Here is a 265,068-nt window from a genome sequence, read left to right on the forward strand (position 1 = left end):
AACCAAGGAAATTCAAATCCAATCCTTAAACTCGAGCTATAAACATCAACAACCGAGTTTAATCAACACACAAAACCCAACAATTTCACCAAAATGAACTCGGATTCAAAACCCCCAAATTGGAAATCAAGAACCCTAAAAACTCCAAAATCCATTTCGGGTTTGAGTGCTTACCCAAATTCCTTGTGAATCTGGACTCCTCGGTGTGCTACCCTTCTTTTCCGGCGTCTCTTCCTCGGCGATGATCACGGCGAGCTCGCGGCAGAGTTGCTCTGCTCGGTCGAGGCGCGCATGGTGGCTCGGGGCTGGGTGGCGCGCGAAGAAGAGGAAAGGAAGGAGAAGAGTGAGAGAGGATGACGGTGATGACGAGGCTTGGTGACGGTGAAGATGGAGCTCGGTCTCGTGGGACTCACGGCTGAGAATTTTTTTTTTCTTGTCTGGTTCTTTTGGCCGAGCAACGTGAGGAAGAAGAAGAGAAGTAGAGAGAGACCAAGAATGAGAAATAGAGAGAGTGAGGGACGGGTGAGGTGGCAGCGAAAGAGAGAGGATGAGTGGCTTAAGAGGCTAAGTGGCACTCTCACGCTATGCCACGCGTGCACAGGTGGCCCACTCAAATATTTCCACAATTCTCTTAAAACGACCCCCCTTTTCCTCTTTTTCTTTCAATCTCGTCCTTCAAAATGTTGCATATAAGTCCTTTCAAAATAAAACCTCATAATTCTGTCCTTAATTAAATAAAAATAATCTTGAAAAATAACCGAGAAAATTATTATTATTTCCCGTTATCTTGAATATATTTAAGGGATTCCGGAATTTATTTTTACTCTTGAGATTTTTTTAAATCTCCGAGTATGTTTCGAATAATAATATTGGATTACTCGAATATTCTCATTCCGAAATTTCATCGACCTTAAATATTATCATTTTCCAAGATATTTAAACTTTAAGGACGTCTCATATGCAACAAGAATTTGAATTAAAACTCGTCCATTTTATTCAAATTCACAAGTAGAGCGTTTACAAAAGTTTATACATTACAATCCCTACCCCCTTAAAAGAGTTTCGTCCTCGAAACTTAGAACAAGGAAGGGTATTTCTTTTGCATTTCGCTCTCAAGCTCCCAAGTAGCTTCTTCCGTAGAGTGACTCTTCCAAAGTACCTTGACCAGAGGTATAGTCTTATTTCTTAAGACTTTCTCCTTGCGATCTAGGATTGCGACGGCTGATTCTTCATACCTGATGTCAGGAGAAATCTCAACCTCTTGATCTTGCAATACGTGTGAAGGATCAGACATGTATTTTCGCAACATCGATACGTGAAATACATCATGGAGGTTGGACATCGACGGTGGTAGAGCTAGGCGATACGTTGCCTTGCCCACTCGCTCCAGAATCTCGAAAGGTCCAACATATCTCGGGCTGAGCTTCCCTTTCTTCCCGAATCTCATGACACCACGCATCGGAGAAACTTTTAAAAAGACTTTCTCGCCTGCTTCGAATTCTAACGGTCTTCTCCGCTTGTCTGCATAGCTCTTTTGGCGACTCTGAGATGTTTTCATTCGGGCTCGAATCGTCTTGATTGCCTCTGTAGTCTGCTCTACCAATTCAGGTCCGAACAGTTTGCTCTCGCCAGCTTCATCCCAATGAATTGGAGAGCGACACTTCCGTCCATAGAGGGCTTCATAAGGCGCCATTCCGATCGTCACTTGATAGCTGTTGTTGTAGGAGAATTCGACCAAAGGGAGATAACGACTCCACGAGCCTGGGAAGTCTAAGACACATGCCCGAAGCATATCCTCCAACACTTGTATCGTGCGTTCACTCTGACCATCTGTTTGGGGATGAAAAGCAGTACTGAACTTCAATCGTGTCCCTAAATTCTCCTGCAGACTCTTCCAAAATTTGGAAGTGAACCGAGTATCTCGGTCGGATACGATTGAATTAGGGATTCCATGGAGACGTACGATCTCCTTGATATATAGTTCAGCAAGCTTATCCACCGTGTGAGTGGTTTTGATAGGTAGAAAGTGAGCTGATTTGGTTAATCTATCAACAATAACCCAGACAGAGTCATGACCAACAGTGGTTTTTGGCAAACCTGACACGAAATCCATCGTTATCTGCTCCCATTTCCATTGCGGAACCTCAAGGGGTTGAAGCATTCCTGCTGGTTTCTGGTGTTCTGCCTTGATTTGTTGACAAGTTAAGCACCTTTGAACAAATGCAGCTACATCTTTCTTCATTCCTGGCCACCAATAGACCTTTTTCAGGTCCTGGTACATCTTAGTCACACCAGGATGCACGGAATACGGCATTCCGTGAGCTTCCTCCATCAATTGTCTCTTGATTCCTTTGTTCGGACGGTACACAGACTCTCCCATTACACCTTAGAACATCCTTCTCATCCAACGTAAACTTACCTTCTGCGTCATTCTGAGCGTCAAACATCTTGCTGAGAAGATACTCATCCGCGTACTGACCGTCTTTGATCTGTTCCAATAATATCGGTCGCACACTGAGCGCAGCTATCCTTCCCGTGATTAGCTGAAGCTCCAGCTGTTGAACATCCTTCTTCAGCTTGAGGGACGTCTCAACTAGACTTGCTAGTGAAACTACCGACTTACGACTGAGCGCATCAGCGACCTTATTAGCTTTACCAGGGTGATAGTGCAACTCGAAGTCGTAGTCATTTAGAAGTTCCAACCAGCGTCCTTGTCGCATGTTCAGCTCTTTCTGGGTGAATAGATACTTCAGCGTCTTATGGTCCGTATAAATGTCGCAATGAACTCCATACAAGTAATGTCGCCATATTTTAAGCGCAAAAACAACTGCTGCAAGCTCTAGATCATGCGTAGGGTACCGGGTTTCATAATCCTTCAGCTGTCGCGAGGCATAAGCAATAACCTTACCATGCTGCATTAGAACCGCGCCTAATCCTTGCTTAGAGGCATCACAGTAGATCGCGAATCCGTCGGCTCCCTGAGGAATAGTGAGCACTGGAGCCGTTGTTAGACGATTCTTCAGCTCCTGGAAGCTTTCTTCACATTTCTCAGACCAGACAAACTTCTGTCATTTACGGGTCAGTTGGGTTAACGGCATGGCTAATTTAGAAAATCCTTCCACGAACTTCCTGTAGTAGCCTGCAAGACCCAAGAAGCTTCTTATCTCGGTTGTCTTCGGCTGATTCCACTGCTTCACTGCTTCCACTTTGGTCGGATCTACCATGATTCCTGTGCTACTGACTACGTGACCGAGGAAAACAACGTGCTCCAGCCAAAATTCACACTTTGAAAACTTGGCATACAGTTGCTTTTCTCGTAGTCTTGTCAGAGCCATCTCTAGATGTTGCGCGTGTTCTTCCTTGGTTTTCGAGTAAATCAGGATGTCATCAATAAACACGATGATGAACTTGTCCAAGAAATCCTCGAATACTCGATTCATCAAGTTCATAAACGCTGCAGGTGCATTGTTCATAATATTGTATTTTAATGATGTTTAAATTATAAACAAGTCATTTTAAGTTGGAAATATGTTTAAAAGTGATTAGATGCTGAATTCATTTTATTTGAAAGAAACGAAACAAATATGCCACAAAACTAACAATTTAATGATTAATTATTTTGCAACAGAAAACAAGTTAGGGATGGAAATGCTATAACATTATAATTCCGGAGCTATATATAACATGATGTTTTTTTTTTTTTTTTTGGAAAGTGTCTGAAGTCTAAAAAATTTCCAAAATTGATCACCGATTAATCCTACACCTCGAAAACCCTATCGCAATTTACCATTTTAACTTGCCCCCTTATTTTTTTTTGACCGCCTCTTGATTAATTTTTCTTTTCCGTTTTCTTTTTAAGCTTTTGTGTGTCCGAACAGTGATTAGTGTTTTTATTTATTTATTTTTAATTTGTTTATAACAGTGATAAGTGTAAGAACGCTTTATTAGTTTTCTTTTTTCTTTTTCTAATATGTAATTTTTCCCAGGGCGAGTGAGCAGATTTTGGGGGGTTTTTATTTTTATTTTTCTCGTTTAGTTCACTGCCAAAAAACTCTTTCCCTTTCTTCTTTACTCTCTCGCTGCGATTCCAAACGCTTTGCATTTTAATCGTTTCTGCGGATCGCGAGTTGCTCTGTAGCCATGGCGAACTTAGCTTTAACCGGCATATTGGAAAAGGTAAACACGATCTTCGCTGAGAACGCATTTTGTAGCAACGATTGTAACAATTTTGTGTATTGTTTTGTACAGATGACTGGTAAGGATAAAGATTTCAGATATATGGCCACATCTGATCTGTTGAACGAGCTAAACAAAGAGGGATTCAAAGCCGACGCCGATTTAGAGGCCAAGCTCTCGAATATCATCATTCAACAGCTTGACGACGTTGCCGGCGATGTCTCTGGCTTGGCCGTGAAGTGGTTAGTCTCAATTTTATCAGTCCATTGTTCAGATTAGGGTTCGAAATTGGAAACGGTTTGTAATTGCGATGTATGTATATCCACTGTGTGTGTTTGTGTTTTTAGTCTAGCTCCACTAGTGAAGAAGGTCAACGAAGCACGTGTGGTTGAGATGACCAAAAAGCTCTGCGATAGGCTTCTGAACGAAAAGGACCAACCCCGGGACATTGCGATCATTGCATTGAAGACGATCGTCGCTGAAGTAGCGACTCAAGCTCTCGCACAGTCTGTTTTACTTTCCGTATTGCCACAATTGATTCACGGAATTACCGCTCCTGTGAGTAAACCCTATTATCATCGTCAAATCAAAACTGCACAATTTTTTTTTCGGTTCTTTAATAGTAATGTTCTAGGTCGTTCAGGGTTCGAGCACGGAGATAAAGTGTGAGTGTCTGGATATTCTGTGTGACGTTCTTCACAAGTTCGGGAATCTAATGGCGGCTGAGCATGAGCGTCTGTTAGGCGCACTGTTGTCCCAGCTGAGCTCTAACCAGGCCAGCGTGAGAAAGAAGACGGTCTCGTGTATCGCGTCTCTCAGTTCAAGCTTGTCGGACGAGTTGTTGGCCAAGGCGACGGTCGAGGTTGTAAAAAACTTGAGAAAGAAAGTCGCCAAGTCAGAAATGACTCGTACGAATATTCAGATGATCGGAGCTCTGAGTCGGGCGGTCGGGTATCGTTTCGGGTCCCACCTCTCAGACACTGTCCCGGTTTTGATCAAGTACTGCACAAGCGCGTCGGAAAATGACGAAGAGCTACGCGAGTACAGCTTGCAGGTACTAGTATCTTTTTCTTGGGGCTCAATCATTTTTTTTTTAAATGTTTTGTTTTGTTTGATAATTATGCTATATTTGGATTGTGTAGGCACTGGAAAGTTTTCTTCTTCGGTGCCCTAGGGATATTTCTTCGTACTGCGATGAAATCCTTCATCTTACTTTGGAGTATTTGAGTTACGATCCGAACTTCACTGATAACATGGAGGAGGATACAGATGATGATACTCTCGAGGAGGAGGAGGAAGAGTATGTTAATTTTTTTTAAGGAAGATGTTTCGGGACTTAATCCATGGAAGCTTTGTTGATTTTCGTTGGGTGATTTTGTAGTGAAAGCGCAAATGAATATACGGATGATGAAGATGTTAGCTGGAAAGTTAGAAGAGCTGCTGCTAAATGTTTAGCGGCGTTGATCGTATCTCGCCCCGAGATGCTTGCAAAATTGTATGAGGAGGTATTTTTTTATTCTATTATATTGGTGTTCTGATACTTGGCGTCAGCCTCAGTTTTTTACCTTGAATTTTTATAGCAATAAATTCCCAGTGAACATATAACTCTTTTTGGCCAGGCTTGCCCGAAATTGATCGAGAGATTCAAAGAGAGAGAGGAAAATGTCAAGGCAAGTTCTTGGAATCTACTTTTTGTTATTTTTACTCTTTTTGGGTCGTCTGACATTCATGCATTGTGCTGCAGATGGATGTTTTCAATACTTTCATCGAACTTTTGCGCCAAACTGGAAATGTTACAAAAGGACAAATTGACATTAACGAATTAAGGCAAGAATTTGTGAGCAATATTGGTTTTTTTGATTTACATGGTCAGAGACTGGAATGAATGCTAATAGTTCACATATGATGCAGCCCTAGGTGGCTGCTCAAGCAAGAAGTAGCGAAAATTATCAAGTCTATAAACAGGCAGCTTCGAGAGAAGTCTGTAAAGACTAAGGTAAAAATTTGCCTTGGTCTATTTTTGGTCTATCTGTTTTAGACTCTTCATTTTAAGTGTTGCAGTTATCTATGTGCAGGTTGGTGCTTTTTCTGTTTTGAAAGAACTTGTCGTTGTGTTGCCAGATTGCTTGGCAGATCATATTGGATCCCTCATCCCAGGAATTGAAAAAGCACTGAGTGTGAGTCAACTTCCGGAAACTTGATATCTAGTTTGAAAGTCCGATTTGCTCATGTTTTTTATTTTTCTCAGGACAAATCTTCTACCTCAAATTTAAAGATAGAGGCTCTAATTTTGACAAGATTGGTATTGGCTTCACATTCTCCATCAGTGTTCCATCCTTATGTACAGGTAAGATCAGCCTCCTCTATATTTTTTTATTGGTTGCAGCATAAGTGAAATTCTTAATTTAAAGAATAGCCACACATAAACTTATTCATGAGGCAGTCTATTATCCTTATTTTTTAAGTGATGTTCTCGAAGAAAAGGTGTGGGGTTGTACTGGTATATAGCCTTGCAATTTACGAGTGTCTTAATGGAAATTTATAAAACATTCTTCAGGCCCTTTCTAGCCCTGTTTTATCAGCTGTTGGTGAGCGATACTACAAAGTTACAGCTGAGGCGTTAAGAGTGTGCGGAGAACTCGTTCGTGTTGTCCGCCCTAATATTGAAGTGAGTTCTGTAGGTATTCCTATCCTCTGGGGTCTTTTGTGTCGATCTCTATTGCCTGATTTTTTTTACACCTGTTTATGGTGTAGGGGACTGGTTTTGATTTTAAGCCTTATGTTAGACCAATTTACAATGCCATAATGTCGCGCTTGACGAATCAAGATCAAGATCAGGTCAGCGGTGCATAAGACTTATTTTGTCAAAGATCTATATGAAGAGTTCTCAGTGACTTTACATGTATTCTAATTTCCAATGCAGGAGGTCAAGGAGTGTGCCATCACTTGCATGGGACTCGTTGTATCAACGTTTGGTGATAACCTCAAACCAGAATTATCTGCGTGCCTTCCTGTACTTGTTGATCGAATGGGGAATGAAATTACCAGACTAACAGCTGTGAAGGTGGGTTGAACTGCGATTTATAGTATCATGTCATGGTTTATGTAATCAGGTCGCGGGTAATGTATTTGGGTCTGGATGTATTTCCATCGAGTTATTGACAGCGCTGAATTGTCACGTCTTTCCAGTAACTTAATCTGAATTACAGTTACCTAATATCTTTATATTTCATTGGTATTGAAGCTTTAAATAATATATTTACATGCTAACTCCTCAAGTATTATTTGTTCTTCCAGGCATTTGCTGTAATTGCTGCTTCACCGTTGCAAATTGACCTCTCCTGTGTGTTGGAGCAAGTAATTACAGAGCTGACTGCATTTTTAAGAAAGGTAAACCAATTTAGTACACAGACTATTCAATCAATTCCATTTATAAGTCTGTTGGTTTTACATTTGTCCATTCCTCATAAGACATCTGAAGAGAATTCTGAACTTCTCCCCTTTTCCCTTGAAAAATAGGCTAACCGAGCTTTAAGGCAGGCAACGTTGGGAACACTTAATTCCTTAATTGTTGCTTATGGTGACAAAATTGGTTCTTCTGCTTATGAAGTGATCATCGTCGAACTATCAAGTCTGATAAGGTTTCAACTTCAATCAATCTTTCTTTGATAATACTTAAGTTTTAAAAAAAATTCTCACATATCACCACTATGCAGTGACTTGGACTTGCACATGACGGCTCTTGCCTTGGAACTCTGCTGCACCTTGATGTCCGATAAGAGGTCAAGTTCTGTCATCGGTTTGGCTGTTAGAAACAGAGTCCTTCCTCAAGCTCTGATATTAGTCAAAAGCTCATTGCTCCAAGGCCAAGCCCTATTGGTACTTTTTCGTCTCACTGTCACATCTTTGATTTAGACGTTTGGAATGATCAACTAACCTTGGCATTTATTATACTCTGCAGGCTTTGCAAAACTTCTTTGCTGCTTTAGTTTACTCGGCAAACACAAGCTTTGATGCTCTGCTAGAGTCTCTTCTTTCAAGCGCTAAACCGTCTCCCCTGGCTGGTGGTGTTGCAAAACAAGCTCTGTACTCAATTGCACAATGCGTGGCTGTTCTTTGCCTCGCCGCCGGTGATCAGAAGTATTCGTCTACGGTCAAAATGCTCACTGAAATCTTAAGAGACGACAGCAGTACAAATTCGGTGAGTCGCCGTAGTAAGAGTTACCTAAATAGTTTCAGTTTCTATGGTGTTTCTGTTTTCTGTATTAGAATAAAAAACCCGATGAATATGAGGTGATATATCGGTATATATCGAGAGTGTCGTACTGATTTGTCATTGAGTTTTCTTGAGTTGTCTTATGTTTTTATATAATCCATATTTTAGGCCAAGCAGCACCTTTCTTTGCTATGTCTTGGAGAGATTGGGAGACGGAAGGATCTAAGCTCTCACACACACATTGAGAATATAGTTATCGAGTCATTTCAATCACCTTTCGAAGAAATAAAATCTGCAGCCTCCTATGCTCTTGGTAATATTGCTGTCGGTAATTTGTCCAAATATCTGCCTTTTATCTTGGATCAAATTGACAACCAGCAGAAAAAGCAATATCTCTTGCTTCATTCGTTGAAGGAGGTGCGTAATCTTGAACAATTAGTCAATTATGGGACTTCGTTAATTTTTTGTACATCTTTCTGATTTAGTTTTCATCTCTTTCTATTTTTTGCAGGTCATAGTAAGGCAATCTGTAGATAAATCAGAATTCCAAGATTCTAGTGTCGAGAAAATCCTCAAGTTACTCTTTAACCACTGTGAAAGTGAGGAAGAGGGTGTCCGCAACGTAGTGGCTGAGTGTCTTGGTAAAATTGCACTTATCGAACCTGCAAAGCTTGTTCCTGCACTCAAGGTACTGGGAAAGTGTTCATGCATTTATGCTTAATATATAATGTCTCTTGGCACTAATCTTCTTATTGTGTTATCGGGTCGGATAGGTACGAACAACCAGTCGAACTGCATTCACTAGAGCCACAGTTGTGATTGCGGTGAAATATTCAGTAGTGGAACGGCCAGAGAAGATAGACGAAATTATATACCCCGAAATCTCATCCTTTCTGATGCTCATCAAGGATGATGACAGGGTGAGCCTCGCGTCGCGTGTGAAACATCTTGAATATGACTAAAGAATTTACATAAAAATCAATAATATACAGTCTCGCTTTTATTCGGATGAGTTGATTTACGGGCGTGCTACTGATTTAATTTTTGAATTTCGCAGCATGTTAGGCGTGCAGCAGTGTTAGCCTTGAGCACATTTGCTCACAACAAGCCTAATCTTATTAAGGGGCTTCTTCCAGAGTTGTTGCCTCTTCTTTACGATCAAACAGTCGTCAAGGTATGCTTGAGTTTTCAACGTTTAATGCAAAAAGTTGAGAACCATTCAGACATGTCATGTGTGTGGACATGATTCAAGTTCTGACCTTTTGCTCTTGAATATTATGTTCAGCAAGAGCTGATAAGAACAGTTGATTTGGGTCCCTTTAAGCACATTGTGGATGACGGTCTCGAGTTAAGAAAGGCTGCTTTTGAATGTGTGGACACGTTGCTAGACAGTTGTCTCGATCAAGTGAACCCTTCATCTTTCATAGTCCCTTTCCTTAGATCTGGTCTCGATGGTGAGTTTTTTTTTCGTATTCAAGCGTTTCTCTTCTTTGGAATTGTTTCTTTGTTTTTACTATTTATCCTCGCTTCATCATTGGTTCCCTCGATCTGTAAATGAATCAAATATAAAAATAATTGCTTAATAGCGTATTATATCAAGTTGTTTTTATGTTACTTTAATAACCGATTTTTATTTTCATTTTCTGTGCAGACCACTACGATGTTAAGATGCCTTGCCATCTTATACTCTCGAAACTTTCTGAAAAGTGTCCCTCTGCAGTACTGGCAGGTCGGTAAATAAAAGATTTTTCTATGCTGCTGTGAAATGTTCTTATGGTGATTAACTTAAATTTTAATCTTGCTTTACAGTGCTGGATTCATTGGTCGATCCTCTCCAGAAAACCATCAATTTCAAGCCAAAGCAAGATGCCGTGAAGCAAGAAGTAGACCGCAATGAAGACATGATTCGCAGTGCCCTTAGAGCCATTGCAGCTTTAAATCGCATAAGGTTTTGCCTCTTAACACTCTTTCTCTCTCTACGCCCAAGTTTGTAATTCACTTCTGTTTGATTCATTAGCTGCTGTTTAATGTGAGATAAATTAAACGGTAAATTTTCATTTCCACTTCAATAGGCGTGCCAGATCCTCATGAAATTTGAGTTTCTAATCCTTTTTTGTTTACCTAGTCCTTTTTAAGGTTTACAATTTTATGTTTAAAAATAATGCGAGACCAAGCCTCATAAGCAAAAATGTTCAGGGTGTGTAGCTTTAGTAATGAAAACAATTAGGTCCGGTGTCATTGTCTTTCATTTATTTTGCAGCGGAGGAGATTGCAACATCAAGTTCAAGAGTCTGATGAATGAGATATCAAAGTCGCTAACTCTTCGGGACAAATACTATTCCATTCGAAATGAGTGAAACTTCAAATGATGGACAGAGAGGCCGTTTCGACCATATGATGAGAACCACCATTTTGGCCAAAGCCACGTTGATGCATTCGTCGCTCACATGGCTTTCAGAAGTGAAGCTTAGATTTTCGATTAATCATAGGAAAAGTACATGTAATGGATTTTGCTGTATAGTTTCCGAGACCTTGAACTGACCCCAAACTTTCTTTACTGAGTTTGGGTGGATTTTGCATTCCTGTCACTCTTAGGCTTCATAATTTGCTGTTTGGAATTTTTGTGTTGTGTGGATTATAATGCTCAACTTTATTTCAACTGATTTTTTTGACCAAAGTACGAACATCTAAATGACTGGAAAGGAACTCATTTCTGTTGTCACGCTTATTTACAAATTACCTTTCTGTGAAACGAATATAACATATAAGCCAATATACACACCACCATCAGAAGAGAACTACAAAAGTGAGCCAATGGCAAAGGGAAAAAAAACAGTTGGAGTATTTAATCCTTCTTAAACTTATCCGATATGTGTTGATATATGGAAGGAGCGAGCGAGTTTATTTATTTCTCTTCAAACTCGACATCGATGATCTGAGGATCGTTCTTACTCGAAGAAGAGCCTCGACCATTTTGGTTTCCTTTTGGCTGCCAAACAGTATTTCCACAGCCCGTGCATCGTATCACTTGGTACTTGTTGCCCAAAAATTGTTTCCTACAAGCTGGGCAAGACCCCTGTACTCCACAACCAAAAGACAAATGTCAATCGAAATTTACAAAAATTACCAAAAACTTCGTATATTAATCACATTCTGGATAATGTTAATGACAAAAACAAAAAAAATGATAAAATATTACATTGTTTGATAACCTATGTATAATCAGGACTACAAAATAAGCCTTACTCAGATTAATTCTATCGGATCGGGTTACAATGGTTATCTTTATAGAGACCATATAAAAGAAAAAGATTACTATTTTGTTCACAATAATCTAATTTTTACACAAAATATGGAATTCACAAAAATCTTAAAGATTTCTCAATGCTTTCTAATATTAAAGTTAATATGGTTTCATCAACATGATAGAATACCTTTATAACAAGGTTGTTGGCAAATGTCCCGACGAGCAGAGGGCCCGCAAATGGGAGTACCCAAACTCCGAATATCAAAATCCGGAAAAGCCATCCCGATAGTGCAAACCACAGGAAGAAAACTGTCTGCAAATAATCAAACCAACTCAAAACTCACAAAGTGTTAAAAAGTAATATTAGGACACCATTAAGAGTCATAATCCAAGGCTGGCAAGTATTAGTGGCGTGTTATACAAACCACGATCTCTGTAACTCAATTATTCATTCAGTACAATCTAGCCAAAACACCATTTAATTGTTCTTCAAAGAGTCTTCGTTGTTTTCTCTCTATTTTGGGTCTGCTAGGTTTCTTTCTCAAAGTTTACACATACTTCAATTCAGTCCACAGTTAAAAAAAAGTTTCGAACTTTATCAAGACTTTGCATAAGTAGTAATGACAAGTGATTATGATAGGTATTGAAAGCAAAGTTACTCACCGCCATGCTTTTTCCCAACGGAGTCTCCAAAAAATCAGCAATCTGCTTTCTATACTGCAAGCAACACAAACCGAATCTAAAGAAAATCAAATTCAAAACCATTACGAAAAGCCTTTTACTTCAAAGCATCAAAAAAGTCTATCCTCACTGTATGTTTGGAACCTAGACAATCTAAGCGAAAAATATCCAGTATATCTTAATTGAGTTGTTTTGGATTGAATAAATTTGAGGGAAAATGCATAATAGAGATCATCATTTCTCTTGGAGGACTAAGTGGAAAATGAATATCTAAGCAAATTTGCACATAGCCATACTTGTTTCTCTTCTGTTTCCCAAAAATTTACTTCGGTCTTTTATTTTCCCTCACACTTTCCATATTATTCTTCCAATTAAACTTTCCATCCTAATACGCAGGTTCCAAAATAATAGAGCCTTGAGATTTTGACATTCTTATAGGCTACTCTCCGAAATTCTTGTCCTGAACTGTTTTTTTCCTAGAAGTGAAAAATGAAATCAATACTTACCCTGGGCCAATTTCTGGCGAAATCAACGGAGAACGATCGCCATTTGGAACTAATCTCGAGCTCGCGGTCGATCTCGCGAGCGCGCGCTAGGGCTGAGCTGGCGGCGGAGGAGAGTCGGACGGAGACGGAGTATTGGCGGTCGAGTCTCTCGGCGGCTTTTCTGGCCTCGTAAGCGAACCTCTCGAAGCCTTCGTTGGCGCCACGCCACGCGTCCCTCCAGGCCTCGCCGGACGCCACGCGCTTCGAGAATCCGTCGAAGTCGCTGCGCTGGAACGCACGCGCGCCTCTGGGGACGATGCAGCGGCGCGTGCGGGGCTTGAGGTGTAAGGGCACCACCAGAGGTTGCCATCGGAGAGTTGTGGCCATTGGAGGAGAGAGAGAGAGAAATAGTAATGAGCGAATGTGTGAGAAAGAGTGAGAAACTGGGAGATTTCTGTATGCATGTCTACCTTCTATTACTCATCTGTCGTTTTAATAAAAACGACAGTCGTTTTAATAAACGACAATTACTCGTGTCGTTTCAACAAAACGACAGTTTCGTGTGTCGTTTCAATAAAACGACCGTTTCGTATCTCGTTTCAATAAAACGACCGTTTCGTATATCGTTTCAATAAAACGACAGTTGTTTAATAAACGACAACTCGTGTGTCGTTCAATAAAACGACAGTTTCGTATGTCGTTTCGTTTCATTAAAACGACAGTTTCGTGTGTCGTTTCAATAAAACGACCGTTTCGTGTCGTTTCAATAAAACGACATTCGTTTTAATAAACGACAGTTACTCGTGTGTCGTTTCAATAAAAACGACAGTCGTTCATGTGTCGTTTCGATAAGTTAATTATGTGTCGTTTCCATAAAAACGACAGTTATTAATGTGTCGTTTCAATAAAAACGACAATTACTCATACATCTCTTATTTTTGTCTCTGTACGCATCAGAAGATATCAGCAGCTCGGATCGGAAAAGAAAGCAGCGGCGTCTCTTCCGATTTCAACCCGAACCCCAAAACCAAATACCGTCCCAATCCTAACCCTAAAATCCCAATTCGAGCCCCTGAAGTCTCCGCAACGACGTCGTTGCGCGGCCGCGAGCCCCGCCGCTGAGGAGCGCCGTGTTCCGCGTGGTCCGGCGAGTGAACCGCCTCCGTCGAGCGGTGGTGATTCTGTCCCTCCCAGTTTTTTTCAGCCATGGACGGTTCCAATGACGAAGCTCCAGTTTTCCTCGATCGCACCTCTCGAGTCACCAGAGGAAAGAGGTACTCTTACGGACCCAAAAACTTGGGAACCCTAGTTCTATTGAAGTTTTGTGCCCAATTTACTCTTCATAATGTTTCGTATCTGGAATGTTATAGGATGACCAAGTTGCTCGACGACGAGATTGAAGAGGACGAATTGTTTTGGAACCAAGAGGCTCTTAAAGAGGTTCTCTATAATGCTATTTATTTATTTATTTTTAAAAAAATTTGTTGACTCCACATTGATTGATTGTGTCACCTCGTTAAAGACCTTGAGTGTGTTTGATAGGAAGAGGAGGATATCAACTACGAAGCAGAGCCTGAAGCCGCCGATGAATTCGACAGCGACTTTGACGAAGATGTGAGTTGATTTCAACTTTCTTTTGATTTTTTTTTTCCTTTCGATTTCACAGCATCAGGTTTCCGAAGAATTGTGCTCGGTTAGTTTCACTTCTGATTTCATTTCTTGTTCATAGGAGCCGGAACCAGGCGAAGAAGGCGAGAAAGAAACAGAAGAGAGGTCGAGATTTAGAAATTAGCTGTACTTTGTATTGTCGGGTTATCTCACAAGGTTTGATCATGATTTCGATTGTTTATGCGTTTCAGAGATCGACCCAAGAAACGTTTGACGTATCCAGGGAAGACATTGGTGAAGAGGAAGAAGAAGCAGATAAAGAAAGCGCTGTCGAAGTTGGAAGATAGCAAGGCCGGCGAGGTGGCAGAGGCTCACGAGGACGGAGGAGAGGAAGAACGGATCGTCAGGAAGTCGACCAGAACGGCGGTTATTAACAGACAAGCCGAGAGAGACGCCATTCGAGCAGCCTTGCAAGCCACCATGAGGGTTTGTTTTCTGAATTCGGATTCTTTTGCATGTGAAGTTGAAATTAATTATACGAAATGCTTCACTTTAATAATATTCACGACGGCGTTTCGATTTTGGTTTTCGTATACTAAATAAATATAAAGTCTTTTTCGCTTTGTAACGCTTTAATTATATCACGACAGTGCTAGTTCCGATTTTGGTTTAGGTATTAGAATCTTTAATATGTTTTTGTATTTTATTTTATTTTTTATTTTTTTTATTCTATTTTGGATGATCAGCCAATAAAGAAGAAGAAGGAAGGAGAGGAGAAGAGGATGTCCCAAGAAGAGATGCTTCTGGAAGCTGCTCAAACAGGTTTTTCACTACTTTTGGAACTCAAAATACAACCGCTATGAGATGTGGGAGACTGTGACATTACTTGGTGTTTTTGACCTTGTTTAAATATATGTGTACTTATAGCTTGGTTTTTAATTTTGCAGAAATAATGAACCTGAGGAATTTGGAGCGTGTTTTGGCTAGGGAGGAAGAAGTTAAGAAACGGGCTATTGTACATAAAGCTGTCTACAATGGTCCCGAGATACGGTTCTATTCCAAGGATGGTAAATTTCCCGTTTTCCCTTTTCCTTTTTCTAGCACAAAAACCATCCTCTAGTTCATCTTTTGATATTTTAATATCATGTACATTTCATGTTTACTTATGTTTTTCCTTCTAGGTTCTTCTTATCTGGAATTCAGTAAAGGAGCTTCGTTTCATTCGGAGATACCAACAACGTCCGCTCCATGTAAGTCAACTGTTAGATTAGAATTCTCATAATGGTGTTATTTTCTTGTTAGTACCATATGCTTTCAAGTTTGTTCATCGGATTTGAGAACAGTGTGCTTCACAGTATCGCTCTGGCATACGGTTGATCTTTATTGATGATTTATTTTTAATACAATATGTCTCCCAGAAATCTGTTTGTGAGATTATATTATATTTGAATTTGTTTCAGACCCTAAGAAAGCTATCTGTGCAGTTACTGGTTTACCTGCCAAGTAAGACCTCTTATTAGTCTCTGAATGTTACCATTTGATTTGTCTTCATTTTTTATATATAAATATAGAGCTTGATATTACTGGTTTACGGTATAATTTGTGTTGATGTTGTAGGTACCGTGATCCAAAGACAGGTTTACCGTACGCCACAAAAGAGGCTTTTCAAGTTTTACGCAAACGGTAAAATATCATTTCTATTCTTTATTGATTTTTTTCCCCCACTTTAACTCCTTGCATGTTGGTTTCCGTGGTTTTAGCTAGCTTTGTGTATTTGATCACATTGGAAGGTTATGATCGCTCAGTATATCTTATCACGCCTTTCCAGATTTCTGGACGAGCGCGTTGCTGTACGAAAAGACATGGACATGGGAAATTTATGCAATGCACTTTCCGGGAACGGGTTTTTGGGAAGGAATAAGAGATCGGCAGTGTCCGAAAATCCCGAAGTCTTGTATTCCCGACAGTTTGCCCGTTTTCGCGTAATCCCTGCAGTAGAGGGTGAAGATTCGGAGTAAACCTAGCGGTAAATTCTTTTCTAGGGTGATCAATATGAAAATTTGTCGTTTGTTTCTAAGATAGTCTGATTAGTAATTTGCATTCTGATAAGAGAAAAGAATGCAACTTTCAACCAGGGTGAAACTTGGGAAAATTTGGGAAGCACTTGACCGTGGCAGGTCAACAATAATACAGCGATATCACGTTAAAGAAGGCAAGTTTAACGCTTATGCCAATCCTCTAGGGAATGAAGTTGGTGATCTTTCATGGGTCCCAGAATCTTGTGGGGGAAAAAAAATACTGCACCGAGGGATCAAAGAAATGTATAGTATTTTGAAGGAGATTGATAACATCTATCCTCTGCCTCTCTTTGGTTGTTGGGCACACATGATTAGGGTTTGATTGGCTTATCAAAATCCAGCCAAATTTTGTTTTTCTTTTCATTAGCTAGTGTAGCGATTAGGCTTAGGCGACGCCTAATGTTGTTGTTGTTTTTTTTTTTTTTTTTTTTTTTTTTTTTTTTTTTTTTTTTTTTTTTTTAAGTGCATTACAAACAACATAGCCATTTAGATATCCGAAATCAAATTAATGTAATCAAGTACTATGATTTTGGTTCGATAATTGTTGGCTCGTGCTCGGGTTGTTTTCACCATGTAGTCGAGTACTACGAGTCAAATTCGAAGTAACCCTTTTGTTTGTGAATGTGGCAAGTCAAAACAAATGAATATGTGGAAGGATTGTGTAGGTATTTTAAAATGAATGACTGGAATAGACCAAACGACCAAATCCATATGGGTTAAACTTAAAAGTTAAAGCAATTGTCAATATTTTATTTTAACTTTTGAAATTCAATATAGGTGAAATTTTTTTTTTAAGAAGTTACACAAAAGTTTGAAATCATAGCACAAGCACAAGTTTTTAGTGAACGTTCATTGTCAATTCTTTATTTTATGCTGATTAATTTTTTTTTTACAACTCATATAAGCAATTTATCACTTAAAAAACAATAAAAATTATTAAAAATTGGAGTTGCACATTTTGGCCATTTTATTAATTGCAATTGACTATTCATCCACAAATTTTTCTGTTTTAGACCAGACTTCGGGTTTAGAGAACTATTAGTTCACCTTCACTATTTTCCTTTTTTTGAACATCCTAGTTTATGTGTGCATTCACCATTGTAGATCTTGAGTTTTTAACGAGATTTGGACGGAGTTCTAACTTTTCTAGCAGCAGGCTTATATGTTCAATTTCAAGTTAGTTTTCACATCAATTTTACTCTAAAATTTGAAACTATATTATAAATGGGACAGTACAATGAGAAAAAGTCTACCATCATAAAAATTGGAGGCAATTATTACCATAATCAAATTTAATTTTTTTTAGCGTCGTTTAGTGGTTCTTGTCGCATGTCGTATATCATTTGTCGTTAATGCGGTTGATTTTAGCCTAACAAGTATATACTGGAAAATTCTCGCCGTTCTGTTTTCTTCTCTTTCCTCGGCGGCTTGAGAAAATATTATCAAAACCCTAAGCAAAACCCTGAGTGGCTCGGCGAACTCAGCCGCTGCCACCGCCGCCGCCGGAGAATGGGAATCCCGGCGTTCTTCCGGTGGTTCTCTGGACGATTTCCTCGCGCCATCGTCAATGCAAGTGATGTGGAGAGCGGAAACGAAATTGACAATCTCTACCTCGACATGAACGGCATAATCCACCCCTGTTTCCATCCAGAAAACATGGTCTGTATTTCTCTTCCCCTTATCTTTAAATCAAACAATCTCTTCTGAAATTTTGTCTCACCGATCGAAGCTTTTTTTTCTTTTACACAGGAAGCTCCGAAGAACTACGACGAGGTATTCGAATCAATCTTCCTGTACATTGACACACTTGTCTATATCGTGAAGCCTCGCGAGCTTTTGTACCTCGCTATTGGTTCGTTCTCTTTCTCTCCAATTATTTCGATTGCTTTCTGTAACACTGCCATATTTATTTATTTATTTATTTTTGCTTTTTTTTAGGATGAATCTATTGCATTGAAAAATAACTCTTGTGTAATTTTTTTATAAATAATTTGTAAGTATGTGAGTTTAAATTTGATTTTGCACAGATGGCGTTGCTCCTCGAGCTAAGATGAATCAGCAGCGAGCGCGGCGGTTCAAGTCTGCTAGAGATGCAGCGGAATCGGTTAAGTCTTATGGATTGTTCATTCATGATATCTAGTTAATTTCGGCGCATCTATTGAATCGTTTGAGTTTCTGACTGTAATTCATTGTTCAGGCTGGTCCAGAAAAGGCTGCTACTTCGGGGGAAGACAAAGAGTCTTGCGAGCTCGATTCGAATGTGATCACCCCTGGAACCGAGTTCATGGCTTTGCTTTCTTCAGCCCTAAGCTATTACATACACTCGAGAATGAATGACAATCCGGAGTGGAAGCGAATTAAGGTAAACCGCGGATGCTCATTTTCTTCCATGTTTTCAGATTTGAAGCACTCTCTATTGTTTTTTATCGACAAATTTGAGGGTATTTTTTCCCACAGGTCATTCTATCGGACTCTAGTGTACCGGGCGAGGGAGAGCATAAAATAATTTCTTATATTCGATTACAAAGGAACCTTCCTGGGTATAACCCGAATACAAAGCATTGTTTGTATGGATTGGTAATTTGGCTAATACCCTTTGACTATATTTATGTTTTGATTAGAAGGTATTGGCAAGGCGCGAGTTACATTGTACTGTTTTGTAGGATGCAGATCTTATCATGCTTGGACTTGCCACCCATGAAATCCACTTTTCAATTTTGAGAGAGGTTTGGGATTCACATATATTAACTTTAACAGTCGTTCTATTCGTAATTTTTTCCCACTTATCATGTCTTGTATGATGTAGATTATTGAGAAAAAGAAAGAAAATAAACAGAAGAAAGCTTTTGGTCCGTGTCTGAAAATAAATTCAACCGTCAAGCTGCAATTCCAGGTACCCCTTTTGCTTGTTGAACCAGAAATGAAGGGATTTAATATATATACACACACATTAATATTATTACTTATTACGTGCTTTTGATTGTTTTTGTGGGTTTTTTTTTTTTTTTTTTTTTTTTGGTGTGTGTGTGTGTACAGTTTCTGCAGACTTGGATCCTTAGGGAGTACTTAGCATTTGTTATGAAAATTCCAGACCGGGCAGTGGCTGTTGATTTGGACCGCCTTATTGATGATTTCATCTTCATGTGTTTTTTCGTGGGGAATGACTTTCTACCTCAACTGCCTTCAATGAAAATATACGAGGTTAATTAACTGAAACATAAAATGTCATGCTTATGTTGTATTGTTTGGTGTATATTATATCTGATTATCTAGGCAAACTCTTCAACTGTTTGTTAGAAACTTTTTACTTATTCATCTTGATTAGGAATAGAACTTCCAGCTGTATTTCCTGATGTGAAAACTTCTTGTATTGAGTCATTGTCAATTTTATCATTATCGATCTTTGTAAATGATTAAGCCGTTTCCTTAACTCCGCTTATGAATTCTGCGGTGCTCAAACTAAAAAAAGTTATTGAGATGGCAGTTTGCAGGTTTCTTTAAATTCACCAAATGAAGTACCCATAATTCCTGACAAAATATCAAACTTTTTGATGTAATTTTATTTTCTATCTAGCGCCCATGCTTGATTAGTGTTTAATATACAAGATCAGCAGTGAGAAAAATCTTCTTCATATGATATTTCCATGTCAAACGTTATTGCTTCATTTAGTCTTAATAAAAGGCTTCTACTCGCTCATATCTTAGAAGTTCAAGATAATTTACTAATCTTTTAAGTATCTATTTTTGTAAACATTTGTATTTGATAATAGATAATTTGTATGCTGTGGAAAGAATCATGTATTTTATTATCCTTGTTGAAAAGTTACTGATATTTTATTTCGTATCTCAGGGGGCTATTGATATGATGATTGACATCTACAAAAAGGAATTCGTAAGGATGGGTGGTTACATGACTGATGCTTGCGAGGTAAAAGCTAGAATTTTGGCACACATATGCCTTTTCTTTTTTGTTCTTATATTTGATGGTTACAATGTTATGCATTTTATCTTACTTGATTCACAGGTTAATTTGCATAGGGTGGAGCACTTCTTACGTGCTTTGGCAGAACATGAAGACGTCATTTTGAGTAGAGGAGAACGGGTATTTATCCTGGTCTAGTTATATTGTGTTATTTGGAACCGTGGTTATAGTTTTATCTCTTGGATGCCATAAGTAAGTTTACTTAGATAACGACTGGTAAAGCTTGGTTATTTATATTTTCCACCATAATGGGGGTGACTAGAATATGATGATACTATGGTACTTCTTCAACCTTGTTAAACTGATGTAATTATTATAGCTCCGATGCCATGGCTTGGAGATCTGATAAGGCATTAAATTAGTACATTTTATACTCTGATTGGATCTCGAGGAGGATATGTGTTTAAAATTATTAATATTTACCATTGGTCTATCTATTAGGATCTTGTTGGCTCTTTACCAATAATTTTGCTGGTACCTTTCTGTTTATCAGATGGAGAAGAGAAATGAATGGCGAAGACAGTTGGATGCAAAGAAGAAATCTCTCGGCAAAGATTTAGTAAAGGTGTGATTCTCTGTTGATAGGTCAAGTTCAGACGTCGTTTTTATTTTGCTACATTTGTTGACATCGATTTTATTTGTAGCAGTCCACTGGCGAGTCGATTAAAGCGGTTGAAAGCTCTTTAATTTCAAAAAAAGTCGAAGTTGACAAGGTTCTTATTAGCTGTTCCGTGGTACCTTTGTATTACAGTTTGAAACTTCCTGCTCTTGTTAAGATTTTTTATTTTTTTTTATAATTCTGTGACAGAATGCACATGAAAAGCGCAGTCGGAAAGAGATATACTATGCAAAGAAATTTGGCGTCGAGTCTGTTGAGGACCGCGAGAAGATAAGGAAAGAAGTGGTACACAAATTACATTTCCTTTACTGCTAAGTTTGCTGCATATATATTACATATCGTTTGCTAATAATTACTATATCATCGGGTTTGCGTGTTGGTTTAGCGTGGGATCCTAGGGTGGGCTTTCTCCGTTTCATCTTTTTGTGTAAAACTGGCTTTTGCCATTATCAATATAAAAGTTATTGTTTCAAAATTATTATTATTATTATTATTATTTTTTATGATAAGGGCTAAACTGCTACAAAATCAATAGTTTGAGGATCATTTCACTCAGTACATAAGTTCAGAGGCATTTTGCGTTGTCATAAATTCATATATAATCTACATTCCCTTTGCACCAACAAACAAATCGTGTGATTTCTACTGCTATTATGTTGGCTTTGTGATTTATGTTTCTGGATCTTGTGTAGGTGTCAAAGTATATAGAAGGGATTTGCTGGGTCATGCATTATTATTTTGGAGGAGTATCATCCTGGCAATGGTATGTTTGCATTAGCTTACTCATCATTAATTTTATGTATTTTTCTTTAATATTAATCGTATAGTGATTTGTTTATTTACTCAAGTCCCTGAGAAGTTGTAATACTGTTTCAAAAAGGGTAATGTCCAAAAATAGCGAAATCCAAAGCTGTTTCTAAAATGTTGTTTATTTGTAATGCATGTTAAGCCGCGACTGAACATAGTATTTAACTGGGTTCACCATTCTTTTTACTTGGATCATTTTTTGATTTACTTTGAATACCATCAATTTATTGAAGAACGGAATTTTTCTTGAAATAATCATTAAAAAAATTGCTGATATTTTCTGCAATTAGTTTGACACCTTATGGTGTAATAAACCACTGTGTGTGTGTGTGTGTGTGTGTTTTTATCGTGACATGCCGATGTGAACTGATTTTGGAAGCAGAATTAGTAAGTCACGCTGATGAAGGAAATATATGTTTTGTGAATTGGAATTTTCCACTTTTTAGTTTTTAGCGAAACACAGTTATGATTTCTGTGTTATCACTTTGATTATTACTTAATTACATCAGTGTCTGATCTGCAGGTTTTATCCCTATCATTATGCCCCGTTTGCTTCAGATTTTCATGAAATTGAGAAATTAGAGATTCAGTTCACACTTGGGGAACCCTTCAAACCATTTGATCAGTTGATGGCTGTGTTACCGGCTGCAAGGTTGTTACCAAATCTCAGAATTTGTGTTTTATATATATATATGTGTGTGTGTGTGTGTGTGTGTTCCTTGTATCAGTCATTTGACGACACATAATCGTGCCTTTGCAGTGGACATGCTCTCCCGTTGTCTTATAGGAAGCTTATGACCGATCCCTCGTCACCTCTGTTGCCCTTTTATCCCGAAGGTACTCTAATTTTACTCTGTGTATCTCATTATCATTGACTCATCATATATTTTTTTTCCATCTGATGAGAACTGTTTCTGCAGATTTTGAGCAAGACATGGACGGAAAACGATTCTCTTGGCAAGTATGTACACTATTTTTATATCTCGTTGTTTGTCACAGTTTGATTTATTTTTACGCTTGGGGGAATTAAACCTGTGCTAACTGTTCATCCTTTTGAATATTGTACTGAGTTCAGGCCATCTGTATACTTCCATTTATTGACGAATCAATCCTCCTTCCAGAGATTGCAAAAGTAGAGCACACATTAACGGTAATGCTTAAAATGAATATGATTTTTTTGTTTGTGATAACACATGCATTTATCTAGAGTCAAATGCACTGTATGTCTGTTGTTAATTCTCAGCTGGAATTGGTTCAAAGTGATTGTCATAATTGCATCAACGATTTTGCTATCTTGAGATAGTTGTATAGAAGTCCCACTTTAGGGTTTTTGACTGGAACGTGCCCTGTTTGCAGGACGAGGAGAAACAAAGGAACACGTTGGGTTTGGATAATCTTTTTGTTTACAGTTCTCATCCTTTAGGAGATGAAATAGTTTCATTCTACAAGAAGCACATAGGTGATCTGAAACTGGCTGAGTCTAAAATCGAACAGCCAATAAATCCACAACTCAGGTACTTTGTTTATTATTGGTATTTGATAACTCATTTTCCCATATAATGAGTTATCAAATACCATTTTCCCATATTTGATAACTCAGGTACTTCATATATATATAATGAAGTTACCGTTTCAAAAAAAAAAAAACTCATTTTCCCATTTTTTTTGGCTAGTTGTCTGTAATTTGGTGGAATAAACTATTAGTTTCTTGTCCGTGTTTCTAAATTTTAATGCTAACTACGTAACTTGTTTTCAATTGTGCAGTTCTGGAATGAATGGATACGTGATCGTATCTGATAAAGACGTGCTTCCTTTGGAAATAGATTCACCAGTCAAAGGCATGGAAAAGATAGCAGATAATCAAACCTTGTATGTTTTCTTTGCTTTAGTTGTAGGTGTATCTTAATTACTCTTTGTCACGTGGTCACTGCTGAAATTTGTAGTTTTAATTTCTCTAGGTCTGTGTTCTACAAGCATCCTCATTTGCACCCTCACATTTCGAAGCCACTGGAGGGAGTTCTGTTTCCTCCCAAGGTATTACGATAGCCTTTTTTCTCCAAAACTTTCCTAAAAATATACGGCATATCTGTGTGGAATTATTATATTAGAAACAAAAACCAGAAATATTCGCTGAAGTTGTGTTTTCCTGAAGTCTTTAATGGAAAAATTTTCGTTTCAGACCATTCGGAAGAAGCACATTATACCAACTCCACAGCTTTGGCACGAGAGACCGTCTGCTGCTGGGTATTTACACACTAATAGGTAATATCTCTTCCGGTGGCATATGATTTGTCTCGTTACTTGATGTGTATTGTCAAAAATAGAAAGAGATTTCAAGAGTTTGTCTCATTACTAAACTATATATATATATATAATCTTTTTCAGGCCTGTCCCTGGGTCCATCTCAGGTCGTTGTCTAGGAAAGTTAGCTTGTCGGCTCGTGCTGGCATGTCTCCAACAGCCACAAGAAAGCAATCATGCTCTTGTTGGTGGAACTTCAAAGAAGCGAAAGAAACAGAATACTGAAACGGTTGAGAAACAGGAAAGCAGCAGAAAGAAACACAAAAATGACGGAGAGTCTGAATCGAAGGCACGAGTTGGCGCGACAAAAGGGGAATGTGATGAAACGGTCAAGCCGACCAAGGCTAAGAAGAGAAAGAAAGAGGAGATCGCTGAGAAAGAAGAAGAAGCCACTGTGAAAAATGGACATTTGGTTTCCTCTTCAATTCCAAGTCAAGCACACCAAGCTCGTAGGGGAAGAAAGGAGAGAGCGAGAGCGGCAGCGGAGAAAAAACTAGCCCTTTCGGAAAGAGAAGCGATGGCTCGTAGGAGAGCAGCAAGGGAGAAAAGACTAGCCTTTTTATTAAGAGCATCAAGGAAGAAAATACTAGCCATTCTAGAAAATCGTCAACATTTGGAGTCTAATACTCCAACTCATATACCCAAAACTCAGACAAGAGAGAATAAACAAGCCCCGGAAAATATTGAAATCCGTGACAAGGGTGCCGGAATCACCCCGAACGGAGCGAGTTTGGCTACAAGTAATTTCGTACAAGTAATTTAGTAACACACCAAATTTAACGTGTTACTGTGTAAATGGTATAATATAGTGTGTGTTTTGCTGTCTTATTGGAGGTAATTTGACACTATATATAGTGTTTTGCCGTAGGATTGGAGCTGGCCTAATGCTAAATAAACGACCCAAATTAACAAGAAAAAGTGTCATTCTTTTTACGATTAAAAACCCTTCGCAAGTCTGTGTTTACAGTTTTTCTTCCCCGTCTTCTTTTATGCTCCTCTGTGCGTATTCTTCATCGGCTTACAAGCTCAACAAATTATGCTGCGAATATATACAAATTTATAAATTTTTATGGAAGTGGATTTTAGCACACATTTATGTATATTGTATGATATTCGAGGCTTACTCCTCGCCTTGGTTATAGAAGTTGCCTCGTTTCTCGTTTTCACCTCATATAAACATTGAGTAAATGTAATCAGGTGATGAAGCTCAATAACACATTTATGTTTTTTTTTTCCATGTGTGTATTTGTTGAAGTGCTACACCATGTTTGGGAGAAAGAATTTGCGTTATTTGGAGGACGCACCACTTCACCCGAGAGAGAACTTGTGTACCTAATGCAAGTTGTAAAGCATACTCGTCTTTTTTTTTTTTTTTTTTTGGGTGAAAGGATGGAACAATGTTTAAAATATCGATACCGATATCCATACCGAGGTTCTGATTTTACAGATATATCAACGGATATTCTATAACAATTTTAATAACGACTACCGATTATGTCGATGATATATCGATTACCGACGGATATATCGACAAAAATCTTATAACAAAATATAATTGAAAAACTCAAAATATATATGTCTTCAAATCCTAGTATATTTTAAAAATAAAAAATTATGATAAATTATATGCATATATATATATTCAAAGCTTGATATATATATTTGTATTATATAAAATAAAATAACATAAAGAAATATTGATAATAAATAAGTAAAAGAAAGAAATAAAATATATATATATATATATATATATATATATATATATATATAAAAGAGAAAGATACAAGTAGCAACTAGCAACTACCGTGTGGAATTTTTTGGGTGGCAAAATAATAGGGTAAAAGAGTACTCTTGCATGACAATTTCATGTTTTGCAAAAATCCCACATTGCTTAAGCATGAGTAAATATAGATAATGAGCCCCTATAAAAGTAGAAGAATCACCAAAGCATGGTGGCTCTTAAAATGGGCTGCATTGCGAATTAGGCTGGCACCAAAGTTTGGCCCATGATAATTTTTTTTCTTTTTTTTAACTCATTATTTTGGATAATGGGCAAAAAAAATTTAGTTTTGAACATGAGTGAAACTTGTAAAATATAACTGTAAAAAAATAAAACAACTTCAGTTAAGTAACAAACAAAACTCTAATCTCTAGGTTCATCATTTTCATTTCTGTTTTAGTCTCAGACTTGGATTGGGATTAGATTTTTCTAGATCTTGCTATTTAGCCTTGTAATTGATCACCTCTATACGCGTCTGTAATTATTTTTTATTTGGATTGGTTTATCTTTTCGTACAAGAGTATATGTGCGGTCTAATTTCTGGTTCTGAGAATTTCTGGGTGATGTTTTAGCGGATTTGAATTTTGTTGGAAAACAGGAAATATAGGAATGGCGATGCGAAGGCCCAAGATTCAGAGCCTCCAATCCACTTTCTGTCATGAAGATCAGGTCAGTTTAAACTTTAAATGTCCTTTTACTCTTTAAAGAGCATAAACACCTAGTTTCAGTCTGACTGCTCATTTTTCTTGACTTAGACAATGGTTAAGCTGGTTAGAGTAGCTGTTTCATTCCTTATTTCAAAGTAGCTTCTGCATCTGAGTTGAAGCATAGACCAGAATTTATTTATTACTTTATTTATACAATTATTCAACAAATTTGTTCACCATGATTTAAGTTTTATCTGACATCCTTATATTGTCCACAGAGATCGCAGTAGCATGGACGACTCAGGCGCAAGTGTTGCTCAATGCATTGAGCAGCTACGCCAAAGCTCAGAGAAAGGTAACTTCATTCTCGTGAAGTTGCTTGAATCCGGGGACACGAGCACTCAAGCTAACATTTGCTTTCTTCTTGCGTGCGTGATGATGGAAGATGCTTCGGTGTTGGTCGCAGAGGCTACTAAACAACTTGTCAAGCTTCTTGGGCCTGGGAACGAGGAAGTGGCTGTGGGGGCTCTTAAATCTCTCTCTGCTCAGTGCAAAGAAGCGAGGCGAGAGATAGCCAAGTCCAACGGTCTTAATTTAGATGGTTTTTTTTTTTTTTTACTTGTTTTCGTAATTTCAAAAGTATTAAATCACTGAGTTCTTAATTTTGTGTTTCGCAGCTCATCACTCTCCTCAGTGACACATGGCCTGAGAAAAGTCAAGGTTAGTTGTCACATAATATAACAGTTATTTAATATAACAATTAATCATACACCTTTCTTATAACATAACAATTATTTTTTATTATGAAATCTGAAGGCCCTTAAGAGTTGTTTATTAATAATTATTAACCATGTACTCATTTGATCTCAACAAATTGATGTTCACAAATTCTCTATTTCAGATTGGCATGGTCCGACACCGCTTGCATTTGCATAGCCGCCATCATACCTCGCGCCACCGGCATGGCTGAAGGCGTTTCAGCGCGAGGTATGGCATCATTACCCATCCTCCGATCCGTCGCATTCTTTTCCCGCCGGATCTTCCTCAAAAGCCGCATCCAAGACCCTCGTTTGAGCAAGATCCGTCTTTGGCTATTCACATCAAATACTTTTTTTTTATCAACTTGATACGATTATTGTTGGATGTTAAATTTTACATCCAACAATAATCGTATCAGGTTGATAAAAAAAATACCTGATGTGAATAGGCAAATGCGAATCATGCTCAAATGGGAGTTTTGGATGCAGCTTTAGCAGAAGATCCGGCGGAAAAAGAATGCGACGGATCGGCGGATGAGTAGTGCTGCCATACTTCGCGTTGAAACGCTTTCAGCCATATCGATGGTGCGAGGTATGATGGCGGCTATGCTGATGCGAGCGGTGTCGGGCCATGCCAATCTGAAATAGAGAATTTGTGAACATCAATTTGTTGGGATCAAATGAGTATATGGTTAATAATTATTAATAAATAACTATAAAGGCCTTCAAAGTTCATAATAAAAAATAATTGTTCTATTATAAGAAAGGTGTAAGATTAAATAAATGTTATATTATATGACAAACAATTTTGGCTTTTTCAGGCCATGTGTCATTGAGGGGAGTGATGAGCTGCGAAACACAAAATTAGGAACTCAGTCTTATTCTATGATTTAATATTTTGAAATTACGAAAACAAGTAAAAAAAACTCATCTAAATATCCAAATCATATCAGTTTTCACATGCTTATAAATATACAAAACCCATTTTATTAAGGAAACAATATATATATATAAAGACGTGTCTTTCTGAGAACAATAATACTTCCAAACTTGCTATCCAATTCTCGGTCAAATATTGATTAGTCTTACAATCGTTATTCATTTATAAATAGTTTAAAAACGTGATCTATCTTCTAGTCACACCTATTTTCTTCTTTTATGAATATAAACTAGGAGTACAAGAATCATACTAAGGACTGCAAGATAAGCAGATCTTACATGAAGATTTACCTTGGCTATTTTTTCAATCTGGGCCGCCTTTTCACTAGCAATATTTGCAGCCAGCTCTACTTTTGTCAGGTCCTCGGCCTTATTCAGCTTCATTTCAGCCGCACGTTTCTGCAGTGATTAGTAGAAATTCAATCACAATTGATGAGTTAGAACTTATAGTGTGCTGACAGACAACAATTAAAAATAGCTGCAAATAAATTCTCTGAGTTTTATGCAAATGATATGATGTAATATTGAAAGGTATAAAAAAGAGAGTTTATTTTAGGGTGAAAAATGGTGGTGTTGATTGGAGATGAAAAATATTTTGGTACAAAAATTGTGTCATTTTGGTGGAGAAATGACATCAATTAGTAGCAATTTTAATACTTTTGACTAAAATAGTAGTAACTATGTTTTTGGACACTTTTACTAGAAAGACTAACTAACAACAATTATAGATATATAAGTATACAGTTACTAGTAAAAGTGTCTAAAAACATAGTTGCTACTATATTGGTCCAAATTATCAAAATTGCTACTAGTTGAGGTAATTTCCCCATTTTTGTGGTGTGAGTTAGAGATGATCTAAATATTTTACTTTTCAAATATAATTTGTGCTAATTTAAATTTATAATATTAATAGTATGTGTGTTTTTTATTCATCTACTATCAAATATATCAAGTGATTATATTAAAAAGGACCTTATTAATGTTTCTTTTAATTCAAGATTTTCTCTAGAAAAAAATAATTGCGAGAATACATGAGAAGACATCAAAAAATCTAACATGTTTCGCGTACATTTTATAATTTCGATCTCTTCTTCCCTCGGTTGCATTGTCAAGCAGGATCCCCCTTGTACTCCTTGCACCAAAGAGATGCTCCTATTTCATTTTTTATTTAAATTTGAAAAGAAAAAAATCGACAAGATCCGTTTCAAAAAGAAATCAAGGAAAACGAAAAAAAAACAGTGCCTTAAAAAAATACGATCAATAATTTATCGGAAATCACAAAAACCTAAAAAACATCAAAATAAGGAGGTAGTCAAACCTCTAAAATAACACCACAGAAGCATAAAAAAAACGATCGGAGAGGCCAAAATCGGATGCGAAACAGTTGACGCGCTTCGATGCGAGACAAAAATCGCCTTAGACCAAAAATGTTGTCGTGGATAGGAAAATGGACAAAACAAACCCGGATAGTCTCATGTCACCTCCACAACCACATTGTACCGGGCCTCATCATGGTACAATCGAAATTATAGCCCTGCCACGTGATTTTATGCGCCGCACACCTCCAACGATCACATTTTCAGAGAGAGATAGAGATAGTACAAAAGGAGAGTGGAAGTGAGAGAGACGAAGTGAGAGAAAAAATAAAGTTAAAAAACGTAATTGTATAAAATAGGTCAACTTAGCTTTGAATTAAAACACTTGATAAATTTTGTTGAAAATGGTCATTTTAATATGATCCCGAAAAAGAAATTGAAATGCTGGGGTTAATAAAGGCCTGGTTCATAAGGGGGCACATAGATGGGCTCGTATAAGCCCAAAAGCTTTTTAGTACAATTGGATCAGAAGTTCAAAGCAACCTAGAAAAGCCCATGCCTCACAGAGACGGCTTATCGATATAAAAAGAGTCGGGGAGATTACGAAGCCCTTAAGGTTTTGTTTGGTAAGAATGAGAGAAAAATTAGTGGATGGATTAAATAAAGAGGGAAGAGAAAGGAAAGGAAGTGATTGATTATAAATTTTTAAAAAGTTGTTTGGTATAGTATGAGGAAAGATTAGAATCCATCCTTTGTTTAGTATAGTAGTGAAGAATAATTGATGTTTTGTATAATAAAATTACTAAATTGTCATTCATTATATTTGTATAATAATTAGAATATTAAATGTTATATTTGTAATTTTTTTCATTTTTTGTTTCCATCCTTCACAACCCTTCCAATTTAGAAGGGATTATTTTGTGTGGGTCCAACGGAAAAGAATCTATCCTAATATTTTCAATTTGTTTTCTTTCCTCTCTACCAAACAAGAGAATGGATTTATTTCCATAAAAAAAAATCTTTCCATGTCAATCCATCCTTCTATTTTCTCTCCTACCAAACAAGGCCTAAGGAAAGAATAAAATGACAAAGATATAAGACAAGTTACACATCATTTCAAATATGAAACTCAAAATAAGATGTTCTACGAATACAAAAACATATTGTAGAGTCGTACAGCAGATCGAACTCGAAGAATAAAGGGAAAATAACAAATATATACCATGTGTTTTAGTGAATTGTCGACTTTAACATTCGGTTTTCGAAAATGTCGAGATCATACCATTTGTTTAATTAAAATGACGAAATTATACCCTGAAATTGATAACAGTATCACAAATCTCTCTTTTATTGATACTAACTCTCTTACATAAGAAAAACCGAATTCGGGTCGAGGACGTAGAGCTTGATGTGGTTGAAGAGATGCCATAATCCGACGATGAAGAACACCAATCCCGGCCCTACATGGCCCACCAAACTCCCCATATTGAATTTTCTTGTGATCCTTCTTTTGGCTCTCTCTTTGTTATTAGAAAAAACTTAGCTGGCTAAATACATACATTCAACTACTTGGATTGGTTGGCGAATGAATAAAAAGTACGCCGTGGAAATGCTTAAGGGCCAATACTATTGTGCAAGACTTTATAGATCGTTAAGTACAATATTGAATATTAATTCGGTTAGTGGGTACTTTCGATCGAAGTGAAGTTTCAATGAACTGACGGCGAAATATTGGATTTTTTTATTTTTTATTTTTTATTTTTTATTTTATATAGTTGAAAACGCTTTAAGGATACTTAAGATGATTCAAGGCTAATTAAACATCATTGGCTATTTCTACAGCTTGAGATGACCATTCAAAGTTATAACAGCACTAACGAAAATTAATACAAAAACAAAATGGGAAGAATTGTGTAGTGATTTAGGAAAAATGCCATAGGAATTGGTGAAATTTAGCGAAATGCTTTTATAACTAATGTGATAATATTTCCACGAAATAACGTTAAGACGATTATTGTTTGTTTTTGTCAAATTTCAAGAACTAGTGTGATAATCATAGTTAAAGAGCTGGAGAAAAAGTACCATCTTTTTATGTGTGTTTGCCATAAATTATTATTACTTTCTTTTATGTAGAATTAATAGCTTTACATTATAGTATATCTAATGTAGAATTAATAGCCTAAAGCGAAGGACTTCCTCGTTTTCCTAATTAAAGATCGCCGCAGACGATCGCATGTTTTGGAGTTATTCGTCGTTAAACAATGAAGGTTGTCGTTTCTGACATATGTGTCGTTTACGAATCTCTTCAAGAGCTTTTCTGTTCACCTATCTGATATCTATTATCAAAATGGGAACTTCAAGCCCTCATCAGTAATCAGATGGAACTATAATGAAAAAAGTTGATACTGGTGTTTTCCCAGGTGAAGCAAATAAGCAAGTTAACTGATATATACACAATATATGATATGTCACACAAACAAGCTTTTATGTGTGATAGAAAAACGTCTTTTCAATAGTGTGAGAAAGCGAAAGAAGAAAATAAAACAGTTTAAGGAACTGGTTATTGATGATGACGACGAACAGACACTCGTTCATTGAAGAAAATACAACAGTTAAAAGGAACTGGTTATTATGTCGTTTATTTATTCATTTGTATTTTCTTGTCGTTTTTGTTATAATTATGTCGTTTATTTATTCATTTGTTGTTCTTGTCGTATCTTTTTATAAATATGTCGTTTATGTATTGAAATGTATTTATTGTTGTCGCTTCTTGTATAAATATGTCGTTTATTTATTCATTTGTTGTTCTTGTCGTATCTTTTTATAAATATGTCGTTTATGTATTGAAATGTATTTATTGTTGTCGCTTCTTGTATAAATATGTCGTTTATTTATTCATTTGTTGTTATTGTCGTTTCTTTTTTATAAATATGTCGTTTATATAAACCACTTCGAGTTTCCTCAAGAGTCTTGGAAGAACTCATTTCTCTAGAATCTCAAACTCTGATCTCAGTTTGGGTTTCTGAGAGAGAGATTACGAGCCATCGAATAATTTACGTAAATGTCCTTGCTTTTGTAATAGAGTAGCCTCCAATATTGCCTTTTGTACACTTTGATATATTATATTAATAATATATATAATTACGGAATTATTTAAAGAAAAATGCCAAGGGAAATAGGGATAAACAAAAGATGAGAAAAGTGAAAACAAGAAGAACAAAACAAATAGTAATTGGAAACGTAATGCATGAATTTGTCTTTTCAAGACAAAAACAAAAAATGGGTGCATCAAGAGGTACTCTTTACACGACTAAATGTTCACTAAATTCAATTAAGATAAGAAGAAGAGGGAGAAAAAAAAAAATTATTCACAATTTGTATGCCACGAGAAACTTCACATCACAGTAGCAATTAAACAAATTAATATTCAATATTTTATGTTAATTTCATGATATTCTAGAGTTTATGAGCGCATATGATTGAAGGTACCCCCGTGACCTTATGTGCGTTAATAAATAATTGAATCTTCGAAGCCGATCTTCTCTTCAAGGTCGAAATTTTTTGTATAAATGTCAGGTATTTATACAATCGATGCTTAAAAAATTTGTTTTTCCCAATCGATACCCCTTGTCAATGTAAAATTTTGTATAAATGTCAGGTATTTGTAAGAGAAAAACATAGACATAGAAAACTACCATAAGGGCAATTAATGTCATTTTCCTTCAAGTATAATTCAAGTATGTATTCGTTAAATAAACATGCTAAGGAAAAAATAGATTTAAAATCATTTTTTTTTGTTTTGATTCTTTTTTGGATAGGTTCAAGATTCTTTTGTATCTTCCAATTTTAAGAACAAAGACAAGAACCTGAGCACAAATCTATTTGAAGCATAAAATAATTAGTGAATCGGATTTATTTTTTATCAGCTTGATGTTTCTTTATCATCTTCCAATTGAAGCAAGGCGTGGTAATAAAAGTTATCTGTGAAAAAGACATGGGACCTCTTGATAGCATGTGAAATTGGTAAATCACGATCATCTAGAGTTATTTGTTTGGATTCTCCAATATGTTTGATGAGAAAAATAGAAGTAATGAGTAACACTGAAAGAGTAACCGTTTAATGGTGGGATTTTATTCAAGGCTTCAATGGATCGCGGAGAGGAGCAAGAAATAGCCTCAAATCAATTCCTTTGTGGAGATAAATATTTTACTATCCGGGCCCTTATCTATATGACAATATTTTTTATTATTATTATTATGTTAAAATTGGATCTTGATTGTTTGTTTACTTGTATATTAGGAGCTAGGGTAAGCTTCCCAAAAAAAAATATTTTTTTGTTTCGTATAATTTTTTTTAATGTTTGAGAAAGACCTTAATTCTTAATTTTTGTCAATGAGTTATATAGCAGTAGGATGAAGTTAAGAAGAAAATATAAAATTAGAAGTGACTGAGAGAGAGAGATTGTATTTCCTTGTCCTTGAGTGCTACGGTGGTCTCATTGATGAGTATTTAAATTGGATTTCTATTTATATATAATAATATTCGTATATATTTTGTTAAGAGTCTCTATCTAGGGGCTTAATCACCACATTAGTAGTGGATATCAATAAATGTGAAATTGTTGGGATTGCAGTATTCTTCGGTGGAAGAATCAGTGTAAACCTCCAAGGACAAGAAATCTTCAGACAAGATAAGAACTGCGGGGAATAAAGAGAGAATAAAACAGATATTCCAATTTCCGTAAACACATAATAGCTAACACGACATTCCATTGAGACTATGAGGGTTGATAGAGTAAAGCTATTCGGCACGATTAACGACTCAAAACGATCCACTCACGCGTTGACACGTGGCAACGAACTGTGAGTGGATCGTTTTGAGTCGTTAATCGTGCCAAAAATCAATTCTGGGGTTGATATCATATCATTCAGTTTTTTCCAATATACACATAAATATATCTAGGCATTAAAATCACGTGAAGTTTCTTCTGATGTAAGTGTCTTCGTGCACGAAAACCGGGTCCTGAGGCGGCGGGACCGGGAACTGAGGCTGTCCCATTGCCAGCTGGGACGGAGGCCGAGGGGCATTTCCGTCCTTTGGGATGGAAGTGGCGACACGGTAATAAAAGAGACCGAGAGCCACGCTGAGAAACGACAACACCGCACCGAAAGCAAACACGCCGGGCTTGACAACATAGCAATAGTAGTTCCCAAAGTACATGGTCTCGAGCCCGTGCTGGTCGTTCAGCGCCGCTCCCGTCAGCAATAGAAGGAACGCCAACACAAATGTGAACCTTTCAACGACACCAAACAATAAAATTCTAGTCCAATATTCCAATAGTGAACTCGGGTCCAACGCAACGATTTTTTTTCTTTTTTAGGCCTAAGAGAGAAATTTTGAAATAAACCCATTTTTCAAGGAGAAAATGCTTAACATAAATCTGTCACTGAAAAAAAAAAATAATAATTAACGAAGACGAAAGAGTTAACCTACATTATGAATTTGGAAAGTGTTGATTGAATCTCCGGGTAATTCTAGAGACCCGGGACTCTCAACAATTCTTTCTCGAGATTAAAAAGAAAATTCACGAAGAGGAAAGAGTTACTATATGTTATGTGAATTCGGAAAGCGTTGATCGAATCTCCGGGTAATTCTAGAGACCGATATGATATATATCATTCAACTCCCCATTGCATCTAATGTCCTAACACGCTACATTATTGTAGGTAATTAATCAATTCTATTACTCATTCATGTGGGGGTTTTTGCATGATAAAAAATTAGGATTTGCTTTAGCTGGCTTAACGGTTAGAGAGATATAATTATTACCATGAGACGATGAAGCAGAGGAGGGCGATTTTCCAGTTGGCGGTGAAGGGGTGAGCGGAGTTGCGGCGGCAACAAACGCAGCCGGTGGAAGCGTTGAGAAGAACGTGGGCCACCATTACGGCCGTGGCTGCGGTCAAGCCCAGCCCCATCGCGGGGCTCCGAGGGTACATACATTGCCTCGTCGACAAGAATTGAACTTCCGAACCCTTTCAGTTTCCACAACCAAATTCTTACGAATCAATGACAGTCCGAAAAATCAAGTATGGAAAACAAGAACATCGCGGATATGTATATATAACCCAAGACGGGAAAAGAAATAAAAAAAAACAAAGCCAAATGAGAAGAATTCACTATGTCGGAAGTTTGGTTGCCAAAGAGAAAGTGTCGAAACCCTAGACGAAATTCGGGTCACCGTGTCGGACCGAACCTATTTTTGTGTCATCAATACTCTCCAACCAACACAAACAAATATCATATTAATTGCATGAAAATTCGTTTTCATATATTAGCCATTAACAACATGTCCTAACCCTTAAAAAAATTGTCCAAAGAGAAAAATCCACAACCAATGCCTGCCTAAAAGAATGCAAACAGAGAGAGTGGGTGAAAGAAGAGGACAGCTTCATTACTTTAAACATTAACATAATTTATTATAGACAATCCAAAGTAATCCAATAGGTTTTCGAATATCCATTCCAATTTATGTAACGCCAAGAAGATAAGGCAGTAAAATTTGGGAAGAGAAATTACAAAATAATATAGAAATAGATGATTAACTAATGGCTAATTACTAATTTTCCCTCAATCCTCATAATCTAAATTTAGGACCCCAGAAGATAAGTTTCTTAAACGCTCCTCAAACCTTCCTTCGTTCACTTGACTGTACAGAGTATCAGACCTTTTTTTTTGTAGATCATTGAACAATGAAAAAGCCGACGAATATATATATATATATATATATATATATATATATATATCTATTATATATTGCTCTATGAATGGAAACTCTGGACTTGTGATGAAACATGCACTCACTCTCAATCTATCAAAGTTCGAGTCTTTTTCACATTAAAAGCATTCAACGAAGACGAACATAGAGGATAAAGCAAATCCGAATGAGCAAAAGAAAAAGAAAAGCAAAATAAGATAAAAAAAAATAAAAATAAAAAATAAAAAAAACTATTGAAAGTGGAGTAAGAGTAAACCTTAATCCGGGTAGCCTCGGCAGCGAAGCCAGTAACGGCCGATAAAAGCCCTAACAATCCCGCAGCACACCCTATTATCACTCTCTTTCTCTCCATCTCTCTCTCTCTCTCTCTCTCTCTCTCTCTAGAAAGTCACAGTTTTTTTTTTTTTTTTTTTTTGCTAGCAAGTCACAGACTTGTTAAAGCAAAGAGATTTTGTTTTTTGATTTTGATTTGATGAAGAGCAAGCGTAAAGTTGGTGAGACACTGTGTGTGCACTTGTGCCACTTTGCTTCTCGTCAGAGACAGAGAGGACACAAAATAGGACACTTTGATTGAAACCAAGGATTATATTATTACCAACCTTTTTTTTTTCTCTCTGTTAATTAAATATATAAAAAAAATTAATCAGATAAATATGTTTCCTTTTCCAAATTCCAGCACAAATTTGAACTAAAATTAGATATCTATACAACTTGATTTAGAAAAATAAAGGGTCTGTGCATATGGAGGAAAAAATGGACGGAAAGTCAAGTCTATCAATGGCTTTATTTAAGTTAACGACACACATACAATAAAAAGAACGAGAACAAAAAAAGGAAAGAATGGTCAAAATTGAAACCATATACTGTACTATATTCAATGATGTTAGGCTCGTGATGTTATATCTCAGGATAATGACTTGTACATCTGACTTTAGATTAATATGCTCTATTATTTAATGCTCAAATCGGACTCTATAGCTTTTCCATGACGAAAATGACTATACAATGCACTTACCTGCTGCAAGCTATTAGTATTACTATTATCTCTTTAAGAAACAAAAATATTATTGTATCCCCAATTAAAAAAAAAGGGAAGAAAATAGTTCAGCTAAGAGTCTAAGATATAGAAGATCTAAACATAAGGTGAGCTATATTTTAATATTTAATTGGGGACATTATTTTTTATAAAGGACAGTCATGAAGGGTTATAAATTTCTCACTCTTTCTATTTATTACTTGACTTAGATAACGGGCTTTGAGTCCAAAACGTACAGCCCAACTCAAATCTAAAAAGAGACCATAGTAGACAGAGATTGCCCATAAGGGAAGTGGGGTATTTGCTAGGAATATTGACATGAATTCTAGTAAAAACCCTTGGTCTCTTACCTAGACAAACGGTTATTTTTTCATGGAGAAATAAATAAATAGTCATGAAATACTACATTTAATGATGAAAATGTAAAAAAAAAAAAAAGTGCTTTTTTTATAATGGAGAATTTTAAAACGATCAATACAAAACAAAATGCAACTCTATATATATCATCCAAACATATAATATCACATAAATCTTATCTGATTTGATTTGATTTGACAAACACAACAATAGCAAAGCTAAAAATAAAGGAGAATTAAGAAACAAAACAAAACAAAAAAAGAAAGGAGACAAAGTCACAATCATAAATGAAGAAAGAGCAAAAGAGTACTCGTAAAAACAAATCAACATTAGGCAAAGCTAATTAGGAGTTCAATTAATTAAGGCTGTTGAGAAAATGTGGTTGGTGGGTAGTGCTCCTTGGTGTTGTGGTTGCCATTGTTATTATATTGTGGGAATTGGGGTTGAGCCATTGGGATCTCAACTTGCTCAACTCCGGACGGGTTTTCGTTAGCGCGGTCCTTAATCGCTTTAAGAGCATTGTTATTATACTGAATTCCGAGCATAACGCTCAAAACCGACATCATTGCCCCGCCGGTAAACACCCCTGGCTTCACATAATAACATTCGATACGACCAAAGTACGACCTCTCGTTTCCGTTCACCATACCGTCGTTTAGGACCGTCCCGGCGAAAAACAAGCGCATCGCTATAAAGAACGCAACCCTACACGACACACAATTACAAAAATAATTAAATGACTTTAGCTATAATTTTGACCAATTAATGTAGCAATTGATGGTTTGACTAGTGACGTGATACTTAGGGGTAGATAAATACTAAACAAAACATGTTTAATTCTTAAAAAATTATGAAACAACATACAAAATTATTTTGATGAATATATGTTACCAAGAAATAACGGAAAGGAAACGCAAGTGGACGGTGGAGCGGCCGCTCCTCTGGCAACAGAAACATCCGGACGCAACGTTCAATATTATTTGGGCCACCAAAAGAGTGGTTGCCGCGATTATACCAAAAACCTTGGCATGGCTCTCCGGGTACACACAATGTGTCCGAGATAGGGCTTCGATATCCGCTGGCTATATACATCACAAAAACATTCACAATTTTAGGCGATTAGATATATAATTACGTTATTAATACAACAAATAACAATATTTCAGATTTGAAAGTTGAAATAATAATATAAAAAAAAAAAATTGTGTCACCTTAATCCTTGTAACTTCGGCGCCAAAACCAGCACCACATGATAAAACCCCTAACAATCCGGCCACTAATACAACAATTATCTTCAACTCCATGTGCTTGTTTTTGGATAATAACTCACTTTCGTGTTTCTATAACTAATGAAAGAATTTGAGAACTAATGTGTTAAGAGTTGGCGAGCCACAACGTCAAGAGTGTTGAAACATTTATAGCGCTCGAGAATTAGTAGAATAATATAAATGTGACAATTTAGTCAACCTCTCATCATGATTAATCCTGTTTTTTTTTTTTGTTTTTTTTTTTTTTTTATTCATTCGCGTCGTATCCCTGTTTAGAGAATTCTTATCAAAGCATAAACATCGGAATTGTTTAAATCATTGGCAATGACAGGATATATGTTAGGTTATTTAATCATATTATGTATATAGTTTGTTCCATTGTAAAGTTGACTTGAATGAGTCGTCCCTCAAAGATGCAAATAAAATTTAAACCTACATGATGAACATGACTAAAAAAAACATTATCAGGACTAAAAAAAAAGGGTGGAAATGAATAGGTTGACTTCAAATAAGAAAACACTACGTAGCAGAAAGAATTATGGAATATTTATCCATATTATTTTTTTCTTTCGAATAACATATTTAATGTATAACAACATTAACTTCCACACCTTTTAATGTAATATATTACTTGTTTGTGTATTTTTGTAAGCTAATGTGGCCGTCCTTGCCTAGGAGAATAATATGGATTGACTCAAAAAACACAACAACGTGAGAACTTCATAATCACAGCTGTCCTGATTATAAAATATAATTGATTAATTGTTGAAAGTCTTCGATTATAAAATACGTTGTTCTTCCTCAATCTGTGCTCTGGATTAGTTGTTATCTATCTTATTGTTCGTCTTACCTGTTTAAAATGTATAATTTTATCAATAGGTAACATTCACAAAAACTAACGGTATTCCAAATATATTTAATCAAACTTCTATAAGCTAGAAATACTAATGAAAGGTTAACCTCGATCGCATGCAACTAATAATCATGATTTTATAATAAGTAAAGAAAATATATAGAGAGCTAATAACGTACATCATCATATGATATGAAGTCTACAATTAGTAATGAAAAATAAGATGAGATATCAACTTTGAGGTGGTTCATGATGATGAGGATTATGAGAGGTGAAACAACAAGTATTGAAGCTAAGAAGCACAACAACCAAAAAGGGAATAAGCAAGGTAAAACCGAGCATGACTATCCTCGACGTCCTCAAAAACCCATCAACGGAGCAATTAGGGCTTCCATTCGCCAAATCTCCTCCATTCAATCCCCGACACTTTACCTTAATGTCGCTCTCCGCCTTTGCCGGCCAATAAACCTTCCCATGATACCTAAACATCACAAATCGAGTAATTTTGCGCACTTTTTTAACGTATGGTAATCTTTGGGCAAACGGACTCAACAAATTTTTTTGTTAAGACCAATCAGAATGAAGTGTTTCATTTCGAAAGTGGCCGGAATTTTGGCTAAATCATAACCGAACTTATGTCCTTGTAGATTCAAAATTAAAATATAGTCTATTTTTCGAAAGAAAAAAGGGGATACTGGCACTATTCACGAAACCAAACTTTTATGGTTCCGGTCTAGAACTTAAATCAAAATTATGGTTAATTTCAGGTCATAAACAAAATGAAACATAATTCCTTCATATGCCGGGGTTTAGTAGCAAAAACCTCACATTATGGTTGATACATATTAGTGCTCTTAGAATAAAATATAATAAAAACATGGTTGACTGAGAGTTTAATGTTTGACCATACCTAACCCTAGCCCGTAGCTCGATCTCCACGTCCGACCCTCTTGGATCGTTCTGCGGCACTTCAAACCTGAACGAAAAAGTCCGGCTTCCTCCGCCGTCCTGATCGAAGTCCGGCGAACTAACCGACGCGGCGGTGGAGACTCTCTCGTCAGGCGACCCTTTGGCTCTGTAATAATAGTAATAGTAAGTCGTTAGGGTTACGTTTGTGTACGACAAGCCTTTCTCGTTGGGATTCGTAAAAGAGAGTGCCACGTCGGACAGGTCTCGGCCTCCGACGAGCGTCACGCTCGGAAGCTCCGGCGAGACAACCGCCGCGATTATTCCCGTCAGCAGAATTAGGGTTGCCACGCCAACTAATACGGCAATGACTTTTCCGCAAAACGACAAAGATTGACGATTGGTGGTGGTTCGTCGGCCGTGGTCCACTGCGCCGACGGTTCTGATTCGTCGGACTGTTGTGGTGGATGGTTGACTGGATGAGGCGGAGGGTTGACTTTCATCCCTTGGAAATACTCTCATTTCTGGCATGTGTTTATCGAGGAGAATTCTTTTTTGTTTTTTGTTTTTTTTTTCCAAAGAGATTATACGTTAGCGCACATCCATGTTTATGGAGAGTATTTAGGATATGTAGTTATTATTTTGTAGATTTTACCGGGCGTGTATTACACAAAAATAATAACAGAAATATATTGTTGCGGATTTATATTGAGAAATATATTGTTGTGTATTACTATTATCTCATATCCTTTTCCAAATAAGTGAAACGCATCTTAATAGCCATAATGTGATAACAAATTAAGCTTCTTGATTTTATTAGTTTCAGTGAAAGAGTAATTGAAATGTAGTGCATTTTAAGTAAATCAATCAAAGGATTAAAGTGTACTTCTTCAGGAGAAAGAACAAAATCGTACAGTCTTTTTTTATTTTTTTATATTGACGTGGCGAAAGTTATCTACCATAAGTTGCACAAGTCATCTTTTCTTTTTACAAATTTCTGATACGTACATATATGCACTACGTATCTATTATATGTCCATAGAAGAAAAAATGAATGCTACAAAATAGATCAAATCAGTACACTTAAGTGTAACTTCTTGACTTAAAAAAAAGGTGTAAAACTTCCTAATTGTGCATGTATAAATCCATTCAAGAAAGTTCCTCATAAATTAATGTACGTATATAAATATATAATACTCCAAATACAACCAAGAATATTTAAAATATCATAGAATTTCTCATAAGTTTTTCATAAACAATGGCGAAGGTAGTAGTGTATAGTAATGTTGATTAAAATTCTTTTTAATAAATACTTAATAGTGTATATATGGTGTTGATTAAAATTCATTTGTAACACTTTTTATTTATATTTATGATTTAAAACTAGTAGTCGACTTTGCACAAACTGAAGTTGGGCAAACACAATACTTCTCAAATGCTCAATTACTTAGGGGTGAAAGAGAAAAAAAAAAAAACCTTAGGTGACGAGAATAAATTAAGAGATTTATGATTGATACATAATTGTAACTCGATTAGATAAACACTTGAGCTACAATTCACGAAGAATTAGTAGTTGTCAAAGAAAAATTACATATAATCACAATTATATATAACAGTATCCAAAAAAAATAAACAATATTCAACAAAGTGTATTATGTAAATAAGGTTTGTTCAAAAATCAAGAAGATTGTGATGCTTCTTATGTATATTTGATGCGAGAAAATTTACTAGTTTTTGCCGAATCTGCAGGTAAAATTGGTGGAATGCTCAGTCACATATGTAAAAACCAAGCGTTTGATTGTGAACAAAAGGGCTATCATATTCCTAGAGGTTTTGATGAGTTAATGACGGCTAATACCGTAGAAAAATGAAAAATGTATTTTGGTAGTCAAGAAGCATGCAACTTTCAAATGATTGAATAATGACGAATTATGTACTAAGATTCCATATGTTTTATTTCCGGAGGTGTAGCATCTCGTGGTCTTGATCTCAACACCAAGGTCTTGCAAGGATGTAATCTCAAAAGAATATGATAAGTACCAAGATCGTCTGATTTATTTATTTATTTATATTTTTTTAAATAATCAACGCATGCTTTAAGCGCAAATGAGTGATGATTTGGTATATCCTAACTTATCTTTGATATTTATAACTTATGTTCCCTCTAAATTTATAGTACAATGTTTACTAACATCAACACGATCACGAGATTATTAAGTTCAATCAAGCCTCTTGTGTAACTCGTGAGAGACTATTTACAAAATGTTTCTTTGTTTAGCCGCGGAAGATATATATATTCGAAATATATTAGAGAAGATATTAACACATCAAACATATGAGACTTACATTACATGGTCACATCAATAATAGTTGCAACTATTTTTTTTCCGGTTAATATCTACGCCTACATCAATTGTAATATCTTTTATAGATCAGTTGAATTTGTGAAAACCCAGCACATGAAAATCAAATGTACATTAAAAATATAACGGTCTCTCAAAAAGTCAAACTGGAAATCGAGAACAATTCAACCATTTTTTTATCTTGATGAATTCATTCATTTTTCAACACATGGGTGCTATCCATCGATAATAAACATTACATTAATTTCATATGCCATAGGAAATATTTGATTATCGACATTAGTATTGTGTCCTTCAATGATTATATTATGATGCTTACAAAAATAGTTTAAAAATAAATAAATCATTGAAGGCCGTAAACAAGCAAAGCTCCGACGGCAGCGACACCGGCAACGAGGCCAATAAGGACACCAAAAGGAGGCAATCCGCCGCCAATGGCCTTTCCCGTGCTTACGTCATAACGAGCAAATCTCTTCTTTGGCGCTACACATTGTGGACACGCGTATTCCTCCGGCTACAATAACAACATTAATATTATTATGATTTAATATCAATATTTGCCATTAAACTAAATAGAATACTACATTTAGAACACCCAAATTTACGTCAAAAATCCATCATATAAAAAAAATTCACAAACAAATGATATATTTTTAACTATGTCCAAAAATATGTTACAACTTATAAGTACATAACACATTAAAATACTAAGCCGAAATTCAAAAATATGTAAAGAGAAATTAAGATTTGTCGGACCGCTGAATTATTGGGTTTACTGAGTTCTAAAACATAATAAAAACAGAGAGATGGTTATTACCTGCTCCTCAAATGGTTTCTGGAGTGTGTAAATGAATCCACAATCAAGGCAAATATGCGTAGCTCTAGCCTGAAAATTGAATAACCACCAATCATTATATCATATGGCAAATGGGAATGACAAAAAAGTAATAATTCTAGTAATGTAAGTAATGCCTTTTGACTTTCGGTGAGTTTCCTTCCGAAGCGAGGAGGAGCAGGCCGCTTTGGTAACCGTTTGACGTCCACTGGCGCGCCTCTATATATAGATAACCTCAATAGTTAATATACATATTATGATCATGAATTAAAAATAACTAATTGCAATTTAATCTCTAAGAGAGTGAACCTGTTAACAACAAAGTAGATAGAGTCAGGCTTGGCTTGGATGGCAGTTTTGGTAAATCCAAGCTTGTCGGCGGGCCAGAGTTCATCCCCGAAGAAGCTGCTCGTGTACAACACTTGGTCCCCGGCTTTCAGCCCCGCCTTCGCCGCGTTTCCGCCTCCATCCACTGCCTATTAATGACGTCATTTAAAAAATGATAATATCCAAATTAATTAACAAGTTCAAAGTCAATTAATTAACAGAGAAAAATAGAAAAATAACTAACTTAAACGTTTGACATTGCTAAACAGTCAACGCTCGGTAACGTGACCTAATATATATATGTGGTTATTTATCTAAGATTTACGTTGGAAATACATGAAAATGACTATTTACTTAAATTTATCGAACGTTGGTTATATAGCAATGTCAAATGTTTAAGTTGACTGTTTACCTAATTGACCTAAAAATTAGTTACCGTGATGAGTACGCCACCACCGGGCTTCTGGCCCAAAGTGAGGCCCAAAGGCTTGTCGACCTCGACCTCGATGCTCTTCGAAGCCCCCGCCGTTTTGGCACTCACGCTTAGCCCTCTCACTCCTCTCTTTTTAAGCGTCTCGTCTCTCGCGAACCACTCCGATACGCCACTTTTGGATTCCTTGAGCGACACGCCTTGGAATGTCGTTTTCTGGAGATGGCCGTTGTTGTTGCTGAGTTTCGGAGAGGATGATGACGTGGACTTGATTCGCCTGTTGAATGTGGAAGACGGACAGCCCGGTGCCACCACAGCCGACGACATTTTTTTTGATGCTCTGAAATTTGGAATGATCAGTCGGTCATAATATGAATTTGCAGATAGATAGAGTTTGGTTGGTTGTGGAAGAGGGACTCACTTTGGCCACGCGACCACTCCACTGCCCACGTGGAATAATAATAATAATAACAATAATAATAATAATTTATAAAATGTCTCCTTCACGTAAATTCTTACTTTCGCCTTTACCCAAATTTAATTTCTCAAGTATCTCATTTTGTTTGTTCACATTATAAATATTTATTTTTATAATATTTTACTTGTCGTTTTACAATTTTATTTAGCTTTTTTATAAACTGTTTTATGTTTTTCATTTTTTAAAATTTTGTATGGAATAAATAGTTTTCAATTTTATTTTAGGTATAGGACTTGTCTGTTGTGGACAATTTATTAAAAAGCTCGATATATGGTTTTCAAAATTAACTCAAAATCGACAGATTTTTAGAATTTTGAGAGTTAGGGGTTATTTTTGAAATTCTAATGTTTAAAATCAGTAATGTTGCTAGTCTCCATAATAAATTCTAAAGAGAAATTTCACAAATACCTCATTTGAACAAAGGGTTCTTTGTATTTTTCAAATGTTAAAACACTTCATAAATATCTTTCTTTTTATTATTTTACGATGATTTGTTGATATTTTAATGAAACTGTAATAAGTAATGAAAATGAAATGAAACTCTAAAACGTTTAAAAAAAATAAAAATAAAACCAAGTATAACAATTTAACAAAACGATAAAAAAAAAACAAGAAAAATTGCAAAAACAATGTATTTTCAAAATAAAACAAACCATTTGCAGAATACGAATGAAATATGAGGTGATCACGGGAACAAGTTTGTTATAACGAGGCGACCTAGTTGTGACTTTTTTTGAAAAAAAAAGGCATAATTTTAGTCTAATTCCTAAAAAAATTCACCCGAGACCCCTATTGGTAATGCTTTAGAACAAGAAAGAACCAATGCAATAATGGGTTCACAGGTATTGGGCCTTACAGAGGCGATCCAAGTACTTAGCCCAATAAAGAAAAATGAGTCTTATCCAAGTACTTACCTCGTAATCACACTCTTATCCTTATTATTATCATGGGTTGCTTCCTTGACTTTTTTTTTTTGATCGAAGGAAGGTGCTTCCTGGGCTTTGACTACCCAAAAAAAAAAAAAAAACCGATTTTATTCCTTTTACCAAAGAGATTGGATCCTAGTCAGAGTCGTGGTGTTATTCATAGTTTATTATTATCACATGTGGTCTGAGTTTGGAACCTATACATGAATTAGTTGTACAACTTAAATGGGATTAAAATAAAAGCATTGTAGTTCTAATTAAACAGATCTGCCTCTTAATTATATTAAACTATTTCACGCGCACGAACACCTGTTACAATTCATGCATCTCTTATGTATTAACAATCCATTTTCCCAGGCGTTTAGTTCTCTTTTTCTCGCAATTTAATTGGGGTATGTGTTCAACATTAATTTATGGATTTAATCCCTAGTTACGACCTTTTGTGCGTATTCCATTCCATGAGTTGAGAATTGGACGCAGTAGCGACCTCTCGCTCCCTCATTCAACCACCTGTTATCTTCACTTGATTTTGATTTGATATTTAATGGAAGTTTTTATCCTATATAAATTATAAATAATGTCCTGTACGACTAAAATATTCCATATATCCCAAGGATATTCCATGGCATTTTTCATGTCCTTGAACATGGAGGAGAAAAAGTATTGTTAATTAACTGTTAAGAAGCTGTTTACTTCAAGCAAAAAAAATATCAGAGTTCCTGTACATCAATAAAATCAATTGAAAATTGTCCAATTCCACAGTTACTTACGTATATGGAAAACGACAAACAAAACTATCTTACCTAAAATATTTATACCAAACAACAAGAAATTCAACGTGTAATAAACTACTACGTCAATTCATCATATATATCGTCCAGGGGTAAAATTATCATTTCAAACAAACAGCGAATAGGAAAGAGAAAGGGATAAAATAAAGTGCGTTATCCATTCCATGCCGTTTCAAAAATATGCGACAGAATATTCCTCTCCGTCACAATTTCGTGTGTAAATAGCGTAGGAAACAATTAAACAAACAAAGCGTGGCAGGTTCGCACCGGTCTAAATCTAAACGGCGTCAGTTAACGGTAACCCGCGGAACCAAAGGGGTACGTACGGTAAGACTGGTTAGGTGAGGACTGATGAAGCACGTCTGGTGGGACCGGTAAAGGATTGTGCCACGTGTACACTTACCTCTCTTTCTCCACAGAGGAGCTCAGAGAGCTATATATCACGCAGAGAGAGAGAGAGAGAGAGAGTTCAAAACAACCAATCTCATTGAATCGCCTTTGCATTTCTCAAACTCGCATTCTCTCACTAGACTTGATCGTCGATTCTCTCTCTCTCTCTCTCTAGACTACTTCAAATCTTTCTCTCCAAGTTCAGTCTGAATTGTATGGCCGCCAACTCCAGTAGCCGAGGGATCGCCACCGTCGGGAAGAGAATCGCTGACCAGATCTGGACTCGATCGACTCTCGCTGCCTCCAGGTGATTTTCTTTTGTTATCATTTTTTATTTATATTTCTTTAGAAATTCTTGGTGTGTGATTTGAAACTATTAGAACTGATTAAAGATTAAATGTGTGGAGATTTTTTTGTTGACCGTCAGTTTCCGTTTTCGCTGTTTCAACTATAATTTGTTACAGAAGAAAGAGAGTCAGTGATAATTTAGCGTGAAATTAGATGAAACTCGTGTTTTGCTGAGGAATTTGTGTGTTGTGTTTATATAATGTGATGATGACTAAAAGAATCGCGATCACAAAGAGTGTGGGCGAATCTTCAGGTCTTACTAACGTTAGCGTGTTAGACGGAGGGAAAATATTTACATTTTTTACGGTCAATGGTGAATAGTTCATCATGTTCGTTTTTTTAAAAAAAAAAAAAATTAAATTTCATTAGGCACATAGACATAGTATTTCATTTTGAAGGAATATTTATTTTGAAGAAAAAAACGAAAGTATACAATATTTTTGACGGTTTAGCCTTCATCGAACAATAATGTTTTTAAAGAAATACAAGAAGGAATACCTCTTTGGTACACAGAGCATTTTACCGTGAAGGCGTATCTTTAAACAAACGAAAAAGACGTATTTGAGCAGTTATTGTAAGTTCTTGTTTCAATCAACAATCTCTTTCACGGTATTTTTCTATTCCTCAGGGATAAAATAAAATTTTGTGTTGATATATAATATCACTCGTGAAATCGAAGATTTCTTCATTTCATTTTTCTGTTGGAAAGTCGCATTTTAATGATTGGCCTATTGGAAGAAATGTGAAGCAATCACACAGCCTTTCCTTAAGTTGAAAATTACTACTAACCTTTACAACACATGTGTTGTTTAATATCTTAAGGTTGATATAATTTGTTTTTTTGGGCAAAAACAGAGCGAGCTTGTTTGTATTAAATCTAAAGCAACTTTACTGTAATAATTTCCGCTGAGGTGTTGAACAGAGTATATAAATGGTCAACGTATTAAGAACAAATCTAATTTTACTCATTAGAGTTGACTATTAATCGAGAGTTGATAGATTTTTAGACTGTAATGTTAGATTTTTATGGCCTCTCTTTCCTTTTCAATAAATATGTGATGGATCTCATCGGCCGAAAAAGTAGGCATGTTTCATGATCTACAAAATCCTTTACATTATTATTATTATTATTATAATTTAAGAGCCGGCTTCATTGCCTCTTTATTTTCTTTTATTATAGTTTATTGCTCCTTATTTAAGAGGACTTTCTTGACCCAAAGCTTATGAAAGTCTCTTCATTTTTAATATAACTATTTTCAACCGCCTAATTAATTTTCATTTTTATTATCTCTCTTTCTTTTACAAAGATATTTGGATGATATTCAGTTGGGGGGAAAAGTAGCATGTTTCCTGATCGACGAGCTCGTCTAGTTATTATTTTCTTGGTAGTCAATTTTGCTATAAATTTCAAAAGGGCTTTCTTGATCCTTAATAAACGAATTAACAACTCTTCCGTTATTTTCATTTGTCTTTCACTGTGCATCTTTTGTCCAGCTTTGATATATAGATATTAGATGTTAGTAGTGTATGTATAATCTAAGCGGTAGATATTAATAATAACCAAATAAGTAGTTGATTTATTAAAATCTCTTTTGTCGTGTGGTGAAACAATACCTCAAAGATCGGAGTCTCAAGATATAAACAATCTCGTCGTGTGTGAGCAATGACAAAGTCTGGATAAGGATTGCTTGTGTGTGTACAGCCAAGGCAGTCACTGTTTGGCTTCTTAATTTCTTAATATATTACTTTAATGCGTTGTGCCTCTTGTATGAAGAATGGATAATGCTTTGTCACGATTGATACTATTTTGTCACGTGCTGATCACGTGGTACCAAACCCATATCTAGGCTACGTGGCTAGCATATAAAATTCAACTAGGAATTGATTTTTTGATCAAGGTGCAGATAAGAAGGTGAGAATAATGGTGGATTTTTGGATGTTGGAGTTTGTTCCGAAGAAAAAGTTTTGTCAATGACTTGAGAGTTGAGAGTTGAGATGATGGGAAAACAAAATATAACCCCACATCCCTTATCATATTTCAATAGACTGGCAAAAAAGACTAGAATAAAATATATATTATGTTCCCCTTCCTCTTCCTCCATAAGCTTTTGAAGGTTCTTTATTATTACAACTTGCTGTCTGATTTTAATATCCATTAAAATCATGTAGTGCCTGTGGGACCATATAACTAACTGCCTCATTTAGATCTTTTTGCTGTGTCAACTCGAAGAAGAAGAATATATATATTAGTAGTACACTAGTACTGTGTTGTTGAAGCATATTCCATGGAATCTCACAACACACAACCACTTCTTTTTTGCTTAAATCATTGTTTTCTCTAATCAGAAACAGAACAACTGTTGTGGTAGGGCTCCTCCAAAAAGCCTACACACCACCAAAGCTTGTTACTTTCTGTCACAATAATTGTTGCAAATTTGTCAAAACTTTGAGGAAAGCATAATTCTAAATAACCCAATGTAATTAAAATCGCATTATTAATTTCAGGAGAGGCGGTCACAGCTCGGCGTACGACAAGAACCCGGATGAGCACGCCCACCCGAGCCATGCTGTGCCGGATGAGGTGATTCAGTCCAACTCGGACAAGTATTGGGCTCCGGACCCGAGAACCGGTGTGTTTGGGCCTGCGAACGGTGGGCCCGTTTCTGGGGAAGGGACGGTCCAGGCTGGCGCGGGACAAGGGTCGGTGCTGGAGCAGAAAGCTTGGTTCCGTCCCACCAGCATTGAGGACTTGGAGAAGCCTGCTATGCCATAAACTACACACTCACATCAAGAAAAGAAGATACACATATATATAACTAAATAAATGAATTGAGTATGTTTGGTTTAGCTGTGTTCGAACTATTCTACTACTTTCCCTGAGTGTGACTTAGAGTATGGTTTGTTGTGCTAAGCTTTTGAGTTCTTAGGTATGAGCTCACTTGTCCGTGTATAATTCAGATAATGCAGCTTTATTGTTTGTGTCGTTTCTCAAGCACTCTGTCTCAGTGGATTAATTTAGGCATGCCATACATACAGTACAGATACAAGATTAATGTTGTTGAGTCGCTTAGATTATCTAGTAGAAGAATATATTAGTCGGCGATGGAGAAGGTCTATAAATATTATTTGCTTTGCTTTACGTTTTGGCATTGTCTTTGCGGAAAATAACAACGTTTCTTAAAAGCGAATGATAAATTTGGAACTGAGTTTTAGTCCTTAAGGAGTAATTTAGCCGATCAACTGAGCTATTTTAGAAAGATCTCTAGCGTGTATCAGGCCGCTTTTGTTATTGACCAAAACACGGAGCTTATGTATGTGGGCAATTATGTCGCTTCCAAGACATTACTATAAACACCATGTCGCTTATAGTAGCGAAAATGACAGAGTAAATGACATACAATTATGTCGTGCTTAGTCCTGTCATGAAACACAGGATTTCGGCACAAGTGTAGAGCACTTTGACTGTCAGAGAACACAGTCACCACTTCCTCACTTATCTTCAGTTCCTTTAGCATACCAGCGATCCAGATAACTTCCTTAACTGCCTCAGTAGCTGCCACGTACTCAGCTTTGGCAGCTTCGGCTGTGGAGAGAGTGACCATTGGTTGAAGCTGTGACTTCCAGCTCACGCAATTCCCATTGATCAGGAAATAATACGCCGTTGTAGACTTTCTACTATCCACATCTCCAGCAAAGTCTGAGTCCACATACCCTTCAACCTTCACGCCAATGCCAGTTCTTTCATACACCAAACATGTCCGAGTAGTGCTGCTCAAGTATCGTAGTAACCACTTTATAGCTGACCAATGCTCATTTCCAGGATTTGACATAAACCGACTTAGCACACTGATGCCATGTGCTAAATCAGGGCGAGTGCATATCATGGCGTACATGACTGACCCCACAGCACCCGAGTAAGGCACATCATGCATGTACCTCAAGTCTGACTCAGAAGTTGGACTTTGAGATTTGGAGAGTCTGAAGTGACTTGCCAAAGGTTGCCTGACCGGTTTAGACCCTCTCATGTTGAACTTGTCAACAATCTTCTCCAGGTAGCTGAGTTGAGACAAAGCCATAGTGCCTCTTTTCCTGTTTCTTTGAATGCTTATACCAAGGATCTTTTTAGCATCTCCAAGATCCTTCATGTCAAATTCAGCTCCAAGTTGCATCTTCAGCTTGTTGATGAGGCTTGATTCCTTGCTGATAAGTAACATGTCATCTACATAGAGAAGTAGATAGACAACACTCTTGATGTCAGAGCCTTTGAAGTACAGCCAAAGAGGTCGGGAGCAAGTCGAGTCTCGACTCGCTGGTTCGGCGCGCGTGGGTCCGTGGAGCTTTTTTTCTTCATTCATTACCTCATTTTTGGCCATGTAAGTCACAATTAGATGTGTTAGTTATGTTTGTTGCCCTAGTGTAGAAAAAGAAAATATTCCCCTATTTGAATCTTCTTTAAACTAAACCTAAAAGAGAAATACACTAAAATAGTTGTGTCAGTTGAACTTGAATGTAAGATTTTTTTTTTAGTTAAACTTTGGCGACCGCTTTCAACGAATTTGAAACGTTGACTATTTTACAAAATTTGAAGTTTCAAACGGCTAAATTGCTAGATATTTGGGGCACTTTGGTACTTTTATGCAATATTCCGAGAGACTGCTTGTTGGCACGCGACTTGTCAGAAACTGCCAGGATGCGATCAATCGACTCCTTTCGATTGTCAATTGACAAATCCAATCGGAAACATGACTTATTTGAACAACTTTTGCCCGGTTGACCCACCAAACCCCACCGTCTTTGACTTTGGAATTTTCTCTGATGCCGTGGAGTCGGGTATTCTTCGGGAGACAGGTTTCCCAACCAAACTCTCCCGCAGTTTTTGGTGGGGTTTGTCAAATCTCAGGTACAAATTACATTAATGTTCCTCTTTCTTTTCTGGTTTTAGTTCCTTTTTATCTTTTCACTATATGATATTTCTTTCTTCTTTTCTTTGGCAGCTCCTTTGGGCAGAACCTTGAAACAACAAGCAATGTGTATGAGAACCTGTTTGCTGTGCTCATCTCAATCTCCGGACTGCTTTTGTTCTTATACCTCATCGGAAATCTACAGGTTCGTTCATCAATTACACACTCACTCTCTATTAACACATATTCAAGATCTGATTATCTGTTGTGATCACAGACGTACATGCAATTGGCAACCACAAAATCAGAGGAAGCGAGAAGGAAGATCAACGTAAAGCTCCCCGAAATCGACTCTTTTTTGGCGAACCATAATCTTCCACCTCACAAGAAGAAAGTTGTGATTCAGTACCTTCAATACACTATCAAACACGACAAGGACTTCGACATTAAGCGTCTCTTGGCTCTTCTCCAGGAACGCTCTGAGCACGGTCAAAACAATGGCGAGGTTTGATTAATTTCATCGCTTGATAATTAACTACTGCACATTAGAAATTTATAAGGGTTATTTAGTTATATAGCGACACGGTTATAGTGAATTGGGATATAGCCCACTTTTGGTTAATTTATTGTAAATAGCCAAGTTAACTTATTAACAGATTAATAAAAGACATATTTAACTCAGTCAAACATGTAAAAAAGGTAGTTAATAGGCTGCCACGTATGCAAGTTGGCTATTTACAAAGTATTTACCAAAGGTTGGCTAATTTACAATTTATATAGTTTAGGTGGCTTACTTAGCTAATTTTTTGAATTTATAATCACTCATTACGATGTTTTTTTTATCATAGCTTTTCGACTTGGGTCAACAAGATTTTGGACGTGAAGAGACACGACAGAAACACATCAGAGGTCAAGGCAATGTTTTGGATCGCTAGAAATGAGATCGGGGCTGTTGAGAAGAAGAAGATCTTGCGATATGTAAGGCTGAGATTGAACGAAGGAAACGACGTCGACTTCGGAAGTCTCCTCCCAACTCTCCCCTCTGAACTTGGACTTTCAATCAAGAAATTCCTTTGCTTCTCAATCTTGAAAAAGGTAATTCATTTTTTTTAATCTTTTCTAATTTCTTGGATAAGGGGTTAACTTAGGGTTACGATAAAAATCTTCTTCTTTCTACCCCAAGGTTTCGATATTGGAAAACTTGGACGATGATGTGTATGAAACAATATGCACATACGCAAAGCCGGCGATATACGCTGAGAAGAGCTACGTGATTCGGAAAGATGAGCCCGTGGATTTCTTGTTGCTTGTGACGCAAGGCACCTTGTTGAGCTTCGGGGACGAGACTACTCCGACGAAGCGTATCCAAAGAGGAGACTTTTGGGGAGTAGAAATGCTGGAGTGGAGGCCACGTACAACCCACGTAATGGGCCTAGGATATTACGTGCCTGCCTTTTTTTTTTTTTTTTTTTTTTTTTTTTTTTCGAAGTTCGAACCAGATCCAAAATCAATCAGATTAAGAACTGAGTCGCTCGCAGCTAGCAAGTTGACGAAGAAAACGTGCAATAGAACTACCACACCAATCCACGTACAACCCACGTAATGGGCCTAAGATATTACGTGGGTTAACAAAGTCAACCTTCCTGTTTTTTTTTTTTTTTTTTTTTTTTTTCAGTTCGAACAAGATCCAAAATCAATCAGATTAAGACTGAGTCGCTCGCAGCTAGCAAGTTGATGAAGAAAATGTGCAATAGAACGAACTTACTGTCCATGTGCTTTTTTTATTTCCTGATTAAGCAAATACTATAGATGCTAATTTTTGCTGTATGCGAAAGGATTTAAAACAAATCCACAGAAGCAGAGTGCATATATGAATGCAACAATAAATATAGTATACGTAAAACCTATTCAGCATTGATTCACTCTCGTCTCCACAGTACAAACTAGGTGAATATAAAGCTTTCTGTTCTCAGATAAACCGTTCTATAAACTAATGACTGCAAGGGAAATATCCACGAGTTCAGCAATAAAAGAAGATGAAGATTCGAGAAACTCGAAGTTGAAGAAACTAGTGAACCCGTGGAATTGGTACCCACAGACATGGAACAAAGTATTCATGGCCTCATGTGTGTTGGCTGCGATCTTCGACCCGTTGTTTCTCTACGTTCCGACCATAAATCCCGTAAAGAAATGCCTGGCCGTGGACGATCGCATGAACATCGTCGCTCTCGCTCTTCGAGCCCTCACCGACTTCGCTTCCCTGATTCACCTCTTTCTGCGCATCCGAAACGCCCACAAGATGTCTCGCCAGCTCAGCATGTCCATCTTCACAGGGCTTCCATGGTCGCACCTCGTCGTCACCATTTTAGCCATTCTTCCCATCCCTCAGGTCAATTTTCACTTCAGTTTAACGGTTAACCTTAAAGTAAAGTTGTTGCGTTGATTGGCTAAGTTTGTAGTTTGACGAAACTGTTCCAAGATCTGTTTGCTCGAATGCCGAGTATTCTGCGCAAGTTCTGTTTTAAAAGTGATACGAAAATGCTCATCTCTTACCCACAGGTCGTAATGACAGAATACTTTTCGATGCTCGCCGGATCGGAAACTCTGTGGGCGAGGAAGTTTTTGAATTCGTTGCTTACGCTGCAATATGTCCCGCGGCTTGTCCGAGTGTATCTATCGGCCAAAGAGATGGGAAGTGGCCTCGACTCGTTGGCTCGCCGTGTGTCTGTCCGTGGAGCTTTCTTCTTCCTTCATTACATCATTTTTGGCCATGTAAGTCACAAATACAAAACTGATTCCCAATTAAAAGTCCTGTCTTTGATCTTTTTTAAACTGAAATTAATACGAAAAATATAGTAAAACTGCTGTGTTAGTATATTATATTAAAGATTGAATGTTGTAAAAAAAATTAATTTTAATTCGGCGACTACTTTTTAAGAAATTTGAAACGTTGACTATTTTGCCAAATCTGAAGTTTCAAACGGAAAAATTGCTAGATATTTGGGGCATTATGGTACTTCTTCGCAATCTGTCGAGAGACGGCATGTTGGCACGAGTCCTGTAAGAACATTCCGGGTTGCAATGAATCGATTTCTTTCAATTGTCGATTGACGAATCCAATCGGAAACATGACTTATTACTTGAGCAACTTTTGCCCGGTTGACCCACCAAACTCCACCGTCTTTGATTTTGGAATCTTCTCTGAAGCCATAGAGTCAGGTATTCTTCAAGAGATTGATTTCCCAACCAAACTCTCTCGCTGTTTTTGGTGGGGTCTGTCAAATCTCAGGTAAAGACATGCATGCATATAGCTCCTCTTTCTTTTCTACTTTTAGTTTATCAATGAATTTTTTTTTTTTTTTTTTGTATTTGTTTTTTGGCAGCTCGTTTGGGCAGAACCTTAAGACATCAAGCAATGTGAGTGAGACCCTACTTGCTGCGCTCATCTCAATCTTGGGACTGCTTTTGTTCTTATACCTCATCGGAAATATACAGGTTCGTTCATCAAATACACACTCACTTATTAGAATGTCCCACATCGATTGGGTACTTGAGCAATGTGTTCCTTATAAGTGTTTGACATCCTTCCACTCTTGAGCTAGCTTTTGAGTGTAAGTTAAGCCCACACTTCTAATATCACTCTCTATTAACACATAAACAAGATCTGATTATTTGTTGTGATCACAGACGTACATGCAATTGGCAATCACAAAATCAGAGGAAGCAAGAAGAAAGATCAACGTAAAACTCCCCGAAATCGACTATTTCTTGGCGAACCATAATCTTCCAAATCACAAGAAGAAAGTTGTGATTCAGTACCTTCAATACACTATCAAACACGACATGGACTTTGATATTAAGCGTCTCTTAGCTCTTCTCCAAGAAAGCTCTGACCGCGGTCAAAATGACGACCAGGTTTGATTCATTTCATCACTGATAATTACAGCACATTCACTACTACAAACTGAGGATTCCACAACGGTACAGAACCGTTGTGGAAGGCTTCCACAACGGTTCTGTACCGTTGTGGAATCCTCCGTTGTGGTATGTTTCCACAACGGTACTCGTCCCGTTGTGGAAAAGTAATGATTCAAGAATATCGTAGCTTTATAATCACTCATTACGATGTTTTTTTTTATCAGAGCTTTCCGACTTGGGTCAACAAGATTTTGGACGGGAAGAGACACGACAGAAACACGTCAGAGGTCAAGGCTATGTTTTGGATCGCCAAAAACGAGATCGGGGCCGTTGAGAAGAAGAAGATCTTGCGATATGTACGGCTGAGATTGAACGAAGGAAACGACGTCGACTTCGGAAATCTCCTCCCAATTCTTCCCTCAGAACTTGGACTTTCAATCAAGAAATTCCTCTGCTTCCCAATCTTGAAAAAGGTATTTCATTTAATCTGCTCCATTTTCTCGGATAAGAAGTTAATTTAGGGTTATGATAGTAATCTTCTTCTTACTTCAAGGTTCCGATGTTAAAAGACATGGACGATCACCTGTACGAAATGATATGCATATTCGCAAAGCCAGCGATATATGCTGAGAAGAGCTACGTGATTCTCAAAGACGAACCCATGGATTTCCTGTTGCTTGTGACGCAAGGCATCTTGTTGAGCTTCGGGGACGAGACTACTCAGACGAAGCGTATCCAAAGAGGGGAATTTTGGGGAGTAGAAATGCTGGAGTGGAGGCTGAGAACAAGTTTGTGCTCGGAACTTCCAATGTCGAAATCGAACCTGAAATGTCACACCAAAGTCGAGGGTTTCACTTTAATGGCGGTTGATTTGGAGCGCGTGCTGTCGAATTGCTGGACAAAGTTTTCAATGTCAGAAGGGTTGAAGCCTTTTGCAGAGGCTTGCTTGAAGATGGGGTTACTCCGCTACATTCGCAACAAAAGGAAAAGGGCCGACGATAATCAACTTTCCATTGTTACAAGCTCCCCTTAAATTAAATAGATTACATATTCAAGTATGTATTTTTTTTCTTCTTCTCAACTGTTTGGCTTGATTTGATGGATGAGGAATCAAGTGTCGCAAATCTCCATAAAAAAGACACAGACTTCGACGCTAAGAGCCTCTTGAAGAGCGTTGTGACAACGACAGCGAGGTTTGATTCATTATGTTATGGTTGTTAGTTATTAATTAATCCAGACTTAGTCAACAAAATATATTAGGTTTTTAATTATTACCGTTGAAGGCATTTCTTGAGTTTGTGTTTACTGTTGAATAGTGTACTGGGTTATGGTACATTAAAATAGGATGGATGTTGAATTAGTGTTGTGTGGGATAATGGGTAGAACGTCGTTGAGGGTACATAGGGAGTTACTTAATTATTTTCTCAATTTAAAGTTACCGTGTAGTTAATTGTAATCGAATTAATTTGCTTTCAATAAAAAACACAATACCAATGGCTATTGTTTTCCCAAAATTTAATTTCTTATGTTTATAATATATAAGTGATTCTGGGTTAAAACCCGACAATGGTACCTCGATTAAATTTCGTATGAGGGTCATTGTCACATAAAATATAGACAATTTAAAATTAAATTAAAGTCCAACTTGTTTTCTTCTAAAATTAACATACAGCTGTATTTTTAATTAATAACAACAGACTGTGCTCCACAATATACTATTAAATTAAAATATACAAAAAATTAGATAATTAGCCAACTAAACGTTTGAAATCGATATATAACCAATATTTCGTAAATTTTAGGTAAAAAAAACCATAATGATGACGTGACATTCTTAATTTACCCTTTCATTGAAATAAAAAAAAATGAGGGTATTTACTGTCAATTTACACATGTAAATACATGGACGTGGCTATTTACTTAATATTTACGAAACCTTGACTATATATTTAACAATATCAAACTGTAAATGGGGTTATTTACCTAATGAACCCTAAAATATATCACGAGAAGTATGTCTTAACTGGTGTTAAAATAGTAGTCTCGTACATACTTTTGTGTCGACCTATGCAGTGTTTTAGACTTGATATGTAATTTATAAAAATTGTGGATATAAACTAAATTTATCCAAATTTATTTTTACCATTGATTAATACAAGAACATTATAATCCCTCATCTGTATGGAAATATTTTATCAGAGCTTTTCATCATGGGTGACCAAGATTATGGACGTGAAGAGACATGAAGAAGAAGATTTTGTGATATGCACAGCTGAGATTGGCTGAAAGAAAAAGCATGCATGGAAGTCAAAAATTTCATGCCGATTCAGACTATGCAGGAAGTTTGGACACCAGGAAATCTCTCACTGGTTATATCTTCACTGTGTGTGGAGGAGTTGTGAGCTGGAAGTCTACTCTTTCAGTCAGTGGTGGCACTTTCAACAACTGAAACTGAGTACATGGCAATCACTGAGGCAGTCAAGGAAGCTCTGTGGATGAAGGGTTTATTGACTGAACTTGGCTACAGACAGGACCAAGTAACTGTGTTCAGTGATAGCCAGAGTGCTCTCCATTTAGCCAAACATCAGGTGTTTCATGAAAGGTCAAAACATATAGATGTGAAGCTTCATTTTGTTAGAGATGTGGTCAATGCAGGGAGTGTCAAGGTGATGAATATTAGTACTGAGGACAACCCAGCTGACATGATGACAAAGCCCTTGCTAGGTTCAAAGTTTCAACATTGCTTGAAAATAGTCAATGTTGAAAACTGTGGAAAAGCTGAGTAGATGAGTTTTGGGGTTTCTAAGCTACATGATCAGAGATGACATAGATCAAGGTGGAGAATTGTTGTGATGTGATCAAGTCATCCTCAGACACGTGGATAGTCTTATAACTGATTTATAACAGTTGGAAATTCTGTTTGAATCAGTTAAAGAATTATGCAACTGTCTTCGACCGTTGGATCTTCATGACTTGTGTTGGAAGTCATCGTCTGTTTGTCTTTAAATAGCGATAGGTGTTGATCTGTTGTAATTAATTCATTCATTCTGTGTCATAGAGAGTCCTTGTAGTGAGAGAAAGTGTTTTAGAGAGAGAGAGGGAACGTTTAGAGTAGTTAAACGTTGAGTTCTCGGGTGTAAACGCTTGTAATATGTATCAACGAGGAGTTTGGATCTCCAAGATAGTGAAGAAACCCCAAACGCTGGACGTAGGTCAATTCTAACACCGAACCAGGATAAATCGTCGTGTCCCTTCTTTCAATTTCGCTTAATTTTGTTCGTTTGATTGTTTTGCGTGAGTTGCTTGCATTGCAAGGTATTTTTGGGTCTGAGTTTGTTGTTTCAGATTTCTACAAATCCAGGAAAGTTCATAACACAAGAGCCTGTTGATTTCTTGTTGCTTGTGACACAAGGCATCTTGTGGAGCCTCGGGAGCGAGATTTCTCTGACGAAGCGAATTCAAAAGGGGGATTTCGCGGGAGAAGAGTTGTTGGAGTGGAGGCTGAGAATATTCACTACAAGAAATATCACATTTAGCGACGAAACTATTAGCGACGATTTAGTCGTCGCTAATAAATCGTCGCTAATAACCCTTTTAGCGACGATAAAATCGTTGCTAATTCTTTGGTGCGAAAAATATTGAAGTTTGGCGGCAAAGATAATTAGCGACGACCTAATCGTCGCTAATTCTTTTTTGTCGTCGCTAAGTTCGCGGGAAAATAATTAGCGACGATAAAGTCGTCGCTAATTATTTCTGAATTCATTTAGCGACGACAATTTCGTCGCTAAAAATGTTGAATTAATTTCGAATTTTAAAGAGGGAAAAATCCCTCCAATTTAATTAAGACGAAAACATTTAGCGACGATAAAGTCGTCGCTAAAGATTGTTTTATCGTCGCTATACAATTAGCGACGAAATAATCGTCGCTAAAGGTCATCAAAGTTATGACGAATTTTAAAGAGGGAAAAATCCCTCCCATTAAATTAAAACGAAATGATTTAGCGACGATAAAATCGTCGCTAAATATGTGAAATTTACTAATAGCGACGATTTAATCGTCGCTAAATGTCTGGTTAACGTAAGTTCATTTAGCGACGATTATGAATCAATTAGCGACGATAAAATCGTCGGTAAATGTCTTTAAAAACCAGATCGCGACCCATCTTCCCCATTCGCTCAGAAACCCTAAATTCTACTTTCTCTCTCTACTTTCTCCCTCCTCCGCTGTGTGCCTCGTCCGCCGTGTGTCGCCGACGCTCCTCCGCCGTGTGCCTCGCCGGTAAGTCTCTCTCCTCACTACTTCTCTCTCTCTCCTCACATCTCTCTCCTAAAGTCCCTCTCTCTCCCATTACAGCTCATCCTCCGCCGCTCCTCCGCCGCTCCGCCGCCGACGCCGACGCCGACGCCGCTCCACCACCGACGCCGACGCCGCTCCCCTTCTCTGGCCGCGCGCGCTCTCCCTCTTGATCTTGATCGGTAAGTTTTTTTTTTTAAAAACTATATATATATATATATATATATATATATATATATTAGTTAGTTAGTTATAGGATTAATATATATTAGTTATAAATTTATGTATATATTAGTTATATATTAGTTGTATATGATTAATATATATAGGATTATAAACTTTAGTTATAAATTTATTTTAATTAGTTATAGGATTATAAACTTTAGTTATATATTTGTTATAAATTAGTTATAAATGAATTATATAATTTTAGTTATAAATGTTTGTTATATATTTTTTAGTTATAATTTTAGTTATAAATGAATTATATATTTTTAGTTTATAAATTTGTTATAATTTATATTTTTAGAATTATATATTTGTTATACCAAATATAAATTTTATAAATTATAAGTGAATTATAAATATTTGTTATAAATTTTATAAATTATAAATGAATTATATATTTGTTATAAATTTTATATTTGGTAAAATTATGTAAAAACAATTAGTTAGTTTATGTAAATTAAATGGAATTGTATTTAATTGTTGTTAGAAATGATTAAAAATGTGATGGATTATGAATTTTAATAATCGAACCACTGAGGTTGGATTTATTGTTAGTTTTAGGATGTTTCTATGCTGGTTTTAAAGTTAAAGGCTTGATGCCGGGTTGTTAAGTTTATAGGGGAGGTTCTGTCGAAATTTCGGTAGGATCGATCGTGAAATTATAAAATAAAATCCGAAAACTACTAAATTTTGAAATGTTCAATCTATAGGTAAAATGAGTTATCCAAATAGGAATTGGATAATCGAGGACCAACGTTTAAGCGTTGAGTTTGCGGCTGGCATGACAGAGTTCATGGCAATGGCCCGACAACACGTAAATGTCGAAGGACGAGTGAAGTGTCCATGCAAGAGGTGTAACAACGTGTTGATGCAAAAAATTCCTGATATAGAGAATCATCTCTTTATCAGAGGATTTAAGAGGAATTACACGAGGTGGAACTTTCACGGGGAGGAAGAAGATGACGTAATGCAGTATCAGACGGAGTACAGAGGAGGAGGGATGTTTGATGCTGTACACGATATCTTAGATCACAACGACGTAGACGGTGACGATGACAGTATTGACCCGAATGCAGAATACCAGAGTGGACAGTTCGATGACCTTTTCAGCGACCTGAACACAAAATTATGGCCGGGTTGTACGGAGTATTCGTCACTCTCATTTGTTGTCACGTTGATGCATTTGAAAGTGATGAACAAGTGGACGAATAAGTCGTTTGATCAGCTTCTGAAAGTACTGAAAAAATCTCATCCGATCGACAACACGATTCCAGAGTCACATTATGAAGCAAAGGCGAAATTGCGTCGATTTGGTATGGGTTACGAGTCGATTCACGTTTGCAAACACGATTGCGCGTTGTTTTGGAAGGACAACGCCAATCTAGACGAGTGTCCAGTTTGTAATGAGAGTCGGTGGCTGATGAAAGACGGTGGAAAAAAAGTAGCGCATAAAGTGTTGCGCTACTTTCCACTGAAAGATCGACTTAAGCGACTGTACGCGAGTCGGCACACAGCTCTAGAGATGCAGTGGCACGAGAATGAACGCATTAAAGAGGATGGTGTACTGCGACATCCTGCTGACGGAGCAACGTGGAAGGAGATCGACCGAAAATATCCCATGTTTGCGACAGAACCGAGGAACGTCCGGCTTGGACTTGCCGCCGATGGTTTCAACCCATTTGGTGACATGAGTTTATCGTACAGTATGTGGCCGGTAGTCTTGACTGCGTACAATTTACCGCCGTGGTTGTGCATGAAAACATCGTACTTGATGTTAACATTGCTTATACCAGGTAGTAGTGCGCCGGGTAAAGACATGGATGTTTTCTTACGACCGCTGATTGATGAGCTGAAGGAATTGTGGGAAACCGGTGTTGTGTTGAGAGATGGTTCGACCGGTGAGCTATTCAGGTTGTTTTCCGTACTTCTATGGACGGTGAATGATTTTCCAGCGAGAAGCAGTTTGTCGGGATGGAGTGGTCAAGGGTACCTTGCTTGTCCGACGTGTAACAACGACACACCATCTTTCAAGGCTCGAAACAAGATTGTTTACTACGATCATCGTCGATTCTTGCCGTTGTTACACCCGATGAGGAAGAGCAAACTGTACAAGGTACGAAATGAGAAACGACGACCACCAGTGAGAAAATCAGCGAGCGATATACTTCGACAATTGCGATTAGTGGGAGATGCAACCCCGGGGAAGCACCCTGACTTCGGCGGGAAGAAACGAAAGCGCGATGCGAGTGAGCTGAATTGGACAAAGAAAAGTATTTTCTTCGAGTTGCCGTATTGGTCGAGTCTTACGCTGAAGCATAACCTCGATGTAATGCATATAGAAAAGAATGTATGCGACAATCTTCTGGGTACCTTGCTGAACATCGAGGGGAAGACGAAAGACACAGATAAGGCGCGGTTGACTTTGGCGGACTGGAACATAAGGCACGAGCTTCATTTATACCAAGAAGGAGATAGATGGATGAAACCGCCTTCGTCATACACTCTGACACCTTCATAACGGAAGCGGTTTACTGAGTTCTTGAGATCTGTCAGATTTCCCGATGGTTTTGCGGGGAATTTGAAGAAGAATGTTACCGCGGATGGGAGGTTGACGGGTTTGAAGTCTCACGATTGTCACGTGATTATGCAGCGCCTATTGGCTCCTGCTATTCGTCCTTTTCTGGAGCGAACAATTCGAGATGCCATAATAGAGCTCTGCAACTTCTTCAGACTTATTTGCTCTAGAACGCTGGTAATTTCAGACATTGAGAAGGCGCAAGAGGATGTGAAGCTTATATTGTGTAAGTTGGAACGAATTTTCCCGCCTGATTTCTTCACAATCATGGTTCATTTGGTAATGCATCTACCGGAGGAGGCAATTAACGGAGGTCCAGTTCATATGCGGTGGATGTACCCATTTGAGAGATACCTTGGAACGCTCAAGAACTTTGTGCGTAATCGAGCTAGACCAGAGGGTTCAATTGCCGAAGCCTATGTTGTAGATGAAGCATTGACATTCTGCTCAAGGTATCTAGAAAGCGTTGAGAATCGTTTCAACATGCCCCAACGAACAGACGTCGCGTCTAACTTCGAAGGTGTCGAACGGGAGTTATCGGTGTTTCAGTCATCAAGTTGTCGGCCTTACGGGAAGATGACCACGATACGCTTAGATGAGAATATACGATTGCTCGCTGAGTGGTACATTTTACGAAATTGTCCCGAAATTGACGATTTCATGAGGTAAATGAGTGAAATAAATGAACTTGAATTATATTTATACGAAGTGATGTATTAAATGAACATGAATTTTATTTCAGTGAACACATAGATCTCATGGAATTAGAAGGTCGGCCAGATGTTGAAGAAGCGCATCGACTTGAGTTCCCAAAGTGGTTTTGGGAAAAGGTATTTCACTACCAAACTCAAAAAATATGAGATAATTACTAACCGACTCGTTAATGGTTGTATGTAGGTATTTCGCATGAGCCAAGACGGATTATCCGTTACCTCCGAATTATATGCATTGGCATTGGGACCACATTTCGCACCACAGACGTATCCGTGTTGTGTAGTGAACGGGGTTAAATTTATCTCTCGTCAACGTGATAGCAGAAGAACAACTCAGAATAGCGGGGTATGTGTACCAAGTGAAGGAGGTCACGACTTCTACGGTCAAGTAGAAAACGTCATTGTCTTGACGTATCAGAACAATTGTCGCGTCGTCTTATTTCAATGTTGTTGGTTCGGTGATCAAGATCCGAGGAAAAGGACACGCAACGACAATAACTTGACAAGCGTGTATGTGGCAAAAGAATGGTACAAAGACGAGCCATTTATTTTGGCAACTCAAGCGAAACAAGTTTTCTACTTGGAAGATAACTTGAATGGTCCTGATTGGCGAATCGTCGAAGAGTGTAATCATCGAAATGTGTGGGATCTTCCTGATATTGACCTCATTCTTGGTCAATCTTCGTCTTCAGTTCAGTTTTCAGTAGAACCGTTAGATTTAGATTCACTGTTAACGCGTCATCAGTCTGCGATACCAGAGCCCGTGAGCAACGACGCAGTGAACTTGTTGGAGAATATTGAAGAAGAAGAGTTTATCGATGATGAAGAAACTGAGGACGAAGATTTGATGGAAGAAGATGATTTGTCAGACGACGATGATTGATAGTATATAACGTTTTTCATTTACTTACTAAATTAACTGATTTAAATCATTAAGAATGCATAACCAAATAATTTTTTTTTTGAATTTCAGATGGCTGCGGCTACAGGAGCTGGAGGCAGCGGAGGCGGGGATGACTTCTTAGCCCGTCTCCCGAATTATTGCCAGTCGGCGCCCGTACGTGATGGCGTCGAAGAAGAAGACGAGGATATCGAACCGGCCGTGCGTGGGCCGACGGTCGGGCTTCGATCTGAGCGTGCACGGCGCCCCGGGGTGAAGGAAGTCGTTATTTATAACGAGGACTTTCAGTCGTTCTTGCAGCCAGAGCGCGAGATGGATCCGGATCTCGCGACGTTTGCGAACACGCTCGGGTTGGTCGTCCGAGACAAGATCTCGCCTACGGTCCCAAGGTGGACGAATGCGAACGTGGGGCCGGCGAAGGAGGCCGAGATCCGAGCAGCGATTCGAGACAAGTACGACATTCGAGTCGATGGTGATGCAACCGGGAAGAAGAAGGCGATTGTCGATGCGGCAATCATTCGAGACGCGAAGACTCGTCTTCGCGATTGGAGGCATACATTGCGGTCGTGGTTCGACATCGACTGCAAGAGCAGCGTACAGGTGGCGCGGTCGCTGAAACCGAAGACCGTTAAGCTCGACACCGAATGGGAGACGCTGATACAACGATATACGAGCGATGAATTTAAGGTAATATCGAATCATTTACGTTACTCGAATGTTTATTAAACGATTTGTTATTTACGTGTACGTTTACTTATATTACAATAGGCTATACAAGCGAAGAATAAGGCGAATCGCGCGAAGAAGAAGACGAAGACTCGACAGGGGACGATTGGGTTCTCGACCCACCGCATGAAAAACGTAAGTTTTATGTTTATATGATACATCAAATCGTTAAAATTATCTAACACTTGAAGTTTTGTTTACATGCAGAAGAGCGTCGAGACAGGCGCATTCGAGAGCTTGTTTGCGAACTACAAGCGCCAACATCAGTCCGACAAGTCTGAATGGCTGACTCCTGAAGCCTCCGCACGTTATGTAAGTTTACATTTATTTTTCTTATTTTTCGATTAATATATACTAACTAGTTAATTATATCAGGATCGACTGGTCGCTAGGTTCAACACGTTGCGAGCGGAGGCTGAGCACCAAGGAGCGGACGTTGATATTTCCGTTCTAGAGCAGCAGGCGATCCGCGATATTATGGGTTCGCGGACTGATCACTTGACCGGCGTCGGACGTTTGGTGCCACAGGGAGCACGGATGGCGGCTGAAGTCGCCGAAGTCTACGGTTCGGAGGCTGGGACGTCGCAACCAGGATATGTCTCGCAGGAGGTGTTGGCATCGACCCTCGCCGCGTTCGCCGAGACAATACAGAGTCAGGTGCCCGGCCTCAACCTTAGCTCGTTCATGTCCCAATTTCCGCAGAGTTCGCAGCAGGCTCCGTCATCCCACAGCCAGCAGACTCCGACGGCCGGCGTCCACACTCCGACGCCCGACGTCCGCACTCCGACGGGCGGCCAGCAGAGGACTCCCGACGCCAGCCAGCAGACGACGCCCGGCGGACCAAGTCAGTCTACTCCGACGCCGCAGCCTGCAGAACTTCAGCGCCAGCAGAAGAGCGTTTCTCGTCGAGGAGGGGGAAAACGAGTGGCGGGACGACAAAGCAAACGTCGCGACTAGTGGTTTATTAGTTGTTTTGTTTATTTATTATTTACATATTTCTCGATAACCGAAAACGTACGTAACCGGATTTTATATAGTTGTTGATTTGGATAATATAATTTAGTTTTTATATGATTTTTCATTTTAGAATTTCACAACAAAAAAACCGTAAAAAATAAATAATTAACGACGAAAAAAAAATTATAACAATAATAATTAGCGACGATAAAATCGTCGCTAAATATCATTCACACAACTTTTTAGCGACGACTTTGTCGTCCCTTATTGGCGCGGGAAAAATTCCCGCGTGAATTAGCGACGACAAAATCGTCGCTAAAACTCTGTTTCACAACGAAAAAAACTTCTCGTCACAACATTTAGCGACGACTTTGTCGTCGCTAATTGACGCGGGATTTTTTCCCGCGGTAATTAGCAACGACAAATTCGTCGCTAATTGTCTGTTTCAAAATGAAAAAAAACTTCTGGTCACAACATTTACGGACGATTTTATCGTCGCTAATATCGTCGCTAAATATTTACCGACGATTAAATCGTCGCTAAATATATTTAGGCACGGCGAATTAGCGACGATTTTTATCGTCGCTAATATCGTCGCTAAATACATTTAGCGACGATTTTAGGGTTATTACCGACGAATAAAATCGTCGGTAAATGTTGTAGTGATAAGGATTTATGTGTGTGTATTTCGGGTAGTATAGCTTATGCTTTGCTTTTATTCTTTGCTGTGTATTAGTTTGTTAAGTTTGTTATAACCACCTTGATGACTTGTCATTATGTGATTGGTCTTTTCTTTTCTTGCTTCATGTATAAGTTACTCTGCATTTTGTACAGAGTTGAATTATTATCTAGTAGAAGAATATATTATTAGTCGGCGATGGAGAAGGTCTTATTTGCTTTGCTTTACGTTTTGGCATTGTCTTTGCGGGAAATAACAACGTTTCTTAAAAGCAAATGATAAATTTGGAACTGAGTTTTAGTCCTTAAGGAGTAATTTAGCCGATTAACTGAGCTATTTTAGAAAGATCTCTAGCCTGTATCAGGCCGCTTTTGTTATTGAGCAAAACAAGGAGCTTATATATGTGGGCAATTGATGTCGTTTCCAAGACATTACTATAAAGTATAAACGACATATTGCTTATAGTAGCGGAAATGATAGAGAAAATGACATATATAGTCCCTACTTTGAGATTGGTAGGTTTCTATGCCTTTTTCATTTTATCTTCTTTAAAATGCCTCACGTTTGCATAATATTTTACACTAAAAATGGGCATTTGATTTGGAAACAAAAGTGGAATGGGATATAGATGTTTATCGCTCAAAAAAATGGAGGAATCCGATTCATTTCCCAAAATGACATTTCCTCATTTCATTTCCAGTCAGCGAAAAACGACATGTAGATATTATTGATGTCATTTATCAAGTAGTGTGCCCAAACGGTCCTACTACCGACTGTTGCATTTTTGTACAAGTGAATGCATTTTTGTACAATTTCACTTGTACTAAATCGGAGAAGAAAAGTCAACTACTGATGACTCTAAATGTACGTAGATTCCTTCTTGAATGTTCGTATAAACACCTACGTATATACACATGTTACTCATATAATTAGCACAGTCCGAGCATGTGCTCGGACCTTCGGAGCATGAATTCGGACCTTTCGAGGACAGTAGGAATTCAACATTGAGTCGAGTCAAATAGGTCCGAGGGCTCATCAAGTTTAAGGAGCGACCTATTCACAAGGTAAGAACGAACTCTACCAAGCAGAACTTCGAAGAGAAGAAAAGTTGATAGGTCCAAAGACTAGTCAAACTAAGAAAACGTGGCCACATCATAATTTAAATAATAACCGCAAGAGAACACGTGCTCAATGGTTACCTTAGTGAAAATAACTTCTAAGAGGTTATATAAATTACCACCCACTTCCAAGAAATAAAGAGAAGTTATAGACTAACTACCACATCATAGGCCTAGTCACCCAAATCTTCAAACTTACCGCTATAAAATGGGAGCAAAGCAACAAAAATATGGGGCCGAACACAAGTACACGCTAAAAGTCTCACCTATATACCACAAAGCTCCCTCCTTTACATTTTCTATTTTACTAAATTCGTCTTTATTTAGAGAAAATACTATCTGGAACTTTTATGTGCTGGGGATTGCGTGCTCGGAACATATGATATTTCATAGGACAATTGTTGTAACAGTTTTACATATTAACACCACCTATTGCTGTATATACTCTAAATGTTTATAACCGCAAATAATCTAAACAAACGTACGTAGATTCCTACTGGAAATTATTTGAGCAATGGAAAAAGAACCACGTACGCTCTTACACGTTTCCTTTATATAGCATAAACTACAATGACTTAAAAGACTGAAGTCAACCTGCCTATTTTTTTTTAAATGTTCGACCGAAGATCCAAAATTAATGAGATTATGACTGAGTCGCTCACAACTAATACTGACTTACTGTCCATGTGCCTTTTTTTATTTTTTTATTAAGCAAACAAATACTATACATGCTAATTAAAACACAGAAGCAGAAGTGCATATATAAATATAGTAAAAAATAAAATAAATGTTGAATCTTCCATCTCATCCCTGATCCATAAACCTATATTCAGTGTCGATGCTTCTTCAATAATTGTTACTTATTTATTTATTTATTTATTTTTTGTCTAGTGTGTGTAAACACGAAATCATCACTCGTCTCCACAGTATAAACTAGGTGGATATAAAGCTTTCTGGTCTCACCTCTGTCATTGCTTCACAGATAAACCGTTCTATAAACTTGGTTTGGCAGGAAGTCAACGCAAAATAAGTCAACCGATCGATGGTTGAAAGGCACAATAGCATTCAACAAATGACAACAAGGGAATCCAAAAGTCCACCAATGGAAGAAGAAGAAGAAGAAGAAGAAGAAGAAGAAGGTTCTAGCAGAAACTTGAAGAAGCTTGAGAAGCTGGTGAACCCGTGGAATTGGTACCCACAGACGTGGAACAAAGTATTCGTTGCCACGTGTGTGTTGGCTGTGATTTTCGACCCGCTGTTCCTCTACGTTCCGACCATAAACTCTGAGAAGAAATGCCTCGCTGTCGACGATCGCATGAACATCGTGGCTCTCACTCTTCGAGCCCTCACCGATTTCTTTTCCCTGATTCACATATTTCTGCGATTCCAAAGCGCTCACAAGATGGCCGGCCAGCTCGGGTTGTCCATCTTTGCGGGGCTTCCGTGGTCAAACCTCGTCATCAACATCTTAGCCATTCTTCCCATCCCCCAGGTCAACCCTAATAACCTTGAATTTTCGGTTCAAAAAATCTATCAGAGGCCGCCACGTGGCTTTATCAGACGGAGACACATGGCGGTTTTTTTTTCTTTCCATTTTTCATGTTTGGTTGACTTTTCCTAATTCTCTATTTCTCACCGCGCATGCGAGCGCATGCCTGAAATTAGTCTCTTTTAAAAGAGTGCTGCTATTTGTCACGGACCGAATTCTCACGATCCACACAATGTGTGACAAGTGGAACAATTTTAAACAGCTTTTGGTGTTTATTGCTTTTGTGAGGGTAATCGTGTGAATCGTGAGTCGTGTCAAAAATCATTTCCCCTTTTAAAAAGTAAACATTTTCTTTTCTTTTTAAAATAAACACACCGAAAAAATTACGGTCAAAGTTATTTAACCTTTTTTTAAGCGGTAGTTACCTATGGTCATTTTTAACCTTGACTTTTTTAATAAAAAGTAACCCATTGGTTAAAAAAAATGGTCTGGTTAAAAAATCTCATCTTTTTACCAACAGGTTGCAATGGTGAAATACTTTACGAAGCTCGCGGGGACGAAATCTCTGTCGGCGAGGAAGTTTTTGAACGCGTTGCTTACGGTGCAATACGTGCCACGGCTCGTCCGAGTGTATTTATCGGCCAAAGAGGTCGGGAGCAAGTCGAGTCTCGACTCGCTGGTTCGGCGCGTGTGGGTCCGTGGAGCTTTTTTCTTCATTCATTACCTCATTTTTGGCCATGTAAGTCACAATTAAATGTGTTAGTTGCCCTAGTGTAGAAAAAAATCATTCCTCTGTTTGAATCTTCTTTAAACTAAACCTAAAAGAAAAATACACTAGAATAGTTGTATTAGTTGAATTTAAGATTTTTTATTTTAGTTAAAATTTGGTGACCGCTTTCAACAAATTTGAAACGTTGACTATTTTACAAAATCTGAAGTTTAAAACGGCTAAATTGCTAGATATTTGGGGCACTTTGGTACTTTTATGCAATATTTCGAGAGACTGCTTGTTGGCACGCGGCTTGTCAAAAACTGCCAGGATGCGATCAATCGACTCCTTTCGATTGTCAATTGACAAATCCAATCGGAAACATGACTTATTTGAACAACTTTTGCCCGGTTGACCCACCAAACCTGTCACGACCCGCGAGCGACAGCTCGCCCACGAACCGCGACTGATCAACTCAAATCTATACTTGAATTTCAATTTGGGTAAAAGGAATTTCACCTCGTTTCTGGAGGAATTGAACCCTCCGGTGTCCACCCTCTCACTCTCTGGCGTCTCCTCGTGGCCGGCGTGCTCGGCGACTCGCGGCGGTCGCGCGCGGCGACGCTCGGTCTCGGCTGGATGGCGCGCGCGCGGCTCGGAGCTTCTCGGTGAGGACGCGCGATGAAGGAGAAGGTAGAAGGAGAGGGAGAGAAGATGGCGGTGAGGTAGCGCTCGGTGGCGACGATGCTTTGGAGCTAACGAATTTTTTTTTTTTTTTTTCTCTTTGTTATCCTCTGCAGGTCACGCGGGTGAAGAGAAGAAGAAAGAAAAAGAAGAAGGTCACGTGAAAGAAGGGAAGAAGAAGAGAGTAGAAGATAGAAGAAGATAAGAGAAGAAAAAGAATCCCTTATTTGCTCATAGATCCCTCCCATATCCTCCTCTCCAAACCGACCCCAAACTCAAAAATTCTTATAAATGGGTCCCGAACTTTCATTACAATCACGTCCGTTGTAATGTAATTATTTAATTAAATCCGTGACTGGTCGGATTTTAATTAAATAACTAAACCGAGAATTTCCTCGTTCGTTCTCAATTAATTTAAATATATTTAAGGTTTCTCGGAAATAATTCTCGTCCTTAAGAATTTATTTTCTTAAATTAGCTTCCGGAATATTTCCTCGGAAAATAATTTATTATTCCAGACGAACTCGATAAATCCTTTATTTATTCCGAGATTTTCCATTACCTTAAAATAATTTAAATTAACTCTCTAAACTTCAACGTCCATAATTCATTCAAGAACTTACTTGTAACACACGAAAGCTCATTTATTAACCGTAAATTACAAACGGCGAGATTCAAAAGTTTATCCTTTACAAAACCCCACCGTCTTTGACTTTGGAATTTTCTCTGATGCCACGGAGTCGGGTATTCTTCGGGAGACAGGTTTCCCAACCAAACTCTCTCGCAGTTTTTGGTGGGGTTTGTCAAATCTCAGGTACAGATTACATTAATGTTCCTCTTTCTTTTCTGGTTTTAGTTCTTTTTTATCTTTTCACTATATGATATTTCTTTCTTCTTTTCTTTCGCACCTCCTTTGGGCAGAACCTTGTAACCACAAGCAATGTGTATGAGAACCTGTTTGCTGTGCTCATCTCAATCTCGATACTGCTTTTGTTCTTATACCTCATCGGAAATCTACAGGTTCGTTCATCAATTACACACTCACTCTCTATTAACACATATTCAAGATTTGATTATCTGTTGTGATCACAGCCGTAGATGCAATTGGCAACCACAAAATCAGAGGAAGCGAGAAGGAAGATCAACGTAAAGCTCCCCGAAATCGACTCTTTTTTTGGCGAACCATAATCTTCCACCTCACAAGAAGAAAGTTGTGATTCAGTACCTTCAATACACTATCAAACACGACAAGGACTTCGACATTAAACGTCTCTTGGCTCTTCTCCAAGAACACTCTGAGCACGGTCAAAACGACGGCGAGGTTTAATTTTTTTCTTCGCTGATAAATGATTACAGCACATTATAAAGTTATAATCACCCATTTTGATTTTTTTTTTTGTCAGAGCTTTTCGACTTGGGTCAACAAGATTTTGGACGTGAAGAGACACGACAGAAACACATCAGAGGTCAAGGCTATGTTTTGGATCGCTAGAAACGAGATCGGGGCCATTGAGAAGAAGAAGATCTTGCGATATGTACGGCTGAGATTGAACGAAGGAAACGACGTCGACTTCGGAAGTCTCCTCCCAATTCTCCCCTCTGAACTTGGACTTTCAATCAAGAAATTCCTCTGCTTCCCAATCTTGAAAAGGGTAATTCATTTTTTTTTTTCTTCTTTTCTAATTTCTTGGATAAGGGGTTAACTTAGGGTTACGATAAAAATCTTCTTCTTTCTACCTCAAAGGTTTCGATATTGGAAAACTTGGACGATGATGTGTACGAAACAATATACACATACGCAAACTGTCCTACTACCGAATGTTGCATTTTTGTATAACTTATTCTCTTATGCCAAATCGGAGAAGAAAAATCAACTACTGATGAGCTGTATATATATTCTAAATGTTTATAACCACAAATAATCTTATCCCTTCTGAAAATGATTTGAGCGGTGGAAAAAGAACCACGTTTTTACAGGTTTCCTTTATATAGCATAAACTACAACGACTTATGATTTCGATAAAATATATATATATATATATATATATATATATATATATATAGTATACGGAAAACCTATTCAGTATTGATTCACTCTCGTCTCCACAGTATAAACTAGGTGAATATAAAGCTTTCTGGTCTCAGATAAACCGTTCTATAAACTAATGACTGCAAGGGAAATATCCACGAGTTCGGCAATAGAAGAAGATGAAGATTCGAGAAACTCGAAGTTGAAGAAACTAGTGAACCCGTGGAATTGGTACCCACAGACATGGAACAAAGCATTCATGGCCTCATGTGTGTTGGCTGCGATCTTCGACCCGTTGTTTCTCTACGTTCCGACCATAAATCCCGTAAAGAAATGCCTGGCCATGGACGATCGCATGAACATCGTTGCTCTCGCTCTTCGAGCCCTCACCGACTTCGCTTCCCTGATTCACCTCTTTATGCGCATCCGAAACGCCCACAAGATGTCTCGCCAGCTCAGCATGTCCATCTTCACAGGGCTTCCATGGTCGCACCTCGTCGTCACCATTTTAGCCATTCTTCCCATCCCTCAGGTCAGTTTTCACTTCAGTTTAACGGTTAACCTTAAAGTAAAGTTGTTGCGTTGATTGGTTAAGTTTGTAGTTTGACGAAACTGTTCCAAGATCTGTTTGCTAGAATCCCGAGTATTCTGCGCAAGTTCTTTTTTTAAAAGTTGTTATGTTTTCCTTTTCTCTCAAACGAAGTTCTCCAATGCACAAACACACAAGAACACAACAGATTGTTTACGAGGTTCAGTCAATATGACCTATTCCCCGGAATTCCCCTCTCGAATTTCAGTGCACTATGATCAAACACGTTACACACTCTCCTTGGTGATCTCACAAACCGAGACCTCCCAACCTAAAGAAATGAGATGGAGAAGAAGATGAATTACCCAAGAATTGTATCTCCAACTCTCTCGCTCAAACTCTCAATCAGATTCTCACTCTCTTTCTTTTTCTTTGTGTCTGTGTGTCTATAAACCGTTAGCACAGTACATATACCAGCTCAGCCTAACTAACTTACGCCTAATACTAACTCAACCATTTATAAACCATGGTCAAGCTAGCTTACATACAAAACTAACTAACACTAACCCGTGGTTAAGGCATAACTAATATCAACAAACTCCACCTTAGTTGTTCCTTGACCACCGACCACAGTGCATAGCTTCGAGAGGATCATCATTCAACCTTCTATCTTCTTGCTTGTACACCAAGCAACTTCAAGCAGTGCTTGAACTTACTTAGCGGAACCTTTGTCCCACAGTCTGCTGGATTATCTTCAGTCCCAACTTTCTGTATATCCATCACTCCTTGTCCCACTTTCTCTCTGATGAAGTAGTACTTGATTTCAACATGTTTCGTTCGATCATGAAACACGGGATTTCTGCAGAGATGTATAGCACTCTGACTATCCGAGAATATGATTGCTTTCTCAGTGAAGAACATCAATTCTCTGAGCATTCCTTGTAGCCAAATCCCTTCTTTCACAGCTTCAGTTGCGGCTATATATTCAGCCTCAAAGGAAATAGTATGCTGACGTGTACCTCCTTGTGTCCTTGTCACCTGCATAATCTGAGTCCACAAAACCTTGTAGAGTTACCCCTTCACTTGGCTTACCACAACACATTAAACCAGTTCGAGTTGACCCTGTTATATACTTCAACAATCCCATAATAGCAAACCAGTGAAACTTTCCTGGGTTAGCCATGTAGCGACTGAGAGAACGGATAGCAAAAGCTAAATCTGGACGCGTACAGGTCATAGCATACATGACAGCTCCAACAACGTTTGAGTAAGGCTTGTCAGCCATAAACTCAACTCCTTCATCATCAGTTGGACTCTGAGACTTTGACAACTGAACATGGTTTCCAAGAGGTAAACTGTTACATTTAGCACTTGCAACTCCAAACTTTTCAACCAGCTTTTTCAAGTATCCTTGCTGATTTAGAAACAACTTTGACTCATTTCTGTTTCTTTCAATCCTCATCCCTAAGATCTTCCCTGCTGCACCAAGATCCTTCATGTCAAACTCTGACTTCAGTAAATCCTTCATTTTGCTCACTCTGTACTTTTCCTTACTGATGAGAAGCATATCATCCACGTAAATCAAGAGAAATTCTGAGTCTAAAGGACTTGATCCTCTGAAATACAGGCAAGGATCATAGAAACTCATATTGAAGCCTTGTGAGTGATAAAGGTGTCAAAACGAATGTACCACTGCCTAGGAGACTGTTTGAGTCCATACAGCGATTTCTTGAGAAGACACACCATGTCTTGTTTCCTCTGATGCTCATATGCTTCAGGCTGCTCCATATAGATGACTTCATCTAAGTCCCCGTGAAGGAAAGCCGTCTTGACGTCCATCTGTTCTAGCTCAAAATCAAACTGAGTTACAAGAGATAGCATCACTCTAATGGTCTTATATTTGACCACTGGTGAGAAAATCTTGTTGTAATCAATCCCTTCCCTTTGAGAGAATCCTTTTGCCACTAAACGTGCCTTGTACCTCACTGGTTCACCATCCACATCCCATTCTTTTAGACTTGTCTCTAGGTCTCTTCACTTCCCAAGTCTGATTCTTGTGAAGTGACTCAATTTCTTCATTCATTGCAAGCCTCCATTGCTTGGACTCCTTGCACCTCATGGCTTGTGAGAAAGTTTCTGGTTCAGTCTTACTAATCTCTACTGCTGCCATGAAAGCATAGGCAAGCAGTTCTGTGTAAGCTGAAAACCCATATATTTCAACAGGTTTATGTTCCCTTATTTCCCTGTCTATGACTAGCTGATACCTTGAGGGGGTTTGGAGGCCACCTTCTCCTTCATAGTCTTCATTCTTCCTTGGAGTTTGATGTGCATTGTCTACTTCTTCAACATCACTTTCATGACGTGGTTGAGGGGTAGTTCTAGGCTCCACCGGATCAGCCACCTCATATCTTTGAAGAGTTGTAACTTCACTTGTTACAGTACCTGAGGGGTTAGTGGAACTAGGCACAATACCAGAATTTTCAAGGCAAGGAAATTCATTTTCATTAAAGATAACATCCCTACTATTAATGACCTTAAAACCTCTTTCACCTTTAACCCACAGCCTATAGCCTTTAGTACCATCAGGATATCCTAGAAAAACACACTTCACAGCCATAGGGTCTAACTTACTTTCTTTTTGATGAGCATAGGCAGAACAACCAAAAATTCTTAAGTGTGAGATATCAGGAATTTTACCAGACCACACCTATTCTGGTGTTTTGAATTCAAGTGCACTTGAAGGACTTCTGTTGATGAGATAAGCAGTTGTTACAACAGCTTCACCCCAGAAGTTCTTAGGTAGCCCTGAGCTGAATAACATGCATCTTGACTTGTCTAGTAGAGTCATATTCATTCTTTCAGCCACTTCATTCTGTTGTGGAGTGTGTCTCACTGAGTGATGCCTCTGAATACCTGCTTCCTTACAATAAGTGCAAAAACCTCATTGCAAAATTCTAATCCATTGTCAGTCTTCAAGATCTTAATTCTTTTATCAGACAAGTTTTTAACCAGAGTTTTCCAATTCTTAAATTTTTCAAAAGCATCACTTTTATTTTTCAGCAAGAAACCCCACACTTTCCTTGAAAAATCATCAATTAAGGAGAGAAAATACACGTTACCACCATGAGTAGGATTCTTTTCAGGACCCCACAAGTCCGAGTGGATGTACTCAGAATGCGTGTAGATGTGTGTTTTCCAACCTTGAACTTTAGACGTGGTGTTTGCCCAGAACACAATGTTCACAGAAGCCAACACTGGAGACTTTATCCTTACCAAAGTATTGACTTTCTTTCAGGACTTGGAGACCTTTGTCACTAATGTGACCTAGTCTTCTGTGCCACAGGATGGCCTTGAGATCTTCTGGTGAGTTGGTCACTGTTGCTGCTGAGCCAGAGATAGTATCTCCAATAAGGTAGTAGAGGCCATCAATTTTGGCTCCCTTGATGATTGTCATGGACCCCTTGGAGATCCTCATGACCCCTTTCTCAGTCTTGTTGCTGTAGCCTGAGTCATCTAGTACTCCCAGAGACACAAGATTTCTTGTGAGGCTAGGGACATACCTCACATCCTTAAGAACTCTGCAACAGCCGTCAAACATCTTGAAGTTTACACTACCAATGCCCTCCACCAGACATGTGTCACTATTTCCCAGTACTACTTTGCCTCCTTGAAGGCTCCTGAAATCAGTAAGGTAATCTTTATTGTAAGTCATATGGTAAATGCAGCCAGAATCTAAAATCCAGTCACTTTTCTCCTTTTCATTTGAGATGACCAGGACTTCTCCACTGTCATATCCATCCCCATAGTTTGCCGAATCTTGTTGATTGTTGCTTGTGTTGGCTTTGTCCTTCTCCTTCTTCAGCCATTTGTAGCAGTCCTTCTTTAATTGCCCAGGTTTCTTGCAGTAAAAGCAAGTTCTTGTTTCCTTCCCATCAGAACTTGATGCCTTTTGAGGACTCTTGCTCCTAGCTTTCCCTTTATTTTTCTTGTTAGAATTCTTGTTCTGACCCTTATCCTGTCCATAATGAGCCTATGCCCCAGATGAGGTTGCCTTTTGACTTTATCTCAAATTCCTTGGATCTCATAGCAGATACAACCTCATCTAGAGTAATCTACGTTCGACCATACTTAATAGCAGATTTCACTTCCTTATAGGTGTCAGTCAAAGAGTTGAGAATAATAATGGCCTGATTTTCATCACTCATTGATTCCTTTTCGCCAGAATTAGCAAGTTCGATAGTGAGTTTTCGAAATTCATCAAGATTTTCTTCTAAAGATTTGGAGGAATTCATTTTGAAACCAAACAGCCTTTCTTTCAGAAAAAATTTGTTGGTTAAAGATTTCACTTGAAAAAGTTCATCAAGCCTTTTCCAAATTTTAGCAGGTGTATCATCACTATCTATCTGGTGAATTATCGAATCAGAGAGATGAAAAATCAGGGTACATATTGCTGTTTCGAGGATCTCGTTCTTCTGATCCTCAGTCGTCCCTTCTGGCCAGATTATCGGATCCATATCGCCTTAAGAAGTCGTTGTTGTGCGAGAAGTGCTTTGATCTTTCTCCCCCATATTCAATAGTCCCCAAAGCCATTGAATTTGTCAATGTCGATTCTCTTGTTGTTTGTTGGACTTGAATTCAAGAACAACTGAATTTCCCCATAGCTTCGACTCTGAATCGCCCTTGTATCTCCTCCTTCCTCGGATTCTTGGTCTAACGATTCTTTCTTGATCTGATCCGATGTTGACTCAGGATTTGCCAGCTTGAACCGACTTAAAATTCACGAGATGTGATTTGAGCGAAAAAGCCGACGAAGCTCTGATACCACTGTTATGCTTTTCTATTTCTCTCAAACGAAGTTCTCCAATGCCCAAACACACAAGAACACAGTAGATTATTTACAAGGTTCAGTCAATATGACCTACTCCCCGGAATCCCTCTCTCGAATTTCAGTGCACTATGATCAAACATGTTACACACTCTCCTTGGTGATCTCACAAACCGAGACCTCCCAACCTAAAGAAATGAGATGGAGAAGAAGATGAACTACCCAAGAATTGTATCCCCAACTCTCTCGCTCAAACTCTCAATCAGATTCTCACTCTCTCTTTCTTTTTCTTTGTGTCTGTGTGTCTATAAACCGTTAGCACAGTACATATACCAGCTCAGCCTAACTAACTTACGCCTAATACTAACTCAACCATTTATAAACTATGATCACGCTAGCTTACATACAAAACTAACTAACACTAACATGTGGTTAAGGCACAACTAATATCAACAAAAGTGATACGAAATGCTCATCTCTTACCCGCAGGTCGTAATGACAGAATACTTTTCGATGCTCGCCGGATCGGAAACTCTATTGGAGAGGAAGTTTTTGAATGGGTTGCTTACGCTGCAATATGTCCCGCGGCTCGTCCGAGTGTATATATCGGCCAAAGAGATGGGAAGTGGCCTCGACTCGTTGGCTCGCCGCGTGTCTGTCCGTGGAGCTTTCTTCTTCATTCATTACATCATTTTTGGCCATGTAAGTCACAAATACAAAACTGATTCCCAATTAAAAGTCCTGTCTTTGATCTTTTTAAACTGAAATTAATACGAAAAATATAGTAAAATTGATGTGTTAATATATTATATTAAAGATTGAATGTTGTAAAAAATTTAATTTTAATTCGGCGACTACTTTTTAAGAAATTTGAAACGTTGACTATTTTGCCAAATTTGAAGTTTCAAACTGCAAAATTGCTAGATATTTGGGGCATTTTGGTACTTCTTCGCAATCTTGCGAGAGACGGCATGTTGGCACGAGTCCTGTAAGAACATTCCGGGTTGCAATGAATCGATTTCTTTCAATTGTCGAGGGACGAATCCAATCGGAAACATGGCTTATTACTTGAGCAACTTTTGCCCGGTTGACCCACCAAACTCCACCGTCTTTGATTTTGGAATCTTCTCTGACGCCATAGAGTCAGGTATTCTTCAAGAGATTGATTTCCCAACCAAAATCTCTCGCAGTTTTTGGTGGGGTCTGTCAAATCTCAGGTAAATACATGCATCCATATAGCTCATCTTTCTTTTCTAACTTTCGTTTATCAATGAATTTTTTTTTTTTTGTATTTTTTTTATTTGTTTTTTGGCAGCTCGTTTGGGCAGAACCTTGAGACATCAAGCAATGTGAGTGAGACCCTATTTGCTGCGATTATCTCAATCTTGGGACTGCTTTTGTTCTTATACCTCATCGGAAATCTACAGGTTCGTTCATCAAATACACACTCACTTATTAGAATATCCCACATCGATTGGGTACTTGAGCAATGTGTTCCTTATAAGTGTTTGACATCCTTCCACTCTTGAGCTAGCTTTTAAGTGTGAGTTAAGCGCACACTTCTAATATCACTCTCAATTAACACATAACCAAGATCTGATTATTTGTTGTGATCACAGACGTACATGCAATTGGCAATCACAAAATCAGAGGAAGCGAGAAGAAAGATCAACGTAAAACTCCCCGAAATCGATTATTTCCTGGCAAACCATAATCTTCCAAATCACAAGAAGAAAGTTGTGATTCAGTACCTTCAATACACTATCAAACACGACATGGACTTCGATATTAAGCGTCTCTTAGCTCTTCTCCAAGAAAGCTCTGACCGCGGTCAAAATGACGACAAGGTTTGATTCAATTCATTGCTGATAATTACAGCACATTCACTACTAGAACCGTTGTGGAAGGCTTCCACAACAGTTCTGTACCGTTGTGGAATCCTCCATTGTGGTATGTTTCCACAACGGTACTCGTCCCTTTGTGGAAAAGTAATGATTCCATAATATTGTAGCTTTATAATCATTCATTACGATGTTTTTTTTTATCAGAGCTTTCCGACTTGGCTCAACAAGATTTTGGACGGGAAGAGACACGACAGAAACACGTCAGAGGTCAAGGCTATGTTTTGGATAGCCAAAAACAAGATCGGGGCCGTTGAGAAAAAGAAGATCTTGCGATATGTACGGCTGAGATTGAACGAAGGAAACGACGTCGACTTCGGAAATCTCCTCCCAATTCTTCCCTCAGAACTTGGACTTTCAATCAAGAAATTCCTCTGCTTCCCAATCTTGAAAAAGGTATTTCATTTTTTTATCTGCTCCATTTTCTCGGATAAGAAGTTAATTTAGGGTTATGATAGTAATCTTCTTCTTACTTCAAGGTTCCGATGTTAAAAGACATGGACGATCACCTGTACGAAATGATATGCATATTTGCAAAGCCGGCGATATATGCTGAGAAGAGCTACGTGATTCTCAAAGACGAACCCATGGATTTCTTGTTGCTTGTGACGCAAGGCATCTTGTTGAGCTTCGGGGATGAGACTACTCTGACGAAGCGTATCCAAAGAGGGGAATTTTGGGGAGTAGAAATGCTAGAGTGGAGGCTGAGAACAAGTTTGTACTCGGAACTTCCAATGTCGAAATCGAACTTGAAATGTCACACCAAAGTCGAGGGTTTCACTTTAACGGCGTTTGATTTGGAGTGCGTGCTGTCGAATTGCTGGACAAAGTTTTCAATGTCAGAAGGGTTGAAGCCTTTTGCAGAGGCTTGCTTGAAGATGGGGTTACTCCGCTACATTCGCAACAGAAGGAAAAGGGCCGATGATAATCAACTTTCCATTGTTACGAGCTCCCCTTAAATTAAATAGATTACATATTCAAGTATGTATTTTTTTCTTCTTCTCAACTGTTTGGCTTGATTTTATGGATGAGGAATCAAGTGTCGCAAATCTCCATAAAAAAGACACAGACTTCGACGCTAAGAGCCTCTTGAAGAGCGTTGTGACAACGACGGCGAGGTTTGATTCATTATGTCATGGTTGGTAGTTATTAATTAATCCAGACTTAGTCAACAAAATATATTAGGTTTTTAATTGTACCGTTGAAGGCATTTCTTGAGTTTGTGTTTACTGTTGAATAGTGTACTGGGTTATGGTACATTAAAATTGGATGGATGTTGAATTAGTGTTGTGTGGGTTCGTGGAATTGTGAGTTTGTGGGATAATGGGTAGAACGTTGAGGGTACATAGGGAGTTAGTTAATTAATTTCTCTATTTAAAGCTACCGTGTAGTTAATTGTAATCGAATTAATTTGCTTTCAATAAAAAACACAATACCATGGGTATTGTTTTCCCGAAATTTAATTTCTTATGTTTATAATATATAAGTATATTATATGATCCTGGGTTAAAACCCGACAATGGTCTACCTCAATTAAATTTCGTGTGAGGGTCATTGTTACATAAAATATAGACGATTTAAAATTAAATTAAAGTCCAACTTGTTTTCTTCTAAAATTAACATACAGCTGTATTTTTATAATAACCACAGACTGTGCTCCACAGTTAATTATAAATATACTATTAAATTAAAATATACAAAAAATTAGATAAGTTGCCAACTAAACGTTTGAAATCGATATATAACCAACATTTCGTAAATTTTAGGTAAAAAACCATAATGATGACGTGACATTCCTAATTTACCCTATCATTGAAATAAAAAAAATGAGGGTATTACGTCAATTTACACATGTAAATACATAGACGTGGCTATTTACTTAATATTTACGAAACCTTGATTATTTAACAATATCAAACTGTAAATAGGGTTATTTACCTGATAAGTGAGATTCATTCACACTTATCTATGGCTCTTAGATAAGAATCAGAACTTGTTCTTAGTGTTTTTGATGTTATTTTGTAGTTTTATTATGTTTTCAGGATAAAGAGAGTGAGAGAAAGATGTGGTGCCAAAACGGGCTGAATCGGAGCTAAATCGAGGAAGTTATGGCCTTTTGAAGTCAAGTCAACAAAAGTCAATGACGGTCAACAAGAAGTCAACGTTTCAAGGTTGGCGTGCCGCGCCTATTGTATGGCGCACCGCGCCCTGGTGCTTAAATTTTACACCGAGAGCTCGAGCAGACGACGCGCAAGAGAGGCGCGACGCGCCTTCAGAATTTTACGAGTGGCGCGGTGCGCCTGTTATGTGGCGCGCCGCATTGGTTGCTTTTTCAGTGTTTTTGGAGCTCGTCTTTTAAATCATTTTTGGCCCTTGAATTTCATCCAAGGGTCCATATTTGCTCCGAAAACCTCTCTTAAACCCTCATATACACTTGTTCAAAAAGGGGGGGCACAAGCTTTAGAAGGGGACACTTTTACTTTTGTTTGAAAAACTTGAGAGAGAAAGTGAGAGAGAGAAAGATAGGGTTTGACACTCATTTTTTCCTTGAGCTTGGGAGTGAAGAAGAAGAGGGAGAAGTGACAACCTCCATCATCCTCATCATCTCCATTTGTTCATCCTTAACTCTATCTCTTTTATTTATTGTTCTTGATTTATTCACTTCACTTATTGCTTTGTTGAACATATTTTAAGCTTTCAAGTATTCTATTTGAGTTTTTGTTGACTACCTTTATCTATTGAGCATTGAGTATTGTGATAACTTTATTGCTTTATTTAAGTGGAATATTGAAGAAGTGCTCGAGTTTAATTAAAGCTTTATTTGGTTGTTGAGATTAGCATTCAATGTCTTGTTTCTTTATTGTTTTACTTCTTTTACTTATTTCAATTTTACTTTGTTTATTCTTAATCATGAGTAGCTAAGTAGATTTGAGGTACGATGTAGTTGAGTAGTTGAGTTGGTTGGTCAAACAATTGGTAGATTGGTGCTTCATGGTTGGGTTGAAAGTGAAATTCTATGGGTATGGGGTGTGTGTTAGCGCTAACTAGAGTAGCTACCTAGTTAGTGACTTTTAGACAAGTTTAGATACCGAGAGGTAATAAACAAGTGAGCTCTACCCATCCCATCCTTAACCTTCCTAGAGCTATAGAAAGACTAGGGGGTAGTTGTAGTTGATTGAAATCCCGGGCTAAATGCGGTTTTGTGTTTTAATAGAACCCAAACCGAGAGGTGTAAGTTCGACACATAGCTAGATTCCTAAAGACTCGAGAGAGATTAGTGGATGTTATAGGAGGGATTGAGACTAAGTTTTAACACTTTAAACCCGAGCTTAGAATTGTATCTTGACCGACCGACTCGATGAAATAACAAAATCGTGCCCCTTCCTTTTAACTTGTGTTTAAATATTGTTTTCACTTTTGTTTACATTTCATCTTGTTCTCAAAACAATCAAACCCCCCCATTTTTTCATTTCCATAACTCGAAAAAGAAAGCTAGTGAGTTTGCTTCGGAAATAGTCTAGAGTCCTTGTGGGATCGATATCCGTGCTTTTGCACTCTATTACTTGACGACACGTTCGCTTGCGTTGTGTAGAATTTTTCTTTAGTTAAGAAAATTCCCATCATTACCTAATGAACCCTAAAATATATCACGAGAAGTATGTCTTAACTGGTGTTAAAATAGTAGTCTCGTACATACTTTTGTGTCGACCTATGCAGTGTTTTAGACTTGATATATAATTTATAAAAATTGTGGATATAAAATAAATTTATCCAAATTTCTTTTTACCATTGATTAATACAAGAACATTATAATCCCTCATCTGTATGGAAATATTTTATCAGAGCTTTTGATCATGGGTGACCAAGATTATGGACGTGAAGAGACATGAAGAAGAAGATTTTGTGATATGTACAGCTGAGATTGGCTGAAAGAAAAAGCATGGAAGTCAAAAATTTCATGCCGATTCTTCCCATGGAACTCGGACTGTGAGTCAAGAAATTACTCAGCTTCCCAATCCTGAAAAAGGATTTTCCGTTTATTTTTTTTCGATTTTTTTAATTTCTTGGCTATGGGCTAACTTATCTTTACTTTAATAATCTTCTTATTTCTTATGTTTAAGGTCCTGATGCTAGAAAACATGGATGATCTCGTGAACCAGATAATATGCATACACGCAAAGAAGATGCAGTCAAGTGGCCGTTCTTAGGTACTTGAAAGGTACAATTGACTATGGATTAGTTTATGGCAATGGTGTTTCTGATGTGGTACAGGTACAAGGCTATATGGATTCAGACTATGCAGAAAGTTTGGACACCAGGAAATCTCTCACTGGTTATATCTTCACTGTGTGTGGAGGAGTTGTGAGCTGGAAGTCTACTCTTCAGTCAGTGTTGGCACTTTCAACAACTGAAGCTGAGTACATGGCAATGACTGAGGCAGTCAAGGAAGCTCTGTGGATGAAGGGTTTATTGACTGAACTTGTACAAACAGGACCAAGTAACTGTGTTCAGTGATAGCCAGAATGCTCACCATTTAGCCAAACATCAGGTGTTTCATGAAAGGTCAAAACATATAGATGTGAAGCTTCATTTTGTTAGAGATATGGTCAATGCAGGGAGTGTCAAGGTGATGAATATTAGTACTAAGGACAACCTAGCTGACATGATGAAAAAGCCCTTGCCAGCTTCAAAGTTTCAACATTGCTTGAAAATAGTCAATGTTGAAAACTGTGGAAAAGGGGTGTAGATGAGTTTTGGGGTTTCTAAGCTGCATGATCGGAGATGACATAGATGAAGGTGGAGAATTGTTGTGATGTGATCTAGTCATCCTCAGACACGTGGATAGTCTTATAATTGATTTATAACAGCTGGAAATTCTGCTTGAATCAGTTAAAGAATTATGCAACTGTCTTCGACCGTTGGATCTTCATGACTTGTGTTGGAAGTCATCGTCTGTTTGTCTTTAAATAGCGATAGGTGTTGATCTGTTGTAATTAATTCATTCATTCTGTGTCATAGAGAGTCCTTGTAGTGAGAGAAAGTGTTTTAGAGAGAGAGAGGGAACGTTTAGAGTAGTTAAACGTTGAGTTCTCGGGTGTAAACGCTTGTAATATGTATCAACGAGGAGTTTGGATCTCCAAGATAGTGAAGAAACCCCAATCGCTGGACGTAGGTCAATTCTAACACCGAACCAGGATAAATCGTCGTGTCCCTTCTTTCAATTTCGCTTAATTTTGTTCGTTTGATTGTTTTGCGTGAGTTGCTTGCATTGCAAGGTATTTTTGGGTCTGAGTTTGTTGTTTCAGATTTCTACAAATCCAGGAAAGTTCATAACACAAGAGCCTGTTGATTTCTTGTTGCTTGTGACACAAGGCATCTTGTGGAGCCTCGGGAGCGAGATTTCTCCGACGAAGCGAATTCAAAAGGGGGATTTCGCGGGAGAAGAGTTGTTGGAGTGGAGGCTGAGAATATTAGGATTTATGTGTGTGTATTTCGGGTAGTATAGCTTATGCTTTGCTTTTATTCTTTGCTGTGTATTAGTTTGTTAAGTTTGTTATAACCACCTTGATGACTTGTCATTATGTGATTGGTCTTTTCTTTTCTTGCTTCATGTATAAGTTACTCTGCATTTTGTACAGAGTTGAATTATTATCTAGTAGAAGAATATATTATTAGTCGGCGATGGAGAAGGTCTATAATTATTATTTGCTTTGCTTTACGTTTTGGCATTGTCTTTGCGGGAAATAACAACGTTTCTTAAAAGCAAATGATAAATTTGGAACTGAGTTTTAGTCCTTAAGGAGTAATTTAGCCGATTAACTGAGCTATTTTAGAAAGATCTCTAGCCTGTATCACGCCGCTTTTGTTATTGAGCAAAACAAGGAGCTTATATATGTGGGCAATTGATGTCGTTTCCAAGACATTACTATAAAGTATAAACGACATATTGCTTATAGTAGCGGAAATGATAGAGAAAATGACATATATAGTCCCTACTTTGAGATTGGTAGGTTTCTATGCCTTTTTCATTTTATCTTCTTTAAAATGCCTCACGTTTGCATAATATTTTACACTAAAAATGGGCATTTTGATTTGGAAACAAAAGTGGAATGGGATATAGATGTTTATCGCTCAAAAAAATGGAGGAATCCGATTCATTTCCCAAAATGACATTTCCTCATTTCATTTCCAGTCAGCGAAAAACGACATGTAGATATTATTGGTGTCATTTATCAAGTAGTGTGCCCAAACGGTCCTACTACCGACTGTTGCATTTTTGTACAAGTGAATGCATTTTTGTACAATTTCACTTGTACTAAATCGGAGAAGAAAAGTCAACTACTGATGACTCTAAATGTACGTAGATTCCTTCTTGAATGTTCGTATAAACACCTACGTACACACGTTACTCATATAATTAGCACAATCTGAGCATGTGCTCGGACTTTCGGAGCATGAATTCGGACCTTTCGAGGACAGTAAGAATTCAACACTGAGTCCGAGTCAAATAGGTCCGAGGGCTCATCAAGTTTAAGGAGCGACCCGTTCACAAGGTAAGAACGAACTCTAACAAGCAAAACTTCGAAGAGAAGAAAAATTGATAGGTCCAAAGACTAGTCAAACTAAGAAAACGTGGCCACATCATAATTTAAATAATAACCGTATGAGAACACGTGCTCAATGGTTACCTTAGTGAAAATAACTTATAAGAGGTTATATAAATTACCACCCACTTCCAAGAAATAATAAAGAGAAGTTATAGACTAACTACCACATCATAGGCCTAGTCACCCAAATCTTCAAATTTACCGCTATAAAAGGGGAGCAAAGCAACAAAAAGATGGGGCCGAACACAAGTACACGCTAAAAGTCTCACCTATATACCACAAAGCTCCCTCCTTTACATTTTCTATTTTACTAAATTCGTCTTTATCTAGAGAAAATACTATCTGGAACTTTTATGTGCTGGGGATTGCGTGCTCGGAACATATGATATTTCATAGGACAATTGTTGTACCAGTTTTACATATTAACACCACCTATTGCTGTATATACTCTAAATGTTTATAACCGCAAATAATCTAAACAAACGTACGTAGATTCCTACTGGAAATTATTTGAGCAATGGAAAAAGAACCACGTACGCTCTTACACGTTTCCTTTATATAGCATAAACTACAATGACTTAAAAGACTGAAGTCAACCTGCCTATTTTTTTTTAAATGTTCGACCGAAGATCCAAAATTAATGAGATTATGACTGAGTCGCTCACAACTAATACTGACTTACTGTCCATGTGCCTTTTTTATTTTTTTATTAAGCAAACAAATACTATACATGCTAATTAAAACACAGAAGCAGAAGTGCATATATAAATATAGTAAAAAATAAAATAAATGTTGAATCTTCCATCTCATCCCTGATCCATAAACCTATTCAGTGTCGATGCTTCTTCAATAATTGTTACTTATTTATTTATTTATTTATTTTTTGTCTAGTGTGTGTAAACACGAAATCATCACTCGTCTCCACAGTATAAACTAGGTGGATATAAAGCTTTCTGGTCTCACCTCTGTCATTGCTTCACAGATAAACCGTTCTATAAACTTGGTTTGGCAGGAAGTCAACGCAAAATAAGTCAACCGATTGATGGCTGAAAGGCACAATAGCATTCAACAAATGACTACAAGGGAATCCAAAAGTCCACCGATGGAAGAAGAAGAAGAAGAAGGTTCTAGCAGAAACTTGAAGAAGCTCGAGAAGCTGGTGAACCCGTGGAATTGGTACCCACAGACGTGGAACAAAGTATTCGTTGCCACGTGTGTGTTGGCTGTGATTTTCGACCCGCTGTTCCTCTACGTTCCGACCATAAACTCTGAGAAGAAATGCCTCGCTGTCGACGATCGCATGAACATCGTGGCTCTCACTCTTCGAGCCCTCACCGATTTCTTTTCCCTGATTCACATATTTCTGCGATTCCAAAGCGCTCACAAGATGGCCGGCCAGCTCGGGTTGTCCATCTTTGCGGGGCTTCCGTGGTCAAACCTCGTCATCAACATCTTAGCCATTCTTCCCATCCCCCAGGTCAACCCTAATAACCTTGAATTTTCGGTTCAAAAAATCTATCAGAGGCCGCCACGTGGCTTTATCAGACGGAGACACATGGCGGTTTTTTTTTTCTTTTTTTTTTCCCCTTTTTTTTCTCACCTCTCTCTCTCTCTTAAGTGTTTTTTTTTTCTTTCCATTTTTCATGTTTGGTTGACTTTTCATAATTCTCTCTCTCTCTCTCTCTCTCTCCGCGCGTGAAAGCGCGTGCCCGAAACTAGTCTCTTTTAAAGAGTAAACATTTTATTTTCTTTTTAACCTTGACTTTTTTAGTTAAAGTAACCCATTGGTTAAAAAATGATATGGTTGAAAAATCTCATCTTTTTACCCACAGGTCGCAATGGTGAAATACTTTACGAAGCTCGCGGGGACGGAATCTCTGTCGGCGAGGAAGTTTCTGAACGCGTTGCTTACGGTGCAATACGTGCCACGGCTCGTCCGAGTGTATTTATCGGCCAAAGAGGTCGGGAGCAAGTCGAGTCTCGACTCGCTAGTTCGGCGCGTGTGGGTCCGTGGAGCTTTTTTCTTCATTCATTACCTCATTTTTGGCCATGTAAGTCACAATTAAATGTGTTAGTTGCCCTAGTGTAGAAAAAAATCATTCCTCTATTTGATTCTTCTTTAAACTAAACCTAAAAGAGAAATACACTAATTTGTTGGTGACCGCTTTCAACAAATTTGAAACGTTGACTATTTTACAAAATCTGAAGTTTCAAACGGCTAAATTGCTAGATATTTGGGGCACTTTGGTACTTTTATGCAATCTTTCGAGAGACTGCTTGTTGGCACGCGGCTTGTCAGAAACTACCAGGATGCGATCAATCGACTCCTTTCGATTGCCAATTGACAAATCCAATCGGAAACATGACTTATTTGAACAACTTTTGCCCGGTTGACCCACCAAACTCCACCGTCTTTGACTTTGGAATTTTCTCTGATGCCATGGAGTCGGGTATTCTTCGGGAGAGAGGTTTCCCAACCAAACTCTCTCGCAGTTTTTGGTGGGGTTTGTCAAATCTCAGGTACAGATTACATTAATGTTCCTCTTTTCTTTTCTGGTTTTAGTTCTTTTTTTTATCTTTTCACTATATGATATTTCTTTCTTCTTTTCTTTGGCAGCTCCTTTGGGCAGAACCTTGTAACAACAAGCAATGTGTATGAGAACCTGTTTGCTGTGCTCATCTCAATCTCGGGACTGCTTTTGTTCTTATACCTCATCGGAAATCTACAGGTTCGTTCATCAATTACACACTCACTCTCTATTAACACATATTCAAGATCTGATTATCTGTTGTGATCACAGACGTACATGCAATTGGCAACCACAAAATCAGAGGAAGCGAGAAGGAAGATCAACGTAAAGCTCCCCGAAATCGACTCTTTTTTGGCGAACCATAATCTTCCACCTCACAAGAAGAAAGTTGTGATTCAGTACCTTCAATACACTATCAAACACGACAAGGACTTCGACATTAAGCGTCTCTTGGCTCTTCTCCAGGAACGCTCTGAGCACGGTCAAAACGATGGCGAGGTTTGATTAATTTCATCGCTTGATAATTAAGTACTACTGCACATTAGAAATTTATAATCACTCATTACGATGTTTTTTTATCAGAGCTTTTCGACTTGGGTCAACAAGATTTTGGACGTGAAGAGACACGACAGAAACACATCAGAGGTCAAGGCTATGTTTTGGATCGCTAGAAACGAGATCAGGGCCGTTGAGAAGAAGAAGATCTTGCGATATGTACGGCTGAGATTGAACGAAGGAAACGACGTCGACTTCGGAAGTCTCCTCCCAATTCTCCCCTCTGAACTTGGACTTTCAATCAAGAAATTCCTTTGCTTCCCAATCTTGAAAAGGGTAATTCATTTTTTTTTAATCTCTTCTAATTTCTTGGATAAGGGGTTAACTTAGGGTTACGATAAAAATCCTCTTCTTTCTACCTCAAAGGTTTCGATATTGGAAAACTTGGACGATGATGTGTATGAAACAATATGCACATACGCAAAGCCGGCGATATACGCTGAGAAGAGCTACTTGATTCGGAAAGACGAGCCCGTGGATTTCTTGTTGCTTGTGACGCAAGGCACCTTGTTGAGCTTCGGGGATGAGACTACTCCGACGAAGCGTATCCAAAGAGGAGAATTTTGGGGAGTAGAAATGCTGGATTGGAGGCTGAGAACAAGTTTGTACTCGGAACTTCCAATGTCGAAATCGATTCTGAAATGTCACACGAAAGTCGAGGGTTTCGCTATAACGGCGGTTGATTTGGAGCAAGTGCTGTCGAATTGCTGGGCAAAGTTCCCAATGTCAGAAGGGTTGAAGCCTTTTGCAGAGGCTTCCTTGGAGAAGGGGTTACGCCGCTACATTCGCAACAGAAGGGACAAGGCAAACAATAATCAACTTTCCATTGTTACGAGCTCCAGTTAAATTAAATAGATTACATATTCAAGAAACGTATTTTTTTTTCTCAATTGTTTGGCTTGATTTTATGATTGAGGAAGCGAGTGTCGCAAATCAGCATGAAATAATGATGTCGTTTATGAAGCAGAGTATTGAGAGACATGAAATAATGATGTACGACAGTGTCGTTTTTCACTCCTAGTAAACTTCATGGAAGTCTTATATAGTGAGCGATAAAAACAATTTTTATCTGGTTATAGCAATGAATGACGATCAATTTATTTAGGTGAAACATGAGCTGGACGTTGGAATATATAAAGACTGAAACTGGTTAGCAATGTGTACACAATACGGTCCTACTACCGAATGTTGCATTTTTGTATAACTTATTCTCTTGTGCCAAATCGGAGAAGAAAAATCAACTACTGATGAGCTGTATATATATTCTAAATGTTTATAACCACAAATAATCTTATTCCTTCTGAAAATGATTTGAGCGGTGGAAAAAGAACCACGTTTTTACAGGTTTCCTCTATATAGCATAAACTACAACGACTTATGATTTCGATTTAAAAAAAAAAAAAAAAAAAAAAAAACTACGACGACTTAAAAGACTGAAGTCAACCTGCCTGGTTTTTTTTTTTTTTTTTTTCTAAGTTCGAACAAGATCCAAAATCAATCAGATTAAGACTGAGTCGCTCGCAGCTAGCAAGTTGACGAAGAAAATGTGCAATAGAACAAACTTACTGTGCATGTGCTTTTTTGATTTCCTGATTAAGCAAATACTATATACGTGCTCATTTTTGCTGTATGCGAAAGGATTTAAAACAAATCCACAGAAGCAGAGTGCATATATAAATGCAACAATAAATATAGTATACGGAAAACCTATTCAGTATTGATTCACTCTCGTCTCCACAGTATAAACTACGTGAATATAAAGCTTTCTGGTCTCACCTCTGTTATAGCTTCTCAGATAAACCGTTCTATAAACTTGGTTTGGCAGGAAGTCAACGCAAAGTTAAGTCAACAATAGCATTCAACTAATGACTGCAAAGGAATCCACAAGCTCACCAATAGAAGAAGAAGAAGATTCGAGAAATTCGAAGAAGTTGAAGAAACTAGTGAACCCGTGGAATTGGTACCCACAGACATGGAACAAGATATTCGTGGCCTCGTGTGTATTGGCTGCGATCTTCGACCCGTTGTTTCTCTATGTTCCGACCATAAATCCCGTAAAGAAATGCCTGGCCGTGGACGATCGCATGAACATCGTCGCTCTCGCTCTTCGAGCCCTCACCGACTTCGCTTCCCTGATTCACCTCTTTCTGCGCATCCAAAACGCTCACAAGATGTCTCGCCAGCTCAGCATGTCCATCTTCACAGGGCTTCCATGGTCGCACCTCGTCGTCAACATCTTAGCCATTCTTCCCATCCCTCAGGTCAATTTTCAGTTCAGTTTAATCTCAACCAAACTGGTCATTTTTTTTTATAAAACGGTTAACCCTGAAGTAAAGTTCTTTCGTTGATTGGCTAAGTTTGTAGTTTGACAAAACTGTTTACAGATCTGTTTGCTAGAATGTCGAGTATTCTGAGTGATGCGAAATGCTCATCTCTTACCCACAGGTCGTAATGACAGAATACTTTTCGAAGCTCGCCGGATCGGAATCTCTGTCGGCGAGGAAGTTTTTGAATGCGTTGCTTACGCTGCAATATGTGCCGCGGCTCGTTCGAGTGTATTTATCGGCCAAAGAGGTGGGAAGTGGCCTCGACTCGTTGGCTCGCCGCGTGTCTGTCCGTGGAGCTTTCTTCTTCATTCATTACATCATTTTTGGCCATGTAAGTCACAAATACAAAACTGATTCCCAATTAAAAGTCCTGTCTTTGATCTTTTTTAAACTGAAATTAATACGAAAAATATAGTAAAATTGCTGTGTTAGTATATTGTATTAAAGATTGAATGTTGTAAGATTTTTTTTAAAATTTTAATTCGGCGACTACTTTTAAGAAATTTGAAACGTTGACTATTTTACAAAATCTGAAGTTTCAAATGGAAAAATTGATAGATATTTGGGGCACTTTGGTACTTCTACGCAATCTTTCGAGAGACGGCATGTTGGCACGAGGCCTGTAAGAACATTCCGGGTTGCAAGCAATCGATTTCTTTCAATTGTCGATGGACGAATCCAATCGGAAACATGACTTATTACTTGAGCAACTTTTGCCCGGTTGACCCGCCAAACTCCACTGTCTTTGATTTTGGAATCTTCTCTGATGCCATGGAGTCTGGTATTCTTCGGCAGACTGATTTCCCAACCAAACTCTCTCGCAGTTTTTGGTGGGGTCTGTCAAATCTCAGGTAAATACATGCATACATATAGCTCCTCTTTCTTTTCCACTTTTAGTTTATTAATGATTTTTTTTTTTTTTGGCAGCTCGTTTGGGCAGAACCTTGAGACAACAAGCAATGTGTATGAGAACCTATTTGCTGTGCTCATCTCAATCTTGGGACTGCTTTTGTTCTTATACCTCATCGGAAATCTACAGGTTCGTTCATCAATTACACATTCACTCTCTATTAACACATAAACAAGATCTGATTATCTGTTGTGATCACAGACGTACATGCAATTGGCAACCACAAAATCAGAGGAAGCAAGAAGGAAGATCCACGTAAAGCTCCCCGAAATTGACTCTATTTTGGCGAACCATAATCTTCCACCGCACAAGAAGAAAGTTGTGATTAAGTACCTTCAACACACTATCAAACACGACAAGGACTTTGACATTAAGCGTCTCTTGGCTCTTCTCCAAGAGCGCTATGAGCACGCTCAAAACGACGGCGAGGTTTGATTCATTTAATTAACAACAGCACATTTTAAAATTTATAATCACTCATTACGATGATTTTTTTTATCAGAGCTTTTCCACTTGGGTCAACAAGATTTTGGACGTGAAGAGACACGATAGAAACACGTCAGAGGTCAAGGCTATGTTTTGGATCGCCAGAAACGATATCGGGGCTGTTGAGAAGAAGAAGATCTTGCGATACGTACGGCTGAGATTAACTGAAGGAAACGACGTCGACTTTGGAAACCTCCTCCCAATTCTTCCCTCAGAACTTGGACTTTCAATCAAGAAATTCCTCTGCTTCCCAATCTTGGAAAAGGTATTTCATTTTTTTTATCTTCTCCAATTTCTCGGATAAGAAGTTAACTTAGGGTTACGATAGTAATCTTCTTCTTACTTCAAGGTTCCGATGTTGAAAAACTTGGACGATCACGTGTACGAAATGATATGCACGTACGCAAAGCCGGCGATATATGCTGAGAAGAGCTACGTGATTCGCAAAGACGAACCCATGGATTTCCTGTTGCTTGTGACACAAGGCACCTTGTTGAGCTTTGGGGGCGAGACTACTCTGACAAATCGTATCCAAAGAGGGGAATTTTGGGGAGTAGAAATGCTGGAGTGGAGGCTGAGAACAAGTTTGTACTCGGAACTTCCAATGTCGAAATCGAATCTAAAATGTCACACGAAAGTCGAGGGTTTCGCTTTAATGGCGGTTGATTTGGAGCAAGTGTTGTCGAAATGCTGGGCAAAGTTTTCAATGTCAGAGGGATTGAAGACTTTTGCGGAGGCTTCCTTGGAGAAGGGGTTACGCCGCTACATTCGCAAAAGAAGGGACAGGGCCAACAATAATCAACTTTCCATTGTTACGAGTTCCATTTAAATTACATAGATTACATATTCGAATCAAGTGTCGCAAATCGCTAAAAAAAACGACACTGACTTCGACGTTAAGAGCCTCTCTTGGCTCTTCTTGAAGAGCACGGTGACAACGACAGCGAGGTTTGATTCATTGTGTCACGGTCTACCTCGATTAAATTTCGTATGAGGGTCATTGTTACAGAAAATAGAGATGATTTAAAAATTAAATAAACAGAAAATTAGGAAAATAGCCCATTTAAACGTTTTACATTGCTAAATAGTCAACGTTTGGTAAATCTTATAAATAGCCACTTTTAGACGTAAATCGTAAGTAAATAGCCAATGTTGGTCCGCAAAGAAGAGCCTGTTGATTTCTTGTTGCTTGTAACACAAGGCATCTTGTGGAGCCTCGGGAGCGAGAGTTCTTTGGCGAAGCGAATTCAAAAGGTGGATTTCTAGGGAGAAGGGTTGTTGGAGTGGAGGCTGAGAACGACTTCGTACTCGGAATTTCCGGTTTCAAAATCGAACCTGAAATGTCAGACGAAAGTCGAGGGTTTCGCTTTAATGGCGGTAAATTTGGAGCGCGTGTTGACGAATTGCTGTACAAAGTTCTCGATGTCGGAGGGATTGAAGCCCTTTGCGGCGGTTTCCTTGCAGAAGGGGTTTCGCCGCTTCGTTCGCAACAAAAAGGCTATGGAAAATAATAAATTTTCCATTGTTACCATTACACCTAAGACTATATAGATTCAATATATTCAAATAGTAAATCTGTATTCATTTGCATATAGATTGTGCTTTGAGAAATTACGTGTGCTTGTGTTATTGTTTGGTTTGTGATTTTGTTTGAAAGAAAACTAATGCTGGAGTGTTATTTTTATCCAACAGTGGAAAAGATTGGCAATTTCTTCATAAGTTAAGTTTTGTAACGTAGCTTTATCCTTGTCTTTGTCTTGAATGGGCTTAAGATTTATAAGTCAAGTCAACTATGTAGATCAAAATTCAAATTTCTCTTACAAAATGGCAACTTTGTTTTTATCAAGTTTCTCTTTGGGGAAACATAAATTGGAGGTTGCAATGTGAACACAAACGGTCCTACAGAACAAAAGTCTTTGTATGTAATATAATATTATATCATATGTGTTTTATATTTAACCGCAGATATTTTATCAAATGACTTAAAAGACTTGAGTCAACGGCCTGTGCCTCATTTCTTGATTGTTTTTTGTTCGAAAAATATTCAAATTCGTTCAAATTAAGACAAATTATATATATGCAATATCTTTGATTCACTACTATGAATTTTAGATCCGTTTGTTCAAGTGAATTATTGAAAAAGACACGCCAAATACAGAACCAGAAGTGCATGTACAATGCAATCAATACAAAAAATAAAATAAAAAATAAAAAAACCCTTTATTCTGAAATAGTAAAAAATAAATGTTGAATATTCATCTCGAGGCTGGCGCTTGAACGATTACTATTCAATATTGATTCCGTCTTATCTTCTTATTTTATTTATTTAATTAAACACATTAATAATCAAGTTTGGTTTGGGACCCCACTTTATATATTAATGTAAAAAAAAAGAACCCTTTATTTTGAGATAGTCTTACTTGATTCAGAGTCCATACGCAGCCATGAAGACAAACAAATTCTGTAGAATTGAAAAAGGAGATTCAAGTGGTGATTCGAAGAAGTTTGAGAAGCTAGTGAACCCATGGAATTGGTATCCACAGAGATGGAACAAAGTATTTCTTGCCACGTGTGTGTTGGGTGTGATATTCGACCCGCTATTCCTCTACGTTCCGACCATAAACCCGAAAAAAAAATGCCTCGCCGTGGACGACCACATGATGTACATCGCTCTCACTCTCCGAACTCTCACCGACTTGGCTTCGCTCATTCACATCTTTCTTCGCTTCCGAAACGCTCAAAAGATGGCCAAAAAGCTTGGATTGTCGATCTCCGTGGGGCTTCCATGGTGGCACCTAGTCATCAACATCTTAGCCATTTTCCCAATACCCCAGGTAAATAACATGAAATATTGGAGTCAATGGAATGAAAATCAATCAATCAGAAAAGAAGGTTTTTGTTGACTGTTGACTTCAACATTTTTTTTTTTTTTTTTTATGTTAGAATTAAGCTTTGCTTATTCTTAACTGTTGAGTTTGACGTAAGGTTAAAAAAGCTCATACCTTTTACCCACAGGTGATAGTGATTGGATACTTTTCGAAGCTCGCCGGATCGGAATCTCTGTCGGCGAGGAAGTTTTTGAATCTGTTGCTTACACTGCAATACGCGCCGCGGCTAGTTCGAGTGTATTTATCGGCAAAAGAGCTCGGGAGAGGCCTCGACACGCTGGCTCGGCGCGTGTGGGTCCGCGGAGCTTTCTTCTTCACTCACTACATCATTAGTGCCCATGTAAGTCAAAACCACAAAAATGCTTTGAATGAATTGGATTTTTCTCACACTTTAGTTTGGCCACTTCTCTAACAATCTTGAAGCATTAAGTTTGAAATGGGTATATATGTGGTGTTTAAGGACATAATTAATGATGAATCAGATACTAGGGGCACTTTGGTATTTTTACGCAATATTCCGAGAGACCGCGTGCTGGCACGAGGCGTGTAAGGAGCTGTCGGGATGCGATCAATCGATTTCTTTCGACTGTAAATGGTCGAATCCGATCGGAAAAGAGGGATACTTGGACAGAGTTTGCCCGGTTGACCCGCCAAACTCAACCGTCTTTGACTTTGGAATCTTTTCCGATGCCGTGGAGTCGCGTATTCTCGAGAAAACTGATTTTCCCGCCAAATTCGCTCGCAGCTTTTGGTGGGGTTTATCAAATCTCAGGTACAAATTACATTAGTGTTCCTCTTTTCTTTTCTTGTTTTAGTTCTTTTTTTTTTTTTATCTTTTCACTATATGATATTTCTTTCTTCTTTTCTTTGGCAGCTCCTTTGGGCAGAACCTTGAGACGACAAGCAATGTGTTTGAGAACCTGTTTGCTGTGCTCATCTCAATCATGGGGTTGCTTTTGTTCTTATACCTCATCGGAAATCTACAGGTTCGTTCGTCAATTACACATTTACTCTCTATTAACACATAAACAAGGTCTGATCAGTTTCTGTGATCACAGACGTATATGCAATTGGCAACCACAAAATCAGAGGAAGCGAGAAGGAAGATCAGCGTGAAGCTCCCTGAAATCGAATCTTTTATGGCAAACCATGATCTTCCACCACACAAGGAGAAAGTCGTGATTAAATACCTTCAACACGCCATCAAACACGACAAGGACTTCGAACTTAAGAGCCTCTTGGCTCTTCTTGAAGAACACTCCGAGCATGGCGACAACAACGCTGAGGTTTGATTCATCTTATCATGTCAACGCTGAGGTTTTTTTTCACTAGAGAGAGAGAATGAACATCTATTTAATTTATAAAACTTATAGATATTAGCTTATGTAGACATTTGGATCCCAATATCTTCTTTTGTCAGAGCTTTTCGTCGTGGGTGAACAAGATTTTGGACGTGAAGAGACAAGATAGAAACACAACGGAGCTCAAGGCTGAGATTTGGATCGCCAAAAACGAGATTGAGGCCGATAAGGAGAAGATCTTGAGATATGTACGTCTGAGATTGACCGAAGGAAAAGACGTGGACGTCGGAAATCTCATGTCGATTCTTCCCACCGAACTCGGACTCTCAATCAAGAAATTCCTATGCTTCCCAATCTTGAAAAAGGTATTTCATTGATATCTCTTACCTAAATTCTTGGCCAAGGATTAGGATTACCATATAAATTTGTTCTTTACTTTTAAGGTTCCAATGCTGGAAAACATGGACGATCGCTTGTACGAAACGATATGCAAGTACGCGAAGCCGGTGATATACGCAGAGAAGAGCTACGTGATTCGCAGAGGCGAGCCCGTGGATATATTGTTGCTTGTGACACAAGGCATCTTGTGGTGGTTCGAGAGTGAGACTAATCCGACGGCGACGGAGCGAATCCAAAAGGGGGATTTCTGGGGAGTAGAACTGTTGGAGTGGAGGCTGAGAACGACTTCGTACTCGGAATTTCCGTTGTCGAAATCAAACCTCAAATGCCACACCAAAGTCGAAGGGTTTGCTTTAATGGCGGCGGATTTGGATCATGTGTTGTCGAATTGCTGGGCAAAGTTTTCGATGTCAGAGGGATTACAGTCCTTTGCGGCGGCTTCCTTGCAGAAGGGGTTTCGCCGCTTCATTCGCAACAAAAGGGCTAACGAAAATAATAATAAACTCGCCATTATTACCAGTTACAGTTAAACCATGTATCTTCAAAGTGACTTGTGTATTGTATTCATTGCATGTAGAAACTAGAAACGTGACTGTTATTGAGGACACAGATCATCAATGTTTTGAAAAATTATACGCACATGTTTTTGTTTGGCTTGTGATTTCAATAGTGAAAAATATCAGCAATTCAGAACAGAAATAACTCTGAATTGAAACCATAACAAGAGAAAATGTCGTAAATATATCACAGAAGCAAATATATATATATATATATATATATATATATATGAAAGGACACAAATGCAATACCATGTTGCTCAACATTTGATATATTAAATAAAAAAAAACCATATGAGTACAAAAATTCTTGAGCTACTACTATTCAGGGGAGTTGATGAATGGAGATACAAAACAGAGCATTTCAACTTCGAGATCTCCGTTCCTTTCTATTCTCTGAACAAACAGATATACTAAACCCTAAGCTAAACATACGAGAGGATTTCTTACTAAGCATCGCTATCGTCGTCGTCGTCATCGGCGGCGTTGGGGAGATCGTTGGCGATGTAAAGGCCGGGCTGAATCTGCCTCCGGCGAGTCCTCGACGGAAGGATGTTGTTCAAATCCACCTCCGCCAGAGGATCGTCCGACAGATCGCTCTCTCCGCCGTCTCCGAAATCGCTCCCTCCTTCGCTGGAATCGTCGTCGTCGTCGTCGTCCTCGTCGTCGACGATCATTTTGCCTTTGCCTTTGTCGTCCCTCAGAATGCCTTTCCCCTTGCAGTCTCCGTTCGACTCTTCGTCTTCTTCGGATCCGTAATCGCCGTCTTCTTCTTCTTCTTCTTCTTCTTCTTCCTCCACTTCATCGGGAATGACTGCTTTGGGATCGGAATCGAGCTTGAGAGACTTGCTGTTGGATGAATCATCGGCGGTGGTGGACTCCGATTTGCGTTTGGTGATGGTAGTCTCTTCTTCGGACTTGGATTCCGCCATTGGAAGGGCTTAGATAGTAGGGCTACGATTTAGGGCTTTTCACTCACCGCCTGAAATATATATATGACATATTTGTTTTTCCTTCACTAATTTAATTTTTTTTCTTTCTTCTTTTCCTGTTCCTTTTTATTATGGGTCAATTTTTGTGAAATCAGTCGTAAATAATCATAAATAATAGTGTAAATAATTAAAAATTAGTTATTTATCAAATATTTATCAAAATTTAAATAAATAGCGATTTTAAAATGTAAATATGACTAATTTGTTAATTATTTTATTTATTATTACAATTATTACCCTTATTATTATTATTTTTATTAAGAGAAATTATTTCTTCTCCTTTTTTTACAAATTAAATAGCATAAATTATTTTTATGAAGCCCCGTCGATTTTATGGTCAAGGGGACACTTCACAACACTGCAGCCTCTGCTCCGCCTCTTGTCTCGGGTTGTGGGCTTCGGGGTGTTGGGATTTGACGGCAGAAGGTCCGTCATCTCCAGCGTCCTCGTCGACTTCGCTTCAACTCAATGGTAATATCTTCTCACGCAAGATATTATGTCCTTTTATGAGTACTTTAAAAGAGTTTTGTGTGTGCTCAAATTTTTTTGTGTCTTTAAGTCCTCGTGTTGTTAGAAAAGCGCAAAATGTGCTATTACCAGTATTTAATGTTAGATAATTAGATTCACTCTAATTCAGATTTGTGTTGTATTTTGTATAAGATATTTGTCTTCGGTATCAATGGGTGTTTAACCTTATAATTAATGGAAACTCCATTTTAGTTATAAAAAATAAATGTCCTCCAAATTTCATTTGCGTTGCTTATGATATAATTTTGTCCAAGTTTCTTCTCTTTTTTGTATAAATCATTTTTTTTCCTTCTATAAACCCTATACTTGTGTGGCTAATGCTTCATAACATGCACGCACGCCACTATTTGGAATTGCTAAAAAGGTGAAGATGTTAGAGTTTATGATCCAATTATATATGATGACAGATTCAAAAGTTAGGAATGAAGACAAAGAACATGGAATGAAAATCCTTAAAATATTGACGTGTGAATACTATTATTTATATTATTTATTTATTTGCTTATGGTGTCACCTGGCCAAGTATAGATGGACAACACTGTGACGGGGACTAATTTGTATTAATGCTTTTAATATAATCTTTAAAAAAACACAACAATCTTGAGTGTTTTATAAGCAAAAAGAGCTATGAAGTATGAACTACTAATTTTCAAGTAATAGTGCCGCTTTTGTTATATTGTGCAAACATTCTCTGACTGACCTGAGATCACAGTGCTATTCATCAGTAATTATGTTAAGGGCAATAATTTTCTAGGCAAAAACTGATATTTACCCGAGTCTATTTTCAAAAATAAGGAGAAAGTAAGCAAAATAACCAAATACAACTTGAGAAAGCTTGTACATAACTAATAAGCATAGCACTATCATACCACCAAGTCTTCTCCTAACAAAATTAAATATTTTAACCATCAATAAATCTCAAACACAAGACATAAGCAAGTTCATATATAAGTGCACAAATCAAACAGCATAGGGTATAAAATTTAATCAAACAGAACTTGAACACTTAAAAAGCTGGGTCAATTTTTTAATGGGAAAAACTCCAATTTGGAAGACAGCAGAAGATTTTAGTAGAAACGGCAAAAGGTAATATCAGAGTATTCAATCGAAATCCAAGCCTTTTCTTATAACCAGATACAGGCTGGCATTAAGAACGTGGAAGAAATAGAGAAAACATACCTTGATGATTTGATCCCAAACATGGCAGCTTCGTCGGTGCCGGAACCCAATTTTATGTCAAGCGTGCCCTTTATTAACAGTATACTGAATTCGCTATTTAGAACACTAAAAAACATTAAACACTATTTGCCAGCTTATAAAAAAAACTTGTAGGCCTCGGAATTCGTAAACGTATAAATTGATGGGAAATTAATGGATTAAACAAAATTAGTATCATATAAAATGTAACGAATCTGCAAAATTGAACAACAATGAATGAAGGAGTCTACACCAACACAGCAGACTCCAAAGGTTGAATATTCTCCAGGGCTTGTACTTTCTTTCTCCTCCGAGCTTTGGGTGTTTGGCTTTGAATTGCAGAATCCAGATATTGAATATTTTTCGGGGCTTCTTCTTTCTGGCTCTTCTGAACTTCGGGCGTTTGACATTCCAAAGGTTGACTATTTTCAGGGGCTGATCGTTTCTCCGCCGTCTCTGTTGCTTTCGCTTTCTTTCTCTTTGGAGCTATGAGTGTTTGACTCGGAATTGCAGAGGTATCTAAATGTTGTTTATTTTCCGGGGCTTCTTTCTCCATCTTCTGAGCTTCGGGGGTTCGACTTGGAATAGCAGACTCCAAAGGTTGACTATTTTCCAAGGCTGACCCTTTCTCCACCGTCGCCGTTGCTTTCGCATTTGCTTTCTTTCTCTTCGGAGCCATGGGTTTTTGACTTGGAATTGCAGAGGAACCCAAATGTTGGTTATTTTCCAGAGCTTCTTCTTTCTCCATCTTCTGAGCTTCGGGGGTTTGACTTGGAATAGCGAACTCCAAAGGTTGACTATTTTCCGGGGCTGATCCTTTCTCCACCGGCGTCGCCGTTGCTTTCGCTTTTGCTTTCTTTCTCTTCGGAGCCATGGGTTTTTTACTTGGAATTGCAGAGGAATCCAAATGTTGGTTATTTTCCGGGGCTTCTTCTTTCTCCATCTTCTGAGCTCCGGGGGTTTGACTTGGAATATCAGACTCCAAAGGTTGATTATTTTCCGGGGCTTGCTCTTTCTCCGCCGTCGATGTCGCTTTCGCTCTCTTTCTCTTTGGAGCTATGGCTTCTTCTTTTTCCACGACCGCCTCTTTCTTTCTCTTCTTAGCCTTGGTCGGTTCGACTGTTTCACCACCTTCGATTTCAGTCCCGCCAACTCGTGCCTTCGATTCAGACTCTCCACCATTTTTCTCAATATTCGATTTGTCGGGAGCGATTGCAGCACTACCTTGGTCTTTTCCTCCGATTAGTGTCTTCGATTCAGACTCTTTGATGACGTTACTTGTAGCTAAACTAGCTTTGTCGGGGGAGATTACAGGGCTGCCTCGGTCTTCTCCACCGACTCGTGTCTTCGATTCAGACTCTCCGACGAAATTACTTGTAGCCAAACTCGCTCCGTTCGGGGTGATTCCGGCACCCTTGTCACGGATTTCAATATTTTCCGGGGCTTGTTTATTCTCTCTTGTCTGAGTTTTGGGTATATGAGTTGGAGTATTAGACTCCAAATGTTGACGATTTTCTAGAATGGCTAGTATTTTCTTCCTTGATGCTCTTAATAAAAAGGCTAGTCTTTTCTCCCTTGCTGCTCTCCTACGAGCCATCGCTTCTCTTTCCGAAAGGGCTAGTTTTTTCTCCGCTGCCGCTCTCGCTCTCTCCTTTCTTCCCCTACGAGCTTGGTGTGCTTGACTTGGAATTGAAGAGGAAACCAAATGTCCATTTTTCACAGTGGCTTCTTCTTCTTTCTCAGCGATCTCCTCTTTCTTTCTCTTCTTAGCCTTGGTCGGCTTGACCGTTTCATCACATTCCCCTTTTGTCGCGCCAACTCGTGCCTTCGATTCAGACTCTCCGTCATTTTTGTGTTTCTTTCTGCTGCTTTCCTGTTTCTCAACCGTTTCAGTATTCTGTTTCTTTCGCTTCTTTGAAGTTCCACCAACAAGAGCATGATTGCTTTCTTGTGGCTGTTGGAGACATGCCAGCACGAGCCGACAAGCTAACTTTCCTAGACAACGACCTGAGATGGACCCAGGGACAGGCCTGAAAAAGATTATATATAATTATATATATATATATATATATATAGTTTAGTAATGAGACAAACTCTTGAAATCTCTTTCTATTTTTGACAATACACATCAAGTAACGAGACAAATCATATGCCACCGGAAGAGATATTACCTATTAGTGTGTAAATACCCAGCAGCAGACGGTCTCTCGTGCCAAAGCTGTGGAGTTGGTATAATGTGCTTCTTCCGAATGGTCTGAAACGAAAATTTTTCCATTAAAGACTTCAGGAAAACACAACTTCAGCGAATATTTCTGGTTTTTGTTTCTAATATAATAATTCCACACAGATATGCCGTATATTTTTAGGAAAGTTTTGGAGAAAAAAGGCTATCGTAATACCTTGGGAGGAAACAGAACTCCCTCCAGTGGCTTCGAAATGTGAGGGTGCAAATGAGGATGCTTGTAGAACACAGACCTAGAGAAATTTAAAACTACAAATTTCAGCAGTGACCACGTGACAAAGAGTAATTAAGATACACCTACAACTAAAGCAAAGAAAACATACAAGGTTTGATTATCTGCTATCTTTTCCATGCCTTTGACTGGTGAATCTATTTCCAAAGGAAGCACGTCTTTATCAGATACGATCACGTATCCATTCATTCCAGAACTGCACAATTGAAAACAAGTTACGTAGTTAGCATTAAAATTTAGAAACACGGACAAGAAACTAATAGTTTATTCCACCAAATTACAGACAACTAGCCAAAAAAAATGGCAAAAATGAGTTTTTTTTTTTTTAAACGGTAACTTCATTATATATATTTGAAGTACCTGAGTTATCAAATATGGGAAAATGGTATTTGATAACTCATTATATGGGAAAATGAGTTATCAAATACCAATAATAAACAAAGTACCTGAGTTGTGGATTTATTGGCTGTTCGATTTTAGACTCAGCCAGTTTCAGATCACCTATGTGCTTCTTGTAGAATGAAACTATTTCATCTCCTAAAGGATGAGAACTGTAAACAAAAAGATTATCCAAACCCAACGTGTTCCTTTGTTTCTCCTCGTCCTGCAAACAGGGCACGTTCCAGTCAAAAACCCTAAAGTGGGACTTCTATACAACTATCTCAAGATAGCAAAATCGTTGATGCAATTATGACAATCACTTTGAACCAATTCCAGCTGAGAATTAACAACAGACATACAGTGCATTTGACTCTAGATAAATGCATGTGTTATCACAAACAAAAAAATCATATTCATTTTAAGCATTACCGTTAATGTGTGCTCTACTTTTGCAATCTCTGGAAGGAGGATTGATTCGTCAATAAATGGAAGTATACAGATGGCCTGAACTCAGTACAATATTCAAAAGGATGAACAGTTAACACAGGTTTAATTCCCCCAAGCGTAAAAATAAATCAAACTGTGACAAACAACGAGATATAAAAATAGTGTACATACTTGCCAAGAGAATCGTTTTCCGTCCATGTCTTGCTCAAAATCTGCAGAAACAGTTCTCATCAGATGGAAAAAAAATATATGATGAGTCAATGATAATGAGATACACAGAGTAAAATTAGAGTACCTTCGGGATAAAAGGGCAACAGAGGTGATGAGGGATCGGTCATAAGCTTCCTATAAGACAACGGGAGAGCATGTCCACTGCAAAGGCACGATTATGTGTCGTCAAATGACTGATACAAGGAACACACACACACACACACACACATATATATATATAAAACACAAATTCTGAGATTTGGTAACAACCTTGCAGCCGGTAACACAGCCATCAACTGATCAAATGGTTTGAAGGGTTCCCCAAGTGTGAACTGAATCTCTAATTTCTCAATTTCATGAAAATCTGAAGCAAACGGGGCATAATGATAGGGATAAAACCTGCAGATCGGACACTGATGTAATTAAGTAATAATCAAAGTGATAACACAGAAATCATAACTGTGTTTCGCTAAAAACTAAAAAGTGGAAAATTCCAATTCACAAAACATATATTTCCTTCATCAGCGTGACTTACTAATTCTGCTTCCAAAATCAGCTCACATCGGCATGTCACGATAAAAACACACACACACACACACACACAGTGGTTTATTACACCATAAGGTGTCAAACTAATTGCAGAAAATATCAGCAATTTTTTTAATGATTATTTCAAGAAAAATTCCGTTCTTCAATAAATTGATGGTATTCAAAGTAAATCAAAAAATGATCCAAGTAAAAAGAATGGTGAACCCAGTTAAATACTATGTTCAGTCGCGGCTTAACATGCATTACAAATAAACAACATTTTAGAAACAGCTTTGGATTTCGCTATTTTTGGACATTACCCTTTTTGAAACAGTATTACAACTTCTCTGGGACTTGAGTAAATAAACAAATCACTATACGATTAATATTAAAGAAAAATACATAAAATTAATGATGAGTAAGCTAATGCAAACATACCATTGCCAGGATGATACTCCTCCAAAATAATAATGCATGACCCAGCAAATCCCTTCTATATACTTTGACACCTACACAAGATCCAGAAACATAAATCACAAAGCCAACATAATAGCAGTAGAAATCACACGATTTGTTTGTTGGTGCAAAGGGAATGTAGATTATATATGAATTTATGACAACGCAAAATGCCTCTGAACTTATGTACTGAGTGAAATGATCCTCAAACTATTGATTTTGTAGCAGTTTAGCCCTTATCATAAAAAATAATAATAATAATAATAATAATTTTGAAACAATAACTTTTATATTGATAATGGCAAAAGCCAGTTTTACACAAAAAGATGAAACGGAGAAAGCCCACCCTAGGATCCCACGCTAAACCAACACGCAAACCCGATGATATAGTAATTATTAGCAAACGATATGTAATATATATGCAGCAAACTTAGCAGTAAAGGAAATGTAATTTGTGTACCACTTCTTTCCTTATCTTCTCGCGGTCCTCAACAGACTCGACGCCAAATTTCTTTGCATAGTATATCTCTTTCCGACTGCGCTTTTCATGTGCATTCTGTCACAGAATTATAAAAAAAAATAAAAAATCTTAACAAGAGCAGGAAGTTTCACACTGTAATACAAAGGTACCACAGAACAGCTAATAAGAACCTTGTCAACTTCGACTTTTTTTGAAATTAAAGAGCTTTCAACTGCTTTAATCGACTCGCCAGTGGACTGCTACAAATAAAATCGATGTCAACAAATGTAGCAAAATAAAAACGACGTCTGAACTTGACCTATCAACAGAGAATCACACCTTTACTGAATCTTTGCCGAGAGATTTCTTCTTTGCATCCAACTGTCTTCGCCATTCATTTCTCTTCTCCATCTGATAAACAGAAAGGTACCAGCAAAATTATTGGTAAAGAGCCAACAAGATCCTAATAGATAGACCAATGGTAAATATTAATAATTTTAAACACATATCCTCCTTGAGATCCAATCAGAGTATAAAATGTACTAGTTTAATGCCTTATCAGATCTCCAAGCCATGGCATCGGAGCTATAATAATTACATCAGTTTAACAAGGTTGAAGAAGTACCATAGTATCATCATATTCTAGTCACCCCCATTATGGTGGAAAATATAAATAACCAAGCTTTACCAGTCGTTATCTAAGTAAACTTACTTATGGCATCCAAGAGATAAAACTATAACCACGGTTCCAAATTACACAATATAACTAGACCAGGATAAATACCCGTTCTCCTCTACTCAAAATGATGTCTTCATGTTCTGCCAAAGCACGTAAGAAGTGCTCCACCCTATGCAAATTAACCTGTGAATCAAGTAAGATAAAATGCATAACATTGTAACCATCAAATATAAGAACAAAAAAGAAAAGGCATATGTGTGCCAAAATTCTAGCTTTTACCTCGCAAGCATCAGTCATGTAACCACCCATCCTTACGAATTCCTTTTTGTAGATGTCAATCATCATATCAATAGCCCCCTGAGATACGAAATAAAATATCAGTAACTTTTCAACAAGGATAATAAAATACATGATTCTTTCCACAGCATACAAATTATCTATTATCAAATACAAATGTTTACAAAAATAGATACTTAAAAGATTAGTAAATTATCTTGAACTTCTAAGATATGAGCGAGTAGAAGCCTTTTATTAAGACTAAATGAAGCAATAACGTTTGACATGGAAATATCATATGAAGAAGATTTTTCTCACTGCTGATCTTGTATATTAAACACTAATCAAGCATGGGCGCTAGATAGAAAATAAAATTACATCAAAAAGTTTGATATTTTGTCAGGAATTATGGGTACTTCATTTGGTGAATTTAAAGAAACCTGCAAACTGCCATCTCAATAACTTTTTTTAGTTTGAGCACCGCAAAATTCATAAGCGGAGTTAAGGAAACGGCTTAATCATTTACAAAGATCGATAATGATAAAATTGACAATGACTCAATACAAGAAGTTTTCACATCAGTAAATACAGCTGGAAGTTCTATTCATAATGAAGATGAATGAGTAAAAAGTTTCTAACAAACAGTTGAAGAGTTTGCCTAGATAATCAGATATAATACACACCAAAGAATACAACATAAGCATGACATTTTATGTTTCAGTTGATTAACCTCGTATATTTTCATTGAAGGCAGTTGAGGTAGAAAGTCATTCCCCACGAAAAAACACATGAAGATGAAATCATCAATAAGGCGGTCCAAATCAACAGCCATTGCCCGGTCTGGAATTTTCATAACATATGCTAAATACTCCCTAAGGATCCAAGTCTGTAGAAACTGTACACACACACACAAAAAAAAAAAAAAAAAACAAATACCAAAAAAACAATCAAAAGCATGTAATAATTAATAATATTAATGTGTGTATATATATATTAAATCCCTATATTTCTGGTTCAACAAGCAAAAGGGGTACCTGGAATTGCAGCTTGACGGTTGAATTTATTTTCAGACACGGACCAAAAGCTTTCTTCTGTTTATTTTCTTTCTTTTTCTCAATAATCTACATCATACAAGACATGATAAGTGGGAAAAAATTACGAATAGAACGACTGTTAAAGTTAATATATGTGAATCCCAAACCTCTCTCAAAATTGAAAAGTGGATTTCATGGGTGGCAAGTCCAAGCATGATAAGATCTGCATCCTACAAAACAGTACAATGTAACTCGCGCCTTGCCAATACCTTCTAATCAAAACATAAATATAGTCAAAGGGTATTAGCCAAATTACCAATCCATACAAACAATGCTTTGTATTCGGGTTATACCCAGGAAGGTTCCTTTGTAATCGAATATAAGAAATTATTTTATGCTCTCCCTCGCCCGGTACACTAGAGTCCGATAGAATGACCTGTGGGAAAAAATACCCTCAAATTTGTCGATAAAAAACAATAGAGAGTGCTTCAAATCTGAAAACATGGAAGAAAATGAGCATCCGCGGTTTACCTTAATTCGCTTCCACTCCGGATTGTCATTCATTCTCGAGTGTATGTAATAGCTTAGGGCTGAAGAAAGCAAAGCCATGAACTCGGTTCCAGGGGTGATCACATTCGAATCGAGCTCACAAGACTCTTTGTCTTCCCCCGAAGTAGCAGCCTTTTCTGGACCAGCCTGAACAATGAATTACAGTCAGAAACTCAAACGATTCAATAGATGCGCCGAAATTAACTAGATATCATGAATGAACAATCCATAAGACTTCACCGATTCCGCTGCATCTCTAGCAGACTTGAACCGCCGCGCTCGCTGCTGATTCATCTTAGCTCGAGGAGCAACGCCATCTGTGCAAAATCAAATTTAAACTCACATACTTACAAATTATTTATAAAAAAATTACACAAGAGTTATTTTTCAATGCAATAGATTCATCCTAAAAAAAGCAAAAAAAATAAATAAATAAATATGGCAGTGTTACAGAAAGCAATCGAAATAATTGGAGAGAAAGAGAACGAACCAATAGCGAGGTACAAAAGCTCGCGAGGCTTCACGATATAGACAAGTGTGTCAATGTACAGGAAGATTGATTCGAATACCTCGTCGTAGTTCTTCGGAGCTTCCTGTGTAAAAGAAAAAAAAGCTTCGATCGGTGAGACAAAAGTTCAGAAGAGATTGTTTGATTTAAAGATAAGAGGAAGAGAAATACAGACCATGTTTTCTGGATGGAAACAGGGGTGGATTATGCCGTTCATGTCGAGGTAGAGATTGTCAATTTCGTTTCCGCTCTCCACATCACTTGCACTGACGATGGCCCGAGGAAATCGTCCAGAGAACCACCGGAAGAACGCCGGGATTCCCATTCTCCGGCGGCGGCGGCGGCAGCGGCTGAGTTCGCCGAGCCACTCAGGGTTTTGCTTAGGGTTTTGATAATATTTTCTCAAGCCGCCGAGGAAAGAGAAGAAAACAGAACGGCGAGAATTTTCGAAGTATATACTTGTTAGGCTAAAATCAACCGCGTTAACGACAAATGATATACGACACGCGACAAGAACCACTAAACGACGCTAAAAAAAATTAAATTTGATTATGGTAATAATTGCCTCCAATTTTTATGATGGCGGACTTTCATACCTTTTCACATGTTTTTCTCATTGTAGTGTCCCATTTATATGTTAGAGTATGATCCAATTATTTGGGATTGCTAAAAAGTTGAAGATGTTAGAGTATGATCCAATTATATATGATGACAGATTCAAAAGTTATGAATGAAGACAAAGAACATGGAATGAAAATCCTTAAAATAATGACGTGTGTATATTATATACATTTATATTATTTATTTATTTGCTTATGGTGTCACTTGGCCAAGTATACACTGACAACACTGTGACGGGGACTAATTTGTATTAATACTTTTAATATAATCTTTTAAAAAAACACAACAATCTTGAGTGTTTTATAAGCAAAAAGAGCTATGAAGTATGAACTACTAATTTTCAAGTAATAATAGTGTGCCGCTTTTGTTATATTGTGCAAACATTCTCTGACTCACTGACCTGAGATCACAGTGCTATTCTTCAGTAATTATGGTAAGATATATGGGCAATAATTTTCTAGGCCAAAACTGATATTTACCCGAGTCTATTTTCAAAAATAAGGAGAAAGTAAGCAAAATAACCAAATACAAGTTGAGAAAGCTTGTCCATAACTAATGAGCATAGCACTATCATACCACCAAGTCTACTCCTAACAAAATGAAATATTTTAACCATCAATAAATCTCAAACACAAGACATAAGCAAGTTCATAAATAAGTGCACAAATCAAACAGCATAGGGTATAAAATCTAATCAAACAGAACTTGAACACTTAAAAAGCTGGGTCAATTATTTAATGGGAAAAACTCCAATTTGGAAGACGGCAGAAGATTTTAGTAGAAACGGCAAAAGGTAATATCAGAGTATTGAATCGAAATCCAAGCCTTTTCTTTTAACCAGATACAGGCTGTTATTACGAACGGGGATGAAATAGAGAAAACATACCTTGATGATTTGATCCCAAACATGGCAGCTTCGTCGGTGCCGGAACCCAATTTTATGTCACGCGTGCCCTTTATTATATGATAAAAATCATAAAACAATATACTGAATTCGCTATTTAGAACACTACGAAACATGAAACACTATTTGCCAGCTTATAAAAAAAGGATAATTTACAAGAACACACCCTGAACTCTTACTCGATTAACGAAGTGCACCCTCAACTCGGATTTTCAACAAAAACTACCCTGAACTCCTATATGTGTTCACTTTTGCCCCTTCCGTCAAAATTTATCAGTTACCATCCATGAGTTTCGCACGTTTTAGGCATGTGAGCTCACTATCGAGGTTATAATGGTCTTTTATGTTACCTAAATTAATTTTCTTTATGAAATATATAAAATTTGTATTATTTTGTTTTTTATTTCGAATAAATAAATGGGTATCAGGCTGAGGAAGAAGAACAGTAAGAGAAACAAATGGGTATGCTTTGTGTGCAAGCGGAAGCAGTTCATTCGGAAGATTTTCGCCAAAGCTCAAATGAAGGCCGATCCTCCTCATCTTGAACACCACAACAACAAGAGGCCTCATCGGAGAGATACAAGTCGCGCCGGGAAGCTTTGCCAGATCTGTAACAGATCTTTTCCCACCACGAGTCGAGGAAGCTTCGTGCAAGAGAAGAGACACGAGGTCTGAGGAGATCTAGTCCTTGGAACTCGAATCAGATAGGAGAAAGTTCGACGCCGGACTGGTTCGTCACGCATCGTCGGAAAAAATGGCTGCCACTAGATTGGTTCTTCGCTCGACATCTTGGGCCGGGCCGGGCTTTTGGGGCTCTCTCCTCGCCGCCTGCATGACCCACAAGAACACGAGGCTCGCCGGGTTGGCTTCCGAGAAAATTTTCGAGCTCGACCCAGGAAATGCAGGGTACCAAGTCCTCTTGTCCAATATCTACTCGGCCGAGAATAACTTTCCGAAAGCCGCCTCGGTTCGGAGCGTTACGCTTGGGAAAACCTCGGGAGTGACTCTGATCGAGATCGGAGAGACGACTCACCTCTTCACCGCTGGGGATCGGAGCCATCCGAGAGAGAGGGAGATATACGAGAAGCTGGACAAGCTGACGGGGAAGATGAGGCCACAGGTCTCTCGCCAAGACTAGGCCACGAAACTTCCGACAAAAAACAGAGAGAGGCCAGTCAACAAACTGGACTCAGTCAACGCGTTATCTCCTCCCTTTTTCTTTAACGTTTTTTATTTATTAAAATATAATAATAATAATAATATATATATAAAAAAAAAAAAAATAATAGAACTCAGGGTATTTTGATAATTACGCATGTTTTAAGTTTTATGTGACCTCCACGTCATCAAAATTTTAACAGTTTGTGAAAAAAATTGACGGAGGGGGCAATAATCAACACAAATGTGAGTTCATGGTAGTTTTTGTTGAAAATCCGAGTTGAGGGTGCACTTCGTTATTCGAGTAAGAGTTCAGGGGGGTTTCTTGTAAATTATCCTATAAAAAAACTCGTAGGCCTCGGAATTCGTAAACGTATAAATTGATGGGAAATTAATGGATTAAACAAAATTAGTATCATATAAAATGTAACGAATCTGCAAAATTGAACAACAATGAATGAAGGAGTCTACACCAACACAGCAGACTCCAAAGGTTGAATATTATCCAGGGCTTGTACTTTCTTTCTCCTCCGAGCTTTGGGTGTTTGGCTTTGAATTGCAGAATCCAGATATTGAATATTTTTCGGGGCTTCTTCTTTCTCGCTCTTCTGAACTTTGGGCGTTTGACATTCCGAAGGTTGACTATTTTCCGGGGCTGATCCTTTCTCCACCGTCGTCGTCGCCGTTGCTTTCGCTTTTGCTTTCTTTCTCTTCGGAACCATGGGTTTTTGACTTGGAATTGCAGAGGAATCCAAATGTTGGTTATTTTCCGGGGCTTCTTCTTTCTCCATCTTCTGAGCTTCGGGGGTTTGACTTGGAATAGCAGACTCCAAAGGTTGACTATTTTCCGAGGCTGATCCTTTCTCCACCGTCATCGTCGCCGTTGCTTTCGCTTTCTTTCTCTTCGGAACCATGGGTTTTTGACTTGGAATAGCAGAGGAATCCAAATGTTGGTTATTTTCTGAGGCTTCTTCTTTCTCCATCTTCTGAGCTTCGGGGGTTGGCATTTTTGTTTGTTACTTCACTTATTTTTTTACAGTTACATTTTACAAGTTTCCAAAATAATGAGTTAAAAAAAGAAAAAAAAAATATCTTGGGCCAAACTTTGGTGCCAGCCTAATTCGCAATGCAGCCCATTTTATGAGCCTGCATGCTTTGATTATCCATACATGATTCTTCTAGTTTTATAGGGGCTCATTATCTATATTTACTCATGCTTAAGCAATGTGGGATTTTTGCAAAACATGAGATTGTCATGCAAGAGTACTCTTTTTCCCTATTATTTTGCCACCCAAAAAATTCCACACGGTAGTTGCTAGTTGCTACTTGTATCTTTCTCTTTTTTTATATATATATATATTTTATTTCTTTCTTTTACTTATTTATTATCAATATTTCTTTATGTTATTTTATTTTATATAATACAAATATATATATATATATATATATATATATATATATATCAAGCTTTGAATATATATATATATGCATATAATTTATCATAATTTTTTATTTTTAAAATATACTAGGATTTGAAGACATGTATATTTTGAGTTTTTCAATTATATTTTGTTATAAGATTTTTGTCGATATATCCGTCGGTAATCGATATATCATCGACATAATCGGTAGTCGGTATTAAAATTGTTATAGAATATCCGTTGATATATCCGTAAAATCAGAACCTCGGTATGGATATCGGTATCGATATTTTAAACATTGTTCCATCCTTTCACCCAAAAAAAAAAGACGAGTATGCTTTACAACTTGCATTAGGTACACAAGTTCTCTCTCGGGTGAAGTGGTGCATCCTCCAAATAACCCAAATTCTTTGTCCCAAACATGGTGTAGCACTTAAACAAATACACACATGGAAAAAAAAAAAAAAAACATAAATGTGTTATTGAGCTTCATCATCTGATTACATTTACTCAATGTTTATATGAGGTGAAAACGAGAAACGAGGCAACTTCTATAACCAAGGCGAGGAGTAAGCCTCGAATATCATACAATATACATAAATGTGTGCTAAAATCTACTTCCATAAAAATTTATAAATTTGTATATATTCGCAGCATAATTTGTTGAGCTTGTAAGTAGATGAAGAATACGCACAGAGGAGCATAAAAGAAGACGGGAAAGAAAAACTGTAAACACAGACTTGCGAAGGGTTTTTAATCGTAAAAAGAATGACACTTTTTCTTGTTAATTTGGGTCGTTTATTTAGCATTAGGTCAGCTCCTATCCTACGGCAAAACACTATATATAGTGTCAAATTACCTCAAATAAGACAGCAAAACACACACACTATATTATACCATTTACACAGTAACACGTTAAATTTGGTGTGTTACTATATGACATGACAAAAAAAAATTCTTTTCTTTACTATGTATATATGTGTATATATATAATCATAATTATATTGGAACACCAAAATTATAAATCACCAAATTTATATAATCACTAACAAAAAATCATTTTAATAAAGTTCAATTAAAACATTAAAATCTCAAACATAAATTATAAAGTTGAAATTAAACACGTCAGTTAAACATAAAATTGTTTAAAAACCGTATTTGTAATATGATATTTACTTCAGATTTTTATATTTTTTAAATTTAGTACATTTTAATTTTTATAAAATACTAACATGTAAGATGCAATTTTAATCACTTAGTAAAAAATAAGCATTATAATTATTTATTGAAATATTTTATTAGAGATTAATTTATTTTATAGTATAATTATCAAGAAAAGTATTTTTAGTATGAAATTTGGTGTTGTGTTTGGAGTTGGAAAAAAAAATTGATCTTTAAAACACACAAAAATAGTATAACATTTGTGTTGGCGTTCCTTCTATTGCTGACGGGAGCGGCGCTGAATGACCAGCACGGGCTCGAGACCATGTACTTTGGGAACTACTATTGCTATGTTGTCAAGCCCGGCGTGTTTGCTTTCGGTGCGGTGTTGTCGTTTCTCAGCGTGGCTCTCGGTCTCTTTTATTACCGTGTCGCCACTTCCATCCCAAAGGACGGAAATGCCCCTCGGCCTCCATCCCAGCTGGCAATGGGACAGCCTCAGTTCCCGGTCCCGCCGCCACAGCACAGTGCTCAGGACCCGGTTTTCGTGCACGAAGACACTTACATCAGAAGAAACTTCACATAATTTTAATGCCTAGATATATTTATGTGTATATTGGAAAAAAACTGAATGATATGATATGAACTCTCGTAGTCTCAATGGAATGTCGTGTTAGCTAATCTCTGTTTAAGGAAATTGGAATATCTGTTTTAATCTCTCTTTGGCAGTGTTTGGTAGTCATTTCAAAAAGCGTTTTTTATTTTTTGAGTTAAAAAAAATAGGAAAGGAAAAGTGAATGGGGCGTTTGGTTAAAATTTTCGGGTAAAATTTTCGAAAAATTTTGGGATTGTTTTGAAAAAGGGTAAAGGAAATTGAAAACAAGGGGAAAGTGTTTTCCGAAATTTTTTTCGTTTTTTTTCTCTCGTGTACTACTCACGGGTCCTGAGTTTCTTTCCTTGATTTGTGCAGTGGCAGCCTTTCTTCCCTGACACACGCCATTTACATTTGTTGGTCTTTTTAAAAAAAAAATTTGTTATTCATTTCTTCTTTATAAAGAATAGTATTTAAAAATAATATTGACAATTCTTTCATACGTGGGAGATCGAACTAAGTCATACTACATAAATATATAGATTATAAAGAATAAATTGTATATTATAAAATATAAATATAATAAATTGTATATAGATTATAAAGAATAAATTGTATATTATAAATTGTATATTATAATTTTATATATATTATAAAGAATAAATTGTATATTATAATATAAATATAATATAAATTGTATATTATAAAATATAAATAATATTGTATATTTATTGCTCAAACTATGTGGGATGATTATGCGGAATGATTTCATATTTATGATGACAAAATAAATTTTGTATTCAATCTAAACAATAATGTCATATTTATATTTTGTGTAGTTAAATTTATGTTTAAAAAATATTTTTGAGTTAAGAAATTGTTTCCATGTACCAAACAGTTTTCCCTTTTCATTTTTTCAAAAAAAAAAAGTCAAAAGTGTACCAAACAGTTTTTCCAGTTTTTTCAATTTCTCAAAAACAAAAATGAAAACTATATCAAACAGCTTTTTGAAAACAACTACAAAACAGTTTTTCAATACAACTACAAAAATTAGAAAACAGAAAACAAAAAACAGTTTGAGTTAACTACCAAACACTACCTTTATGCCCCGCAGTTCTTATCTTGTCTGAAGATTTTGTCCTTGAATAAATGTGAGAGACAAAAAATATTATAAGTTTTATTTTTCAAACAACTAAAAGATTGTTTTAGAAATGCCAAAGAGAAAGTGGAATTTGTTTCCTGTTAAAACTCTGTGAGGGTGATATTGATTGTGAATATTATATATGAACTAAAACTGCAACTAAATAGTGTTATGTTTGTGTTTGAATTTGAATAAACTACATGTCGTTTCATATGAACATTGAAGTATTTTTTTAATTATTTATGTTGTGTGACTCATTGTAGTGAAATTAATTCACACATTTACATATAATAAAAAATAAATTCAATCAAAACCAACCTGGCAAGAAGCGACATTAATTAAAATTTTATTTCTATAAATGCAAATTAGGAGAAGAATCGGATGCACAATGAATTACTTTTATTAGTCTGGCTGTATCGTCGGATTCATTTCCCAAAAAAACATGGATTAAATGAAGGGTATTTTGGTAAAGCAGCAATGCAACGGACACATTTCAATGTAGCCGTTGAGGGAATACATAGGATTCGGTGAGATGTCCATCTTTGTCGAACCCATTGTCTTCTTAAAAAAACCCTAATAAACCATCTCTAATCTCTGTATATAATCCTCTAACACTCTCACTATTAAATCAATTCACAATCTCTCTCTCTCTCTCTCTCTCTCTCTCTCTCGCTATTTCTCTCGCTCGCTCGCTCTTTACTACGCGCTCTCGAATCGCTCGATTCTCGCTGCTTTATTTTTGCTTTCACTAACTCTGTTTTTGCAGGAATAGACATACGTTTATCTTTGATTCATTATTTTGTTTGTTTGTTTGTTATATATATCTGTTGTTCTATATATATTTGCTGTTAAAGATATGGATGCAGGATCTGTGAAGTCTATTTCGTCATCTTCGTCTTCGATGTTCAAGACCCGATCTCGATGCCCTCTTCAAGAGCAGTATCTTCAAAGAAAGAACTCCCGGGAAAACGTAAGCCATTTCGTACTCCCATCGTATATATTAGGGTTTTCCAATTGATTACAGATTTCACTACGAATTACGGTTTTGGGTATTAGGGTTTCTTTTCATATTACTGAGTAAAACAGATATCTTGATGGCGAGTCTACGAATTGGGGACTGATTTTGACTTTGATGAATAGATTTTCTAATCGATTGCTGATTGCACAATGAATTACGAATTTGTATCTCGTTGATTTGGGGGTTTTAGGGTTTCTTATCGAATTGCTGAGTAAAACTTAAATATTGGTGACGAATCTTCAATTTGGGAACTGATTTAACTTGGAAGAAATGGATTATCCTCTATTAGTGATCATATGGATGAAGCTATTGCTGATACAGTTTTTCTACTGGAAAAATGGGGGTATTAGGGCTTTTTACAAATTGAAATCTTGGCAGTCATTCTATAAATTCAGAACCAGTTTTCTTTGGAGAAAATGAAAAAGTGATCATATAGATGAATGTATTGTTGATTTTGGGTTTTTTTTCTTTCTATTGCACATTTTCAGCTGGACAGATTCATCCCCAACAGATCGGCCATGGATTTCGACTACGCGAACTACATGCTGACGGAGGGAAGGAAAGACAAAGAGAATCCGGTAAGTGCATCATCGTCTCCGGCGAGAGAGGCGTATCGCAAGCAGCTGGCCGAGACCTTCAACATGAACCGCGGCCGCATTCTCGCCTTCAAGAACAAGCCTCCCACCCCCGTCGACGCTTTCCCTCCACATTTCTCCGCAGCCTCGAACGACACCACCACCAACAGCAACAAGCCCCTCAAGTCCCGCCGACACATTCCTCAGGTACTACTTGATTGATGTTACTAAGAAATTGTGTACTCAAGAAGATTTGTGATCTGATTTGTAATCTGATTGTTGTTTGGTTCAGTCTTCGGAGAGGACTTTGGACGCTCCGGATCTGGTGGACGACTACTATCTGAACCTGCTGGACTGGGGTAGCAGCAACGTGCTGGCGATCGCGCTGGGATGCACCGTATATCTGTGGGACGCCACTGAGGGGACCACTTCCGAGCTCGTCACGGTGGACGAGGAGAGCGGGCCCGTCACCAGCGTCAGCTGGGCCCCGGACGGGCGCCACATCGCGGTGGGCCTCAACGACTCGCGGGTCCAGCTGTGGGACTCCGCCTCCAACCGGCAGCTCCGCACCCTGAGCGGGGCCCACAGGCAGAGGGTGGGGTCGCTGGCGTGGAACGGCCACGTGCTGACAACTGGCGGCATGGACGGCCTGATCGTCGACAACGACGTCCGCGTGCGGGCCCACGTCGTGGAGACCTACAGAGGGCACGAGCAAGAAGTGTGCGGCCTCAAGTGGTCGGCCTCGGGGGGACAGCTGGCGAGCGGAGGGAACGACAACCTCCTCCACATCTGGGACCGGTCCATGTCATCATCGTCCACGTCAGCGGGGCCGGGGTCGACTCAGTGGCTTCACAGGCTGTCGGACCACACTTCGGCGGTGAAGGCTGTGGCGTGGTGCCCGTTCCAGAGCAACCTGTTGGCCTCGGGCGGGGGCGCGGGAGACCGGTGCATAAAGATGTGGAACACTCACACGGGGGCGTGTGTGAACTCGGTCGACACCGGGTCTCAGGTCTGCGCTCTTCTGTGGAACAAGAACGAGAGAGAGCTTCTGAGCTCCCACGGCTTCACTCAGAACCAGCTCACTCTCTGGAAGTACCCGTCCATGGTCAAGATGGCAGAGCTCACCGGCCACACCTCCAGAGTTCTCTACATGGCTCAGGTAAATTAAAACGATAATACAACGTATATGATATGTGCATTGTTTTGTGGATAATAGAGAAAGAGAAGTAAGTTTTGTGTGTTGTGATTGGTTTTGTATTCAGAGCCCGGATGGGTGCACGGTGGCGTCGGCGGCGGGGGATGAGACGCTACGGTTCTGGAACGTGTTTGGCGTCCCTGAAGTCGCTAAATCTGCTCCCAAAGCCAACCCCGAGCCTTTTGCTCACCTCAATCGTATTCGATGAACCAACCCAATCCACACACGATTAATTAACACATTAAATATTCCATGCAATGTATATTGGTGTGAATTATATTACTATGTATATTGGTGTGAATTATACATAGTAGACTAGTGATTGTTGTAGACTGTATACTTCTTATTCTGTAGAAATACCACTTAATCAGAAATTTGTGAGTGAACAACAACGGTTTGTTGTGATTTGATCATTACATATTCATGATTTGATGATCATCACTCTGTACTATTATATATGTGTTTATCTTCTGCTAAGTAATTAAAATTTATTCTCATTTTCCTTTCTTTTCATGAGGATAATATAACTCATTTTTGGCCTTATTTTATTTTATTTTTAAATTACCCTAAAAGTTTACAAATTAGTCTCATTTGGAGATTTTTTTTTAATTACCCTAAAAGTTTACATTTTTGGTGAGCTTACCTGTCATTGCTTGACAGCCATAAATCTCTAATCTTCATAAAAAAAAAAAAAAATAAAAAAAAAAAAAAAATTCTGGAAATTTAATCAACACTGAGTTGAGGAACCAGTGAATCCATTCAATGCAACGTCAAAAAATTGATGCAGTGAGATTTTTTTTTTTTTTTTTGGGTATCAATTGATAAAAAAATAGCTATTTTACTTCAGAAATTGTTAATCTCTTACCAACAATTTTGTTATAACAAATTGTTAATTTAAAAAAAATTATTTAATGAAATATGTGCTGACTTGGTCAGAACTGGAATTTTCTTGTCCTGAAATTTAAATTATCGAGTTGATATTTATATATCATGTGGTTCTCTTTCTTCCAATGTCTCTATTTTCCTGGTTTCTCCCCTTCTTCTTGAATTGACTGATCAAGTTGAATGAAAAGTATGCAAAGTTGGTATTTCATAATAAATTTCGTACAACCAGACTGAATACGATTGAGTCCTAATTATTTTGACACATGAAGTAGCTAAGAAAATGGGACATCTGTTTGAAGCCATGCTTGGAACTAATCATAAGTGGAAAAGTACGACGATACAATAAAGTGAAACTTACAAGATTGAAACTGTGGTGTGGGTTGATTTGAATAAAAGAGTTGACTTGAGACTTGGACTATAAGAAGGGCAATAAGAAATCATATAAGCTTAACACATCATTTCATAGCAGCAAGAAGAAAGAAAGTGTTAGCAAATAAAATCACGATGCCTAAATACTTTTGTGTTCTTTACCTTGTTCTTCTTGTTGCTCCATTGATCAGTGAGTGCTCTGCCTGCATCGACTCAGAGAAGCAAGCCCTGCTCACCTTCAAGCAAAGCTTGGTTGTTTATGATGAGCCGTACATCAAGCTCTCTTCTTGGGACGTTGGTGACTGCTGCGAATGGAAGGGAATCGTGTGCGACAACGTAACCGGTCATGTCACGCACCTCCAACTCAGCGAGGTGTGGTTATTATCAGGCAACATCTCTCCTTCCTTGCTCCATCTTAAACATCTTACTCACTTGAACTTGAGCTATGACGAGGGAAACCAGATTCCGAGCTTCCTTGGTTCTCTTGTGAGTTTAACACACCTTGGTCTAGATGGACCATTTGTGGGAATGATTCCTTCCCAACTCGGAAATCTTTCCAATTTGCATCATCTCAGAATCGTTATATATTATGATGGCTCCTTATATGCCAACAATCTTGACTGGCTTTCTGGTCTTCCATCACTACAGATTTTAGATATGAGATATGTCAACCTCAGTCAAGCCTCCAATAATTGGGTGTCAGCAGTAAACAGGCTGCCTTCCCTCTTAGAGTTACGCTTGTCACACTGCCAGATTAATCAAATTCATTTCCCATCTCATCTTCATCTAAATCTCACATCCATTCATGTGCTGGACCTGAGTCACAACAATCTTGAAAATCCTCCACTTCTTTGCACTTTCCTGAAAAACTTGACCCATCTCCAATCACTTGATTTAGGTGCTAATTCCAATCTTGACTCTACAATTCTTAGTTGCCTCTATACTCTTTCAAATCTTCAGCACTTGAGTCTACTTGGCACGGGGTTGCAAGGTGTTATCCCGAGTGCCATCGGCAACCTAACCTCTTTATTTACTCTTGATTTATCATACAATTCTCTACAAGGAAAAATACTCCCATCTCTGGGGAATCTTTGCAATCTGGAGAAACTTGACTTGTCAAATAATAAATACAGAGAAAATCTTTCAAGTGCATTTCAAAGTTTGTCTGGATGTCTTTCAAACAGCCTCACCTCCTTAGATATGTCAGACAATTTCTTTGTCGGGGAAATCCCTGATCAAATAGCAGAGTTCAAAAACCTCACCAATCTCTCTCTGGGTAATAACAGTCTTTCTGGACCAATTCCAGCGTCACTCGGGTCTCTCTCAAATTTAAAATCCCTAGAAATTTCATCTAACCATCTACAAGGTGTTGTTTCCCAAGTTCATTTTGCCAATCTCACGAATTTGAAGACAATTGATGGATATGGAAATTCATTGACTCTGAGCGTGACTCCAGACTGGATTCCTCCATTTTCACTTGATATTCTTGATTTGGGTGATTGGAAGTTAGATTCCGAGTTTCCATTGTGGCTTAAATCACAGAAGAATATTAAGTATGTAGGATTGTCCAACACTGGAATATCAGGAATCATTCCGAGTTGGTTTTGGAATTTGTCTTCTCAATTAGACACATTGGTACTCTCTCATAACCATCTACAAGGTTCCATTCCCCATTTTCTTCGTTTTACATCTCTCATAGACCTGGGTTTCAACAAGTTAACAGGTTCATTACCTCGTATCTCATCCTCCTTGCATTGGTTGGATCTTTCTAGCAACTCCTTTTCCGGGGAAATTTCAGGGCTTTTATGCAATCCTCTAAGCAATCATAGCATGTTGCATGTACTTCGTCTAGGAGGCAATCGTTTAGAGGGAAATATTCCTAATTGCTGGGAGCATTGGTCATCGTTGAATGTGATAGACTTACAAAGTAATTATCTGACCGGTCAGATTCCAAGCTCTATGGGTTCTTTCATTTACTTGTATTCGTTGAACCTTGGTAACAACACGCTCACTGGAGAGTTACCGACTGCACTGAAGAATTGTTCATTCTTGAAAGCTCTGAATCTTGGTCATAATAAGCTTGTCGGAACAATCCCAAGATGGATAAAAAGTCTTCCAGAATTGAGGGTTCTCATTCTTCGTTCAAACAAAGTGAATGGTGATATCCCAGTTGAGATTTGCGCACTTGGTCGACTCCGAATCCTTGACGTTGCTGACAACAATCTATCCGGGGCCATACCACGGTGTTTAAATAACGCATTTGCAGTGACTCCTGCTAACGAAGAAGGTTCGATGGACTTGAGATTTTCCTACAGTGGGATCAACAATGATGAGGTGGCCAGAGAAAATGCAGTTCTTGTGACAAAAGGGAAGGAAAACTACTACGATAGCATCCTTGGTCTGGTGATTGCCATAGATCTCTCAAGCAACAACTTATCTGGAGAGATCCCCGGAGAATTCGCAAGCCTCCAAGGACTACGCTTTTTGAATCTCTCCAGAAATCATCTGTGTGGAACCATTCCGAAGAAAATCGGCAACATGACGGCCTTGGAGGCTCTTGATCTCTCGTGGAACAAACTATCTGGTCAAATTCCTCCGAGCATCACCAATCTAAGCTTCTTGAATTTCTTAAACTTATCTCAGAACAACTTCTCCGGAGAAATTCCCAAAAGCACACAATTGCAGAGCTTAGATTCGTCAAGCTTTGATGGAAATCAGTTGCTCTGTGGAGATCCACTGCCCAGGCAATGCAGCGAAGATGACGACAACGCAGCACCGCCTCCTGTGAATGCTGAGAACGAAGAAGACGAAGAAGAAGGAGAAGAGTATTGGTTCCGGCTCGGAGTCGGAGTCGGATTCGGGGTCGGGTTTCTGGGAATCATTGCTCCGCTGGCATTGTCTGGAATATGGAGGCGCGCATACTTTTGGTTCTTCCGAGAGTACCTTTGGTACACCATTTTGGATTGCATAATCAAGATCGAGTACGTCACCGGAATCCGCAGACCCATTTAGTTTATGAATTCAAGCAACTTATGCTGTGTGTGCTAGTTTTTAATGGAATTATGTATCGTTGTGTGTTGTTTTATTATATTAGAATTCTAATAGTGTGTAATCTATATTATTTACCTTCTTCTTTTTTTTCTGTTTATTTGTTAAGAAATATATCTGTGGTTGTAACCACGGTTTTCCTCCGCCACAAGTGAGTGCTTATTAATAAAATTTTGTGGTACCGTCCACGTTTAAAAAAATTGTGTGTGTTTCGTCTGTAACTGCATTGTATTAAGTTTATAATGTCTGCGATAGATATATATATATATATATATATATATATATATATATATATATATATATGCAACAAATACCCCTCTCAGTTCTGCCATTTGTTTTGAGGGATGAGATACAAATAAGAACTCAGAAATGTATGTATTTTTGTATTTTTATTTATCAAACCAATGTATTGTTGCATTTGGTTTTACATGGTCGAGTTTCTATTATTTATTTTAATTTTGTACCCTATTATAAGACAAATGCAAATAATATACTCTGTACGTATTGGAGTTTCACATAATAAAAGAATTTACCATGAATAAAAAAAACGATAAAGATTAGAGCATTCTCGATAGAGAAAAACCTAAAAATACTCTATAACATAATGTTATGCTTTGGAATCGCGTGTCTCACCGGAGGTAGAATAACGAGACCGGCTACAAGAACACTTCGGCAATCAAGATCACGATTCCATATGAATTCTCATACGAAATCGAACTCCTTTTCTCCGGAATCTCGTTGATTGGATACACATAAGTTGTCTATAAGTAACTAATCCAAGATAATAAACAGACACCTAACTTTTGAGATTATTTCAAAAGCATGACCACAAGTGTTATTAAACATAGTTTTTAATGACATTTTGTCTAGTTTTTTCACCATCTCTATTTGAATAATCCCTTTTGAAAAAATCTAATAGGTGTCATTTATGAATCTCATCATGCGTGTATCTCACAAACTTAAAGCTTTGTCTTGTTTTTCCTGGGAATTTCTTCGAATCACAAGACTTTAGCTCCAATGATCACTTCGTGATAATACTCATTCCAATAAATCTGTATATATTTCTGGTCCCAGCTCTCTTTGCCTCTGTGTGTTTACCTAAACATTGATAAGACTTTGGAAATAATTTCTAATCCTACTAATTAGGCTCGTTGTAATAGAGCCAAGACCTAATTTCCAAAAAAAAAAAAAGAAACAAATCATTTCATTGTGGTGTCCCACAACATTACATCTTGACTTGACTTGATGATCAGTGATCCACTGGAAATTACATACTTCTGACAAGTCTTATCTCTTATGAAATAATTTCGCTTCAATAGAGTTGATCTTTCAAAATCATGTGGTTCTCTTTCTTCGACTGATATTTGGTCATCTCTCACCCCCATTAAATTACGTGGTAGTTACAAAGTTGATTGGCCTAGTCTAATATTAAAGAGTCAAACACGTGAACCACGGGCAATAAGATGGCCGGTAATTACAAAGTTGATTGGCCTAGTCTATTACACGTGTCGCTTGAAACTCAAGTTATGACTTTTCAGCATTTTTTTTATCTGATCCTGGGCAATAAGATGGTACTCCAAATATGTGAGGTTTTCAATTCTTAGTATTCCATATTTTTTTTATTAGGAATATCTCCTTGAGCCTCTTTTTTTATTTTAATTGTGTTCATCATCCTCTGAGACAACACACACATTGAACAGTGTTTCAAATAACTTATTCAACTAAAGCTCTGTCATCCTTAATCTATGCATTGTTCTTCATGGAGTGATAACAAATTATCATGAAACTGGGAATCATATTTTGATGCATGATAGAAAGTTGGACATAAATATTTGTCGACTCCAAAATTGGAAATGGCATGTCCAAATAATGGAGTGATTTATCTAGAGTTGATATTAAATACGAGAGGAGACTTGACTTGAGTGATCATTAAGTGACATGGTAATTACGGTTAGCTCTGTCCATCTTGACTGACCCAAATTAGGTGACATATCATCGTCAATGCAATTTAAATAATATATATTTCTCAAAATTTGGCATTGTATCCAAATAATATAATAGGTGTTTGTTCTTGAATCTCGTTATGCATATATAACACTCGAATGGAATTTAAAATTAATGGAAACATGTTTGGTATAGTAATTGTATAATTTGCTTTGTGGTAGTGAATTGGATATGTTTGTCAACTTAGAACAATATGATTCGTGATTTTCATTATAAAAAAAAACGCCTATTTGGCTGAATGTGTCTTCTGATAACAAATTTTTCCCTTGATTATGCCATTTGATCCAACAAATATACAGAAACAATATACGTTGACCTTATGTAAGATCAAACAGAGAGTAAAAAACCAGATCAAATTCATGTATGTAATCAGTATATAAAGCTAAAGAATCAAGTACAACTAAGTTTTTTTTTTTCGAATCAATTCTAGAGTCCCGGGTCTCTAGAATTACCCGAAGATTCAATCAACAGTTTTCAAATTCATAACGTAGAGTAACTCTTTCGTCTTCGTTAATTTTTTTGTTTTCAATCTTAGGCCTCCGAAAAAGAAAAATCGTTGCGTTGGACTGGAATTTTACTATGGTATTATAGGGATTTTGACACCTATGTTTTTCATTTTTCTTAAAAAAAAATTAAAAAAAAAATATTAAACCAACCACTTGTTTTGTTTAAGTAGGACACAAAGGATGTAAACTGTAAAATCTTACAACGTTTAGACGATTACATCAAAGTTATATTTGTATCCAATTCTACGACTAAGAAAGACAAGAATCCAATTAATAATTAAGCCTAGAGTTGAGTTCATACCGAAAAAAAAAACACAGTACAGCTAGCTAATACATGTTAAAACTCAATACAAGCGTAGCATTCGGGTTGATCTGGGTAGTAAATGGCGGGGCTTACATGCTCGATCTTCTTTATTTTTCGAAACCTGCCTTCATACCCAACCATAGCTTCATAAAAATTTCCATCCGAGGCCTCAAATGTCAGATAATATGTAACTACACCTCCCAAATTGCAATTTGCCCTCAACAGCTTCTTAGCCACAAGCTCCGTTTTCTGCACCACATTTCACATTATATGATAATTTAATACTGTAACACAACCATTCCGATATAATTTACAAAAAATTTGTCAAATAAGCCATTGAAAGTGCAAAGAAATTTTTTGTAAACAACTTATTTCAAGTTTTTTTCTTGTCTTTTTGTGTGATGTAAATAAATTAAAGTGGCTATCTACAGAAAATTTATAAAAAATTTGACTATTATACAACATACTATAAGTCAAATGGCTACATAGCTAAAAAGACCATATAATTCCGATATAATTTACAAAAAAATTAGTCAAATAAGCCACCTAAAGTGTAAAAAATTCCTAGATAGCTAACATTTTGTAAATAGCACTCCAACTTATTTACGACACTAAAAAGACAAAAATATCCAAAAACATTCCAACCTATTTCAAGTTTTTTTTGTCTTTTTGAGTGACGTAAATAAATTGAAGTGGATATCTACAGAAAATTTATAAATTTTTTTTTACTATTATACAACATACTATGGCTACATAGCTAAAAAGACCATATATTTAAGTGATTATAATCAGTAAACATACATGTATTATGTTGTAGTAAGACACTACAATGTTTGTCATCCAACGAAGGCGATTTACTTCTTTTGTTGAGTCGGTGCTGCAGCGTCCAGTTGGGCTCACCACATAACCCGCACCATCAGCGCTAAAATAGAAACCCTAATAACAATTAACACAAACAGTTAATGTGTTGCTCATATGAAAAAAAGATCTTGTTATAAATTTCCATTTATGATCATTACGTACGCAATATTTTCTCCGTTCATCAGCGTAGTTTCGAGCTCTACGAGCCATTTCTTTTGGTCCTGGCTCTCTCAGTCTCCATAATTCATCATCTTCAAGTTCATTATTAGTTACGGGCTCTAAAACAATCAAAACTCGCCAATCAATTATCAAGTAATAAAATCCATCAAACTATAAGAGACTAATAAGGTAATTAAGATAACCCACCATAGAAATTAAGGATCAAATGATCATCAGCTGCCACAGGATCATTATTCATCATTAGACATATATTACAAACCATAGATTAATAAGCAAAGAAGGGAATGTGATACGAACGATCAGGTTTTTTCTCATCCCCTGGGAATTGAATCTCATACAAAAAAGCAACTTTCTTCTCATCCCTCTTTCTAATTCTGATTCTCTTTCCTTTTATGAAAAGCTTGCTCTCTTTCTCTTTCTCTTTCTCTTGACTCTTCATAATTCCACTAGCCTGAAACCAAAACCTAATCAATCTCATAAAAGTATTGCATCTTCTCTCTCTCTATATATATATACATATATATTAACGCATACAAACACAGGAAATCAGTCGTAGAATATCAAATTAACGAAAAATAATCAAATTGGTTTGTTAACATATGAGTATACGTGACTCTTCACAGGCCCATCGTTATTAATTTCTTCACCACGTTTACAATGAATCTGTTCTAAATCTAAAGCCCTATTAACCTAGTAAAATAAAAGAATTGTTGTTAATTCTCAAAAATTACGAACACAATAATGGAATATCAAAGTAACAAAACAAATACAGGACGAACCCCGTAGAGTACGAGTAAGAATCCTCTATGGCACTCAAACCTTATTTGCGACTCTCTAATATTAAATATCCTCCCCGACTCCTTTTATATACATAAGCCGGGCTTTCCTAGGCTAATAAAGCTTTTGGGCTTATACGAGCCCATCCCTTATAAACCAGGGAATTAATACTTGTGGCATTTGCGGCTGAAGTCACACCTTCAGCCATTCCTTGTATTTGTGTCACTTATTTGCTAAAATTGCATCCGTATCACGTATTTGCATTTGTGTCACTTATAGAAAGTCTTAAATTACCCTCACCTACAGAAAGAGGCTGGTTCCGGCGGAGACCACCGGCGACAGCGACGAGAATGCGGCCGTCCACCGGCGACAACGATGAGAACGCGAGGCCGTCGGGGCTGTGGTCGACGGCGAGGCTCGGGAGGCAGATCGAGAAGGAATCAGGAGTTTGGAGAAGAGGATTCTCCGATTGTCGTCGTCGGCGAGGAAGAGGCTGGTTCCGGCGGAGACCACTGACGACGGCGACGAGAACACGAGGCCGTCGGGGCTGTGGTCGACGGCAAGGCTCGGGAGGCAGATCGAGAAGGAATTGGGAGTTTAGAGAAGAGGATTCTCCGATCGGCGTCGGCGGCGAGGAAGAGCCTGGTTTCGGCGGAGACCATCGGCGACGGCGACGAGAACGCGAGGCCGTCGGGGCTGTGGTCGACGGCGAGGCTCGGGAACCAGATCGAGAAGGAATTGGGAGTTTAGAGAAGAGAATTCTCCGATCGGCGTCGGCGGCGAGGAAGAGCCTGGTTTCGGCGGAGACCATCGGCGACGGCGACGAGAACGCGAGGCCGTCGGGGCTGTGGTCGACGGCGAGGCTCGGGAGCCAGATCGAGAAGGAATTTGGAGTTTAGAGAAGAGGATTCTCCGATCGGCGTCGGCGGCGAGGAAGAGCCTGGTTTCGGCGGAGACCATCGGCGACGGCGACGAGAACGCGAGGCCGTCGGGGCTGTGGTCGACGGCGAGGCTCGGGAGCCAGATCGAGAAGGAATCGGGGAAGAAGAAGACGAAGGAATCTGTGTTGATGTATTTGTATTTGTGAAGGAGTCTACTTTTTTTTTTTGAAATATTTGAATGCGAGTCTACTCTTTGTAATTTGTTCTGTGAGTCTATTGTTTTCGAAATATTTGACTGCGAGTCTACTCTTTGTAATTTTTCAGTGAGTCTACTTTTTTTTCGAAATATTTGATTGTGAGTCTACTTTGAAATCTGCGTAAGGGTATTTTGGTCCTATTTTTTTATCAAAGTGACATCTATGCAACTCCTTTTTTCGTCGTGACTCATTTGCAATTTGGAGCCGAGTTTGTGACTTTGATGCAAATCTCTCTTAATACTTTCAATTTCTTTTATTTGGGATAATATTAGGGAATTTGTTTTGAACTTTTTTGGACTTTTTTTTTCAAAAGATCAAATAGGACTTATGAATTTAAAATGAATTATGTAATTACAATTTTACCCTTATTTTTTACTTTTGAATTACGATTCTCTATACCCTGACTCGTTTGCATTTTGTGTTCATTGTGTAGCATTTTGGGCTTCATAATCAAGATCGAGCACGTCACCGGAATCCGCTGATGAGTGCGTATTTTACGTACGAATCCGCTCTCATTAGACTTGGATTTAGCGCGTTCTCGAGTGTTTTTGATGGTTTTAGTGTGTTTATAGTGAATTTCAGGTCAACATGGATGAAAAGCAGCTGTCGGGTCACATATCGATGGAACGGAAGTAAAAGCGATGAATTTTGAGTCAAAATGAAGAAAATGAAGATTTGGAGGCTTGTGCGCAAGACCTCGCGGCGCGACCTCAGCAATCAACAGACCTCTCGTCGCGACCTTAAGGTCTCGCGCTGCGACCTCAAGGTCTCGCGCCGCGACCCACGGATTTTTACGAATACAAAAAGTTCCAGGAGCTTCTCGCGGTGCGCCTCGCGGTGATCTCGCGCCGCGACGATACGAAGAAGGAAGACTCGCGCCGCGAGGATGGATGGCGCGCCGCGAGACGACGAATCCTGACGAAAATAAAGTCGAATTGTGACTTAATCCTAGCCGTTGGATCGTTTTTTTTAGGCCCAGATCAGTCCAAAATTGTACTTCGACCTAAACCACTATAAAACACAACTCAGCCTCTTTTTTTTAGGGTACGCTTTATTTTATTCTTGTTTTGGAGAGCTTTTGCGACGGAGAGAAAGCTTATCAACGGAATTGACAAAATCCGATCAGCCGGAACTCCATTAATAGTTTTTCTTCTTCCTTCTATTTATTTTCTGTTCTTAATTCTGTATTGTGTTCTTGAATTCCTTTCTCGTTATAATCATGAGCTCTCTTCTTCATTCTATGCCAGTTTTATTGTTTTTAATCACTCTCATTGTTTTGATCATGGTCATGAACACCGTTAGAGGCTAAGTCTTTAGCGGGGTTGCGATGTAGCCGGATTAAATTGGGTTAGGGGGTTTCGTTAGGGTGAAATTATGCTGTGAATTGCTCAATTATTCATGCTTGTGTGGATGTGTTCTTAATGCGTTCTTTAGATTGGCCATCTTTAGGATTGTTTTTAGGAGTTTTCGATCACTCGAGAGAGGGCGAAAACTCATGCTCATAATCCTTGCTTCATTTTGTTCTTAGGTTGCTAGACGGCTTAAGCTTAATGTAATCGTTTGAATTCTCGTGTTTATAACCCATTTAGTTTATGAATTCAAGCAACTTATGCTGTGTGTCCTAGTTTTTAATGGAATTAGGTATCCCTGAATGTTTGCTTGTGTGTTGTTTTATTACATTAATGATAATAATTTCTACATGCGTGCACTGTATAATTTTGTCCAGGAGTTTTTCAGTTCAGTGTATATGATATTATGGTACCATGTAATTTAAGTCATGCACGTTAAGTTTAGTTCAATTCAACACTGCCAAGTAGTTTAGTTTAGATCTATGTATAACTGTTGGTTTGTATGCTGTTTTATTACATTGTTATAGCCCGTTCATCTTTGTCCATGAGTCTGGAATTTATCGAACCATAAGGAATATTTCTCAACATATGGCATTGTATCCACAGACAATATAGTAGCTGATTGTCCATGGGTCTGTGCTTTAAGTTATCCAACCATAAATAATATTTCTCAAAATTTGGCATTGTATCCAAATAATATAATATGTGTTTGTTCTTGAACCTCGTTGTGCATATATAACACTCAAACGGAATTAAAAATTAATGTAGACATGTTTGGGATAGTAATTGAATTGGAGATGTTTGTCAACTTAGAACAAAATATGATTCGTGATTTTCATTATTAAAAAAAACGCCTATTTGGCTGAAATGTCTTCTGATAACAAATTTTTCCCTGGATTCTGCCGTTTGATACAACAAATATACAGAAACAATATACGTTGTCCTTATGTAAGATCAAACAGAGAGTAAAAAACCAGATCAAATTCATGTACGTAATCTGTATATAAAGCTAAAGAATGAAGTACAACAATTTTTTTTTTTTGTTGGGTTTTGAATCTATTTGTTTTGAGGGATGCGAAAGAAATGAAAAATCAAATGTTTGTAACTTGCCAAATACAAAAGCTGTTTATGACTCCAAATGAAACTTGTAACTTGCCAAGCTCAGAATTCAAGTTTCACAGAGCACTCACAGGGACTCGGATATGTACACACAGAGCAAAAACCAAAAACCAAAAGCAGAAGAGAGAACTACTCGCCGACGGCCATCATAGGTAAACCCCTGTGGAGAAAGAAGAGAAAACAACGTTGGTCTTTTTGCATTTTTTGGCATCAAATACAGTCTTAATTTGTTACTTTACCAGCCACCGTGTCTGGAGAAATAGTCGTTATCCAACGATATTGCAAGTGCCACCGCCACCGCTCTCTCCGATAAAGTCAACGGCCGAGCCACTTCCAACTCTTGTATCTGCAAACAAACCAACAAAAACCAAATGGGCGAGCGAACAAAATGGGTTCTTTTTCTTTTTCGTATATGCAAACGTACCGCTGCAGCGGGTCCGGTCTTAGACATCGGATCAGAACTCCCGAATCGGATCACGTATTGGCCGGCATCGGTGAACAGCTGTGTCGTATATCATCAAGTTATTATGGACTCTTGCTAATAAGAACACAGCCAAATCCAAGCAATCGAAACCGCGTACCTCAAAGCCGAAACCTCTCCAATCACGATCCACCTCGGCCAGCACATTCCCATCCGCGTCCTTCAATGTAAAAGTCCAATTCCAGAACCCCGGATTCTCGACCACCGCAAACTGTTTGTTCCTGCACATTTTACGACACTAAAGAGCTCAATAGCAGAACAACGAGGCTCTTACGATCAGCCGAGTAGACCCCAGAATCATTATTCAAGTTGGGGAAAAAAAAGCGGAGAATACCCGAGGTACAAATCGTATATCCTTCTCCAGAGATGCCATCGTCTATGAACTACACCGACTTCCTAGAAATTAACAGATGACTCTCATTCTAAAATCCCACAAAACTGGTAGAATCAGAAAGAGCAGAGAGCTTAAAAGCATACCTTCCCGTTCACCTCTGCATAAATTGAGCTCGTTATCCACCAGAAAGGTCTACGAACCTTGCAATGACAAATGAAGATGTAGAGCTTTCGTGAAAACAACACCAAGAAAAATGAACTTGTTTAAAACAAAAAGGCAAAATATTTAAGCTTACGTACCTTGAAGAGCTCGGTACCCATTGAATCAGTGATGAGCGCAACAAATGGCCGCCTCAAGCGAAGCAACTTTAAACCAAAAGAAGCATCACCACAACATAAATAAAATAGACCGTTAAAAAACAGCTCACACTGAATATTCACTGAACACGTAAACTAAACAATAATATATTGAAGAAGCCCTGTCACATTACGTAGCAATTGCGATTCCCTACTTCTGCAACTTTGCACCGCACATTTTCACTTTCATCAACATGATATATATAAGCCAATTTCATCAGCACCAAAGATCACAACCCATAAGTAGAGTGCAAAATTTCAAAGAATCAAGTGCAAAATTTCAAAGAATCAAGTGCAAAATTTACCTGTCTAGCGATCAAATTACTCTGCTCGCGAATGAGACCTACAGGCTGCAAACAAACCACCACTCATAAGTAGAGTGCAAAAATTTCAAAGAATTCAAGTATAAAACTATTGGCCAGGTAAGACTATTATAAAGCTTGAATGAAACTAGTATTAGTCAAACCTAACATTACAATAAATTAGGATGATGACTATTACTAACCGATTCGGGATAACACACATCCACAACTGCGTATCGATTTTCCTGAAATTAAAAACAAATAAACATGTAAATGATATTGAATGATGAAACTGATTAAAGAGGGATAAAATTATAAAATCAAATTTGGGAAGATGAAAACAGAATTATGTGAATTCAAACAAAAGATGGTAATGAAAAGCAAGATTGCATTACCTGCTCAAAACCAAGAACAAGATTAGCCCATTCTATATCCCTTGTAATCAGTAAATTAGATCTGGCCAGAAGAGGCGCCACTTGAACCTGCCAAATTCAATGAGCAACAATTTAGGCATTGCTACAATTTCTTTTGGTCTGGAAAAAGAAAGGGACTTTAGAGTTGTACCTCTTCAGGAGAGTCTGGCCTGAGAAAACCAGAAACAGATTGGCTGAGAGGTGGTTGTCGCACGAATCCCTTACTTTCTTCTAAACAACTCTCCTCGGAATCGCCGCGGTGAGAACAAACAACCTTTCTTCTTCTTCTTTTCTTAGCCGATTCCTCAAATTTCACATCAGAAACCCATTGCTGCGCGAGAAAATCTCTGTCCGACTGCGAATCGCTCGCGACTTTCTCTCCGAAACGGCGAGACTGAATCAGCGAGCTCTGGTTCGACCTAACGCCCCTGGAACTGAAACCCCCCGCGACGGTCGAGCATTGTCGAGAGAGAAAATCGCGAAAGATTCGGATTCTTTCGGCGTCGAATACAGATTCCAGGTCGGTGTTCCTGGCTCCGGTGTGCGATGACGAACCGAACTTATAGGAAAGCGCTCTCGCGGAGTTGTTGATCTTCGCGAGAGTGAATAGACTTCTCTTCCAATTCATTGCAGAAATAGACGTTGGTTGATCTAGTCTAGTCAGTGTTTAGAGAAAGAGAATAGCATTTCTTTGGAGGTTTCTATAGACGTGTTTTTTTCCCGGCAACCAAACAGAAAGGAATCGAGAGAGAAAGGTTAAGACACTCTCGGACTCAAACGTCACTGTCTCTCGCTTTCGTTTTCGATTTCTCACACGTGACCCGAACTCGCTACTACGTCGTCGTTTTCGTTTTCTTGGACACGGGCTCAAGAGTGCCTTTTTTTTCTTTTTTCTTTTTTTTTTTTTTTGCAAAATTACATTGTTATGAACTTATGACTCTGACGAGTTATTTTTTATTCGTTATTTATTCCCATTTAAAATTCTATGCACAGGTAATTTGGGAAAATTAAAAATATTTATCTAAACAAAGAAATCAGATATGCTAGCATCAAACGTATGATCACACCACCGATCCACAATACAATATATTACAAGTTTAGAAATTAAAAGAGGGTCAACTACAACCATTTTCAAGATGTATCAAGTGTGCTTATTTATCCTAATTCTAAAACTAGTAAAAAAAAATTATTAACAATAATAACCACGTTACAAAGTACATAAAAAAAATAAAAAAAAAATAAAAAACCTGGTACTACGTCAATGAATAGATATACCCACAACCCAACTAAATCTAAAACCAAACCATTTCTGCCAAGAGATATATGGCCACTAATAAGACCTTTTTTTTTCTGTACACTTTTTCTTTCTTGCTTGCTGTACCTGTGCTTCATCGTCCATGAATATTCCTTGTTCCCAACAGAACTAAATTAGCAGCAAATAATTCCCTACCAGTGTAAAACATATTGTACCAAATCTGACCATGTACAAAGTAAAAAAAAAAAAAAATTAAAAACCTACAACTGGTTTCTCTCAAAATCGCTAGGCAACAAAGCCCCGTTGGTCGATCCCAATACAACTTTCGAGGGAGGCCTATTGATCTTCTCGAGCAACCGACTGAACACTAACTTTACGGGAATACACGCCACCGTTGTGGGCCCGCGGCCAGAAGATTCCGGAAGCTTCAAAACCCCGTCCTCCATTGGGCCACCGCCGGTTGTTGCCTTGTTGAAGAAGCTATGTTCGATGGCTATGGAAGACAGAGTCCTCGTTTTCTGGCTCGACGACGACGAGCCCACTTTCTTCGGCGCCTTTTTCCTCTTCGCCGCCAAGCTGCCCGATTTCTTGGCCGCCTTGTTTTCCCGGTCCAAGAACGGAAATTCGTAACCCGGGTTTTCGTCTCCGTCCAAAGATGGATGAGACCGCGGGACCCGGAAATTGGCGGTCCTCCGAGCCGTTCTCCACGCCTGAGGGAGAGTCCGGTTTCCGTCGATCGGGTCGTTGCTGTACTCGTCCGCAGCGGAGACGAGATTGCTCGACGAACCGTCCTCCAAGGATTCGATCTGGATCGGGTGCCCGATGATCACCTTCCCGTTGAGCTTGCTCATCAGAGAGACGATCGGAACGGGCTCTTTTCGGTAGCTTGCTTGGACGTTCAGCTCGACGTCGAACAACATGGATCTCGATTTGCCTTGGAATAGGTGACGGGTATCGTGAAGTGAATCGGATCGTTCTCTTTTGACGTCCCAATAACCTCTCGTAAAAGAAGGTTGTTGTTGATGATGATCGTCCCAATTCCAATCGGCCCACTCAACGAGACTCCGTCCTCTGTACACTTCCAACATCTCTCCCCTGAAGTCCTAATGATCCGAATCGGAATCGTCAGAACAATCACTTTCAACTGATTAGTAAAATTGAGACTCTGTACTCGAGGGCCTTACCTTTTCTTCGGGATAGGCCGTGTCTGCGGACCTTTTTGTGAGATTGCGAATATTCCTCTTCCCTTTGAGCTGCCATTTGGAAACCGGCTCGTGAGCAGAGGAAGAACGATAATGGGAATAAAAGCGAGGCATGTCCATGATTTCATCTGGGTGTTCTTGCGATTCGTATCTTCCCATACAACTCCCTTCTGGCTCCATGGCTAGAGCAGCATCTGATATACCAACATGATAAATAAATAAAATTAAATAAGATGAAAAAACAAACTCATACTCAAACTCATACTTCCAAACAATTAAAAACAAGGATCCATTAGGCATATAGTCATATTTACAGTTCCACATTGCAATATAGTCAACGTTTCGTAAATCTTGGGTAAATAGCTACGTCCATGTATTTACACGTGTAAATTGACGTATACTCCCCACCCTTTTAATTCAATGAAAGGGCGAACCAGGAATGCCATGCCATTTTTTATGGTTATTTACCTAAAATTTAGGAAATGTTTGCTATATAGCAATCCCAAACATTTTAATTGGCTAGTTACCTGATTTTTTGTAAAAAAAAAAAAAAAAAAAAAAAAAAAAAAAAAACCTCAAGAACACCATTGCAATGACTTATCCGGATGAATTTATGAAAGGAAATTGGGCCAATCTTAATATGATTTGTAGAAACTCGATACTTCATTCACCCAACAGCAACAATATCATTTTATCAGCAGTAGAAGAAAAAAATTACGAAGTATAAACTTTATCAACATTCATCAAAAGCCGTTCAATTTGATATGTGTATCTATAAACCAGAAAGAAGAGTATGAACCCAACCTGAGTGTGCAGCCATATCTTCATCCATATCTTCGGTCTCCGAAGACTCCGACTCGGATTCGGTCGTTTCGGTTTCAGAAGAATCTGACTCGTCTTCTTCGCTGGAGCCAGAAACGTTCTCTCCGTTCAAAGAGATGGGGCGTGTAAAAGGTTCGTTCTGGGAATCCGACATCTCGATGTCGCTATGCGAGACTGTCTTATAATCCAAGGACTCACTAGATTCGGCCGGCGGAACGTACACGCATCTGCTCCGCTTCGCTCGGCAAAAAGCTCCAACGGGCTCCGAAACCCCTGAAATAGAAGCGGAAACAGCAGCGCCGTCAAATTCCATCGGATGTGGAATTTCTTCTAATTTCACGCTACTTTGCAAAACTTGGTCAATAGGCCGGTGCTTGTCGCGTCTCTTCCCCAAATTCTCCTCGCCCGACTCTTCGTACGACCTTTTCCTTTTCTCTAGATAAGCTCTACCGTTCGCTTGGCTCGCGCTAACAGAAGCTTCAACGGTATTGTCAACTACGGGTTTTCGTGAGCCGTTTGAAGCAAGAAACGACGACGAAGGTGTCGTCTTTGAAGGGACAATCTTAAGCCCAAAGTCTTGCAAGCCTCTCATCCGTGGCAGGGCTTCAAGATGATCCTCTTCTCCACTGAGTTGGTTTCCCTCTTTGAGCTTTTGGGAAAACAAAGGAGAACTCTCTAGAATCTCGGTCTTAGCTTCTAGCCTCTTAGAGATATGGTTAGATTTGGAGTTTCCGAGTTTCGTCCTATTGTTTCCGAGAGTTTCCGGAGGTGTAGTGAGTAGTAGTAGCCCCTTTTTCACAGGTCCACCAAATGACTTATGGTTTGTGGAATCAGAGGGCGTACCTAGCTTTCCTTGCTTCCTCGACTGTTGTTGATTCTCGAGATCGAGGGCGTGAAGAATCGCGTCTTCTCGGCGAGCGTACTTTTCTCTCTTCTTTATCGGCATGCCCTGTGAGCACTCGGCCCTTCTTATGCACTCATCAAAGTCCCCGCATCGAAATGCTTTCACGCGCTTCGATTTCTCTAGATTGTACCAATCACTACAATGACCATGAAATAGATGTGTCTTAGGAAAAAGAACATTATGAAATCGTAGAGGGATACGTTAGTGGACAGTCTCTTTATTGTACACGATGTCGTAGTTTGTGCGAGTTTGTGATTTTCTAAAGTCTAAATGTCGGAAGGCCCTTATTTCTGAGTTTGCCCTGAACATGGAAGTAAACGCAAAGCAAAAAAAAAAAAAAAACCTTTCAATGCTTCTGATTGTTTAGATTTGATGTTAGCTTTTACTTCCAAATTGAATCCCTAATTTACTATTATGTTCTATTCTATACTCAAACAAGATGCGAAATTCCAAAACATGGAGACTCTAAATGAAACGCTACTCCGATTTCAAATACTAAAGTGGAAAATCCCAAATATTAACTATGGTTTTGTTGAATAAACTGTGCACTGTTCTAGTTCAACCCCAAAAAAAATACTAGCTGCTACGCACAAATCCCAAAAACTTGTAGTTCTTGCCTCGGTTTTTAAGAGATCTCTAACTCCAAAACCAGCAAGAAAACACGAACCAAATGCAATACATCTGTGTACCAAAGGGGAAAAAAAAAACTCTTCACGCAATCAACACCAACAAACAGAAACCCTAATCTCTACACATCTTCCTTCCATTCTAAGCAGCTCCTAATCTAGTTGCCCATAATATGCAAGGTCAACCCCCCATTATCTGTCCAATGTTTTCAACTGAAGTTTTCTTCTTGGCTCAACACTCTAAACCAGCGAGAGAAAGAGTATGATTATAAGAGATGATATATATATATATAGAGAGAGAGAGAGTGAGACATACACACTGGCGTCTTCGCGGCCGAGGAGCTTGACAGGAGTGCCGGAGCGCGGCGAGGTTAGATGCGACACCGAGAGCTCTTCGGGGCCCACAATCTTCCCCGGCCACCACGAGCCATTCCTTCTGCGGACCCACACGATCGATCCCACGCTGAACTCGCCCACACCTAATTCCGTACCCCCCATAACCCTACGCGTGCACTCTCTCTCTCTCTCTCTCTTTCTTTCTCGGGTTCTGGCGAAGAACAGACGAGAACGCCGTACGGTGATCCGAATTAATAGTGTCGGGTCAGGGTTAGGGCTAGGGTTTCCATTCACAAAGGGGGATTTTGATTTTCCATGTATAAATGTCTTTCATTCTCTATCTCTCTCTATATATGTGTGTGCATATAATATATATATATATATATATATATATATATGTTGTTATAAAACTGTATTCCTATGTTTCTCTCTCTCTCTTTCCCTACAAAGTCTTTTTGTTTGTTTTAGAGAGATGAGAGGAGAAGAGATTTCTCTCGCTGTGTTCCTAATTTCCTATTATTATTATCTGTCTTGATTGAAATCGGAGCCACGTGGTGCTCCGACGTGTTTTGTTTGCTGTACAAGCAAGTCCACGTCTCTCCCAGCTCCAATTCTTGGATTACGGCCCAGTATTTTGCTTTTCGACCTTGATCTTCCAAAGCCCAAATGTTTTTTTTTTTTTTTAAAGAACCCTATTTGTGTGCTCGTCAATTTGTTTTCCATTAAATTATTCACGTTGCTAATGGGAGTCGGAGCATACTATAAATTTATCAAAACAGGTCATGTTTGATTTATTTTGCGAAATAATCACTAAACCACATTAACCAATTTGATCAGACGAAAATACTTTCATTAAAATAAAATGTTACCAAATATAAATTAATTAACGAAAATAAAATAAATAAATAAATAAAATTACAATAAATAACTCTTTCATTAATAGATTATAAAATTCTCTAAAAATATTACAAGATCTTCACCGTCGATCTTCACTGTTGATCTTCACCGCCGAGTCAACTTCTCATCCATCTCGAGTGGCCGATTCTCCAATCGGAGACATAGAGCCTCCTTCACTTTCACCACATCCACCTCGACTCGCTCTGCATGAAGCAATGACTCTATAGGACATAAATAAATCGAAATTAACACGAATAATATTGAACGAATAAACACTAATTAACAAATAAATGCAAATAAAACCAAAATTAACACAAATGAAACAAAATATAGGATATTAACACAAATTTACTTAGACATTAATACAAATAAACACAAAAATACCAATCCGATTGAATAAATATAAATATTCGGTCCAATTCCAATCCCAATTCTAATTCAAATACACACCTGAATCCGAATCTGGGAAAGTTGCAAAGAGAGAGAGAGAGTGAGAGAGACTGATGTACGCCCACTCAAGGTTTGATAGGCTTTGGTGGGTCTTGGCCTCATACGACGAAGAGGTGATGCAATTGAGCCGAAGAGGTTTGGGAGGCTCGTTCAGATTGTGGATCTGATTTCGTGATCGAGGACGAGCGAATTGGAATTGAATCGTAAGACCATAAAAAATAAAAATAAAAATAAAAATTGATGGAGTAAGATTTTGAAACTGCGTCCCGAATTGGAAGGACGAGAAATGAGGCGAAACGAGTCGGAGCCAAAGGTTCTTTCCTTTGCGATGAGCAGAGACGATGGTCTTCTCGGTGATAGGCTCCTCAAACTCTACGGCCGAGACACCATGAATGACATTGGAGTCATCGACGACGACCGCCCTTCTGGTCCTTTTTCCGACGCAATTCTTGACAATGGCTTGCTGAGCCACCCCAACCTATGGTAAATCCGGCATTATTGCTGAGAGAGATAGAGAGAATAAAAATGTTTTCAGTGCACCGATTGGAAAGAGAAATATATAATAAATGAGATCTTAATATACAATCATAAAATCATAAGCAAATCATTTATATAATTGTATTTATATTCAAATAAACATTTTAAAAAAAGGTAAATTTAGAAGCAAAAAATTAGATTAATTGCCACATCATCAAAATTGATCATTTAAAACAAAAATCTTGAAACGTTTGTTAATTTGCAATTCCAACGTTTCAGACTATAAAAATTTACATGTATACAAGTTTTCATTTACAATGTATTATTGAAGCTTTTAATCATATATGATCAAATATTTCAATTATATTATTTATCAAGTGATTTTTTATGTTTTAGCTTGTATATAATCTTTTGTCAGCTCAATGATTTATTTACAAAAATATGTGGCTACACTGTCTATATTTACACTTGTAAATATTTGTTTATATTTGATGTTGTTCTATACTTATATTACAGTAGGTCTTTTTTGTTGTAGAACAACAACATCACCGGAGTCTGTATTATACGATTGAACGGGCGATTTCAGACATTTATTGAGTTGTTTTGTAATACCCAAATATCAACAAAATAGTTTATATATTATTATGATTTTAGTTTTTTATATTATCCAAAATATTTCATATTAGTCCCCAATATTTTTTATTAGCCTCCTAACTAAGCTCTAAACTCTGTCTATGTCCTAGAAGAAGGTCAAATTTCGAATAGGTACTCTCGATCGTTAAATATACCTGCGGCTGATTGATCCTTTAATGGAGGATATCGATGCGTCAACCCTCCTACTATGGTCGTGTACCGAAAGAATATCGACATTCAAGAACTAGGTTCTTGAATGCCAAAATTTTACGAGGAACAAGGAATCCCTACTCATCAGAGTTCGAAAATCCTTTTCGCTCTTGGATAACTTAAGTATATTGGCTAGTCATTTTGGTTCATTACTGATGTTGTGCCTTCTTGTGATTTACGGTCATGAATTATATCACATCAAGTACGTATTTTGAATTAAGAGAATTAATTTGTATATATTATATAAGATCAAGCTTTCTCCTTGTAGATCATTTGGTGTTTCTAAAATGTAGTTTGCCAACTGCATTAATATTAGGATGATTAGAGAGAAATAGTTAAATGAGGAAATAAACAATGTATCCTTTAGCGTAGTTTTCCAATTTCACAATTAAGAGGTATATAACGCATAACAAATAAATAAAACTTCATTGTATGGATTCCTTATTATTTACGGCAATTCATTCAAACATAGAACACCAAATGTCTAAAGCCTGATTCTCGCTTCCCTCTCACCATAAAATTGACCGATTTAGTTTGTCACAAAAATAGGTAAGGACCGATTTGAGAGCTATCGAATAATCTAAGATTTTACACAGGCCAAATGTATAACAACATGACCCTTGAATTCAAAGCGTATGAGTGATGCCAATAGGAAGATTGACCACAAAATAATATTTTTTTCATTATCTAAAGCTCGTCACACTAAAAAAAATATTTACAACCTTGTTCGCACCAAGTGAGTATGGCTCATCGAATTTATTCAAGAGAGATTCTCCGGTTAAAATTTGAAGTTTATTGATTAAACACGTTCATTATGCTCATGCAAGACACTGCATGTTGTTGATCAGCTAAAAGTAGCCAACCTAAGAAACACATAATTCAACATTTACAAAATTGCATGGAAATAATTGCAAAGAAAAAGAAATTCGTTTATGACTGGATACTCTCCCCTAAACATGACACGAAACAGCATTCAAATCAACATAAATGTTGCTCTTACAAAGCAACCCCGTATTAGTACACAAGACTCTCTAGTGATTACATCTTTTTTTTTTTCTTTCTCAAACATTATTGGTGAAAGAACATACCAGCTTGTCATCCACAAAAAACTTATTTGCATCAGATTCCAAGTCCACCACGCTATTATTCATCCAACGGTTCCATAGACCTCCAGCCCCTGAACCAAACGTAATAAGAATATAATACCACAAAGAAAGAACGACAAGCTTATTGGAACATACCAGCAACAAGCGCCGCAGAAGAACATTGTACTTGTTGAAAGTTATGAAATTTGGCAATAAAATAAAAAATAAAAAAAAAAAAAAAAAACTACCTTTGCAAGAAGTACACCAAGAAAATGGAAAAATTGGAGATGTTGTTCGTGTATCACTTCCGACCCAGGATCAGGGTAAAGCATGTGACAACAGTTTTCTGATAGGAACCACATTAAGAGTTAGTTATCAGAAAAACCAACGTAAGAATTAGAAGCCAGCCCAAAGCTACTACTTTCCCAACCTTCATAAATCAGCATCATGAAATTTTTCTTTCCCTTCTGTTTTTACAGGTAATGGTTTGCAATTATTTTGTGTCTAAACTCTTTCTTAAGAGTAAGAAAAACTATATGTAGCCTCAAGAAGGCCGTGACATGTCTCTGTTTTAAAATGGATCACGTCACTAAATTAAATTTAGCCCCTTAAATTCGGCAAAACCAAGAGTTAGTAGTCAGAAAATCCAACGTAGGAATTAGAAGCCAGCCCAAAGCTACTACTTTCCCATCCTTCTTAAATCCGCATCATGAAATCTTTCTTTCCCTTTTGTTTCTACAGGTAATGGTTTGCATTGATATTGTGCCTAAACTACTAACTATATGTAGCTTCAAGAAGGCCGTGACATATCTCAGTTTTAAACAAGGATCCCAACACTAAATTAATTTAGCCCCTTTACTGCAAAACCAACCTTAAGTAGCCATATTGTATATCAAAGGCTCCTCGAGTAATGTTCTCCGAGAAATATTCAAATATACCTCCAAACTCATTAACAAATGAAACACGGATCTGCAGGAAAAAAAAACATGTATAAGATAACTGTACCCGAGAAAAGGAAAGTAAGGAAGAAAGATTAGTCAGGACTTAAAGCAAAAGAAAGCTTAAGAGCAGCCTACATACCCTCTCTCTCTCCTCTTTTCGGGAGAGAGTGAGAGAGAGAGAGGGATCAAGCCTTTGTTTGTATTTCATTTTTTAGGGGTGGGATAAGAAATAAAAATTTGATGTAACATATACAATAGTTATATGTGCAGTAACAATACATCACACAATCTTTATAATAATGAACTACTAGGTTCCTAATCAGCATTTTCTCATAGAAAGTACATAAAGGAATATATGTAACTTCATATAATTCTTAGCCAAAAAAATATGTAATACATATAGTTTTATAAGAGTTTTTTTTACTTTTAAGAAATATGTATTGATTAACATCACCCAAAAGCTTTTGACAGACTCTAAAAAATAGACGCCTAAACACACTCGACCAGCCCAACCACCCAAAAAAAAAAAAAAACCTATGATAATTTTTTAGAACCATCCAAAACGTTTGGGGAGAGGCTAATCAATAATTTTTTTTTTATACATATATATAAAATCATAAACCTTGAACATACATGAAAGTTAGATCCCTTTAGTAATCTATGAAAATATCTGACTAGGAGATCGAAGACGTGAGAATATGATAGTTCGTATTAAGATCATGCATAGACGATTGTAATTGAAGATGTATGATGTAAAGAAAAACAAAATATTTTAGATGGAAATAAGCATACCTTCTGATTCGAGACCAGTGACCGGTGGCTATTGTTGAAGTTCAATACCTTCTTCATTTAGTTGGACAACTTATTCGATTTTGAAAATTTTGCCTCCATATACCTTGTCAAAAGTAGTAAACTAGGAATTAGTAATTACAATGAGAAAGTATGATATACAATAAGAAGCGCCAATACAACTTAAGGTTAAGTAAGCTAAATACGCAGGCTACAATAGTTTTAAACACTAAAATAGTTCTCTAATTATGGCAGCTCTTAGGTACATAGAGTGAAATGGGGAACTGTGTTCCCCAAAAAAAAAACTCCACTTCTACTAAAAACCTCATTTTTAGTCGGTAAGCGAAACTTGAAAAAAAAAGGAAAGAAAAAGTTATACAAATAAGGTTGAAATCACAACAAGTCTTATAAAGAAAATGTGATATTACATGATAAACTCGTATATGATTTAAGACGAATATAAATTACGTACCTTTCTTCATGTGGGACAATCCCGTACCCTTCCCGCAGAAAATGGGCTTTTCAACAAACCAATCTGCAAGCAAATAAGTGTGGCTGCACTCATAAATGAGCTGCCTACATACCCTCTCGGGATCAAGCCATTGTAGTTCATATATTCACAAGACACGAGTAAAATATGTTAGAAATCTAATGCCAAAACAAAATAAAATAAATATGAAGACATTACATCTATGCATAGTTTTAATCAATATCCTCAACTCCAATCTCCAACATTAGATTCTTCGGTAGAAAATATTTTGGGGAATATAACAATTCACATACTTCCAGCAAAAAAAAATATAGTTTTATTTGAAAATCGTACATATATGTAGTTTTGTTTGAAAATCATCTGTTGGTTATGCTCCCCTGTATTTTGACTGACCGAAAATTAAAAGAATTTTTTTTTAAAACATTTTGGCCGGCCGGCACTTAAAAAAAAATAAAAAATAAAATAAAAATAAAATAAAATAAAATTTAGAGCCAGTCAAAACAGCCAGGGGAAGATAACCAATCATTTTTTTATATTTATATATATATATGAAAATATAAGAAAACCAGAAATTATATGAAAGTTATATTCCCTTTTGTACGTAATGTAGGAACTAAATCAGGTGATCAAGGCTGAGAATAATGATTAAAATTATGCATAGATGCATAGTCTAACTACATATGAAGAGACGTTAGGGAAAGAGCAAGTTACGTACCTGATTCAGTGGTCGTGGAGCTTTATTGAACGCTAGAAGAGTCGGGTTGACCAACCTGTCCGGCGACATCTGAACCAAGTCAAAAGCTTGCAAGTTTACATAAGTAGAAATGAGGGGAAAAAAACAAAATTATTAGACTACCTGATGGAAGCATCCCAATACTTTCAGTGATCATAGAAGCCTGCAGAGTACTTAAATAAATAAATAAATAAAAAATGGACGCACGAGTAAAAAATGGATAGCCAATCCGAAAATGAACTTAGTCCAAAGATTATCGATCAACAATTGCGTGAACTTAGTCCAAAGATTCAAACTTTATTGTACGGAAAGTTATAAGATCAGAGCTTTTTGTTTTGGGTACCTTGTTTTCCCACCGTATGTGCTTTGGGTACCCGATTCAGTGGTAGTGGAGCTTTCTTGAACGCTGGAAAAAGTGGATGTTTTTATCAGATATCTCTCTTATCTTGTTCTCGCAAACCAAATTTCAAGCATTCATATTCACTTTGGTCTGTCAATTAAGTCCAAAGTTCAGCAAAACAATCAAATAAGTACCTCCAAGACATTGGCCTTGTCGAGCATCGAGGACTGTGGCAGGAAATCCACGTCCTTTTGCCATTATTCTCGAGCTTCGCGTAGGGGCGGATGGCTTCTGCAATATCAATCTGTATTGGTCCTACAGATCATGAGCCTCGTAAACAGAAGAGAAATAGAGAAATAATATATCCCTCGCATCTCACTCACTCCCTATCGCTTTCACACACACACACACATGCTCCAATCCTTCTAAATCTCTTTTACACATGCTCTAACTCATTTTTACACACGCTCTAATTCCAACTCCCAAGCACTAAACGCTAACAATAACACTTAAAAATAACATTAACCAAAGTATTATCGTCCTCGAGCTGCTTCCGGGGATTCACCTCTGTTGGGATTCCCTCCTCGTCTTGACTTCTCGGGGGAAAGCTTCCCACAGATCCACATTGCTTCCTAGCTGAATGTTCACACACGAGTTTAAATGCAACACCAAAAGAAAATCAAATCTGTATGGATATCAAGAGTCCATACCAAGACAGAATTGTGAGTTGCGAGTTGTCTTCTCTCCAGCAAGTACCGAGTTGACTGGACTTCCGGTAGTAGTCGCAGAAAAACCACTGGAGACTCCACCGCCGAAGGCTGCGATTCAGCTTCTCTCACGAGAGCTTTTCTGACGGATTTGCCCCTGCGAACCTTGAGCTTCAGGTCAACCTAAATAAAAATATAAACAATTTTCATAAACAAAAATAAAATAAATTAAAAACGACGAAATTTCTCTGAATCAGTTTTCAAGTGTAAAACCTGCTTCAGATTCTTGAAGAAAAGGCCGTACCCTTCCCGGGGAAAATGGGCTTTTCATCAAACCCCGGAAATGGATCTGCAAGCAAACAAGTGTGGCTGCACTCATAATTGAGCTGCCTACATACCCTCTCGGGATCAAGCCATTGTAGTTCATATATTCACAAGACACGAGTAAAATATGTTAGAAATCTGATGCCAAACCAATATACAACATATATGAAGACAATACATCTACGCATAGTCTTAATCAATATCCTCAACTCCAATCTCCAACATTAGATTCTTCGGTAGAAAATATTTTGGGGAATATAACAATACACATACTTCCAGCAAAAAAAAATATAGTTTTATTTGAAAATCGTACATATATATAGTTTTGTTTGAAAATCATATGTTGGTTATGCTCCCCTGTATTTTGACTGACCGAAAATGAAAAGAATTTTTTTTTTAAACATTTTGGCCGGCCGGCACTTAAAAAGAAAAAAAAAAAAAAAAAAAAAAAGAGAAAAAAAAAAATTTTTAGAGCCAGCAAAACAGCCAGGGGAGGATAACCAATCATTTTTTATATCTATATATATGAAAATATTAGAAAACCAGAAATTATATGAAAATTATATTCCCTTTTGTACGTAATGTAGGAACTAAATCAGGAGGTCAAGGCTGAGAATACTGATTAAAACTATGCATAGATGCATAGCCTAACTACATATGAAGAGACGTTAGGGAAAGAACAAGTCGCGTACCCGATTCAGAGCTTTCTTGAACCCTAATCTGACATGTCTCTTGTTAACCTCCCGATTGCAAAAGCTGCCATCTTCAAGAAGTCCCCCAACAAGTTGTTGTACGACCCTGCAACTAAAGTTAGATTATCGATCAGCAATTGCGTAAAATTAGTCCAAAGATTCAAACTTTATTGTAAGAAAAGTTAAAAGATCGGAGTTTTTTGTTTAGGAAACCTTGTTTTCCCACTGTAAGTTAAAAGAGGCTTGTCTCTGCAACGGCTGACGGGAATGCCATGTAGTCTGTTCGTTGTGTCTGCAAGTAAAGAAGGGGATTGGGTGGCTGCACTCGAGTCAAGACTGAGCTGCCTACATACCTTCTCTCTCTCCTCTTTAGGAGAGAGAGAGAGGGATCAAGCCTTTGTAGTTCAGATTTGAGGGATGGGATAATAAATAAAAAATTGTTAGAACCTTGATGTAAGATAGTGTTAAAGAATAAGTAAACATACAGTAACAATACATTAATGCGCAATATTGATGATAAAGAACTACCATTAATATGCATTACTAGGTTCCTAATCAGCATTTTTCCCAGAAAGTACACAAAAAGGAATGTAACTTCATATAATTTTAAGTAAAAAAATAAAAACATTATATATAGTTTTATCATAATTTTTTATTTTAAAGAAATAGATATTGATTAATATCTCCCAAAAGCTTTGAAATACTCTAAAAAATGGACGCCTAAACGCTTGGCCGGCCCAACAACCTAAACCCTCTACCCAACTAAAAAAAAACCTATGACAAATTTTTTTAGAACAAGCCAATACCGTAAGGGAGAGATTAATCAATAATTTTTTTTATATATGTATAAAAATAATAACCCTCGACATTACATGAAAGTTAATTCCCCTTTGTAATCCATGAAAGTATCTAATTAGGAGATCAAAGTTGAGAATATAGCTAAGGAATCACTTACCGTAACAGGTCACATACCATCCAATCTCGTCAATCTGGGTAACAGATCAAGTAAATATGCTAAGGGTCACAAGTCAAATTTCAGGAGACTCAAAATGCTAACTAAAACATCTTATACAAAACAAGTCTTCAACAGAAATTGTAAGGGAATTACTTACCATAACATCGGCACTCTGTGAGACTACGGTACGATCCTCCGCGGCCTGGATCTTGAAGAAAATCCCGTACCCTTCTCGCAGAAAATGGGCTTTTCAACAAACCGATCTGAAAGCAAACAAGTGTGGCTGCACTCATAATTGAGCTGCCTACATACCCTCTCGGGATCAAGCCATTGTAGTTCATATATTGACAGACACAAGTAAAATATGTTAGAAATCTAATGCCAAAATGATATAAAATTAATATGAAGACAATACATCTATGCATAGTTTTAATCAATATCCTCAACTCCAATCTCCAACATTAGATTCTTCGGTAGAAAATATTTTGGGGAATATAACAATACACATACTTCCAGCAAAAAAATATAGTTTTATTTGAAAATCGTACATATATATAGTTTTGTTTGAAAATCATATGTTGCTTATGCTCCCCTGTATTTTGACTGACCAAAAATGAAAATAAATTTTTTTTTAAACATTTTGGCCGGCCGGCACTTAAAAAGAAAAAAAAAAAAAAAAAAAAAAAAAGAGAGAAAAAAATAATAATTTTTTTAGAGCCAGCAAAACAGCCAGGGGAGGATAACCAATCATTTTTTTATATCTATATATATGAAAATATTAGAAAACCAGAAGTTATATGAAAATTATATTCCCTTTTGTACGTAATGTAGGAACTAAATCAGGAGGTCAAGGCTGAGAATACTGATTAAAACTATGCATAGATGCATAGGCTAACTACATATGAAGACGCGTTAGGGAAAGAGCGAGTCACGTACCCGATTCAGAGCTTTCTTAAACCCGAATCTGACATGTGGAACTCTCTTGTTAGCCTCCCGATTGCAAAAGCTGCCATCATCTTCAATATTGATGTGAATCTGTTCCAATATATTGATGACAAATCAAATAAGAAGGAACACAAACAAAACACAAGAGCTGCTTCTCTGATCACCTTGCAATCCGAATCTGGTGCAGAAAATTGGCTTCGTAAAGTTGTTCCAAGAAGTCCCCCAACAAGTTGCTGTACCACCCTGCAACTAAAGTTAGATTATTGATCAGCAATTGAGTGAACTTAGTCCAAAGATTCAAACTTTATTGTAAGAAAAGTTAAAAGATCGGAGCTTCTTGTTTTGGGTACCTTGTTTTCCCACCGTATGTGTTTGCAATCCTAGAGGCTTGTCTCTGCAATGGCTGACAAGAATTCCATGTAGTCTGTCCGTTGTGTCTGCAAGTAAAGAAGGGGATTGGGTGGCTGCACTCGAGTCAAGACTGAGCTGCCTACATACCCTCTCTCTCTCCTCTTTAGGAGAGAGAGAGAGATGGATCAAGCCTTTGTAGTTCAGATTTGAGGGATGGGATAATAAATAAAAAATTGTTAGAACCTTGATGTAAGATAGTGTTAAAGAATAAGTAAACATACAGTAACAATAAATTAATGCACAATATTGATATAAAGAACTACCTTTAATATGCATTACAAGGTTCTTAATCGGCATTTTTCACAGGAAGTACATAAAAAGGAATGTAACTTCATAAAATTTTAAGTCAAACAAACATAATATATATAGTTTTATAAGAATTTTTTATTTTTAAAGAAATAAATATTGATTAATATCTCCCAAAAGCTTTGGCATACTCTAAAAAATGGACGCCTAAACACTCGACCAGCCCAACAACCTAAACCCTCTACCCAACTAAAAAAAAAAAAAAAAAAAAAACCCTATGACAAAATTTTTTAGAACAAGCCAAAACAGTAAGGGAGAGGTTAATCAATTTTTTTTTTTTTTTTGTATATATGTATAAAAAGAATAGACCTCGACATTACATGAAAGTTAATTCCCTTTTGTAATCCATGAAAGTATCAAATTAGGAGATCAAAGTTGAGAATATAGCAAAGGAATCACTTACCATAACAAAAGGAAGTGTTGTTTAATTTCTTGCTTGCAACTGAGCGGGTCACAAGTCACATACCATCCAATCTCGTCAATCTGGGTAACAGATCAAGTCAATATGCTAAGGGTTACAAGTCAAATTTCAGGAGACTCAAAATGCTAACTAAAACATCTTATACAAAGCAAGTCTTCAACAGAAATTGTAAGGGAATTACTTACCATAACATCGGCGCTCTGTGATGAGACTGCGGTACAATCCTCCGCAGCCCAGATCTTGAAGAAAATCCCGTCAGAAAATGGGATTTTCATCAAACCGATCTAAAAGCAAACAAGTGTAGCTGCACTCATAATTGAGCTGCCTACATACCCTCTCGGGATCAAGTCATTGTAGTTCATTTATTGACAAGACACAAGTAAAATATGTTAGAAATCTAATGCCAAAATGATATACAATATATATGAAGACATTACATCTATGCATACTTTTAATCAATATCCTCAACTCCAATCTCCAACATTAGATTCTTCGGTAGAAAATATTTTGGGGAATATAACAATTCACATACTTCCAGCAAAAAAAAAATATATAGTTTTATTTGAAAATCATACATATATATATAGTTTTATTTGAAAATCATATGTTGCTTATGCTCCCCTGTATTTTGACTGACCAAAAATGAAAAGAATTTTTTTTTTTAAACGTTTTGGCCGGCCGGCACTTGAAAAAAAAATATAAAAAAAGTATTAAATTTTTTTTAGAGCCAGTCAAAACAGCCAAGGGAGGATAACCAATCATTTTATATATATATATATATGAAAATATTAGAAAACCAGAAATTATATGAAAGTTATATTCCCTTTTGTACGTAATGTAGGAACTAAATCAAGAGGTCAAGGCTGAGAAAACTGATTAAAATTATGCATAGATGCATTGCCTAACTACATATGAAGAGGCGTTAGGGAAAGAGCAAGTCGCGTACCCGATTCAGTGGTCGTGGAGCTTTCTTGAACGCTAGAAGAGTCTGGGTTTACCAAGCTGTCCGGCAATAGCGATCTCTGGAGCAGAGCCGTGTATGGGTTCAAAAACTCCAGGTCCCTGAACCAAGTCAAGAATGGAAATATGCAAAAGTAGGTCAGATTGGAAACAAAACATTTGGTTTTGGGACAAACCATCAGAGTATCATGGGGTTAGATGTGCCTCCCCGATTGTAAAAGCTACCATCTCCTTCAGTTGTCTATCTGAAGACTGAAGTACAATGTGAATCTGTTCCAATATTGATGACAAATCAAATAAGAAGGAACCAACTTGACCATATGGAACTAGGGTAAACGGAGTAAAAATTTATATTGCATTGTGATAAATCCGGGTTAGTTGAAAGAAAGAAAAAAATAATCAGGTTTTGACAAGATACAATTCAAAAAGACAGTAAAAAATATATCATTTGATAACAATATCTCACCTTGATGGTTTCAAAGCAGTCTTTGTGACTCCCATTCACTTAACATTAGCAGTTGGCCACTTGAAGCATACAAAGTACTGCATCCTGTGAAAGAAAAAAACTGTTTGCAAAAAATTAGGAGTTTTTGAAACAAAAAAATAAAATAAAAAAGTTATAAGTTAGCCACGAAACCCAGCCCAACATGGATGGATCTTTCTTGCATCCGTCCGGAACCAGGTTTTGGTCGAACAACCTCCTGTAAACCAATATATATATATATATATATATATATATATATATATATATAATATCAAAATAAGGAACATATGATAAATCTGAATTTAAACTGTAAGGCGGTGCACATCCCTTCTAAGAATTTATTGTATTGAGGAAGTAACATAATTAAGCTGAAAAAGATGTATCTCGAAAACTTGCGTCGAAACAAACATATTTCCTTTTGCAAGTAAACAAACATATTAAGCTAGAATGATAGAAATATTCTTTATTCATACAAAATCTAAAAGGGTGTAAGAGATCAAAAAGTGGCGTACCTGGGAAAACTAGTGCGATACCTGCAACAACAACAAAAAACAAAATCGAGGCAAACAGTCGTAGCCCACTATACCTGCAACAAATAGTTGTATATGGCACATCACATGCAAAGAAAAATAGAATAACAGTGCACAATTTTGTACACGATTGTTATGCACATCACATATTCTGATTTTATACTAACAAGGGCACTCATATTCTATTTTTAGTAGACTAATATTATCAAACTCCATCTTTCTACACTACCAAACTCGATCTCTCTCCCAGGAAGAGAGACGAGCTTGCAAATTCTACACTACCAAACTCGATCTCTCCCCCGGGAAGAGAAACGAGCTTACAAATTCTAAGCTACGAAACTCGATCTCTACCCCGGGAAGAGAAACAAGCTTACAAATTCTTAGCTACGAAACTCGATCTCTACCCCGGGAAGAGAGACAAGCTTAAAATTCTATACTACCAAACTCGAACTCTCCCCCGGGAAGAGAGACGAGCTTAAAATTCTATACTACCAAACTCCATCTCTCCCCCGGGAAGAGAGACGAGCTTAAAATTCTAGCAAAACTAAAAACTATTAGCAAAAAGGTAGTGAATTAGCATGTTAGTAAGTTAGTAGTTAGTAAAGTTATTGGTTAGTAGAGTTAGTGGTTAGTGAAGTTATTGGTTAGTAGAGTTAGTGGTTAGTGAAGACATTGGTTAGTAATCTGGTCCCGGGACCAGGTCCGGTCCCCCTACCCTTTTCCCCAGCCTAGCCCGGTCCATTGATGCTTCTTCGACTCCGTTGCCCGGATTGCTCAGTGACCAAAGCACTGCAAAAGGAAGAGAAACTATGAATGTTAAAACAGCTACGACACAGCTCATGTAATTATCATGATTGTTAACAAAACCACACATCTCGGTACTTGCTTTAAAAGGAACTCCTCTTATCTAGCAATACCAATTATCATCATTACTACCTGACAGCCGCCAAACAACATTGTATTTCTGAGAGTAAAGATAGGATGTTGAAATTACCTTGTCAAAGGTCAATTTTCTGTTTGCAATGTTCCACAAGACCGTGACTTCAAGCAGCTCCAATACCTAAAATATTTTATCAGTATTCAGAAAAAAAAAAAATCAGCTTATTGAAGTGTCGTACATACCTATGACTATCTGTGGCTTCTTGAAGTGTTGGAGAGACCCATGACATGATTTCACTAATCAGTCCATGTCACTTTTTCTGAAAATATTACAAAACAAATCAGAATATCAGCAAGAAAATCCATCACAAAAGCAACATAGAATAAATATCACAGCTCGTAAAGGGTACAAATTATAATATACCAGCAAAACTAGTTTCCCCGTTAGACATAACCTGAGAAAGCTTCGTATTGGTATCCGGCGACTTAAATTAAATTATTTCAAGCAACTCCAATACCTAAAAAATTTGATCATTATTTAGAAAGCAACGAGCTTACTCAAAAACAAGGAGATCATACTAGCCACTTTTAAATCACGAAATAAAAACATGGTTAAAGACACTCGTCTCATTTTTTTACTGCAGTAGCTCACAGGGACATCAGAAACAGTGAACGCTTGACAAATGCTACGGACACGTGAACAATTTTTAATTGATGGGTGGCCACTATCTGACAAGACATAAAAGTTGGTAAAAAAAGAGAAGTTATTTAAGTGAAAACAAACTCTATTTACCGAAGAGAGAGAGAGAGCGCTTACGATTGGGGATTTGGTTGTGCAGACCTTTAGAGTTGAGGCAGTGTGTCCAGACCTAAAATCGTGGTTGTGGTCGATTCAGTGGTCGTTGAGCTTTCTTGAACGCTAGATGAGTTCGTGAATGCGATATTTGGAGCAGAGCCGTGTATGCATTCAAAAATCTTCTCCAGTTTTTGAATCTGAAGACTGAAGCATCGCAAGCAATGGCTTCACAACTCCGCTTTGTACAATGTGAATCTGTTCCAATAATGATGAAAAATCAAATAAGAAGGAACACAAACAAAGCACAGGAAGAGAAAACAGAAAACCAAACCATCTCTGAACACAAACCTTGCAATCTGAATCTCTGCTTCTCTTTGGCTCACAAGCATTCTCGTCGACAGAGGCCCATTGCGATAACCTCTTAAAAGCCTTAAGAAAACAACTCATTTAGACACAATAATCAGCAAAGAAAACCTACGTAGAAAATTGAAGAAACCTAACCTTGAGAAAGATAAGGTGATATGAGGGACTTTCCGGTCGAAAGCAGAGGCTGATCTTGGTCAGGAAACAACTTGGCGATACTCTAAATAGAATCATTTTTTTATTTTTCTTCTTCTCCTTCTTCTGAGCTCTAAAGTCGACTCTTCTCTGTCAGTTCGGACAAATGTTCCTCCATATACCTCGTCAAAGAAATCTAGTATTAGTAATTGTATGAGAAATTATGGGGCACAATATAATATGCCCAATACCAAACTCATTAATTCAATTACTTGCAGAAATTATTTTGGGAAAATTAAAAATACATATAATTACAGAAAAAAAATATATTAATACATATAGTTTCATAAGAAAATATGTTGATTAGGCTCCCCCCAACATTTTTGGCTGAATCTAAAAAATAAACGTCTAGACACACGGGCCGGCCTAACAACCTAAACTCTAAAAAAAACCTAACAAAGTTTTTTAGAGCCAGCCAAAACGGTTAGGGAGTGGATAATCAACCAATTTTTGTATATATATAACTAAAAAAAGCATGAAATTATATGAAAGTTATTTTCCCCTAAAGAACTAATGCAAGAACGAAACTAGGAGGTTATTGAGAACACGTTAGTTATTGACAACATACATCAATGTTTCAGATTGTGCTCGCTGAAACATCCCAAACTTCTTCTTTGCCTCGCAATATATTTCCTGAAGAAAGAAAAAATAAAAGAGAAATACATAACCATCAGAAATTGTTACAATGTCCAAAGTTTCTGAAAATTAGAGTTTCGATCAAACATTTGTCCTAAAAGAGTACAACCAGATATGCATAAACATCACACACGCATCAAAGTTCAAACGAGATATCAATATTCATGAAATTGAGTCCTTTTTTTCTTTCAAAACCGAAAAGGTTTTCCATTAATTGGTAGAAAGAAGCAACAATATAATCAGACAAAAAGAATCGAGACTGAAAGAAAACCCTAGGTAGATAGTTGAAGAACCCTAACAGAGAAAAAAGAGAAGAATCTTACTCAATCGGACGATTCCACGCTCCGCCTTGTTCTTCGTCGTCTCTCCATTTCTCCAGAGATGGAATTCCTCGGAATTTTTAGGGTTTCCTTCGTTTCGGAGAAAAGCTGGCTTTTCTCATCGTCAAAAATCAAGAGAGAGAGTCTCTCTCTAGAAAACCTATTTTTCTGCTTCTCTCTCTCATTCCCTCGCGAACCTATATATAATCTCCGATCGAAATCTTTCCCAACGGTACAAAAAAACTCTGTCTTGATTTGGTTTCCGTTTCGTTGTTTCCCAATTCGGTCTACTTTCCTTTTTTTCTCGATCTGTTTTGGCGCTTAGCAATTCACTTTGGCGCCTAAACTCCCCTCGCCGAATCTTTCTTTCTTTGGGCCTCGGCTAATGAGCCCATTAGTCAAAACATAGCAAATAGGCTAAACACCCATAATATGTTTTGATTATTCTTTATTTTTAAATTTTAGCTATGAAAATCTCATTTATTATTCTAAATTGTTAAATATTTTAAAGATCTAAATAAATTACCAACTTATTTGTTTTCCTTATAATCATCTAATTAAAAATGTATAACTATAAACAACAACTACTCCTTCTCTCCGCGGTTGAGAAGAACTCCAAAGAAACTAGGCGTTGAAGAGCGTGAGGTACTGGATGAGTTTTTAGTGCCCGAGGCCGAGAGCGCGCTCGAGTGGAAGGAAGATCTCATTCTTTTCTATGTCTCTGGTCACCAAGGCTCTACTCTTCGATCACCAACTTTTCAATTTTTGTCTATTTATAATTTTATGACATAATAACCCGTAATTTGAATTGAATTTGGTAATTGATCTAATATTTTGTATATATTTACGATAGTTTAACTTTTCAGACTTGTTAAATTCTTAAAAATACTTGATTTGGTTCATTTGATTTAGTTTTGGTCTCAATTTTTCAACTCATTTAATTTATGGATAGTATTATCGGTTGATAACGCTGGCGAGACACGTGCCGGAGTGGAGACTTGATATGCATGTCGCTTGAAGGTCTTCGGATCACAATGTTACGTATTTAGTATCTAGAGTTATTATTTAGGGAAATCAGGGGTTTTCAATTGTGGAATTAGGGTTTTATATTATACAATTAGGTTTTTAAATTCTGTCTTTTTATTATTTCGAATATAGATAATTAATTATGATTTTATTTATGTAACTAAGTTTATGGTTTTTGGCCCGGCCCATTAGATTGTAAATCTAGCCTGTTTAAGAGCGCTCAAGTTAATGAAAAAAACGCAGTCAATAATCAATCACCAAAAGTTTAGCCTCTCTCGAAGGAGGGGAGTCTAACACACATTTCCATTGAGTTCGAGAGAGTTCGTGACGAAATGAGGTGAACCGGACTGTGACTATTTTTTTTGTGAGTTAATTTTTCACTTTTTGACAATGAAGATGAAAATAACATACGAAGAGAAAACTTAATAGTAAAAAAGAACTTCTTATTATGCCACAATTTGATAGGGTAAAAAAGTAGAGTATTAATTTGTGTATAAAAATAAGGTCTATATAGTACACACATTTGTGATCGCGTCGTTTTTGACATCATCACAACTCTACTATGCGAGACTATGTTCCGAAATAACTACCTCGTATCAGTGAATCGTTGTTCATATGTGTTCCTCATCCTATAACAAGATTCTTCTCTTTTACCTGAGAAGATAATATCAGCTAAATGTAAAACTAAGCAAGCAAGCAATAAACAATGATATGAAGATGAAGATGGTTACCTCAAAACACCCGGGTTTGGTTTTCATATCGTGCTTACACACGTGACAAAATGTTCCCTACTTTGTGAGCCACGAGTCCACACAGCTTGAGTGAAACTCTGCATCGATTGTTTAAGTTGCTTCAACAGAAAAGCTAGGACTTCATTGTTGCGATAGGACTTTGTTGTTGCGATTTTTACGCGCTCAAGTGCACCTGACGTTCAAGTAATATAGTGAATTAAGTACGAGTGTCGATCCCATGAGGAAAAAGCTTAATTAGCAAACAAATCAACTAGCACGAATTGAACTTAAAGAGGAGATGGAAAGATGTCACAAATTATTGACAAGTTCTAACGCTCATAAATAGCAGAACACTCAAATAACAGTTGTAAGCAGAAAAAGAGGCTAAGGACCAAGGCTTCACGAGTTTTATTCAACGGTTTGGATACACGAGTTTCACGCACGATCAATAATCAACTCACTACTCTTTGCTAATCATACTTACTCACAAAATAATATTGCTAAATCTCTCTCGAACATCTAACAACCTATGTCAAAATTAGGAAAATCTTCTCTCAATCTCAATCCCTAACAAAAACATGCATTAATATCAAGAGTATTCAAACGATTCTAAGGCAACCTAACTATCTCTAGCCTAGGCATGCATCATAGTAATTCAAACCAAAACACTAACAACCTAATCTTTCTCAAGCATCAAGTTGAAATACAATATCATGAACAAGGTAGCTAATCTCGATCAAGCATTAAAACGAATTTGAATTAAGCAAAGCAGTAGAGAATGAAAGTTGAACTTCAATATATTAAATCATATCCATCACTGAATCCTAAACCCGCTACGCCATAGTCCTTAATGGAATTAGTTCATGACGTAGCGAGAAAACAAAAAGAGAATAATAGAATATGGAGAAGAATAAACCATAATTAAAAACTCAATTGTAAATTAAAATACGGGAGTTCAAGAGTAAAGGAGAAGAAGAAAACTGTAATTGGCGCGAATTGATGAAGAACGGCTCTCATCTTTTTCTCTATCTTTCTCAACTGCTCAGATCGACTCAAAATCCGCGTTTCCTCTTTTGGTTTCGACGCACCTCGCGGCGCGTGATGTAAGGGTCGCGGCGCGAGGTTGACATCTACGGGACATCGCGTTCCGCGCCTCACGCTCGGGGATTTTCGGCGTCCAAATTTCTCTACCTCGCGGCGCGCAATGTGAAGGTCGCGGCGCGAGGTAGATATCTCCACAACTACGCGGAACGCGCATGACGCTCGGAGCTCAACTGGTGTTGGATCTCCAGACCTCGCGGCGCATGTTGAAGACTTCGCGGCGCGAGGTTGCACGTTTTCTTGAATCATTCTTCGTTTTTTACTCGTTTTCGATCCCGAATGCCTCGCTTTGTACAGATTTGCCCAGAGTATATAAAAATCCCATATTCACTTGAAAACCTTCAAAACACACGAAAAACCTCGAAACTACTCAAGAACAAGCTCGGATTTTGTCGGGATGATAGGAGGTTTCTACGTACGACACGCACCTATCATTCGTATATTTGTTTGAAAGCGTGAGAAAATAAAAATGTCTTTAAGAGAGAGTTTTAGAAGGTTATCTTTGTTTATTATGTGGATGTTTAAACTTTAAAGGCTTTTTTGGGGTAAAAATATACATACCTTCTATATTTTAAGGATATAAATTTTGTATAGTTTTAGGCATAGATAACTGAAATTTCTCATATAAATATACCTATATGTTATCAATACCTACATTTTTTACACAATGTTTTTAAATGATGTTATAATTTTGTTGCCAGTGAACAAGAACTCATTCTTCTAGTTCTATTGTTCTTTTTGTTTAGTTACAAGTTTAGAATATTGATTTTAAAAAGAACCACACTTACTACTTGAAAAGCTTTAGATATGTGTTTGCACGCGGGTGTGTGTTGATTTCTAATCCTATCTTCAATCAATCTTGTTTGTCTTTATGATTCATGGAATACTTTGAAGACTTCTTGAGCTAAAATAGTCCTTCCAGTATTTTAATATGGGGTATTTTAGTTCCCAAACTAATTTACTGAGTAAAAGCACCTCACGAAGCCCGAAATATTAATTTTACAACATTTTGGCCATTTACAAAATATTATCTAACATCTTAATGAGATTTATTATCTAAGAAAGTTAAAACATATACGTAGCAACTTAAAAACATGTCAATTTTATAATAGAAACAAATTATATCATAATCTAGCTCTAAAAACACTAAATAATGTTAGATCTATTGTAAACAGGTTATTAAGTTCGTAAATATACTTTTACGTTGTTCGAGTATTAAATTTAATTTTAAAAATATTGGTAGATTGAAAATAAATAAATAAATAAAAGAACAAAATTGGTATATAGTAATAGTTTAAGAATATTTCTACTAAATATATTAAATTGGGAGAACTGCCTGTAAATAGTCTTCCAAAATATAGTTGATGTACTATTTGAAGTCCATAATCAAACATAGAGCGAGGCTTAAAGTCCAAATTATTGTTTACTAGCATACTTATATAACCTTGAATACTAATTATTATTATTATTATTATAGCCCGCTTCGTATTGAAAGAAACAAAATAGAAAAGTTGCAACAAAATTGGATTCCCCAATAAAAAAAAATTTATGCTTGAACGCCCCTTATCATGCTCCACAAATTCTCTAAATTAAATATTAATCTAAAATACAAAATATAATAATGTATAGTTACAAACAAGAGAGAAAAAAAAAATCCTAGATGGCTGGATGAAGGAGCTTGGACTTGTTCCATCTATGTACGTCGTAAAACGCAATCTCTGCGTTTGTCGTTCTACTGATATGAACCCTTGTCCGTCGTAAAAAAAATTCATATAACATACTAGCAAAATGAACTCCACGCAACTTTGATTTAGCCATGTGTATGCATATATTGTCCGTCGTGGAGACTAGGGGAATTTTGCACATATATTTAGCTATGCTCATTTTACTCTCACAATACTCGTTTTAAGATAAGTGCTAAAGAATAAAAACTATACGAAACTATGAGCATTAAGAAAAATAAAATAAATTATGGTCAAAAGTTTTTGCGGAAAAAAAAGTGTAAGTAGTAAACATAAATTATGCGAATATTATGGTCTCTCTACTGAATCCGAAAAGTTTGAATGAACTCATTTATTTAGGTGAAAATGAGAGCTTGAAGTAATGACATGATAGGAAATGCACAAAAGGGATAATGTATTCTCAAAATAAAAATAAAAAGTGTGATATTATAGGAAATACTTATAAAAATCAGGTAACCCATGTAATTTATAATATTTTTACTTTTTAAGGCGATAGCTTTTGGTTCCTGTTGAGCCCAGCCCGAAGTTAAATCAAAGTAGGCCCTCCTGGACATATTTTCTTTATTATTTTTTTATTTTTTAAAAAGAAAATAGTGCTGTAACTAATGCGACAAAAAGAAACGAAAAGAAACAAAATTAATTAGATAAAAAAAAAGGGAAAGAAACAAAATTAATTCGGATTTCGTAGATTGAAAAATAATGAGCGGGAAAACCCATTACTGAATTCCAGATTTCACAAATCCCTCGAGCTCTCAAACTTCATTTCTTCTATGCTGAAACTGGTAATCTATCTACCTCTAATTCGCCTTTGCAATTCATTATTCATTTGATTCTTCAAATTTTCTTTTGTTGCTCGTAGATTCATTATCCATTATGCCCAGAAAGAGCTCTCTTCGCGTTTATTATTTTACTTATTTATCTGACTTTTTTGGGAACTTATTAAATTCCATTTCAATTCGTTTTATACATTTCCAAATAAACTATCTCACCACCCTTTAATGCATAGTAGCTCCGTCGTTTTTTCAGGTACTTAATCACTGGATATTAGATTCCGATATTCTTACCCTAGCTAGTTTGGGTACATAGGTCGTTCATTTCTGTAGTTAAATTCAGTTCGTCTGCGTTTGAATTCAACTAATTTATTTTTTGTTTCTGTTTTGGGATATATCTAGGATGTGTAAGTTCTTAGAGCAACCAATTTGAGCAATAAACCTGTTCAACCACCAAATAAGGTAAACATTTAACTGCTTTGATTTTTTTCAAAAGCAAAAATATAAAATTGTGTACTACTCTGGATGAGAGCCACGAAGACTTATGCAAATTGGTGAATTTGATTAGGGATTTGAAGTTGGCAGAGGAATATTTTTGTAATTAATTTAAGAATGGGCGTGGAAGATTATCATGTGATCGAGCTCGTGGGCGAAGGATCGTTTGGGAAAGTATACAAGGGTAGACGAAAGTTCACAGGCCAGGTATGTTCTTATTCATTTTTATATATTTACACATTCACACCATATGCTAGTTTTGTGGATTTATTGTTTTTGAGCTTATTAATATTTGCGTCGGTTTTCAGACCGTTGCAATGAAATTCATTATGAAGCATGGGAAGAGTGACAAGGATATTATGAATCTAAGACAAGAAATTGAGGTATCTGACTTACTTGACTATTGATGATGGAACTACTGTATTTTATAGTGGTTATTATACTTAAGTTGTTACTCAAATTTAATTATGTTTTCACATTCAAATATGCAGATTCTTAGAAAGCTGAAGCATGAAAACATCATTCAAATGCTCGACTGGTTTGAAAGCCCTCAAGAGTTCTGCGTCGTCACAGAGTTTGCTCAAGTAACGAGCAGTGATTTCATAGTTTTTAGAGCTCAATAAATACCTCAGGCACATTATTTCTGCATATGATTCTGGGACATTGTTGGAAACATTTTTTTTATAGCTGAATGTTCGTAAGTCACTATTGGCAGGGAGAATTATTTGAGATTCTTGAAGACGACAAGTGCCTTCCTGAAGAACAAGTTCAAGCAATTGCAAGGCAGTTGGTATTTCTTTGTTTCACTTTACATTAGTCATAGGCATGATTGCCAATTCTTAGCATCTATTGATATTTACAGGTCCGGGCATTGCATTACTTGCATTCCAATCGGATTATCCATCGTGACATGAAGCCTCAGAATATTCTTATTTGCAAGGGGTCTGTTGTTAAGGTTGCGACTCTGCTAATTAACAACTCTTCACGCTTATCTTTTTATCGCTATTTTTATATTTTATTCCTACTCATATTCCTTAGTTTGCCTTTAAGCTTGTGGTTGTGACGCAGTAAAAAAGTATAACTTTTTTACTTTTTCTTATCAACAGCTATGTGATTTTGGATTTGCTCGAGCAATGTCCATGAATACCGTTGTTTTACGATCAATAAAAGGTTGGGTAAAATCCGAATTTGAAATTATTAAGATACAGTTAGTTAGTTGTGGCTTGTTTGATAGAAGCTTTGATATTCTTTCGCAGGCACTCCCTTATATATGGCTCCGGAACTGGTACGGGAACAACCCTACAACCACACTGCAGATTTATGGTCTCTTGGAGTCATTCTGTATGTGAAACTTCCTTATGTTCTTGATATCGGCCATAGCATTTGAGCATTTACTGATGCAAACTAATTTTTGTTGTTTATATCTGGAATTTGTAGGTATGAATTATTTGTTGGCCAGCCACCATTTTACACAAACTCCGTCTATGCCCTTATCCGCCACATTGTTAAGGTACACCAACTCGTACTATTTACAGCCATGGTTGACTTAAGATACAGAATTACAGGCTGACTTTACCTACGAATCTCCAGGATCCAGTCAAATATCCTGACAACATGAGTTCAACTTTTAGAAGTTTTCTGAAAGGATTGCTGAATAAGGTTTTTTTTTTTTTTTTTTTTTTTTCAAGTGAGCTGAATAACGTTATGATTTTATTTTTGTCATTTGATCAAGTTTTAATTGGGTTTTCTTTTTATTTACATAATGGGAAACAGACACCGCAGAATCGATTGACATGGCCTAATCTTCTTGAACACCCTTTCATCAAGGAATTATCAGATGAACTGGAGAACATGGTAACTTTGCATCCACTTGTATCTGCAATTTCTATTTTAATTTTTGCGTTTACATTCCAGAAAGTTACGTAATGTAGTTGTCTTAACTGGATAATCTGGTCAAGAAGATTGTGTATTATTTTAGAGTGATGCATTTTATTTATTTATTTATTCACCTTATATTATCCTTGACAGGTTATAAGTCCTGTCACTGCTAGAGAGGCTGATACAACACTTACAGGAGATGGAAGAACGAGTAACATGTCAACTGGTCAGGCTCTTTTAGTTCCCTGTCTAATATACTTAGATTCTACTTCTGTATTACTAAAATCTATGTTTCCCATGCCATAGGTAATGACACTTCTCCCCATTCTATGGGAAACAATAATGGGATGGCCAACAAAAACGATGCACAGTTAAATGTTCCCAAGTCCACCTTAGGGAATTCTTCACCAGCTCAAGAGTTCCCTGGATTTGCAAGTCCTAACGATGTTAAACAGTCAGGTAATTTTGCATTCTTGTTCGTAGGAAGTAAATCATAAAATGCAGGGACCAGAATTCAGTATTTTGTTTTTTTGTTTTAGAAAAAAAATTGACTTAAATTTTTGACATGTCTGAATGAGTTTCAGTTGCTTATTTTTTCACGGAACGGATGAAACGTACTCAGCTATGTATTGTTTTCTTTCAGGTTATCAAATATTAGATAAACTGGAAAATAATTCCCGTACCATTAAAGGGGCACAAGCGATCAGTCAAGATAACGAAGCGCTGACACATGTCTTGCAACCACTGAAAAAATGGTCTAAAGGTTCTCAATCTCCTTCCCGGTAAGCACTAAAGGGTAGAGCTAGATTCTGCTCCATTTTAACACACACACACACATATATAATATATTTAATGTATCTTGTATTTATTCTGTAATTGTGTAGTTGATTTACTACATCTTTTATAGCAATCGGTATTTGTGATTCTGTTAGATCAGATCCGTGTACAAGAGATTGTTAGACTTAGGGATGTATCAGATTGTTTTTTAACGTAAGATATCGACCATGATTATATGTCAATGTTTTCCAGGGAACAAGACATTATCATGTCAAACCAGTCACTTAGAATTCTTTCAAACTTAGTCGCAGCTGGGGCTATTCATTCCAGTCGATTTCTTGATGAAATAACACACCAACTTCTCGGTTTCACAGCATATGCTGTTAGCGTTAGATCGTCCGACCTCAATGATTTGAAGGCAAAGGTACTCTTGCGTACTATTAACAATTTTTTTTATGATCTAGCAGAGTCTACTTGCGAAACATTGCTTGTTTAACAGAGTTCCTAATTTTTTTTTTTTATGAAACTTACTCATGACTCGAACCAGTCTTCTCTTTTTCGGAGGTTGTATGTGCTTACTACCGAGCTATCTTTTTTTGTCACATGGTTCCCATTCCGCACTTTAGCTTTTCATCAAGTTATTGTGAAATTAGGCTTTTCTTTTATTATTTTTAACAATTTTATTTTTTATTTGTTACTGCTCTTGCTCTATTCCCCACTATGTATTTTTCTTGTTTTCTTTAAATGGTAATTGTTATGATTATAGATTGACACAACTACATTGTATTTGTAGAGTTTCGCAATCATCAAATTTCTGGTTGACAGTAGAGGCAATGGCGATGCAGGCTCATATTTCAGGCATTGGGTCTCCCTTACTGAAATTTTTTCACAGGTCAGATTCTTATATAGAAGAGTGATAGTGATATGATGCGAGATATAAACAACAGAAATCAATATTATTATAGATGAATTCGGCTCACTATACTATGAATAAAGAACACAAAATAATGATGGATTAACATTCCTCCTCGTCCCTTTCAATTCTCCAATTCTCAAATGCGTAGGTTGTTAATGGAAATGAAGACATATCTGGCAAAGTCCTGTATGCATCCACAGCTTGCATTACTGTCATGCTTTCATCAGTTGCTCAAGGTCTTAAGGTATCATCTTCAAGTTTAAGCCCCGAGGTCTCTGCTTCACATGAGATGTTTCGGCGGATTCTGAGCCATGCGATGAGTTCTGGTTTAGTGGACCACTTGTGTCTCTGTTTAGCCACATCGGGCTCGAGTCTCATATCAGGTTCCTCAGATAAGCTTCACGCTGCTTGCGAAGCATGTCGAGCCGTGTGGTCACTGGTAGCAGCGCTGGAAGTTCTTTACACGAAAGAAAACTCCTATCGGTTTCCTCTAAGTGCTATGCTAAGTCCTTTGCTCCAACTCGACGTCGGCAATCAGGATCGAGGATCGTTACTTGATACGGAATCGGCAAAAGTCATTGATGCACTGACAAAAGCGTTCCTCCAATCTAAGGCTGTACAGGTGGCTCTGTACTATTGCCTCAACCAACGTATTGAAGCTTCATTATGTGGTGGCATTCAGGTATTCTCTCTAGCTTTCAAACATTCAGTTTGCATTATATTTAAACCTATTATCTTATTTTTCGAGTTCTAAAGCTCATCAAGTACAACTAGCTTCTATGATCTGACATGAAAGATGTTTTTGCTTCTTTTACTAATTGTTATTCCATGTTTCAGCTCTTGTTGAGGTGTTGTCTACATAATACAATCGTCCCAGGTGCTCTGTGTGGTCTTCCGAGCTCACTCCCCGTAACTACTGTCGTTAGCGGTGGAGGAGATGGAACCATAATCTCAGAGATATTCTCTGTACTCTCTTTTTGTGCCTCATCCATCAACAAAGACGAACAAACAACCAACTTGAAGTCTGCATTAGCTAATCCCAGCGTGTTAGTTCAGCACTGTTGCCTCATCGTTGCGACGGTGGCTCAGCGCTTGAAGGCGACTGGAAGAAACTCGACTCTGTTTATGCTCACAACCTCTCAAAAGAAGCAAATTTCTCGGCTTGCCGTCATCGCCCACTATTTGTCCTCTTACGAGAAAACAACAAAAGAGTCCCTCCAACCTTGCGGTGCATCGGCTATGTTGGCTCTCGCTTCCATTCTATCCCTCGAAACCGGGTCTTCTGTTGAATCTGCTGTCTTGGATATAGGGGTGCCTTTGATTCCACGAGCCGCCATACTATCTGACTTCCTTAAAATATCCGGTGATTCAGGCAATAATGCTCTCTCATATTGGCATGGCTTTGGTGATGGATGTGTCGGTTTACTAGAATCCAGGCTGAAATGGGCCGGAACATTAGCAGTTCAAGAGATGTGTGCCATTGGGATGCCTAGGCTTCTCATCGATTCCTTATCTACGAAATCAAACCCTGAAGGAATCGACAGCCCATCAAAAGATCAAGTTGGCCTATCCCCTGTTGGAGTAGTATGGACGGTTTCTTCAATATGTCACTGCCTTACAGGCGGAGCTCTTATTTTCCGACAAATAATGAAAGGCGAGAACATCAAGATCATTTCCGACCTACTCAGCGACACGCATCTCAAGCTCGTGAAGTGCTGGGCCGGCCCCGGTGGAGGCAAGAACGGTGTCAGGGAAATTATAAATGCGGTGATCGATGTGTTGGCATTTCCTTTTGTTGCCGTACAGAACGCTCCGGGATTGCCCGCGGCCACTGCCTCTGTAAACAGTGGTTTCCTTCTCAACATGGGCTCGCCCGGTGGGAGGGTGTGTATGGAAGACAAGGACTTCCTGAAAGCAATCGAGGAAGACTTGGGAAAGTACATTAAAACCCTTTTGGAGGTTTGTTTGATCTTCCGATTTCTTATTCGTGCTTTGATAATATTTTCTATCCATTCTCTGTATTGGCTAGAGAAAAAATCATGTGATTTTCAACATGGTGTTGTCTTTTTCTTGGATTTCTTTTTTCCAAATTTGCAGGCTGGAGTGCCGGGCATTATTCTTCGTTGTTTGGAGCACATGGAATTGAAAGAGTTGGGAAAGCCTGTTGCTTTTCTGGCCAAGACAATTCGTCACCCTCCTCTGGCGGCTCAACTTGTGAAGAAAGGACTATTGGAGCCGAATCGGTGGAGAAAGTTGCTGGATTCTTCTTGCCCCATAGAAGTCACACTAGACGCTCTTATGATCGTCTCGGATTTAGCTCGCATGCACAAGGTTACATTCGCTTCTCCTTTTATATCTAAAAAAATCTTATGCAACCAATTTCAAATCACAGCCGATACTAGAATATTGTATTTTTCTATATTAACTTTAGTTGTGTTGTCCAGGGATTTTATGAGTACATTGACAGGGCCTCGGTGTTGGACTACCTGAAGAAATTTCTGACCCATGAAGATCCCAACGTCCGTGCGAAAGCATGTAGCGCTCTCGGAAACATGTGCCGTCATAGCTCCTACTTTTATGAGTTGCTTGTAAGTTATGTAACGGTTAAGCTATGCTTTTGTGCTGTCAATCTATAGTTAAGAATGTTCTCATGATCGGGAGATAATGTTTCAGGCAAGGTGTCAAATCATCAGCCTCCTCATCGATCGGTGCTCTGACCCAGACAAACGGACGCGGAAATTTGCATGTTTTGCTGTGAGTTCTTTTTTGCCCATTCTATTCGTACTCCTTGAAAACATCACGAATTTAGCTACTGATATTTACTTTCGCTCCGCTGTCTGTGTTTCTCTCTTTCAGATTGGAAACGCAGCTTATCACAGCGAGACTCTGTACGAAGAGCTCCGGAGATCGATACCTCATCTTGCGAATCTGCTTCTTTCATCAGAAGACGATAAAACAAAGGCCAACGCCGCGGGTGCACTGAGTAACCTTGTTCGACACTCCAACAAACTTTGCGAAGACATGATTTCTAAAGGAGCCATTCAGGTTCATCAGAGTACTTTACATTGAGTCAACCCGTTAAAATGCTGAATTATATTCCATGCTTAAACACGGATTGAAAGCTGATAATTGGTCCAAGCAAGCCTTTACGAGTTTTTTTTCAGCATAGGTACTGAGAGTTGTTTCTTGCGATGCAGGCTATGTTGAAATTGGTAGCCGAGTGTTCAGCAGAGCCCCAAAGTCCGGCCCCGGGACCCATGAGTGAGTCGCCTCTAAAGATAGCTCTTCTTTCATTATCGAAGATGTGTGCATATTCCCAGTGCAAGCAGTTTCTCCGATCATCGGAGCTGTTTGCGATCGTTGTGAAGCTCAGACAATCGCCGGAAAAAGAAATCGCCAAATACGCGATTGAGATTACCGCCAAAGTGTCCAACGGCTAGTGCCAATCACACCTGTGTAAGTAATCTAATAATCTAATAATCACACACTCAAAACACAAACACAGCCTTCAGAGTGTTCTTCAACGACATATGGGAAACAGCAATTATTGTTGCTGGTTTATCATTCTGAAGAACATGGTTGATCATGAAGCCTTGTAATATTATGATGCTTAGTGAGGTAAAAGACATAAAATAGCTGTTTGATTCTTATTTTCTTTCATAAACGCGTACACGTATGAACATAAGAGGGAAGATGATAGCGTTCAATTATGGCTTGCGACTGACCTATTCTCTATTCTCATATGTGTCTGTATCTGATTTTTTTTTTTTTTTTTGTATATTTAATTGTTTTGTTTTTACATTACAATATTTATTTTCTATCCCATTATTTTCGGTCTTGTCACCACTACGGATAAGCCACCATGACTTATTGCCGACATTAAATAAAGAAAAATATATTCTTTTTGTTATATGAATGAAGGCTAAAATGAGTGTTAAAAAAACATTAGATTTCTTACAATGTCGCATCATGAGCTGAGGCTGAGCCTGAGATTAATTAATGACTTTTTCAAGAGAAATTGTATGTCATTCGTTTCCTCCAATAAACCATTTAGTTCAATTGATATAACTAGTACCGTATGATGCGTATAATGTAAATCAGAGATGATTGAACATTGTAACTTTTTTTTTTCTTGTTGGCTAATAAACTCGCGAGCAGTACTTATTTTAGATGTTAGATCCGTAGAAGTCTTATTTTAGAAAGAAAAAAATAATTAAAGAAGGATAAATATATAAATAAAAGAGACGCAGAAATAAATGATAAAATTAAATAAGTTAGATAAACATTAAAGGGAGGAAGACGAGGTAGAGAGGGTGGGAGTGATGGTCATTGGGAATGAAAGTGACTTCTGTGCCTCCGTACGTAAATGGTTTATTATTTATTTTACATATATTTAGTGGTACCCACTTTCACATTTTTATTTTTATTTATTTATTTTATATATATATATATATATATATATGACTAAGTTTAAGACAGTCTTGGCGTCTACTAGACTACTACCACATCATCTCGAGGTTGGCAACTGAAAGATAATAATAAATGAGGTTTATATATATAGTTTATATTTTTTTTGTGGTCTATGTCATAAAAAACCAACTATTATTTAATTTCCGTCTTGATTTTTCTTTTGGAGAGCTAAGATGTTATCCTCACTTATGGGAAAAAAATGCCAACAATAAAGTTTATGGTTTATTACTTCAATTGTGTTAAAACGTAAATTGTATTTTTGGTAAACAATAACATGATGATAAAATATTATTGAAATTTTGTGGAAGTAATCGCTCTACTTTTGGTATATTCATAAAAGGAAAACACTAATAATTTCAAAAATATAATATTTAATTAATAATTTTTCTTTTGTTGATTTTACTTGTAATTTAGGTTTTGATTTTGAATTTTCAGAGACATCCCAATGGAATTTTGTGTATGTTGGTTCTATGGTTTCAATAATTTAACTTTTGAAATTTTAATTGTAGTTGTGCTTCTAATTTGTGTATATTGTTGTCTATTGTATAACTTTTGTAAGGGAATATATTATAGGGCATTGTAGCTAAATAGCCAAAATTAAACTATAAAATTTGTTTTTAGCCTATGTTTCACAATTTTTAGGGAAATAGCCAGCATGATTATGTGTCAATAATTAAGGTCTTATTTACCCTTATTTATTAATAAATTCGTCATTTTCTCTCTCTTATTTTTTTCCTACACTTTTTTTACATAAAAACTTCAAAAAATCATATCTATCTCATATGAACTCGAAATTGAGTGATTCCAAATCCTACGGATTCGTGACGCCGAGATCTTCAAAAATAGATCCATTGTGTTTGATGAAAAATAATCTTTAATACCATAGATGTAGAAAAATCTACTTTAAATATGGAAATAACTGAAATTTTTTTAAATTATAAAAAAAAATAAATGGAAATGTAAATATGATGCATTAAAAATAATTTTTAGCAAACACAATGAGTCTATTTTTGAAGATCTCGACGCCACGAATTTGTAGGATTTGAAATCACTCAATTTCGAGTTCGTATGAGAAAGATACAAATTTTTGAAGTTTTGATGCAAAAAAATTATTTGAAAAAATAGGAGAGAGAAAGTGACGAATTTATTAATAAATAAGGGCAAATAAGACCTTAATTATTGCCACATAAACCATTTGGCTATATCCCTAAAAATTATCAAACATAGGCTAGATCTAAAATCACATGTTTAAAATGGCCTAATTAGTTACAAATCTCTATATTATATATGATATTAATTCGAATTTATTTTAAACAACTTAACATCTGTCACAGAAACAACTTAACACTTTTTTTTTGTGCTTTTTTACTTTTGCTTCGAAACAGCTTTTTTTTTTTTTTTTTCTAAGCCATTATTATTCCAACCAACCACAGCCACACACGTGTCAATCAAATATTTGAAATCAACGATCCACGCTTGCCTTAGAGCCTTGCCCACGTTTCTCTCATATATTTGTCTCTATACTTTATTAATTTTTAATTATTTTTCTGTCTCAAACTTTTTGTTCCTCTTTTTTCTTCGACACAAAAGAAGGAAAATGAATAAACAAGTAAAGCCACTTTTCCATGCCTCTATGGGGCCTAGCAACACAACGACTCATTTGGATTTATTTAGCTGTTTAAAATTGAATTGTTTATAAAAAAAAAATTAAAAAATTAAAAATCAAAGTGTCTCAATTATCATTTTGTATAGAGAGGAACTACAAGACTATTGTTTTTTGGAGACTTCCATTCTAAAACAATTGTCATTTAAAAACATATCGATATGTTGTGCAGGAGTTAGTCTCTTTAACTAGCCTTGATGTCCAAACCGGCACACTTGCGGATGGGAAATCTTCAACTTGTGTGAGCCCAAAAGATAGTGCCCTTCCGTCCACTTCAGATAGAGAGAATATGATTAGAGGAATCATCTTGCAGAAGATTTGGCGTAATCTTAAAATCATAATTCAAACATCGCCGATGGTCCGAATCTTTAAATCATAATTCAAACATCGTCGATGATCCGAATCGGATCGGACGTGTAGTATAAACTATCGAGGGATACTACGTACAAAAGACTTTTTTAATCCTGAAAAAGATCCATTATTTTATACACACACGTACTTTATTTTCTTCCATCCACGAATTTAATATAAATTCCTTTTCATAAGATTCATGTATTCCTTTCATTTTCTTTGCAAATATTATATGTGTTGTCGCACAAAATTGAACAACGATTTAAAGTTTCAGACCAAGTGGCCGCACCCGAGTCAAGTATGTGAACTCGAAAATCACGAGTTGTCGCTCTTCTAGCTCGAAGGTGTTATTTGCTTGTCACGGAGATCTGAGAATAAGAAGAAGGGAAAATCAAGCTTAGAGGGGTGCAGAGACAGTGCCTCTGGAGCGCACTTTGACGCTCAACATTAGTCTTATTGCTATGTGAGGTGGATGACCAATATTTGTTAGTTGAATATTTTTAGAAAGATGTGTTCGATAAAGGGAACAGAGTGCGGAAAGTCCTCGGTAACGTTTCGGAACTCTAGAATCGAGTGATCTTTAGAGAGAATGGATGTGTTTTTCAAAGAAAAAGTGTGTGCCTGACCCTCTCTGAGTAAAGGTATTTATATTGGATGCGGATGCTGAAGAGGGCCTCTGGACGCATCACATGGAGCGCGCGACGGAGAAATCGCACGCAGCGTTCCTCACTGCGTGGTACGCAGGTAAGCTTCGCTCCGTGGATGGGCACGACAGGCGTCTTTTGAGTGGGCCTTGAACTCTGTGAGCCTTTGATGGTATTTTTAGTAACCCCGCCTGTTGGGCCTTATAATTCGGAACTAAATGTGAGTCGCATAGAACTTAATTTTTTCGGATTTTCTTAGAACAACCGCCCGATTTGTACCATCTCAAACATTCGTGTCATTTCTTTGATTAAGATTTATCTAGTGAAGTTTAATAATCGTTATCGTACAAACTCAAATCGAACGTTTGTTTGCAATCTCACGACAACATTATCATATGATTTTTTTTTATGAAACTATGATAAGATTTTTTTTTAATTGAACATTACATTTTGAGAAATACAACTAAAATTGAAGGCTTACCCAAATTACCACTTTCTTATTAGGGCACTCTAGTCAATTAACCAATATAAAACGTTGTAATTTCAATATGGCTAGCGTTTTGAAAGTTTTAATTAACTACAAAAAATAGAATCTAAAAAAATTAAGTAATTGTTTCCCTAAAAACATGCAATTAATTATTTCTCAAAATTCTAAAAGATAAATTATTACACTTCAGTTTCTCTTTCATAAAAAAAAAAAATTAATTGCTACTGCACCATAAACTTAAAATGCACAAATTTATTAACTATAATTAACGAAAATTTATTGATGATTCAGAAGCAAAAATGCTAAAAAAAATTATAAAATCAATGCATATTAAAATTAATTAACGAAAATTTATTCGCTATTCATAAGTAAAAAAGTCGAAACCATAAAAACAAGCGACTATTAACAATAATTGACGAAAATTTACTATCGATTAAGAAGTATATAACATGAAAATCATACAAAACTACCGTTTATTAACATTAATTAACAAATATGAAATTCATGATATGTTCCTTGTTCATCCGCGGTGTCAAGCCTTCGATCCACAATAACCGAATCTCCTCGAAATCTTTAGTCGTCTACGTGCCCCGAATCCGTTCTAGAAACTTCATGCGCGGAAGAGTTTCCACCGGTGCGGTCTAATCTTCGCGTCGATCTTCAAACCCTAATCGTAACCCAATCTTCGGAGGAGAAAAGAGAGGGTGAATATTTTGGATCCAAAATTGAGAGAGGAGAGAGAGAGATAGAGAGAGAGAGAGAGAGAGAGAGAGAGAGAGAGAGAGAGAGAGAGAGAGAGAATTCAAATAAAAAGCCATTCTATATCACTCCTCCTCGTGTGATATTGAATGGCGTTGGTTTATGAGAACTTTATTCTCTTTGTCGAGTGATTCCACATGCACAACAAACCCAATCGGTGTCAATATATATGTATATATGTATATATATATATATATATATTGTTATTTGTTACTGCTAAGGAAAATGAGAACTTGAATGATAACTACGACTACTTTGGTAGTGGTAACTAGCTTGGTCTAGCGGTAATCCCACACTCACCTCGACGGAGAGGTCATGGGTTCAAGCCCCCATGAGATCCAGAAATGCATGCCCCTAGGATTTATTATAATAAGTATGTAATCTTGCCCAATAATGTCACCTACTATGTAATCTTGGTCGATAGTACCACCTGCGCTTTGCACTGTTAATATATCATGTAATCTTGGCCGATAGTACCCCTACTAAAAAACAAAAAACAAAAACAAAAAAAACTACGACTACCTTGGTCAAAGAAGAGAGATGTGTTATTAGGAGAGAAAATTAGGTAATTCAAAATAAATGACTATAAAACGTAATTGTTTTTTTTTCAAAAAATAAAAGCACCAATTTTTTTTTTGAATTAAATACACCAATAAGATTATAATTGTGATACAAATTTGTTGGATTACCACGTAAGTAAAATTGTTTATTTAAAAAAAAAAAATTGAAATTTTAGTTATTTCACAAATCTATCTTTTCAAGTGGCCTAAATCGTATGATTTATTTTCTTATTATTTATTTTTACTATCAAGTAAAACTATATAATATATCAAGAAAGATAAAGCAAAATAAAGAATTCAGTAGAAAAATAAATTTAAGATTTGCCCATAATCTCTTAGTTATGAACCTTGCATATTTTTATACTTAAGAACAATATCCCCTTTGATCTTTTTAATCATATTTCTATATCTATAATTGCAATTTAATAAATCTCACTAAATCAATGTAAAATCATTAATGATTTATTGTATTTATTTGTTTATTTTGTTCCACATATAAAAAAGATAATTATGGAGACAGTTGTGATTGGAGTTTAGGGCAGTTCGAGGATCGTGGGCCTAAAACTGGAAAATACGAGTAACTAACCATACGCGAATAATTTTGTAGATTTCGAAATATAAATAAGAAATAAAAATATATTGTATTTGGGTGTGTGTCAGAAAAAGAGGAAACACGAATTTAGATAGTGAGAGGCAGTGATAAGCGAGCGTACTTATCACTCTCCCAGAGTCAGACAGCTATCTCGCACCACCTCTTCCCTCCGACAATGACATCTTTGATTTTGATGCCATTTCATTTTCATAAATTATATCAATTTAATTATAATCAATGAGAGAAAGAGTCAGTGGGCTTTTCCATTGGGACCCACGTGATTAAAAAGAATAATACACCACGATTAACATTAACTTAACCAAAAGTTGAGGCAACCCAAAACCTGTACGAGGTATGATGACGTGGCTTATTGGGAATCGAACTTCTTGTCTTTAATGTCTTCTATATATAAATAATTAGATTTTAATTTCAAACACAAAAACTAATATCTTGAATTATTGATTATGACCGAGTGTCACAAATATCAACAAGTTTGGTCGAAATACAACGTACAGCATTAACATTTGTACAAGCTAAACTCAAGATTCAAAATTTTTGTGGAAAAGTACCAAATAATTTTATGTAGCAAATTTTACTTAAAAAATAGTCTATACATATATATATTTTTTTATGGGAAAAAGTCTATAGTTTTGCGATAGGACATATGGTAATGTTAAGTCAAATGTTGTCACCTAGTTTTTATGGAATTAAAAAAAAAATTGGTATTGGAACTTGACCAAGCTTTTATAATAAAATAATATTAGAGTAGTACAATAGTTATAACTATTAGAATGAGGTGGTTGTCGCTTTCTTATTGCCCACCTACCTGCCAAATTGTTTGCAACTATATATCATTATGGCTATACCTATGCACATTTAGATATAGCCTTCTATCACACACAGACATATATATATATATATATATATATATATGTATTACCTTATTTACATTTATGTATATTCATTTTAATTACTCGTATTGGTTTTGGCGTGGACAATTCTACAAAACACGGTGAGATATCATATGAATATGTCTAGATATTATATATAACTCCGATATAAAAAGAAGATATTATGTATAAAATAAGAGCTTGACTCAAATGGTCAATTATATTTTTGGGTTTAAACGCTTGTAAATCATCTTTGATAACTTTGCTACATAAAGTCAAATTTGATTATTCCAATTTAAGATAGACATCTTTGTATTGATTGTATGAGTTGTTTATTACTTGGTCCTGCGTGTATAACTATAAAGTATACATAAAACATAAATATAAAGTATTATTTCGTGCATAGTTAATACCTCGTTTTATTAGTACATTAATTGTGTATTCATTTTAAAATCTAAATTCAATAAACTGGTTGAAAAAAAATACAAACCTCACAATAATTATAATGTAAAAAAAGATATAATTAATACAAAAAAACTATAAAAAAAACTCGTTGAATATGTTCTTTCTGTTCCAGGAGTTTAGCTTAGGCGACAAGACTTTCTGTATGTGAAATGACCTTTATGAGAGGACGAATGTTCAACTTCTAAGAAACGCAATATTGTCGTTTGAAAATTATATTTGGTAATTTGTGCTTAGATGTTTAATATAATTGATAATATGATATATGATGTAAAATTGAATTATTAAAAAAAATATCTTTCTTTTTTATATATTTTTTTTCTTTGACGTATTCTTTATGTGCACATTTTTTTTTGTCGTTTTCCAAAGAATATAGAGAAGGAGAAAAGGTGTTATATAATTATTATGCTACTTAATACAGGAAAAACTTGAAATGGAAAAATGGTAGAGATTAATATAAAATAAATTAAAGGCTCAAATAGGCAGAGAAAATAAGGGAACATATGGCCCACAAATTGCTGAGTTGACTGCTGACCTAACAAGACTCATTTTCCTATTAATCTCTCTCTCTCAAAACTATGAGCTATATTACCGTTAGGCATTCTCATAGACTGAGTTATAGTGAAATAGCCATTTCCAATTTGTCAAAAAAATAAGAAAAATGGGGAGTAATAATATCAGATTCATAATACATTTGCGTCTATGACATGACATGACATTTTTTTTTTTCATTTTCTCTTTACTTGTATGTTGTATTCAATGAGTGAAAGAAACAAAATTATTTCCAGGTAAATTGCCACATTGTTTGCACAAAGAAAAAAAGTAAATTGTCATAATGCGTTACATGTGATGTGATGCCAATTTATAATAAAAAAATTTCCCAAAATAGAGTACCCTAAATTTGTATGAACATGCCATTTCACTTTCAAAACTATATTTAATTTATTTTAAGGAAACATCAAGAAGTGTTGAAGTATGAAAAGTAATATTATAGAAATATATTTTCCATTTTATGTGTGGTTATAAAAATGAAATAGAATGGAGATAAAGGGAAACAATAATTCCACGGTTTGATTTTATTTTTATATCTATATCTATGTATCATTTTACATGCAATATTTTATCTTTCAAATCATACATATTTCTAAAATAAAAAGATTTTATATTTAATTGTTTCTGTCAAAAATTTTAGCCTACTTTTGCGTGGGATTTTTGGCCAATGATAGACCGATTTTACATGGTGTAAAATGATATTGAAACAGAAAATCAAAATGAGATTGTAGTGATTTTAGGGTTTTTGTTTGTTTGTTAGTGAGTCTAATGGACGAGAGAGAGAACGAAAGAGAGAGAGTAGTCAAGTCTCACAGTAGAGAGAGAAACTGTTTTTTTAATCACTTTGTAATTTATTACAAATATCAATTTCGTTTTAAATTAATTTAAATAGAAAGTGAAAGCTGAATGTGAGAGAGAGATACAGTAACCCTAATCATACACAGAGATATATACAAACACCGTATTTGTCATATACATATATTACCATATGGAGAGAGAGCAGAGAAAAAGCGCTAAGAAAGAAAAAGCAGAGAGAACCATGTCCTTATCATTTTAGAGAGAGAGAGAGGAAAAAGAGTATAAAGATTAACACTTTATAGACAGAGAGAGAGAGGTTGTTGGTAGTGCAGAGAGTTAGCTACGAGAGAGAGAGAGAGAGAGAACCCACGAAAGAAAGAGAGAAGAAAAAAGAAAATAATAAAGTTATAAGAATAAAAGCAGAGGCAGTGCAGAGAGAGATTTTTAGAAACCCTAACCCTAGAAGGAATGGCCATTTATCTGCGCTTGGGTACTCGGTGAAGGAAAAAAGGAGATTCATTTTATAGTCTCTCTCTCTCTTCTCTTCCTGACTTGGCTCGTGGATCTTATTCTCCTACAAGCTCATCAGCTTTTTTCTAGGGTTTGTTGCGCTTTCATCGAAGAACGGTTCGTCTTTTTAGTTTTTAAAAGCTTTTTCTTTGTTTTTAGTGTCTGGTTCTCTCTCTCTGTTTCTCGTTTGCAAAGTTGGGTTGTGATTCAAGGTTTATTATCGTTCCATACCAGAGAAGAGACGAGAAGAGAGTGCTGTGTTTGGGCTCTCTGCATTTGGTTCGAAGCTTTCACAGAACAAAGAGTGGGTCGGGTTTAAGAATAGATCTTTGCACTGGAGCGATTAGGATTACCCGGGACCATGTCTTCTCTAAGTAGGGAATTGGTATTCCTGATCTTACAGTTCTTAGACGAAGAGAAGTTCAAGGAGACCGTTCACAGGTATAATTTACACCTTCCCTTTCCCTTTCTTCTTTCTCTCACATCTCTCTAAGTAGGATTATTGTAATATTGTAATTGATTTCAGATTAGAGCAAGAGTCTGGTTTCTACTTCAACATGAAGCACTTTGAGGACCAGGTTCAGGCCGGAGAGTGGGACGAAGTCGAGCGCTACTTATGCGGATTCACCAAAGTCGAAGACAATCGCTATTCCATGAAGATCTTCTTTGAAATTAGGAAGCAAAAGTACTTGGAAGCACTTGATAGGTCAGAATCCCCTGTTTTCCTTCCTATAATTCGCATTATAGGCGCTTCAGAGCTCTCGTAATCCTCTGTTGCTTTTTGGTTGCGGTGTTTACCAGGCAGGACAGAGCTAAAGCTACTGAGATTCTTGTGAAGGATCTCAAGGTCTTTTCATCTTTCAACGAGGACCTTTTCAAGGAGATCACCCAGTTGCTTACTCTCGATAACTTTAGGTCAGTGCTTCTTATCCACACTTGGCAGCGATTATCACATGCTCTTTGCTTTGTCTTTACTTTTACCGTTGCTCTATGTATCGCGTGACCAGGCAAAATGAGCAGCTTTCCAAGTACGGAGACACAAAGTCGGCTCGGAATATCATGCTTGTTGAGCTGAAGAAGCTAATCGAAGCGAACCCCTTGTTCCGCGACAAACTTGCGTTCCCGGGCTTCAAAAGCTCTCGCCTGAGGACCTTGATAAACCAGAGGTGAATATTCTACAATGTTACGACTAATCAAGCCTCTCTGAAAATTGACGTGACTTTTTCTTCCAGTCTAAATTGGCAGCATCAACTGTGCAAGAACCCTCGGCCCAACCCGGATATAAAAACGCTCTTTACGGACCATTCTTGCAATCCAAGTGCGAACGGATCTCGCCCTCCTCCCACGAACAACCCCCTTGTGGGCCCCATCCCCAAGGCCGGCTCGTTTCCCCCTATCGGGGCCCACGGTGTAAGTGCATTCCTATCCTCGTTTCGGGTCCCGCGAATTGCAACGATCTCATTTTTCACTTTTGTGCAGCCATTTCAACCGGTGGTGTCACCGTCTCCGAGCGCCATTGCCGGTTGGATGTCCGCTCCCAACCCGTCTATGCCTCATCCCGCCGTGGCAGCGCCGCCTCCCGGTCTAGTTCAGCCATCCGGCGCCGGTATCAATCTCAGTTAATTATGAACCTCTTAATCTCTGTTAAAATTTGATTATAATAACCCACCGTTTTGTTGCACATAGCCGCATTCCTGAAGCACCCGAGGACTCCGACAGGTGTAACAGGAATGGATTATCAGTCAGCTGATTCCGAGCACTTGATCAAGCGTATTCGCACTGCCCAATCTGACGAGGTGAGGAAGAGGAAAAAAAAAAGACATTATCGCTTTAAATACATTATTTTCAAAAGCTGATTGTATGAAAGATTCTTTCTTGTTTTGTTCTTATAGGTGTCGTTTTCTGGCGTGATGCACCCTGGTTCTTACTCGCAAGATGATATCCCGAAAACCGTTGTGCGGAGCTTGAGTCAAGGGTCTAATGTCATGAGCTTGGACTTTCATCCACAACAGCAAACTATACTGCTAGGTTTGACAGATTGAATACAGTTTCGTTAAGAGACTATAGTGCAAAATAATTCTTAGAAATTTATCCCCTTTTTTTTATCTTCTTCTCCTTTTCAGTTGGCACAAATGTTGGTGATATCAGCCTTTGGGAAGTTGGGTCACGGGAGAGGTTGGTGCACAAACCTTTTAAGGTTTGGGACATGCAAGCTATTTCAATACCGTTGCAGGTACTTGCATTGCGATTTGCGTGATATCATATATAGCTACTTGGCGATTTCCGAGAGGCATTATGTTAGTTAGTGCCTTTGCTGATCTTTTGCGATTAATAAATGGTTACCGAATTTCCGTTTTTGGATATCAGTCAGGTTTGATGAATGATGCGAGCATATCAGTGAATCGATGTGTTTGGGGCCCAGATGGGCTCATGCTCGGTATGTTAATTTGTAATTCTCGGTCAAAACTGTATCTCAATTTGTGTTACTCATGGGCGCCATCTTTTATTCATATTCCGTTCAAAATTTTCCAGGTGTTGCTTTTTCGAAATACATTGTTCAGATCTATACATACAATGTTCCTACTGGGGAATTGAGGCAACATTTGGAGGTAAATAACCTATTGTTGGTTGTTTTACCTCGCTCTATTGGGGCACTTATATAATGTATCGCAAATTGACCGGGTGTGTCTGATCCTTGACAGATTGATGCTCATATTGGGGGTGTTAATGACATTGCATTTGCCCACCCCAACAAGCAACTATGCGTTGTAACCTGTGGAGATGACAAGTTGATCAAGGTTTTTTCAATTTGATGCTTTATTAGGTTTCTATATCTCAATCCGTGTCTCAATATTTTAACCCATGAAATTGTAAATTGCAGGTGTGGGACGCCGTTGCCGGACGCAGACTCTTTTCGTTCGAAGGTCACGATGCCCCTGTGTATTCCGTTTGCCCTCACTACAAAGAGAGCATACAGGTACTCTTTTCGTGGGCTTGATTTAATTACAAGCTCCTCTAGAATCCTTAAAGAAATGTTTCTGATCTTGACAATTCCACGCAGTTTATATTTTCCACTGCCATCGATGGGAAAATTAAAGCCTGGCTGTATGATTGCTTGGGGTCAAGAGTGGACTATGATGCTCCTGGACTATGGTGCACCATGATGTCATACAGTGCAGATGGAACAAGGTTACGAATATAGCTGATCTCTGTTTATGCAATAACGTTAATCCGTAAAAAAAAAGAAAAAGAAAGCCTGAAAAGATATATGTTCTTTCCTCTTGTGTCCAGGCTTTTCTCATGTGGAACGAGCAAGGACGGTGAATCCCATCTTGTTGAGTGGAATGAAAGCGAAGGAGCTATAAAACGCACGTACACTGGTTTTAGGAAGCGGTCTTTGGGCGTAGTCCAGTTCGACACGACGAGAAACCGGTTCTTAGCTGCCGGTGATGAGTTTCAAATCAAGTTCTGGGATATGGACAATACAAGCTTGTTGACCGCGGTTGATGCTGATGGCGGTTTGCCTGTCAGTCCTCTATGCCTTAATCATCTATATCATGTTTTTATTAATTTATTAAGAAGCATATAGTTGTTTAATGCGACTCTATAACTGCAGGCTAGCCCTCGATTGAGATTTAACAAAGAAGGGTCGTTGTTGGCTGTAACGACAAATGAGAATGGTATCAAGATTTTAGCCAACAATGACGGTTTACGCTTGATAAGGATGCTCGAGGGCAGAGCTCTTGATAAGAATCGAGGCCCCTCTGAGCCTATTAATTCCAAGGTACTTCTGTTCTCTGCGATTTTTGTTTTTCGTTTTTTTATCGTCTAATTATGAAATAGAGATTGACTCCAGTTGCTTAGGCGTCCAAGTTTACGAGATTTAAGGACCCTATTTTTAAGAGGCTAGAATTTCACATCTCGTAAGAAGTGATGCATTCTCGTGACATCGAGTTTAACTTTACGAGCACTATGCAACGAGAGGCCGGTTTTCGAGAACATGCAGAAGATTTTGTATTTTGTTAGGCTATGTTCCAAACTACAAAAGATTCTTACTTGAAAATAATCCGATGGTTTGATAGTTTAAATTTGGGTTTTGCGGTTGCAGCCACTGATTGTGAATGCACTGGGCCCAATGCCGAGTGTTTCCTCAGCCGCTGCTCCGACTATGGAACGTCCCAACTTAATCCCTCCTGCTGTCTCTATCACCAGTCTTGTAAGTTCGTCTTCTACCAACTTCACCTTTCAACGGTGCATATTCACTGACAAGGTTTGTATATGGCTGTAACTGCAGAGTCCAGCGGAAAATAGCAGGCTCGTCGATGTGAAGCCTCGGATTCCTGATGATGCAGACAAGATCAAGAGCTGGAAGATTCCCGATATTGCCGATCCGTCTCTGGTCAAACCTTTGCGATTGCCTGATTCGGGAAATCCTGCAAAGGTTAGTACTTACGATAGCTCGTTTCTCCCCTTTTCAAGCCATCCTAGGACTTGTTCAATGAGTGCACAAGTACTTGCATTGTAGTTCATTCAAGCACGACTAGTTATTATATTCGCTTTAGTAGAAGGAAAAGGAATGATAAATATTGAATCCGGGATTGTAGGTTGTGAAACTGATGTATACAAACAATGGGCAAACGGTGCTGGCGCTCACTTCAAGTGCTGTTCACAAGCTCTGGAAATGGCAGCGCAGTGAAAGGCTTCCCTCTGGGAAGGTACGAACGCCTTTGGTCCTATAAATATATATGGAATGTGTAGTACCGAATTTTGGTAATAACTCTGTTCAACTCTTTTTTTGTTTTTTTTTTTTGTTGTTTCAGGCCACGGCTTATGTGATGCCTCAGTTGTGGCAACCTCCGAACGGGACTCACATGACAAATGACATAAACGACAACAAACCGGCTGAGGAATCTGCGGCGTGCATTGCTTTGTCTAAAAATGATTCTTATGTCATGTCTGCTTCCGGTGGCAAGGTTTCCTTGTTCAACATGATGACCTTCAAGGTTCAGATCTTTTGCATATTTCAATTCTTGTTCCCTTTTCAGTTCGTTAGATTTATTACTCAATTGAATACCGTCTTCTCAGGTAATGACGACATTTATGTCTCCACCGCCGGCAGCGACATTTTTAGCATTCCATCCTCAAGATAATAACATTGTTGCCATTGGCATGGAGGACTCTACCATTCAAATATACAATGTCAGGGTCGATGAGGTAAAACTATCCTTCATCTCTTTTGCTTAGTATTACCGCTGAGGTCTAGTACGATGTTTCTTTCTGCCTTCTTTGGGCTTTGTTTGCCCGCGTGAAACTCCACTAATGTTGGGAGATTTGACAGGTGAAAACGAAACTGAAAGGTCATCAGACTCGGATCACAGGGCTTGCATTTTCTCAGACTCTGAACGTGCTTGTTTCTTCCGGAGGCGATGCTCAGGTTAGTGGATACATTTCATGCTTAGTATGGTCAAAGTTAGTTGGTATATAACGGGATGTTGTTGTTGAAGATATGCATGTGGAGTATCGAAGGATGGGAAAAGAAGAAGTCGAGATTCCTACAAGCTCCGGTTGGTCGGCAGGCTCCGTTATCCGGAGAAACCAAAGTTCAGTTTCATAACGACCAAACCCACCTTCTGGTCACCCACGAAAGCCAGATCGGCATCTACGATAGCAAGCTCGAGTGTCTACGCTCGGTAAATGCTCTTACTATTCTAATCATGCGTAGCTGATTCCAGAATGATACTAAATGTCGTTTCAATGGTGGTTAGTGGCACCCAAAGGACGCGCTGTCGGCTGCGATATCGAGCGGCATTTATTCATGCGACGGACTGCTCGTCTACGCCGCTTTCTGCGACGGCGCCGTCGCTGTTTTCGACGCCGACACCTTGCGACTCAGGTGTCGCATCGCACCTTCCGCTTACATTCCGCCAGCTGTCCTCAGGTCCGAGTTTTTAAAATTATTTAGTGTTTTAAAATTAAAATAGAATTTAATTTGTCGTTAAATCCGTATTTAATCTTTGTCGAATATTTAAATGTATTTCAGCAGCGGGAACCCGGTATATCCGTTGGTGATAGCGGGTCATCCATCGGAGGCGAACCAGTTTGCGGTCGGGATGAGCGACGGTTCGGTGCATGTGGTGGAGCCGTCGGACGTGGACCTCAAGTGGGGCGGCGCTCCGTGTCAGGACAACGGCTCGAACTCGTCAAACCCGTCCCTCAGCGGTCAACCCTCGGACCACCCTTCTAGGTGATCCCCCACACACAACAAACACAAGACTTAATTGTTAGCTAGAAATGTTTTTTTCTTCTTCTTCTTTTCGGGTCCCTAATCTATTCTATACATTGGTTGTAAATCTCTTTTATTTTATTTTATTTTTTTGTTCGGGTCATTTTGGAGATGAAACAAGTGTTTCAAAGGGTGAATGAAGAAGAAAAGTTTGTAAATTTGTGTGGTGAGAATGGAAGAGAGAGAGAGAGAGAGACACCCTGAGAGGCCAATTTGCCTGTCCCATACGTTGTCTAGGTGCTTTAATTTAATCTATACATAGAGAAGAGAGAGAGCTTTATACGTCTCTTGTTTCCTGGTTTTCGGTCTTGCTTACATTACAAGTTACAACCATCGTCTTGTTTGAGCTTGATGCCCGTTTGTAGGATCGTTCTATTCTATTAAATTTTATTTAACGACGCCGTTGATTATGATTCTCTCTAAGCGTTCAATTTATTGATTTATGTCATTTTATTATAAAACCAGATGACCAAAATGCTCACTATTGGGGACTGCGTTTTCTGACTTATATGTCCCATTTTCTGTGATTACCAAATTTATGATTTAATCAGATATAAGCATGAGATTAATAAGAGCAAACCTACGATACTACAAAGGAATCGCTCTCAAGACTTTTGAATTTGATACAAGTGTGGTTTCTATATCAAAACAAAGGTCCGTGCCGCCGCCAAAGTCTTGTAAAAAAAGCAAAAATAAAAAATAAATAAACAAATCAACACAAAAGTATAAGTCTCTAACTTTCCAAGTAATGTCTTCTTTTTTCCTTTTTTTTTATTATAAAATGGCGGTACATATATCTAATGTTTTCAGTTTTATACAATTATAAACTCATTTTTTTCTTCATCGGCATAAATACTTAATGTCTTATTTTAGTTGCACCGTAACTATCAAGCCGTTAAATTTAAATAGAACGACACGTGGCGAAGCTAGAATTTCCTTCAATAATGTTATTTTTTTAGCATTTGCCACGTGTTTTTCCATCTAGATTTAACAGCTTTGTAGTTACGGTGCACATGCAACTAAAACAATATATTAAGTATTTATCATGCCAGAAAAAAAGAATGACTATTAAAGATATGAAATCGAAAACATTTGATATTTATACCGCCATTTCCATTTTTTTTTTCCAATTTGCTACACTAGTCACCAAAATTAGAAATCAGATCCCGCGTGGCATGATTTTAAGGAAACACATTTAGTTTCACGTACATCTTTATGCGGAAGATAGATACCCATTTGATTTGATAGCCAGGAAGACTCTCTCTCTTTTGCTTTCACTGTGAAGTCGAACCAGACATTTTAGGGGTTTCGGTTCCGTCAGGTAAACTTCCCCTTCTACTTCCGATCTCAGCCTTCATTATTCTCAATTGACAATTGCTCGAGCTTCTATTCTTTTTCGCGGTTCATTTAGGTTTTTATCATTGACTACGGAGACCATTGAAATGGCGTTTCTTTTGTATCTGCTGTGAAATTTCGCTCCCTCTTTCGCATTTACGTTTTGATTTTTAGCTAAGTAATTAGAGTCGATTTTCTCGAGTAAGTAAAGACCTTTCTTCCCCAATATTACGACTACCAAAACTTGACGTGTATTTCTGATACCCTCATTGTACAACTATCCACTAATGCCAAAAAAAAAAAAACAAAAAAAAAAGTCGACAAGTTTACAACGATGGAATGTCATTTGCTCCGCCTAGCTTATTAGCTCAGCCACTCATGACGTTTTGCTAACAAAGAAATCCTTTGGGAAATCTATATATATACGCTGCTCTTTTGTGTGTGTGTTTGTATTTGAGGTCATTGATTGTAATCCGTATTTGTGGCTACTGTAACCTTGTTAATTTAGACCTCGATGGAGATCGCACCAAATCCAAGTGAGGATCTGCAGAAACCGGTGCCCAGCGATGATGGTGATCGAAATGATGTTCCTGTGGTCCCTGATGCGCCGAATCATAGGTTCTTATTCCTTTCCAACATCTTATCGAAGGAAGCCTTTTTTTTTTATCCAAATATGATCTGTATGTATGTTGGTTTTGATGCATTTGCTTTCCTTGATTGTTATGCATGTTCTGTGTCACTTTCCTTGATACTCTAATCTAATTGAATTTAGTGACTTGGAGCCAAAGCCTGATGTTTTCGCAAAAGAGGCTCGGGGAATACTCGAAGTCATCGCATCCACTGGAAGATTCTGGTATTTGCTATAATGTTACCATTTTTTTCGAGTGTTTCTTTCTTCTCTAGATAAGATTGAGAGGCTTTGTTAAATAATTTAACCGATGTGCTTTCTCAAGGAAAGTCTTCCAATCCATATGGCTTACGTATTTCAATTTCTTAGATATTTCAATGCTTAGTCCTGGATCGTAATGTATATACAAAGAATACTAAGCCTTAGCATAATATCCTTTTGTTTTCATCCATAATTGTTCTTCAGGCACGAGTGGGACAAGTTGAAGGCCATCTTGTCATTTTATCTGAAGCAGGTATGGCGAGGTATGCCAGCAAATTTCATTTTTTTTACCTAGTATTTTTTTTTAATAGAAAAAAATAGGTTTTCTCATGTGCTTTTGATTTATAAAGGTCTTGTCAGAGTACCCTGAGGCAAAAATGACAAACGAAGACCAAATATCTTCCTTTGCAGAGCTGGTTAAGGGATTGGATGAAGGTAATGGGCTGGCTCAGTCTTTGTTTTCGTTGATTCTCTTTGGTGTTCGTGCTCCTTTTGTGAACTTACAAAGGCTACTTTTGTCGATTGCATTTTCAAACGAAGACCAAATTTTGTAACCTAAGCCAAATTGATTCACTAGCATTTTCTAGATTCTGTAATTTGTCGGGTCTCATCAGTAGAACGATAAACCATCTGTTTTATGCTATTTCAGCCCTACATAGCTTTGATCAAGGTCCGCCATTTACCCTTCAGAGGCTGTGCGAGGTAATTGACGTTTACATACCAGTTCTTCCTTTTATATCCCATTCACGCCCTTCATCTGGTGCGAATCACACTCAAGTTACTACAAGAGCTTGAGTTTTTGCTCATAATAAATTCAATTTTTACGAGCTTCTTGTTGTACCGCATTGTAATGATCTGACACTTGGAATTTTTTTTTTAAACTTTTGGTTACAGATCCTATTGGATGCACGGGGCATTTACCCAAACCTCTCAAAACTTGCATTGGCTCTCGAGAAGGTATGTCAGCGAACATATTTTGCATTATTCTCTGCAATGATATGTTGACTATGAAATGGCACATATCAAGAAACGATGATACAAAGCACTTTTGGTGTTTGTCGTAGAATCTATTAGTGACGTCAATGTTGAGTATGTCCACGGATGCGTCCCCGAAAGCAACGGCCGAGCCGAAAAAAGAAGCAGAAGAAGAACAGGAGTCGGCAACAAATGGGGGTGTAATATCACAGGACAGTGATACAGTCATGACAGAGGCCACACAGGACCCGCCCACCACCGCTTCCTAAGAGGCTTTGGGCAAAAGAAGACACATTGCTGTGTGAAATGTCTACCTCCAAGTTCTTGACTCGGAATTATGTTGTTCCGTTGTGTAGGGTTCCATGTCCCTCGTCATGTTTCGTCTGTTTGTTGAGTATGTTTTCATAGTGAAGTACATGATGGAGGACATAAATATGATGAACCACAATATTTACATATATTTGTTGAATTGTTCCTTGGTATTCACAAGTAGTAATTACATGATGGACAAGGGTATTTATGTATCATAGTCTGATCTCGACCACGTCACCGTCTTTGAGCTTGGTGTTGGGCAAGACGAGGTGGCCGTTGACGAGAACGAGCTTTCCGTCGAGACCGGCTCTGGTGGCCGCATCGGCAGCGGTGCTCCCACTTCTCAGCCTCATCATCTCGCCGTGCGGCCAACACACTATCACCACTTCCCCGAGAGCAACCGCTTCACAGTAGAGTTGCTCTTCCCATCGCAGCATCGTCCTCAATAACCGCACCTATAAACTCAATCCTTAGTATTACATGAACTTCACTTTATTATCATCAAATTGTGTTGCTTGTTTACAAAAACCAAACCTTGTTGTTTATGCTGCTATCTGTGGAACCCCATGTCACAGGATTCAAGCTTGGTCTGGTCGTATAATCATCGACCTGTCGGCCATCAAAAACCGCAGATACAACTGCCCAATAATCCGATTCCTCTTCTTCCCTCAAATCAATTATTTGAATGAAAGTCGGCAGTAGGCGTCCAAATTGATCTTCCTGCACCACATCAGAAACCTTAATTGTGTTAATTGCTCTTCTTAATCCCAATGTTTGCAATCTCAATACATCAAAATGCGACATAAGAGGCTAATTAAGGTGTAAAAATAAAATACCTTGTGGTATATACCGTCTCTGGAGAGAGTGTACTTCTCTAGACACGTACACCAATCCCCGTGTCCTGGTTCGCACCACCACTCATCGGACACCTGAAATGCCAATAGCTTAGTGTAGCATATTCAAGATATCATCTTTCTACACTTGATTGTATCACGAGCCGAAAAAAATCAAGACGGGTTTCAAGCAAAAGCATAAGAGAAAACGGACCTTCTTGAATAGCCTTGCATGAGCTTCCCAGCGACGCATTTGGAAGGACGATCTTCGATCAGCGACTGCCTCGGAAGCTGTCAATCCAAAGCTCACGGCAACAATCAACTCCCTTCCACCTTTGTCTACTCTGCATATTCAATTTGATGGGCATACAATTACAATACGTGGATTATGGTCTCTTGATTGAAATAGAGAAACTACTCTAATCTCGATTTTATACATACCTAATGATGACAGCAGCGAGAAGGTGGCTTGCGTCGACTCGAAGAACTGGATGTCCGACCTTGAGCAAACCGTACTTTAGGCATTCCTCAGAAGCTTGGTCTTCCGAGTCTTTGGCAACATAAGAGGGTGTTTCTATTTCAGACTCGTCTTTTGTGCCCAAAGCCGACAGAGGGCTTCCAGATTCCTTGTAAAGCCAATGCGCAGCTGATCCATGCTCCGCGTATTCATGCATCCTCTGGAAAACAGAGTTTTCTCTGTCAGGCTAAGCCAGAAACTAGAGCTACTAATTACAGGATTTATTGATAATATGTAATAAATAAAAAAAATTAGAAAAAGCTTGGGACCTGCGTTCGTATTTGAACTTCCAATGGTGATCTGTCTGGACCTTGTACTGCCGTGTGCAGAGACTAGAATCACAAATTTGATATTAAATACCAAATACATGAAAGAAAAACTAGAGACATGAACATTATACTACCTGATAGCCACTAGGCTTCGGATTCACAATGTAATCGTCGAATTCGCCATCAATTGGTGTCCAAAGTCTGCACACGAAATGAATATGCCACGCAGTTACACACGAGCACTAGTGAGTGAATAACTTAATTAGTTGTCTATTGTGGCATGTATTTTAATACGCTTAAGTTGAGGTGTTTTGGTTTACTTGTGTACAATGTCGAGCAGACTGTAACAGCACTGGATAGCGGGTCCATGAAGAGTTCCACTCTTGTCTCCAACTACTACTCTTAAAGCTCGCGCATCGTATACTTTGTCGATACCAACTTCCTTTCTCTTCATCTGTAGATTCAGAGAATTAAGAAAACTATATCAAAAATAAAATCTAAACAAGGATCAGAGCCCTTAGAATGATTTAAGAAACAATATCATCTTATTTCCTTTTTCTTAATTTTTTTTAATGGTATAATGTACTCCTTATAGAGTTAACAGGCCGAGATTGCCAACATCGTCAAGTAGCAGATTTTGCGGAATAGGCTCACATAGTTTAGGTGGAGGAACCAAAACATATAAACCATCAGACCAAAATAAACAAAATGAAAGGATAATTTGACGCACTAAGACCAACATTCCCGTATTTAATGCAATTCATACGACCTTAAATTACTTACCTTGCTGTAGATGCTATATAAACTCTTTAGTCGGCCAGACAAAGTCACCTCCATTCCTGGAACATAACTGTATGCACAAACCTATATAAGAGATGCTCAATCTGATTCGCGTTTAACCTTCTCAGAGACAAAGGGGGATATAGATAATTTAAAAACGATTACAAACACCAAGAGAAAGAGGTAAAAGGGAAAGGAAGAACGTACGAAGTTGAAATGATCAATTCCCGTTCCAGCGCTTCCTCGCATATGGCCATAGATGCTAAAGCAACTCCTGCGTCCAGCACAACCTTCGGTTTCGTCTGGGTTTCCAAGCATTTTTCTAGTGCATATATATATCTAGACCGCTTTCTTCGATCTACCAAGACATCAAATGGCAATACGGCTTCCAAAAGATCCTGAAGTAAATAGGCAAGAAGGTATGCACATTTGTAAAGCTACTTATCAATAGTGCCTGAGAATCTGGTATGGTAACATTTTGAAGGACTATGTCCCATTGTGATTGCAATAAATGGTTGGTAATCAACTCACCTTCATGCTCGTGACCTCTTCAATTTCTGCGGATTCTTCATAATCGCATATAGAGGTTTTCTTATCCAAGGACTTTGTGTTCAGTCTCGCACATAACCTTTTTGTGTTTGCCATTTTGATACTAGAGCTCCACATAGAAGCAAGATCAGCTCTCATTTTCTGAAATGTTTGAGGCTGCACATGTTGTATCCAACTAAAAATGAATACGGTTTTTTTTTTTTTTTTTTTTTTTTAACTAAAAAAATGAATATGTATTGTGCAGAAAAGGTACAGGACAAACTTAGGGCATTAAAGTCCACAACAACAGACGATGGTGGTTACCTGTAGCACAGCAAAGCAAAGATCTTCCAGTTCAGCTTTCAATGCCCACAAACCCAATCTTGAAGCGAGGGAACACCAAACAATGAGGGTCTCTTTTGCAACAGCTTGAGCCTTTGGTAATGGGAGGGCATAACTGCCAAACATTGTTTTATCATGAAAAATCCAGTAAAAGGTCAATAACAAATAGATAAGATACACTCAAAGTTTAAGTGGCGGTAATTATGTCCGTAAACCATATTGATATACATATGAAGTATAAACACAATCTCCTATACTTTTAACATATAATAGAATATACATGAAGCTGGATATAATAAAGATATAATTAGAAAAAGATAAGAGGAAAAAAAAAAAGCTACAGTACTTGTATGAAGTAAAGGTCAGTACATGGTTCTCATGTTGTGAAGACGATCAGAAAGCTTGATAAGAACAACACGCGGATCATCAACCATTCCCAAGAGCATAACTCGTAAAATGTTAGCCTGATGATAAGTAATACAAAAACTAAGTATGAGATATAGAAAAATCAAGCAGCTCCATACATCCAGATTAAAAAAAGAAAGAAAGAAAAAATGCAGTGCCTCACAGAACTAAAATGAATCATTTGGGACACAAATTAATGTCCATTTTCCAACACTTGTTGAAGATACTTATTAATTAAGCGCATATGGAAAAACCTAAGAACACTGTGTTTAGTTATCTGGCAAGCATTAAGGAGTTTCTAAGGAAGGATATATAATTGCTAATCTTAAGGGGTTCACAAGCTCTCCCCCGGGGAAAAACAGCAACGTCTCCTACGTTACATAAGAGTAATATGCAACATCTGTGTTCATTCTTACACTTTTGGATGTAGTTAAATTTGCGTACCTCTTCTTGCCCAATGGTACCCCGGTCCACATTTATTCTCCGATGTCTCCGTAATAGCTATAATAGGAGTAAGAAATTTAATTGTGTAGTAAAACCAACAAAAAAGTGTGCAGAACATAATTATGCATGCTTTCAGCAATATACCTGATTGATATGGCTGAGCCTGGAAACACCAGCCACCAATTTAGCAACATCCTCACCGAAGTGCTCTTCCACACTCAATAAATTCTCAGTTGTATCGTCGACTACATCATGGAGAATCCCAGCCACGACGGTCTCGATCGCCTGAACCAAGTCTTCAAGTTAGCTGATGTTGATACGACTGGTGATTTTGTATGAATGTAATATAAAAAATACCAAACGATATCCAATGGTCGATATAGGAATCTCGAGATGTGCATGCTCACTCTAGTTTAACATACAATTTCCATGCATTTCTCCACTAGATTTCCTTGTTTGGAGGCTATTATAATTTCTAAGTTTTATATATTAACCCCTTAACTTATCTAGAGTACTAACAGGTTACAGATACACTTGAAATTTTTTTACTGCGAGAATATAAGAACGTACTCTTTCGCCGGTCGGGGGAACCAAGACGGCCAAGATTCTTGCAGTGTGAATGCAATGCGTTAAATAAGGGTCGCCAGTTTTGCGAAGCTGGCCGTGATGTGCCTTCTTAGCAAAGGCAATAGCTTTTTGCACCTGCCTTCACACAAAATCCCACAGATTAATGTTCCTGATTTTCATAGCCACAGAGATGTTATACTTGTACCTTTGGATCGCTGAAAATCGGATATCCAGTCACGTCCACTCCTTCCAATACAACAGAGCCTGGAAAATGAACGACCGATTCTTTTTATTATTATTATTATTATTTAAAGCTGATTGAATTGAGTTGAGACCTATAGAGTGAGACCTGGTTGATCGTCGAGCTTGGGCCACAAGAAATCGACTTTGGTGGAGAGGCAAGCGCCGGAGGCGATGGCGACGGCGGTGACTGCGACGTGAGTAATGGTGGACGTCACGGCGGCGTGGATGGTGGAGGTTCCGGCGGCGACGGCGATGGCGTTGGCGGAGGTGAAGACGGATGTCAGAGACGACGAGACGGCGAATCTAGGGACGACGAGGCACCGGAGCCTTCCGCCGGCGACGGAGGAGCGTCGGAGCAACATCGCTTTCGCGGGGATTGGGCATGACCGCATCACTTTCTCTCTCTAACAATAAAAATGGTGCTACTTATTTTCTGCTTTTATTTTGGTTGAATTAATTAATTAAATAAATGTGTATGGCTAGGAATGGAGGGAGAGAAAATTGGGAATCTTTTTCAGCAAAAAAGGAAAAAGAAGATGATAGAGAATGCTCTCGTTGAGAGTTGAACTCAAGACCTCCCGCTTACTAAACGGGTGCTCTAACCAACTGAGCTACGAGAGCTGTTTGCTTCCCCTTTTTAAATACTTGTATTAAAAAAAGAAAACCCAAAAACCGTTCCGGCTCTGTTCGGTAATGAGAAATAGTTTGTTCTTCAATACAAAGTTTACAAACATTTAATGGTATCTATTTTCTGAAAAAAAAAAAGCAAAATATTGCTATTTAAATCCTGTCCAGTTCCCAAAAAAGAAAAGAGCAGTGTACATGGGAGACCAAAGTGTCGCATTCATTAATATCTGAGTTGATCATGAATATACAATGAAACTTCTTCTTCTTCTTGTTGTGAGAGTGGCAGCTAAGGCCAAAGGCAAAGGCAGTAAAAAAAAAAACTAGAAAGAGGAGGTTCCGACGGAGGAGAATCCGGCGGCTCTGATGTCTTTGAGGGTTGAGGAGAGCCAGTCGAGGCCTTCGTAGAGGCCGTCCCCTCGAAGAGCACACGTGCCTTGGATGTGCCACTTCCGATTCTTCAGATCAAACAGCCCAAGCCCTTCACACACCTCCCGGGCCGTCATCGCTCCTTTCTTTTTGTTCCCAATTCCCACACAAGACAACATCAAAATCAATTATGAAAATCTCGACGCTCTGTATGTATGTACCACAAGAATTCTTCAATATTACGTACCATGTCTTGCTTGTTCGCAAACACCAAGATGACGCTGTTGAGCATGAACGGGTCGCTGATGATTGTCTGGAACTCTGCTTTTGCCTTTCCTATTCTTTCCCTATCCAACGAATCAACGACATAGATCTGCACACACATTTCCCAAATCAAATATCCAAACCTGGGAGTTACTGTGCACGATGAAAAAGGCAAGTCAAGTAATTACGAGCCCATCGGTGTTATTAAAGTAATGCCTCCACAGAGGCCTGAGCTTCTCTTGGCCTCCCACGTCCCAAACCGTGAATATCACATTCTTGTACTGCACTTTCTCCACATTGAAACCTGCAATTCCATCACGCAGGAATAATAGGAGCCTTGAGGGTAAGAAAAGAAATCACAAGATAAACCCAGGTGTTCAAGAGACTCCGAAAGGCTAAGCCTAAACCCAAAACTCACTTGCTGCCTAAATTATTAGAGATCCCTCAGCTTTTTCTTTTTAATATACTTACTCTCTTGGTAGTACTAGTTTTGCCTCTTTAACATTTATCTAATTTATTTATCTGCCTTCAGAAAATGGACATACCAATAGTTGGAACAGTTGAGAGAACTTCCCCGATATGAAGCTTGTACAGGATGGTCGTTTTACCAGCTGCATCAAGGCCCAGCATTACCACCTAATCATATTTCAAATTAAACATGACAATGAGCACTAAAATAAATGCCATAATTAATTCGATCAGCTAGTAAGTCAAACATATTGTAAGCCTGTTTTTGTAGTAAATGCGTCTGATACTTAAGTCAAACGTTCATAGGATCAAAATCAGAATCTGTAAATTTCATTTCAGCTCAAGACAACATAAGGATATAACAAAGCTCGTTTCGCAACGCCCAAATCAAATACACAAACTACTTGATCATATTATTGTTTCTATTGTCTTATGAAATCAAGAAACAAACTCGCGAACTAATTTTTTTTTCTTCCTTTTCTAAGAAATTGATTTGGAGAATCAATTAAAATTTCGGGGTTGATAATAAATAACAGTATTTAAAGCATCTAAAAAGACCTTAAGTAAATTTCATGAGCCAATCATATAATAGCAAAAAAAAAAAAAGAAGAGAGAGTGAAATTGAAGGTAGAGAAGTTACTCGCATCTCGGTGTTGCCGAAGAAGGCATCGAAAAGCTTGCGAAAAGCTTGACCCATGTTTGTATGGATGAACAAGTTTGATGTTGTTCCTTCACGTCTCAGACAAAACCATTGACAGTTCGATCGGATTCGATCTTCTGAGAAGAAAGGACTGGCAAAGGTAGCGTTCGGCTCTCTTTTCTTTCTTTCTATATTTCATATTATTAGTATTATTCTTGTGAAATTTGCAAAGGCCACGACAATAGATTCAGCCCATAAACAATGGGCCAACAAAGGCCCAATTAGGAGGTTGGCATGTGGCAACCATCTTGTTTAAATGTAAACCAACCCATGTGAAACATGTGGGACGGAGGGGCGTGCGGGAGGAAGGTGACGTGTCTGGTGACATGGGAGTGCCGTGGGTCCCCTTTTGGGCCGCTGGCGCCGTCAGGGCCCATGCTCGCGGACTTGACGCCCGAAGTGGTCCTCACTCACATCAACCCCTTCTTCTCCGAGCCGCCGCCGTGTTCATAAACTCTTTCGAAGAGCTTGACGAGCCAGTCATGACTCGCCTACCTCAACTTGAGCTTAGTGACGAGCCGGTCATGACACGCGACTCAACGGAGGAAGAGGCATTGGAAGGAAGCGGGGTCCCCTTTGTGTGGTCGCTGAGGGGCAACGGAAGGGCGGGGGATACTGAGGCACGAAGCGGTGGGAGTGTTTGTGACCTACTGCGGCTGGAACTCTCGGTGCTGGAGAGCATCGGCGGAGGAGTGCCCATGTCCTTCTGGGGCAAGCCCTTGAACATTGGCTGCCCATGTTTCTGAGGCCACACGAGCAAGGAAACTCAGCAACCCAGCCGCTCTCGCCCTTGGGCCCACCGCCAACTTCCACAAGCTGGTTCACATTATCACCAAACCCTGACGACCCTCTCTCGCCCTTACTGTACTCTACTAAATGCTTACAACAAGGCACTTGATTGCAAGAAATAATGCAAACAAAAAGAAGAAGCCATCTATTAAAACCAACAAAAAAATACATGTACGTCCAAATATCCAACACCAACAAAAAAAAAAATATGAAAACACCCATTTATGCTGCTAAGAATAAATAGCGAGAAAGAAATTTAAATTTCTGCACAACTCAGCCAGGTTAGAATAGATTACACCTAACACACGACAGATTCATCGATGTGAATACGTTCTAATACCAATGAGTGCCTATATATTTATATATTAATGGGGGTCTCTTATCCTCTGAAATCAAATCAGAACCATTGGTCTGCTCTACTAACGCCACCATCTTCATTCTTCAAGCACACCACCAAATCACGGGTAGGTGGGCTGTGTTGTGGGTGACCGGGAAAAATGTCGCCAATTAGCCTCTGCCTCTAAGAGTCCAACATCTCATCTTGAATCTCGTTCGGGGCAATCAGCCCCGGAATTGACATCATTCTTTGCCTCTCTCTTTCTCTCTGCACAGCTGCCTCTTCCGCATAAAGATCTTTGTTGTCCTGCACCATATATACACATACATATACATATTCGTGAGGCTCTGTAAGTGACATATTTAACACAGCAATCCTTACCTGGGCAGAGAATTCTTTAGACTGGACAAGGAAGTCACGGATACGGTCCTTGAATGCAGAGAGGTCGTTCCTTGCCTCAAACATCCCATTCACAAATTGAGTGACCTGAAGTAGCCATATTAAATACCAATTTGCTGTTATATTTTTCAAGCGAGAAAACACAAGAGATTTGTACCTCGGCTGAAGTCATGTTGGGGAATGAGGTACTCAAGAGCTTAATGGTGTACTCGCGAACAAACATCGCATTATTTGGATGCGGATACGAAACCGTTGTCACGTCCCACAAAGGCTCCGTCAAAGCACCGTGCTCCGCCTGCAAAACTCTCTTCGTCACACTTGTTCTTAAATCTGCGCACAACTACATATATATATATAGCACTAAGAAACATACCAGGCAAAACAGATGTTGAAGCACCAAAACATGCAACTTGAACCCGGGCTTATGGAATGTGTCCGTCAACACAGCAAATATCTCTTGCTCAATATTCAAAAAGTAGGTACGGTAAAACTGATTGCAGAACTCCGAATTCTATAGCAAAGAAGAAGAAGAAAAAAAAAAGTTGGTGTCATAAATCAATCATATGAGAGTTAAGCAACAGTGGACAAAAAGGTGAACCTGAAAGTTCTTCAGCATCTCCAGTAGCAGGTTGAGCCCTGTTTCAGCAATATTTCTTTCCGTGTGTCGGAAAGCCCAAATTATTGAATCCATGACAAGCTTCAGTTGCTGAGGTGTACCAAAATCAGATCTATTAGCGAGGAACAAAGAGGCAGAACACATAACTTGATTGATACAATATACCAAAGCAAAATATAATTCAACACAAACCTCTCCCGACAAGCGAATCAATGCTGGGAAACAATGTGTTGCGATTGCACGAAGTAAAGAAAAGAATTTGAGGCGATGCTCGGGATAATCTTCAAAATTTGCAGTAATCATCTGCAGAAACAAAGCATGCAATAAACGTTAGAGAACAGCAAACTATTAAAAGCATGAGGGCAACGAAGATATTTATGAGATGGGCGATCAAATACTCACCCCAAGGGTGCACTGAAAGACTGCTTCGAAAATGCGAGGCACATCATCAATCATCGTCGCTTTGTACCTGAAACGAGGTGAAGAAAATAAGCAAAATCAATTGAAGAAACCATGTTAATTTTGCACAATCAGAGGAGTGAGAAATCCTTGAAATAACATATATTGCCGGTGAAGGATAGAGGGGCAGTGTACTTGTTTATTATTGTGGCAAATAAGGACAGAACTTCAGATTCCCGAGCATCAGGCAGATTCCTGGCATAATCTCCTAGAACAGGATCCATCATCGGGGGCACAAATTGTTTTCCTATTTGAGGCTGCTCTTCTGCTTTGTCCAAGAAAGTCTCAATCAGCTTAAGAGTCTCCCGCTTCACTGATCTGCTTCCACAAAAAGCAAATGAAGGATAAATAATCACACTTAAGAACCATCTGCAAATGCAACCAAACTTTATAGCAAAATTCGTGGTGGATCAAACCTCAGCAACTTCACATATGACGTTTTAGATGCAAAGGCATTCCCTTCTGCAATGTTGCTAGATACAAGCTCGCTGTACATCCTGTTGAACAATTTGTTTATGTCAAGAACAAAAAAAATCGGATAAATTTAAAAATAAATAAATAAATAAATCAACCCAACAAAGACGTACCTGTACACATTAAGCATGTCCAGAAAAATTGTGGTAATTTGGGATAAGAAATATGTTCCAAGAGAAGTGGCAACACTTGTATTTGTCTGCAAAGTTAGAACTTGCTTAATTAAACTCATCCCCATGGAACACTGAAACCAACTAACGAATTCCTGAGTGGCAAGAACAGAGACTAGGGAATCTATTTGAGATATAAAAACAAGATTTGAGAAAGTAGGCATTTCTGTTTTGCCCTTTTTTCCAACTTTTCTATCTCGCGATCCACATTAAACAATAAACCAAAATAATTTACCTACGAATCAAAACAATAAAGCATGCCTCAAATAGATGTAGGGAGCAATAAACTCATGCAGTACCTCGATGCAAGAGCAAACAATTGAACATCGGTTAATATCTTTCGTTTGTATATAGTTAAACCAGTAGAAATCTTAGTTAAAGGTTGTTAATGCCGCACCTGCAATATGTTCAACACCGTCCTTATCACATCTTGATCCTTCAAGAAATCAGCAGCTACGCGAGCCTGGCCAATAATTTCACCCCATTTCTGTACAGAACATAATGGTAAAATTACAGCAATCCTCACAACTTGTATTTCTTCAACACCATGATTACAGTATAATTGAATTTAGACAAAAAAAAAAAAAAAAAAAAAAAAAAAAAAAAAGGAGCATTTATCTTTGCCTATTAGTGAAAACTGACGAAGTAGAAACTGGACCAACCTGATTGGGAAGAGCCATTAACCTCTGCAGATACTCATCTCTCTTCTGAGGATCAGGTTCCGCTTGAATCATTTGGCCAACCTAAGATAAACAACCATTTCACCTTTGTGTTTGTGTGTTCATAAAAGATATGAGAAAATATAAATGCAAAGCCAGGAACACAAGAAAACATACAGATTCATAAAATGTATGGATCTGGTGAGGTTCGAGGTCAGCGACAGTTGTTGCAAGACCTGTCAGAAGTTCTGATACAAAAGGTTCTCTTTCTCCAACCTGAAATTAAAAGCAAATTTTTTTGGTAAAAAAAGATTTAAGATTTAAAACTACATACGCCACTTCAGTTTCTCATTACAGAACTCTCAAAGCTGTATATACGCGCAATTAATTAAAACGAGTGGTTCCATTGCTTTCATATATTATCACAGAATAAAGTAGTTGAGGATTCCTATTGTAGCTTTATCTTTATGTTAAGGTAGTGCAGCTTAAAGGTTCTCCGACGTCATCAGGGTCTGGTCCTGTACCCTTATCTAATATTTCTAATTTTTTTTCCTTATAATTGAGGATTTCTTGTCATCTTTTCCTTCTTTTTACTATCAATATTCAATATTACTTTTGGTCTCTCTAAAAAAATAAACACAAGTATGTATTACCTGATTAATTACAAATTTACGCTTACACTTCTGCACAATCTTCAGAAAAGTATCACAGGCCATATCCTGAAATGTATTGACAAATAAATTTTAAACACACTCGAGAGAGAAAGATAAAAAGCCAAGAAAAAGCATTCAAAGATGAAAAAAAAAAAGTAACTTCTTACATATGTATCAGAAGTATATAAACTTCACTAAGAAAATTATAGTACCTGAACTCCAGGATGTATTTCATGCATGAACTCAAACAACTTGTTCACTACAGTCTTTAGAAACTTCCAATGCGCTCTCAGAAACCTCGGATACTGCCCCACAACATACCTGTGAAAGAAGATCAATTGTTGGAGGGAAACGAAGACCAAAATAACAAAGGAGAGGGGAACTAATATTTTTGTCGAAGATACATGTTCGTTATCATCTAATAATTTTTAAAAAAAATTACTTTATTTCAGTATTAAAATTAAGGAATCACCATCCTCGTGCACTTCTATTTAGTCTGAAAATTTCATTACTTTTTTACGGGGCATCTTTTGTATACGGATAAACAAGAAATAACTGAATCAACATCAGGAAGAATAAATATATATATATATAACGCATTGCTAGGTATGCCAAGTATCTAAATTTATTAATGTATCCGTTTCTACCACAAAAATAGATGCAAATGCGCAACCATTACAACAGTGACGAGATCTTACATAATGTTACTAGCAATAACAGCTTTGTTATCTTTTCCCTTGGTAATTTCGCACAAATTCAGCAAATCACGAATGACCATCACCAAAAATCTGTTTTCCTGCAAAACAAGGCAACACAAGACATGTCACTAAGAAAAAACGATGGATCCAATGATCAGGATTGAAAAGGAAAAAAAATATGTGATGCGAGATAAAGGCATTGCTAAAAACACCAGCTCTTTTAACAATGTGCATCCCAATCATGAAATTTTTTTGGTTAAAATAAGGCAGAAAATGTACACACAACAAAACCATAGGTTATCTTCACAAGGATTAGTATTTATTTTTCCTCAAACTACTGATGGATGCTTATGTTATCTTCACAGGGATCAGTGTTTATTTTTCCTAAAACTACAGATAGCAAAATCTACCTGTTCTTCCACCATTGAACCAGAGATAGAACCTATTGCCCAGCATAATGTGTTCAAATTATTCCAACTCCAATCCTCGCCACTCAATTGTTTGTTTAGCTTCCTCAACATCTGGATTAAACAAAATGAAGAAACAATTAAATTGGGCCATTTATGAATCAAGTAAAAAAAAGAGTTTCAACAAAGGCTCTAAAGAATATGAAGTGTCAATTTTGGCAAATATGAATCATACTCGGAACTTAGCTGCACAAAGACTACCCCATACAATATTAGAAAACAGAAGTGATTTGTTCCATCAAATCGTGTGACAATAAAACCGAGAATTACTTCAAAAACATAGAATAAATAATATATTCCATATGTACCCTAAAACTTGAGACTAACAGCTCTGAAGTTAGAGCTACATAAATGACACTGCACATATTTAGTAAACACGTCGCTGACCTTAGTTAAAAAAAAGGGGGAAATATACAAGTCAAGGAAGCAACAATATATTAGGTTTAAATTAGAGCTAGTAATCACACTAGCTTCTTCTCAATCACTTTTAAATTCTAGTATATCCGCATTTAGTTATTCCATTAGAGAATTAGTCCAACGAATCAACTCATGGAATTCTTTACCTGCTTCTCTGTGTCCTCGTGGTCAAGATGAGACAAGTATATGAGGGTCTCCCTCATGATCTGCACAACAATAGATAATTACATTTTGCATGAGTGAGATTCAGGACATTAAAAGCTCAGGCAATGAATGATCAGTAAATATTATAGTTAGTGCAACCAACATCCTATATCTAACAAAACCGCTTCATATGAATTTTGCAATTTGAAAAAATATTTATCTGGCTGAAACCATGGGAGGAAGAAACTCGAGTCTATCATTTGGTAGGTATTTGATACGATCTGGATACTTGAGAAACACAAGTAAATTTTACTGATAAACTTGAACTAATCCCTCCAATTACACTACTCTAACCTTGTATTGAACAAGAACATCATTGTCCTTCATCGTCTCCCGAACAATATTTCCATTTTCGTCTTCAACTATGAGAACCTCTTCAGGTTTAGCCATGCGACAAATCATGAGCATTCTTAGCTTTGACATTGGTTCAGCATACAGTAGCCGTCTCTTCTGCTGAAGTTGGTTCCCAAGACCATCGGTCATTCCAGGAAGCGGCATCTGCTTTCTCAACACAAACAGAAGATTGAGTTAAGTAACTCTGGCACTTTGCCTATGCTGTAAAAAACTAATGAAAAATAATCTAGCACCAAAATCCATCTTAACCACAGCAAACGGAAACCACAATATCCTAATTCATCAATTTCTAAAATTCACATCATACTTTCACCAAACACCATTTAATACTATCTGAAAATCGGTATTGGTGAAGTACCTGCAATCCCATCATATTTGATGTTACCGCGGGATTCTCCATATTATTTTGTGCCTCAAACAGCTCCAAGACAAAGGAATTCCAATAGTCTAAGCAGACCTGTTGCATAGTCAAATAATAAGATACCGGATTTCAGCAATCTCACCAGTAAGAGCACGGAATATAGGACAAAGTCGGAAACGTTTTATACCTTGAAAACTTCAGTGTCATCGACGTAAGAGATTTTGATAAGATATTCAAGACCCATGAGCAGTATATTCTCGGGAGGGGTCTCCAGTACACGGATGTGCGACTGCACCCAAGAGAAGTTGATATAAGGAAGTCGAATTTACCATTGTTCCAAACCAGAAAGTGTTAGATAATGGAAGGCAATAATGATGCAATATAATCCCTTACAATCTAGTAACTGTCCTAATATACACGATGAAGACCAAATTACATCAAGAACAAATAATTCAGGACTGGAAAATAATCTTACCTTGAAGAATGATGTGAAAAACAGAGCCAAGTTTTGAATAAAAGCCTGGAAGATACATAAAAACAATGAAAATAAGATACGTGTAAAACAATAAGATATTACAGTTTAATAAAAAGGAAACTAGTCATTTTCAAAACACGGTAAAATCTAACCTGTTCCTCATCAGACCCTTGTGCATAAGCCTCGGGGATGTTTGTATTGAAAGAGAGAATGGTCTGAACAGAGTCCAATTGGAAGATCAGAAACAAAATTAACAATAATAGAATAACACGAACTCGGGTAGAGATATGTTATGTCAACCACCATAAAGATGTGTTATGTCAGTACAGATATGTAGTCAACTGCCATTTGAGCTTCAAATTGTCAAAAGAAAAACAAGAGAATTTTTGTCGAGACTCACCTGTAACTGCCCCATGAATATACTGTACATTTTAACATATTGCTGATCGTAGAAGTCTCCAAAACTCAGAGCAGCAACCTGAAAAATCAGAACAGCCAAAAATGAAAACTGGACATAATTCAAAAAAGATTTCACCTAAAACAGACAAGACGTACCTCAGTCAAACATTGAAGAGTGAGATTCCTATACGATGGAATAGGAAAAAACTTCAACAGTGTTTCTAGCTGCACCACACACACAGGAAAATCAGATACATTAATTTATGAAAATATGTTTTCAAATAAATATGAAAGAGCAAGGGATATACCAGCGGGGACTCGAAAATATAACCCAGGGGAATCCACGACAGAAAAGCATGCAATGTGGATAATGTAGCACGTATAAGCTCAGTTCTTTGAGATGCTGATAGAACGTATAAGCATAACTCATGAATGAGTTGAAACTCACTGCAATAAACAATTCATATTCTTAGTAAGCAAGGTAAACATTTGCAGGATATTGGAAGGTAAGTTCTGACATGTTGACTCAGAGAAAAATATCATGAAAAATATGTAAGAATCTTTTTGTATGTGCCTTGAATTGCCAAAAACAAAAAGGGGAGGCCACAAACAAACAGCAGAATTAAGACGATCAAAATTAAGACAGAACATTGTTGTTTGAATAACAAAGTCCCGACTTCATACATAATACAATAATTAGCAACAGAAAATTCCTATCAAACAATACTTGGAAGCCTATATTCCTGATGACTTACCCACCCAGAAAGATCTAACCCAAATCTTTATCAGAGAACATACTATCATAAGCCCTCCAGAAAGAAAAGAAAAGAAGAAGAAAAAAAAGGAGTGTAGATACTACCAACGAAAAAAAAAAGAGAGAGACATCAATGACTACCTGTTCAGTGATTGTTTAAGTTCCTTGATCTTATTTTGAGTCATTTCTCCCCTTGAGAAATCAAAAACTTCTTCGCTGAGAAGCTGTGGAAACACGACATGCAAAGTTAGAGGACTGCATTGAAAAGCGAATCAAAAATAAAATGCAAACACTTGCATCTCACCTTCAATATGGCCATGCAGTTCTCACAGATAGTTTCACTAGTTTTAGCAGCTGAAACCAAATCAGGAATAAAGCTTTGCCACCTCACTGGCCAATCATGCTTTAGAATCTGTAAATTTGAATTTAAACATTCTTATGTTGTGGGAGTGATGAACAATGAATTTAAATGATGCTATATCAAGCAATTTGAGATAGCATTTGTTCAATCAAGTTCGAACACATAGTTGACCCCGAAACAGAACCCAGAAAGATCATCCATAGCACATACAACAACAGGCATAAATAGTATTTCGCTCCGGTAGGAACAATTTAACTCGGGAAAATCAGATAAATTGAGTTTTACCTGAACCAATATGATATTCAACTTGTTGACATACAGCCTTTCTGCCCGGAAGGAAGCATCATTGCTTGAAAGCTATACAAAACAGATCAAACACAAGAATAAAGATTACAATCAAATGAATCTTCAAAATTTATAAAAAGGAAGCACTCCAACTAATTATATTCAAATTTGTCCCAAGACAACCCAACAAATTTGTACCTGAACAATGACATCAGATATATAATTTTTCATTCCATCTCGCTGTTCCACAGGCAATGCATTCCATCTATACTTAATAACGCCTTCTAAAACCTGCATACAAATGAAAGCAAATATGTCAGTGAACCGGTTCAACAAAATATCGATATTAAGAGGGGGAAAACGCCTCGTCAAAGATTGATGAAAACTGAGTCACTAACAGATTGTTATACTAAGTAATGCACCGACCTGCAAAGCAAAGAACTTGGTGTTCAGGTTCTTTGTGTTTCGCAAGATGTGAACAACTTGGAGCCACATGTCCTGATTATTTTGCAACTCCCGTAGGATCTGGTCTGCAGCTGTCCTCTGCTTCCACAAGATGAGGCAAATAAATTAAGTTAGTGGCAACTTCATATAAAAAATAAAATCAATCGCATGAAGCCAAGAATCGCAAGTCAATTCGGAACTCGGTTTCAATTCTATAACACCACAACTTAATATGTTAAATGCAGTGAAAACCGTCAATGTGGCAGTGTATTATAGACTGTGCAAATTGAAAAACACACTCAATTTAGTCAATCAATCTTGATTCTTGTTCACAGCCTAAAACCTAACATAATCAATTTTCAATTCTCTAGGCAACTTTAAAGAGCACACCAGAAATCACACATATTCTCTAGTCTAGGGGTTGAGGTCCCTAGGCTACTAAACCCTGAGAAACGCAGCGGCTTAAACCCTAGCATCGAATAGAGAAATCCTACTCTCAAACACTAACACTCTAGCGAAACGATTCTCTTCACCGCAAAGTTGCACATTCAAAACAAAATCGACGCCGAGTTCTAGAACGAAGAAAAAAAACAAACACGGAAATGCTTTGAATTGAGAATGGAAATCGGTTGAGAGATTTTAAAAGACAGACCTCTTCCTTAGATCCGGTGCCGTAGAACGCAGCGACGGTGGCGTCGAGGAGAGCGACGTCCATCGGCTGGCTCAAATCCCTAAGCTTCTCGGCCGCCATAACCAGAAAGATGAAAAAAATCGAGGTCAATCAAGACCCAAACTCTTGGTAACACTAAACCCTAGAAAGCCAGAGTCGGAGCGAAAGTGGAGTGACCAAAACCCTAGGGTAGCGAGAGTGAGATGGCGGATTCTAGAGAGAGAAAGAGACCGGACGAAAGTTGAGGGATTATACTTATATATATATGTGGAGAGAGAGAGGGGGAAGAAATCAAAAGAGAAAAAAGGTGTGAATTTATAGAGAGAGAAAGGAGAGTGGGAGAGAGTGCACAAAGAGGGAAATAAAAGACAGCTTAGCTTGAAAATGAAGCAGAGTTTCTTTCTAGAGAGAGTCTCTAGAGAGAGAAAACAATGAACGGCTTTTTAAGGGGGTATTTTATTCTTATTTTATTTCTTTTATTATAATTAAGGGATTTCTTTGTATTTTTCACGCCTTCTCATCTTCCCCCTCTTTTTTTATAATTTCTATGTGATACAGTGGGGCCTCATTTCGAATTAAACTATGTTTTGGGGTATAAACGAAAAACAAGAAAAGTGGATGATAAAAGAAGCAAAACCTTTGATTATCAATATGGAGATCCTAATAACTAACTAAAAACTCAAGAACCTAGAAATCCACTATTAATTTATAGAAAATTTTGTATAAAATTGTCAAATAATTATTGTCAATTAAAATTATAGTTTAATTATTTAAATATTAAAAAATATCTAATTTATGCCTACTTTTATTATAATATAGCGGATGCATTTTGCGTAGTTCAAACTATTTTTTATTTTTAAAATCTTTGACAATGAATTTAATGTAAGAGATTTTAATAGACTATATGTCTAACTTTTCATAATTTATACACAATATACAGTTTTGGGCAACGTGTGAATTTCTAAATAACAAAATCAGTAGATAAAATGAACAAATAAATTTTTAATATAGATATAGGACTCTTTTTTTTTAAGAAAGATATAGGACTCTTAGGGATGGGGAAATTGACAACAATAAAACCAATTCTTTATCAGTTACCAAAAAATCAATAAAAACTCAGATATTGACACATCTAGTACCAAACCGGTCGAGTTGATTTCGACACATTGGTCACGAACTGGTTGCAGTTCGTGACCGGTTTGGTATTAAATGTGTCAACATTTGAGTTTTGGTTGATTTGGTAAATGACAAACAAATGATATTATTGTTGTCAATTTTTCTTAGAGATGTGTTTTTAAATAAATAAAAAAATTAACGGCATGAAAATATATTGTAAAAAGCATATAGATATTTGATAAATAAATTTTTAAAATTATTCTTGTTAATATAAGAAGATTTCGTCATTAGTAAATTTAATATGAGTATATCAAATGATAACAATAATAAGTTTTATTTTTATTTGTTAATTAATTTTTGTATAGTAATTTCCTTTTTTTTTTATCATTTTTCTTTAAGACGATGGGGTTTATTTTAAAATTAACTAGAGTTTGGGATACTTATGAAGAGAAAAGTGAAAGTTCCTAAGTAAAAATTAAGTACTATAGAAATCCATTGTAAATAATATGTTCTTCCGCTAATTCAAGGCATGAATTGTTATCTTACCCAATTTTCCGAAAATTATAAAAATAGTGTTGTTCAGGTGCAATATTTTTAAAATAATAATTGTTAAAACAATTATTTTAAATTATTTTTTACATAAATAATTTAATTTTAAATAATCAATAAAGTTAAATATAGCATATAGCAATTCAAAAAATGTTTTCGCGATAATATTTTTAGACGCTCTATTTTTTTTATTAATTTAAAATATATATCTATTACAACATAAAATTTCCACATTTGTACGATAAATGAGTACATAATCTAATACATAAGCGAGGAGCTCGGAAAACATATTTGTCTCTTAAATGATGATTTGGGTTCGTGTTCTTGAAGTTTAAAATAAGAATGATAAAATAATTATAATAATAAAGATGAAGATGAATGAATTGAGATAGAGGAATCAATGAAGTTATTAATTAGTAGTCTTTGTTTGATATCCAAAATGAAAATTTAAGCAATAGATAAGGATGAATTTGTCACCCATTGAGGCCAGCCCAAAACAATTATCTCCTAATTACTTAAATGCAATGCAAAATATGGAAACCAATTATTTAATAAATGGTTGTAACCTTTATCCATCTAATTATTATTATTAATATATATATATATATATATATATATATATATATATATATATAAGAGGCGGGATTTACTATTTATCTAAGAAACAATTCATTATTCATTATACAGTGTAATGATGAAAATACCTTTCTAATTTTTTAATTTACATTTATGTCATTCTTTATTGTCCGTACATAATTACCTTATACAAAATTATAAATTATATAAAATGTCACTGATATTCAAAAAATTCGAATTGCTTATGTCAGCTCAATAGGGTTATCATGAATTCATGACACGATTATCCAAAAATATCTGGATTGCCAACTTCAACCAGATATCCGTAAATTTATACAATGAGATTTTTTACATTCTTTTTAGTCTACATATAGCTATCTCAACCACATCCATTAACTGATCATATCTGTATATAAAATTATTATTATTATATATATAAAGTATAGTATAAAATCACTATTCATTCTACATTGTAATGACGAAAATACCATTTGTAACTTTTGAATTTACATCGAAATCACTATTCATTCTACATTATAATGACAAAAATACCCTTTTGTAACTTTTGAATTTACATGTATGTAATTTTTTATTGTCCGTACAAACTTACCTTATAGAAGATTATAAAAATACATAAACCAAACCGCAGTAACGCGCGGGTATTTTTATTGTTAGTATATAAACATAAGAATATATAACACTTTTTTAGTACGATATAACATAACAATTACTTGGATGTTATTGGCAGGCTTTAGGGTGTTTATTTGAGTAGCGTCACATCACAGACTCATTCGAATCTAAACTAAGGATTGAAAATATTGTTATATCGATGTCGTACCGCGACTCGGATTTTGTTGGTATTATAAAAGATACAAACTGTTTGCTAAAGTATCCAGTGAGAAAAATGTAAAATTGACCGATCAAGAAAGTCACTGAAGGCGTAAACAATGAATACAGAATTTATCAAGGGTTTTTCAATGAACAAACAAGTATTAAAAAAATGTTTTCATATACGGTGATGGTAGCAGAATATTTGATCCTGCAATGTAGATTGATTATATTCAAATTTCAAATAAAATACAAAAGAGAATAATGCATTTTGTAAATTAAATTTATTTTTTGTATGTTAAAATAAAAACAATGTATTGATTATTTATGTGACATCAATTATATCCAACAAAAATTAAATCCAACAAAACAACTTTGATGTGTGAATATGATTCCATTGCTGAAAAATAAAAATTACACGTTATCATTGTTGTCGTTGAAAATTGAACAACGATTGATGATTTCGGACGGGTCGACCCAATGTCAAACCAAGTGGTCGCGCCCGAGCAGAGTTTGTAAAATTCGAAAGTCACGAGTAAGCTCTCCTAAGTAAAAAACGTTCTTCATTCGTCACGGAGATCTGAGAGTAAGAAGAAGAATAATAAAGTAAGCTAGAAGAAGGGAGTAGATGCGGTGTCTCTGGCGTGCTTTGAGAATATTTTAGGAGTGAGGTGGGGCACCGATATATTCTTTGAGAATATTAAGGAGAATCGAGCTTGATCAGAGTGAAAACAAGTGTGGAGGGTCATCGGCAATGTTTCACGACTCTGGAATCGAGTGTTTGTGTTCAAAAAATAGTTGCGTACCTTTTTTTCCCTTTGACCTTTGGGTGATAGGTTTATTTATTGTGGTTGGAGAGATGAAAATAGCCCCGAAATTCGAAATCGGCGAAGGCAAAGCGCGCGCGAGAGGCATCGCGCGCTCATGGCGTACACAGGCGCGCGTTGGTCAGCGGGCGCACGCATCGCGCGAAGGGGGCCCGACAGACAGGACGAGGTTCTCACAGTGTGGAAGCACTTACCCGAATATGAGGCGACGATGAAGCAATAATTTCAAGTTTCCCACTTCGGGGACAAGGTGGATTTCGAGGGGTGTGAGTAATGATAGACTTGCGTTCTTTTTATTTTGATTTAAGCATTTTAATTATATTTTGAAGATTATTCAGCTATTTTCTTATTTATTATGGATTTAATTGTGCAATTAAGAATAAGCCATGTTGGTTATAAATAGTCATCAACCACTTTAGGTTTAGTTTAAATTTTGATTAGCCGTCTCGGTATTGAAGCTTCTAGGGAGAGTTTTAGGTCTTGCTCTTGGAAAAAAGATCAAACCCTTGTTATTTTCATATTTATTCAATAATATCATCATGGGAACACCACGTTCACGTGATTTCCAAAAATTCTTCATTATTTTTAGAGGAAATTGTGGCAAAAAGACCAAATGTTTATGGTTTATACACTTAGGTTTTGTTTGGTAGTTCACTCAAACTGTTTTTTGTTTTCTGTTTTCTAATTTTTGTAGTTGTACAGAAGAATTATTTTGCAGTTGTTTTCAAAAAGCTGTTTGGTACAGTTTTCATTTTTGTTTTTGAGAAATTGAAAAAACTGGAAAAACTGATTGATACAGTTTTCATTTTATTTTTTGAAAAAATGAAAAAATTAAAACTGTTTGGTACATGGAAACAATTTATTAACTCAAATTTTTTTTAAAACATAAATTTAACTACAAAAAATTTAAATATGACATTGTTGTTTAGATTGAATACAAATTTTTTTTTGTCATCGTAAATATGAAATCATGCATAATTATTCCACATAGCTTGAGCAATACAATCTCTAAACTCCGAATGTGCACGTCGAGCTTGTGTAGTTGCGCTTGTGTACGACGGTCCACCAACTTCTGACGCACTTTGACCTCCGACTCTTTCAGAACTTTCGCCTTCAATATCCTCCGGAGGAACGTCTTGATTCCATGTTGTAAACAAAGGGTCTTCGTTTGCGTACATTTTTATTAAATTATGTAATATAAAGCATGTCATAATTATACGAACTTGTTTATCTAACGGATAACTTGACATATGGTTTAAAATCGGGAACCAAGCTTTTACGATGCCAAAACATCTCTCTATCACGTTGCGTCACGACGAGTGCCTGTAATTAAAAAGTTATTCTCGTCTACGCATTTGCCTATTTTGTCTGAACCTCGGATAGGTGATAACGTACAGTGCGATACGGTGTCAAAAAACCTGGCTCATTAGGATATCCACTATCCACTACGTAGTATTGTCCTCATTGTGGTATTAAAAAAGTTGTATTGTAAGACAGCAATACCTCATGTAATATTCGTGAATCTGACGCTGAACCTTCCCATCCGGCATGGACGTACGTAAATAGCATGTCAAATGTACAACCGGCCATGACATTAGTCGTACATGTTCATTTCCGTCCTCAATAATTGGGTTGTTGCTCAGTGGGGACAATGACACCAATATGAGTACCGTCAATAGCGCCGATGCAATCATTTCAAAGAGATCAAAACTTTAGTTTGATAATTAATATAACTTACGTTAGAGATAAAATAAATTCATTAAATTTACTTTAAACCATGGCCAATATTTTGGGTTGTTGGCAATCTCCGGGAGTGTGGTTGTATAACCGGGATGCTTTATTACTTCGGGTGCCAACTGAGTTATTGCATCAAGAACATTTCCAAAATGTCTGCTAACGGTCTCACCGGAGTGATTAAATCGGTCTTGAATGGCTCTATTTCGGTCCGAATGTGCGAGAACTTTCATGAACATCATGAAAGACTCTTCTGGTGATATGTGACCAGGCGGGAGCAAATGCCGAATCAGTCCAACGATTGCTATGAATGGCTCCTTGTACGTGCGACACATCTCAAACAAGGGCTCTCTGTTGGGATTATTTAACATAGCATACACGTATTGACTTCCACTTTCCGCAGTCGTTCGCCGGGGTAGGCGTTCAACTCGTTCTGATTCTTCGACCATTTGGTCTAGTATCCTTCTTCGATTGCGCCCACTATTACGACGAAGAATGGCCTCTACCACAATCACGTCGTCGTCATCACTTGAATCCATATATTATCTGATTTTGAAATCCTATTATCAATATGAAAATGATCATCAAGTTTTGGACCAAACATTATTGATAAGAAATGTATAGAAAGTTCAAATTTATCCTTACATATTGTTATCCATGGCCTTAGGTTAACCAAACAAGACAAAGATTAGTACAAGACTACTAAATAACAAAGAACACTACTAAATATATAATTCTAATAGCTCTCCCGAGCCAAGCTATTCAATTAAATATTAGATGAGGAAATAATTAAAAACACATAAAAGTTTCTTGATAACATTCTTTTTACAAACAAGAACACCAAAATAAAATAAAAAAGGAATTTTACTACGTGTCATAAAAAAAATCAATCCAAATAAAACTCAATCCACATAAAACTCAATAAAAAAAAAACTCAATCCGAAATAAAACTCAATCCGAAAAAAAACTCAATCCAAATAAAACTCAATCCAACTTAAAACTCAAATCCAAAATAAAACTCAATCCATATAAAACTCAATCCAAATAAAACTCAATCCAACTTAAAACTCAAATCCAAATAAAACTCAATCCACATAAAACTCAATCCGAAAAAAAAACTCAATCCACATAAAACTCAATCCGAAAAAAACTCAATCCAAATAAAACCCAATCCAACTTAAAACTCAAATCCAAGTAAAAACTAAAAGCAAATAAAATCTCAATCCAAGTAAAAACTAAAAGCAAATAAAATCTCAATCCACCAGAGTTTCTAATCATCACTTAAGCCTTGGAGAAACGGTAACGTCACTTCGTCCGGGATTGTCATGAAAGCAATGCGTAAGTCCTACTTATTCACAAGCTCCATCATGAATCTGCTGTATTGTTTCAGCGAAAGCGAATCTCGATGCTTTGTAAGTTTATCCACACATTGTTTCGGAAGGACCTCGTCTCTAGTCATCGAGTCCGCGTGACTAGACATTTTCCGTGCTTCTTTCTCTTCCAAAAATGCAAGCAACCGATCACTTGTGTAACGCTCACTTTCAGTTTGGGATTGAATTGCCTCTTGCCACATGATTTTACTGCTCATCGGAGATTTTCTCTTGCGTGTTGTAGATTTTTCCGCCGTTTGTTTCTCTACCTCCCGGACTTCGTCAGATGAGTCCCCTCCCTCTTCCGCACCAGGCGCACTTTCCGCAGTCGATACACACGGGACCTTTTCCCGAGCGGTTGTTGCAGCTTTGCCGATGGCAGCTACCTCGGCTGGTCCCATCGCTAATCCACCGGTTGCCGACTTACCAGCGAATATTTCCTTTAGTTTATCGTAGTGCGCCAATCCTTTTCTCTTGAACCTTTTCGACTCGGGATATTTCTGCAGAAAACAGATAAACCATCAAGTTTTGGTAGAGGGATTAATGTTTTGTCAATACGCTTTTGTTTTATTTTTCCCAAATGTATTTGACTGGTAGAGCTGTGGAAGATAATATTTGTGTAATTTACTTTTGGTGTATGCGCTTATTAGACTATTGCCAAACAAATAAGAGTTAAATTATGTTCTATCCTGTAACGTACGGAGAGTTCAAACAAATAACTGACCGTCAACGATAGTTGAGGATTTCAATAGCCTCGAACGTATTGCATAATAAACAGACATTTTAATAAAGTCAAAACATAATAAATCATGCATCAAATATCTACAGTGTTAAGTTATATTTGCAATACCAAGCCTACAAACAATTTGATCAACTTCAATTCGATTGTTTTTAATTTCTAATATAAAAAACACACATTTTTCGTAATCACCAATCAAGAAAAATATAACTATATAGTAAACAAAAATTAAACAATGAGAATTGTTGAAAATTTATTTAGAGGGGCGCCGGAAAGCTATGAAGTTGTTTAAAACCAAAAAGTATGAAAAACACAGTGTAAATCATAATGAAGAAAGGCCTTTATTTTTAAAGTAAAAAAAAAAAAAATTAATCATTTATAAATCTGGAGGGGTTTTTTTTTTTTTTTTTTTTTTTTTGAAAAAAGATCTTTACCTACTTTCTTCTGTTGGTTTCCCTGGCCACCAAAAGTCGAGAATAAGCATTGATTTTGTGCGATTTTCGTGCTTTAAATGTAGTAATTTTGGGCTGTCGTTTTTCATGGAAAAGGTATGTGATTTGTAATAGTATAGGTTTCAATTATCATAAATTACAAATAGTTTGCATCATTAAAACAAGAGGCATAGATTCCCTTCTGAGTTATTTCGAGAAAAATCCAAAACACAGCTTCATTGCAGACTTTCAAGCATTTGAAATTAAACCAAACAATCTGTTAATTTTTTTTTAAAGCCAGTCACTATAATTACGTAGCTTGCTTGACTACAAAGCCCCCAATTGAACCCCAACTCATTCAGCCGATGACAATATGTCCCCAAACCCTAGCCAATTCTCCATCCTACAAGCTACACCAACAGAAATGAAACAACCACTATATCGACAATTATTCACAGCCACTACACATAATACACATTTACATGTTAAAACTGTATACACAAAAAAATAGCAACATACCTTTATATACGTCTCCCAAACTTCGTCATCGGCAGTCACTGTATTTGTGGCCGTATCCCATCCAAAACCAGTGGCTTCCGTAAGTCCTTGGAAGATCTTAGTACGACTTTTAAGTCGGTGCCACTTTTGCTTCAATTTGTCCACCTTATAGGCCTTACCAAACTTAGCCACCATTTCCAACTCAATTTTCATCCAAGATCGTTTGTCAAATTGAGCTGGTCCCATACGGCCTTGGACTTCTTTATGACAAAGGTCAATGAACTTAGCCAAAGCCTCTTCCGGCCAATGAGCGCCGTCATCCGTTTTTCAAAAAACTGAACCATATAGATATGCGATGAATTGAACACGGCCAATGCAGCATCATTTGAAATGAAATGAATACAATAATGCTGTCATGTTAAAACTGAAAACTACCATGTATGGAATATCACTACTAATACTACTAAGTACCAACTAACACAAAAACCAATCTCAGTCGGCGTGAATTAAGAGAAGAAAAAAAAAGAACGAAGGTCAAGCATGAATGATCTTATGACACAATCACAGCTCAATCTCACGGAATCACAGCCCTTCAAATTATCCAAACGAAATGCTTTAATCAACAAAACTGATACCTTACACATAATTTCAGATGAACAACGACCACAGGACCACAAACCGAGCCCAAACATAAGCAAAGCACGAAATAATCCGAACCACATCAAAACCCCTAATTCGAAACCCTAGAAATCGAGAACAAAAATGAATTAGATTTTTACCTTGATGTAGAACGCGAACCCACACTCTCGACCTCTCCTACTCCAAGAAATCACTCTCAACCTTATAGAGAGAACAAATCGAAGCCAACTGCGTTTGAATGAAGAAGATGAACGAAGAAAAATAAGAACAGATACCTACAAAGGACGAACGGAGAAGAAGAAGCAAGAAACTTACCCACAACTCTCCGGCGTCTCTCTCTCTCTCTCTCGCTCTCTCTCTCTCTCGGATCTGCTCTCAAATCCCTCTTCCGCTTTTTTTTTTTTGCTCGACAATGAGAGGAATGACAGAGGATAAGTCGAGTACACGCGAGAATTTTTTTTTCGAAAAACACCTTCTTCTTCTTTTCACTTTCCTTTACCCTATTTTCAAAACAACTTCAAAATTTTTTAAATATTTTACCCGAAAATTTTAACCAAACCCCACTTTCACTTTTTGTTTCCTATTCTTTTAACTTAAAAAGTCAAAAACACTTTTTGAAATGACTACCAAACAAAACCTTAAGTATCAAAACTTGAAAAGCTGTGGGAAAAATACCCAAGTTCAATAATTTGTCCCTTCGTTACAACCCTTAATGTTAAATCAAATGACATCTCACGTGTCATGATCTGGTAATTTTGACTGAATTAAAAAAATTCAAAATCTCTCTCCCTCTCTCTCTCTCAACATAAACACCGATCCCAAATTATTTATCTTAAAAAAATGGCATTATTAGAATTTTCATAACTACTTATTTATCTTCTCAATTTGTTATCATTATTTCAACACTTTCAGCCTTGAAACTTTGGTACCTCCCAAAGCTTACTATTTCATAAATTAATTTGCCAAATATTTTCCCTCTAATCGACTGAGAATTTTTTGTTCTTACTTAGATTGAATATGAAATACGCTTTGAATTTGACTATAGCCAATAAACAAAAAGAAAAAAGAAAAAAAACCCCTCAAATTCTATAGTTTGGCGTAACAAAATTAATGGCGGATTATGGTGACAAGCGACAAGAAGAAGTGTCGGGGTTGAGATCTCGAGCCACTTGAAGAAGGGTTTCGATATTGATGTCCAGATAGTTATGCAACAGCTTCAAGTTGGCCACGAAATCACCGCTAATTAGTCGGCTCTTCACGCATAGAAGCAACGAAGAACACACACTCAATAGCATATCCTGCATTAAGAATAAGAAGAAGAAAACACTGCTTTTTTGTTCTATGATTTGAGAGAGAGAGAGAGAGAGAGAGAGAGAGAGAGAGATTTTGATTTTTTTAATAATTTTTTAATTCAGTCAAAATTACCAAAAGTGGCATATCATTTGATTTAACGCCAATTGTAACGGAGGGACAAATTATTACCTTGGGTACTTTTCCCACAACTTTTTCAAGTTTGGATACTTAAGTGTTACAAACAGGACCGTAAACATGGGGTCTCTTAGCCGCCATTCCCTCTTCTTTTTATTTTAAATCATTCCGGATCCTATCATTTATCTACCTGATTTTGGCACACATGTCCGAGTGAATCGAGTTTGTTAAAACCAGCCTAAGCAGAAGTTCGATTTGGTGGGCTTTGCTATTCTTGACCTTAGCCTATGTTCCAATCCAAAGAAGAAGAGGAGGAACATGTGGTTTTTCAATTATAAGACAAGTTACAGAGAGCAACTTGTTCGTCTGTCTATATCTTGTAGATTCATATAACATAATCTGTGAGGAAATTAGCAATAAACATGAAGAAAATTACATTCCAAAGGTTCAAAAAAGCCATGCAGATTGGTGGCAACAAGAAACAAAGCGACATTGCTCGGAAACACCGATCTCTTCTTATCATCCCATTGTTTCCCTATATGCACAGTACCTGATTCGAGATATATTTGAACATGCTGAGCGGTCAATCACCCTTTCTCTGGTGTTCATTGTGTAGCATGGATGAAGATGCTACGTTCTTCTCTTTTCTGTCAACCAAGGCTCGAGGCTCCTCTGTACTTTGCCCGCTTTTGGGCTTTTGTAAAAGATGGAGCTGATTTTGCAGGATCTATATACACAAGGAAGAAATAAATCGTTTAACATCACTGTGTTCGACTTAGATACAAAGAATATCTATCTATGTACCTCAATCTGATTCAGAATGAGTTTCTTCTGAGCTTCTCGGAGAGAGTCTGAGTGCGATTGAGTACCATTTGCTCCATCGTTCGGCAAAGGCATTGGCATTTGGGGACCTGCAGCGTATCCCGGGCACCTGCCAAAGCCAACAAACAGTCCAAATCAGAATCCCTCTTATTTTACTTGTCTTGTTTCGATTGAGGGAAATCTGATGAAAAATGTACAAGTAAAAGTAGGATTTTGTTCTCCTTGAAAAATCCACCCAAATTTGTACATGTGGGGGCCCACACACGAGTCTTATCTTTTCACTCTCTTCCTTTCATTCCCCTTGAAATAAGATTCATGACTTTCAAATAGAATAGAAAATCTTGGTTTTCCCTCAAATTTTCACTTTACAAACATAGCGTAATGGACAAGCGAAAAGAGTGAAGATGATCATTACCAGGCTAGTGTGTTTGGAGACGGATAGACGTAAGACTTGTTGTACACAGAGGCGGCGGCCGCGGCAGCTTGAAGCCTGGCTTGATGGCGGCTCAACCCATCGCCGCTAACACCACCAACGCCACTGCCCTCGCCACCCTCAGATCTTCCTGCTCTTGAAAATCTCAATTGTTAAATACAATGAGAAAAAAAAGAAGAACGCCACGGTGAATGAAATGAGGACCACCTTGTTGGGCATCAGGCCAAGTGGCGGCGTTGTTGTTGTTGTGCACGGTGGCGTTCTCGGGAGGCACAACCAAGGCCCGGCAAGTGGGGCAAGTGTGTTGTCTCTCGAGCCACGAACGAAGGCAATGCACGTGAAACATGTGTCCGCATATCAGCTTCTTCGCCGCCGTCATCTCTTCCCGGCAAATGATGCACGTTGCATCAGTTCTGCAAGTCAGCATAATATACCGCCAATCACAATATTAATCAAACAAGCAATGATATATATACATAAAAAAAAAGATTCCATCTGCTTACGCATCAAGCTCTTCGGGCGTCGCGTCTGGAAACCGGTCGTTCATGTTAGACGTGATCTTTCGGTAACGGACGTAATCAGCAACCCGGATTCTGAAGTTCCTAAACGTCTCATAGAGCTCCCGAATCAAGTGCAAAGGCACTCCATAGTTCCTACCGATGAAAACACTCCGAGTAAAGAAGCGACGAAGAAGGATACAACAACGTAAAGTGCAAGGTCAGACATTTAACACTCACATGAAAATCACAAGGAAGAAGCAGAGGTACATAGTCAAGTGAAGCAAGTCTCGGATGAGTTCCAAGTAAAACGTGTACACAGGCTTGTTCTCCCATTGGCCTTCCATGAGCATGTCACTTACGTAGAAACAATACTTGACAAATGTTGACACTGTCGTCGTCGCGAGAATCATGTACCTGGACGGATGATCAAGTTGTGCAGGCACTGAGTACGTAGCAGCTGGATATCAACGAACGAGAAACAAAAAAGAGAGAGAGAGAGGAAAAGAAAGTTACTCGAAGGCGAAGAAGATAGAAACGGAGGCCTTGCGCGTCGTTAAGAGTTCGGAAGCGGAAGCGTAGAAGAAGAGGGAGTCGACGGTGAGAAGAAAGGCGAGGAAGGAGATGATGCGGAGATGAGAGAGAGTGGTGACTGTGGGAGTGGTCTCGAAGTACTCGACCCTCTTTTGGGCGAGCCAGTGAAGCGCCTTGATGAGCAAGAGAGCGGTGACCATGGCCAGGAAGGAGACCGAGAAGTCCTGGCGGAAGATGGTGATGGCGAACAGAATCTCCATAACCTCTCTCCAAGACTGCTCGTTCAGCCTCTCCACCTCCGCCTCTCTCAGGGACCCCAGGAACACCCGCTTCGTGGCTTGCCACGCAACGCACATCACCACCAATCCCATGTTCAGAACCAAAACCAGGCTGATCTTCGACGTCGACAAGTACACCATCGCCGGGTAAAACTGTTCTCTGCTCCTGAACGCATGGTATATCACCGCCAGCGTCGCAACAAAGCTCACCCCAGCGTACCTCTGCAACCGCAACATTCTTCCCCTGAAATTCCAAACACCCCACACACACTCATCTCTCAGATTCACAAATTGCATAGCTTTCCTCGATGTTCAGACAAACAGATCATATAAACAAGAAACATATTACACTTCACTAGGATTCTATTTTCGAAATTGCCCATACACGACTGATGACATGAAAACGAATAGTCGACATCAAAAAATGATTCTTTACCCCTGTTTTCTCCGATGATAAAGGAACCTTTCGATTGATTGAATACCTGAAAGAAAAGAGGATCAACTAGCGTTCAAGATCGTGTCTGGTTCGTTCCTTCTGCTATAGAGATTATAAACAAACGCATAAATTTGTTGAAGGGAGCCCAAAAAAAGAAAGAATGATGTAAGATAATCCAATGAAACTCTGCCACGTGTACAAAGACTTCATACGACTGCCCGAACTTCCCATTTTGACCCGGAAGATATTTTCTCCTATCATCCCTAAGATTTTACACTGCTCTCATTCCACCCCTTAAAAATTTCAAATGTATCACTCTCACCCCCTTAAACCATCACAAGAAACTGTTTAAAATATGTCACCTCTTAAACATTTCAAATGTATTTGCTCTCTTCCTTACCTTGAACAACTTCGGTGATGCTCTACCCTTGATCTCCGGCCGGAATTCCTATCTCTCTCTCTCAAATCGCGTCGCTGCGTTTTATGAGAAAGAGGAAGGAAAAGAAACCCACGAAAACAAAGGACTAATCTGTTATAAAAAAAAGGTTTAAACGACAAAGAAAACGATCAGGGTGAAAATAAATAATCCGTTTTAAAAAAGTCAATATTGGAAAAGGGCTATTGGGTGAATAGAAGGTTGGGCTTGTGTTGTAAAAGATATTGGGCTTGAAGCCCAAATCAAGATGAAGGAAACATGGAGAGATTTCATTAGTCGGAGAAAATACAGAGACGACGAAGAAGAGAGAGAGAGAGAGGAGAGAGAGAGAATGGCATCGGTGGTGAAGAGTGCGTTCAGGGCGATCAGAGAGCGAGGACTCGGCAACTTTCTCAGGGAGATCAGAGAAGAAGGATATTTGTCAGTCTCTATTTCTCCTAATATATGTTGATGCTTTTTCGGGTTATGATTTATATCCTCTTGCTGTTTGACAATTTTAATTTTGGGGATAAAGATCTCAGTTTTAGCCCAGGCATGTTAATTGTTTATATGCCGAAAAAATTATTCTAGGTAACACTGGTTGACATTATAGATTCTAGTTTATTTTTTTTTTTAATTTTTATTTTTGTTGCTAAAACTGTTAATAAAAATAAAATAGAGCTTCGTATTGTGGCAATTGAATTACCATTACTAGAAAAATAGGTGATTTGTGTGCCAGTAATTATAGTGAAAGCCTTGGCGATTCTCTATAGCAATTGAAATAATGATAATACCTCCTTATCATTCATAATCACCTAACTTTAAATTTGAAATCTTGCAGGAATTGCCTCCCTGATGGAAATCTTCTGTGAGTAACTTTTACCAAAGCTGTTTTTATTATTTGAAATCGGTTAAAGGTATATCGTGGTACAGTGAAGTTGCGATGATGTTCTGTCTCAATTCTAATGAACTTTGTTGTGGAACTTGGGCGTATTTTCCTTTTTAGTTGTGTGTTGATCGGTTATGGAGAAGAAAGAAAAGGTTGAAGCTTGAAAGTAGATACCATATAGTTGTTGAAAACGAATAGAGTTTTGTTACTGTGAAATTTGGGTTCAAGTAATGATTCGAGATGGACTTCTTTTGTCAAATTATTTAGTGTTGTGATTTATGTGATAATTTGGCAGAAAAATTCTGCCCTTACGATTGCATTTCAAGCAGGAATCTTCGATGCAAATACAAAAAGTAGTTGAGAACATACTTTTTATGGCACAGTTATAGATGAGATTGAGAATGAATCAAGTAATTTGTTGAATTAATTTCAATACTTGTAGCTGAATTGCATATCATTTTTAGTCTGCAGATCTAAAGGCCTAGTTTACTTCTGTACTTTGTAATGTCTTTAATTTTATTTGTGCTTCTTCAGTAGCTATAGTGAAACAAAATGATGGTTGTGTTTCAATAAAAATGGTTGGTTGTGTATAGAGTGTTCCTAGATCAAAACAAGTGATCCCCTTACAAGTTCCAATACCATATTGTTGTAGGCAAACAAAAATCCACAATATTGGGGCTAAGCTTGTGGGCGTTGATAAATTTGGAAACAAGTACTACGAGAAACTGGAAGGCATGCAATATGGTAAGTCTTTCTCCACTGTCCTATAACCGAATATGTTGAAAGCCATGGTCTGTGCATTGTAACAAGAGATGGTTGAAAGAGGTTGGGTAATTTTGCAGGACGGCACAGGTGGGTTGAGTATGCAGAGAAGAGCCGTTACAACGCATCTCAAGTGCCGGCAGAGTGGCACGGCTGGCTTCACTACATCACGGACCACACTGGAGACGAGGCGAGTCTTGGCCCTAAGTATATATTTGCTTAGAATGAATGATGAGCTTTTGGGTAATAATAGAGATATGGTATTTTGCAGCTTCTGATGTTGAAGCCGAAAAGATACGGGATAGAGCACAAACAGAACTTCTCGGGAGAAGGGGACGAGTTCATCTACCATTCCAAAGGCCACGCTTTGAACCCCAGCCAGAGAGACTGGACCAGGTATCAGCCATGGCAACCCACCCCCACCAACACCAAGTGATCAGCAACGCCGTCTGAACCTGTGCATTTTTTTGAATTGTTGCTTTCGACTTTTGTAGATTTTATCCAAAATCCTTGTGGGGAAGTGTTTTTATTTTATTTTATTTAAGAAGGGTCGTCTCTTTTTTTAGTCGCTTTATGAGCAGTGTTGGTGCTCAAATACGAGATTATTTGCTAATAATAAGAAGTGCAAAAAGTTGATTGGTGCTTTGGAGGAGCAATCAAACAAAAGTTGTTGGTAAAAGAAATGAAGGTCACGTGTTCCATGCTGAAATAAATTGGAAGTTGGTAAGCGTGAATTGGGAACCACCACACAAATCTAGCCGAACCTCAGCCATACAAGTCACTGCTTTAACACCTAATAAATTTATGTATCTCATTTTGCCGTAGTTAATTAATGCTGATCATTAAGTTTCAAGGTTGGAGGTTTTGAACTTTGATATGATCAAGTGAGCTCAGCCTCGAAGAGGAGGGGTCGTCTAATAACGCTTTTAAACTATTACAACAGTAACACTAAATATATAAATATATTATATATATATATATATATATATATATATATAAAAAGGAATAGTAAAACAAGAAGAACGCAACGCACACGGCGGCTTAGACTTTTCTGCTAATCAATTAAAAGCATAATTGGGGGAATTGTGAAAGAGATGGCCACTCTGACCTCTTTGGGCATGGTATCGCTCTTCCCATTCCGCATTTGATTTTTAAACAAAGAAACGAACAAACAAAGCTGTGTTCGTGTTTGGCAGATGTCTTCCGGCGAGATACACTCCGACGAGCCTCTTCTGCGACCGGCTCACCATCAGCACTCCGACGCCTACTCCGTCGTCGCGGCAATCCTTCCGTCCGTATATCTATGTCTTAATCTTCTTCTTCTTCTTCTTCTTCTTGTTTGATATATATATGTATGTTATATCTGTGGTTTAGGTTTCTGTTCCCTGCTCTGGGAGGACTCCTGTACGGCTATGACATCGGCGCCACTTCCTCCGCCACCATCTCCGTCCAGTCCGCCTCCACCAGCGGCGTTTCCTGGTACCACCTCTCCTCTCTCGAAATCGGCCTCATCGTGAGCTTCCTTCTTTCCTTCCTTGCCTCTCCTCCAATTCCTCTCTCTTTCCGATTCCTCATTTCTCTTCACAACAGACCAGCGGCTCCTTGTACGGCGCCTTGATCGGCTCTATACTGGCCTTCAATGTCGCCGACTTCTTAGGTATGTTCAAGTCAAAGGCCTTGCTCTGCGATTCTCTTTAATTGCTTGCCCACTTCTTAGGACGGCGAAAGGAGTTGATTGCCGCTTCTTTGTTCTACCTCGTCGGAGCCGTCGTAACAGCCACCACGCCGAACTTGCCGATCATGATCCTCGGTCGCTTTGTCTACGGTGTCGGCATCGGACTGGTATTTTTATTTATTTATTATTTATTTTTATTATTGTTGGCCTGAAACCTTGTTTCTCTCTTGTCTCTGTGAAGGCAATGCACGCTGCTCCGATGTACATTGCCGAGACGGCTCCGTATCAAATACGAGGCCGACTCATCTCTCTTAAGGAGTTCTTTATAGTACTCGGGATGGTCGTAAGTCACCTTTCTTCTGCTTTCTTTGTTCTTTCACTGATCACTAAGTAGACCAATGGTTAATATCAATCGGTATTGATCATGTAGTGTGCAATATAAGAAAGAATTTGGTGGTAATATAGTAGAAATGTTGCACATGAATTGGTAGGGCGGTTATGGGATGGGAAGCTTGGTGGTTGAAGCAGAGGGGGGTTGGCGGTATATGTACGGAGTGAGCGCACCGGTGGCGTTGGCGATGGCGGTCGGAATGTGGTGCCTGGTTGAGTCTCCGAGGTGGCTCCTTCTGTGCGCCATTCAGGGCAAAGGAGACATGGAAGCCCTCAAACAGGACGCCACTCGCTGCTTGTGCCAACTCAGAGGCCCGTCCTCGGCCCACAAAGCCCCCGCCCAAGTGGACGAGATGCTCGACGAGCTTTCCTTCGCCGGAGAAGAGAAAGAGGCCACCATCGCCGAGCTCTTCCGGGGCAAGTGCAGGAAAGCCCTCGTCATCGGTGGCGGCCTAGTGCTCTTCCAGCAGATCACCGGCCAACCTAGCGTGCTCTACTACGCTGCCTCCATATTTCAGGTATGTCATTTTACTCAACCACACACTCACTAAACTGCCCTTAAATCTACTATTATTATTATTATTATTGGTGGTGGTATTAGAGTGCAGGGTTTTCGGCAGCGTCTGATGCGACACGGGTCTCTATTTTACTTGGATTGCTCAAGGTAAGAGGCAGAGTGTGTTTTTTATTTATTTTATTTTGGGAAACGATATGATAAATAATGTTGTTGGTGTTATTGGTTGAAGCTGGTAATGACGGGGGTAGCGGTGGTTGTGGTGGATAGACTCGGGAGGAGGCCCTTACTTCTCGGGGGTGTTTCTGGAATGGTAAGTCTCGTTTTATATATTTTGGATTGAGGCGGTAATTGAAACGTTGGGTTGGAATAGGCGGTGTCGCTGTTCCTGTTGGGATCGTACTACCTCTTCTTCGGCAACACGTGGATCATCGCGGTGGTTGCACTGCTTTTATACGTGGGATGTTATCAGGTATGTATTTGTGTTTACTGCTTGGTGGCATAGTAGTAGGAGAGAGAAGGGGATGATGAGTGGTGAATGTACAGCTGTCGTTTGGGCCGATCGGGTGGCTGATGATATCGGAAGTGTTCCCGCTGAGAGTGAGAGGCAGAGGACTCAGCATAGCGGTGATCATTAACTTTGGGGCAAATGCGCTTGTCACATTGGCCTTCTCGCCCCTCGAGGCAAGTGTGAACCAACGAAAAACAAGAAGAGTGAAGAATGAAGATGTGTGATTATGTTGGTGTTTGTGTTTGCAGGAGTTGATTGGCGCAGGAATGTTGTTCAACATGTTTGGGGCCATAGCACTGCTCTCTCTGCTTTTCATCTTCTTCGTGGTTCCCGAGACTAAAGGCCTTACTCTCGAGGAGATCGAGATCAATTGCCTTTGATCCTTCCTTCTTCTCTCACACTCACTCACTATGTCATTGCCATAAAATAGAATGTGATCTACCACTGTAGAAATACGGAAAGTGCCAGCAACCAAGGTTTAATCTGGACAAAAAAGTTAACGGTAGTATATCTTTCAGGAAAAAGGACAAATACTACATTTTTTCTAGATTATGTTTTGCCTTTTTCTTTTCAATTTACCTGTAACTTTTATGAGGAAATTTAGTTACCAAATAAGAAAGAAAAAGTGCGTGGTTCATGAAGAAAAACACTCGAAATGTTGAAGCAAGTGTAAACAATTCAATTTATTGTCATTTCTCTCCTTATATTGTATATTATTTTAATGATTTTTCATAGCTAATAATTTGGGAATTTTTTTCCTTCTTCTCAAGATAATGCAAGGTTTTTCATTAAATAACTGGTGTAGAATACTTACAAGTTCGTAGACAATGAGAATTTAGGCTCTTGAGTCTTGACACAAAAGATTCAACAACACTAGAATCGAATCATAAACCTATTGAGGACATCCCACCTGGAGAAAGGACATCGAATAAAAAATATAGTGGTTTCATCGTTACTAGGATAAAAAAAAAAAAAATTAGAATAAACATAAAATAAATGTGTTACTGTATCTTATACTTTCATTCATCTCTCTGATTTTTAGTTGTCGTTTCAGATGTCTAGTTGTGAATCCAAGATCAAAGTTGGGCTGGGCTTTCCTAAATACACACATTGATTATGTTGTCGTTTTTTGAAAAGGTTGTCGTTTTTTTGAAAAGGTTGTATTTAGGGTTCGCGCGAGAGAGAAACAGAATTCAAGGTGGCAGAAGAAGCTCCAAGGGTTCTACAATGGCGAAATTCAACGAAGTGCAGAAGAAGATGAGGGCACAGAAGTCAGAGAGGAAGAGAGCAATTCATGGCGACCCAGTCACCGGAAAGCTTAAAGTCAAGCCCCAAAATCATTCCATCTCAGGCAAGCGAAAGCGAAAGCTCATGAAGAAGTCGAACAGAGTAAGTAACTCTCTCTCTCTCTCTCTCTACATATATATATATATATATATATATATATATCTGTATATATGCGACTCGTCATTGAATGTTTGTGTTTGGTGTGAAATTATAGGATCAGAAAGAGGCTGCTGCGAAAGGTCTGTTGACGGATGTTCAAATGGCGGATGTGGATAATGGTAATAATGCTTGTATTGTATGTTATGTACGCAAATCAATAATGGCAGTTTTCGCTATAATGATGATTGTGTCCTAATTTTAACAGAGAAAAGCGGGCACAAAAAGTTTTCAATGAAGAAGGCCGTGAAGCTCAAGAAACTCAATCGCAAAGGTATACTTGTCTTGTCTGTTAACCTCATCTTATTTTGCATTCTCATTCAATCTCTACATGAGAATGATCTGATCATTTGGTTTTTTGTTTTTTTTTTGGATTGGTGTTCATTCAGGTAAAAGCAAATCAAAAGCACCAAAGTCGCAAGATGCCATGGTCGAATAGCCTTCTTTCTTGCTGTATAATGTGTTGCAGTATTTTCATATACATGCCTTGCCCTGTTTCCCTTTATTTTGTAGCAGTTAGAGTGAGAACATTGACTTGTAGTGCTCAGAATCAGTTTGATAATGTAATTCTCAATCCAAAATTTGAATGCAAGTTATTTGTTGGGTTCTAAGACTAGAACATGATGCATTTAGTTCCAAAGTTGTAAGGTGAGAGAAATGGCATTAATCTATCTCCTAAACAAGCCGCTACTTTGCAGTGCTTTGCTGTACTCGGCAATCACTGCCGAGTTTTTGACTAGCTCCCATATCTTTGCGGAGTTTCTCAACCACTCTCGCTCGCTCACTGTCCTCGAAAACGAAGGCCGGCTCATCGATAGAACCTGAATCGTATTCACAAAGCCGATATTAGGAAATTCCCTTGTAACTCTCATTATCGGGATGTGTAAGAATGGGATACATACCCGGTCTCGTAATTTGTCCAGCATTGTGGCATAGCTTTCACTCTGGTTCCCGAGACACTCGTCTTTAGTCTTAGTTGGTAATACAAATAAGTTTGGCCCCGGAGAATCAGAGGAGAAAGATCTCTCCACGGCCTCGTTCCTGAAAGACGAGTCGCTGAAATATTCTGCAACCATCTTCCTTAGTTGCTCCGAGTTGTGATCTTGTAGCCTAAGCCATAAAAGCTAAATAGCATCGGTGCCACAATTTGTGGTATTAATCAGAACGTATAGCGAGTTCACTTACTTTGTGTGAACAAAAATCGGAGCGGCCATGTATTCTCTCGAACTTTGAGGCAGCATCATGGACGGATCAGGTATGCCGTGTTTCACAAGGTCAACCTGAGAATCGCAATGCAAATGCTAGTCAAGTCTTGTTCATGCCCTCTATTGAAAAGGTCTATAAAGGCAGAAGCTTTTTTTTATCTAATTCTTTCTGGCGTGAAACCACGCACAAGCAATTTTAGGCCTTTTCTACAGACCAGATCAAAGAAAGCAGATGGCTTTACAAAGAGACAATACCGTGGACATCAAACGCCACATGCTGAGATCGTCCGACACAACCAACAATACGTGGCAAACGGACATAAGAAAAACGCCGACCTAAAGGATTTTCGTCGGGGAAACAAGAATTGTGTCATTATGAATCTTCATTAAGCATAACAAAGCTTGAAAATGACCTGAATGTTCATGATCTCGTGTGCTAACTCGGCGGACAGTGAGTCACCAAGAACAGGGACCATGGATGAGCCGTCGGGCCGCATCATCTCGGCTAAGATCGAAGGGCTCGATACAGGCTGCTAAACTCCAAAGGGTGAGCAATAAGACAATTATAGGAAGGAGAAGAGCACACGAAGCTGACCTGAGTGTCGAGGACGATGAAACGGTCAGATGTGACCCGGGGCTCGATTCCAGTGCTCAAATGCCTGCACGTCGCTCTTATATCCTCCGACCCTGTCGCATACGGCGGCAACATCCCTGCACGTCGCTCTACACATGATCATCTTTAAAGAAGAAATTGATTTATCTTATCAACTTTGGTTTTAGAAACAAAGTAATACTGAAGAATAGAGCTTTATTGTCCTGATCATGTTGTTGATTCATGTAGTTGACCCTCTAGGCCTCTACACACGGTAATCTATCAGAACTTGATTTTTCTCATAAACTTTGCGCTAAGAACAGAGTCATTGTAAAGATTAAAGCTTTGCATTTGCTACCTGGTGAAGAAGCGTCAAAAGCATAGAGGTGGTTCATGATGCTCGACTTTCCAACTCCCGGCGGACCGATTACTCCCACAACCGTGAACTCCGTGTTCTCCGTCAAGAACTTCAGTTCACACCAACCAATCGGTCCACGGAACCAAAAACACGTTATTAGAACTTAATCATGGACTTACAGGAAGGAAACGATCGTATTGGAAGTCCCAAGGAAGAGAGTCGGACAGCAAATTGAGCGAGCCGATCCACGGAAGCCGCGACCGGTGCGCCGCCGCGTCGTCGTCGACCGAGCCGCCGGGTTTCGCCAGCAGGATTTTCGGACCCATCGGAGACCCACCCGCCATCCTAAGAACCAAGTCCTAACCCGACACTGATGAGCTCTGAAGCGAAGAGAGAGAGAAACTTTCATTTTTAATTATTCTGGCTGAGGGAGGGTATTCCTGTAATTTATGTTAAATCCCTCAAAAACCTCTGGAAACCCAATACACGTAACAATACAAGGCAACACAAACGCAGTGAAGGAAGCAGAGACAAAGGAGAAAGATGTTTCGGAACCGATTGACGTCAATGCTATTGACGAAGAAAAGTCTCCCGAAAGCTCTCTGCGACCTCGCCGGAACGACGTCGGCGGCGAGAGGTGTCAACGCTGAGGCGTCTAGATTTTTCTTCTCCTCCGGGATCGCCAGAGCTTTTCTCCACAACGCTCGATGTAATTTCCCTAAGGTCGTTCTCTTCTCTTCTCTTGACATGTAGAGGAACAATTATGCGTCTTGGTTGACACAACAATGTTTTAGAATTTGCAATGCCTTTTATTAGTTGTTTTCCATTGTGTTGATTTCTTTTCCTTTGCTAAGTTGTAGTTTTATTTGCCTTCATCATATTTTGCCTTCGTCTAGGGCATGTGAGGTTGGAAAAGAATGAAGATCTGAGCGAATCCTTTTCTGTTGCAACGTTTACACAGACAACTGAAGGCCAGACCTCTATGTTTCTAAGTCTAGTTTTCTCTGATATTACCTTGAGACTTTATTTTGATTTAAAGTTTGAAAGTTGCAACAGAATGATCTGAATTTTCATGATCACTTTCTATATTTCCTTTTGATGTTTTAGGATACAACCCAATTTCACGATCACTTTGTAACAATTTCAGGGAGGAGGTTATAATGCACCGAGCCTGAGAAGCGTGAGCACAAAGGCGTCGTCTGTGGGGTTGGGAAGCAATGGAGCGAAGCTGCTGGTGAACGGTGGGCCCGGTGCTCAGAAAATGGTGGGGATATGGCTATTCGGGTCAGCGGCGTGGGTGTTTAGTATGGTGATTCTGGGCGGCGTTACGAGGCTGACCAGGTCCGGTCTCTCAATGACCGACTGGAAGTTCACCGGCACTCTCCCTCCTCTCTCCGACGCCGACTGGCTCGCGGAGTTCGACAAGTACAGGCAGTCCCCTGAATATAAGAGGTCAGTCCGCTGTAGAGCTACAAAGAAATGGAATGGTGTGTTTACTTGACTGATGACGTGGCAGGATGAACCGAGGGATGAGTATCGAGGATTTCAAGTTCATATACTGGATGGAATACGCGCACCGTATGTGGGGAAGAGCGCTCGGTATCATGTTTGCCTTGCCCTTCTCGTATTTTCTGCGTAAAGGCTACATCACGGTGCGGCTCGGTCTGAAAGTGTCGGCTCTCTTTGCTCTTGGCGCCGGACAGGGTCTGATCGGGTGGTGGATGGTCAAGAGCGGTCTAGAGGTCGGTATAAACGATCATCAACGCCGTTTATTCAAACGTCAAAGCTTGAGCTTGCTTGTTTTTGTATTTGTTTTGGTGGTAGGAACCGGTGTCTGAATATGCGGAGCCGAGAGTGAGTCCGTACAGGCTGGCGGCGCATCTGACGTCGGCGTTTGCGATATACAGCGGCCTTTTGTGGACGGGTTTGTCGGTGGTCATGCCGGAGCCGCCTGCAGAGTCGGTGGCTTGGGTCAGAGGAGCTGCCAAAGTGAGGAGATTGGCTCTGCCTGTCAGCCTCCTCGTCGGAATCACCGCTATCTCCGGAGCTTTTGTTGCAGGAAACGATGCCGTACGTAACCTTTTTTTTCGTTCTTCTGCTAATTTGCAGTTTGTTTGTTACCTAAGAGGTGTTATGGATTATTTCCGAGAGGTCCAATTGCTAGTGGTTGGTTGTGATGTAAAAACTTCAGGGACGCGCGTACAACACATTTCCGAAGATGGGAGATAGGTGGATACCGGAGGGTGTGCTTGAGATGAAGCCGATGATTCGCAACTTGTTCGAGAATACGGCTACAGTGCAGGTTGATTTCCCTTGATACTTATTGAGAGATTGGTGATTTAGTAGTTTGATAGGATTTGGTTGGTGGACAGCTTGACCATCGGATCTTAGCGGCTTCGACGATAGCGTCGATCGGGGCTCTGTGGTGGGCAACGAGGAAGGTGGAGATACATCCGGCCATACGATCCTTGATCGGAAGCACGCTTGGCATGGCAGCTGTTCAGGTATATTCCTATCCCCCTCGGGAATGGCATATGATATGATATGATATGATATGAATGAGAGATGTAAATTCATTTCATTACATTTGGCAGGTCACATTGGGAATAACTACATTGCTGTCGTATGTGCCGGTATCACTGGGAAGCGCACATCAAGCTGGTGCATTGACGCTTTTGTCCCTCTTCATTCTTCTTAACCATACTCTCCGCCGCCCCTCCCCCGCGCTCCTCAAATCTCTGCCTCAATTTGCCAAGCCAATCTAGATTCTTTTTTTATTTTTATTTTATTATCATCATTTATTTGAACACAGCGATTCGCCACACCACAGACTTGTACACGATATTAGATGTTTTCCGGCGGAAGAGATAGACGTCCTCATATAAACATTACGCGTGAAAAATACTTGTTATTTTGGGAATAAAAATGATACTATCTTGTTTGTAACCTTTCTTAAGCTTTGACTCAATGGCAGACTTTTGCTGGTGAGAGGCTTAAAAGAATATACTACGGGTTGTTTTTGGCACGAGTAGCTTAATAATCTTGTCTTCTTGTGGATACTTGATCATGGTATCAATATCAACTGGTTCATAGGTTGTGAATGGATTTCTAGGTAAGAATGATCAGAGTTAGTTTGCTATGACACCGTTCTCTCTTTCTATTTTAAAAGACATTTACTATAGGAGGTGTTTAGAGAAAGTTAAAAATATAAATATTACCTCCCTCATCTTCTAGAAACCAAACATGAAAATGCTCTTCAAACCGGCTATATAAGTGAGATCGACCGCCTATCAGGTGCGACCTATTTCACAACGATTATTAATATATATCATTGTTCATTCACTATTATAGATGGATTGAATTCGTATCTTCTAGCGAATTTCGGCTCGAATATAATATATTGTATAATTTTTTCTCCAATGTTTTTTAAAAATCATTTACCATGATGTTAATGTCAATAAAATGACATTTTCCATAAATCTCGTTCATAATATATTTCTTAAAAAAAGAATACCAAGGTAAACAACTTTGATTTTATTCCTTACATCATATAATAGTTCAAATTATTTTCTATAAAAAATATCTTAATAAGAAAGGGGAAAAAAAAAAACTAAAGTTGACCTAAAAATAAAAATAAAAATAAAAATGTAAATGTAAGCATAAAACGGAAAAGAAAGTGGGGGGAAAAGAAAGAATAAAAGGGTATTAGAAGGTAGGAGTATTAATAAATGATTTTGGTTGGATCTTGTTTTAGAATAACAGTAGTGTCTCATAAGTCATATACTAAAGCATGCGTGTTTGTTAGTGCAAAGTGCAATCAGAAACCCTTATTCCCAATTCGATTTCAATTTCAATTTCAGTTTCAGAGTTTGAGTGATGGGGACGCGGACGCAGCAGCAAGAGGCGTCGGCGACGGAGGAGTCGGTGTCGATGAGCGGCAGCGTGGGGTCTCCGTCGGCGGCGACCCCGGCGAGCGACAACACATTCCTCCGACTCAATCATCTCGACATTCACGCCGACGACGCCGCTTCCCAAGCCGCCGTAGGGTACGCTCTCTGTCTCTCTGTCCTTTGAATTGGATGTTTAGGGCACACCAAACGGAACGGCGGTTTCAGTTTATCGAATTGATTGGGTGCAGCAGCAAGAAGAAGAAGAGAGGTCAACGCGCCGTCGCAGGAGATAAGAGCGGACGAGGCCTTCGCCAATTCAGCATGAAAGGTTTCTTTCGTTCACCATGGATTCCTCACTTTACAGTTACATAATGTGTTCACGCCTGATCTTCTTCTTTTTGTGTCTAGTGTGCGAGAAGGTTGAGAGCAAGGGCAGGACCACTTACAACGAGGTAACCCTCTTTTACCAACTTCTGATCTTCTTTTTCTTACTAGTTTTTTGGTTTTTGATTTTTCCTTCTAATGTTGTCTTTTTTTGTTTTTGGTTGCTAAAACTTGAACTGATATCTAAAGGCTCTAATAGCTTGTCTAGAATGCGTTGTTTTAACGCAGTGCTTATGTGTTCACTATAAATGAATGTTTCGTTAAGCTCATAGTTTTCACCACCTTTCCAGGTAGCTGATGAACTAGTTGCTGAGTTTGCTGAACCCGGAACTAGTGTCGTCACCCCGGATCAGGTTTGCCATTTACAAATGAACACCACAACATTCATAAATGCAGACCTAGAACTTGAATAGATTTGCAACTTGTGTTCTGGACAGCAACAATATGATGAGAAAAATATCCGGCGAAGGGTATATGATGCCCTCAATGTTCTTATGGCGATGGATATCATATCCAAGGATAAAAAGGAAATTCAATGGAAGGGTCTGCCTCGTACTAGCCTCAGCGATATTGAAGAACTAAAGGTCTTTTTTTTTTTTTTTTGGCTGTTTCTCTTTCTTTTTTTTCCTTAATGGATCATGGCCGTGATAGATGTACCATGACGTAGGATATGAATGTATTTGACCTTTTCGTTAAATAGCTAAGGTTATCGCTTATTCAATAAAAAATATACACGTGAGCCTTTCTTTCTCAATAAGCCATTAAACTAGGAATTGAATTTGAATCAATACTTACTTTTCTACCTAAGACGCCTCTGGATATGCTTCTCTGTACTGTGTTTTTTTGGTTTTCAGTGCCTAAGGCACAGTAGTAAGTTTGACAGTATGAAAAGTCATTGTGTTCTTAGCATCTTTATTTTTTATGAAATCCTTGTGCATATTTGCTAGTTTGGATCATGATGTCGATGATCTTTTTTGATGCATTGCAGACAGAGCGGCATGCTGTGCGAAATCGAATAGAAAAGAAGGGTGCGTATTTGCAGGAATTAGAGGAACAAGTAAGAACACCCTTTTTATGTTGCTTGAAGTCTGGTTTATTTGATTGGGTGCTGACATATAATTTTTCTGTGTTGCAATGAAGTACGTGGGTCTCCAGAACTTGATACAACGTAATGAGGAATTGTACAGTTCTGGGAATGCCCCGAGTGGGGGTGTTGCTTTGCCCTTCATTCTTGTGCAGGTATATAACAATCCCTGCTTTCTGTGACTCGTAAACACACAGTATGTTGTTTACTTCTAATCTTTTGTTCACAGACTCGTCCCCATGCAACTGTGGAGGTTGAAATATCGGAGGACATGCAATTGGTGCATTTTGACTTCAACAGGTGATATATGTTTGTTATGCTCTGTGTTCGGGAACAAACTTGAAAAGCGTTACTAACGGCAAAGTTGTTTGTTTGTGTAGCACCCCGTTTGAGCTGCACGATGATAACTACGTGTTGAAGGCGATGAAATTGTGCGATAGAGAGAGAGTGGAAGGTTGTTCGACGGTGCCGAGCACAGCCACAGCCACAGCCACAGCGACGGCGTATCATCCGACTCAGGTCTTACCTCGCTCCATGACAAGCACGCCTGTGAGGAATCCGGCCTCGTCCCCAGTCCCGGGCATTTTGAAGGCACGTGTCAAGAACGAGTGAACCTTCACTCATGCTCTACGTTAGGCTTTTTGTACATTGTGTAGATTAATTTGGGTTATTTAGCACCCCCATGTGTCTTTTCCTTAAATCGCTCCCATCGTCTCATCTCATGCTCTCTATTGTTTGGCCATCTTTATTTTAGCAAAGAATGTACTAGTTTAGTTGTAGTCAGTCTCTTGAGAGTTGTGTTACTATAATAGAAGAGAATCACAGAATTTATTTAATAACTCATCGTGATGTACCCTTTTCCATTCTTCACCTATTTTCTATGATGCAAATCGCAGTTAATTTGTAGCGTTACCATGAAAATATAACAAGAGTCTTTACACGTATGGTTACTTTTTTAGCTTTTTATAACCGTGTTTTGTAAAGGTCACTTGAATCAATTTACTAGAAATCTTGATAGTGATCTAATGACTGCAAGTGTTTGGTATGAAATAAATTCATTTTTGGCCGACAATGTTGGTCAATCGGAATCAAGAGCAACGACCAATAAACTGTTTTCTTTGCGTCTAGGAGAGGGGGTCTTTGTTCATCCATCACTTGTAAAGGACAATGAACATGTGAGTGAGGGAGTGAGTGTATTAAGAGATTTTCTCAACTCAACCAGTATATTCGCAAACGAGTGGTGACGTCAAGAATAGGGAGTCGGAAGTGATAAGAATCATTTTTGCGACAAATGGAGTCGCTGTCCTTCTTGTCCACCACCAATTCGCCCTTCACTCAACTCCTTCCGCTCCAACTCGCTTCTTCTTCTCCGAAACGGAGGAGACTCGGAATAGTAGCAGCGGTGAGAGCCGACCCCTGGAGCCTGAGCGACGGCGACCCGACCCGTCCGAAGCCGCGGTCGATGAATCCGAAGAACCCTCTGTCGGACGACAACGCGCGGCGCATCATCAAGGGGAAGGCGGAGTACCTGTCTCGGCTGCGGCGGAACCAGGGCCCCGGGGCGCAGACTCCGCTGTGGATCAAGCGCAGCCCCGAGCAGATGGTGCAGCACCTCAACGACCACCGCCACGGCCACCTCTACGGCCGCCACGTGGTGGCCGCCATCGCCCTGGTCCGCTCCCTCTCCCGCCTCCGCCACTACGACATGCGCTCCGTCATGGTCTCCTTCGCCGGCAAGCTCTCCTTCCGCGAGATGTGCGTGGTCCTCAAGGAGCAGAAGGGGTGGAGGCAGGTCCAGGAATTCTTCGCCTGGATGAAGCTCCAGGTACGTCTTTGCTTCTCACTCAATCCTCCGTTGCTTTCTTTGCCTGACACCATCACCATCGTCGTCCGCAGCTGAGCTACCGGCCCAGCGTGGTGGCGTACACCATCGTCCTGCGCGCGTACGGGCAGGCCGGGAAGATCGCGCTGGCGGAGCAGACCTTCCTGGAGATGCTGGAGGCCGGGTGCGAGCCCGACCAGGTGGCCTGTGGGACCATGCTGTGCAGCTACGCGCGGTGGGGCCGCCACGCCCCCATGCTCTCCTTCCACTCCGCGGTGCGGCAGCGAGGCCTCCTCCCCTCCCTCCCCGTCTACAACTTCATGCTCTCCTCCCTCCACAAGAAGGCCCTCCACCGCCACGTCATCCACCTCTGGGCCCACCTCCCCGGGACGCTCGTCCCCAACGCCTTCACCTACGCCGTCGTCATCGCCTCCCTCTTCCGGCAAGCCGACTGCGCCGCCGCCCTGCGCGCCTTCGACCACATGCGCGGCCTCGGCATCGTCCCCGAGGAAGTCACCTACTGCCACGTCATCACCCTGGCCACGCAGAGCGCCAGGTGGAGCGACGCCCTCGCGGCGTACCGCGACATGAGGGACCACCGCATCGCCCCCAGCGCCCACACCTGCGCTTCCCTTCTCACCTTGTTCTACAAGACGCGCGACTACTCCGCGGCGCTCTCCCTCTTCTCCGAGATGGAGCGCAGGAAGATGGCCGCCGACCAAGTCATCTACGGCTTGCTCATCAGAATCTACGGCAAACTCGGCCTCTACGACGATGCCCGTAAGGCCTTCGACGAGACCCGCCAGCTGGGCATCCTCACCCACGAGAAGACCTACTTGGCCATGGCCCAGGTCCATCTCAACTCCGGGGATTCTCAAAAGGCCTTGCAAGTGTTACAACTCATGAACTCCGCTCAAATCCCCTTCTCCAGATTCGGATATATTGTGCTGCTCCAATGTCACGTCACCGCCAAAGACTTGACTTCCGCGGAATCGACGTTCCAGGCTCTTCAGTCCCACACCGGACTCGCCGACGCCCGTTCCTGCAACGATATGCTACATCTGTATCTGGGACTGGGCTTGGTCGACCAGGCCAGAGATTTTGTAGCTCGGATAAGGAAAGACGGTGTCGTGTTTGACGAGGAGCTTTGCAAGACGGTGATAAGAGTGTATTTCAAGGAGGGAATGGTGAACGATGCGAAGCAGTTGGTAGAAGAGATGAGTACAACCGAATCGCTCGCAAACAATACATTCATCCAAATGATATCTAGCCAGTCCAAGGGAGACCGCAGATATGTGGTCGGAGAACAACCTGATACGGTGGCTCTCGGCTTCTTGATCAATATGCATTTGGCAGAAGGGAACGTGAATGAGACGGAGAAAGTTCTCAGAGAGTTGCTCAACACTTCCGATGGTGCCTCAGTCGCTTCTCAGCTGGTCAATAACTTCATTAGAGAAGGTCAGTCAGTGCTCACATCATCAATTTACCGACTGAAATATGCAAAAGCTGGTTTTTTTTGGGGGTAGTTAAATAGCCATTTGCAGGCGATGCACTGAAAGCGGAGACTGTGATGAATCAATTGCGGAAGCTGGGGTGTAGATCGGACGATGCCACGGTTGCTTATTTGATCAATATGTATGGGAAGCAACAGAAGGTGAAAGAAGCCGAACAGGTGTTTCTGGGATTTGGTGACTCAGCTGCTGCTAAGATGTCGCTGTGTAAATCTATGCTCGATGTTTACGTCAAATGTGGGAAGCCGAACGAGGCATACTCACTTTACCAGAAAGTTAGCGCAGAGGCAGGGCAGTCTCTGGATGCCGTTGCTATCAGCATCGTTGTCAATGCTTTGTCTAACACCGGTTTGTAATGACTCCCTTTTTTTTTGTTTCGTACTGAGATATGTATGTACATATGTGTTGCTGCTACTAATACAAGAATGCGCTTTTGCAGGCAAACATCGAGAAGCAGAGACTATGATCCGCAAAACTCTCGAGGACCACGCCGAACTTGACAATGTTGCCTACAATACCTTCATCAAAGCCATGTTGCATGCGGGTAGGTTGACTTTGACTTTTTGGCTTAACTACACTGTAATATATAACTCTGTTGGTTTTCTACTCTAATTCAGGCAGATTGCATTTCGCTACTTCAATCTATGACCACATGCTCTCACTGGATGTCACTCCATCGATTCAAACATATAACACCATGATCAGGTACACAACGGTTTTTTTTTTTTTTTTTGGTTACGCAAAAGAATAAATGAAAAAGGAGGTGGAGAAATGAACACTGATTGATGTTACTGACGACGCAGTGTGTACGGAAGAGGTCGAAAGTTGGACAAAGCTACAGAGGTGTTCAATAGTGCCTGCGAAGCGGGTTTGCCTGTGGATGAGAAGGCATATATGAATCTAATAAGCCATTATGGAAAAGCCGGTAAAAGGCGTGAAGCATCTTTGCTCTTCTCCGAGATGCTGGAGAAAGGGATAAAACCCGGAATGGTACTACACGCAACAAACAGATGATTATAATTGTTTTAGTGCAACCACGCGTCACTAACTCACTGTTCTTTCTAAATTCTGCGAAACATAGGTGAGCTACAATATTATGATGAATGTATTTGGTATCGGAGGATTTCACGAAGAGGCAGAGAAGCTCGTGAAAGGCATGGAAAGAGACGGGCACGTTCCAGACTCCTCGACATACCTTTCCCTGGTTCGAGCTTACACGGAGTCGCTCAAGTACTCGGAAGCCGAGGCGACCATCGACTCTATGTGCAAAAAAGGAGTAACGGCCTCGTCCGCTCATTACAACGTACTGATATCGGCTTTAGCGAAAGCGGGTCTGATGGAAGAGGCGGAGCGGGTTTATGGGAGAGTGGGGCTAGAAGATGGTGAGTTGAAATGCTGTCGGAGTATGGTGAGAGGGTATTTGGATTACGGGCACGTCCAACGAGGAATCGAGTTCATTGAAGGACTAAGTGCTAAGGCAGACAGGTTTATCATGAGCTCAGCCGTCCATTTTTACAACGCGGCGGGGAAGGAACACAAAGCTGCTGTCGTTCTGGAGTCGATGAAGCAGCTTCAAATGTCGTTTTTGGATAATCTCAAAGTTGGGTCAAAGCTGTCACGATGAGATGAAGAGCCGTTGCTCATGTATAGACTACTATATACGTGTACACCAATATTCAGAATGAAAAAAAGAAAACGACATCAGTGAAATATGTTTTCTCAAGTAAGGATGTTGTTAGAATTTAGAACTATAGGGTCAAAGTGAAATTGAGAATTGTGTATCATGAGACGTCTCATTCTCATGTAAATATAAATTGAAAAGATGATATCAGAACGTCAAAAGCACCCCAAGATATGTGAAGCCGCTTAAAACAGAAAACAATAACATTGAGCGCAGTGTCAGCAAAGGTAACCAAATCTTCAATGAAATTGGTGACTACTTGATTGAAGCCTAGTGAAATTTAAGAAAGATGGTCAATTCCAAGTTATTTTATTTTCTTCTACCTTTCCTTATCATTATTATGATTTAAGTGGAGATAGTCTGTCGTCGTTGAGATCGGCCGATAACCCGCCGCATTTGTATAGTCACAGAGACACATGTAACGACGCCCACCACGTTTATTAATAAAAGTAAGAATGTGCAGAGTAATATAACCAATATGTTTTGGTTGCACATATAAATCATAGAACGGTAACAATGAAACATACAAAGAATTCAAAAGTGAGAAAAGAAGTAAAAAAGAAAAAAAAGAATGAATGAGTGACTAGGATGAAGGAGAAGAAGAAGGAGGCGAGGCAAGCTTGGCTCTGAGATCTTTTCTGAGAATCTTCCCCGACGCAGACTTGGGAATTGATTCCACCATGTAAACCCTGTGCAACCTCTTGTAGAAAACCACCTGTTTCATTTTCCAACTGTTGATTAGTATCAATACTATTTATGCTCTGCGTTGCGTTGATTGATTGATCACCTGTTTTGATATGAACTCTTTGACATCGTCTTCTGTGAGATCTGCACCTTCACCTTCGGCCCGCACCACGAAGGCCACAGGCACTTCCCCCGCAGCTTCGTCTTTTTGGCTGCCAATCCATCATCATCATCATGATCAAGATCATGAGAGTTTGTGATTTTAATAAATTTATTTTATACAAAAAAAGAAAAGAGAAAGCACTGACGGGACAGCGGCGGCGTCGGCGATGAGAGGGTGGGTGAGGAGGAGGGCCTCGAGCTCGGCGGGGGGAACCTGGAAGCCTTTGAACTTGATGAGCTCTTTGAGACGGTCCACAATGAAGAGCTCGTCGTCGCTGTCGACGTAGCCGATGTCCCCCGTGTGGAGGAACCCCTGGGCGTCGATGGTGGCGGCCGTGGCTTCCGGGTCGTTCAGGTAGCCCTTCATGATCTGGTGGCCGCGAACGCAGATCTCCCCCGGCTCATTGTACCCCATTGACCGCCCCGTCTCCGGGTCCACGACCTTGAGCTCCGCATTGCGCACCACCGTCCCACATGACCCCGGTTTGGTGGGAGAAGGGTTCTTTGCGAAAGACAGGCACATGGTGACCACGGGCCCCGCCTCGGTCATCCCGTAGCCCTGTCAGGTGATCATAGTCAGTGGTGGTCTTCTCGTAAATCCCGGTTAGGTTGGTTTGAGACGTGTGACTGACCTGTCCGAGGATGGCGTTGGGGAGGCGGGCGCGGAGGGAGTGCTGGAGGTCCTTGCCGAGAGGGGCGGCCCCGCAGAGGACGAGGCGGATGGAGGAGAGGTCGTAGTCTGCGACGGTGGGGTTGTTGGCGAGGGCGAGGACGAGAGGGGGCACCACGGCGGCCACGGACACGCGGTGGCGCTGGATGTGGGCGAGGAGGGCCCCCATGTCGAACTTGGGCATGAGCAGCACCGCGGAGCCGGCCCTGAGGGCGCACAGCAGCACCGAGTTGAGGGAGAATATGTGGAACAGCGGCAGCACGCAGAGCACCACGTCGTCCGCTCGCAGGTGCAGGTTCGGGTTGTCTCCGTCCACCTGCTGGGCCACGCTCGTTATCAGGCTGCGGTGCGTCAGCACCACCCCCTTGGGCAGCCCCGTGGTCCCCGACGAGAACGGCAGCGCCACCGCCTCCCCCGCCTCCGTCTCCACCTCCTCCCCCGCCTCCAGCTCCCGCCCCTCCTCCGACAGCACCGAGAACGGAAGCCACTCCGAGCCCGCAGGCGGCTCGTCCACCGTCACGATCTTGAACGGCGACAAAGCAGTCGGGAGGAGCTTCGGGACGTGCTGGGAGAGTGTGAGGACGAGCTTGGTGTGGGAGGCCGCCATCTGCTTGGCGATCTCGGGGGCGGTGTAGAAGGGGTTGGCGGTGGTGACGACGGCTCCGATGAAGGAGGCGGCCATGAAGGCGAACACGAACTCGGGGCAGTTGGGGAGCAGGATCATGATGACGTCGCCCTTCCCTATCCCTAGTGACCGCAGGCCCGACGCGGCCCTGCGGCACGCCGAGTGTGTCTGCGCAAACGTGTAGGTGTCCCCCGTGGCCGGGCAGATGAGGCACGGCCGGTCTGCAAACTCGGACACGCGCTCGAAGCAGTACGAGTGGAGCGACATGTCGTTGGATATCTCTATGTCCCCCAGCCGTGATTTGAACACCACGCCCTCCTCAGTCTCAGTACGAGCACTTGTTGTTCTAGTACTGGGAGGGATGGTCTCCTTCTCCTCCTCCGGTATGATGACATCGGCCGTGGTCTGGCTCTGCTCAACGGTCATCATGTTTGTGGCTCTGAGTTAGTTATGATGAAAGAGAGAGAGAGTTGAAAGTTGACATAAATAGGAGAGAAGAAGGGCAGAGAGGGGGAGTGAGTAGGTGGAAACAACGGTGTGTGTGCCAAATGCCAAAATGGATTATATAAATATGTTAGAGCTATGACGACGACGACGACATGGTTTGAGAAGGTTTGGTTTGGTTTAAATGTGAATATGAATAAGCGATGACGTGTCAGTAGTAGTTGGCATATGCTTCACCTCCCTTTCAACGATCCACACACATGCCTCTCTGCCCATTCCATATCCACGTACGCTTCTTCATCACCACACTCTCTCTTCTTTACTTTCACGTCCATTACTTACTCAGCACATCTTTCTTACTTTCACCAAATAACACGCCTTCTTTCTTCCATTAAATTATCACAATAAATTTGCTACCCTACTATCATTTTATTAAGCCTCTATTGCCATATGGTGTGTGCACATTTATCAGACTTCAATACGTGTGAATGTATATCAAATAAACTATGTGGCCAACAAGATAGAGCAAATTAAGCTACTTTCAGCCATTTTTTTTACCATACAAATTTTCACAATCGCCACCTTGTAATTGCGTCAGCACATTTAGAATTTTACTAGCTTACTTTAAATTTTTTTTATTTATTTATTAATAATGCAAGCTAACTTGTACTTGTGAAAAGTCCCATCGACGCCCCATTTATTTACCATTGCTCTGTAGTCCTTTGTTTATCATTAAGATTTTGTCTCTGACGCCCCATTTATTTTTAGGATTTCTCGGGATGTCAACATTTGCTCTATCAGTCATAATAAAGATAAATTTTTGTGGTTATTTTTCAGGGAGAAATGTGCTCCAAATCATAAATTCATAATACATTTGATCACAAATATATAATGTAAATGAAATATAAATAGCGAAATCCATTACAAATCAAGTATTAAATAATTTCACATTAATCTTACATGGATATATATATATATATATATATATATATCTTTTTTATGTTTTAAAATATTGAGAATCATTTTTTTGGGCTCAATTATTGAGAATCTTACTTTTGTTTTTGGCTTTATTGAGAATCTTATTTGTTGATGATAATAATATTATTATTGCAAATATTTATCACTATTGAAGTATTTTAGTCTTTTAGCTCTTTATTATTATGTCTATTCACAATGTAACCTACATTATATTTATATTATTAACAACATCATGAATAATGCCTCTCGCCCAAATGAAGTTTTTTTTTTCCCAGTTCTTTCAACATTTATTCCGAAAAATTTGTGCGTTATATGTCATATACATTTATTGTTCATTTAATTATTTATAGTATTTTAAAATTATACAACAACCTGAAGATATCAAGAATCTTACAATTTTTCAAACTTGCATTAGCTATGAGAGACATATTTAAGAAATATTGAGCATAAAATTACGTACACGATTATCGAAGGGGTGATTAATGTCATTTTTCTATCAAATTTGCAATATCTGGTGCTATTCATCGAATGATATTTGTTGCTCGTATTTTGAGATCGGTAGGTTTCTATGTCTCTTTCACATTTTCCTCTTAAAAATGCTCAACTTTTACGTAAAATTTACACTAAAAAAGGGCATGAATTTGGAAACAAAAAGAGAAAGGGGTATAGATATCTACCGCTCAAAAAAATGAGGTAATCTAGTCCATTTCCCGAATCCTTTTACAAGTTTGTAATTTTTGGCGTTGTTTATCATATTTGATTTTCATGTCGTTTGTAGTTTTTGGTGACGTTTATTGAACTTTTCGAAAAACCCAATTTTGGGTTGTCGCTTATCAAATTTATAATCAATGATGAATAAGGTAAAATGATTGGTACATTCGTAATATTGAAACCATAGACACCGATATTTAAAATCTCATTTAGAATGAAAGTGTAACAGTCTAAAAAAAAGTTTCATCCTAAGTACTTTAAATTTTTGTGACGTTTATCAATTTTGTAAAATTTGTGTGGTTTATCGAATTTGTAATTTTTGGTGTAGTAAAATTTATAATTTTTAGTGTCATTTTGCTACTGAGATTTAGACATAGATGCCCCAATTTTTTTTTTTTTTTTTTTTTTAACTGTATGTTTCTTTCAATTACTCATTTCAAGTTTGTTTCTTAGTCAATGCCGTGTTTTGATGCTAAATTATACATATATGTGAGGCATTTCTAAGAAAAAAGAATGATAGGGCATAAAAACTTATGATCATAAAAACTTATGTCATTTTTCTATCAAATTTGCAATATCTGGTGGTTATTCATCGAAGCCTTTTACAAGTTTGTAATTTTTGGCGTCGTTTATCATATATGTTTTTCGTGTCGTTTGTTGTTTTTGGTGACGTTTATTGAACTTTTCGTAAAACCAAAATCTGGGGTGTCGTTTATCAAATCTATATATTCAGGGAGACTTGAGAACACGCAGTTCAATATATGAAGGGCCGTAGATAAACCACACCCCTTAAACCCTAAAACTCGAGACTCGAACGGTTTGTTCTGAGTGCGAAACCCTTACGGAGCTCTGGTCTGCAATGGCGTCGCTAGCTCCGAAGAAGAACTACCGGTGCGTGCCGTCTCTACAGCAGTTCTACGGCGGCGGGGCTCTGGCGGTCTCGTCGGACGGCTCGTTCATCGCGTGCGCGTGCGGCGAGTCCATCAAGATCGTCGAGTCCTCAAACGCCTCGATTCGGTCTTCCATCGACGCCGAGTCCGACAACGTTACAGCTCTGACTCTCAGTCCTGACGACAAGCTTCTCTTCTCCGCCGGCCACAGTCGCCAGATTCGGGTCTGGAACCTCTCCACCCTCAAATGTGTCCGCTCTTGGAAGGTATGTATTGGATCGCCTGAATTTGAAATCGAAATTGAAAATGAAATTGAAGGAATAGAGTGTGTATGGATTGGGTTCAGGGACACGAGGGTCCTGTGATGGGGATGGCTTGCCACCCCTCCGGTGGATTGCTTGCCACCGCCGGAGCCGACCGGAAAGTGCTTGTTTGGGACGTTGACGGTGGATTTTGCACTCACTCCTTCAAAGGTCATTCCAATGTTGTTTCCACTGTTCTCTTTCACCCCGATTTCACCAAACCACTCGTAAGTCCGACCCCTTTCCAGAACTTGTGCCATTCCTAAGCCATTTCATCTTGATTAACTGCTCATTTTGGTGGGAATGGGTCAGCTTTTCTCGGCCGGCGATGATGCAACTATACATGTCTGGGATATTCTTACAAAGAAATGCGTCGCGACCCTGAATGGACACAACTCCGCTGTAACTTCGGTGGCTGTGTCTGAAGATTGTAAGACCTTGCTTAGTGCGGGCCGGGATAAGGTGTGTTAACTAATTGCCCGTCTGTGACTCCTATAGCTTGCTTTTGAAATTCTGTCTTGTTTAATTTGTTGGTTGCTTTCAGGTTGTCATGTTGTGGGATCTTCACGACTACAGCTGTAAGAAGACTGTTCTCACTTACGAAGCCCTTGAAGCTGTGTGTGTTATTCGCTCTGGTTCGCCTTTTGCATCAATTTCGGGTTTGAATGATCAAAAGAGTGGAACACATTTTATAACCGTTGGGGAGCGCGGTATTGTGCGGGTATGGAATTCTGAAAGGTAAGCCTTTTAGTATTTTCCTAGAAAGTTTTGTTTTATTCTGTTATATGGTTATAGTTATGAAGTGGTACCTCTAGTTAAGCTTTTGATTTTTCTGATCCTTATTGCTCACAGTTAATGTCTAATTAATTGTTGGTTCTGTTTATATCTTGACAGAGCAGCGTGTGTGTTCGAGCAGAAGAACTCAGATATTATTATTAATGCAGCCGCGGATGATGCCAAAAGGGGCTTTTCTGCTGCATTTATGCTTCCCACAGATCAAGGATTGCTTTGTGTAACTGTGGACCAGCAATTTCTCGTGTATTCCCCAGTGGAACAACTTGAGGGAACATCGGAGCTAGTGCTGAGAAGAAGACTTGTAGGGTACAATGAAGAAATCGTAGACATGAAATTTCTAGGAAACGAAGAACGATTTCTTGCTGTTGCCACAAATACAGAACAGGTGAATTTCCTATGAGTTTTATTGTTCTTGTTTTAACTTATAAGCCATGGGTTCTATAATATTCGCCTACCTCCGTTGGTACTACATAATTGCACGCGTGCTGAGTATCTTTAAGATTAGACACGATTGTATGTCTACCAATTAATGAAGCATTCCTATATTAGTTGGAAGATTCATTTCTGATTTCATTGGTGTAGGTACGCATATATGACATGGAGTCCATGTCATGCCAGTATGTGTTGACAGGCCACACTGAAACCGTTCTATGTCTCGATACTTCTATCTCTAGCTCAGGAAAGACACTTATTGTATCAGGAAGCAAAGACAAAGACGTAAGTTTTACATTCCTTTGTTTGCTTGTAAGGTTGTTTTATTCTTCCTCGCATTTGGGTTATTTTATATCAATTTATAGAATGAATTCCGGCTTTATAACAATTTGGTCTGCTATTTGTCTTATTCGATTTCTTTATTTGAAAGCTATATTCTTACATGTGCAGGTTCGGCTATGGGATTCGGAAAGTGGACTTTGCCTTGGGGTCGGTAAAGGTCATATGGGTGCCGTTGGAGCCGTTGCTCTATCGAAGAAAGGGAAACCCTTCTTCGTGAGTGGTAGTAGGTGAGCAGGCATACACATAGAGAAGGAATATAAGCAATAGACTAGATTTGTATTCATAAATGGTGTCTACAGATCGTTACTTGACCAATCTGGCCTTTTGAGAGGGCCAGTGCTCTCTTAAGGGAAAATCCCAAAATTTACTAATTGAGTGAATGCCCTCCCTAATCCTTTATTCTTTCCTTTTATAATCTTGGACTAAAGAAAGTAACCCCAAGCTAACCTAACAAATAAAAGCCTAAAATAATGAATAAAAAGGCTAAGGATAATAAAAGGCTTTTTATCCTAGACAGGGTCTTATCAGCGCATTCTTTCTACTTTATTCTTTTCCCCTATGTTCTGAGTAAAATACTATGATATACGTCATATAATATATCAATGGTCATTTGAGTTTCTATTTATCCAATATGTTTCTCTTTCATGACCTTCGTGGTTAATTCGCTCAGTGATCGGACACTCAAAGTGTGGAGCTTGGATGGTATCTCTGATGATGCTGAGACACCTGTTAATTTGGATGCTAAAGCTGTTGTGGCTGCACACGATAAAGATATCAATTCTTTAGCTATTGCCCCCAATGATAGCTTGGTTTGCAGTGGTTCTCAGGTTAGTGAAAATGTGGTATTTTATATATTTATGAAAATTAATCTTCAATCAAATTTTTGATGTTATCCGAAGAAAGAAATGACCTTCGATGCTGCAATTACCATGTGCTACTTGATGTAATCGAAGTGTTTTTATTTTGTTTTTGTTTATCAGGATCGTACTGCTTGTGTGTGGACTCTTCCCGGACTAGTTCCTAAAGTTTCACTTAAAGGGCATAAAAGGGGAGTTTGGTCTGTTGAATTTTCTCCGGTTGATCAATGTGTCATAACTTCATCGGGCGATAAGACGGTAAAGATATGGGCAATATCCGACGGTTCATGCTTGAAAACGTTTGAGGGACATACGTCTAGCGTGTTACGAGCATCATTTCTTACCCGCGGAACTCAATTCGTTTCATGTGGTAATAATGTTTGACGGTTATAAGACTTTGTCTCTTCTAACTTCCCAAGTATGATAGTATGTGTGAAAAGCATGTTAATGTTTTAGGTGCCGATGGTCTGGTAAAGCTATGGATGGTCAACACGAATGAATGTATTGCCACATATGATCATCACGAAGACAAGGTGCTCACATACATGTGCTTTTAGAATTTATAAGGAAAATCTTAGTAAGCTAGTATTGATCCATGTAGTCAATCAGCTGTACAATTGATGTCCCATTAATGTTTTTGGCTAGGATATGCCATCTTGTATTTGTTGCGCATCTAATAACAATTTGATGTTTGAGAAATAAAGAACCATATAGTGCGATGTTGCATAAATTTCGTCACAGTCTTACATGGCTGATTGGTTTTGTAAGGATTTCATTCATATACAACTTGTTCTATTCTCTCATGGTAAATAAATAGTGAGTTCTTCCTGCAGATCTGGGCGTTGGCTGTGGGAAAGAAGACAGAAATGCTTGCAACAGGTGGAGGTGACGCTGTTGTCAATCTTTGGCACGATTCCACTGCGTCTGATAAAGAAGATGCTTTCCGTAAGGAGGTAAATTCGGGTTTCTCGAATGCAACTAAATTTAGATTGTAAAATCAATCACACGAGGACAAGTTAGTGAGTACTAAGATTACTATTCTTTTAACCTTGGGATTTACTGTTGGCGTAGGAGGAAGGGGTTCTGAAAGGTCAAGAACTTGAAAATGCTCTATTTGATGCTGACTATACGAAAGCAATTCAACTTGCTTTCGAGCTTCGCAGGCCACACAAGCTTTTTGAGTTATTTGCATCACTCTGCAGGTCTGCTTGCAAAATTTTGTACCTTACATTTCGATAATCAATGAAACCTGGGATATTGTCTTAACTGAGCACTTTGCAGGAAGAGAGACGCTGAAAGTCATATAGAGAAAGCCCTGAAGGCCCTCAATAAGGAGGAGTTTCGTGTACTTTTGGAGTATCTTCGAGAATGGAACACCAAGCCGAAACTCTGTCACATTGCTCAGTTTGTGCTTTTCAGAGTTTTCAATATCATTCCTCCTACAGAGATCATTGAGGTAACTATGCTAGTTGGATCTCTTGCTTGTCTGTGTGGGGTCAACTCAGGGAAATTTTTTTATTTATTTTTTTTTTTTTGAAATTTCACTGTTGTTAATGGCTAAATAATGGGAGTATAAGCCATTTTAGTTTTAAGAAATGGAAAGTAAAAAAAAAACCCTGAAATATGGTCAGCTGATTTCTGTTGTAAATATGATTTGCGAACTTGAAGACAACACTAATATATTGTTAACGCCCACAACCAAGTTATTTAAAATTTTGGTTTAATCAGGACATTTACTAGACAATGGCTGGACCCATTTGAAGTTACTTCCTCTGTTATTGAATAGACAAGAGACTGGTTGCGGATGTTATTCCTAGCCTTCCCGCTGTTTCTTTTGTTTTCTGCAGCCTTTAATCACAATCCGAGTCCTTCATAACGCTTGTCACAATATTGCAGATAAAAGGCATTGCAGAACTACTTGAAGGCCTTTTACCATATTCTCAGAGGCATTTTATCCGGGTAGACAGGTTTGTGAGAAGCACATTTTTGTTGGACTACACTCTGACGGGAATGTCAGTTGTCGAACCGGAGACAAGCGCCGAAGACGGGTCGAAATCAAAGAAACGAAAATCAGACAAGCAAAAGGAGGATCGAACGCACAAGAAAGTAGCTTACACCAGCGTTGCTGTTGCATCCTAACACTCCTCTGCCTGATGATGATTCAATTTTTTGATGAGCTCAATTTTTTTCATCCCGTAGATTACAGGATAGATTGTAGTATTGTACACTGAAAATTTTGTCACCTTGTGAGTTACACACTTGAACCTTGGAACATGTGATGTCACAGACTGATCAATGTTTTATATACGTGTTCGTTTGTTTTATTAATCGGCGTATGTTAGACATTATTATTTTTTTTTTATTTCTTACAGCTTTACGACAAAACAATCAACCTTTTTTTTTTTTTTTTTTTTTGCACGATGTATCAGTGTAAAAGTTAATAGAAAATAGATGAGCCAGGAATAAAACCTTGTTAAAAAAAACTATACAAGGCAGGCACTACTCTGATGAAGATTGTGGTATAGAACCCTAAGGTAGGAACTACTGCAAAACATACTATAGAGAGAAAAAGATCGACATTGAGAGCACAGTGAATGTTAAAAGTCCAACTCCGGTGAGAACAGAAGATCCTGCGTTTGGTGGTGGCAGGGAGGTTGGGGGAGTAATATTATTATTTAGTGGCGGAAGTGGTGGTGGAGTCACGGTTGGATTTTTTTGGGAGGGAAGAAGAACGCTGTCGATCCCGTGGCATCGGAAAACTGAGCCGGCCGTGCAGATATTGGGGCTGATGAGCTTGGCATTGTTGAGGAAGAAGTTCTTGTGACCGTTGTTGGAAATGTTGAGCATGTAATCGGGATCGGAGCTTGGAATGACGGAGCCACTCGGAATGTGCTGCAGATAATCGAACAGCATCGGGGACGGAATCGAGTGTCTCAGCACAAACTCGGTGACATGGCTTTGTGGCATCGCAGTCTTGGACAGCGTTCGGTCGTTGGGCATCAGGAATGTCAGATTACCGCGGAACCTGTGGTCGGAAGGGGATATCATGCGCACAAGCATTATGAACGTGAAGTAGTTTGCTTTTTGCATCTCGGAAATGGCAGTGGCAAGCTCTTGGTTCGGAGCGGCCGCAGAGGAAGCCGACAAAAGCAGTGGAGGGATCAGCAGGGTCAGCAAGGTGATCTTCGTCACGGCCATGAGACAGACAATCGTTTTACTAAAACCAGGAATAGCCAGTCTCATCTTATATATAACCCATGCATACAATACAAGTATGGTGGTTCAACTACTGAGCTTTCATACCATTTGTGTGGCGGCAATATTTACATGATGAACTAACTAGTCGAGTAAGAATAGATAGTGGAGCAGAGCGGAAACATTGGGAATATAAATGTATTATGATATGGGTAAATAAATACATATAAAAAGGAAAGAATAAGAGAATCTAAATCCAGTCCAAAAATTGTGGATTACAAAGGAAAGAAAAAAGGTGTCAGGGGAACTGGAAGGAGCCTCCGATCTGGTTGGTGCCGGCGGGAGGGTTGATGGCGACCCAGAGGAGGGAGATGGTGATGGCGATGAGGCCGGACCAGACGAAGACGATGGTGGGAGTGCGGCCGCGGCGGCCCATGAGTCCCTTGGCAAAGGGGTAGAGATGGGCCAGCACCCAGAAGCTGAAGAAGACCCCGCCCAGCAGGCGGCTCCACTGCGGGATGACGCTGTAGATGGTGCGGCTGAAGCCCACGGCTATGGCGATGAGGTTGATCATCATGATGGTGATGGGGGGGATCATCAGGGACGTCCACTTGACCAGGTAGAGGTCCGCAAACTCGTCGTCCACGTCGTCCCCCCCCGACTTGGACGTGAGGGTGAAGGAGATCTCCACCCCCGCCACCACCTTGAGCAGCCCCTGAAGCACCGCCGCGAGGTGCGCGCTGGTGCCCCCGATGAGCCAGAACTGCTCGTTGCGCCACCACTCCTCGAGCTCGATCCCGGACCACTTGATCTCCAGCACCGCCAGCAGGCACATGGTGACGGTGATGGTGAGCAGGTAGACGAGGAAGGTGACGTTGAGGGACTGCACGATGAACTGGCCCGAGAAGAGGGAGAGCGCCGGCAGGAAGCAGTAGACGATGAGGAAGATGGAGGTGAAGGGGTAGATGCCGACGTTGAGGTAGGCGATGCGCTGCAGCACCTTCATCCGGGGGCTGGCCAGCAGCGCGTTGTTCCTCGAGAAGAAGATCTCCACCGACCCCGTGGCCCAGCGCAGCACCTGGTGCAGCCGGTCCGTGAGGTTGATGGGCGCCGTCCCGCGGAAGGCGTCGCGCTTCGTCACGCAGTAGACCGACTTCCACCCGCGGTTGTGCATGCGGTAGCCCGTCACCACGTCCTCCGTCACCGACCCGTAGATCCACCCCACGCGGTTCCCCCACTCCGTCTTGTCCTCGTACCAGCACGAGATCACGCTGATGGCCTCCGCCACCGTCGACGCGTCCAGCAGCTCGCGCGGGATCGTCAGCGCCCCGGGGGGCCGCCCGTTCTTCACCGCCGGGTGGTCCGCCAGCGGCCGCCCCTGGAACTCCGCCACCGGGATCGAGTCGATCAGGAACGTCGAGTTCCCGAACCGCTTGGGCAGCAGCGACATGTTCATCTCCTCGTCGTCCGAGTCCCCCATGCGCAGGGCGCGGTGCTCCTCCGGGGACGTGGCCACCGACGAGTGCTTCTTGCGCCGCCCCCCGGGGAAGCAGAACCCGGTCGAGTGCTCCTTGGCGCGCGGGGGGTCGAACCCGTACAGCGCGATGCGGCGGAACAGGCAGCCCGTGCCCACGTACACGGGGCCCTGCAGCCCGTCCAGGGCCCTCATGTTGACGTCGAAGAACACCGTGTTGTGGTTCGCGTAGCGGTCCGAGGGGTCGATGCCCTCGAACCGCTGGGGGAACTGCACGTAGCAGAGGCGGTCCCCTCCGCGGTCCATCATGAAGCACATGCCTTCCCTCATCGCCTCCGAGTTGTAGATGTAGTGGTCGCAGTCCAAGTTCAGGATGAACGGCCCGTTCGACATGATGGCCGACGCCCGCACCAGCGCGTTCATCGCCCCCGCCTTCTTGTTGTGGTCGTACCCCGGCCGCTTCTCCCGCGACACGTACACCAGCAGCGGCAGCCTGATGTCGATGTCCGTCACCTCGATCAGGTTCGAGTCCTCCGCACTGCCGATCAGCGGATCGTCGCTCGGAGGCTTCAGCATCACCTATATCATATTATATTATATTATATATGTGTTCATCATTCAGTCCACAAATACAAGAAGACAAACAAACACTTGATTTACTATGCGTACCTGAATGATACCGGCATGGTCTCCTTTCGAGTGCTCCGAGGACGGGGTCATCCAAGTGCCCGGCCAGTGGGTTCCGTCAGCCATCCACGTGGCTTTCGGAATCTTGATGCTCTCAACCGGCTCGTCCGACCTGTTCTGCCTCTGCAGCTTCATAGCTTTGATCTCCTCGCGAGCGTGGTACGCATCGGAACGCCGGCGGATCGAATCGGGAAGCCCGTTGATCCGGACCTTGAACTCGTCGTACTCGCGCTTTATCCTCCTGCGGTCCTTTACAAAGTCGGGCTTCACCTTGTTCTTGTAAGGGTCTCTCTTCAAGCTGAAGTAGGATTCGGGGTTCCGGGGCTCGATATTGTGTTTGCGGCAGAAGGGAACCCACACGTTCGCAAAGCTGGCGGCTTCGGCCATGGCCTCGAAGGTGAGAAGAGCGCCTCCATCGTCAGAGACGTAGCAGGCGAGCTTTTCAACGGGGTAATCGGCGGCGAGAATGGAGAGGATGGTGTTTGCGGTGACGAGGGGAGGCTCTTTGTCGGGATCGGCGGTGGAGACGAAGATATCGATGCCGGGAAGGTCAGACTTGCCGGTGGGGTTGTTGGGATTGGGGGTTTCGAACTTGTCCTTGAGGACGTTGAGGTCGGTGGCGCGGTTGATAGGGCAGAGCTTGGGGAGCTGGTCGAGGAGCCAGGAGAAAGCAAACCAGATCTCGCAGACGACGGACATTCCCCAGAGCCACATGGCGTCCTCGTTCTTGTGCTTGACCCGCCAGGTGAGAAAGAGGGCGAGGACGACCATGCGGACGAGGATGAGGAGCCTGTAGGGGCTGAGGATGGCGGCGGGGATCTTGAGCTTGCGCGTGAGGGGCCTCCAGGGCTTGCTCATGAGCTCGGCGGGGTCGGAGGCGTCGTCGCTGCCCTCCTTGGGCCAGATGGCGTTGCCGTAGCCGTAGGTGCCCTTGGTCTCGAAGAGCCAGCGGTTGTGGTCGAAGTCGCCGGTGTGGCTGCGCATGAGGGCGGACTTGGTGGTGGACTTCATGAGGGAGAGGCGGCGCTCCATCTTGGTGGGGCCCGGGAGGGGGAGGGGGCGGGGGTTGTCGTCGCCGACGTCGAGGTCGGTGTTCTTGTAGGGCTCCTTGCAGCCGGGGCAGGTCCCGCCCCCGGACTTGACGGCGTCCACGTAGCAGTCGCGGCAGATCTTGAAGTCGCACTCGCAGGGGAGGATGTCGAGGCCGCGCTCGTCGCTCATGACCTTGGCGTCGCAGCCGCGGATGGCGCACGACGACCCCTTGGCCCCGGCCATCTGGGGGTGGCTCACCTCCGACTCCGTCACCTTGTCCATCAGGTGGGCCCGCGTCACGCTGTTGAAGCCCCCCGTGAACAGCGAGTTCGACACGTACTGCTCCTCCACCTTCTGCGAGATCGACGGGTCCATCGGCTGGTTGTCGGGGGTCGGCGGGATGTGCACCGTGTAGTTCATGAAGTCCGCGCTGCCCAGCTCGCTGTCCAGGTCGTCCCGCGAGTAGCTGATGTACCGCCCCGACGACGTCCGCCGCGCAAACGTCACCTGCGGCGGCAGCGGCGGCTTGTTCTGCCCGTCCTCCGACGCATTCGATCGGCTCGACTTGAATGACTTTGAAGCCATTCCTTCTTAGATCCTGAAATGCATCACTACTAATTACTACAAGCACATCAAGTCAAAGTATAATCCTCGTAGTATAATAGAATCACAAGAAAAGAAAAAAAAAACGGGAGATCAACGAATCTTCTGCTGACCCACAAAAGATCGCATCATCAGAAATAAAGCCAAAGCTTTCTGCTTTATACACTGACCCAACCCCGCCATAACCAGTTTGAAAATCTCTTTAACTTTACTCATTAGCAATCGCAATTACAAAATAAAGACTCCGATCCTGAAAAATACGCATCATTTTGAATTTTATAGAAGCGCTACAAGCCCATGTTTCAGTTTCAATTCCTTGCTAATGCTATTATTATTTCAAAACAAGCCTTTTGAAAAATAATAAAAGTTTTACCTTGCAAAAAGTTGAAAAGGCTAAATGACCAGAATGAAGAAGGATCAAGCAGGCAGAGGAATAAAGAGAAGAGCTTTACCTGGATATTTGTACAACTCTCGCTGAAAATGAGCCACTCTCAGATCTCTGATGTGTCAAAAAACGTGTTTCTTAAGAGAAACAGCTTCGTCCGTCGGAAGGTGAGTCTAAATGGGAATCGTTCAATTCAAAAGCCAATGGTTTGGCTTTGCTCATCGACTATGTATTTGGCCCAGAGAGAGAAAAATATAAAAGACTGCTTTGTTAGAGACTTAGTCGTGAGCAAGACTACAACAGCACTAATATACCATAATCAAAGGATTTTTTATTATTAAAAAAAAAAACTGGACTTTCTTCTCTTTCTTCCGAAAGCGTATTAGTAGAATAAAAAAAGAAGCGAGCTTTGGAGAGAAAAAAGAAAGAAAGGGAAAGTTCCGAGTTAGGGAGATGGGGTGAGAAGAAGAAGAGAGTTGTGATCTCTCGATCTAATACTGATGGGCTCTGAGCTGCACTGTTTTTGCTTCCGCTTTTCCAATGGGAAACCCAAATATTTAATAGTATTATATTTGAGGTTTTACAGATATAGGATTGGTTTTGGACAAGTTACCGAGTAAAACTCGGCGTTATTGCCACTGCCCTAAAAAGTGTTTTCAACTTTCCTTTTGAAATTTCACAAAAATAAAATTTCCTTTTGAGAAAATGAAGGGTAAAAAAGGGTTTTCCGTTTCAAAATAAATTCGAAAAGAGTAGTCCCTCTCTTATTAAGTTTTAGTTTAGTACACTGTATACACACATGAAATAAAAACCATGATCACAAAGCAATTTTCTTCTTTATTCACAATAATTAGTATTACTTATCTGGGAGATTGAATGGTTGGTTATACTTTATATAATATGTAAATTTAAATGCGTATATTGGGCATTGAAGGAGGAAATAGCGCGTTGACGTGTGTGCGTGGGAATGCAAGTTGTCACATGGTAAAGTCCAGTTGGGTATTTTAGAACATCAAAGTCGTACAACTAAAACTAAAACCGAGTTTAGTTAGATAAAAATGAGTAAACTAAACTCAAAAAGCCTGGCTCTTGTCTTTTTCTTTTGATCTCCGAACGTTGTGATTTTTGAATTCCCAAAAGCACCCTCTTATCTCAAGGGCCCACGCATCAGAAGAACAAGGACCTTTTTGGATCTTCCAAATTCAAATGCGGAAATAACGGACTGATTATGGAAACAGAGAGTGGGGTGCCTCTATTCCCTTCCCTTGTTCAAGACACGCATAGTGGAATATTGCTATTACTAACAAAATCAACAATATTTATGATGTGCATTGCAAATGACCAAATAAGACACGCACACAACTACTATACCATTTTATAATTGGTTAATAAATTCAAATGAGAGATATAGAGTAGTTGATCATATTGGATGAGTGTTTCCATGGGTCTAAGATTAGGTTAGGTTTGGTGTGTCATCACATCTTCCCTATGGTATTTTCAAAACTGGGTAAAAATATGACACTAGAATTCTAGATTGCTATTTCTTTTAACCGTGTTATTTAATGGATTGAGATGTCAATGATCACATAATTTATCTAAGCTTTTAATACTCCAATATACCCTTTTAAAAGTAACATGATTTATTGAATGTTACTTTTTTTATTTTTATTTATTTATTTATGATGAGAGAGAGAGAGAGAGATGTGAAAACTAGAGAGAATGTTGTGTGGGTAATGGGATGGCATGTGCCATGTGGGAACGTGGCAGGATGAGTAATTACATGCATCGCACGTCCCAGGTAATCTATTCTATTCAAATACAAACAATGTTAAAAAAGAAAAGAAAAATAAGACACAAAATCATGCAATCCGCAACGTGATGAGCGTGTGGGCCCCAAGAAAATATTCTCAGTGGCAGCTATTAGATTTAGAAATTCGCTTTAGACTGGGAGCGAAGCGGATGATTATATTAAAGAAAAAGATCAGATTCCCAGTTGAGGATCGCAGCTGCAAACTGAATATATAAAAGAAAAAAGATGAGATTTGTATTGTGGAGTCTGAGGCTTTATATTCACCACCATTAATGTGTTGAATTTGTATCAAAACAGTCATTCACTATTTGATTACTTGCAATAAAAATGCATTGCAATTCTCCAAGCCAAGTCACATTAGTCTCTTCTTATTCCTCATTCACGTTCTCTCTTCTTACCTTGCCAATGTTCTGTGACAAGGAAGTGGAGATCCACGTTCCCCAAAGAAGAAGAAGACGGAAAACACTTACTCCCCTCTCTCTCTCTCCTTCTTTCTCGTCCATCCAATGACACTTCCCAACTCTTTGTTGATTTGTTTTCCCATTCCAAGTTCATTTGTGCCTGCCCTCGATCGTTTCCAATTTAAAATCAAATGCCCAAGGAAAAGAAAAATACCGCAGATATAATGCCAAAAAAAAAAAACGTTATAAAATGTTTGTTGATAAAAATAGGGTGTGCGTCTAATTTGAATGTAGCTGCTTGAGTTGATCTCTATTCGTAAGGGCATCTTGTTAGGATCGATTGAACCACCACGGCTCGACCTAGTGGGCCATCTGTGAGCTTAAGCGTAGGAGGCTCGATAGTTAAGAAGCTCGTGCAGAGATTTGTGGGAAGGATTTCAGATTTAACCAAGTCAAAACTAAGTTAGATGGTCTCTGTTCAAGATAGCTTGGTGTAACACTCTCCACCACCCCACGGTCTTAATACTTGGTCGAAGCCTTCAACCTTGTTAGATATTTCTTTTAGACCTTTGTAGCACTGTTTGACTCTGCTTATAAAAGGACATCATGTGCTCTCATTCTTACACACGATAAGCAAGCCTTCTAAAATTCATCTCCCTCTAGAAATTTTTGTATCTAAACAGAGGTTTTGGCCTAGTCTGGTTGTGTTCACAAATTTCTCTAATTTCTTTGATATTTATCAATATTTTGATTAACAATTTGTCTTGTTTTAATTCCCGCCAATACTATTTAGTTGATATACTACTGACACGAATCACCCTCACTAGTACATGGTAAATAATCAATAGGTAGACTGAGCAAATTTTGTCCATCATGGTAGAAAAAACTTGTGTAAGAATTTGCCGTTGGTCAACATACAAACTAAAGCCAAGCAAGCAGTAAATCTGTAGGCTTAATGTTTGTCTGGCTTCAAGTTCAAACAATAGGATGTGGCTATGAGCCACAAGTTAGCTTCTAGGTTCAAGTACCCAGACAGACAGAGAGAAAAGGGAAAAGGAGTCATTCTGTATGTATAATGTAGACGCACATATGAAGTGACAGCAGATCAGATGAGATCAGATCAACACACCAAGTTTGATAGATTAGATTTAGAAAGAAAGACATGAAAGAAAGTGTGTGGTAATAAGTAATAGCAGTATAAGCTCAAAAGGAGATGAGGTCATCTTTCTTGGAATCTTCCTTGTTCTTCTTCTTCCCGAAGATCATCTCGTCGAGATCGTCCATCATGTCGTCCCCTGCCGGCCGCGACCCGGACGGCTGCTTTCTGACCAGTGACTCCTCCTCGTTGGTGTGGCGCGGCGACTCTTCCGGCTCCACCGCCACCGGAATCATTGCCGGCTCCGGCTCCGCGGACACCACTGCTGGCTGGAGCTCCTCGTACTTGGCCACCACTTTCTGGATCTCGTCGTTCACGTTCAGCGCCTCAAACAGCAGAGCCTCGTTCTCCCCCGCCGTCTCGATGATCCTCACCACAGTCGCCTGAGCCTGCCGGCACTGCTGTATCAGCGTGCTCGCCAGCTCGTCCTGCCAACACTTGTCATTCACAAATGCTACACACCAACTATACAATCCACAAACGGTTCTCACCTGCATAACATCTTCGTGTGGCGACGAGGACAAGACCGTGGACAGAAGCTCGATGCTGTTTCTTGCAACCTCAAATGCCTCCTTTGTCTGCTCCGGTGAAAAGCTGAGCGCAGGCGCGTCACGCTGAAGCTGCTCCAGAAGATTGGCGTCGTCCAGCTCGGAAGCAGAAGCCGAAACCGAGCGCGCCGGAGTGAAAATAGGCGCCAGACTCTCGTTGTCACGGCCGGGAAACCGAATACCCCTCGACCTTAGACTCTGGTTAACAACCAACATCAGGAGGGCAGTTAGAAAAGAACAAATCTAATATGGTTTGGAATTGGATACCTTGTAAGTTTCTTCGAAAACAGGGAGGTAGCGCAGCTCGCTGGTAGACTCTCCCCAAGCTTCGATGAGGGTCAGAGCCTTGTTGCGGTTGTTGACGACGGTCTGGGGATCGTCGATGAGCTTGACCATCTCGTCGAGGACCCTCTCGGCGGCGACCTCGGAGAAGGCCTTTTCACAGTTCTTGACACAGGTCTCGAGGAGGACGAGGGCAAAGTACTGGACGCGGGGGTTCTTGAGCATGATGCGGCGCTTGATCCCGCGGATGAGGTCGACGCTGTTGATCTTGTCGGAGTTGATCATGTCGCAGAGGTCGAGGTTCAAGGCCCAGTCGGGTTCGTCGAGGGCCTCGGAGGTGGCGCTGTCCACGAGCTTGTCGGCCTCGGTGGGCCCGCCGCCTTGGAACAGCTCCTTCATCTTGAAACTCATCGAGCTGATCCCGGCAGATACCTTTCTCCCCACCTCCGTGCCTTCTATCTTCAGCCGTTCCCCCAAAGCATTCACTTTCTCCATTATATTATCACTCATCCTTCCTTCCCTTAATCTTCAACTTCAAAGTTCAAACAAAACAGTGATCCATTACATCCCATCTTAACTCATTCATTCCTAATCTAACCCTAGAATCCCAAACTCCTAATTAATCCCAACAATAGCCCGCAGCTCACCAGAACCGAAAAAAAAACCCTCGATTCCGACAGTTCTTTCGAATTACGATCGAATCGATCGAAAAACTAACAAATTGAATTACGGAGAGAATTGCGAGTGAGATTGATTTGAAGAAGAGAGACTGAAAGGAGTTGTGGAAGAGCGTACCTGTGAGAAAGCCGAACGCGCAAAGATGCAATATTCCGATTTGTATGCGATTGTATCCCCTTCTAATCTCGAGTCTTGACTACTCTATTTTTTTTCTTCTGGTATTTATGTTTTATAAAAACGTTAAAAACACATTTGATATCGAGGTTTTTTTTTTTTTTTTTTTTTTAAGCTAGCAATAAAAAAAATAGCTAGGGATTATTCGTTAAATACTATGATTGAAATTGATTTCAAACGTAATGTTACACTTATAAAAATTGTTAATTTAGACATATTATTATATCCTAAATGGTTTATTTAATTGTACTGAGAAAAATATGGATATAAAATATAGTTCTAAAACCGTGCACGAAACTATAAGACATATATATAGTATATACAAGTTGTAATTATTTATGCTCGGGATATGTAGTTGAATCTAATTTATATTTTTTAAGCCGCAAAAGGCCTGTAAAATTTAGATGGAAAATGACCTCAATTAGTACAATAATTTAGATGGAAAGATAAAAATGTCAAAGATATAATTACTTAGAGAGATTTCCCAATTTAGATTCGTTGTGTTGCATTTTGTAGCTTTTTTGTTTTTTTTTTCCAAGCGAGAGGTAATGTGCATTTTTCTGTCAAAGTTGTTCTAAACTACATGGTTTAGAAAAAGAAAAGATGTGTTATTAGTCTGGGCCCAAATAAAGCCCATGTAGAAAGAGAGAGGGAGAGAAAGAGTGAAGTTGCGGGTGAGTCGTCCTTTTCGTGTCCAACTCCGATCTCCGTCGTCTGCAATGGAGTTGGGATGGTTGGGGGCGATAATAGTAGGCGCGTTGGGCTACTTTGTCGGGGCTTCTTATCACCACCCCATTCGAACCCGTCTGTTTCCCAAAGCCGAGCACACCCCAAAGAAGAAGAAGAAGGAGAAGGAGAAAGAGAAAGAGCCGCTGGAGATCGAGAAGCTTTGCGAGGCTGTTGAGGACTTGAAGATGATATTGGTTGTCAGGAACGATCTCAAGATGGGCAAAGGCAAGATTGCTGCCCAGTGCAGGTTGCTTCTTCTCTATTCTTTTATTTTACTGATTCATATAAACACTGATTCATATAAACACTGCTAGTCATGCCACTCTGGGGCTCTACAAGAAGCTCCTTCGCCGTGCTCCTAAAACCCTCCACAGGTACGGATGTTGCTTTTGATTGATTGAGAGAGAGAGAGAGAGAGATTGTTGTTGTTGATTTGATGATGTTTGCGCAGATGGGAAATGTGCGCGCAGCCTAAAGTGGTTGTGAAAACCGAGACCGAGCAAGACATTCTGGCCTTGCAGGTATATATCATCTATCTATTCTATTTATATTTCATTCAACACACACACACACACACACTCTCTCTCTCTCTCTCTATATATATATATGAATGCTCATTGGCATTCACACAGGAGCGCGCTAAATCACTGAAGCTCCCAACCCATATTACCATTGATGCCGGAAGAACTCAGATTGCACCCAGTCAGTCTCTCTCTCTCTCTCTTCACTTCCAACAACTTCTTCTGTTTCATATTCCTCATTTCTTACAATTCTCCCTCTTCTTCCTTCCAGATTCCAGGACGGTTATGGCTATTCTAGGTAACTCAAAATTCCTGCTAATCATTAACTTAAGCATCTAACACTGACGCATGGTTGTGACATATGCAGGGCCAGTGGAAGTGATCGATGAAGTAACTGGTGGCCTCAAACTCTTGTAGTCCACAGTTTCGCATCAACACTAATCTTCATTTTCTTTTATTTCTTATTAATTACGTTTTCTTCTTGCTATTACATTAGAGTCACATCTCACACATTATTACATTGCGTTGAATATTAAGCTGTGGGTTACAAGTAACAGTGTCAGGTAGCAATGAATCAAAGCTTAGCTTGGATTCCTTTCATTCTTGTGATCCTGTTTGGTTTTCCTTCTGTTGCCTGTTGGGCTTCAAACTTGTGTGCCGCGACCATGTAAGTGGATATGTCCTCTCTCACGGCAACACTCACCCTTTTCCCACAACACCAAGTCACCCATTCAGTGTCCACATCCCAAACTAGAAAATGAATGAATCAAGTATTGGTGTTAAGAGCTAATTATTATTATTAGGGAATAACTATATAACTCTCCGTACCGTGGTTGAGACAGATTGCGTAGGCGTGGCACCCTTGGCAACTCATGTACGCAATGTAGCAGTCACGGTTGCACACCCAACATATCACTCTTCCTTCAACAACGCTGCTCGACACCTTTTTAATTTCACAGCTCAAGCGCCGAAGGGCTTGTTCGTAGTATTTGACGAGCCGTACAAAACAAGGCTTTGTGCAATTGTCTTCTGCTACTTCCTTGGTGTTTAGATACAAATGCATTGCTTGTTTGCAAAGGAGTTGCTCGAGATGGATGATAGGCACAATGCCGAGGCGCGAATAGCGATGCCTAGCCTCTTCCCCGTACTCAAACCAGTCGCTCACTGCAAAATTCACGGCCTCACCACAGTTGAATCCTGCGTTGCCACCAAGAAGGAGATCAAAATAAAAAGATGCTTGCAAGAGTTGTTGAGTCCTGTGTATACCGTGGCTAAAACCCGCGTGGTATGCCTTTGGAAATGTGATCACAAACTCTCCCGCCTTCTGCACAGCCTTGTAGACAGGGATGTCGCTGTCGATCAGTACTTTTGGAGAGAACATGCTTGTTTTCTCTGCAAGCCGTTTGAATACTCCGTCCTCCGATAACTCGGCATCCCTGTAAACCTGATCTCGTACCACCTTCTCAAATTGAAGAGCAAAGTCAGATGGCACGCAGTACCACGTCTTGGGAGCACCGCAGTGATGATAATTAATGCTGAAAAAAAAGAAGTACTCATTAAGTTTGTTACGAACACAAAAACAAGGCAAGTATAGGTATACCTGTACAAGTAATGATCTTCGACGTGCCAGGCAAACATGCTGAAAATCATGCCAATGTACAGCATAGGATCCGTTATTCCCTGATTATATATATATTTTTGTTAATTATGCATTAAAAATAGTAAGAATATGTTAAACAGTATTTGGGTATAAAGAAAGGAAGCAGTAGAGGTGGGACATACTGGTATAGGAGATTCAAGGAAGCGCAAGGTCGAGTTTGGGAGGCGTGAAAGATGCTGTGGAAGCACGTTTGATAAGAAATGGGAAGAGCAAAAAGCAAAAGTAAGGTGCGGAGGAGAACCTGCAAGTTCCAATGGGAGAGGGCAAGAGGGTCAGCTGGGTCAGACGAGAAGGCGGTGGCGTCCACGTTGATGCCGTACTCGACTCTCCCTCTCCTTTTTTTGTCGCTCCAGAATTGGGTTTCGACAGAAACCGAAGCGCGACAGTGACGTTGGAACGCCTTGTTTGCCATGCGCTCGAACCCACGAAACGTGCACTTCCTTCCTCTCGCGAACATCATCTTGGTTTGGGGTCGGGGTTGGACGGTGGTTTCAAACTTGAAGCCGTTCCTCTCTTTGGTGAGAACAACATCAGCCGGGACGAGGCAACGCACCGGGCTCACGATCTTGCACATTCCTGATGTACCACTCGTATCAAGAATTCATACACATTCGATCAAGAATAAGAATAGCGTACCGTATTTGGATGCTTGAGCAGCGAGGTTGTGGAGAAAAAGGAAAGGGTCTGCAAAGTCTCGTTGGGAGGGATGGTAAACGGGACACTCCAACACCTGCTCTCTCCATGCCAACTCACTCATCTTCGCATCACATTTGTTTGCTCTCTTTTCAATTCCAACTCTCGTTACTTTCAAACAACAACAACAATAAAACTGTCCCAAGGTAGTTACTATACTGAGGTGGTTTATATGTTTATTAAACGACTAAAATAGCCTTGGTTTATTTTGTCGTTTCAAATTAAGGAGGAACACTTTGGTAGTTTCTTTCTTTTCCAGAGGTAGTCGGTTTTTATTTTTATTTTTATTTTTAAATGTAGTCAGTTAGTTACTAAGCGAAGAGAAACACAAGGGTGTAGTTTCTGTTATTTCTCTCTCTAGTACAATAAGGGGAAGGGTAGTTTGGTCAATGTAAGAACACGGAAATTTTAAGGAGATTCTTCTTCGCCTTCGCTCGTCGTCTTTGGGATTTGCACCAAATTTGAATCTTGAATCATCTAGGTACTTTTTACTCAATTCTGCAATTTCCTCTCTTCTCCTTTTCATTTTTGTATCTGTTCGCGGTTCATGCGTGTTCTGCGTTTATGTCTAGAATCTTCTTTTATTTTCCTCGGTCCTGGAAATTGAGTCTTTGTTTGTTTGATGTATAAAGATATATTTTTCTTAATATTTACATTCTTTCTGTGTCCGTAGCTTGATATTTCTCTCAACAAATAAAATAAAAGGAAAGATTCATACTTGATTAGTTGATGGGGATTTTGAATGTAAATTTCGGTGTTTTGCGTGATCAAAGTAGGAGGATGGTGGTAATTAATAGTATTTGATTGGAGTAAGTGGCTTTTGATCCGGAATGGGAAAGCAAAGTGAATGGTTTGCGTATGGTAATCAAAGTTGAGGAATTAGGATTGACATATATATATATGTACGGAATGTGCAGTAAGCAAGGTTTGGGGTGAATGGCCTTTTCTGGGTGATGTGGCATAAATGGAAGGAAAAGCTGTGCCGAAATATCAAATCTTTGCTGCTGGGGCCAATGGCCGCCAAACCGCTCATTTCGTACAGGCCTATTTGCCCCTCTGATCTCGCAACTCTGGAGAAGATTCACAGCGATCTCTTCCCCATCAGGTACATGCGATCTCTGTTTGTTTGATTGACAGCTGACACACACGAGTCCTGGGTGATCTGAATCAGGTATGAGTCGGAGTTTTTCCAGAATGTGGTGAATGGGCGTGACATCGTGTCGTGGGCAGCCGTGGATCGTGATGAGTTGATTGGCTTTGTAACAGCGCGCATCATTCTCGCCAAAGAAAGTGAGGTAAAAGCCTCTCAAATATCTATTGCTGAATGGAAAGAGGAGAAACGTACTCAGTAATACTTGGTGGTTCGTTCGTAGATTGGGGATATGCTCAGTTATGAGTCATCGAAGTCTGACCAAACGCTAGTATACATACTGACGCTGGGAGTGGTGGAAGGGTACAGAAATCACGGAATAGGTAGGCAGTTTGTTTGTTTTTAATTGAGGCTAAATCTAATGCATTGCGTTGCAGCTTCTTCGTTGATCCGCGAGGTCGTCAAATACGCGTCAAGCATTCCGACGTGCCGAGCTGCGTACTTACACGTCATTTCTTACAACAACCCGGCCATCCACTTGTACACCAAGATGTCGTTCAAGTGTGTTCGCAGGCTCGAAGGCTTCTACTTGATCAACGGTCAGCACTACGATTCCTATCTCTTTGTTTACTACGTCAACGGTGCTCGCTCTCCCTGCTCCCCATTGTAAGCGCCTAATTTACATGCCTTTATATGCTGCTTTTATGTTTCTCGTATTACAACTGCAACTAGACCAATCTATGCTTTCAGGGAGCTTGTGACAGCTGCGTTGAGATACACGAGGAATGCTTTCAACTCCGTGTTGGCTCGTCTCTGGAGAAGACAGGATCGCAAGTTCCCAAAGTGGCCTAAATGTAGAGAAACCCGCTGCCTTATTTCGGCGAGTCAGAGCAGGAGGAATAACGAGTGTGACTGTGTTTG

At 38.7% G+C, this 265,068-nt stretch overlaps 44 protein-coding genes, 3 long non-coding RNA genes, 1 other non-coding gene and 2 pseudogenes across 65 annotated transcripts in view; 27 read left to right on the forward strand and 23 right to left on the reverse strand.

Moving 5' to 3' along the window:
- The first annotated feature begins 3,977 nt into the window (after positions 1-3,977).
- On the forward strand, positions 3,978-11,012 carry LOC149380543 (cullin-associated and neddylation dissociated). Of its 2 annotated transcripts, none has more exons than XM_089602476.1 (26): positions 3,978-4,176; positions 4,249-4,418; positions 4,524-4,734; positions 4,811-5,230; positions 5,319-5,476; positions 5,558-5,681; positions 5,796-5,846; positions 5,921-6,003; positions 6,088-6,172; positions 6,252-6,353; positions 6,425-6,523; positions 6,734-6,853; positions 6,931-7,014; positions 7,100-7,240; positions 7,474-7,566; positions 7,696-7,817; positions 7,893-8,055; positions 8,138-8,377; positions 8,561-8,809; positions 8,904-9,080; positions 9,166-9,312; positions 9,450-9,566; positions 9,678-9,846; positions 10,044-10,121; positions 10,202-10,340; positions 10,653-11,012. In XM_089602476.1, exons 1-26 carry the CDS (start codon positions 4,141-4,143, stop codon positions 10,747-10,749), a joined length of 3,675 nt encoding a protein of 1,224 aa, XP_089458602.1. In that variant the 5' UTR covers positions 3,978-4,140; the 3' UTR covers positions 10,750-11,012. The 2 variants fall into 2 exon arrangements, with proteins under 2 accessions (XP_089458602.1, XP_089458603.1); XM_089602477.1 differs by having other exon boundaries at positions 4,820-5,230; positions 6,734-6,844.
- Positions 11,013-11,041: 29 nt separating this feature from the next.
- LOC149380544 (replicase polyprotein 1ab protein) lies at positions 11,042-13,245 on the reverse strand. Its single transcript, XM_089602478.1, has 4 exons — positions 12,827-13,245; positions 12,303-12,356; positions 11,827-11,952; positions 11,042-11,468 (listed from the first exon to the last, which is right to left on the reverse strand). Exons 1-4 carry the CDS (start codon positions 13,190-13,192, stop codon positions 11,298-11,300), a joined length of 717 nt encoding a protein of 238 aa, XP_089458604.1. The 5' UTR covers positions 13,193-13,245; the 3' UTR covers positions 11,042-11,297.
- A 522-nt stretch (positions 13,246-13,767) lies between these two features.
- On the forward strand, positions 13,768-17,032 carry SWC2 (DNA binding protein SWC2). 3 transcript variants are annotated; one of them, XM_089604243.1, is made up of 12 exons: positions 13,768-14,079; positions 14,176-14,245; positions 14,348-14,419; positions 14,535-14,578; positions 14,665-14,899; positions 15,160-15,235; positions 15,361-15,480; positions 15,595-15,663; positions 15,874-15,916; positions 16,031-16,096; positions 16,242-16,439; positions 16,524-17,032. In XM_089604243.1, the coding sequence occupies exons 1-11, from the start codon at positions 14,012-14,014 to the stop codon at positions 16,429-16,431; spliced, it is 1,053 nt and encodes a 350-aa protein (XP_089460369.1). In that variant the 5' UTR covers positions 13,768-14,011; the 3' UTR covers positions 16,432-16,439; positions 16,524-17,032. The 3 variants fall into 3 exon arrangements, with proteins under 3 accessions (XP_089460369.1, XP_089460370.1, XP_089460368.1); XM_089604244.1 differs by having other exon boundaries at positions 16,531-17,032; XM_089604242.1 differs by having other exon boundaries at positions 16,549-17,032.
- Positions 17,033-17,887: 855 nt separating this feature from the next.
- LOC149380546 (5'-3' exoribonuclease 4-like) lies at positions 17,888-25,275 on the forward strand. Its single transcript, XM_089602500.1, has 23 exons — positions 17,888-18,150; positions 18,241-18,343; positions 18,519-18,595; positions 18,689-18,853; positions 18,949-19,068; positions 19,155-19,217; positions 19,298-19,384; positions 19,528-19,692; positions 20,342-20,419; positions 20,516-20,593; positions 20,967-21,038; positions 21,118-21,186; positions 21,282-21,377; positions 21,785-21,855; positions 22,423-22,551; positions 22,660-22,736; positions 22,820-22,860; positions 22,975-23,049; positions 23,256-23,413; positions 23,664-23,768; positions 23,858-23,933; positions 24,079-24,161; positions 24,285-25,275. Exons 1-23 carry the CDS (start codon positions 18,001-18,003, stop codon positions 24,961-24,963), a joined length of 2,817 nt encoding a protein of 938 aa, XP_089458626.1. The 5' UTR covers positions 17,888-18,000; the 3' UTR covers positions 24,964-25,275.
- A 3,319-nt stretch (positions 25,276-28,594) lies between these two features.
- On the reverse strand, positions 28,595-29,976 carry LOC149380547 (uncharacterized). The gene is made up of 3 exons (XR_016294276.1): positions 29,643-29,976; positions 29,394-29,476; positions 28,595-28,723 (listed from the first exon to the last, which is right to left on the reverse strand). It is a non-coding gene; the product is annotated as an uncharacterized LOC149380547 (long non-coding RNA).
- A 4,549-nt stretch (positions 29,977-34,525) lies between these two features.
- On the reverse strand, positions 34,526-37,001 carry LOC149380548 (transmembrane protein, putative (DUF1218)). The gene is made up of 3 exons (XM_089603356.1): positions 36,676-37,001; positions 35,471-35,676; positions 34,526-34,934 (listed from the first exon to the last, which is right to left on the reverse strand). The coding sequence occupies exons 1-3, from the start codon at positions 36,769-36,771 to the stop codon at positions 34,613-34,615; spliced, it is 624 nt and encodes a 207-aa protein (XP_089459482.1). The 5' UTR covers positions 36,772-37,001; the 3' UTR covers positions 34,526-34,612.
- A 1,170-nt stretch (positions 37,002-38,171) lies between these two features.
- On the reverse strand, positions 38,172-39,129 carry LOC149380549 (uncharacterized). The gene is made up of 3 exons (XM_089604170.1): positions 39,024-39,129; positions 38,704-38,894; positions 38,172-38,517 (listed from the first exon to the last, which is right to left on the reverse strand). Exons 1-3 carry the CDS (start codon positions 39,114-39,116, stop codon positions 38,172-38,174), a joined length of 630 nt encoding a protein of 209 aa, XP_089460296.1. The 5' UTR covers positions 39,117-39,129.
- Positions 39,130-43,355: 4,226 nt separating this feature from the next.
- ENH1 (rubredoxin family protein) lies at positions 43,356-45,224 on the reverse strand. The gene is made up of 5 exons (XM_089602198.1): positions 44,801-45,224; positions 44,347-44,513; positions 44,175-44,256; positions 44,020-44,088; positions 43,356-43,716 (listed from the first exon to the last, which is right to left on the reverse strand). The coding sequence occupies exons 1-5, from the start codon at positions 45,119-45,121 to the stop codon at positions 43,546-43,548; spliced, it is 810 nt and encodes a 269-aa protein (XP_089458324.1). The 5' UTR covers positions 45,122-45,224; the 3' UTR covers positions 43,356-43,545.
- Positions 45,225-47,434: 2,210 nt separating this feature from the next.
- LOC149380551 (late embryogenesis abundant protein At5g17165-like) lies at positions 47,435-50,719 on the forward strand. Its single transcript, XM_089603617.1, has 2 exons — positions 47,435-47,686; positions 50,233-50,719. Exons 1-2 carry the CDS (start codon positions 47,595-47,597, stop codon positions 50,498-50,500), a joined length of 360 nt encoding a protein of 119 aa, XP_089459743.1. The 5' UTR covers positions 47,435-47,594; the 3' UTR covers positions 50,501-50,719.
- A 1,190-nt stretch (positions 50,720-51,909) lies between these two features.
- Positions 51,910-54,622, forward strand: LOC149380552 (cyclic nucleotide-gated ion channel 1-like; annotated as a pseudogene). Its single transcript, XR_016294254.1, has 8 exons — positions 51,910-51,934; positions 52,002-52,100; positions 52,338-52,627; positions 52,722-52,833; positions 52,906-53,133; positions 53,475-53,723; positions 53,812-54,078; positions 54,602-54,622. The product of XR_016294254.1 is annotated as a cyclic nucleotide-gated ion channel 1-like (transcript).
- On the forward strand, positions 54,622-57,579 carry LOC149380553 (cyclic nucleotide-gated ion channel 1-like). The gene is made up of 7 exons (XM_089604171.1): positions 54,622-55,017; positions 55,188-55,400; positions 55,625-55,917; positions 56,012-56,123; positions 56,316-56,543; positions 56,771-57,019; positions 57,100-57,579. Exons 1-7 carry the CDS (start codon positions 54,622-54,624, stop codon positions 57,577-57,579), a joined length of 1,971 nt encoding a protein of 656 aa, XP_089460297.1.
- Positions 57,580-59,005: 1,426 nt separating this feature from the next.
- Positions 59,006-66,952, forward strand: LOC149380554 (uncharacterized). The gene is made up of 7 exons (XM_089604172.1): positions 59,006-59,270; positions 59,476-59,540; positions 59,892-60,031; positions 65,647-65,944; positions 66,026-66,118; positions 66,191-66,295; positions 66,359-66,952. The coding sequence occupies exons 1-7, from the start codon at positions 59,006-59,008 to the stop codon at positions 66,938-66,940; spliced, it is 1,548 nt and encodes a 515-aa protein (XP_089460298.1). The 3' UTR covers positions 66,941-66,952.
- A 2,827-nt stretch (positions 66,953-69,779) lies between these two features.
- LOC149380555 (cyclic nucleotide-gated ion channel 1-like) lies at positions 69,780-74,234 on the forward strand (annotated as a pseudogene).
- LOC149380556 (cyclic nucleotide-gated ion channel 1-like) lies at positions 73,690-95,693 on the forward strand. Of its 3 annotated transcripts, XM_089602924.1 has the most exons (8): positions 73,690-73,738; positions 92,423-92,858; positions 93,043-93,255; positions 93,483-93,775; positions 93,852-93,963; positions 94,036-94,263; positions 94,337-94,585; positions 94,670-95,693. In XM_089602924.1, exons 2-8 carry the CDS (start codon positions 92,463-92,465, stop codon positions 95,147-95,149), a joined length of 1,971 nt encoding a protein of 656 aa, XP_089459050.1. In that variant the 5' UTR covers positions 73,690-73,738; positions 92,423-92,462; the 3' UTR covers positions 95,150-95,693. The 3 variants fall into 3 exon arrangements, with proteins under 3 accessions (XP_089459050.1, XP_089459051.1, XP_089459049.1); XM_089602925.1 differs by lacking the exon at positions 73,690-73,738 and having other exon boundaries at positions 92,129-92,858; positions 94,649-94,774; XM_089602923.1 differs by lacking the exon at positions 73,690-73,738 and having other exon boundaries at positions 92,130-92,858.
- Positions 79,498-85,650, forward strand: LOC149380557 (cyclic nucleotide-gated ion channel 1-like). Its single transcript, XM_089604173.1, has 8 exons — positions 79,498-79,704; positions 79,927-80,219; positions 80,318-80,429; positions 80,622-80,849; positions 81,051-81,299; positions 81,383-81,844; positions 85,176-85,401; positions 85,520-85,650. The coding sequence occupies exons 1-8, from the start codon at positions 79,498-79,500 to the stop codon at positions 85,648-85,650; spliced, it is 1,908 nt and encodes a 635-aa protein (XP_089460299.1).
- LOC149380558 (cyclic nucleotide-gated ion channel 1-like) lies at positions 88,068-91,614 on the forward strand. Its single transcript, XM_089602922.1, has 7 exons — positions 88,068-88,988; positions 89,344-89,562; positions 89,742-90,031; positions 90,129-90,240; positions 90,313-90,540; positions 90,625-90,873; positions 90,964-91,614. Exons 1-7 carry the CDS (start codon positions 88,554-88,556, stop codon positions 91,441-91,443), a joined length of 2,013 nt encoding a protein of 670 aa, XP_089459048.1. The 5' UTR covers positions 88,068-88,553; the 3' UTR covers positions 91,444-91,614.
- A 1,017-nt stretch (positions 95,694-96,710) lies between the features above and the next one.
- On the forward strand, positions 96,711-99,558 carry LOC149380559 (cyclic nucleotide-gated ion channel 1-like). Its single transcript, XM_089603323.1, has 7 exons — positions 96,711-97,154; positions 97,336-97,548; positions 97,691-97,980; positions 98,083-98,194; positions 98,267-98,494; positions 98,629-98,874; positions 98,953-99,558. The coding sequence occupies exons 1-7, from the start codon at positions 96,765-96,767 to the stop codon at positions 99,436-99,438; spliced, it is 1,965 nt and encodes a 654-aa protein (XP_089459449.1). The 5' UTR covers positions 96,711-96,764; the 3' UTR covers positions 99,439-99,558.
- Positions 99,559-99,709: 151 nt separating this feature from the next.
- LOC149380560 (uncharacterized) lies at positions 99,710-100,480 on the reverse strand. The gene has a single exon (XM_089603324.1). It carries the CDS (start codon positions 100,395-100,397, stop codon positions 99,915-99,917), a length of 483 nt encoding a protein of 160 aa, XP_089459450.1. The 5' UTR covers positions 100,398-100,480; the 3' UTR covers positions 99,710-99,914.
- Positions 100,481-102,274: 1,794 nt separating this feature from the next.
- Positions 102,275-110,628, reverse strand: LOC149380561 (5'-3' exoribonuclease 4-like). Its single transcript, XM_089602660.1, has 23 exons — positions 110,360-110,628; positions 110,167-110,269; positions 109,917-109,993; positions 109,659-109,823; positions 109,444-109,563; positions 109,295-109,357; positions 109,128-109,214; positions 108,824-108,988; positions 108,097-108,174; positions 107,923-108,000; positions 107,478-107,549; positions 107,330-107,398; positions 107,139-107,234; positions 106,661-106,731; positions 105,965-106,093; positions 105,780-105,856; positions 105,656-105,696; positions 105,467-105,541; positions 105,103-105,260; positions 104,748-104,852; positions 104,582-104,657; positions 104,354-104,436; positions 102,275-104,212 (listed from the first exon to the last, which is right to left on the reverse strand). The coding sequence occupies exons 1-23, from the start codon at positions 110,507-110,509 to the stop codon at positions 102,430-102,432; spliced, it is 3,921 nt and encodes a 1,306-aa protein (XP_089458786.1). The 5' UTR covers positions 110,510-110,628; the 3' UTR covers positions 102,275-102,429.
- A 4,181-nt stretch (positions 110,629-114,809) lies between these two features.
- On the forward strand, positions 114,810-116,166 carry LOC149380562 (uncharacterized). The gene is made up of 2 exons (XM_089604174.1): positions 114,810-114,814; positions 115,702-116,166. The coding sequence occupies exons 1-2, from the start codon at positions 114,810-114,812 to the stop codon at positions 116,033-116,035; spliced, it is 339 nt and encodes a 112-aa protein (XP_089460300.1). The 3' UTR covers positions 116,036-116,166.
- Positions 116,167-117,811: 1,645 nt separating this feature from the next.
- Positions 117,812-120,454, forward strand: LOC149380563 (cell division cycle 20.2, cofactor of APC complex-like). Of its 2 annotated transcripts, XM_089602659.1 has the most exons (5): positions 117,812-118,152; positions 118,689-118,982; positions 119,068-119,333; positions 119,364-119,934; positions 120,038-120,454. In XM_089602659.1, the coding sequence occupies exons 1-5, from the start codon at positions 118,039-118,041 to the stop codon at positions 120,176-120,178; spliced, it is 1,386 nt and encodes a 461-aa protein (XP_089458785.1). In that variant the 5' UTR covers positions 117,812-118,038; the 3' UTR covers positions 120,179-120,454. The 2 variants fall into 2 exon arrangements, with proteins under 2 accessions (XP_089458785.1, XP_089458784.1); XM_089602658.1 differs by having other exon boundaries at positions 119,068-119,934; positions 120,038-120,453.
- Positions 120,455-121,045: 591 nt separating this feature from the next.
- On the forward strand, positions 121,046-124,463 carry LOC149380564 (receptor-like protein EIX2). The gene has a single exon (XM_089602657.1). It carries the CDS (start codon positions 121,360-121,362, stop codon positions 124,234-124,236), a length of 2,877 nt encoding a protein of 958 aa, XP_089458783.1. The 5' UTR covers positions 121,046-121,359; the 3' UTR covers positions 124,237-124,463.
- Positions 124,464-127,006: 2,543 nt separating this feature from the next.
- On the reverse strand, positions 127,007-128,956 carry LOC149380565 (uncharacterized). The gene is made up of 6 exons (XM_089604319.1): positions 128,907-128,956; positions 128,425-128,578; positions 128,314-128,343; positions 128,110-128,225; positions 127,888-128,022; positions 127,007-127,335 (listed from the first exon to the last, which is right to left on the reverse strand). Exons 2-6 carry the CDS (start codon positions 128,564-128,566, stop codon positions 127,120-127,122), a joined length of 639 nt encoding a protein of 212 aa, XP_089460445.1. The 5' UTR covers positions 128,567-128,578; positions 128,907-128,956; the 3' UTR covers positions 127,007-127,119.
- Positions 128,957-132,200: 3,244 nt separating this feature from the next.
- Positions 132,201-135,224, reverse strand: LOC149380566 (altered inheritance rate of mitochondria protein 25-like). The gene is made up of 11 exons (XM_089602568.1): positions 134,548-135,224; positions 134,379-134,465; positions 134,187-134,228; positions 133,987-134,031; positions 133,625-133,690; positions 133,469-133,525; positions 133,326-133,387; positions 133,092-133,212; positions 132,935-133,012; positions 132,750-132,856; positions 132,201-132,670 (listed from the first exon to the last, which is right to left on the reverse strand). The coding sequence occupies exons 1-11, from the start codon at positions 135,022-135,024 to the stop codon at positions 132,640-132,642; spliced, it is 1,173 nt and encodes a 390-aa protein (XP_089458694.1). The 5' UTR covers positions 135,025-135,224; the 3' UTR covers positions 132,201-132,639.
- A 245-nt stretch (positions 135,225-135,469) lies between these two features.
- Positions 135,470-140,052, reverse strand: LOC149380567 (Tudor/PWWP/MBT superfamily protein). Of its 2 annotated transcripts, XM_089602567.1 has the most exons (5): positions 139,522-140,052; positions 138,519-138,715; positions 137,658-137,948; positions 136,836-137,047; positions 135,470-136,754 (listed from the first exon to the last, which is right to left on the reverse strand). In XM_089602567.1, the coding sequence occupies exons 1-5, from the start codon at positions 139,701-139,703 to the stop codon at positions 135,912-135,914; spliced, it is 1,725 nt and encodes a 574-aa protein (XP_089458693.1). In that variant the 5' UTR covers positions 139,704-140,052; the 3' UTR covers positions 135,470-135,911. The 2 variants fall into 2 exon arrangements, with proteins under 2 accessions (XP_089458693.1, XP_089458692.1); XM_089602566.1 differs by having other exon boundaries at positions 137,658-138,715.
- A 2,938-nt stretch (positions 140,053-142,990) lies between these two features.
- On the reverse strand, positions 142,991-144,447 carry LOC149380568 (uncharacterized). Its single transcript, XR_016294117.1, has 4 exons — positions 144,374-144,447; positions 144,165-144,262; positions 143,542-143,639; positions 142,991-143,385 (listed from the first exon to the last, which is right to left on the reverse strand). It is a non-coding gene; the product is annotated as an uncharacterized LOC149380568 (long non-coding RNA).
- A 17,315-nt stretch (positions 144,448-161,762) lies between these two features.
- On the forward strand, positions 161,763-169,745 carry LOC149380569 (serine/threonine-protein kinase TIO-like). The gene is made up of 24 exons (XM_089603065.1): positions 161,763-161,892; positions 162,283-162,342; positions 162,449-162,582; positions 162,684-162,758; positions 162,867-162,959; positions 163,091-163,165; positions 163,238-163,330; positions 163,482-163,545; positions 163,632-163,716; positions 163,813-163,885; positions 163,966-164,034; positions 164,149-164,229; positions 164,404-164,479; positions 164,560-164,712; positions 164,897-165,035; positions 165,283-165,454; positions 165,824-165,922; positions 166,095-166,628; positions 166,784-167,905; positions 168,044-168,277; positions 168,391-168,534; positions 168,620-168,700; positions 168,803-168,991; positions 169,144-169,745. Exons 3-24 carry the CDS (start codon positions 162,493-162,495, stop codon positions 169,384-169,386), a joined length of 3,984 nt encoding a protein of 1,327 aa, XP_089459191.1. The 5' UTR covers positions 161,763-161,892; positions 162,283-162,342; positions 162,449-162,492; the 3' UTR covers positions 169,387-169,745.
- A 4,598-nt stretch (positions 169,746-174,343) lies between these two features.
- LOC149380570 (NADH:ubiquinone oxidoreductase, 17.2kDa subunit) lies at positions 174,344-222,720 on the forward strand. Of its 2 annotated transcripts, none has more exons than XM_089604407.1 (6): positions 174,344-174,362; positions 220,776-220,867; positions 221,268-221,294; positions 221,968-222,059; positions 222,158-222,267; positions 222,349-222,720. In XM_089604407.1, exons 2-6 carry the CDS (start codon positions 220,779-220,781, stop codon positions 222,511-222,513), a joined length of 483 nt encoding a protein of 160 aa, XP_089460533.1. In that variant the 5' UTR covers positions 174,344-174,362; positions 220,776-220,778; the 3' UTR covers positions 222,514-222,720. The 2 variants fall into 2 exon arrangements, with proteins under 2 accessions (XP_089460533.1, XP_089460531.1); XM_089604405.1 differs by lacking the exon at positions 174,344-174,362 and adding an exon at positions 178,345-178,539.
- Positions 178,539-185,268, forward strand: LOC149380571 (protein TOPLESS-RELATED PROTEIN 2-like). Its single transcript, XM_089604379.1, has 26 exons — positions 178,539-178,801; positions 178,919-179,125; positions 179,211-179,390; positions 179,486-179,599; positions 179,692-179,850; positions 179,917-180,094; positions 180,164-180,290; positions 180,371-180,480; positions 180,577-180,712; positions 180,808-180,917; positions 181,052-181,121; positions 181,217-181,293; positions 181,387-181,482; positions 181,566-181,661; positions 181,746-181,873; positions 181,976-182,210; positions 182,301-182,468; positions 182,793-182,900; positions 182,979-183,125; positions 183,289-183,399; positions 183,505-183,687; positions 183,770-183,898; positions 184,023-184,118; positions 184,189-184,374; positions 184,450-184,622; positions 184,725-185,268. The coding sequence occupies exons 2-26, from the start codon at positions 179,046-179,048 to the stop codon at positions 184,930-184,932; spliced, it is 3,405 nt and encodes a 1,134-aa protein (XP_089460505.1). The 5' UTR covers positions 178,539-178,801; positions 178,919-179,045; the 3' UTR covers positions 184,933-185,268.
- LOC149380572 (serine/threonine-protein phosphatase 4 regulatory subunit-like protein) lies at positions 186,126-188,668 on the forward strand. 2 transcript variants are annotated; one of them, XM_089604403.1, is made up of 9 exons: positions 186,218-186,288; positions 186,379-186,503; positions 186,811-186,920; positions 187,075-187,155; positions 187,396-187,444; positions 187,542-187,626; positions 187,841-187,893; positions 188,086-188,148; positions 188,256-188,668. In XM_089604403.1, exons 3-9 carry the CDS (start codon positions 186,817-186,819, stop codon positions 188,433-188,435), a joined length of 615 nt encoding a protein of 204 aa, XP_089460529.1. In that variant the 5' UTR covers positions 186,218-186,288; positions 186,379-186,503; positions 186,811-186,816; the 3' UTR covers positions 188,436-188,668. The 2 variants fall into 2 exon arrangements, with proteins under 2 accessions (XP_089460528.1, XP_089460529.1); XM_089604402.1 differs by lacking the exon at positions 186,379-186,503 and having other exon boundaries at positions 186,126-186,288.
- Positions 188,602-193,849, reverse strand: LOC149380573 (uncharacterized). The gene is made up of 18 exons (XM_089604384.1): positions 193,513-193,849; positions 193,369-193,427; positions 193,167-193,298; positions 192,741-192,881; positions 192,597-192,653; positions 192,117-192,211; positions 191,730-191,862; positions 191,409-191,582; positions 191,085-191,275; positions 190,881-190,947; positions 190,418-190,551; positions 190,232-190,298; positions 190,098-190,160; positions 189,753-189,988; positions 189,526-189,655; positions 189,315-189,407; positions 189,013-189,198; positions 188,602-188,933 (listed from the first exon to the last, which is right to left on the reverse strand). The coding sequence occupies exons 1-18, from the start codon at positions 193,796-193,798 to the stop codon at positions 188,691-188,693; spliced, it is 2,487 nt and encodes an 828-aa protein (XP_089460510.1). The 5' UTR covers positions 193,799-193,849; the 3' UTR covers positions 188,602-188,690.
- TRNAT-AGU (transfer RNA threonine (anticodon AGU)) lies at positions 193,954-194,027 on the reverse strand. Its single transcript has one exon. It is a non-coding gene; the product is annotated as a tRNA-Thr (tRNA).
- LOC149380575 (uncharacterized) lies at positions 194,230-195,982 on the reverse strand. Its single transcript, XM_089604404.1, has 5 exons — positions 195,772-195,982; positions 195,209-195,299; positions 194,852-194,967; positions 194,647-194,772; positions 194,230-194,545 (listed from the first exon to the last, which is right to left on the reverse strand). Exons 1-5 carry the CDS (start codon positions 195,826-195,828, stop codon positions 194,354-194,356), a joined length of 582 nt encoding a protein of 193 aa, XP_089460530.1. The 5' UTR covers positions 195,829-195,982; the 3' UTR covers positions 194,230-194,353.
- Positions 196,743-206,673, reverse strand: LOC149380576 (protein EXPORTIN 1A). The gene is made up of 32 exons (XM_089602290.1): positions 206,259-206,673; positions 205,589-205,705; positions 205,361-205,453; positions 205,163-205,234; positions 204,821-204,928; positions 204,658-204,740; positions 204,071-204,209; positions 203,919-203,987; positions 203,764-203,841; positions 203,516-203,578; positions 203,364-203,408; positions 203,076-203,177; positions 202,886-202,984; positions 202,468-202,671; positions 202,116-202,175; positions 201,496-201,606; positions 201,086-201,183; positions 200,600-200,708; positions 200,388-200,453; positions 199,912-200,010; positions 199,738-199,818; positions 199,473-199,562; positions 199,019-199,104; positions 198,848-198,928; positions 198,567-198,749; positions 198,375-198,441; positions 198,165-198,275; positions 197,955-198,062; positions 197,730-197,867; positions 197,514-197,651; positions 197,339-197,443; positions 196,743-197,263 (listed from the first exon to the last, which is right to left on the reverse strand). The coding sequence occupies exons 1-32, from the start codon at positions 206,355-206,357 to the stop codon at positions 197,141-197,143; spliced, it is 3,225 nt and encodes a 1,074-aa protein (XP_089458416.1). The 5' UTR covers positions 206,358-206,673; the 3' UTR covers positions 196,743-197,140.
- LOC149380577 (uncharacterized) lies at positions 215,258-215,943 on the reverse strand. The gene is made up of 3 exons (XR_016294274.1): positions 215,899-215,943; positions 215,724-215,811; positions 215,258-215,279 (listed from the first exon to the last, which is right to left on the reverse strand). It is a non-coding gene; the product is annotated as an uncharacterized LOC149380577 (long non-coding RNA).
- LOC149380578 (ERAD-associated E3 ubiquitin-protein ligase HRD1B-like) lies at positions 217,321-220,524 on the reverse strand. 5 transcript variants are annotated; one of them, XM_089604390.1, is made up of 9 exons: positions 220,412-220,524; positions 220,012-220,057; positions 219,280-219,819; positions 219,004-219,180; positions 218,770-218,919; positions 218,474-218,679; positions 218,249-218,396; positions 217,816-217,942; positions 217,321-217,738 (listed from the first exon to the last, which is right to left on the reverse strand). In XM_089604390.1, the coding sequence occupies exons 3-9, from the start codon at positions 219,810-219,812 to the stop codon at positions 217,595-217,597; spliced, it is 1,485 nt and encodes a 494-aa protein (XP_089460516.1). In that variant the 5' UTR covers positions 219,813-219,819; positions 220,012-220,057; positions 220,412-220,524; the 3' UTR covers positions 217,321-217,594. The 5 variants fall into 5 exon arrangements, with proteins under 5 accessions (XP_089460516.1, XP_089460514.1, XP_089460513.1 ...); XM_089604388.1 differs by lacking the exon at positions 220,012-220,057 and adding an exon at positions 220,058-220,110 and having other exon boundaries at positions 220,412-220,505; XM_089604387.1 differs by lacking the exon at positions 220,012-220,057 and adding an exon at positions 220,058-220,113 and having other exon boundaries at positions 220,412-220,505.
- A 190-nt stretch (positions 222,721-222,910) lies between the features above and the next one.
- On the forward strand, positions 222,911-225,899 carry LOC149380579 (D-xylose-proton symporter-like 2). Its single transcript, XM_089604386.1, has 12 exons — positions 222,911-223,198; positions 223,274-223,368; positions 223,452-223,590; positions 223,668-223,734; positions 223,795-223,919; positions 223,994-224,095; positions 224,244-224,660; positions 224,744-224,806; positions 224,889-224,969; positions 225,030-225,128; positions 225,203-225,340; positions 225,416-225,899. Exons 1-12 carry the CDS (start codon positions 223,172-223,174, stop codon positions 225,545-225,547), a joined length of 1,485 nt encoding a protein of 494 aa, XP_089460512.1. The 5' UTR covers positions 222,911-223,171; the 3' UTR covers positions 225,548-225,899.
- Positions 225,900-226,331: 432 nt separating this feature from the next.
- Positions 226,332-227,229, forward strand: LOC149380580 (uncharacterized). The gene is made up of 4 exons (XM_089604408.1): positions 226,332-226,556; positions 226,669-226,732; positions 226,819-226,884; positions 227,000-227,229. Exons 1-4 carry the CDS (start codon positions 226,395-226,397, stop codon positions 227,047-227,049), a joined length of 342 nt encoding a protein of 113 aa, XP_089460534.1. The 5' UTR covers positions 226,332-226,394; the 3' UTR covers positions 227,050-227,229.
- LOC149380581 (uncharacterized) lies at positions 227,161-229,149 on the reverse strand. The gene is made up of 8 exons (XM_089604398.1): positions 228,945-229,149; positions 228,766-228,874; positions 228,411-228,526; positions 228,229-228,345; positions 228,071-228,151; positions 227,796-227,890; positions 227,513-227,720; positions 227,161-227,431 (listed from the first exon to the last, which is right to left on the reverse strand). Exons 1-8 carry the CDS (start codon positions 229,107-229,109, stop codon positions 227,279-227,281), a joined length of 1,044 nt encoding a protein of 347 aa, XP_089460524.1. The 5' UTR covers positions 229,110-229,149; the 3' UTR covers positions 227,161-227,278.
- A 41-nt stretch (positions 229,150-229,190) lies between these two features.
- On the forward strand, positions 229,191-231,767 carry COX15 (cytochrome c oxidase 15). The gene is made up of 7 exons (XM_089604395.1): positions 229,191-229,488; positions 229,913-230,217; positions 230,282-230,507; positions 230,590-230,835; positions 230,957-231,067; positions 231,138-231,269; positions 231,360-231,767. The coding sequence occupies exons 1-7, from the start codon at positions 229,309-229,311 to the stop codon at positions 231,528-231,530; spliced, it is 1,371 nt and encodes a 456-aa protein (XP_089460521.1). The 5' UTR covers positions 229,191-229,308; the 3' UTR covers positions 231,531-231,767.
- A 734-nt stretch (positions 231,768-232,501) lies between these two features.
- Positions 232,502-234,999, forward strand: DPB (Transcription factor DP). 2 transcript variants are annotated; one of them, XM_089604400.1, is made up of 9 exons: positions 232,502-232,811; positions 232,907-232,983; positions 233,064-233,107; positions 233,330-233,392; positions 233,477-233,623; positions 234,028-234,096; positions 234,180-234,278; positions 234,353-234,423; positions 234,504-234,999. In XM_089604400.1, the coding sequence occupies exons 1-9, from the start codon at positions 232,642-232,644 to the stop codon at positions 234,733-234,735; spliced, it is 972 nt and encodes a 323-aa protein (XP_089460526.1). In that variant the 5' UTR covers positions 232,502-232,641; the 3' UTR covers positions 234,736-234,999. The 2 variants fall into 2 exon arrangements, with proteins under 2 accessions (XP_089460526.1, XP_089460525.1); XM_089604399.1 differs by having other exon boundaries at positions 232,503-232,811; positions 232,904-232,983; positions 234,504-234,997.
- Positions 235,000-235,203: 204 nt separating this feature from the next.
- On the forward strand, positions 235,204-239,496 carry EMB976 (Tetratricopeptide repeat (TPR)-like superfamily protein). Its single transcript, XM_089604382.1, has 7 exons — positions 235,204-235,948; positions 236,020-237,403; positions 237,490-237,804; positions 237,896-238,000; positions 238,074-238,161; positions 238,260-238,446; positions 238,538-239,496. Exons 1-7 carry the CDS (start codon positions 235,415-235,417, stop codon positions 239,078-239,080), a joined length of 3,156 nt encoding a protein of 1,051 aa, XP_089460508.1. The 5' UTR covers positions 235,204-235,414; the 3' UTR covers positions 239,081-239,496.
- A 49-nt stretch (positions 239,497-239,545) lies between these two features.
- LOC149380585 (4-coumarate--CoA ligase 2-like) lies at positions 239,546-241,879 on the reverse strand. Its single transcript, XM_089604385.1, has 4 exons — positions 240,616-241,879; positions 240,130-240,542; positions 239,925-240,033; positions 239,546-239,852 (listed from the first exon to the last, which is right to left on the reverse strand). The coding sequence occupies exons 1-4, from the start codon at positions 241,705-241,707 to the stop codon at positions 239,721-239,723; spliced, it is 1,746 nt and encodes a 581-aa protein (XP_089460511.1). The 5' UTR covers positions 241,708-241,879; the 3' UTR covers positions 239,546-239,720.
- Positions 241,880-244,187: 2,308 nt separating this feature from the next.
- On the forward strand, positions 244,188-249,353 carry TOZ (Transducin family protein / WD-40 repeat family protein). Its single transcript, XM_089604383.1, has 14 exons — positions 244,188-244,567; positions 244,648-244,830; positions 244,916-245,065; positions 245,148-245,341; positions 245,498-245,783; positions 245,981-246,115; positions 246,281-246,399; positions 246,843-246,999; positions 247,153-247,399; positions 247,486-247,562; positions 247,863-247,982; positions 248,101-248,231; positions 248,311-248,485; positions 248,926-249,353. The coding sequence occupies exons 1-14, from the start codon at positions 244,271-244,273 to the stop codon at positions 249,166-249,168; spliced, it is 2,514 nt and encodes an 837-aa protein (XP_089460509.1). The 5' UTR covers positions 244,188-244,270; the 3' UTR covers positions 249,169-249,353.
- A 173-nt stretch (positions 249,354-249,526) lies between these two features.
- Positions 249,527-250,276, reverse strand: LOC149380587 (uncharacterized). The gene has a single exon (XM_089604401.1). The coding sequence runs from the start codon at positions 250,270-250,272 to the stop codon at positions 249,586-249,588; it is 687 nt and encodes a 228-aa protein (XP_089460527.1). The 5' UTR covers positions 250,273-250,276; the 3' UTR covers positions 249,527-249,585.
- A 132-nt stretch (positions 250,277-250,408) lies between these two features.
- On the reverse strand, positions 250,409-255,124 carry LOC149380588 (cellulose synthase-like protein D3). The gene is made up of 3 exons (XM_089604380.1): positions 254,473-255,124; positions 252,368-254,015; positions 250,409-252,277 (listed from the first exon to the last, which is right to left on the reverse strand). The coding sequence occupies exons 2-3, from the start codon at positions 254,000-254,002 to the stop codon at positions 250,523-250,525; spliced, it is 3,390 nt and encodes a 1,129-aa protein (XP_089460506.1). The 5' UTR covers positions 254,003-254,015; positions 254,473-255,124; the 3' UTR covers positions 250,409-250,522.
- Positions 255,125-257,659: 2,535 nt separating this feature from the next.
- Positions 257,660-259,582, reverse strand: LOC149380589 (Target of Myb protein 1). Of its 2 annotated transcripts, none has more exons than XM_089604396.1 (4): positions 259,398-259,582; positions 258,588-259,134; positions 258,264-258,518; positions 257,660-258,200 (listed from the first exon to the last, which is right to left on the reverse strand). In XM_089604396.1, exons 2-4 carry the CDS (start codon positions 259,110-259,112, stop codon positions 257,820-257,822), a joined length of 1,161 nt encoding a protein of 386 aa, XP_089460522.1. In that variant the 5' UTR covers positions 259,113-259,134; positions 259,398-259,582; the 3' UTR covers positions 257,660-257,819. The 2 variants fall into 2 exon arrangements, with proteins under 2 accessions (XP_089460522.1, XP_089460523.1); XM_089604397.1 differs by having other exon boundaries at positions 258,588-259,128; positions 259,398-259,563.
- A 461-nt stretch (positions 259,583-260,043) lies between these two features.
- LOC149380590 (Peptidyl-tRNA hydrolase II (PTH2) family protein) lies at positions 260,044-261,308 on the forward strand. Its single transcript, XM_089602699.1, has 6 exons — positions 260,044-260,430; positions 260,498-260,557; positions 260,635-260,704; positions 260,816-260,885; positions 260,976-261,002; positions 261,072-261,308. The coding sequence occupies exons 1-6, from the start codon at positions 260,174-260,176 to the stop codon at positions 261,119-261,121; spliced, it is 534 nt and encodes a 177-aa protein (XP_089458825.1). The 5' UTR covers positions 260,044-260,173; the 3' UTR covers positions 261,122-261,308.
- Positions 261,279-263,284, reverse strand: LOC149380591 (lysine-specific demethylase JMJ13-like). The gene is made up of 7 exons (XM_089604176.1): positions 263,001-263,284; positions 262,606-262,940; positions 262,487-262,540; positions 262,305-262,384; positions 261,971-262,239; positions 261,533-261,901; positions 261,279-261,454 (listed from the first exon to the last, which is right to left on the reverse strand). The coding sequence occupies exons 1-7, from the start codon at positions 263,119-263,121 to the stop codon at positions 261,279-261,281; spliced, it is 1,404 nt and encodes a 467-aa protein (XP_089460302.1). The 5' UTR covers positions 263,122-263,284.
- Positions 263,285-263,400: 116 nt separating this feature from the next.
- LOC149380592 (Acyl-CoA N-acyltransferases (NAT) superfamily protein) overlaps positions 263,401-265,068 on the forward strand; it is a 1,820-nt gene continuing 152 nt past the window's right edge. The window contains exons 1-6 of one of the 2 annotated variants that reach the window (XM_089602696.1): positions 263,401-263,538; positions 263,975-264,162; positions 264,229-264,352; positions 264,431-264,530; positions 264,585-264,813; positions 264,880-265,068. The exon at positions 264,880-265,068 is cut by the window's right edge and continues 152 nt beyond it. In XM_089602696.1, coding sequence (XP_089458822.1) covers positions 264,011-264,162; positions 264,229-264,352; positions 264,431-264,530; positions 264,585-264,813; positions 264,880-265,068 — 794 coding nt within the window. In that variant the 5' untranslated portion in view covers positions 263,401-263,538; positions 263,975-264,010. The remainder of the gene's footprint in view (positions 263,539-263,974; positions 264,163-264,228; positions 264,353-264,430; positions 264,531-264,584; positions 264,814-264,879) is intronic. The other variant, XM_089602698.1, reaches the window with a different exon arrangement.

This window comes from Urtica dioica, chromosome 12, assembly GCF_054948205.1.
Source record: "Urtica dioica subsp. dioica isolate 48M chromosome 12, U.dioica_male_clone48M_v1_H2, whole genome shotgun sequence".
NCBI classification, from domain to species: Eukaryota; Viridiplantae; Streptophyta; class Magnoliopsida; order Rosales; family Urticaceae; genus Urtica; species Urtica dioica.

What these genes read in the sequence shown, in the direction of transcription:
- COX15 (XM_089604395.1), top strand. Translation starts at nt 229,309, where the DNA reads ATGTTTCGGAACCGATTGACGTCAATGCTATTGACGAAGAAAAGTCTC. An exon ending in CTCGATGTAATTTCCCTAAG is followed by an intron (nt 229,489 to 229,912) that starts GTCGTTCTCTTC and finishes TAACAATTTCAG; the next exon opens with GGAGGAGGTTATAATGCACC. An exon ending in AGAATACGGCTACAGTGCAG is followed by an intron (nt 231,068 to 231,137) that starts GTTGATTTCCCT and finishes GTTGGTGGACAG; the next exon opens with CTTGACCATCGGATCTTAGC.
- LOC149380560 (XM_089603324.1), bottom strand. Translation starts at nt 100,397, where the DNA reads ATGGCGGAATCCAAGTCCGAAGAAGAGACTACCATCACCAAACGCAAA.
- LOC149380585 (XM_089604385.1), bottom strand. Translation starts at nt 241,707, where the DNA reads ATGATGACCGTTGAGCAGAGCCAGACCACGGCCGATGTCATCATACCG. An exon ending in CCAACGCCATCCTCGGACAG is followed by an intron (nt 240,543 to 240,615) that starts GTCAGTCACACG and finishes ATCACCTGACAG; the next exon opens with GGCTACGGGATGACCGAGGC. An exon ending in AAGAGTTCATATCAAAACAG is followed by an intron (nt 239,853 to 239,924) that starts GTGATCAATCAA and finishes AAAATGAAACAG; the next exon opens with GTGGTTTTCTACAAGAGGTT.
- ENH1 (XM_089602198.1), bottom strand. Translation starts at nt 45,121, where the DNA reads ATGTCGTCGGCTGTGGTGGCACCGGGCTGTCCGTCTTCCACATTCAAC. An exon ending in ATCTACTTTGTTGTTAACAG is followed by an intron (nt 44,257 to 44,346) that starts GTTCACTCTCTT and finishes ATCTATATATAG; the next exon opens with AGGCGCGCCAGTGGACGTCA. An exon ending in AACTCACCGAAAGTCAAAAG is followed by an intron (nt 44,089 to 44,174) that starts GCATTACTTACA and finishes TTCAATTTTCAG; the next exon opens with GCTAGAGCTACGCATATTTG.
- LOC149380563 (XM_089602658.1), top strand. Translation starts at nt 118,039, where the DNA reads ATGGATGCAGGATCTGTGAAGTCTATTTCGTCATCTTCGTCTTCGATG. An exon ending in GAAAGAACTCCCGGGAAAAC is followed by an intron (nt 118,153 to 118,688) that starts GTAAGCCATTTC and finishes GCACATTTTCAG; the next exon opens with CTGGACAGATTCATCCCCAA. An exon ending in GAGTTCTCTACATGGCTCAG is followed by an intron (nt 119,935 to 120,037) that starts GTAAATTAAAAC and finishes TTTTGTATTCAG; the next exon opens with AGCCCGGATGGGTGCACGGT.
- LOC149380571 (XM_089604379.1), top strand. Translation starts at nt 179,046, where the DNA reads ATGTCTTCTCTAAGTAGGGAATTGGTATTCCTGATCTTACAGTTCTTA. An exon ending in TACTTGGAAGCACTTGATAG is followed by an intron (nt 179,391 to 179,485) that starts GTCAGAATCCCC and finishes GGTGTTTACCAG; the next exon opens with GCAGGACAGAGCTAAAGCTA. An exon ending in AGCTCGAGTGTCTACGCTCG is followed by an intron (nt 184,375 to 184,449) that starts GTAAATGCTCTT and finishes AATGGTGGTTAG; the next exon opens with TGGCACCCAAAGGACGCGCT.
- LOC149380559 (XM_089603323.1), top strand. Translation starts at nt 96,765, where the DNA reads ATGAAGACAAACAAATTCTGTAGAATTGAAAAAGGAGATTCAAGTGGT. An exon ending in CCATTTTCCCAATACCCCAG is followed by an intron (nt 97,155 to 97,335) that starts GTAAATAACATG and finishes TTTTACCCACAG; the next exon opens with GTGATAGTGATTGGATACTT. An exon ending in ACTACATCATTAGTGCCCAT is followed by an intron (nt 97,549 to 97,690) that starts GTAAGTCAAAAC and finishes ATGATGAATCAG; the next exon opens with ATACTAGGGGCACTTTGGTA.
- LOC149380554 (XM_089604172.1), top strand. Translation starts at nt 59,006, where the DNA reads ATGGCAATCACTGAGGCAGTCAAGGAAGCTCTGTGGATGAAGGGTTTA. An exon ending in GATGACAAAGCCCTTGCTAG is followed by an intron (nt 59,271 to 59,475) that starts GTTCAAAGTTTC and finishes TGTTTGAATCAG; the next exon opens with TTAAAGAATTATGCAACTGT. An exon ending in ATACGAGCGATGAATTTAAG is followed by an intron (nt 65,945 to 66,025) that starts GTAATATCGAAT and finishes ATATTACAATAG; the next exon opens with GCTATACAAGCGAAGAATAA.
- LOC149380567 (XM_089602566.1), bottom strand. Translation starts at nt 139,703, where the DNA reads ATGGGGGGTACGGAATTAGGTGTGGGCGAGTTCAGCGTGGGATCGATC. An exon ending in AGATATGGCTGCACACTCAG is followed by an intron (nt 137,048 to 137,657) that starts GTTGGGTTCATA and finishes TTGGTATATCAG; the next exon opens with ATGCTGCTCTAGCCATGGAG. An exon ending in CGGCCTATCCCGAAGAAAAG is followed by an intron (nt 136,755 to 136,835) that starts GTAAGGCCCTCG and finishes TCGGATCATTAG; the next exon opens with GACTTCAGGGGAGAGATGTT.
- LOC149380578 (XM_089604390.1), bottom strand. Translation starts at nt 219,812, where the DNA reads ATGTTGCGGTTGCAGAGGTACGCTGGGGTGAGCTTTGTTGCGACGCTG. An exon ending in TCTATCTTCTTCGCCTTCGA is followed by an intron (nt 219,181 to 219,279) that starts GTAACTTTCTTT and finishes TCATCCGTCCAG; the next exon opens with GTACATGATTCTCGCGACGA. An exon ending in TTCTTCCTTGTGATTTTCAT is followed by an intron (nt 218,920 to 219,003) that starts GTGAGTGTTAAA and finishes TTTCATCGGTAG; the next exon opens with GAACTATGGAGTGCCTTTGC.
- LOC149380575 (XM_089604404.1), bottom strand. Translation starts at nt 195,828, where the DNA reads ATGGGTCAAGCTTTTCGCAAGCTTTTCGATGCCTTCTTCGGCAACACC. An exon ending in CTCAACTGTTCCAACTATTG is followed by an intron (nt 194,968 to 195,208) that starts GTATGTCCATTT and finishes ATGGAATTGCAG; the next exon opens with GTTTCAATGTGGAGAAAGTG. An exon ending in TTAATAACACCGATGGGCTC is followed by an intron (nt 194,773 to 194,851) that starts GTAATTACTTGA and finishes ATGTGTGTGCAG; the next exon opens with ATCTATGTCGTTGATTCGTT.
- LOC149380587 (XM_089604401.1), bottom strand. Translation starts at nt 250,272, where the DNA reads ATGAGACTGGCTATTCCTGGTTTTAGTAAAACGATTGTCTGTCTCATG.
- LOC149380556 (XM_089602924.1), top strand. Translation starts at nt 92,463, where the DNA reads ATGACTGCAAAGGAATCCACAAGCTCACCAATAGAAGAAGAAGAAGAT. An exon ending in TGGGGTCTGTCAAATCTCAG is followed by an intron (nt 93,776 to 93,851) that starts GTAAATACATGC and finishes TTTTTTTGGCAG; the next exon opens with CTCGTTTGGGCAGAACCTTG. An exon ending in GCTTCCCAATCTTGGAAAAG is followed by an intron (nt 94,586 to 94,669) that starts GTATTTCATTTT and finishes TCTTACTTCAAG; the next exon opens with GTTCCGATGTTGAAAAACTT.
- LOC149380579 (XM_089604386.1), top strand. Translation starts at nt 223,172, where the DNA reads ATGGCCACTCTGACCTCTTTGGGCATG. An exon ending in CTCTCGAAATCGGCCTCATC is followed by an intron (nt 223,591 to 223,667) that starts GTGAGCTTCCTT and finishes TCTTCACAACAG; the next exon opens with ACCAGCGGCTCCTTGTACGG. An exon ending in CAATGTCGCCGACTTCTTAG is followed by an intron (nt 223,735 to 223,794) that starts GTATGTTCAAGT and finishes CCCACTTCTTAG; the next exon opens with GACGGCGAAAGGAGTTGATT.
- LOC149380573 (XM_089604384.1), bottom strand. Translation starts at nt 193,798, where the DNA reads ATGCGGTCATGCCCAATCCCCGCGAAAGCGATGTTGCTCCGACGCTCC. An exon ending in CGATTTTCAGCGATCCAAAG is followed by an intron (nt 193,299 to 193,368) that starts GTACAAGTATAA and finishes GTGTGAAGGCAG; the next exon opens with GTGCAAAAAGCTATTGCCTT. An exon ending in GGCTCAGCCATATCAATCAG is followed by an intron (nt 192,654 to 192,740) that starts GTATATTGCTGA and finishes CTCCTATTATAG; the next exon opens with CTATTACGGAGACATCGGAG.
- LOC149380561 (XM_089602660.1), bottom strand. Translation starts at nt 110,509, where the DNA reads ATGGGAATCCCGGCGTTCTTCCGGTGGTTCTCTGGACGATTTCCTCGG. An exon ending in CTTCAATGAAAATATACGAG is followed by an intron (nt 108,175 to 108,823) that starts GTTAATCAACTG and finishes TTCGTATCTCAG; the next exon opens with GGGGCTATTGATATGATGAT. An exon ending in ACATGACTGATGCTTGCGAG is followed by an intron (nt 108,001 to 108,096) that starts GTAAAAGCTAGA and finishes CTTGATTCACAG; the next exon opens with GTTAATTTGCATAGGGTGGA.
- LOC149380580 (XM_089604408.1), top strand. Translation starts at nt 226,395, where the DNA reads ATGGCGAAATTCAACGAAGTGCAGAAGAAGATGAGGGCACAGAAGTCA. An exon ending in AATGGCGGATGTGGATAATG is followed by an intron (nt 226,733 to 226,818) that starts GTAATAATGCTT and finishes TAATTTTAACAG; the next exon opens with AGAAAAGCGGGCACAAAAAG. An exon ending in CAAGAAACTCAATCGCAAAG is followed by an intron (nt 226,885 to 226,999) that starts GTATACTTGTCT and finishes GTGTTCATTCAG; the next exon opens with GTAAAAGCAAATCAAAAGCA.
- LOC149380565 (XM_089604319.1), bottom strand. Translation starts at nt 128,566, where the DNA reads ATGAAGAGTCAAGAGAAAGAGAAAGAGAAAGAGAGCAAGCTTTTCATA. An exon ending in GGATGAGAAAAAACCTGATC is followed by an intron (nt 128,344 to 128,424) that starts GTTCGTATCACA and finishes ATCCTGTGGCAG; the next exon opens with CTGATGATCATTTGATCCTT. An exon ending in TTTGATCCTTAATTTCTATG is followed by an intron (nt 128,226 to 128,313) that starts GTGGGTTATCTT and finishes TGATTGTTTTAG; the next exon opens with AGCCCGTAACTAATAATGAA.
- LOC149380566 (XM_089602568.1), bottom strand. Translation starts at nt 135,024, where the DNA reads ATGAATTGGAAGAGAAGTCTATTCACTCTCGCGAAGATCAACAACTCC. An exon ending in TGGGTACCGAGCTCTTCAAG is followed by an intron (nt 133,526 to 133,624) that starts GTACGTAAGCTT and finishes TGTCATTGCAAG; the next exon opens with GTTCGTAGACCTTTCTGGTG. An exon ending in ATGCAGAGGTGAACGGGAAG is followed by an intron (nt 133,388 to 133,468) that starts GTATGCTTTTAA and finishes GTTAATTTCTAG; the next exon opens with GAAGTCGGTGTAGTTCATAG.
- LOC149380589 (XM_089604396.1), bottom strand. Translation starts at nt 259,112, where the DNA reads ATGAGTGATAATATAATGGAGAAAGTGAATGCTTTGGGGGAACGGCTG. An exon ending in TTTTCGAAGAAACTTACAAG is followed by an intron (nt 258,519 to 258,587) that starts GTATCCAATTCC and finishes GTTGTTAACCAG; the next exon opens with AGTCTAAGGTCGAGGGGTAT. An exon ending in CACACGAAGATGTTATGCAG is followed by an intron (nt 258,201 to 258,263) that starts GTGAGAACCGTT and finishes AAGTGTTGGCAG; the next exon opens with GACGAGCTGGCGAGCACGCT.
- LOC149380553 (XM_089604171.1), top strand. Translation starts at nt 54,622, where the DNA reads ATGACTGCAAGGGAAATATCCACGAGTTCAGCAATAAAAGAAGATGAA. An exon ending in ACCTCATCGGAAATATACAG is followed by an intron (nt 56,124 to 56,315) that starts GTTCGTTCATCA and finishes TTGTGATCACAG; the next exon opens with ACGTACATGCAATTGGCAAT. An exon ending in GCGGTCAAAATGACGACCAG is followed by an intron (nt 56,544 to 56,770) that starts GTTTGATTCATT and finishes TTTTTTTATCAG; the next exon opens with AGCTTTCCGACTTGGGTCAA.
- LOC149380572 (XM_089604402.1), top strand. Translation starts at nt 186,817, where the DNA reads ATGGAGATCGCACCAAATCCAAGTGAGGATCTGCAGAAACCGGTGCCC. An exon ending in GCATCCACTGGAAGATTCTG is followed by an intron (nt 187,156 to 187,395) that starts GTATTTGCTATA and finishes ATTGTTCTTCAG; the next exon opens with GCACGAGTGGGACAAGTTGA. An exon ending in GGTTAAGGGATTGGATGAAG is followed by an intron (nt 187,627 to 187,840) that starts GTAATGGGCTGG and finishes ATGCTATTTCAG; the next exon opens with CCCTACATAGCTTTGATCAA.
- DPB (XM_089604399.1), top strand. Translation starts at nt 232,642, where the DNA reads ATGGGGACGCGGACGCAGCAGCAAGAGGCGTCGGCGACGGAGGAGTCG. An exon ending in TCGCCAATTCAGCATGAAAG is followed by an intron (nt 232,984 to 233,063) that starts GTTTCTTTCGTT and finishes TTTTGTGTCTAG; the next exon opens with TGTGCGAGAAGGTTGAGAGC. An exon ending in GCAGGACCACTTACAACGAG is followed by an intron (nt 233,108 to 233,329) that starts GTAACCCTCTTT and finishes CCACCTTTCCAG; the next exon opens with GTAGCTGATGAACTAGTTGC.
- TOZ (XM_089604383.1), top strand. Translation starts at nt 244,271, where the DNA reads ATGGCGTCGCTAGCTCCGAAGAAGAACTACCGGTGCGTGCCGTCTCTA. An exon ending in TTAGTGCGGGCCGGGATAAG is followed by an intron (nt 245,066 to 245,147) that starts GTGTGTTAACTA and finishes GGTTGCTTTCAG; the next exon opens with GTTGTCATGTTGTGGGATCT. An exon ending in TTATTTGCATCACTCTGCAG is followed by an intron (nt 248,232 to 248,310) that starts GTCTGCTTGCAA and finishes AGCACTTTGCAG; the next exon opens with GAAGAGAGACGCTGAAAGTC.
- LOC149380543 (XM_089602476.1), top strand. Translation starts at nt 4,141, where the DNA reads ATGGCGAACTTAGCTTTAACCGGCATATTGGAAAAG. An exon ending in CCAGACTAACAGCTGTGAAG is followed by an intron (nt 7,241 to 7,473) that starts GTGGGTTGAACT and finishes TTGTTCTTCCAG; the next exon opens with GCATTTGCTGTAATTGCTGC. An exon ending in TCCAAGGCCAAGCCCTATTG is followed by an intron (nt 8,056 to 8,137) that starts GTACTTTTTCGT and finishes TATACTCTGCAG; the next exon opens with GCTTTGCAAAACTTCTTTGC.
- LOC149380576 (XM_089602290.1), bottom strand. Translation starts at nt 206,357, where the DNA reads ATGGCGGCCGAGAAGCTTAGGGATTTGAGCCAGCCGATGGACGTCGCT. An exon ending in GACATGCTTAATGTGTACAG is followed by an intron (nt 198,929 to 199,018) that starts GTACGTCTTTGT and finishes ATTGTTCAACAG; the next exon opens with GATGTACAGCGAGCTTGTAT. An exon ending in CTAAAGAATTCTCTGCCCAG is followed by an intron (nt 197,264 to 197,338) that starts GTAAGGATTGCT and finishes TATATGGTGCAG; the next exon opens with GACAACAAAGATCTTTATGC.
- LOC149380544 (XM_089602478.1), bottom strand. Translation starts at nt 13,192, where the DNA reads ATGGCCACAACTCTCCGATGGCAACCTCTGGTGGTGCCCTTACACCTC. An exon ending in CGTTGGGAAAAAGCATGGCG is followed by an intron (nt 11,953 to 12,302) that starts GTGAGTAACTTT and finishes GATTATTTGCAG; the next exon opens with ACAGTTTTCTTCCTGTGGTT. An exon ending in CCAACAACCTTGTTATAAAG is followed by an intron (nt 11,469 to 11,826) that starts GTATTCTATCAT and finishes TGTGGAGTACAG; the next exon opens with GGGTCTTGCCCAGCTTGTAG.
- SWC2 (XM_089604243.1), top strand. Translation starts at nt 14,012, where the DNA reads ATGGACGGTTCCAATGACGAAGCTCCAGTTTTCCTCGATCGCACCTCT. An exon ending in ACGGTTCTATTCCAAGGATG is followed by an intron (nt 15,481 to 15,594) that starts GTAAATTTCCCG and finishes TTTTCCTTCTAG; the next exon opens with GTTCTTCTTATCTGGAATTC. An exon ending in GTTACTGGTTTACCTGCCAA is followed by an intron (nt 15,917 to 16,030) that starts GTAAGACCTCTT and finishes TTGATGTTGTAG; the next exon opens with GTACCGTGATCCAAAGACAG.
- LOC149380590 (XM_089602699.1), top strand. Translation starts at nt 260,174, where the DNA reads ATGGAGTTGGGATGGTTGGGGGCGATAATAGTAGGCGCGTTGGGCTAC. An exon ending in GCTCCTAAAACCCTCCACAG is followed by an intron (nt 260,558 to 260,634) that starts GTACGGATGTTG and finishes ATGTTTGCGCAG; the next exon opens with ATGGGAAATGTGCGCGCAGC. An exon ending in AAGAACTCAGATTGCACCCA is followed by an intron (nt 260,886 to 260,975) that starts GTCAGTCTCTCT and finishes TCTTCCTTCCAG; the next exon opens with ATTCCAGGACGGTTATGGCT.
- LOC149380548 (XM_089603356.1), bottom strand. Translation starts at nt 36,771, where the DNA reads ATGGAGAGAAAGAGAGTGATAATAGGGTGTGCTGCGGGATTGTTAGGG. An exon ending in CCGAGGCTACCCGGATTAAG is followed by an intron (nt 35,677 to 36,675) that starts GTTTACTCTTAC and finishes GGAAACTGAAAG; the next exon opens with GGTTCGGAAGTTCAATTCTT. An exon ending in CTCTGCTTCATCGTCTCATG is followed by an intron (nt 34,935 to 35,470) that starts GTAATAATTATA and finishes TGTCGTTGAAAG; the next exon opens with GTTCACATTTGTGTTGGCGT.
- LOC149380551 (XM_089603617.1), top strand. Translation starts at nt 47,595, where the DNA reads ATGGCCGCCAACTCCAGTAGCCGAGGGATCGCCACCGTCGGGAAGAGA. An exon ending in TCGACTCTCGCTGCCTCCAG is followed by an intron (nt 47,687 to 50,232) that starts GTGATTTTCTTT and finishes TATTAATTTCAG; the next exon opens with GAGAGGCGGTCACAGCTCGG.
- LOC149380569 (XM_089603065.1), top strand. Translation starts at nt 162,493, where the DNA reads ATGGGCGTGGAAGATTATCATGTGATCGAGCTCGTGGGCGAAGGATCG. An exon ending in TAACGATGTTAAACAGTCAG is followed by an intron (nt 164,713 to 164,896) that starts GTAATTTTGCAT and finishes GTTTTCTTTCAG; the next exon opens with GTTATCAAATATTAGATAAA. An exon ending in GGAAATTTGCATGTTTTGCT is followed by an intron (nt 168,701 to 168,802) that starts GTGAGTTCTTTT and finishes TCTCTCTTTCAG; the next exon opens with ATTGGAAACGCAGCTTATCA.
- LOC149380558 (XM_089602922.1), top strand. Translation starts at nt 88,554, where the DNA reads ATGGCTGAAAGGCACAATAGCATTCAACAAATGACTACAAGGGAATCC. An exon ending in ACCTCATCGGAAATCTACAG is followed by an intron (nt 90,241 to 90,312) that starts GTTCGTTCATCA and finishes TTGTGATCACAG; the next exon opens with ACGTACATGCAATTGGCAAC. An exon ending in ACGGTCAAAACGATGGCGAG is followed by an intron (nt 90,541 to 90,624) that starts GTTTGATTAATT and finishes TTTTTTTATCAG; the next exon opens with AGCTTTTCGACTTGGGTCAA.
- LOC149380564 (XM_089602657.1), top strand. Translation starts at nt 121,360, where the DNA reads ATGCCTAAATACTTTTGTGTTCTTTACCTTGTTCTTCTTGTTGCTCCA.
- EMB976 (XM_089604382.1), top strand. Translation starts at nt 235,415, where the DNA reads ATGGAGTCGCTGTCCTTCTTGTCCACCACCAATTCGCCCTTCACTCAA. An exon ending in CAATAACTTCATTAGAGAAG is followed by an intron (nt 237,404 to 237,489) that starts GTCAGTCAGTGC and finishes AGCCATTTGCAG; the next exon opens with GCGATGCACTGAAAGCGGAG. An exon ending in CAATGCTTTGTCTAACACCG is followed by an intron (nt 237,805 to 237,895) that starts GTTTGTAATGAC and finishes GCGCTTTTGCAG; the next exon opens with GCAAACATCGAGAAGCAGAG.
- LOC149380591 (XM_089604176.1), bottom strand. Translation starts at nt 263,121, where the DNA reads ATGAGTGAGTTGGCATGGAGAGAGCAGGTGTTGGAGTGTCCCGTTTAC. An exon ending in TCTCCCATTGGAACTTGCAG is followed by an intron (nt 262,541 to 262,605) that starts GTTCTCCTCCGC and finishes GTGCTTCCACAG; the next exon opens with CATCTTTCACGCCTCCCAAA. An exon ending in TCCTTGAATCTCCTATACCA is followed by an intron (nt 262,385 to 262,486) that starts GTATGTCCCACC and finishes ATATATAATCAG; the next exon opens with GGAATAACGGATCCTATGCT.
- LOC149380546 (XM_089602500.1), top strand. Translation starts at nt 18,001, where the DNA reads ATGGGAATCCCGGCGTTCTTCCGGTGGTTCTCTGGACGATTTCCTCGC. An exon ending in GTTTCCATCCAGAAAACATG is followed by an intron (nt 18,151 to 18,240) that starts GTCTGTATTTCT and finishes TCTTTTACACAG; the next exon opens with GAAGCTCCGAAGAACTACGA. An exon ending in GTTGCCCTTTTATCCCGAAG is followed by an intron (nt 22,737 to 22,819) that starts GTACTCTAATTT and finishes CTGTTTCTGCAG; the next exon opens with ATTTTGAGCAAGACATGGAC.
- LOC149380581 (XM_089604398.1), bottom strand. Translation starts at nt 229,109, where the DNA reads ATGGCGGGTGGGTCTCCGATGGGTCCGAAAATCCTGCTGGCGAAACCC. An exon ending in TTTTGACGCTTCTTCACCAG is followed by an intron (nt 228,527 to 228,765) that starts GTAGCAAATGCA and finishes AGCGACGTGCAG; the next exon opens with GGATGTTGCCGCCGTATGCG. An exon ending in TCATCGTCCTCGACACTCAG is followed by an intron (nt 228,346 to 228,410) that starts GTCAGCTTCGTG and finishes GGAGTTTAGCAG; the next exon opens with CCTGTATCGAGCCCTTCGAT.
- LOC149380588 (XM_089604380.1), bottom strand. Translation starts at nt 254,002, where the DNA reads ATGGCTTCAAAGTCATTCAAGTCGAGCCGATCGAATGCGTCGGAGGAC. An exon ending in ACCATGCCGGTATCATTCAG is followed by an intron (nt 252,278 to 252,367) that starts GTACGCATAGTA and finishes AATATGATATAG; the next exon opens with GTGATGCTGAAGCCTCCGAG.
- LOC149380570 (XM_089604407.1), top strand. Translation starts at nt 220,779, where the DNA reads ATGGCATCGGTGGTGAAGAGTGCGTTCAGGGCGATCAGAGAGCGAGGA. An exon ending in ACTGGAAGGCATGCAATATG is followed by an intron (nt 222,060 to 222,157) that starts GTAAGTCTTTCT and finishes GTAATTTTGCAG; the next exon opens with GACGGCACAGGTGGGTTGAG. An exon ending in CGGACCACACTGGAGACGAG is followed by an intron (nt 222,268 to 222,348) that starts GCGAGTCTTGGC and finishes GGTATTTTGCAG; the next exon opens with CTTCTGATGTTGAAGCCGAA.
- LOC149380549 (XM_089604170.1), bottom strand. Translation starts at nt 39,116, where the DNA reads ATGGAGTTGAAGATAATTGTTGTATTAGTGGCCGGATTGTTAGGGGTT. An exon ending in CCGAAGTTACAAGGATTAAG is followed by an intron (nt 38,895 to 39,023) that starts GTGACACAATTT and finishes TGATGTATATAG; the next exon opens with CCAGCGGATATCGAAGCCCT. An exon ending in TTCCTTTCCGTTATTTCTTG is followed by an intron (nt 38,518 to 38,703) that starts GTAACATATATT and finishes TGTGTCGTGTAG; the next exon opens with GGTTGCGTTCTTTATAGCGA.
- LOC149380557 (XM_089604173.1), top strand. Translation starts at nt 79,498, where the DNA reads ATGACAGAATACTTTTCGATGCTCGCCGGATCGGAAACTCTATTGGAG. An exon ending in GCGGTCAAAATGACGACAAG is followed by an intron (nt 80,850 to 81,050) that starts GTTTGATTCAAT and finishes TTTTTTTATCAG; the next exon opens with AGCTTTCCGACTTGGCTCAA. An exon ending in ACTTGTACAAACAGGACCAA is followed by an intron (nt 85,402 to 85,519) that starts GTAACTGTGTTC and finishes TGGTCAATGCAG; the next exon opens with GGAGTGTCAAGGTGATGAAT.